The 242829-nt window shown below is 38.3% G+C and overlaps 2 protein-coding genes and 1 long non-coding RNA gene across 5 annotated transcripts; 2 read left to right on the top strand and 1 right to left on the bottom strand.

The window, feature by feature from the left end:
• The first annotated feature begins 3808 nt into the window (after positions 1–3808).
• On the top strand, positions 3809–172495 carry Ralgps2 (Ral GEF with PH domain and SH3 binding motif 2). 3 transcript variants are annotated; one of them, XM_078022374.1, is made up of 20 exons: positions 3809–3948; positions 42284–42422; positions 49782–49886; positions 51166–51216; positions 64685–64768; positions 72270–72359; positions 74567–74659; positions 95100–95226; positions 132884–133021; positions 134469–134559; positions 138706–138773; positions 140341–140476; positions 141408–141559; positions 145305–145359; positions 148664–148741; positions 150525–150630; positions 153892–153984; positions 161606–161711; positions 163923–164014; positions 167012–172495. In XM_078022374.1, the coding sequence occupies exons 2-20, from the start codon at positions 42366–42368 to the stop codon at positions 167039–167041; spliced, it is 1752 nt and encodes a 583-aa protein (XP_077878500.1). In that variant the 5' UTR covers positions 3809–3948; positions 42284–42365; the 3' UTR covers positions 167042–172495. The 3 variants fall into 3 exon arrangements, with proteins under 3 accessions (XP_077878500.1, XP_077878501.1, XP_077878502.1); XM_078022375.1 differs by lacking the exon at positions 148664–148741; XM_078022376.1 differs by lacking the exon at positions 132884–133021.
• Positions 103615–125941, bottom strand: Angptl1 (angiopoietin like 1). Its single transcript, XM_013356188.4, has 5 exons — positions 125577–125941; positions 120031–120896; positions 107721–107914; positions 105306–105576; positions 103615–104300 (listed from the first exon to the last, which is right to left on the bottom strand). Exons 2-5 carry the CDS (start codon positions 120851–120853, stop codon positions 104113–104115), a joined length of 1476 nt encoding a protein of 491 aa, XP_013211642.1. The 5' UTR covers positions 120854–120896; positions 125577–125941; the 3' UTR covers positions 103615–104112.
• Positions 172496–185291: 12796 nt separating the features above from the next.
• LOC144367125 (uncharacterized) lies at positions 185292–190631 on the top strand. Its single transcript, XR_013426395.1, has 2 exons — positions 185292–186131; positions 187240–190631. It is a non-coding gene; the product is annotated as an uncharacterized LOC144367125 (long non-coding RNA).
• The last annotated feature ends 52198 nt before the right edge of the window (positions 190632–242829 follow it).

Here is a 242829-nt window from a genome sequence, read left to right on the forward strand (position 1 = left end):
TTAAGTATAAATGCCTCCCAAATATTGGTGTTATTTTAGCATTTCTTTCTTTTGTTTGTATTTAAAACATTATTTGGATTTCTACACCTTTCTACACGAGACAACTCAAGGGTGCAAGTGTGTATGAATGTGTGTGTAGAGGGCAGTCCTATAGCAGGAACAAGAAGGAAGAGCAGAAAGATTAGTTGTGAGCCCCAGATTGATGAGACTCAAGGGACTGCAGGAACACACAGGGCTAGGACTACTTACTCAACAGTGATGAGTACTAAGTACTCCTAAATCCTGGAGGACATCATTCTGTCAATTTCCTTTTTTTTTTTTTCAAGATACCTCTGGGTTATGAGGAATAGGTTCAGTTATATTGTTTTAGTAGTTTAAGAAAAGTTGGTGAGATGTTGGTGGGAAAAAAAATCAATAAAAGTAGTTTAAACATTTTCTAGTGCTTCAAGATGAAAACCTGATTTATCTAAATATTTAATCATCTTCAACCTCCAACAGCTCCTTTTCTAATCCTGTAAGATGAGGCATTGCTGAAATGTTTTTTTATTTTTCATTTTAATTTTTTGCAATATGGGGTTAGAACCCAGAGAGGCTCTATAAATAAGAGATATCCCCAACTCTTTTTATTTTGAGACAGGATCTCACTAAGTTGACCAGACTGGCTTTGAACTTGCAATCCTCCTGCCTCAGCCTCCCAAGTAGCTTAGATACAGGTGTGTGCCACCACAACTGGCTCTAAAACTGTCTTTAAAGTTAATATTGAAAAGAATGAGTCTGTGCAAACATTTATTTATACACTAACTGGCTTCCTTACCAGTTGTTCCAGGGAAACATTAATCACCATTAAGTAAATAATTCCCTGCTGATCCACACCCTGCATAGAGTTGCCCCTGTGAGAAGCAGCTTTATTGTAAACCCAAGTGTAAATTGTAAAATTAAAACGGTGCTCATATTTGAATGGACTGTTGATCATCTTCGTGTTTGATGTCTTAATACCTGTGGCAGTCTCTCTTAATTGGGAATCACGGCAGACTCCTCTTGTTTGTCAGTTCCTATGCATCCTTTTTTTTTTCCTATGCATCCTTTTTTTTTTCCTACGCATCCTTTAAAAGTAAATTTGGGGTATGCTGCTTTGCCTTAAATGAGAACATTTAAAACACAACCAACAAATGTCTTCAAACTGTCTAGCTACCATACATATATATATATATGAAAAAAGATTGAAAGTTAGAGAAATAACCTTACTGAAATTGTTTGTTGTAATATAATTCAGTCTTATGGAAATAATCTTTCTTCAATGCCAGTTTGACAGCTACAATGAGTTGTTTGTTGATTTCTTTTTTTGCAGTGGTGGTCTCTTGTCTTTGAACTGCTTGTTCTGTATCTACATTAGTTCCTTGGCTTACACCTGGGAAATAATTTTGATGGACAGTAATAAAACATTACATAATGGTGATTCCTCTGAAATGACTTTTAAGCATATTGAATTCTTATTGATTTTGATTTTATATAATGGCATTTCTATTTTATACATTAGCACTTTTTGTTCTACTAAGACTTTGCATATTTCTTGTCTTTTGGTAAAAGCAAATGGAATCCATAAAGCAGCTTTAGTGCTCTGATACATAAAGTTTGGTGCTGGTGTAAAAAATCATTACTTCATTTACATATCAAAGAATGGGAAGGGTCACTGACTTTGTAAAATGATTTCCAAACCATAACAAAACTATCCAAAACCAAACAAAAATAGCAACCAACCAAACAATAACATTGAAAATGAACTTTTATGTATTTTTATATACAAATACTTAAGACAACTCAAACTTAATAAATTAAGTATGATTTTATAGGTTATCAACATAAGAAACAGATTGTGAGTTTCTTATTGTAAATTCAGAAATTTCGTAGACATGAGAATTTAGTGTATCCAAGGCCTACCTCATGAGTCAGATGGCTTTTTCTCATCAAAGTCCGAATGAAAAATTCACTGCTTTTACAGTAAACTGTGAAAGTTATTGGCAGATGTAGGACACAGGCTCATTTGTTTTTATGAGGCTCTAATTCAAGTTTAAAGTAATTGCAAGACAGTTGCACAAAATAGAATCCCCTGTTCCTTAGTTTTCTTATTTCTTGAGAGCAGTTAATTATTTGTGATAATGGCATACGTGTGTGTATATATATATATATATATATATATATATATATAAATATATATAATTATTGTATTATTGTTGGCACACAGCCAACCACCTTTTCCTTAATCTCTTACTAACTGAAAAAAGACTAAACATTTACCCAGCTCTATTACAGCTGGAAGGGACTTTTCCTCCAAGTGCTAATTCAGTTTGGCTGTTGTTTCTTTGGGACTTGAAGCAATTAGCATGTATGGGAAAGCTTCCTGTATTCATAAAGCATTTCCACCCTTTTTAATCAATAGTTTTTCCTTCCTCGAATGTTTTGGGACCATTTGTTTTCTCTACTTCTCTCAGTGATTTTTTTTTTTAAATCATGATTCAAGACTTTCTTTGAAAGCAAAATGGAATAAACATGAAACACTATGAACTTTGTTTCATGTTTTGTTTTTGTTCTAATGTACCTTTAGGTGGCGGCCCTTTAAAGTAGTAACCCTATTTGAGAGAACGTAGTTCAAGGGTATTCTAGAAGGTAGTCCAAGGAGAAATTAGTTAGCATTCTCCAACGCACAACAGTCATCAGCAGGAACAATTCTGGTCCTTTCATGTTTTATACTCTGTGCTGCTACACAGTATTCCTTCCACATTCTACTGCACGTTGCCTACAAGAAAGGGCCGCAGAACATCAAATAATCATTGCTTTGCACAAGCGCTAAGGACAGCATATGCAGGGGTGGCTCACTGACAACCTTCCACTAAAAGTCACACTGCCTCAAATGGTGCTAATTGTAAGTAGGCCACCCATACGAAAGTGCACCCTCTGAAACACCACCCTTCCACCGTTTATAAGGAATCACTCCTTTTCTTCATTCACGGGAAATAGTTAGCATTTTAGAATCATGTGCGTGAGAACACGGCTCGCCTGGGATCCATCAATCTGAGCCCGGGGCGGCGGGGGGGGGGGGGGTTGCCCAATCTGACACTGGTCCTTAAGCGAGCAGGAATACCCTGCACCACACCTGCAGAGGCCCACTCCGAGCCTTCCCGGAGGCCAACGCGTCGGAGTACCAACCCCCTAATTCACGGCCCCACAGCAGTGGGGCGACTCTTCCCTCAGGAGCCCCCTTCTTGTCCGCCGCGACTTCTAAAGGCACCGCGGGCGTGTGCTGGAGCTTTGATCTGGGCCGAGCGTTTGCCTCAAGACTTTGTTCTCGGGTCTTGCAGGAGAGGTGCCGGCGCCCAGGCCCAGCTCCGCCGCCGACTCCGCCGAGGGCCGCGCGGGCGGGGTGCGGGCGCGGTGGCGGGGCCCCACCTGTGCGTCCTCTCAGCCCAGAGCTGCCGCGTTCGCCGAGGTGAGCCCCTCCCCGCACCCGCGCGCGGCGGGGGTGCTGCGGAGGGTGGCGCGCGCCGTGGACACCGGTGCCCTGCGGCAGTTGGGTTCCGCCGGGCCCAAGAGCCGCGGGCGGGCGGCGCGCGAAGACCCTGCCGGTCGTGGCGCTCCGGGCCTCCGCGAGCGCGCTCGTTTGGTGCGCGCGCGCCCGTGTCTCCGCCCCGCCCGCCCAGCGCGCGCCCCCGCCAGGGCCGCTCTCCTCCCCCTCCCCGGCGCGAACGGGGTGGATCCCGCGCACTCCCCTCCCCCGAGCACCCGCGGCGGGCGCTGAATGAGAGACGCCGACCGCCTAGGTCGGCTGGCGCTCTCCTCAGCGGCTGCGGCAGTGGCGAGGCGTGACGCCGGAGTCGCCTCTCCATCCTCCGAGGCGACGGCCGCGGCTGCACAGGTCGGCGCTGCGGCCCGCGGTGGTGCGGAGGACGGAAGGTGGGTGCGCTGCGCCCCCCGAGCGGCGCGGGGAATGGCGGCGGCTCCGGCGCTGCGGCGTGCGGCTCGTCCGCGGCGCGGGAGGCGGCTGCGGAGTCGGCCGCTGGAGGAGGACTCCGGGCGCGCCTCCCGCGGCCGCTCTGGGGCTGGCGGAGGCGGCGTGGGGCGCCGGCGCGGGGACCCCCGGAGCCCGCCGCGCTCTCCGCCAGGCGGCGGAGGCCCGGGCCGCCAACGCGCTGTGCCGGCGGCGCCTCAGCTGCCCTCAGGTGGGCTCGGACGGCCCGCGGGGCCCGCCGCCCGGCCACACCCCCTCCCCTGCCTCGGCGCTGCACCCTGCGCCTGGCCGCCGAGCGGCCGCCCGCGAGCCCGCGGCCGGGTGACCTGTTGCGGGGCGGCCCGGGCCGACCAGGCTCCGCGTAGTGCGGGCGGCGGATGCAGCCCCGGGTCGGCTGGCGGCGCGGCGGGGGCCGGGTGCGGGGAGAAGGAGGGAGATTCCGGACGTGTCTGATCAAACACTTGCAAAGCCGCGATATCTTTCTGCAAATATCCGGAATGCCACTGCCGTGTCGGATTAGGGAGCTCGTAAACACGGTGCTCGGGAGGGGAGCTGGGGAAACCCGAGCCGCCCGCGAGGAGCTAATATCTGGAACTCGGCGGCGACCTGTGCGAGCCGGCCCCGCCCGCCCCCCTCGAAGCCCCTTTCCTGTGGCGCCGGGTTGTGTAGCCGCAGCCAGTTTCAGTGTCCGTGGGCGTGTTTGGGAGGGAGCTGCGAGCTGATAGGAGGTACCTTGGTGCAAATGTTAATTTGTTTGAGCTGGGAGGGGTGAGGGAGGAGGAGGAAAGGGCGCTGATGTTAGCTGTGGAGGAGGGGCGGTCGAAACACCCAATTTCTGTTAAGGGAAGCGCTCCGAAGGGTGTTTGCGCCCAGTGTTTACGACCTAAAGTGGGAACACACAGGCAGCGATTCGCGTAGCTTTATCTTCTGAGTCCTGGGTCGGCCCCCACCCCAACTCTGTAGTTGCTATAGAGAGCTTTGTTTTCGTGCCAGTGTTTATTAGTTGACTTTGGTGCTTTGTTAATATTTACCATCAGATCGACTCGTGGTCAAGTCTCTTTGAAGATGACCCTGAGGATTTTGGGAAACTTTTCAATCGGTGCTTGCAGGGTATTGCAGCGTGACACTGAACATATCCTCAAGCCATAATCGTGTTCCACCCAGATAATATGCTTATACCAGCGGTAGAATCAAATATAATAAGTGTATTCGTATTACTGCTGAATATCTTAGTCATGAGAATTATGAAGGAACTTATATTCAAACTATTGTTTTAATAAACATAACCTCTAAGCTTTGTAGACGTGAAGTTGATCATGTGGCGTCCCATATTTGGAAAATGCCCTAGCCAGATCTATAGATCAGATGTAAAGGTCTTTCCTTCGATGCCATTTTGAATAAATAATTTAAATGTAATTCTTTTAAATTTAATTCAAAATGGTAAGATCTTTTTCCCATTATATTCCACCTTTCATTGAAGTAAGGAATATGACTTCACAGTCTCTGGGTGGAACTCTGGAAATATTATTAACTTTGCCTAATTATTCCAGATTACAACAGAAATTTAAAGGTAATGCTTATATATCTAGATTGTCTCATGCCTTTCTGATATTTATTTGTAATATAAAGAATATTCAAAAATTCTCTGAGGCAGAATATGAAAAAACTGGCTTTGTAAATTAGATGCACTTATGAGAACTATTTGTGTGTATTTAAATACCTAGTACATCTTTTTCAGTTTTTTATGTCATTACAGTTGAGACCATAGGGTGTAGTGAATGATATGTAGATGAAATTAATTGTTGCAATTTGAAACACTTAGTTTTGGCCTCTAGGGGTCTAGCTCATGTGGTACCTACTTGGTCCCAGTTATTCCTCCAGAAGTTGGGGATACATCAGGGTAAAAGACAGGTCTGTGCCCTGAAGGAGCCTAAATGGTAAGTGGGCAAATCTGTTAGGTTAAAAGCTTCAGAAGTAAAAACTACTTGAATATTGTTCATGTTTTTCTTCTTAGAGGGAGTTTTTACTTTGTGAACAAAAGCATTAATACAACTGTTTTAAAAACTGCTTATGTTTATACACATTAGGTGTCTGGTTTCCAAATATATCAAGGATAAACATTCTACCTCAAGTCAGATGCATGGTTTATGTGTGGCTAAACAATCCTATTCTTTTGGTTTATATAGTTAAATGTTTGTTGAAAATACTCTTGGCATTTACTGGTTTACAAGGGTGTCTAATTTTTTTTCACAGTGTGTTTTAAAAAAAATCACCTTTTGTTTTTAGTGAACCAGTGCCCTGTTCTTCCACAGAATCACATAACCCTCACTGGCAAAATGAAGAAATGTTTGGTTTTCGTCGTGGTGAAAATATGACAGATATTGGTATAGTTCTTTACAACTTTGAAAACTCTTTTCATATATTATTTATACCTAAATATTTTATTACTCCTTATTTGCAGTGTTAACATTGATACTTGGTAGGTATTATTATCTTGTTAATTTAGGTCAGGACCCTAAAGTTTGGAGATGTAAGCAAACCACCAGCAAGCAAGCAGTGAACCCAAACTGGAATTATAGCTTCTACTAGAATGTAATAGTCCCCCTCAGGAGTGTGTAGTTTGATGGGGAGAACATGAACACCTGATGCTACAACTCAGCATCTACTACACTATTGGTTTGCATTTCCAGAAATTTCTAACATACTTTTAAACCTTAAATCCAACTGCTAATTAGAATTTAATAAGCTTATTTTCTTTTGTAGGTTTAATTTAAGCCTGTTTATTTTAACTGCGCATAGTGGCACTTATCTGTAGTCCCAGTGACTCAGGAGGCTGAGGCAGGAAGATCACAAGTGTGAGGTCAGCCTGGGCAACTTAGTGAGACCCTGTCTCAAAAATTAAAAGAACTGGGGTTGTAGCTCAGTGATAAAGCACCCCTGGGTTCAGTCACAGTGTTGGAAAAACAACAATAACAACAAGAAGCATGTTTTCTATCAAAGAGATATAAAATGAAGACAGGTTGTTTGGGTTTATCTTTAATAGTACAAGTTTTTGAGAATAAGATGCATTAGAATGAACCTGATTTTTTGAATATGAGGTTTTTGTGTATTTGAAGTAAAGTGGTTACTTCTTTAAAGTTATTTGGTTTCCATGAGAATATAATTAGATGGCTTGAATGAAGTCTTTGGAAAGAAAAACTGATGTATTGCATTACCCTATAAATGATTTCTCTAATGTGCTTTGCATTCCCATTGGTTTCTCAAGGAAGTGAATGAAGACTGGCTGTGATAAATTTTAGTGTCTTGGAATTAATCTTTCCCCTTTTTAAATGCTTTATAATGAAATCCCCCCCCCCCACCATACTGGGAATTTGAACCCAGGGGAGTTTTACTGCCCTTTTTTGAGACAGGGTCTCCCTCAGTTGCTGAGATTGGCTTAGTACTCTAGAACCTCCTACTTCCACCTTCTGTGTGGCTGGGAATGCAGGAGTGCACTAAATTTATAATGAAATATTTCTTGGTTAATGCCTTCAGCTTTTGATTTAGGAAAACTTATATAATAGGGATATAACACTGGTATCTAAAATGTATGGCTAATTAAATTTATCAGAATATGGACTGATATATAGATAGATATACATGTCTGTATTTTGTAATACAGTAGTGTTCTTACGAGTGAGTTTGAGAAAATTTGACAACTTACATATGCCACTGCAGAAAACTTCTGGTACTGACTATTGAGTGACACATTGCTTTGAACTGAGAGAGGCTTGAAATGAAGCCTTTAACTTGAATTTAGTAGATACCTTTTGTTTCTCAGAACAGATTTTTCTTCTCTGTTTCATAGTTTGCTCTCCTTTTGTTCTTGAAAGACCCTTCCTGAACACCTTACTAAATGGCATCCACATCACACTGTGCCCATAACCTTGCCTTTTGTTCCTCTATGGTATTGGTTTGTCTGATGTACTGTTATTTGCCCTCCCTGTCTGAATGTAAGCTTTCTGAGGATGAGGACTTAGTTTTGTTCACTGCTGTTTTCCCAGCACCTACAAAAGTACCTGCCTGACACACTTAGCTAGTGCTCAGATACTTGGGGAATGACTGAATTTATTGGTTATAAGCGATAGGAAAACTTTTTTTTTATTAATACTTTAAGTAATAAATACAGCTGTATAGTTAAAAAGAAAGTCTTACTTACAAGACTTATTTTGAAAACCCTGGTCCTCTGCTTCACTTCTAGCTTTTCCTCCCAGGTCCTGCTCTCAGAGCAAACATGTTCAATACATTTAGCTGTTTCTTCTGATATTTATTTTCTTTTCTTAGATTTTTTGGTTTATTTTCAATCTGAATACATGGTTCTACTGTTTTGTTTTTTAATTTTTTGTGTTCTCTATTGAATTCATGTTGTGGAAGATGAATCTGTGCTTTAGGATTCTTATGCCATATTGAATTTCTTTCCCTTTATGTTCCTAATATAATTATGCTTTTGGTTAAATTAAAGTTCATTGTTTATATTATTAAGACTTTATAATTACATTTACAGTTCAACTTTGCAGTGTACAGTGATTGTATTTCTTGGTGTTAAAATTCCTTTTTTCCTCTTAGTTTCCTGTTTGTCTCTAATGTTATACCATTATACACCCTCCCAAATATCTTCAAACACATTAGATAATTGATCATTCAATTTTATTTTTAAATTGGGAAAGTACTTCTTGAGCTCTATATTCTTTCTCTGATCTCTCTTGGGCTCAATGTAGGCTGTATAATTTAGCTTGTGACTTCATCATGTTTCTGAGAATTCTTTTTTGACTTTTTCTTTTGTTGGAACCCAGGCTTTCTGTATCCGTGTTGTCCTCTTTTTTAATTTACTTCTTTGTTTTGGTGAGTATCTTTTGGTAACTTTAAAGAAAAGAATGTATGGTAAGGTGAACTTTTTGAAGTGTTTGTATTGCTGCAAATATTTTTCTCTTATCCTGATGCTTCATTGATAATTTGTTTGGACTGGATAAAATATTCCAAGGTGAAAATAATTTTTTTATTAAAATATGAAGAATTGCTCTATAGTTTTCTAGCTTCAAGTGGTTGTTGAAAAGTCTTAATGCCAAAGTCTTCATCCTTTATGTATTACCTAGCTTCAAGCTCTTTTCACTGTCAGGGGTATGTCTATCTGATATGCCTGATATTTTACATGTCTTGTTAGAATCTTCATTTCTTTTTGTGAAACTTAGTAGGCCTTCGGCAAACAATTTTCTCTAAAAGGTTAGTGGTAAGTATTTTAGGCATCGTGGGCAATACAATCTTGGTTTCTTAACATTCAGTTGCCATTGTAGAATAAAAGCATCCACAGGCAGCATGGGGTGTGATTTGTTGACTCTTGATCTGTGCACCGATGCAGAGATTGTTATCTTTTGCTTTTCTAGGAGTAAGGAGAGTTACTGTACAAGTGGGAGAGAAGACAGAATATATGGATAGAGACATGATGTGGTAGATTGAGGAAGTTCTCATCCGAGTGTTTGTATTTATCACAGTGTATAACCAGAATCATCAGCTCAGAGTAAGGAAGAATGGGAGTGTGTAATAGAGGTTTGAGAAGAGAATAATATATGACAGAGTTTGAGTGTGACACTGTTGCATACATGTCTGAAATACAAAGTATTGGAACATCCCACATGTTGCTGGTGGGTTTGAAAATTGGTACAATGGCTAGAAGATTCTTTGGGAGCATCGGCTGATGCTCTGTATATGCGCTATAATACAGTAGTTTCACTTCTGGAATAGGACCAGTAGAAACCAGTATGTACATGCATCAAAATACATATATGTTAAAAGAAAATTGGTCTAGCTTCATGACCTTGACAACAAGTGACACCTACAGCAAGAATAACAACAAAAAAATAGATAAATTGAACATCATTGAAACTAAAACCTTTTGAGCTTCAGAGGATGCCATCAAGAAAGCAGAACAACAGCTGGATGCAGTGATGCATGCCTGTGATTCTAGTGACTTAGAAGGCTGACGCAGGAGGACTGCTAGTTGGAGCCTAGCTGATGGACAGTGAGATCCCATCTCAGTATAAAAAGTGTTGAGGGTGTAGCTAATATTAGTGGCCCCGGGTTAAATCCTCAATACTGAGAAGAAAAAAAAAGTGATAAGATAGGTCAAAGAATGGGGGGAAATATTTGTAAGTCTGTAATAAGAACCTTGTTTTCAAGATACATGAAAATTTTTGAAACTCTGTAATAAAAAGATGATCCAATTTAAAAGCAGGCAGAGGATCTGAATAGACATTTCTCCAGAGAACTCTACAAATAGCCAACATACATGGGCTTGATATTATGAGGATACCATTTTATAGTACTAGGATGACTCAAGTGAAAAAGTAAGGTAATAACAAGACAAGGATGTTGAGAAATTGGAACCCTCATATACTCATGAGAATTTAAAATGGTGCACCTCCTTTGGAATATGGTCTGATGTTTCTTCAAATGATTAAATGTAGAGTTGCATATGATTCCTCTCCTAGGTATATACGCAAGACATGAAATGTGAAAACATTCTCCACAAAACTTACACTTGAATGTTTATAATAGCATTATTCCTTGTAGGCAAAAGGTGGAAACAAACCAAGTGTCTGTCAATGGATGGACAAACAAAATGTGGTATGCCCATACAATGAAATATTCAGCCATAAAAAAATAACATATTGACATACTGTGACATGGATGAGCCTTAAAGACATTATGCTAACTAGGCATGGTGGCACATGCCTGTAACCTCAGCTGCTGGGGAAGCTGAGGCAGGAGGACTGAGTTCAAAGCCAGCCTCAGCAACTTAGGCCCTAAACAGCTCAGTGAGTCCCTGTCTCTAAATAAAATATAAAAAGGGCTGGGGATATGGTCAGTGGTTAAGGGCCCTTGGATTAAATCCCCAGTACCAAAAAAAAGAGAAAGAAAGGAAGAAAACCTTATGGTAGATATAAGAAGCTAATCACAAAAGACCATATATTAACTGATTCTGTTTATACAAAATGACAGAATAGGGAGATCTATAGAGCTAGGAGGGGGGTTAGTAGTAATTTGACTGAAGCCAGGGTGTGTCAGGGAAGTTAATAGCTAAAAGGTAGGGGATTTCTTTTTGAGATGGTGAAAATGTTCTAAAATAAACTGATGATAGTTCTACATGTCTGTGAATATATTATAAACCATTGAGATGTATACTTTAAATGGGCAAATTGTATGATATATGTGAATTAGATATCAGAAGTTTTAAAAAAGAATATGGGAATAAATAATAAGTAGTGTGGCAACATTGCCTTCATATCTAGTTGAGAAAAGCAAGATACTGAGGAATATATGGAATTCCATTTTTTTAAGCAAAAAAACAACAAAACCCCTGTGCATGTGTGCAGGTGATCTTGTAAGGGGAGAAAAATATTACATACCAAGTGAAATGTTTGGTATCTTGTTGAACTAAAGTGGGGAGAAGGAGAGAAAAAGAGACAGTAACAAAAACAGCATGTACAGTTAGTTGTCTTGGTTTTAGGAACCCCCACCTGCCTCCCCTCCCCATGGATACCGAATTTGAGGATTTTATAACAGATTTCTTATCTGCACAAATTATATTGCCTCTTGTCAATTCACAGGTTCTTCATCCCATATAAAAAATGGTAGAGTATTTGCATTGTAACCTATGTATCCTCCTCTGTATTTTAAATAATCTTTAGATTACTTATAAATACCTAATACAATGTGAACACTATATGACTATTTATACTGTACTGTTTAGGGAATAATAAGAAAACTTGTACAGATTCTGTACACAACCATTATAAACCTAATTGCATAGTATAAAAACAAGATTGGAAAGAAGTAGTGCTAGAGAGGCTGAGAATCTGAATTGACAGGAGGCTACAGTATGCCAGGACATTGTGTGGATTAAGCCTCGTGCTGTGTGCACATTCAAATTTTACTGTTTGGAACTTTCTAGAATTCTCCCTGTGGGCAGTTTTTTAGTCTATGGTTGATAGATTTGGAAGTCACAGGTATGAAGGATCACTCTCCAACAAAGATCTTCATATGTAAAATATAAGTGTTACAATGCAAATGTTAGTAGTTGTCTATATGAAGGGATAGCAAAAGGGGTTTTTAAAAATAGTTTTTCTGGTTGATTGATTCTTTTTATTAATAAAAACATCTAAAATTTAGGCAATAAAAATAAGTTTGGAAATCCCCAAAACCAGGTATGTGTAAAACTGCCCATAACAACTTCATTATCACTACCAACTAGAAACAATGCAAATGTCCATCAACAACAACAACAAAAAAAGATGACTAATTTGTTGTATCATCTTACAGTGGAATACTATATAGTAGTGAAAAACAAAGCTGCAGCTATCTACTGCACACCTGTGAATATCACAGACAAAATGTTGAGCCAAAAAGTCCAGTCAAAAAGTCATCAAACAGTATACCTCAGCTAGATGCACATTACGATATGTATGTATATTGCAATAAGCAGTGAAACATCAAATCAAAATGAAACTTTTTTTAAAAACTTCAACAAGAGGGTTTGGGATTGTGGCTCAGCGGTAGAGCGCTTGCCTAGCACTTGTGAGGCCCTGTGTTCCATCCTCAGCACCACATAAAAATAAATAAAATAAAGGTATTGTGTCCAACTACAACTAAAAAAAAAAATTAAATTAAAAAAAGAAAGAACTTCAACACGAGAGAACCGTGCAGTCCTCTTTTTTCTAACTTATTTCAGAACATAATGTCTTCCAGTTTCATCCATTTTACTGCAGACAAGCAGTTCTGGAGCTTACACATAAAGTCTTTTTTACTTTTAAGGATTCTTACATTGCATTCCAGGACAGGGTCTATCATTTTTAATGGTTGCATTGTGTCCTGTCATGTGCATATCATAATTTAAGCAATCTAACTTCGGTTGTTTCTAACTTTTACATATTATAGTGATAGAGCTAATATCTGTGTTTGTAGGCAGTCTTATGTGTTTCTTGTAATCCCTTTAATGAGTTCCTGAAAAGAAAATTGAATGGTTGGAAGTTAAATACATTTACATACTTGCTCATGGTGTATGAGTGTTTCTGTGTACCCTTATTTTGTTTGGTGATTAGCTTTAATAAATATGTATTGACTTGTTCTGAAATAAATGTTCTGTAAGTGTTTAATTTCATTTTTTAAAAAATTGGAGTTTTTTTAAAAGGAAAAATAGTAGAACAAAACAGACAATATTAATTTATGCATATATGTAACTGCATGACCAATATGATTCTACAACATGTACTCTAACAAAAGTGAGAAATTGTATCCCATCTATGTATGATATATAAAAGTGCATAAATGCATTCTACTGTTGTGTATAGCTAATTAAAACATAAAAAAGCAAAAAAAAGTGGAAGAGCAGATTAAATAATTATGAGAAAGGAAACAGTAAATATCAAGCGAAAATTACTGTTTTCCTGCTTCCTATTAATTAGACAAAATCAGTGAAACAAAAACCTTTTTTTTAGGAGGGATTAATAATTTTGATAAAGGTCTTACTGGATAATTGGTATCAAGAATAATGGGTGAATAACCAGAGCTTACAGATAGCAAAAGGATAACAAGGAACCGTATGAACAACTTTATGCATATAAATTTTTAATAGAGATGAAATGGGATTCATTCTTTGAAACATACATACTATTAAGCTATTTTCAAGAAGAGTAGGTAGCCGGAAAAACCCAGTGTCAAATAAATTGAATTTGTGATTAAAATATTCCCAAAAGACAGGAAACACTTTAGCCTCAGGTGACATCACAAGTAAATTCTAAATATTTAAGCAAGAAAAAAAATACCAATTCTATCAGACACTTGCAGAAATTGCAGAGGAGACGAAGAATTTTCCTAACATTTTGTTAGGGTAGGGTTATCCTCATACTCAAATTAGACAGAAATGTTATAAGAAAAGTCTACCAGAAACAATCCATATGAACATAGATGCAGTATTTCTAAACATGTCCCAACAAATTGAGTGCAGTAATTTATTAAAAGATAATACCTCATGACCAGTGAGATTTCATGAATGTAAGGTTGATTTAACATTTTAAAAGCAGTCATTGGGGGCTGAGGTTGTGGCCCAGCAATAGCGTGTTTGCCTCACACTCTTGAGGCACTCGCACTCGTGAGGCACTAGGTTTGATCCTCAGCACCACATAAAAATAAATAAAAGTATTTATCAGTCTACAACTAAAAAAAATAAAAAATAAAAAAACCCAGTCCTTGTGACTCACTCTGTTAACCTTAACTTTTTTAAAAAAGTAACCCCCCAAAACCACCATCATCTCAGTAAATGGAACAAACAACATTTGACAATACTTCATGCTAGATAGTAACTCAGAACAAAGTGGGATTAGAAAGAACCATCTTTAGCCCAATAATGGGTATCTCTAAAAGTCAAAAAACTATAGATAGGATCATATTTAATGGTGAAGGACTGAATTTGTCCTTCCCAAGACCAGAAACAAGACAAAGGTATCTACTGTAACCACTTATATTCCACAATTCACTGGCAGTTCTAACCAGTGCAGTTAAGCACAAAACATACTGGATTGTAAAGGAAGTAAAAAGTGTCATTTTGCAGTTGACATTTTGCATAGAAAAATATAGAAAATCTGATGGAACGTACAAATTTTCTAGAACTAGTAAGTTTAGTAAAGTTAACAGTTTACATAGCATGTAAGTATTAGTTGCATTTCTTTAGCAGTAACATTTTTAGTTAAGCTGAAATTTAATGAAAACGAATGCCATTGATAATAGCAACAGATAGGAAATACTACAGTTTGTATAACATTGCAGGAAGAAATCAACAAAGACTGATCAATGTGGCTTAGAAGACTCATTGTTGCTAAGGTGACCATTATTCCCAAATTGATCTTTTGATTTATATAATTTCAGTCAAAATCCTAGCAGACTTTTTTGTAGACACAAGCTGTTTCTAAAATTCATATGGATGTGCAAAGGACCTAGAATACCCCAAATAACTTTGAAAAAGAACAGTGTGGGGGGCTGTTACTAGTTGATACCACAGTTTAGTTTATTAGGGAGTAAAAGTATTCAAAACAGGGTTGTATTGGTATAAACATGGAAAATGGACTGATGGAATAGAACAAAGTTCAGAAATAAGTCAGTGGACCACTGAATTTTGACAAGGTGCAAAGATAATTAAGAAAAGATAGTCTACTAAATTATGTTAGCACAATTGCATATACATATGCAAGCAAATGAAAGTCAATTTATGTTTTATACTATATGCAAGTATTAAAAAGACATGTAGGTAGGGGTATATCTCAGTGGTAGAGCACTTGCCTACCAAGTCCAAAGCTCTGGGTTCAATACCCAGTTCCACAAAAGAACAATGACGACAAAAGAGAATTATATACCTAAATGCTAAACCTAAAATTATAAACTTATAGACAAAAACAGGAACCAGGAATATCTTCATTTCCTTTGGGTAGGAAAAGCCTTTTTAGGTATGACATCAAACGTATGATCCATAAAACAATACATTGCTAAAATAATGTTTATCAAGTAAACAGTATGCTTTTCAAAATAAAAAAATGAATGAAAAAGTAGGCCACAGAATGGAAGAAAATTTTTGCAAATCAAGTATCTAATATAAGTACTTATATCTAGGTTATATAAAGAACTCTCAGTTCCAAAAACCCAAATTAAAAAAAAAAAATGTGCAAGAGGGTTGATAGATGTTTCACCAAAGAAGATATACAAAGTACATTGAGAAGATGCTACAAAGTACAATGAAAAAGATGCTTTGTCTTCATTTTAGTTATACTGTCATTAGTTATACACTGAAGAAATGTATATTTAAATCATGTTGCTCTACACTAGGAACCAGCCATACCAAGTTGGATGTATGTGAAAGAACTACCATTCTATACTTACTGTTGGGATTGTAAAATGGTACAATGGTTTGGTTGTTTCCTCAAACATTCCAGCTGTTTCACTTTGAGGTATTTATAGAAGGGACAAGACTTGCTTACTAATGTTCACATCAGCCTTATTTATAAAAGCTCTAAATGCCACCAATGGATAAATGGATAAACAAATTTTGATTGATCCATACAACTTAGCAGTATGAAGATATGAACAGTGGGGATGAATCTCAAAAGAAATGTGATGGGTATAAGAAACCAGGCACTTTGGGAGTAGCTGAGTATGTTCACTATCTTTTCATTGTAGATATTTTTCTCATCTGTGTATATTATATACTTTGAACACGTGTAGCTTATTACCACATGCCATCTGTATTAAATAAAAAGCAGTTACTTTAAATACATAAAGAAGAAAAAGTTGAATGAATTTTGTAGGGGTTTGGTGGTGGTGGTGGTGGTGGTACTGGGGATTGAACCTGTGGGTGTTTTACAACTGAAAACCCCCAGCCATTTTTGTCTTTGAAATTTTCTTATTTTCAAACAGTCTTGCTAAGTTGCTGAGACTGTCTTCAAACTTGCAATCCTCCTGCCTCAGCCTCCTGAGTCACTGGGATTATAGGTATGTACCACCCCCTGGCTGAAATTGGTTCTTAGAAATCATCAAGAAAAATAATTCATTTGTTGCATTGGCTCTCAACTGGGGTGAGTTGTCCTGGAGACATTTGATTTTTACATCTGTCACTAATATCTGGTGGGTAAAGTTCAGAGGTACTGCCTTTCAGTCTACAAAGCACAACAGAGTTCCTCAATAGAGTGAAATAGTACCAAATGTCAGTAGTATCAGTGCTGAGAATATCTGAAGTTGCTTATTGTTTACTTCCTATTACTATACATTCCTTTGTTGAACATGTTATTGGCAAAACAGATTGCTAAACAAAAACTTTTGGAGAAAATTATGTCTTAGGTCTTTAGGAATGTGTGGATGACGCGTTTACAAGACTGTGATTCATGAAATAATTGTTTTCATATAGCCACCTGGAGTTCTGTTTGGATGTGTTGAAGTAGTTGTTTTCCTATCATTTAAAAAAATGTTGACACATCAACCACCACAAAATACATAATTCCCAGCCTAGTCTAATGGAGGCTATCACTAGAGCTTAATTCTAACTGGTGAGCTAAGATTTAGTTTTTTAAATAATTGGTGGCTTTTGGAGTCTGAAATTTATATTTAAGATTGATTAATTTAAAAGGCTACTTATTCAACTTTTTTGCCAGTGTTCCATAAATAGACCAAGACACTGGTTCTCATCAGCATCAGAAGTTTCACCTATGTCACTTGGATCTTAGTAATTTCTTCTTTTTCCAATTTATTTTTACTTTTTACATTTAAATTTATTTAAACTGATAGATTAAAAACAATTGTAATCCCAGTGTCTTGGGAGGCTGAGGCAAGAGGATCGTGAGTCCAAAGCCAGCCCCAACAAAAACGCAAGGCACTAAGCAACTCAGTGAGACCCTTGTCTCTAAATAAAATACAAAATAGGGCTGGGGATGTGGCTCAGTGGTCGAGTGCCCCTTAGTTCAATCCCCAGTCTCCCCCCTCAAAAAAAAAAATCATTTTATAAGAGAATCTTAAGGAGAGAGAAGGTAGATTTGAGTGGAAGAATGGGGGCTAGAAATAGGGGAGGACAATGGTTTGGATGGGTTGAAAACATTTCCCCTAAAATGTTGTGAGGTAGGGGTGTTTTTCCTAATGTAGTAATATTTGGAATTTTGTAAATTCAATTTGATAAGGACCTAGGAGTAGCTTGCTGCTACTGCAGACTTATCTGCAGCTACTTCAGAAGGCTGAGGACTACATGGCAAGATTTGGTCCCTGTACAGGGGTAGAGTGCAGCCTTCCTTTGCATATACTTCCATCTGTTGTACCAAAGCGGTAGTTTCTGAAGTAGAGTCTATTGTTTCAGAGCAGTGGTTGGAAAACTTTTTGTAAAGGCTCAATAAATACTCTAGGCTTTGTAGGCCATACAGTTTATGCTGTAGCTATTCAGTTTTGTATTCATAGATGATAGGATGAGTGTGACTGTGTTCCTCTAAAACTGCATTTATTAAAATGGATTTAGTTTTTGAACTTCGGTTCTAAGCCATCAGCATCTCCTTGTTGGGACATTTGTTATTTTCTGGTTAGTTTCTCCAGTGGTGATTGGTTGCAATAGAAGAAAATGGCTTTTGAATTGCAGCTACTCTGCTGCATTAATTGCTTTTACCAATAATTGTATGGAATGAGTGAACGACAGGAATTTTAAATGAGAAGTGGAATGATAAAGCAGACTTTTTTTTTTTTTTTTTTGCAGCTCATATAGATGATCTACAAACTGGCAGTTTTACCTTTGGCAGTGGGAGATTAGGTTTTTTACTGAGCTTACAATCAGTTGACTGAAGTAGAGCAATAACTTTCTTATTGCTTTCTCTGCTTTTAAAGTTCTCTCTCTTATCCATCAACCTTCATATTGCTTAAGTACCCTTTTTAAAATAGAAATCTTATGACACACTTCCCTCCTTTTCTATAGTTATACAGGAATTCCCAGTCTCTCGGAATGGTGGTTTTTAACTGCTTTTTATTCCTAAGTCCCTTTAGAGACTGATTTGATAGTTATGGATCCAGGAAAATGAGGGGTTTTTTTTGTTTTGTTGTTTTTTCTCAGTATGTGCTCATGTACACAGTTTTTGAATTTTGGAGAGTTGAACAGTTCATGACCCTGGAGTTTCATTTATGGTTTTTTAGTTAGGAAATCTTGCTTGAGAATAATGTGCATGTTTTGTCCTATGCTGTTGTCCTTGCTTCATGATCTGGCTAGAGTCTGCCTTTGCAGTTTATCTTTCATGTACACATACATACCCTTGTGCTTTTTCTGCAAGAATTAACCAACATTCCTCTGTCATTCTAATTTCTCATTCTGAGGCATTTCAGATAATAATTTTCCTCTTGCTTGAGTTGCTGTTAGCCATAAATTTCCTCTCTCAATTTCTACTTGAGACTCATTTCAGATGTAAGATTTTCTGTGAAAATCTTGACATTTTCTCTTTGGCAGGAGTAAATAAATATGAAGGAATTCTAGCAAATGAAATTTCCATTTGGGGCACAGTGAAGAGGTTAGAAATAATCAAAAGACTATTTCTTTGTCTTTCTTGAGAGGGAACTCCCTCCTTGTAACCTGAGCCTCGATTTCCTAAGTCGAATATGATATAGTAATGTTAGAGGGCTACTAGAACAAATGAAGGCCAATGTTCCAGTCCCCATAATACCTCTATATTTATGTAGAAAACTGCCTTTTCCTGGTCATTGAGTAGCCAGGAACTTATGCAAGAGTAAACGCATCACTAGAGAGCTGGTACTCAGTTTTCAGTAAAAATGTTTTAATATAAAATGACATAAATTTACTTGAACGTTTTTTGGAAATCTTTTTGAAAGTAAGGTATGTGTGTAAACCATAAGTCACCATGTACCTACCCTATGTAAATTCATCCTTTGTTGTCTTTGGAGATTTGGTTACAAAACCTGCAGATGCTCATACAGTGATGCTTCCTGTATACTTTAGATCATTTCTAGATTAATACCTAATCTAATATAAATGCTATGTAAATAATCATACTGTCTTGCTTAGGGAGTAGTGATAAAGAAAAGTCTGTACATGTTCAATACAGATGCATTTTTTATGTTGCCATATATATTATGGTACATTATAGTTATACATATGGATTCATTTTGAGATATTCATAAATGCATAAAACAGTTTTCAATTTCAATCCCCAGTACTTCTGTGGCCTTCCCTTGGTCACCTTCTCTATTCTATTCATCTTGCTTCTATTTATTTATTTTTCCATTGATGCATTACAATTATATATAAATGCGGATGCATTGTGATATATTCATACATGTATACAGCATAATTTGGTCAGCTGCATTCTTCAGTTCTTCCCCTTGCCCTCTCCCCTTCATTTCCCCTGGTCTCTACTTCTCTCCCTTTTATTTTCATGAGATATGCTACCCCCCTTTTTAAAAATTTCTTTTTTTGTCTCTAGTTTCTGCATATGAGAGAAAACATTGGACCTTGATTCTCTGAATGTGGTTTATTTCACTTAACATGATGTCCATCAGTTTTATCCATTTACCAGCAAATAACACAATTTCATTCTTTATGGTTGAGTAGAACTCCTTTGTGTATATATACCATATTTTCTTTATCCATCCAACCTAGTCTGGTTTCATAACTTGGGCTATTGTGAGTTGTGCTCTTATAAACATTGGTATACATTTGTTGCTATAGTATGCTGATTGTAGTTCTTTTTGGTAAATACCAAGGAGTGGAATAACAATCATAATGGTGGTTCCATTCCTAGTCTTTTTTTTTGTGGTGCTGAAGATTGAACCCAGTGCCTCACATGTGCTAGGCAAGCACTGTCCCACTGAGCTACAACCCCAGTCCCCTCAGTATAGTTTTGATTTGCATCTCCCTAGTTGCTAAGGATGTTGAACATTTTTTTATATATTTGTTGTCCATTTGTATTTCTCCTTTAAAGAAATGTCTCTTTAGATCTTCCACCCCTTTATTCAATGGATTACTAATTTTTTTCCATGTTAAGTTTTTAAAGTTCTTTATATTATCTGGTTATTAATTGCCTGTTGGAATGATAACTGGCAAAGATTTTCTTCCATCTGTGGTCTCTCTCTTCATGCTTTTATTTCTTTTGCTGTGAAGAAACTTTTTAATTTAATGACATCCCACTTATTGATTCTTGATTTTATTTCTTGAGCTTTAGGAGTCTTGTTTGGAAGTTACACCTGTACCAGTGTATTGGAGTGTTGCCCCTGTGTTTTCTTCTAGAAGTTTCATTGTTTCTGATCTAATTCCTAAGTTAGGACCTAATTTTATTCTTCTACATATGGATATCTAGTTTTCCCAGCACCATTTTTTAAAAAGGCCATCTCTTCTACTACATATACTTTTGCCAAGGATCAGATGACTGTATTTATGTGGATTTGTCTGTGTCTTCTAGTCTGTTCCATTGGTCTTCATATGTGTTTTTTTGCAGGACTATGCTATTTTTGTCACTACAGCTCTGTAGTATAATTCGTGATGAGGTATTCAATCTCGCTATTATTACTCAGGATTGCTTCGGCCATTCTGGGTCATTTATTCTTCCATATAAATTTTAGGGCTGTTTTCTCTAGTTTTAAGAAGAATGTCATTGGTATTTTGATGGGGATTGCATTGTCCAAAGATTACTTTTGGCAATATGATCATTTTGACACTAATTCTGCTTATCCACGAATGTGGTGGGTCTTTCCATTTTCTAAGCAGTCTTTAATTTCTTTTTTATTTTTTTTGCAATACAATTCTTAATACGCCTTTCATTTCTTTCATTAATGTTTTATAATTTTCATTGTAGAGGTCTTTCGTCTCCTTAGATTTATTTCTAAATTTTTTAAGGTTATTATGAATGGAATAGTTTTCTTTCTTGACAGATTCAATACTGGAATATTAAGAAAGCTATTTTTAGCCAGGCACAGTGGCGCATGCCTGTAATCCCAGCGGCTGGGGAGGCTGAGGTAGGAGAATCTCAAATTCAAAGCCAGCCTCTGCATTGGCAAGGCGCTAAGCAACTCAATGAGACTCTGTCTCTAAATAAAATACAAAATAGGGCTGGGTTTTGGCTCAGTGATCAAGTGCCCCTGAGTTCAATCCCTGGTACCAAAAAAAAAAAAGAAAAACCAAAAAACTATTTTAAAAATTCTTTATTAACGCATTGTAGTTGTGCAAGGAATTTAGTTTCAATTTCCCCCTTTCTCTTCTCCCTCTCCCTATTGTTCTTCCTCTACTATACTGATTTTCCTTTCAAAAGCTATTGATTTTTGTATTTGATCTTGTGTCCTGCATACTTTGTTGAATTTATCAGATCTGGAAGTTTTCAGTGCAGTTTTTTTTTTTAAATTTGTTTTGATTACTTTAGGTATACAACCATGTTATCAGCAAACAGGGATAGTTTAAATTCTTCTTTTCATATTTGTATTCCTTTAATATTTTTTCTCTTGCTTGATTGTTCTGCCTGGAGTTTCAAGAACTGTATTGAATAGGAGTAATGAGAGTGGACATCCTGTCTTGTTTGGGAATTTAGAGGAAATGCTTTCAGTTTTTCTCTGTTCAGTATGATGTTGGCTTTGGGTTTGTCATATATAACCTTTATAATGTTGCAGTAAGTTCCTTTTTTTTTCATTTATTTAAACAATGTTTTTTAGTTGTAGATGGACACACCACCTTTATTTTTTTAATTTATTTTTTATGTGGTACTGAGGATCAAACCCAGTGCCTCACATGTGCTAGATGAATGCTGAGCTACAGTCTCAGCCCTGTGTTAACTTCTTTCTATCCATAATTTCTCCAGGGTTTTAAACATGAATAGGTGCTGAATTTTGTGAAAAGCTTTTTCTGCATCTATTGAGATGATCATGTGACTTTTGTTGTTGATTCTGTTTGTATGATGAGCTATGTTTATTGATTTATGTATATAGAACCAATCTTGCATCCCTGGAATGAATCCAACTTGATCATGGTATACAGTCTTATTAATGTGTTGTTGAGTGTTGGCTGCTGGTATTTTGTTAAGGGTTTTTGCATCTATGTTCATCAAGCGTATTGCTTTATAGTTTTCTTTCTTTGCTGTGTCTTTGTCTGGGCTAGTATCAGGATAATGACTTCATAGAATTAGTTTATGAGTGTTCCCTCCCTTTCTAGTTCATGGAATAATTTGAGGAGAATTGGTGTTGGCTCTTCTTTAAAGTTCTGGTAGAACTCAGCTGAAAATCCATCGGGTCCTAGGTTTTTTTTTGTTAGAAGACTTTATTACTGTTTCAGTATTGTTGTTTGCTATTGGTATATTTAGGTTTCCTATATCCTGTTGGTTCAGTTTGGGTCGATCATATGTAAGTTTTGGTTGGTCATATATATAAATAAATAAATATATATAAAATTTTCAATATCTTCTATACTTTTCAATTTATTAGAATATTAATTTTCAAAATAGTCCCTAATACTCTGGATTTCAGAAATGTCGATGGTGTCTCCTTTTTCATCTCCAGTTTGTTGATTTGGGTCTTCTCTCATTCATATGGTTAGTTAGCTAAGCTCTTAACAATCTTGGTTATTTTTGAAGAACCACCTTGGTTGAATTGATCCTTTTATTTTTTATTCTCTATTTCATTAATTTCAGCTTTGATCTTAATTATTTTCTAATTTTAATGTGGGTGCTTAATACTATAAATTTCCACTTAGTACTGTCTTCATGGTATCATTGTTTTTGTTTGATTCTAGGAATTTTTAAAAATTCTCTTCTCATTTCTATTTCTTGTATGTTTATGTGCTTTCTTTATGTTTTCTTGTTGTTGATTTTTCTTTCTTTATTCTTTAACTTTTTAAATTTTTTTTTTTTTTTTTTTTTTTGTACCAGGGATTGAACCCAGTGGCACTTAACCACTGAGCCACATCTCCAGTGTGTTTTACTTTTTCTTTTGAGACAGAGTCTCGCTAAGTTGCTTAAGAATTTGCTAAATTGTTGAGGCTGGCTTTGAACTTGTCATCCTCCTTCCTCAGCCTCCTAAGATTGGGATTACAGGTGTGCACAACTCTGCCCGCCTTGCCGTTGTTTTCTAATCCTAACTGATTATCATCTGATAAAATGCATGGGATAATGTGGTTGTAAGATTTGTTTTGTATCCTACAATATGGCCTATTTTGGAAAAGGTTCCTTGAGCTGCTAAGAAGAAAGGGTTTTCAGTGGTTGTCTAATAGGTCCATTTGATTCATAGTATCATTTTGGTCAGAAGTGGCCTGTTTTATTATTTGGTTGACCCTTCTCTTGAGAAGGATATGTTGAAATCACCAGGTATTATTGGGGTCTGTGTAGGACTTAAAAGTCAGGAAATATTTGTTTTATGTAATTAGGTACATGGACATTTGAGGCATAAATATTTACTATAATTTTATCTTCTTGTTGGATTATTTAACAGTATGTAGTGGCACTGCAACCAGCACGGCTCTGGTGAGGGGCGATGGGGGATTAGAAAATAAAAACTCACACACAGAGATTGTGTAGCTGGGATCAGGTAGAATGCTGCTCTCTGATGGAGAAGTAGATATAAAGAGTTATACCAGCAATCTTTATTTATATATGTCTCATTATCAGGTTAAAGACTATGCAAGCATTATTCTTTCACTTTCTGCAGAAAACAATTAACAAAATACTGCACAAAAAAGAACTCAAACCCCAAAGCTCTCAAATGGATGAAGCGCTCCAGAACAGCAATTCTGGAGAAAAGTTAGAGCTTGAAACATCTGCAATTGTAATCCACAGTTGCTGTGTGCAGTGTAAGGAGCTTTGTGTAACACTCAAGAAGGTCCATTGTTTAAAGTTACTGTTAAGTAGGCAGGTTTAGGAGTAGCAGAGCTGGGGAAACATTGTGGTTGTCTAGCAGGAAGCTGTGTGCCTGAGATCAAGTTTGATGCTGAGAAGACTCTTCTGCAGAGCCTCTTCATACAGGGCATTACCATAGCAGCTAGGCATTCTATGTCCTTGCACAGAAACATTCCCAGCCACCAGCCACTCCACAGCCATGAGGTCATTGGAGACACCCAATCTTAGTCACTGTTCTCCCAATCTCTGTCACCATACTCTACTTAGTGGCCTTCCTCCTTATCACTTCAGATTTAATTTTTGCTTAAAATCTGCATTGTCAGATATAAATACAGCTACTGCTGTTTATGTTTGGACTCCATTTGCATGGAATGTCTTTTTCCCTTTCACTTAGAGTCTGTGGCTATCTTTGCCTAAAAGAGTCTCTTGCAAATAGCACATGGTTAATTATTATTATTATTTTTTTAATCCATCCTGCCAGTCTGGGTCTTTTAATTGAAAGTTGAGACCATTTACATTCAGAGTTATTATGGGGAGATGTGTATTATTTCCAGTCCTTTTGGTTTGTTCATACATTTAATTTATTTTTAATTTTCATTTGCCTAATTGCTGTTCTAGAGAGCTTCATCCATTTAAGAGCTCTGAGGTTTGAGTTCTTTTTTGTCTAGTATTTTGTTAATTGTTTTCTGCAGGGCAGGCTTAGTGGTCATGAATTCTTTTAGTTTATTCTTGTCTTGGAGCATTTTTATTTCTATTTGATTTTATTTGATTTTGAATGATGACTTTACTGGATGTAGCAACCTTAACTAGCCAATTATTTTCTTTCATAGCTTGGAATATCTTACTCCAAGCCTTCCTGTCTATATTCATCATTGAGAAGTCTGAAGTGAGCGTTATTGGTTTACCTCTAAATATAATCTGATGCAGCTTTTGATATTCTGTACTTATTCTCAATGTTAGGCATTTGAGTATGCTGTGTCTTAGGTTGTTTTTTGATTTTGTCTGTTTGAGGTCCTATATGGTTTCTATATGTGAATGTCCATCTTGTTCCTAAGATTTGGAGAAATTTTTGCTATTATTTCACTGAAAAGTTCCTTAATGCCATTAGCCTGTATTTCTATGTCCTCCTCTCTCCCAGTGATTCTTCATTTAAAAAAAAAAAAAAAGGGTGAGCACAATACCTTTATTTATTTATTTATTTATTTATTTATTTTTATGTGGTGCTGAGAATCTAGGCAAGTGCTCCACCACTGAGCTACAACCCCAGGTCCTTCCAGTGATTTTTAAGTTTGGTTTCCTAACGCTGTTCTGGAATTCTTATATATTCTGATTGTGGGCTTTTTGTTTTGTTTTTGTTTTTTCCTTTTACTATCAACAGAGTCTTCTGTCTCTGAGGCCTAAGATTGTTTTCTTTTGGGGTGGGGGTTGTGCTGGGGATTGAATGTGGGCACTCAACCACTGAGCCACATCCCCAGCTCTTTTTTGCTTTGCTTTTTTTTTTAATTTAGAGACAGGGTCTCACTGAGTTGCTTAGCACCTTGCTTTTGCTGAGGCCTCTTTGAACTTGAAATCCTCCTGCTTTAGTCTCCCAAGCCACTGGGATCACAAGTGTGCACTATTGCACCGGGCTTGAGGTCTTTTTCTATGTAATCTAATTTGTTGTCAACAATTTCTTTCATTTTTGTTTTTTTGTACCGGGGATCTGACCCAGTGGTACTTTATCACTGAGCTACATCCACACATTCCACAGTCTTCTTTTATTTTCTATTTTGAGACAGTGTCTTGCTAAATTGCTTAGGGCCTCAATAAGTTGCTGAGGTTGGCCTTGAATTTGCAATCCTCCTGTCACAGATCCCTGAGTTACTAGGATTACAGGTATGTGCCACCAAGTCCAGATTGTTGATACTTTCAAATGAAGTTTTTGATTTGTTGTGTCTTTAATTTCCAGGAGTTCTGATTAGTTTCTTTTTGGATTCTCTCTCTCTTTATTGAAGTCATCTTTCACCCCCTGTAATTGTTCTCTTAATTCATTTTTTCTATGTTGAAAAAAGGGTATATTTAGAATTAGACAGTTTAGATGATCCCAATTTTGTTGGCAATGTCCAAAGCATCAGTACAGCTTCTTCGATCTGGTATTTGTTGGTCTTGGTATCCTCAGTGAACACAAGTGTGTGGTGGTCTTTAATCTTCTTCATGGCTGACTCAGTAGTCAGGGGGAATTTGATGGTGGCATAGTGATCAAACTTGTTTCTCTTGGGGGTGCTTTCCGAGGATATTTGGGTTGTCAGAAGGTAGGTTACGTGCAGATCATCTTCTTTTTATGGCTGTGAACACCCTTCAACACTGCCTTCTTGGCCTTTAAAACTTTTGCTTTGGCTTCAGCTTTGGGGAGGGGCAAGAGCTTCCTTCTTAGCTTTTGGCGCCATCTTGGTGAATTTAATTCATTTTTTAGATTTCGTTTTAATTCATTGTTTTCTTTTTCTTTCTTTCTTTTTTTTTAAACTGGGAATCAAACCCAGGGGTACTTAACCACTGAGCTACATCCCCAACCCTTTTTTATATTTTATTTAGAGACAGGGTCTCCTAAGTTGAGTTGCTTAGGGTCTCCCTAAGTTGCTGAGGCCAGCTTTGAACACACTCACTATCCTCCTGCCTCCAGCCTTATAAGCCTCTGGGATTACAGGCATGTATCACTGCATTCAGCTAGCTCATTAATTATTTTAATAATCAATTTTTAAGTCTTTATCTGGAATTTCATCCTCTTCCATGTCTGTGTGTTCCTTTGGTGGGAATTGTAACTTTTGTGGAGGGAGTACACAAAAGTTTGCCTGTTTTCTCATGTTTTCATAGGTCTTGGACTTACCCGTAAGTCTGTTGAGGTGGATTCCTCTTCCTCTTTTATGAGGATGTTCTTTGAAACAGAAGAAAAAAGAAGGAGAAAAGTGATAAAAATGATGAGAAAAAAATGAGAACACACATACACACACCTACTTCCATGAGCCAGTCAACACAACTAGCACATACATGTATACATTTCATAGTCGTGCTCAATGGAAAAAGCAGGAAAGACATTCCAATGAAAAATGAAGGGTTTGTCTCTGCTGAGATGGTCAAAACTGTCAACACTGTTGACAAGGATGGATGTTCACTGCTCTGCCTTACTGTTCTCCTTTCTGTTTCTCCTTAGGTTGTATACCTCTTAGGGGGAGAGAGGGTTGGAGTTTGTTAAACTTCCCTTCTGATTGTTCACTAAACTGTCAGATCAAGTGACCTGGAACCAAGTTGGTAGTAATGGCTCTCATCTTCTCTTCTTGTCAAGGACAAGACAGAATGGGAAGTATGAGCCACAATCCCCGCCCCAAACATTGTTAGGACTGAATGGGAAGCAGTGACAATTGGAGTTCTGTCTGTGCAAACAAGGTAGATGCTCTACCAGGGCAGGGCTGATGCATTTTACATGTGAGGTTTGGCGACTAATGTATAGTTCTGACTGACCTTTGGAACTTCTTCCTGAATATCTGCTTTTTCTGTCAATCTCTGCTGGGCATCTGGATCTGTGAGACCTCCAGAGAACTCCACTCTGGAGGCAAAAGAGCCAACTTTCTGCTCTCCACTGCCTGTAAATATGATCTTCCTAGTAAATATGATCTTCCTAGAATCAGACCCTGAGTACAAATGTATCAGCTATCCAGTTTTTGAGTTCTCAGAGTAATCTCGCAAGCCACCAAACCCAACGGGAAAGCAAGCCGCACTATGCTCTGTACACCATCCTGAGCTCCCCCAAGTACAGTCCCCTTTGTGTCTGCCCCAGTGGAGCCCTGCCAGGAGTTCTCTAGATTTCACAATGGGTGCATGTAGACACAGTTGGCTAATGCTTGTTGTGAACTCCTAGGCTCCTGCAGCAGAAAGCTGCCTGCTTCAGCTCTCCCAGATGCATTTGCAGTTTTTCCCCAGCTGTTTTAATCTGTTGTTAATTGAATCTGAGAATATGGGACTACTTTATATTTTTAATAGGCATTGTTATTCTTTTTTTTTCCCCCTTGGTACTGGAGATTGAACCCAGGGATGCTCTACTACTGAGCAACATCCCCAGTCTTTTTTATTTTTTATTTTGAGACAGGGTCTTGCAAAATTGCCCAGGCTGCCTCAAACTGGGGATCCTCCTTCCTCAGCATCTTAAGTCATTAGGATTATAGGTGTGCACTACCACACCTGGCAATAGGCATTGTTACTTTATTTATTTATTTTTAAAATATTTTGTTTATTTAGTTGTACACAATACCTTTATTTTATTTTTATGTGGTGCTGAGAATTGAACCCAGGACCTCACGTGTGCTAGGCAAGTGCTCTACTGCTGAGCCACAATCCCAGCCCCAAGCACTGTTACTTTAAAGTAGGATCTTAAATATTACCTGTTGGGATATTTAACAATAGAACATATGATTTTTTTTGGACTAGTTGGTTGTTGACAGAATAGATCTCTGGTTCACAACTTAACACTTGTGGTTTTCAGTATTCTCTAAGTTACTGGAAGAGTGTATGGCATTTATAAATGTGCTAAGCACAGATTTGATCCTAGTCTACTACCTAGTAGGCAAATCTCTTATGATTTGGTAATTTCTATTTTTTTTAACTTTTTAATAAATTTGTTCTAGTTATACATAATAGTAGAATGCGTTTTGACACATCATACATAGTTTTTCTTTCTTTCTTTTCTTTTTTTTTTTTTGGTGGTGCTAGGGATTGAACTCAGGGCCTTGTTCATGCTAGGCAAACACTCTACCAACTGAACTATATCCCCAGCCCAACACATCACACGTAGATGGAATATAACTTCTAGTTCTTCTGGTTGTGTATGAGGTAGTTACACCAGTCTTGTAATCATATATTCACATAGGGTAATAATGTCCAGTTCATTCTACTACTATCATTCTTATCCCCTCCCCTTCCTTTACTTCCCACTGTCTAACCCACAGTATCTCTCTTCTTCCCTAGCTGCCCCACATTATGAATTTCTGATATTTTTATAGTAATTTTTGTTGCCAGCACTATGTTCCTGCTGGCCACTTCTAATACCCAAAGAGAAGAAAATTGCATTAGATCCAGAAGGAGAAATTTGGGATAAATTAAAGAGTAAAATATAGGGTTTTGTGATGATTTAATTTTATGATGCAGATGAGTCTTTATAATATATTTGGTAATATGAATATGAATTACTTCATACTTAAATGTATGTAGGAGTAAAAAGAAAATTAATTATACTTTAATATTTTATACACCATGGTAATATTCTCAAATTTGGGTACCTTTCCAAATGTCTTGGGACAAATTTCTCATACTATTAAGGATCTCTTATACTTGAAGTCATCACACAAATTTCATTTGTTGAAATTTCTGAGTTCAGTTGGAACAGTGAAACAGTCTCTTTGTCTATGTTTCGGTCCCTTTCTCTGCACATACACCCATATCCTTCTGGATAAAACTTTGAAGATCCATATAATTTAGAAGTCCTTTTGTAAGGACTTATCTTTTTGTTGGGTAAAGGATAAAGTCCAGGGTTTGTTTGTTTTTTTGTTTGTTTGTTTTTACTGTGTCAGATACCACCCTTGAAACTTTACCTCCAGACTCAGTTCCTGATGCCTCCCATCTCTTGCATCTTGCCCTCTCCCCTCTTTTTGAACTATTGGCAGTCTTGGAATATGAGAGAATATTTTGCCAATCCTGGATTTTGCTCTTACTATTATTTCCTTTGTCATGTTGTTCACTTAACAAACTACTATTAAAAGTGAAGAGAGGAAGAAACTAGATATTTCACTTCTGGCCACTCCTTCATTTTCACAGTATCTAACATTCAAGTAAGGGTTGGTAGGGAAAGCTAGTTTGGTTTTGCAAAATGCACCAAGGGGTTAGCAAACTGAAGATGTGCAGTTAAGATGTATCTCATTAACTGGTTATGCGAGTGAGCTCAGCCAGATCATGACCTCAGTATTGGATCATGGTCTCTCATGTAAAATCAGGAGATTGGATTAATGTGATGGTTTTACAACTTGCTTTTTTCATTTTTGTTTTTCTTTCCTTTCCTTTTTCTTCCTTCCCCTTCTTTCATTCTGGCACATTTCAAAGACAGATACTTTCTCATCACTTTTCAGTAAATTCTTGTAGCCATGATTGTCTGCAGGGATTGGGGGTGCATGAGTTGGGGAGCATGCCCTGGGAAGAAGAAAGAGCAAGTGTTGCACTTAAAAGAAGAACAAGTAGGCCCAAATCTCCATCACATCAGATTAGGCCCCAACTTCCTTATTTAGACTCCTATAGCACAAGAATTAAAATCAAGAATTAATAAATGGGATGGATTCAAACTAAGAAGTTTCTTCTCATCAAAAGAACAATCAACGAAGTGAATAGAAAGCCTACATTTGGGGAGCAAATTTTTACCACATGTGCATCAGATAGAGCACTAATCTCTAGGATATATAAAAGAACTCAAAAATCTAAACACCAAATAAATCCCAAATAACCCAATCAATAAACGGGCCAAGGAACTGAACAGACAGTTCTCAGAAGATGATATAAAACCAATTAACAAATATATGAAAAAATGTTCAACATCTAAAGCAATTAGAGAAATGCAAATCAAAACTACTCTAAGATTTCATCTCACTCCAATCAAAATGGCAGCTATTAAGAATACAAACAACAATGAGTGTTGGAGAGGATGTGGGGGAAAAGGCACACTCATGTATTGCTGGTGGGACTGCAAATTGGTGCAGCCAATATGGAGAGCAGTATGGAGATTTCCTTGGAAAACTTGGAATGGAACTACCATTTGACACAGTTATTCCTCTCCTCCATCTATACCTAAAGGACATAGCCACATCAATGTTTATAGCAAGCAGCACAATTCACAATAGCTAAACTGTAGAACCAACCTAGATGCCCTTCAGTAGATGAACAGATAAAGAAAATGAAGTATATATATACAATGGAATATTACTCAGCATTAAAAGAGAGTAAAATCATGGCATTTGCAGGTAAATGGATGGAATTGGAGAATATTATGCTAAGTGAAGTTAGTCAATCCCCCCCAAAAAATGCCAAATGTTTTCTCTAACATAAGGAGGCTGATTCATAATGGGGGTAAGGGGAGAGCATGGGAGGAATGGAGGAACTTTGAATAGGGCAAAGGGAAGGGAGGGGACATGCTGGTAGGAAAGATGATAGAATGAGATGGACATCATTATCCTAAGTTACATGTATGAAGACACGGAAGGTGTGACTCTCCTTTGTGTACAACTAGAGATATGAAAAATTGTGCTCTATATGTGCACTATGAATTGAAATGCATTCTGCTATCATATATAACAAACTAGAATGAATTTTTAAAGATGTTTTAAAAAAAGGGCAAGTGTCAAAATAAGGGAAGACCAAAATGAGGGGACTTCAGATGCATCCACATTGAGATATCTAAATAATATTAGTATCATTTTTTTATATTAGTCTGAGGCAAAAATATTTGTATGTATATAGCTCAGATCCAAAAAGTTGTTCATGAATTCATTTGGCTCTTTGTCACTAAATAAGTGACCACTAGCACCATCTGTTGGTAGTAAGTGTTGTAATTTTATTGGATGTGTAGCTCTCAGAGTTCCAGTGAAATTGTTCAAGTTAATTCAGGAGAATTTATAGTTTTTCCCTGTACTTTTTTTTTTTAATTAAGTTGTTGATAGACATTTATTTATTTATTTATTTATTCATTCATTCATTCATTCATATGTGATGCTGAGAAACGAACCCAGTGCCTCACACATGCCAGGCAAATGCGCTACCGCTGAGTCCCAGCCCCAGCTATCCCCTGTACTTTTTTTTTTCTAATTAAAAAAATATTTATTTTTTAGTTGTAGTTGGATGCAATACCTTTATTTCACTTATTTATTTTTATGTGGTGCTGAGGATCAAACCCAGGGTCTCACACATGTGAGACCCCGCTAGTGCTCTACCACTGAGCCACAACCCCATCCCCTCCCCTGTACTTTTTAAAAATTATTTTTTGAATTTATAAATGGACACAATGCCTTTATTTATTTTTATGTGGTGCTGAGGATTGAACCCAGTGCCTCACACATGTGAGGCAAGCGATCTACCACTGAGCTACAACCCCAGCCCTTCCCCTGTACTTTTCATTTTGAAATAGTTTCAATCTAATAGTGAAGTTATGAGAACAATATATTAGGGTTCTCCACATAAAATAATATGTGTGTATACATATTTTAAATATATGTGTGCTCCTTATATAATTGTAATATACTTAGTAATATGTAATTCTACACATATCAGAAATTCCATTTCTTAATTTTTGGTATACACACACACTCACACAGTACATACATATAAATAAGTGAATGAAGAATTGACTCGTGATCACAGAGGCTGACGAGATGTGCAGTTTGCAAGCTAGAGACCTAAGAGAGTTGATAGTTGATTCAGCTCCCCTCACACACGGTGTTCTGTTCTCTGACCATTTGTAGGTCCATAGTGGCATACTTTAGACAAATATTTAAATCTGTTTAATTAATTTGTATTGTTTCCATGCTTTTAATTGCTAATATCTTTATTGGTATGTATTCTTTATTTCAATTATGTAGAATTTTGAATTAAAAGGACTTTTAGTCTTTTAAGTAGAGAATCTGATCATAATGCTCACACTCTCCCAAAACAAAAATCAGAAATGTGTTTGGAGCACAATTTATCTTTTTACTTGGAACTGTATTCCTGTTGTCTGAATTTCTAGTTAACCTATATTCATATCTTAGGTCAAGTGCCATAGGAGATCTCAAAGTTGTTGTTAGAATTACTTATTAAATTGTTTTCATGAATTTTCTATACAAGAGATAAAGCATGACCTTTAAATGAATTATTTTATAGATTTTTTTCCTCTTTGATATTTAGTTCTTTAAAAGTCTTTCTTGCTCTATAAGTTATTAATTTCCAGGCCATTTAGGTATAACCCTTCTGTGTAGATGGGAGCCCTTTCCCAAATGGATCAGTCCATTATTGTTGCTGTGTAGTATTAAATGCACCTAAACCATTTCTGGAAAGACTTAGATATGGAATCTTTTTTTAAAAAAAATTAGGATAAAATGAATCCCAGCAACTCAGCAGGTGGAGGTAGAGGATTCCAAGTTCAAAGCCAGCCTTGGCAATTTAGGGAGAGACCCTAAGCAACTCAGCGAGACCTTGTCTCTAATAAAATACAAAATAGGGCTGGGGATGTGGCTCAGTGATCGAGTGCCCCTGAATTTGTTCCCTGGTACAAAAAAAAAAAAAAAAAAAAAAAAAAACCTGTGCCTATACTTAATATAAATTTGAATGGACTATGCTTTAGTATTTATAAATGATGAACTCAAGTTTCTGAAATTAAACTTTTAATTTGCTATAGTCACTTCATTTTTTTAAACTTTTCTTTACACTTTGAAGAAATAATATGTGCTTTTTAGAAGATGGTGAGGTACATTTTTTTGTTTTTTGCAAAAAACAAAAAACCCAGGGCTTCATGCATGGTATGCAAGCACCCTACCACTGAGCTACATCTCCAGCACCAAAAGTATGTTTGTTTCTCTCTCTTTCTCAGGAATTGAACTCAGGGGTGCTTAACCACTTAACCTCATTACCAGCTCTTTTTGTATGAGACACGGTCTTCCTAAGTTGCTTAGGACCTTGCTAAGTTACTGAGCTGGCTTTGAACTTGGAATCCTCCCAAGTTGATGGGATTACAGATGTGTGCCACCATGCCCAGCACAAGGTACATTTTAAGTGGGCCAGTTTTTTTCCATTGTCTTTAGTATTATGCACTTTACTTAAAGTAGATATTAAGATGGTTACATGATAAATGAAAGTTTTCTGTTGTCATCTTCTAATTTCAGATGTTAGCTTAGATTGTTTTGAAACTCATCTTTCTCACACATCTTGATTAAATATAAAATCTGCAAAATATAAATAGATGTTAAAGTTAAACAATAATTTGGTAAGTGATTTAGTGAAATGGGAAATGATTTATTCTAAATGTGTGGATTAATTTCAACATTATCAACTTTTTTCTTTTGCAACTTGGATAGTGTGTGAAATTGCTAAACCTGTCATTATTTTTGGCTTACAGGGATGGAAGTTTCTCCAGATCTCATCCTTTTTTCTTACAGTTTGGGTGTGTTCTTTCCATGTGAATTGCTGCTGCTTAAAAATTTCTTTCTATCCTTTTATTAAGATTTAAGTTTACGTTAGGATATATTTTAGTTCTATACTAATTAATGATTCTTTAATTTTAAAGAATTAATAATAATTTCAAGTTGTATATTTCTGAAAAAGTTTATAAAATAACATTTGCATTTAATCTGTACAGGTTAAAACCCCTTCTGATTCCAAGCATTTTGAATAGGGGGTATACAGCCTGTTCTTAGAAATCAGTCAGTGGATATAGAGTGGTGTTTCTCTCAAGGGGCTTCTCATCATTGCATCAGTGATTTAGTATTGCATACTGTAAATTCTAAAAATATTTTTAAATTTGTAAATTCATCTTTTTGTTGTTGTTCTGACTGAATACTTTATTCAGCGTAACACGCTTGGTTAGTCCTGAAGTTGGCTTTCTGTGTCCCATGTTTTTTCCACTGTACTGCTTTCTCTGTCCCTTGGGCATAACAGGTGGTGAGGATTGTTCATGAATTAATGTGAATTACTTAATTTTTTTTCAATATTATCTATCAGAAATTGCTATTTCCAAGTGATGAAGGATTTGAATTAGGACTGGTGATAGAATAAAGGTGATTGAAGTGAAGGTGGTAGAATGTGAGCATGAGGTTTTATACAAATAGAAGACTAGAAGAAGGTCCTAAAGAGACTGGAGAGGCCTGGTGGGAAGGGTCCTGCTCATCACTTCAGATACTTTCCTGTCTTTGGCAACAGATGGGAAAATATTGTTTACTACTCACCTTCCCTAAATTCCTAGCTTGTTAAGTCTCCAAATATAGGTATTAGTTTCCTAAGATCATTTTCCTACTCATAAATTTTTTTTCTAGGGAAAACTGGGTATTGAACCCAGGGGCTCTCTACCGCTGAGCTACATGTCCAGCCCTTTCTATATTTTTTATTTTATCTCTAATTTGCCAAGCTGTCCTGGAACTCACCGTCCTCCTGACAGGCTTGTATCACCACACTCGGCCCTACTCAGAAAACTTAATGATTCTAAATTCCTCTACTTGGCACTTGAAATTCTTCCACAGTCTGGTCCTGTCACTTCAAGCTTTACCATAGCTCGTCAGGAAGTTCTTTGTATTTAGCAGGCCAGTGTTCCATGTTACATCTTCTCTGTGTACCATATTTGATTTCCTACTTCTTCCTTCTCCTCACCATATTTAAACTTAATCAGAGTAGGAACGAACAACTTTGTAGTCCCCCTTTCCATCTTTCTTCTCTTTCTTCCTCTCTTCCAGCTGTCCATCCCTCCTCTCTAAGCTTAGGCAAGTTGTCTAGCCTCTGATCTCTAAAAGGTTATGTAATGTTATTACCTCATAGGTTGAAGAGGAGTTGAGGTATTTTTAAGGGAAAGGTACTTAGTGCATGGCCTGATAGCAGAATGTACCCCATAAAGGTTAGTCTTTGTTAGTGTGCTGTGTTCCAGTGCATAAAATAAATGATAGAATTTTCTAGGAACAGATTAATAGTTCATCTTTTATATAATAGTTTATCTTTTATATGTATGTTATATAAGAAGAATGGTATTTTTACAATGAAATTTTGAATTTTTAAAAACATTGACAGTAATTTAAAATATTAATCATCTCAGAAATAATGATTGAGACAATTGTTTTTACACCTAACTTTACTTTTAACTGTTGTGAAAGTAAACAGAAACCAAGATAGGCGTTTCTACTTTAAGAGTTTAATTGTTTTTCGTGTAAGATATTCTTTTTTTTTTTTTTTTTGCTTTTGAACATTATATACTACTCTTTATTTTATCTGATTTTTTTCGAACATTTTTATTTTTAATTAACACATATTAGCTGTACATATTTATGGGGTACAGTATGTCATTTCAATACATGTACACAATGTGTAATAATCACATCAGGACAATTGGCATATCCGTCACCATGTAAGATATTCTTAATTGCTCACCATGTAGACTAATTTTGTGGTTTGTTCTTTCTTTAAGAATGTTTAAATATTGCCTTTCTTTCTTTATTTTTAAATATTACCTTTCTTTCATTCTTTCTTCTGGATTTCCTCTTAGATAATGTTAGATCTTATTCTTTGTAATCTCACATTTTCGATGTCATTAACTCTTTGGAATTTTTATATAATTAAAATTTTCTGTTTAGTTCACTTCATGAATTCTCTCTTCATTGGGATTTAATCTAATGCGTAATTCTCCAATAAATGTATGTTTCTTTTTTTAAAAAAAATTTTTTTACAAATGTTTGTCTTGCTTTATCATGTCCTGTTTTTTCCATTTCTTACCTCCTATTTCTTATACTTTTTCATTTGAAATTCTTGGAAAGTAATCCCAATAATTGATGTTTCCTGTCTCACTGTAGGTTGGTAGCTTATAGAGTTTATGATATTTTTTATATTGAGTTTGTCAGTGGGGCTTCATTTGTGGGAATCTCACATTACCCAGTTTGAAAGGCACATTTCTCTCTTAAATTTTTGTTCCCACCACCTGCCTTGGCTTTGAGCAGTCTTGCTGGCTTGCAAACATATTTTGTGTGAATTTCTTGTCTTGAAGGTCTTGAACCATTCTGGTAAAAAATTCAAAATCTGTGTCTGTGTGGTAACATGCCCCAGAAGATGGGTTTTTGGAACAGATAATTTCTTTCAGCCATGTCTAGTACAGACAACTCACCTCATCTTTCTATACCAGATATATTTTTCCCCCAGAGTCTCTTAGTACATAGATGGGGTGGGTATACTTTGAACTGTTGGGATATGTAGGCATGTGGCAGGAAGGAGAGGGCATGTGTCTCAGTTCCATTCTTGTCTCTTGGTGACCTTATGTTTTTCTTTCCAAATAGTGTAAAAATTCAAGCCCCTATCCTAAATTTCTCTTGGAGTCAGTTTTACTTGATTTTTGTCAGCTGTATTGCTCAAAGTAGAAATTTTCACCACACTGTGTTAAATCTTATGTGTATTGATTATTTAATGGCTACTTTCCCGGTACTTTTATGGTTAATCTGGCATTTATGAATGATTATAGTGTTTATTCCTTCATTCTTTCTTTGAACAGATACTTATTAAATAGGTAATTTAAGTCCAGTACTATGCTATATATGTGTCTGAATGCAAGATGAAAAACAATGGGTTTTTGTTTGTTTTTAAATATGGATCTTTAACTAAAATCAAGGAAATCAAAGATCATTAAGGAAAGAAAACATAAACAGTGTGGAAATACAGGAGTAGACTTTGACAAAAGAGCCCTGGAAGCACAAAGGTGGGAGGCTAATAAACTCTTTGGGAGGTGCGGGCAGGGAACAGTCTATAGCTCCAGACTATATGTCTCATTTCAACCTCTTTTTTAAGTTCCTGTCTTAATAACTTAAACTTTTCATAGTGGCAAATAGCAAAGATAATTTTGCTTAGTCCTCTACCACTAGTGGTTTTAAGAGACAACTGCTTTATCATACTTTTGTCCAAAAAGCTTAATAACTATTATGGCAAAACCAAAATCTTTTCTTTGTTATTCCTCAGCATTTCTATGGCTAAATATTTTTTTGGTGGTGGTGATGGTCAAGTTTACCAGGGATTGAATACCCAGGAACACTTAACCACTGAGCCACATCCCCAGCACTTTTTTATATTTTATTTAGAGACAAGGTCTCACTGGGTTGCTTGGGGCCTCATTAATTTGCTGAGGCTGACTTTGAACTCCGTCCTCCTGCCTCAGCCTCCTGAGCCACTGGGATTACAGGTGTGCACCCCCACACCCAACCAGCTATAATTATTGAAAATAAAGTACTGGGGAATTTGGGACTAATGCCTAATTTTTTTAGATTAAAAAAAAAAATGGAGAAGGCCACAAAATCTTATGGCAGCATGTGCTAAAATGGGCTTGTCTTAGTGCTACCATACACAGGCCATTTATTTATGTCTTTGAATCTCCCATGAATATCCTTTAAAGTGTACCTTTAATTTTTTAAAAAAAATAATATCAAAGGAAAGGAAACTTTGTAGTAACTTTTAAATATTTGTGTTGTAATTATGTTTTACCCTATGTTCTTTTTTCCTCTTGAAACTTTATAAAAATATTATCCTGAGAAGATTTAGTTTCTGTTATTTAACCTGTCACTGCTGTTCTCCTGTTTCTTATAATCGTCCATTTGAATTGTTATTTTTAAATTTGGTTTATTTTTATTTATTTTTTGAGGCAGGTTTGCTATTTTTGTCAAAGTTGGACTTGAACTCCAGGGCTCAAGTGATACTCCTTCCTCAGCATCCCAAATATCTTGGTTACAGGCACACCACCACTCCTTGCAAATTTGTTTTTATTGATGGTGGTGGCAGTGTTGGGGAATCCAGCCCAGGGCCTTGTGCCTGCTAGTCAAGTGCTCTCCATTGAGCTATGTCTAAAAATACTCAGTTGTATTTTTTAAAAGTAGTTACATACAAAGGCATTGAAGTTGCGTCTGATTTTCACTTTTGTAAATAATGCTTGATTGAGTAGTTCTGTATAGAGTTTTGTTTTTTGTTTTTATCTCTTTTTTACAGTTTTGATAGGATGAGTTTCCAGGACTGAGATTTTAGACCAGACCTGTGCATACTGTTCCATACTGTCCAAAAGTTTCCAGTTAATTGCATTCACTACCAGTTTACTTATAGTTGTTGCTTAACTTTTCTAGAGTATATCTTGAAAAATCTGAAATCTTTAGCATAATTGTGATGATGATTATGTAAATTATTTTAGAAAAGACTATGCAGCTGGTACTGTGAAATAAGATTAAATTGACTAGTAAGAAATTTTTGCTTTGGCTTACCCCTTGTTCATTTATAAAAAGGCCTTGGTTTTTTGAGGAGGCAATGAGAGCAAGCAGTTAGGGGCCGAATGATTGTGCCTGCAATTTGACAATCTAGTTCTGTGAATTTGAGAAGGAAGAATGTATGCTTCAAGATTTCCTGATCAGGGATGTTGCTTAGAAAGAACCAATATCCCTGCTTTGGTAACTATCTTAAAAGTTGAAAAGAGAGTGAGTAGAAACTAATGAATTTTAAAATAGATGCTGTGATGTTGATAGTCATTATGAATGATTGTGCCATATATAATACTATGAAAAATAAGTTTAAAAAACTAAGGTTAAAAAATAAAAGTATGTATTAATTTGATAAATTTGTCTGAGACACGTACTAAAAGAATAAACCCATGTCACCCTTGGAGCTTGCAGTGTTTAAATATGAACCCTTTGTACTTCACCATTATTAAATAAAATTGACATGTAGTATATTTGTCAATAATTATGAGTAATTTCTTTAAGATATACTATGTTCTGTTTTTTTTTTTTAACATGTAATGAACTTTTACGTGACCTCCAGTATCATGGAATATTTAACAGTTTAATTAAAAACAGATGGAGAAAAGTTGATTATGATTGGAGCTTGCAAATATATTGTTATTATTCCCAGTCTGCATTGCCTTTTTTCAGTATATAATAATAATAATTAAATTTACATATTTAATAGGTAAAGATACAATTCCTTTAACCATGAAATTAAGAATCTTTTAGCACTAGGGGGCACTCTTGATTTATGAATTCATGTCATACTTAGTCTATGCATAGAATATGGAATGAGATGAAATTATTTGAAAACATTTCATTGCAAACTGAATGTTACTGTCAAGAAAATTGGAATTATCAAGCCAGTTTTGTGTAACAGGGTGAACATAAATTTATCATTAACAGTGTTGTCATAGGTTAATGATGCTTATAGAATATTATAGATAATATCCATTGGATGAAATTATAGTATTTCTGTGCTTTATTCATTTCCTATTGATTTTCTAAATGTCTTTGAAATGGTTTTAAAACCACCATTATTTCAAACATTTTTTTTTTTTAATTCTAGCACAGTGTTTTCCTCTTGGGTACTTAGGCAATCTGAAGAAATGAAGATAAATTTAGGATGTGACTGAGGAGTGTTATTATTAGTAGTAATTTTTAAGTATTTGAAAACCAGGGGTAGGTGTTGCTTCATTTAGGAAATAGATTTGGCATTTTTATTCATTGGCATTTACAATTAGGATTTTAGCAACTTGTCACCAGTGTGTGCTTGCTAGAGGCATATTTCTAAGGTTTTGTCTTTTTTATTTAGAAGACTCCATTGAATTTAAACTTTATGTAGAGTAAGTATATGGTAACAAAAAGTCTGCATCATGGTAATAGAATTCTTGTTATGTACCAGCACTTGTTTTAGGTGCTTTTGCATATATTAGCTTGTTTATCCCCAGGACAACTCTGTCAGGGAGGTATCTATTGTTATTCCTGTTTTATAGATGAGGAAATAGCAAGGAAAGTTCAAGTTTCCTGGGTTTATATAGTCAATCTTGTTCTAGGCTCTGTGCTTTTCAGTTGCTATCCTACATTGCTTTTTCAGAGAAAGTAAGTTTAGTATTGAAGGAATTGCTATTGACATTATAAACTTAGTCTTTAAAGTAGAATACCTAAATTATAGACACTTACCATTCTATTATGAAAAACATTGTGGAAATTTTAAAAGGGTCCTTCAAGTCCATTCAACTTACAGAGAGGAGAAAATTTTGTCAGAGAGGTTAAGTTAGCTACTCAGTGCTGTACGGAAAGTTATTTGTGTAAAGATAGTAGTACCTCAAGAAAATATTCTGACTTCCAGTAAAATAGAAAAAATACAGTATTATGGAAAAAATATTTAATATTGATGGTTTGTTTCTTGTTCTTGGCTCATCATTTACCCTTTTTCCAAGAGGTTTTATTTCTTGTATTACATGGGAATAATAATAGCATTATTGTTATGTTGTATTATACAGGTATAATATCTTCACTAACTGATGTTCTTGGAAGCTGTGAAATGAGATAATAGATTGAGGGTATTCATAAACCTTAAAGCCCTATAAAATAAACATGTCATATTTTGTGGTATTTTTATGACACATTTTATATTTTATTTTTCTGTGTTTATGGTACCTTGGTCCCCAACTATCTAGATCACCAGGAATGAAAAGCTTAGCCGGGCATGGTGGTGCATGCTTATAATCCCAGTGGCTAAAAGCTAAGGCAAGAGGATCATGAGTTCAAAACCAGCCCCAGCAAAAGTGAGGTGCTAAGCAACTCAGTGAGACCCTGTCTCCAAATGAAATAAAAATAAGGGCTGGGGATGTGGCTCAGTGGTTGAGACCCTGAGTTCAATCCCCAGTACCACAAAAAGAAAAGAAAAGCTTATTCAATATTTTTTATTTAGAGGTGCCATTGGATTTTGAAATTTTTATTGTATAGGGCATCCATTACTTTGCCACATGATTTTTATACTTAAAACTAAAAAAAAAAATTATTTTATTCTCACATATTCCACTTAATCAGTGAAAAGTGATGCTTCACTTAGGAAGAAAACAGTAACAACTATTGAATACTGCCCATCTGGTGTTTCTGATTATTTGAAAATAGCTTATAGGATTGTTCTCATGTTCTCAATCTGGATTTAGTGGCTTAGCTAAAATAAAAGTTCAGCAAATGGAGTTCAGCAAAGATGAACTATTTTGTTCCTTAGCATAGTGGTAGGCATGGATTGGTGTTTTTGAACTTCAGGGAAGATTTTTAACTTTTCTATCTATCTATATATTTTTTTTCTGCAGACATAATGTATTTGTGGCCTTGGACATGAAGTAATCAGTCCTCTGTTGCTGTAAACATAGGGTGGGGACTGATGAGGGAAGCATGGACCTGATGAACGGACAGGCAAGCAATGTTAATATCGCAGCTACTGCTTCTGAGGTAAGACATTTTACAAAACCTCACTATAAATTTTCTCACCTGCCTTTTCTGACTTTTCATTCACTGTGGTTGGTTGCATTTTTAAATTAGAATGTGAGATAAAGAGCTATGTGTTTTTAAGAACTTGCAGTTTTGTCATTCATGTATTCACTGTTCATCCTAGAAATAGTTCTCATCTATTTAAAATACTTGAAAGATAATAATAAGAAATGATTACTTGAAACTTTCTTTTTAGGTTTAATTTTAAAGGAAACACATAATTTCCTTTTAGAGTATTCCTACTTTATGTGAACCTTGGACAATAGTGAAAGTGAGGCAAAGAAAGATTATTTATTTGGAATCACTGAATTTTTGGACATCATACTGATTTCAAGCCTGTTGAAGGAGATCAAAGAACTCTAGGACTGGACTATTAGGCTTAGTCTGATAAGGTAGATGGAGATGAACACTGAACCAGGTGTTCACCTCTCTAATTAGTATATTGTGATTTTATTTCTGCTTCATCTTTTTCTTTTTTTGCCTGTCTACAAATCTAGAATACTTACCTTAGTAGTTTTAGCATTTGTCTTCTATGTTTCTCCTTCGTTTTTCTCCTATATTGGAGAAGACTAACATTTATGACTCTTAACACTTTGTTCTCAAAGTATTTTAATAACAATTTTAAATCCACCACCTTTAGGCTATTAGTAGTACCACAGTTCCATAGCCACCTACACTTAAATCTTTTAAGTTCTTTTATCTACTCCCTTTTTCTTGGCCTGCCACAACCATTTTCTTATCCCAGCGGAATCCACTAGCAAAACAGAAATTATGACCTTAAGTGATGTAATCATGGGAGTGACATCATATCACGTTTGCCATTTTTTTTTATTGGTTGTTCAAAACATTACAAAGCTCTTGACATATCATATTTCATACATTAGATTCAAGTGGCTTATGAACTCCCATTTTTACCCCAAATACAGATTGCAGAATCACATCAGTTACACATCCACATTTTTACATAAACCTTTACCATTTCCTACTAATTAGAAACAAGTCATGGTCCTGCCCACACTGAAGGGGAGAGAATTACAAAAAGGTGGGAATCCCAAGAGGTACAGATCCTTGGCAACTGTCTTGGAGCAGCCTATTCACCAGACTTTGGCTTCATCTCCTTATTTCTACTATTACCATCCTAGTTTGGTTATTTATGATTTCTTGTCTAGATTATTGCAGCAACTTTTCAGTTTAGTTTTGCATTACTATTCTCTATTGTTTCTGTTCCATTTGTTTGAAATTTACCATTAACATTGTTAAAATAAAGTTTTTAAACTTTTGTCTTATCCCCAAACTATTGGTAGTTTCTCATTGCCTACTAATAATATTAGAATGCCCCCACAGCCATTCATTATTCAATATTTTCTGCAGAATGGCTCCCAATTTTATTTCTAATGGATTTAATTCCTATTTGAAACTTCTGTTGAAAATACTACATTTTAAAAAATGTTTATATAAATCATTAGCTTTGCCTACTTCTGTTCTAAATTTTCCGTCCAGAATTTTTCTTCCCTTTCCAATGTGTCCCTTTCCTTACTGCACAAAAAGATATTGTCTTTTGAAATGTATTTCAAACATTGTAACTTTTAATAAAAGCTTTTCTAATTCCCTAAAAGGTGGGAGTTTTCTTGTTTTTGAAACTATCACTTTAAAAAATCTTTAGGCTTTTTGTTTTGTGTAAATGTATGCATAACTTTTCTTCCTCCTTGAGCCAGGAATTATATTGTTTATGTATATTTACTTAGCATATTAGGAATATATTCATTTTTCTTCTATTTATCTATTTTTTGAAAAAAAATTTATTTATTGATGGACCTTTATTTTATTTATCTATTTGTAAGCAGTGCTGTGAATCAAACCCAGTGCTTCACACATATTAGGCAAGTGCTCTACCACTAAGCTACAACCCCAGCCCTATTTATCTATTTTTGATCAGTGCTTTGTAGATACACTTAAAAATGGATTTCACTGTGGTGTATTTATACATGCACAGAATAATTCTGTCATTCATTCCACATTTCCTCCCCTTTCTGTCCTTCCTCTCTCCCTCTCAGTCTCCTTCTTCTTCACCATTGGTATTCCCTCTATCCTTATGGTTTCTGATCATTACTTTTCCTTTAATTCTAGATTTGACATATGAGAGGAAACATTTAATGCTTGATTTTCTGAATCTGGTTTGTTTCAGTTAGCATGATGTTCTCCATTTCTCTTCATTTACCAGCAAATGCCATAATTTCATTCTTTTTTATAGCTAGGATAATTCGTATGTGTGTGTGTGTGTGTGTGTGTGTGTGTGTATATGTGTGTATGTGTAAAATGTATTTTCTTAATTCTTTCATCTGTTCATAGGCACCTGAGAGATTCCATACTTGGCTTTTGTGAGTTGTTTTCCTTAAATATTGATATGGGTGTATCATTGAACTTTTTAGAGTCCTTCTGAATAGGTATCAAGGATTGGGATAGCTAGGTCATATGGGGGTTCCATTTGTAGTTTTTTGAGGAATCTCCATACTGTTTTTCAGAGTGGTTGTATTAATTGGCATTCACATCAATTTTTGAGTGTGCCTTTTCCCTAACACCCTTGCAACATTTATTTGTACTCTTGATAATTGCCATTTTGCCTGGGAAGAGAGGAAATCTCAATGTAGTTTTAATTTACATTCCCCTGATTGCTATAGAGTGGTAACATTTTTTTCTATATTTCTTGGTCATTTGTGTTTCTTCTTTTGAGAAATGTCTCTTTAGTTCTTTTGCCCATTGTTGTCTTCTTCTTTTTTGGTGGGGGAGGGTTAAGCTTTTTTGAGTTCTTTTTATGTTCTAAATATTAATCCACTGTCAAAGGATTAGCTGGCCAAGATTTTACCCCATTCTGTAGTCTCTTCATACGAGGGGAGCTTTACCACTGAGATATACCCTCAACCCCTTTTATTTATTTTTTTGCCACAGTCTGGCTGGGCACAAATCATAAGCCACTCAAGCAGGAACAAACTTTATTTCCGAACTCCCGCCAATGCCACCCACGCGGCCACACCACACACCAACCGGAATTCCCTCCTCTAGCACTTCCCCAACCAACAGGATCTCTCCAGGAATCCCCGGAGAACTCCAAAGTAGGGCTGAGGTAGACCACAGGGGTCTAATATACAATTGAATACACAGCTTAACATAACCATGGTCATCTCAATGGCTCGCTGGCGGACTGGGCTGTGGCTCTCAGCATTTTTTATTTTTAGACTAAGTCTCACTAGGTTGCTTAGGGCCTCATTAGATTGCTGAGGCTGGTCTCAAACTTTCCTTTGCTATGCAGAAACTTTTTAATTTGATGCTGTCTGACTTAATGATTCTTAATTTTATTTCTTGAACTTTTTAGGGGTCTCAGTAAGGAAGCTGGTGCCTGTGCCAATATGTTGGAGTGTTCAATTTATGTTTTCTTCTAGCAATTGTAGAGATCTGATCTAATTCCTAAGTTTTTGATCTACTTTGATTTGACTTTTGTGCCAAGTGAAAGATAGGGATCTAGTTTTGTTCCTTTACATATGAATATCCACTTTTCCTAGCACCATTTGTTAAAAAGGCTATCTTTTCTCCAACATGTATTTTTGGTACCTTTGTCAAGTATTAGATGACTGTTAACTATTTGGTTTGTCTCTGTCTTCTACTCTGTTCCTCTGGTTTTATGTCTATTTTGATGCTAACACCATGCTGGGGTTTTTTTTTTTGTTTTTTTTTTTTGCTATAGCTCTAGTATAATTCAGCATCTTTTTCTTGCTCAAGATTGCTTTGGCTATTCTGGGTCTTTTTATTCTGCCAAATGAATTTTAAGACTTGTTTTTCTAGTTATATGAAGAATGTCATTGGTATTTTGATGAGGATTACATTGAATCTATATAATGCTTTTGATAGTATGGCCATTTGGACAATATTAAATCTGCCAATCCAAGAATATGGGAAGTCTTTTCCATCTTCTAAAGCTATGGTTTTCATCTCCTTAGTGAGATTAATTGCCAAGGTTTTTGTTTATTTTGATTTTATTGTGAGTTGGATAATTTTTCTGATTGCTTTTTCAGCAGAAAAAAAGGATATAGAAAAGCTATTAATTATACATGTTGATTTTGTATCCTACTACTTTGCTGAATTTATTACCTCTAAGCATCTTCTGGTAGAGTTTTTTTTCAGGGGGGGGCGCGGGGGGCGGGCAGTTCTAGATATAGGATCAGATCATCAGCAAAAGATAATTTGACTTCTTCTTTTCCTAAGTGTAAACCTTTAATTTCCCTCTCTTGCTTCAACAACTATGTTGAATAGGAGTGGTGAGAGTGGACATCTTGTCTTGTGCCTGATTTTAAAGCAAATGTTTTCAGTTCTTCTCCCTTCATTATGATGTTGGTTTTATATGTAACCTTTATAATGTTGAGGTAAGTTCCTTCTATTTCTATTTTCTCCAGCATTTTTAACATGAATGGGTGCTGGATTTTCTCAAAGAAAAAATCTCAATGGATTTAAAAGAATATTGTTCAATTTTCTTGAACAATATTCTTTTAAATCCATTGAGATTATCATATGATTTTTGTCCTTAATTCTGTTCATGTAATGAAGTACATTTTTATTGATTTGCTTACGTTTAATGAACCTCATATCCTTGGGATGAATCTAGCTTGATCATGTATACATTCTTCTTAATGTGTTTTTGAATGTGCTTTGGTAATATTTTATTAAGGGTTTTTGCATATGTGTTCATCAGAGATATTGGTCTATGGTTTTCTTTCCTTGATGTTTTTGTACCAGTGATTCTTAGCTGAGAATCCATCTTGTCTTGAACTTTTCTTTGTTGGAAGGCTTTTAATTGCTTTGTTTCATTGCTTGATATTGGTCTGTTTCGGTTTTCTGTATCTTCCTGGTTCAATTTGGTAGGTTATATGTGTCTAGAAATTTGTCAGTGTCTTCTAGATTTTTCAGTTTGTTGGAGTATAAATTTTCAAGTGATTTCAGAAGTATCTGTGGTGAGGGGCTGGGGATGTGGCTCAAGCCGTAGCGCACTCGCCTGGCATGTGTGCGGCCCAGGTTCGATTCTCAGCACCACATACAAACAAAGATGTTGTGTCCGCCGAAAACTAAAAAATAAATATTAAAAAAATTATCTCTCACTTTTTTTTCTTTTAAAAAAAGAAGTATCTGTGGTGATATCTCCTTTTTATCATCTCTAATTTCATTGATTTAAGTCTTCTCTTTTGTGGAGTTAATTTTGCTAAGAGTTTATCAAAGAATCATATTTTGGGGGTGGTGGTACTGGGGATTGAACCTAGGGGAGCTTTACCACTGAGATATACCCCCAACCCCTTTCATTTTTTATTTTGAAACAAAAGTCTCACTAAGTTTCTTAGGGCCTCATTAGATTGCTGAGGCTGGTCTCAAACTTTCAATCCTCCTGCCTTAGCCTCCTAAGTCACTGTGATTACAGGCATGTGCTACCATGCCCAGCAAGAATCAGTTCTTTGTTACATTGATCCTTTGTATTTATTTTTTTAAAGTAGATTTATTGTGACCCACAATTTCAGAACTTTTATCCATGGTTGGCCTGGTCACTTTTTAAAATTTATTATTGAATTGCTGATATACCTTTATTTTATTTACTTACTTACTTGTTTATTTATTTACTTATTTACTTATTTATTTATGGTGCTGAGAATTGAACCCAGTGCCTCACACATGCCAGGCAAGTGTGCTACCACTGAGCCCCAGCCCCCTTTGTATTGTTTTTTAAATTTTACATTCATTAATTTTGACTCTGATCTTGTTTCTTATCTTCTTGTTTTGGCACTAGATCATTCTTCCTTTTCTAAGGCCTTGAGGGTATAGTATTAGATTAATTTGGGATCTTTCTATTTTTTTTTTTTAATGTAGGTACTTGATCCTATAAACTTTCCTCATAGAACTGCATTCATACTGTTCCAGAGACCTTGATATGTTGTATCCCTGTTCTTATTTGTTTCTAAGAATTTCCTGATTTCTCCTCATTTCTCCTGTGAGTTATTAGTCATTTATAAGAATATTGTTCAACCCATGTGTTGATGTGGTTTCAATAGTTTTTCCTTGCTATTGATTTCGAGTTTTCATTCCATTAAGATCTGATAAGACACACAGGATTATATAAGGAGATTTAGATTGTGACCTAGAATATGATCTGTTTGTTTTGTTTTTTGGTATCAGGGATTGAATGGGGCACTTAACCACTGAGCCACATCACCATCCCTTTTTTTTATTATTTTTTTTATGTTGAGACCTTGTCTCAACATAAGTTGCTTAGGGCCTTGTTAAGTTGCTGAAGCTGGGTTTGAACTCATGATTCTCCTGCCTCAGCCTACCAAGCCCTAGGATTATAGACGTGAGCCACAATGCCAACAGAATATTGAACAAAATATTATTTTTTTAAAAAACTTTTTTTTTTTTTTTTAGGTGTAGGTGGACACAATACCTTTATTTTGTTTACTTATTTTTTGTGTGTGGTGCTGAGGATCAAACCCAGTGCCTCATACATGTTGGCTAGTGCTCTACCACTGAGCCACAACCCCAGTCCCACAAAATATTCTTTAAATGACTGTTTCGTCCATTTGATTTATCATATTATTTAGGATGGAAATATTTTTATTGATTTTATGTTTGGATGACCTGTTTTGGTGGAAGGGATGTTTTAAAATCACCCAGTATTATTGTTTTGGGGTTTATCTGGGATTTAATGCCAAGAAATATTTTTTTTATATAATAAGGTGCATTGATATTTGGGCCATAAATATTTACTATCATGTAAGTATATTCTGTGAAGTAATTACAGTGACATAATTGCTTAACAACATATTTCTCAGCATGTACCTCATACCTGACTGTGGATGTATGTTGTTCTTCCCAACTTTCCTTTATACCATTTGAGAATCATTGTAGTATTTTAAGGCTTTTATTTCTGTAGAAAATGATGGGATGCCTGGATGAAGAAAAACACACACACACACACACACACACACACACACACTCTCTCTCTCTCTCTCTCTCTCTCTCTCTCTCTCTCTCTCTCTCTCCCCCCTCTCTCCCCCCCCCCCGCCCCCCAAAACAGTTACTTAAGAACCTAAAATCAAAACTTGAGGTTAGATTTCAGGTTGCTTGGGTCCACATCTAGTACTCTTCCAGCTAAGCAGCACATGTTGCTCAGCTTTCTGTAGCCTTTGTTAACATGCAGTTCTTAGTTTCCTCACCTTTTAAGGTCAGTCTAGGTTCTGTGACATCTGTGAGATAATATTTAAATGTCCATATTTTCTTTCAATTTAACAGAAGAGTAGCAGCTCTGAATCATTAAGTGACAAAGGCTCTGAATTGAAGAAAAGCTTTGATGCTGTGGTATTTGATGTTCTTAAGGTTACACCAGAGGAATATGCGGTAAGCCTTCTGTCTCTCCTGGCTCCAGTTTTTGCATATAACTTACATACTGATGCTATTGAGTTAGGATTTGTAACCTCAGCAGAGGAGGAGATGGTTAAAGAAGCTGGGTATGGGAATTTTGGGGGAATAGCACAACTGGAACAAGGGGGAGGATGGCATGGAGAAGGTAAGAAGAACTGCCTAGTGTTTTTAGAGCAGCTTCATAAGTTAGACCTTTAGTTTAGTAAGTAATAGATTATTTCCTTTCATTGCTACCTATGCTATCTTCCCAAGTCAGTTGTACTTTATTGACATATCAAAGAAGTATTTTTACTGTTTGGTAAACAAAAAATTGAGAAATGAGGGATTCCACCTCCTGGGTCCCCTTCTTCCTCCAGGAGAAGTCTTTTCTGCTGTCCTTTAATAAATTTCTAATTTCTACTCTGAAAAAAAAAATTGAGAAATGAAATATGAAGATATCATTGGAATATTGTGACAAATATCTAGAAAATCTTTTATTTATTAACTGACATATTCATTTATATCTGCTTTAATCTGTTAACAGGATACATTGATTTTTATGATATTGAACCACTCTTGTATTCCAGGAACAAACTGTGCTTGATCAGAGCATATAATTTTTTGATATATTGTTAAACTTTGTTTTATATTTATAACCATAACCTTAACTTACAAAGTCCATATAATATGTTGCCTTTTAAATGTAGTATCAGTACTTATTATAAGTGAGGAAGAAAACCCTTTTTGGGGGAGTTACTGGGGATTGAATCCAGGAGTGCTTTACCACTGAGATACATCCCTAGTCGTTTTTATTTTTATTTTGAGACAGGTTCTTGCTAAGTTGTTAAGGTTGGCCTTGAACTTGGACTCTCCTGCTTCAGCCTCCTCAGTCACTGGGATTACCACACCTGCCTAGGAATAAAACCTTTTTATTTATCAATTTTCGATGAGCAGTTGAGGAGTGATAATTTAGTCAGTTTTACAATATTGCTCTATGAACCAATAGACATGATTTTGTTTTTTGATTTTTTTTTAATTATCTTTATTTTCTAATTTTACCTCATTTGTCTCAAGAAAATACAAATAGCTATCAGCTAAATAGAAATAATTTTATTTAATGGACTAAATAATTTTTAATTATAAGGGCTTTCTGTAAGCCCTTATAATTAAAAATTATTTAGTAATATTTTAGTACAGAATAAATTTTTTTACTTAGAATATATGTCATGTCATGGAATTCCAAAGAACAGATTAATGTTGGTGTTTTTTATTTCAGGGTCAGATAACGCTAATGGATGTCCCAGTATTTAAAGCTATTCAACCAGATGTAAGTAGTTTTAAGAATGTTTCTTTTTAATATAGAAAATGATAAACTATAGTATCTTAAATGAAAACATTTTAGAAATGTCAAATTATATTTAATATTTAATTCTAAGATGTTTAAAGCTTTTGCCATAACATCTTAACGTTATTCAGGCCTCTGAAACATGGCATTCATAACTATGCATCATTGAATCACAGATGGAACTGTGTTGAAATTTTGGAGAGAACAGAAAGTGTCAGGGAACCACATTTTGACTATATGCAGGGTTGTGTGTGTGTTGAGTATTCCTTTCATTTTCACAACCTGGGCATGGCAGCATCTCCATCTTACTGATAAGGAAACAGGTGACAGTTATCCTTGATTTGCAGCAGTCTTAGTCCATTTTGTGTTACTGTTAGAAAGTGCCTTGTGCATTATAAAGAAGAAAGACTTATTTAGCTTATAGTTTTGAGGGCTGAATGTCAAAAATCAGAGGACACCCTATCTAAACACTGATCCTTCAGTGAGGGTCAGTTCTTGTGGCTACCTCACAACATGATAGAGGAGTAGAAAGGAAGACCAGCCATGTAGAGCAGGGGCCAAGCACATGAGGTGTCTAACTTATAACATCCCACTCTTTTGAGTATTCCCATACACTTTGAGACCAAAAATTCCTAAGGTGGTACTCCATGACCTAATCACCTCCCACAGGGTTCTACCTCTTAAAACTTACCACCTCCCAATACAACAATGCTGGAAAGCAAGCTTCCAGCACATGAACTTCTGGGGGAACACACGAAAACCATATCCAAACCACAGCAACGACTAACGGCTGAGACTGGGTTTCAGATTCCAAGAACTGATGCTTTTCCCACTCTTATCAAGTAAGAATATAAATAGTATTGTGTGCCTCAAAATAGTCCTTGATAATCCTGAAATTCAGTAATGTAGCATAGATTGTTTAGCTCTTTAGGGATCAGAATGTAGTCTTCTGTTGTGATATATTACAAATCTATGGTGTCCCTGAACACTACAATGACTGTAATGAGTTCCCTCATACATGTAATATAAATGGTATTAGTCCAGTAATTTTTCAAGTAAGTTACTTAATCACCTATAAAATGAAGAGGTGGGCCCAAAGATTTCTGAGTCCCTGTCATCTCCCTAATGTGCTTTCCTAACCTTTCTCTCGTAATACAGAAACTTATCTAAAGAGAATCATTGGATTAGCAATAGACAAAAATAATATATTCCACAAATAACATCAATAGAAAATGGTTTTAGTATTCAGATGCCAAAAAGTAAAACCTTAATTTCCTCACCTTTTTGAACAAAACCAAAGAAATGAAATTCTTTATAAAAATTACTTTTTTTTTTTTTTTTTGGCCCCAAAATTCAGGGATCTTCTCCTTTGACTTTTGTTTTTTTTGCCTTTAGAATAAACTGCAATACTTATATTGCTGTTTTCATATGAAAGTAATGCTGTTCAATGGAAATAGGTCATTTGGAGGTCTAGTAACCACATTATAGAGTAAAAAGAAATAGATGAAGTCAGTTTTAATAATTTTATTTGACCTGTTACATTTAAAATATCATTTCAATTTGTAATCATGATAAAAATTAAGATATTTTGCATTTTTTTCTGTATTAAACCTTAGATATTCAGTATGTTTTACAATTACTACACTTCTTTATTCAGAAGAACCATATTTCAAGTGCTCAGTACCCATTTGTAGCGAGGTGTTTGGCTACCACTACTTAAAGACATACACTTCTCTTCTAAGGGAATATTTTGTTTCCCCTAATAGTGCTTTGTGAACCTTAAAATTCCCTTGATTTTACTCCCTCAATAGCATTCAACACCAATCTCATTGATTATTTTTTTTAACTTTCTGCATATCTTATTTATCTCTACTACCAACTCCCCAAGATGCCATCTGCTCCTAATTGTATTACTGCAGTTCTCTCTTACCTGATCTATGATGTTCTACTCTGACCCCGAAAGTAAGTTTCTCTTCTCTACCTGGGAGCCATTGTAACCCTCTCTGGCCATGTAACTGTGCTCATGTGATTTCTCTGCTTAAAACACCAGTGGTTTCCTGTTGTTCTGAGGATAAGGATAAACCATCATAATAGAATCTCCAGCTCACTTCATGGTTTTGCCTCCTCCTTCCTTCTCCAAACTTATCCTATACCTTTTCTACTTCTTTTTGCTCTCATTTGCACTGGCCTTCTTTTAGTCCCTCTCACCACTGAGCCTGTAAACATCCTAGTTAACTTGTCTCATCAAGTTTAACTTTCTCAGGTAGGCTTTTTTGTTTTCCTGCAGGCTCTTTTGACACTCCTCTTCTTCATTGTTCTTGTCATTTGCAGTTTTCCATTTTGTGTTGTGATGCAGCAAGTACTTAACTGAATGCCTGTCACATATTAGGTACTAGTTTTCTGATTCAGGTTTTAAGTAGTCTCTCTGACCACTGACCAGGGTGTATGGGAAAGAGCATAGGTAGGGAAGAAGTGCCAGGGAATCACGGAGACAGGTGAGAAATGAAGATAGCTTGGCTCAGAGTAGGAGTGGTAGAGTTAGAAGTGGTCAGCATATATGCTAGAGGAGCCAAGGGCAATGCCAAAGTTTTTGGTCTTACATCAGAAGCATGTAGTTGGCATCCATTCATATAGAACATAAGGTAGAATGCAGCCCTGTGGAGAAAGGCTGGAGGAACAGATTTAGAGCCCAGAGCTGGAGTTGAATGTCCTTATTTCCTATGTCTTTTAGATACGCTGGGAGAATGTTCGATTAAGCAGTATGTGCTGGCATATGTTTCCAATCCAGGCAGGAAATATAAGTTTGAGAGATGCCACTGTAGAGAGAGATGGTGTTTAAAGGGAGGATGCAGGGCAGGGGGGAAGCTCCATGGTAGAGCATGCAGGTATTAGCATGTATGAGGCCCTGAGTTCAATCTCAGAATGAATGACTATATCCTCCCTTTGGGGTAAACACTGACCAATATTGGTCTTTATCATTCCTGACTATTTGGCTATCAGAAACAGGACTTTGCCATCTGGCAGAAAAATGTTTCTTAATTTAGTATGAAATATGGAAGACATATCACAGAGTATAATAATTTTTAGGTAAATTTCTGTATACCTAACCAGAAGTTCATCTGTATCCTCCCTATGAGGTAAACACTAACTAATATTGGTGTATATCATTCCTGTCCTGTTAGTTATGTCTCTTCTATATGTATAGGTATCCCTTAGTAATATATATTATTGCAGGTTTTAGATTGTTTATATAAATTTTATCTTATGGCTTTTGTATTTGGTGTGCTTTTCATGTTCAACATGGTTGATTAGAATTTACATTGGTACATGTGCTCTAGTGCATTAATCACTGGCTGAGGGGATGAATATCTTTAAATTTATTAAATACTGCCAAATGTTATCTAAAATGGTTGTATAAGTATTATTTTGTCAAGCTATTGCTACTGATAAATTTCATGAAAGATTGCTTAAGCTCTCTATTAGTCTCACGTATTAGTCTCATTAGCATAAAATAGTGTCAATCTCCTCGTGTATGCAGTTAGAATATTGCATTCACTAAAGAGTGAAGAAATTCTTGTTAAATCAAAATTAAACCTCAGATGTTATGAAAAGTAGGGTTGTCTTGTGAGGCTGTAACTAGTAAATTTATTTTTATGTTCTGTCCACTATACCAGTTATTAAATCTGTATTAAAACTTAATAAAAGCTATGCATACACTTTGTGAAACTACTTGAAAGATCATTAGTTAAGTTGTACCAAAACTACTCAAATCAGAGCCCATTTTTATGTATATACAGTTGGCCCTCTGTTTTTCTGGGATTCACATTTATAGATTCAACCAAACAAGGATCAGAAATATTTGAGGGAAAATTGAGTTTGTACTGAACACATAACAATCTTTTGTTATTATTCATTCCTTAAACAATACAGTATAACATCTATCAAATAGTATTTGCTTTATATTAGGTGTTATAAGTAGTATAGGGATGATTTAAAGTCTGTTGGAGGATGTTCCTAGGTTATGTGCAGATACTACATCATTTTATATAAGAGAGTTGAGCATCTGTGGATTTGGGTATTCAAGGGGGAAAGGTGCTAGAATCAGTCCCCCATGGATAAGAAGGGACCACCATATCATATGTATCCATGTGTAACTTTATTTCAGGTGGTGATTTATTCACATTTACTATGTGTTGTGATCCCTTTCACATAAGACCAGGCTTTTTGCTATTCACCTCCCCAACCACCACCACCAAAAAGTAGCCTTTTCCTTTTGGTGATGGAGAGAAAACACAGTAATGGTTGCTAAAATTATAAAGATAGTGATTACAAAGAAGACATGGTATAAGTCCTGTAATCTACACTGAACCATTACTAACACTCCTTCACAACTCTTATTAGTTGTTCTTTCTTTCTTTTTTTGGGGGGGGGCGTACCAGGAGCATATAACCACTGAGCAACATCCTCAGACCTTTTTAAATATCTATTTAGAGACAGGGTTTTCATGAGTTGCTAAGTGCCTCATTAAGTTGCTGAGGCTGGCTTTGAACTCTCTATCCTCTTGCCTCAGCCTCCTGAGCTGCTAGGGTTATAGGTGTGCACCACCACCATGTCTGATGGTCTTTTCTTTAAGCCAGTTTGGGGGCGCATATTACTATTTTGCTGACTCCTGCTTTTAAATCAGTGTCCAACATATAGTTCTGAATGGGTGCTTAGAAAATTTTTACTAAATTTTACTTCATAAAATCTAGTGGCAAAACCACTGGAGCCATGAACCAGAAGATCTGTAGATTTATCTCAGCTTTGCAATTAATACATTGTAATGTAATATATTTTTTAATCTTTAGCCTTTAATTTCTTTTAAAAAATTATTTTTTTAGTTAGAGATGAACACAATACCTTTGTTTTATTTAGTTATTTTTATGTAGTGCTGAGGTTCAAACCCAGTGCCTCACATGTGCTAGGTAAGCGCTCTGCCACTGAGCCATAACCCCAGCCCTAGCCTTTAATTTCGTTCTATAAACCTGGAAAATAAAAAAAGTATATTTAGACTGAGTGATCTTTAAAATATCTACTAAATATTTGAAAAAAAAATCCTGGAAGTGGATGCACAAATTCCTGGAAGAACCAGGTACAGTATGAAATATGGAAGACATACCACAGAGTATAATAATTTTTAGGTAAATGCCTATAATCCCAGCAGCTCGGGAAGCTGAGGCAGGAGGATCAAAAGTTCAAATCCAGCCTCAGCAACTTAGCCAGTTCTAAAGCAATTCATCGAGACTCTGTGTCCAAATAAAATATAGAAAAAGGCTGGGGATGTGGCTCACTGGTAAAGCACCACTGGGTTCAATCCTTGGTACTCCAGAAACAAAAGAATTTCCTGGAAGAGTAGCAGTTAAATATAGGAATAAGACAATAATAAATAAGAATTTTCATTTTAAAAAAAGTATGAATCAGTCTTATGAGGTGATAAGGTTGAGGAGTGGTTAACTGTCAAGCTCTTCTAGGTTGGGAGTCTGTCATTCTCTTGCTAGAAGGTAAATTCCAGGAGGGCAGGAACCTTTGTGTCTCCATTCATTGATGAACTTAGTGCCTAAAGTAATGCTTATTAACCTGTTCAGAATTTGAGTTTTAAAAGTGAGCCTTCCAAAGCTTCATGCTGTGTTTACTATACCGATGTCACCTCCCATTGCTCATCCCATTTGGATGAGCCAAAGTGTGTTCTTATCCAGTGAAAATTCTATGAATTCTAATATTCTTTCTGTGGAAACAGGGGTTTTTTTTCTCCTATAATTTAGAATATTTTCAGGCTTCTTCTCTACTATGAATTCTTCAGTGCTGAGTAAGGGGGGATGTTTATCACAAGGGATTTGTACATTTGTTAATCTCTAGTGTGATTTCTGGTGTTGATTTGAAGCTCAGCTTTTACCAAAGCTTTTTCACATTTCTTATATACATAGATCTTCCCATATGATTTCTCCTTTGACCATGAAGATTTTTTTTCCTATTAGAAAGCCATTGGGCATTCTAGGGCCTCTCTGCATGTGTTCTTTCTTCTCGGGAAGCCTTGACTGCATTCTGAAGGTTCTGTTATTACATTCTTAAGGTTTTTAATTTTGCCTGTTACGAATACCCTGATGCTTTGCAATGCTGATATTTCTTCTGAAGGCATTGCTACGTTTATTACACCAGTGGTATTTCCCTTGAGAGTGAATTTTGGGTCATTCAGCACAGGTTAGGTTATGACAGACTAGTGGCTTGCCAATCTGCTTTTCTCTCAGTAGCGATTCTCTGGCCTTTTGAATTAGTCTTAAGCAAAAGGTGATGTGCTTGAAATTCACACTTTAATTGTTACATTGGGTAACATTTACCTCTCTTAGAAGAATCTGAAGTGTTCATCAAGTGACAAGTTCCACTGAAAGTCTTCTAACAGATATTACATTCAAAGAAGAAAGTTCCTCACTTGAGTTCTAGCAAATCAATACACTAAGTCATTTAGATTACAATTGGCCATCTGCAGATTCTGCATCCAGGGATTTAACCAACCACAGATGAAAAATAACTTGGAAAAAAATTGCATCGGTTCTAAACATAGACAGGATTTTTTTCCTTGTCATTATTTCCTGAACAAAGTACAACAGTTGTAGTTTGAGAATATTTAATCTGAAAATCTAAAGAATTTTGGAGCATTTCATTTGGCATGTTCAGCTTGTAAACACTATACAGATATTCCAAAATCTGAAACACTTCTGGTCCCAACCATTTCATATAAGGAAAATTAAAATTTGACTAGATAATAATACTTCACTGTTAGTGGGAGTGTAAATTTGTTCAGACCTTTTAGAATTAATTTAGTAATACTTATTCCTTGAAGCAATTCAGATAAAGGATATTCAACTTATATTTACATAACATTTACATTATATTAGGTATTATAGATAATGTAGAAATATTTTAAAGTATTTGCTATGCAGATACTATGCCATTTTATATAAGAGTCTTGAGCATCTGCAGATTTTGGTTGCCCGTGGTTAGGGAGGCCCTTGGTACCAATCCTCTAGTGGATACCGAGAGAAGACTATATAGCAACAAATAGACCTTAAGTAAAAATAAATAAGACTCTTCTGTACACCTGAGGTACACTTGAAGTTGAGAAGATTATTGGTTAAGTGAGGGACATGTTAATTAATTCTGAATCTTTTAAAAATGTTTCTGAAAATTTTACAATTGAGATATTTCTGGCAGTATGTATAAAAAGCATTCTCTGAGCAAATTTTTTGTACTGGCCAAAAGATGTAGTCAGGACAATATCCAAAGGTCTAACATCAAAAATATCATTATTCCATCCTTGTTTTAATGAAAGCTGTCATTTGTATTAAAATGTAAGCAATCTACAAATATAAAGAAAGATTTGAAGATAGCTATTTTAGTCAGCTTTGTGAGGTGCATCTAAAGACCTGACAATAACAAATTAGAGGAGAAAAAGTTTATTTTGGCTCATGGTTTCAGAGGTTCAGTCCACAGTTAGCTGACCCCATAGCTCTGGACCCAAGGTAAAGCAGAACATTATAGCAGAGGACTCTGGCAGTGGAAAGCAGCTTAGGACATGACAGCCAGGAAGCAGAAGGAGAAGGAGCCACAGGGAAGGTGCACCTTCCAGGGCACACCCTAGTGACCCAGCATCTCTAGCCACACTCCACCTGCCTACAAGTTTACCACCCAGTTAATCCATTCTAGTGGATTGACCAGTGGGTCAATGAGGTTATAACTCTCAGAATCTAATCCTTTCACTTTGCACATTCTTGCCTTTTCTCACACATGAGCTTTTAACGGGATACCTCATATCCAAATAGTAATAGCACAGACTTGAAGGTTTAATTGTAGACTGGAATAAACTTAACTGTCCTGTTAGAAGCAAGATGCACTGTTTTACCAGTGTGTATTGTTGCTGCTGTGAACTTCTTTCATGTGTAGTGAGTTAAGGCTTACATGAGGATTAGAGAAGGTTAAGAACAAAGTGTTATTTTGGAGAATTGTACATCAGGGTATTTATGGAAGGAGAAGAAAACTCCTTTCTTTCTTTTTTATTTCATTACAGAAATAACTTTAAAATACTGGGAAGAAGGAGGAAAAGAGGGCATTAGTACATTAGGAAAGGAAAGGGGAAATTTTAATTTATCCTATTACATTGGGTTGTATAGTTTCAAAGTGTATTTCGTGGGTTAAAAATGTAGGGGCAGTAGTGAGTACTTAGTCTGTGGCAGAGACTTCTTTCTGTGTAGCAATATAGGCTGAAGACTATAGATATACCATTTCCTTTTTAAGCTTTCCACTTTTGAGCATTAAGATTGCTCAGCAAGTTATCTTTTCCTCCTGAGAATTTTCATTCCAGTCACTCTACCCCCCACCCCCACCCCCACCCCCACCCCAACACACACACCCAGCCTTTTAGCTTCATCAGATTTTCTTTTCTTCTCTTGCTCTCTGTCTACATGCTGGTCTATATTGGCCTTTTCTGTTCTTCTATCTATAGGTATCCCTACATCATCACCCTTAGAACAGTCCTTTTAAGAGTGTTGGAACCTACAAGATGAAATTTAGATCAAGAATTTCCCTTTTCAGATCAGACCTACAAGACGTAAGAGAAGCTGTGACTCCTGTGAATTCAGTAAATCTTACATAGGGTAGGTGGTCAACAGTTGTATGGTTTTGCCTTCCCATGTGTTTCCAAAATAAATGCAACTGAAAATTGGGCTTAATAGTTTCATGATTCAAAATGAATCCATGAATATTCTTTCATATATACTTTCATTGATCATTAAGAAATTGCCTTTATATATCTGAATTATTATTCAAAGATTTCTTTTTACCATTTGAGTTTAAAACTGCAAGGTAAAGGCTGGGATAGAGCTGGGGTTGTGACTCAGTGGTAGAGCACTTGCCTAGTGTGCATGAGGAACTGGGTTCCATCCTCAGCACCACATTAAAAAACTAAATAAATGAAATAAAATAAAATATTGTGTCCATCTACAACTAAAAGTATTATTTTAAAAAAGGGGTGGGATATAGCATGCACAAGGCCCTGGGAGTGAACCCTAGCACCACAAAAAACAATTAGAAAAGTTAAGTTTATTGGAATAAATTTTAAGGGGTGTTAAGGTCGCTATGTTTCGTTTAGCCTTTGCTAAGGTGAAGCTCATTTACATAGAGCTTCAGTCGGCTTTTTCACCATTGTGACCAAAAGACCAGACAAGAACTATTTTAGAGGAGGAAAGTTTATTTGGGGCTCACAGTTTTAGAGGTCTCAGTACATAGACAGCCAGCTCCATTGCTTTGGGCCTAAGGTGAGGCAGAACATCATGGTGGGAGGTACTTCATGGTGGGAGGTGAGGCAGAACATCATGGTGGGAGGTACATTTCCATGGCAGAGGAAAGTAGCTCAAGACATCATCACTGTGAAGCTGAAAGTGATTTCTCTCACCAAGACCAAATATGTACCCCAAAGGCTCGCCCCAGTGACCTCCCTCTTCTAGCCACATCCTACCTGCCTACAGTTACCACCCATTTAATCACTATCAAGTGATTAATGCACTGATGAGGTTAAAACTCTTATAAGCCAGTCACTTCACCTTTAAATTTTCTTGCATTGTCTCACACATGAGTTTTGGGGGTCACTTAAACCGCAACACATACCCTAAACAACCCTATTCTTAAGTTGTATCCTAAAAAACAAAAAGCATCCTTTGAGTCACTAAATTTGCTTTGGATTTGTGGTGTTCATGTGAGATGCTTTGGTATAGAATATCTTTTAAAATAATTTTATTGGTGCATTATAATTATACATAGTAATAGGATCATTATGCTATATTTGTAAGTGCACATGATAACCACAGTCTCATTTCCCAGTACTTTCCCTTTCCTTTGCCTCTTACCTCCCCCTGATCTGCTTGCTCTCCTCTATCAATTTTCTATTATTGTTGTTAGTGCATTTTAAGTGTGTGTGTGTGTGTGTGTGTGTGTGTGTGTCTGTGTCTGCAGGACTCATTGTAGCATGTTCATAGCATAATTTGACAGATTTCATACCCCAGTACTTCCCCATGTATTCCTACCCGCCCCCAGTTCTCTTCCTCTACTCTATTTGTCTTCTACTTTTGTCTTTCTCTCTGCCCCACCTTTTTAAATCCCTTCTATCCTCCACTCCCACCCTCAACCCCTAGTTTCTACATATGAAAGAAAACATTTGACTTTTAACTTTCTCCACTGGCTTGTTTCACTTTGCATGATATTCTTTAGTTTCATTCATTTACTAGCAAATAATATAATTTCATTTTTCTTTATGGCTGAATAAAATGGCTTTGTGTATATATACTGCCTTTTCTTTATTAATTTGCCTATTGATAAGCTGGTTCCATAACTGGGCTATTGTAAGTTGCACTACTATAAACATTGATGTGGCTGTATCAATGTGGTATGCTCATTTTAGTTCTTTTGAATAAATACCAAGTAATGGGATAGCTGGGTCATATGGTGGTTGTCTCTTGACCAGGCCAATAACTGTAAATACAAATAACACTTGTTGCAGAATTTATTTCTTAGATTATATTCTAGTGTGACTTGGAAGGAGATCCTAGTGTTCTAAGACAAAAAGAAAAATAGACTATAGGGAAGTTAAAATTTTTCTCTTTTCCACCCAAAAGGGGTTCAATAATTTTAGTCATATGAAATGAGTTGACAATAGATAGATCACAGGAGCCAAACACATTTTATGAGACTTAAGAAAAGGGCATGGTGATTGCCATTTATATAATAAATTAGCACAATTCTTTCTTTTTCCTCCTCTAGTTATATCATGGTTTTGACTGTGTAACTATATATTCTTTACTGTTGAGTGGTGATTATTCAAATTTTGTTTTCTTTGCACTGAAAATATACTTTAGCTCACTCTGTATCTATCGCCAATTTCTCTTCTTGATATGTTCAAACATATCAGGAATTTGATTTCATTGTTCTAGATTTTCTCTTGTGAAATCTCTTCTCTTGGGGTTGGGGTTATAGCTCAGTGATTGAGTGTTTGCCTCACATGCGTGAGGTACTGGGCTCCATCCTCAGCACCACATAAAATAAATAAATAAATAAAACTATATATATATATATATATATATATATATATAAATAAAATGAAAAGAAAGAAATCTCTTGCTTGTTTCTTGACTCTTCTTAAGGTCCCAGGATCACCCTTAGGGATTAATCAAATACCTTGTTTCTATGTTGGTTCCTGTATTTCCTAGATACACCTGACTCCTTTCCCTTTTCTTGGTTTGTGAATTTATTTTGATGGAGCAGGTGTTACCCTGGTTCTCTTGAGATAGAAGGCAAATTGAGATGCTATGTCTAAAAATGTCTGTAATTGATATTTTTGTTAGATGTAGAACTCAAGGATTTCAAAGGTACTGCTTCTTTCAGTTGTCTAATAAATCCCAGGGCTGCTCTTGGATACTTTCTGGTTCCTGCTTTTCTATATGTGATCTACTTTTTGTTGTTCTGGTTTTGAATTTCTGACAGACTTTATGTCTGTTGTCATCAGTATCCTGCAATTTTGTGATGTCATGCTCTGTCTGGTTTACATCTTTTTTTTTTTTTTAATATGTTGAGCATTAGGCAGGCCATTTCTTATTATTTCTTATTTTTGCCTAATTGGATACAATAGCTTTTCTTGTCTAAAAGCTTTTCTTGTCATATAATTATGTGATTTTATCTTTTTCTTTTCTCAGTTTTCTTCTGTTCCCTGGCCTAACTCGAGTTCTTTTTCCTCTTTTCCTATGAATGGTATGTGTGTGTGTGTGTGTGTGTGTGTGTGTGTGTCTGTTCTCCCTCTTCTTCTTTCCCTCTCTCTCCTCCCTCCCTCTCTCTCCTCCCTCCCTCCCCACCCCTCTCTGTTGGGTAGCTATTCCTGTATTCCACAGTGTTATTAACCTACATGGGACCATAACCCCTTTTGCATGCTGAAGCTTATTGACAGAAACTCTTTAAAATCAAAGAAAATTTGTTCTAGTAAAATATACTTATCTGAATATTTTTCAAAACTATTCTATATCAGTATATGTACTTGTTTATTAACATATTCAGTAAAATAAGAGGTAGCTCTAACAATGATCATAATTTTGAAGTAATGATTAGTATAAATATTTTCGAAATATTAGCACCAACTATAATATATGAAAATATCTGATTTTTATTGGCAATAAGTACACGTATTGCCAATACTATTGTTATCTATAGCCTATATTTATAATTATAAAGAGATGTCCCATTTCAAATAGAGGTTAATGTAAAAAGTTGTTTTTTACATTCAAGTTCTTGGGCCTTTTGAAGTCTATTGAATAATCGATTAGTCCTAGGGGAATTAAGAACACTTTGATTAGAGGTTTTTTTCAGTGTAAGATACTGTAAAGCTGATTGTGGAAACTCTGGTGACAGAATGGGGCTTGACAACTAGAAGTCTTCAGTGTGAGTTGTGAGGTACTTAGCTTTCATTGCTTCTACATCTTTCTTCTTAGGACTCAAATCTCTTCCCCAAAGAATCCACAATATTCTGTATATGGAATTTCAGTTTACTTCTCCGTTAGATAATTTTGCTTTCTCATATTCTTCTAGCAGAATTTGCTTTTGTGATTTTACTGAATGGATGGGTGGATAGATAGATAGATAGGATTTTTTTTTCTTGTGTTCCAGTAAAACTTTATTTACAGAAATAGGAGGGCTAAGAATGTAGCCCAGGAGCAGAGCACGTACCTAACATGCATTAGGTTCCGGGTTCAATCCCCATCGCCACGGTAAACAAAAAACGAGCAGGAGATAGATTTGGGCCCCAAGACTTATTTGTTGTCCCTTAGTTAGTTTTTACATTTTAACATCTCACACATTCTATGTGGTATTCCTTAGGTGGATTTACCCTAATTAATTTAATAAGCCCTTTATTAATATACATTAACCTTTCAGGTTTTTTTTTTTTAATTACAAGCAGTTCTGCACAAACAGCCTTGTTATCATTGAGTATTTTTCTAAATATATCTGGAAGAAATTCTTGGAAATGAAATTACTGTATTGAATGTAGGCATATTTAAAATATTGGCAGAAATTGCCAATCTGCTCTCCATAAAGATTATACCTGTTTATGCTCTGTCAGTGATATGTGAAGGTGCTGACTTCCCCACCACACACTTGTCAAATCTGAGACTGTGAAAAAGGCCATGCACTTTAGCTCTAAAATTAAAAAACTATTTTTGGGTTGAGGGGTTCTGAATGGTTATATTAGATATGTTCTTATTAAGCGTGGTCATTCCAGAAAAGTGCACATATCCTCTTTTAATATTAAAAAATCCTTAATATGACAAGAAAATAGGGCTGTTTCTTTATTTCATATTTAATTTTCACCCTGATTTTCCAGGAGCTTTCAAGTTGTGGATGGAATAAGAAGGAAAAATATAGTTCTGCACCAAATGCAGTTGCCTTCACAAGAAGATTTAATCACGTGAGTTGTTTACAATTTTGATGCTTAGTTTTTGAAATTCTGTTCCTTAGTACATAATTTTTCTAAATAGGAAATTGTTTCATTTTCACATCGATTCTGGAATATTTTTGGCCAGTATTTCTTCAAATATTTTTTTCTCATGATTTTTGCTTTTTTCCCTCTAAAATTACTACAGTACTTTTGTTGAAAGTTGGCCTTCTTTCTTGCTTGTCTCTTAACCTTTCCTGTTTTCACACCTGTCTTTTGTGTTCCATCCTGAGGGATTTCTTCAAGTCTGTATTTCAGCTCACTAATTCTCTCAGATGTGCTCTATCTGTTTCAAACTATATGCTTTTACCATAGTGTCATATTCTTAGTTACAAAAGTAAAAAGTTTCTTAAGTAATTTTGGGCAATTTATTTTATAGTTTCTGTGTTATCATCTGAAGTTCTTGGGATACTTCTCTGTTTATCTCTACTAACCTTTATAGTGGTGTGTTTTCTTAGCTGATTGGTATCTGTGCATGGAAAGTTCGTGCCTGTGTTAGCTTTGTCTGTGGAAATTTACTGCTGCCCAGGTTGTGGGTATATCCCTTCTGGGGCTGCTTGCTTGGTTGTTCCTGGAGCTATCACTGACCTGGGACTATTCCTTATGTTAAATGTTTTGTTTGGGGGATATCTACACTTCTCTATAATGGGACTTTAAATTCTAAATCCAGCTAAGGAAAGGCTTTTGGTTACAAATTCTTATGAGAGACTAATTTTTTCTCCTTGGTATCCCAAAGCCTAAATAAACTTGTGTGTTGTCTCCCTCTTCCAGTAGGTGAATTTAGTTTACCTTTTCACTGAGATTACAGCCCTTTGAGGAGCCTTTAGGTAGAAATGGAGATAGAAAGGAGAAGTGTGAGGCCTATGTTGACTCTGAAGTCCCAAGCATCTGTCATTGAGTCAGGAAACTTTCCAAGGACAGCTGCAGGGTCCACTTTTGTAACCACTGCTTTGCTGTTTCCTTCTTTGTGTTTGGTCTCTAGGGAAATCCTTTCATCTCAGACATCCGTATCTGTGTGTACGTGTGTGTTGTTGTTGTTAACTTTGTTTTATTTAATTCAGCATTTCTAGATTCTCATGTTATTCACTGAACTCCCCAAAATGGAAGTTTTTAAGAATTAGATTAAACCCATTAGAGGCATAGAGGGAAGATATATTTTATACTAATTTGCATAACTGAGCTACTAAATTGCATATCTGAACTATGTAACAGTTACTTTAAAATTTTTTCTGAGGTGGTCATAATTTATCATCACAGTAAACTTTTTTAATATACAAAAACATTGTTAGAATACTCAAAAATTTGATCTTAGCTTTTATCTCTCGTGCTTAAGTAAGCTAAAACGTTGTCAAACACATCACAAAATACCAAAAGCTTTTGTCCTTATTCCAGATTGTAGTTGATCTTCTCACAAGCTTTTTTACATAGTTTTTCCATTACTCCATTATTTTCTAGAAGGTCACAGGAGATCTGAAATTTAACATTAGAAAAGAAGTTGGGATGAATCCTTTAAAGAGAACCTGTATGCATTTATTGATTTATTTGAATGATTTTTATGGTCCTGGAGACCATGCATCTTTAATTTTTAAATGAGTGTCTTTAAACAGCTGTATTCAATAAGAAAAGGAAAGTCTAATTTAGACTTAGGAAAAATGAAACCATAGTTCAGAGAGTTTCTGTCTGTCCATACTCCCCACGATATCAGCAGCTTTTGTAATTAGTACAGTTAACAGAATCAGGAAGTTAACATTGGTACAATAACTATTAACTAAAGACCTTACTCAGATTTAGTTTTCCCACTAATATTTTGTTATTGTTCTAAGATACTATTTTGGATCCCACATTGCATTTACTTGTCACTAATTCCAACAAAATGGTTATGTTATCTTGGGGTGTCTGTTTCTATCGAATGCTTTCTTTCTTTTTTGTGGGGTGAAGGTGGTATGCTGGGCATTGAACCCAGGGGTGTTTTACCACTGAGGTACATCCTGTGCACTTTTAAAAATATTTTATTCTGAGACAGGGTCTCATTAAGTTGCCCAGGGCTAGACTCAAACTTCTTGTGATCCTCTTGTCACAGCTTCCTGATTGACTGGGATTACAGGCGTGTGCCATTGCACCAGCAAATGCCTTCTCTCTTCAATTTTCAATTCTTGATCTGTTTCTCTGCATGTCTCATAGTTTTTTTCATTTATAGTCAGCATTGTGGAAAATATGTTACAGAGATTCTGGACTCTATTTTATTCTGAGGGTGTTGGTTTTTATTTTAGCAAGCCAGTCCCCTTATGCCAAATTCTGTTTCTCTTTGGGGAGCAGATAATTTCTTTCAGCCATCTATGTTTTGTTTTCAGTTGGTCTTATAGTTTCCTCTCCCCAAGCAACAGGGTCCATGGTCAGCTGGAGATTTGATTAGAGAGCTTTCTTCTCTGTCCATCTGTTGGGACATTTCCCTCTGTCTCTCCCTCCGTTCTAAAAATTTTCACCTCATTTGTTAATCAGGGTACTGTCGTGTCTTTTCAAGCCATCAGGAAGCCATTAGGACTGACCACCTGCTTAAGTTTTATTTTAGCTGTCTTAAACTAGCAGTGAGTCTTACCCTGTACACTTTGCCTTTTTCAGGAATCAGTTTTTCAGTTTTCTAATTTCTGCCATTTTTTTCCTTTTCTTGTGATTAATTTTTAGTAGATCTTTGAATTTTTTTACTTGAATATATCATTCTTTCAAAAATCACTGTATATTAGATATTTTTCTGATGATGTGATTATGTCATCCAGCCAATGACTTCCTGCCCTTTTTTTAATTTGGGAGAAAATTGTCTTAAGTTCTTTTTTTTAATCTTTTTTTTTATAGTTGCACACAAAACCTTTATTTTATTTGTTTATTTTTATGTGATGCCAAGGATCGAACCTACCACCCTGCATATGCTAGGCGAGCGCTTTACCACTGAGCCACAACCCAGCCCCTCTTAAGTTCTTTTTAATGCTCTCTTGCTCCTTTTAAATAATGGGAAATTTGACTAGATATATGGTAGTGTTAAAGCTTATGTATTTTAGGAATTAAAAGGTTTTGTTTATTAAAAAAGGACTTTTTTTCAAAATTTTTTTCAGTTGTAGTTGGACACATATCTTTATTTTATTTATTTTTATGTGGTGCTGAGGATTGAACCCAGGGCCTCACACGTGCTAGGCGAGTGCTCTACTGCTGAGCCACAACCCTAGCTCCCTTAAAAAGGACTTTTTAAAAAATATATTTATAGAAGCAATTATATTGTCTCATTTGCTTCATTATATTACAGGGTATGGGAGTATGACAGTTGAAGTAAAAAACTTGCCAATGACTTGATTGTTAAGGATAGTTGGTGTGTATTATTATTATCATCTGTTTAATTCAGTAAACATTTGTGGTTTTCCATAACAAAAAGTTAAGGTAACTATCTTTAAGGTATTAAGTATTTTTGGCTCTGAATATAAGATTTGTACATATGATTATAAACCCTGAATAAAGCATCTACAGTGAATAAATGTTCTAGGATTTACTTTTTTATGAAATAACTGGTATAGTTCAAAGAGTGTGTTAAGTAGTTGAGTCATATGAAATTGCCCATGTATGGCCATTTTTAGCCCCCCAAAATGACCTATTTATATGATTAACCCAATATATGTTAAAAAGCATTATAATACACAATTGAATTTACCACAAAGAATATTACTAAACACTGTTGAAATGTTTTTATGTGCTTTTCCCTCTACTTTCACTCAACAGGTAATCATTATCTAGAAAACTGTATATGTGCTTTTTTTTTTCTTTCTCATTTTTTAGTAGACTTTTTAACTCCTTCATAATTCCTTTGTATATTTCCCGGAAATATTTGTGTCCTTAATTAGGCATATAGATTTGTATCAACATGTTGTATAATCATGCTTACTTTTCATCTTGGTACATTATACCATCATGTAACTGAATGTAATGTGTTCCCGTCTTGGTAAGCACAAAGCCAAAACCACAAGCGGGAGATAAAAAGTGGAGAAAGACTATAACCCACAGCAAGAAAGGAATAAATAACCTTAGTGTTATTTATTTCTAAGGTATTTCTAAAGCAGTGCCCTCTGAGAAATGGAAGCATGGTGATTTTATTCAGGGAGTTTATACATGTTCATATAGGGAAACATTGTAGGTACAGACATGTTCCTGAGCATGCTCAATTTAAAGTGTGCATTTTTGAGCATGCTCAGTTTAATGTCATATTTCAAGAATGTAAGATGGCAGATATATTTGTAGGCATGCTCAACTCATGCTCATAGACCCCATGGTCAAAAAGGTTCAGATGGTGGACCCAAACACTTCTGGGCATGTTCTGTCCAGTATTATAACAAGCCAGGTATACTTCAGTTTGCCTAAAATAATGAGTCAAGAGGCCATGCATGGTAGCACATGCCTGCAATCACAGTGGCTTGGGAGGCTGAAGCAGGAGGATTGCAAGTTCAAAGCCAACCTCAGCCAAAGGAAGGTGGTAAGCAACACAGTGAGACATTGTCTCTAAATAAAATACAAAATTGGGTTAGGAATGTGGTTCAGTGGTCAAGTGCCCCAGAGGTTAATCCTCATTACCCCCAAAAAAGAGTCAGGGTAGCTTGGTGACCTTGACTGGTCTTCTGCAAGTTGTTTCAGAGACACTTTGAAACAAAAACAATGGGCTTTGGGTGGGGGGCAGTACGGGGATTGAACAGGGATACTCAGCCATAGAGACAGGGTCTCACTGAGTTGATTAGCACATGTTGAGGCTGGCTTTGAACTCATGATCCTCCTGCCTCAGTCTCCTAAGCCACTGGGATTACAAGCATGCACTACCATGCCCCGCAAGAAAGTACAATTTTAAAGGAGCTTTTAATACAGGAGTTTTCCCCTGAAGGTGCCTGCCTTGCTTAGCACCAACAGTCATACTGCTGTGACTTTTTGCATCAGGTGTGGTTCTCTGAGGTATCCATGGTGTTACTATAGCTCTAGTTCATTGATTTTTTTCACTGCTCTCTAGGATTTCATTGCATGAATGTATCAGAATGAATTTATCATTCTTTTGAGGGTGGCCATGAAGTATATTTTCTAATTTTTTGCTCTTAACAAAGAATGTTGTTGTGACTATCCTAAGAATCTTTTGCTATACTTGTTTAATACATTCTTTCTAGGCAGTGGCTTTCTATGACTATGACCTATAGTAAGATAAAATATACGTTGCAACTCAACACATAACACAGCCAAAACAAAATTTACTTATATGATATGTACTTTGATCTTTTCTGTTAGGAAAATCAGTTGAGGGCTGGGGTTGTGGCTCAGTGGTAAAGTGCTTGCCTAGCACATGGGTGGCTCTGGGTTCAATCCTCAGCACCACATAAAAATAAATAAATAAGGGGAAAAAATTGTTACTTAGACCCACTAAATTAATATTATGAAATGGGTAAAGAAATAGTGATCTATTTGGAAAAATATGTACCTTGATGTAAAATTTGAGTCAGAGAATATTCATGCTTACCTATAAAAGATGGTGTCTTTATTTTCCAAACCTGTACCCTTTATATTCCTACCAGCAGAGTAGTATTATGTGAGTTTTCTTTTCTGCATATTCTTATCAATACTGTCATCATACTTTGCAGTTCAATTTGTGTAAAATGATTTCATCTCCCATTTTCTTTTGATAAATGTTTATTCCTTCTGTGTCCTGGCACTGTTATAGTGTTTGGGATATGTCAGTGAACAAGAAAAATAAAGGTTACTATCTTCAGGGAATGTTCATTCTGGCTGTTCTAATTTTTTAATTTTTAAATTGACAAATTGTATGCATTCATGTTACAACATGGTATTTTGATATATGCATACATTATAAAATGATTAAATACATCCATGTGCCTACCCCAGTCACATCCTTTTTCCTTGAAAAGCAAACATTCTCTTTACTTAACAAGTACTCTCACTTCCCTACATTTCTTGTTTTGTCTCCTAAATTTGGATCCTGAACACTAGATTTTGCCAGTTTATAAATTTTGATGTTCACAATTTTTGAATCTACAGTTTCCCCCTTTATGCCTTTCTTTTCTTTACCAATTATCTATGGCAGAACCCAGGCATTTTGACTAGTGCAATCTCCCACACCTAGATTATATGCAGGTGTAGTATAACATACTCTGATTTTTGCAAATGGTGACCATATTTAAAAAAAAACATATATCATTATGAGCTGATAGATTTAAACCTAAGAGTTTCGAGTTTCAATCCATTTTCATGTTGTCCCATCTTTGGCCAATGGGAATCTATTCAGATTGACGTTCATGTCTTTGTCATAACCCTAGTAGGTTTTAATAATTTCTTTACCCTCTGGTAGGCCAGGATGTTACAGGTTCATTTTGTGTATTTTCTCCCCCTGTGTGGAATCTATATTTTTGGAAGAAGTCCTGGTTTCTTATGGTGGAAAATGGACCTGGATGCCAGGGATGCTTGTTGCTTATTTGGTGATCATGATTTCTAGGCCTTTGTAGCAGATACCGCTAGGTTATCTATATATCCATGTATAATATACAGCTGTTTGAAATATCTCATTAATTCATATTGATATTTCAGATTTTCAGGACTAGGGTTTCTATTCCAACTCTTCTGTATTATATCTTCATGTTCTTTCTCTTACATCCTGCTGCATCCTGGTCCTTTCCAAAGAACACAGAGCATGATACAGTCTAATAGTTCACTCATTGCTTCATTCTACATGATAAACAGCGATCTCAGAATGATAATACAAGTTGTACATTCTTAATCCTAAAATCAAAATGTGAAATGCTGCAAAATCCAAACCTTCTTGGGCACTGGCATGACACCACAGCTGGAAAATTCCACATCAAGAAAATGGTTTCTTTGAATTAGAAAGCATCCCATTTTTGAAATGCAGTTTAATTTGAGAATGCTAACTTGGATATATATAGGTATATATTTATGGCATTTATTTTTTCTAATCATAAAAAGAAAACTACTTGGGAACCTTCACTTCTTATAATTCTGGTTAGTTTAAACAAATGACAGTGTAGGATTATACAACCACAGAAAAACATACTATTAGTAAAGTGTCTTCTACAATGTCTGATTTTAAAACTTAACCTAATTCTGCCAAAATATTTTAAACTACAGCAAAAAAAAAATGTATTTATGTAGTTTCATTTTGCATTCTCTTAGCTCTTTTCCCAAAAACTTTATATAAACTTTCATTAATTAATGATATTTTTATGTCTTTGCACACTCACATCTGTATTTTTGTGTATAAAGAGTGTACAATATTTGAAGATTGGCTGTGTATATATAAGTAATCAGGGGCACAAAAAAAGCATTGTTTTTTAAGCCACTGTAGGAAAGTTTATCAAGTAGTTTTCATCATTAATTTGATCCTAGCAAGTAATAATCTTGCCCTTCAATAGTTTTTAATTTTTATTTACAGGTAAGCTTTTGGGTTGTAAGAGAGATTCTTCATGCTCAAACATTAAAAATTAGAGCAGAAGTTTTAAGCCACTATATTAAAACTGCTAAGGTAAGAAAAACTTGTTTTTATTCTGTAATTCAACTATTCACAAATGTTTTTAGTCAGCATTTGCTGGTAATACTTTATTTACTGTTTTATTGATACTGGAAAATAGTACCTGTTGAATAATATGTCAGTTTTTTGATTGAATGCTTGTTTTCTCTGCCTTTTCCTTTATTTCTCTTGTTTTCCTCCCATTTTATATTCATTCTCCCCTCTCAGTAGCAAAATTGAATGGTCTGTATCACTGGATAAGTAGACAGGTCAGATTATGATATTTATGAAATATGAGACTATTCTGAAGGTGATGGAGAAAGCCATATATGATAGAATAGGTGAAAACAGAATTGCTTCTGAAATAGATCAATCCCTGCCAGCCATGGGGAGAATAACTTTAAAAAATAGTGTATGTGATGTTACCAAATACGTTAACTGAGCAGTGATTGTGTGGCATAGACAATATATATATAGCAGGAGTAACGGAGTATTGATTTCATGGATACTCAGAATTTAAAGAGGATAGTGAGATAAACCTGAAGCAACTCCAGATTTATATTAAGTTCACTAAGAACTATGGTAATTGTAGCCAAAGTCATTGTTCATAATTTTTATAATAAATACATGAATTAACTCACCCATGAATGAAAGAAGATAGAATAAGGTGAGAATACCCTGTTCATAGCTACTGTAAGGCATGACTCTTCCCATGTTTTCCTTGAGTGTGTGGCAACAATTCTGTGGCACTAGATGGCAGAGCTAGCCTTCTACAAATATGATATTTTGCAGAAGTGTCATAAAATTATCATTCTTTGTGATAAGTCAGATAAATAATGGTTTTTAGCTAGTAGAAATTAATGACTTTTCTCATAGATTCTGGATTTCCATTATTGTTTTCCGATTTTTTAATTACATATTTTTAAAAACAGAATGTATGTTACACTGAAAATCACCAAATTTTTCCCATCAAACATACCCTAGCTTTCTCATCAAATAATTATTTAATTCTTCAGTTTCAGGCCTTGAGTTATATTTGACAGCCTTTGCCTTTTTCCCAAGCCCTAATTCGTAATTGATTTTTTTCTCTTCACTCTAAAGTTGCTATATTCTGACTCTGCACTCTGTATTCAGTTTGCTGTAAAACTAGCAGGTCTGGCTCTTCTTTTAGTAGATTGTGTCAGTCACTGTCCTCTAGAAAGACAGAACTAATAACACTCAATATAAACATGTAAGAAGAGATCTTAAGAATTGCTCACGAGATTATAGGAGCTGGTAAGTCTGAAATGTGTAGGGCATGCCACAATGCTAGAAACTGAGACAGGGGTTCTTCTCCTTATAAGTCTTTTTTATTCATATGGAGAGTTGAACGTGGTGCCTAATCTATAGTAAATGCTTCACATACAATATTGAATGGATAGTTTCCGAACTAGGTTAAATTACCTTTCTGTGTAAAGATATATATTCTGTTTTATGTTTTTTATTTTGTTTTTATTTGTTTTCTTTGGGTTTTTATTTAAATATCCTACCCACAGCATTTTCTAGACCTGGGCTTACCTGGTAACAGAGATAGAACTGTTCCAAAATGACTAAATTTTTAGACAGGACCTTTGAAATTTTATCAGGAAGTATGACAAAATGCTATCAGGCAAATTAGAATAAATGTTAAATCTCTAGGCAAATGAATAGAACCTAGAGTTGATAGGCATTTTCTGTATGCACTCTATAAAATGAATGGGAAACAAAGGATCTGGGGTTTTAGGAAGAAGTAAGAAATTGAGGAGATCTGGAATAATGGGCAGGAAACATGATGAGCATCCGGAGTGGAAACTTTCCTAAAACTTGGAACACAAAGCAAAGGCTTAGTAATATTTCAGTGTAAGGAATGAGTTTTCTGCTGGAGTCGGAGTATGTGTTCATACCAGGTAAACTTGATACTGAACCATAACTGTCGTTTTTTAAATACATTTAAATCTGCCTTTTAGAGGCAGATTTATTCCCAGTGCTTGGGGACAATATGAGGGTTAAACATGGAAGTTGTTTTCTGGGCTGAAAACCATCTACTGTAAACAGAGTAGGTACTCTAAATACAGATCTCAGGAGTATGGGTAGTAAATCGTGGAACATTACCACCTGTCTACATTGTACTTTCTAATCTTTATTTTTCTTGTATTTGCTTTTTAATTTCTTGTCCATTCTTCCCCCTTTTCTTAAATCTTCAGAAACTATATGAGCTGAATAACCTTCATGCCCTCATGGCAGTGGTTTCTGGCTTACAGAGTGCCCCAATTTTCAGGTTGACGAAAACATGGGCGGTGAGTATTCTCCCTTAATTAATGAATGTTAGATTTCCTGTGGGAGGTAAAGATATATTTTTCTTTTGTAGTTCTTAGAAAGGTTAATATTAAATAGATAAGAATTTTAAATTACTTTGTACTTTATTCTTTGAAACCTGGATTTTCCTCTCCTTAAGTGATTGACCAGATTTATGAGGTAATTTGTGGATAGACTACAGTTTGATACTTTGGTTTCTTCTCTTTAGAGAATCATTTTTGTATCCTCTTTATGTATCTTTGACGTAGTGTTTCATATTTGCCAATGGAAAAGTATAAAGACAAAATGGCATTTAATCATGTAAAGATTATGATTTTGTTAAGTTTGAGGAAAAATCTAAATTTACTGTTTTCAATTGCCATTATTTTTTTAATCACAATCTTTATGGTTTTTTTCTTTAGGATTAATGGAAAATCTGATGGTAAACATGGACTAATATGATATTACTATATGTTCTGATGATGTTGTGTTAATCGTTTTTGGTTCTATTACATTGACAAGGTTACAGTTTAAACTTTTGACATCTGCAAATTTGTTTATCTTCATCTTTGCATGATTTTGGATTCTGTACTCAGTCTTTTCAAGTATTTTTAATTTAAATTTTATACATGTAATATTTTAGATTGAATTAAATGTGTTTATATTCAGTACTATTTAATGTTAAGACCAGTGATTTTGCTTAGAGTCTGCTCCGTGTTTTTACAAAGGATTAATGTGTTTTAAAGGTCTCGTGCTTAAAGACCTGACTTTAAAAACTTTTTTGTTATTAAAATATCACTTTGGTTTTACTTAGCCAAGTGCTGCTTTTGCCTTTCCTAGTACTTGAAGAATCAGACGTTTTCTTACGAAAACCAGGTGGGTTTCTGTATTAGAAAAACAGTGTGGAAAAACTTATCCTTTTTAGTTATATTATAAGAACACCTGGGTAAAAAGTTTTGATTATGGCCTTCATTCTCTTAAAATTTGAATTTCATGGACTAATGGAAATGCTTATCGATATACAATTATGAGTTCCATCCTTAAAGGTTTAGGATAAAGCATTATACTCTTGACTTCTACTATAGTTTAGAAATGAGATATATTTCCTTCAAGTTAATTTTTATTCCCCCCTGATATTTTTATCCCTCATGTATTTGCATGGAAGAGTTATTTTCTTTGCTAACAACTACATTAATCTGAAATGAGATTTTGGTGTTTGTATTAAATTTTAAAGTATTTTTTAAACATTTTCTTAAATATTTGTCGATGGACATTTATTTATTTATTTACATGTGGTGCTAAGACTCAAACTCAGTGCCTCACGCATGCCAGGCAAGTGTGCTACCACCAAGCCATAACCCCAGCCCTAAATTTTAAAATATTTTATACTGTGTTAGGCACTGATTGCCCAAATAATACAGAGTCTCATTCTTCTACAGCTTACTTAAGAAAGATAAACTATGACTAAGTAAATGATATATCATAGTGATAAAGTGCTCTGAAGTAAACAGGATAGAAAGGAAAGCAGGACAACACTGTTTATATAATATAGAAAGAGAATTCTTATAGGTGACAGGTGGGTAGAGTTAGCTTTCCATCACTGAGATAATCAACTTGAAGGAGAAAAGGTTTATTTCAACTCAGAAGTTGAAAGCACATGGTAGAGCAGGATGCTCACATCATAGTGACCTGAAGCAAATAGAGACAGGAAGGGGCTGGGGTTCTAATATTCCCTTGAAGGATATACCCCTGGTGACCTAACTTTCTCCTTTTTTACTTATCCTCCTCCTACATGTTCCACCACCTCCCAGCACTTGGGCTGGGGACCAAACCTTTGACATGTGGGCCTTCTAGAGACATTCCGAGTCTAAACTATAGCAGATAAATGCTTTGGGGAATTAAGGAAGCCATTTATGTGGATATATGGGAGTTGAGAATTTCAAGTAGAGTATGATAACAAGTAAAAAGTCAAAGATATGTTCGAAGAATAGCAGGGCAATCATTGTTGACACAGTGGGCTAAGCTTAGGATTAGTGGCTAGGAGATGAGTTCAGAGAGATGACATTGAATCACATAGCAGAAATGCTATTTGCTACAAAGCATACAGGATATGACTCTATTCAGCACATACTGTGTTTGAATTGATAAACATCCTTGTGACATGTGGGAAATTAGGGGAAAAAAAAGAAAGGTGGAGGGATCTTATGAAAATTGAATGGAGATCAGTAGAGTATAGGAAAGAAACCAGGGGAAGAAAGAAAAGGAGGGAAAGTGGAAATACTGGGTAATATTGGCTAAATTATATTGTTCTGTTGCACGCCTGTATAAATATGTGACAACAAATCCCATCATTATGTACAACTAAAAGGCGCCAATAAAAAAGTATGGAAGGGGGAGTTAGTGGCTGACAGTCTGGAGGAAAGGAGCAATTGGAACTAGTTACTAAAAAAGTAAACAGACAAAAATCCATAAAGTCAGTTGGATATACAAGTCTGAAGGAGTGTTTGGGAGCAGAGAGGTACTATGGTCATCAGCATCAAGTATTCAGAGCTAGATGGAATCACCTAAAGAATGAGCACAGATGAAAACCCTGGGACGACACACTTTAAGATACAGATATTTGAATCAACAAAGGAAATTATAGGTAGGAGTTTTCCACGGTCATACTAAGCACTTATTTTAAGAAAGATTGATCACCTTTGCCAAATGCTGACAATAAGCTAAATAAAGTGAGAGCTTTGAAATACCCATTGAATCTAGCAATTAGAGAGGATTGGTGACTTTGCCAAAATTGGTTTAACTCTGGTTGTGAGGTGAAGAATTGATTAGATTTGAGGGAATGGTGGCGAAAAAGTGGGGCATTTTTTAGTGATTTTGCTGTAAAGGACTGAGAGAAATTATGCTGCAAAGAAATCGGGTAGTACCTGGGGAGGAGTAAAAGATGAAAGATGTGAGGTGAAGTGTTTTGTTTATGAAATGGGATTCATGACAGTATGTTTTAATGCTGGTGGAAATGACATAGTAGAATGGGGAAAACCACAAGACAAAGAACAGTTACTCCAACACAACATTATTCTTGAATAGATGAAAATAAATTAAGTCCAGTACTATAGTGTAACAGGAATAGTTTGTCCACTTTAACTGGAAGAAAAGAGATGCATTTGGTTACAAATGCAGGTCATTTGATAGATTATATTGTGGGATTCTGTAGACATTCTTCTGATTGCATTGGTTCTTCAGAAATAGAAGAAGCAAGGTCTGAGAATTTTGAGGAAGAAGTGGTAATAGGTTGAACAAAGAGAAAGGGAAATGAAAGTCATATACAATAGAGTGAAATCATAGTAAGTAGGAGAACATAATAGATTTGATAGGCCTTTATGAAGAATATACATGAGATTTTTGATAAAGTGAAACCAGTCAACAAAGTTATGTATTCTTCAACTAGGTTCATGTGCTCAGCTTAAATCTGGAGTAGAGCTAAGAATTGAATCTAATCAGAGTTGAGATTTTTCAACTCTGTACCAGAGGACTCCAGGGTAGTGCAAGAGATGAAAGAGGGAGTCTTCAAGACTTGTCTTGAAGGAAACCAAGCCAAGTAAAAGGAGGGAGGTGATAAACAGTAAAAAGTTAGTGTAGCCACTGGATTTCAAGTCCTAGTGGTATCAGATACTATTACTCAATTCAAGATGACAAAAGGAATGGAAGATAAAAGTGATGGAAGGTAAGATCATTGGAGGATGAGAGAGGTCAAGAAACTGAGACACCAAGGTATTAGGAGTGTCATCTCTGCATATTACAATCACTAAGATTGATGATAAGGATAATACTGTTTCATAGGATCTTTTTTCTCTAATAAAGTCTTCAGAACATAGGAAAATAACAGTAGGTAAATGAGTGACGTTAATGTGTTGACATCTTTTGTAGTATTATCTAGCATGATAGCCACTAGTCACATGTTGCTACTAAATATTAATTATTAAAATAAAAATCCCGTTCCTCAGCTATACTGGCCAGGTTGCAAGTGCTCCATAGTCACATGTTAACTAGAGGCATTGTATTGGAGAGCACTGATCTACTAGTGCCTTGAACTTAATAGATGGCAGAGGATTTTAGGGAAGAAAGTGGAATAATAAACTGGAAGAGACTGTGAAGAGCAAGTAGTAGGATTATGTCTACCTACCTCCAAGCTCAATTTACAAGAAACTTGAGGAAAGGTTAAGATTTGCAGAGGACCAAGAGTTTCAGAGAGTACAGCTGGAAAGGTTTGGAGGAGTGACTAGATCAAGTTAGAGAATAAATAAAGCTTGTTTGGGTTAAAAAAGCCTATTTGGGTTAAAAAATTTTAATGATTGAAGAATTGAAGGTTTTTGTTTTGTTTTTTAACTGATCAAGGGAATGTACCAAAAAGTCTAAAACATCCTATAATAGGGAAAATATTGGAGCATTCTCCATAGCATCAAGGGAAAAGATGTACATTTTCTTTTTTTTTTTTAAGATGTACATTTTCATTGTTTTTTTCAACATAGAGATCCTAGCTAGCATATAAAATAAAAGAAACTTTTTTTCCTGAAAGGAATATAAAATAGGGGGAATTTTATTTATCATATTATAATTTACTCATCTATAGAAAACTCAAACTACAGATAAAACATGATTCAAAACAATTAAATTTCTCCTCCTAAACTAAACACAGAATTGCCTTGTGATTAAGCAGTTAGTTTCTGAGTATATACCCAAAATAATGGAAAGCAAAAACATAAATATTTTTGTATCTGTGATCATAGTAACATTTTAAGTAGAAACGATCCAAACATCTGTAAAGGGATGAATAAATGAATGAAATGTTATATATATGTATAATGGAATATTATTTGGCATTAAAAAGAATGGAATTCTGCAACATATTACAACATGGATAATCCTTGCAGATTTATGCAGTGTGAAATGAGTAGATACAGAAAGACAAATATGATTGATTCTACTTGACCTAGCATGATCATATTTATAGAGGCAGAGAGCAGAGTAGTAGTTACTAGTGACTGGGAAAGATGCAAACAGGGAGTAATTGTTTACTTGGTATAGAGTTGTTATGATTTGGATGGTTCCCAAAGTTCAGGTGTTAAAGCCTTGGTCCCCAGATAATGGTGCTCTTGGGAGGTAGTGGAACTTTTAAGAGGTAGGACCTAATGGAAAGAAGTTAGGCTATTGGGCGGGTGCCCTCAAAAGGTAAATACTGGGACCGTGACTCCTTTCTGTCTTTCTTCCTGGCTGCCATGAGGTGAGCAGCTTTGCCCCACACTCTACTCCCCATCATGACGTTTTGCTTTGCAACGGGGCCAAGTGATCATGGATTGAAACAATGAGCTAGGATTAATTGTTTTCTCCATAGAATAGGTTTAGGGCTGGAGATATAGCTCAGTTGGTAGAGTGCTTGCCTCCCATGCACAAAGCCCTGGGTTCAATCTCCAGCACCACAAAAAAGGGGGGGAGTAGGTTTATCTCAGGTATTTGTAAAGCAAAGGAAAGCTAACATAGCTGAGAATTGGGGTCTTTGCTATAACTATATCTGCTTATGTGATTTAGAAAGGCCTTTAGAATTGGTTTCTAGAGGGGAATTTGGAAACGTTCGGAGAAGCAGGCTAGAGAAAGCTTGGAACATTGTAAGCAAAACATAATGGGTGATTCTGATACAGGAGCTCAGAAGACCAGAATGGTAATAGGAAAATGAACAGTGAAGGTGAAGACTATACTCATGAGGTTTCAGATGGAAATCAGGACTCTATTGGGAATTGAACTAGTGGCTCTTTGTGTTACATTCTGGCATGGAACAGCCTGTCTATATTTTGTCCATGACCTGAGACTTTGTGGGATGCTGAGTTTAAAGGTGGCAGGGTTAGAGTCCCTACAAACAAACTGGTTTATCTGGCAGAGGAAATTTCAAGGCAGCACAGCATTCAGGCAATAGCATGAATATGGAATGGGGAGCAAAAGGGAGAGTGAAAAGTTTTGAAAAGCTTGCAGTGTGACCAGAAAAGAAATGTGTTTACATTTGTATGGTTACCTAAGATATAGGTGCCATTAAAAAAAAAAAAAAAAAAAAAAAGGCCAAGTACTTTGCACCTGTCCAATAGAAACGATACCTTGAGGTCATCTCAGGAATCATCAAGATCACACCCATCTATTGGGTCAAAGCATTTTTTGGAGGACTCCTGAGGAGCCTTGCTCACACAGGGCTCCTGGGGAATTCTGGAAGAGAATTTGGAAAGGTTTGGAGAAGCAGCCTAGAGAAAGCTTGGTACATTGTAAGCAAAACATAATGAGTGATTCTAGTATAGGAGCTCAGAAGCCCAGAATGGTAATAGGAAAATGAACAGTGAAGGTGAAGACTATACTCGTGAGGTCCCAATTCAGTTGCCTTGTTCAGCCATCTAGGTACTTGGGGGTTGCAGCAGTAGTATACCCAGGTATACCTGGAAGAGCTTGCAACAGTAGCAGACTTTGGTATCAACTGTGTAATGTTGGTTTTGCAGACATTCAGAATGGAAGTCATGGAGGCTTCTGCTGAGATTTCAAAGGAAAACCTGAGGCCAGGCAAAGGTGGCAGGGTTAGAGTCCCTATAACAGACCCCAACAGGACAGTGCATGCCATTGTGGGAGGCTGAGGCTGCAGTAGAGACCATAGGAAGTCAGAGGTGCCAGAAGCATGGAATGCTACTAAGGACAGTGAGCAGTTTTCCCAAAAGAGTGGCCATCTGTGTTACAGCCAGGAAGGCTACAGCTCACACCATGCCACTGTATTACTTGGTGCCAGACATGGAGCTAGAGGGTTTAATATTTGCCCTGCTGGGATTCAGCCTTGTTTTGATCCAATTCTTTTTTGCTGTTTTCTTACCGCTCCCTTTTGGAATGAATGTTTACCCTGAGCCATTATATCTAGAAGCATGTGACCTGTTTTTTTATTTCTACAGGGGCTCACATCTAAGAGTTTGCATTGAATTTCTAAGGAGACTTTGGATTTGGACTTTTGAGCAATACTGGAACTGTTGAGACTTTGGGGATTCTTGCAGATGGTCTAAATACATTTTGCATTATAAGATAGACATAAGCTTTTGGGAACAAGAGACAAAATGTTATATTTGTTTGTTTGTTTGTTTGTTTTTTAGCTGCAGATGGGCACAATATCTTTCTTTTCTTAATGCGGTGCTAAGAATTGAACCCACACATGCGAGACAAGCGCTCTACCACTAAGCCCCAGCCCCAGCCCTGGTTTGATTCTTAAATGCTCTGTGAATCCTTGGTTGGTAGCATATGGCCCTGTTGGGAAATGATGGAAACTTTAGTAGGTGGGACCTTGTGAAGAAGTTGTAAATGTGCCCTTGCAGGGGATATTGGGTCTCTGGTCTGTGTGTGTCTGTCTGTCTCTCTCTCTGGCTTCTGGTAAAAAAGTAAGTTAGCAGCTTACTTACAAAACTGGCCACATCTTCCCCCCCATCATGATATTCCACCTCATTGCAAGCCCCGAAAACAGAGGAGCCAAGCAATGATGGACTGAAGCCAAAAATAAATCTTTCCATTCTTTAGGTTGATAATCTCACAGTGACAGAAATCTGACTAAGTGTTCAGTTTGAGAAAATGAACAAGTTCTGGTTGTAATAACAGTGCAAACGTAATCAATGCCATTGAATTACACAGTTAAAAATGGTTACAAGAGTCAATTTTATGTTATTCCTGTTGTCCCATGGGTTAAAAAAAAAAATAGGGTTTACTAAGGTGGCTGAATATATGAATAATATATAAAATGGGTTACATTTCAGACAATTCAAAAGCATCATTTAAGAGGACACATTTTATAATATCAACAGAAGAAACAAAAAAAATTTGTAAATGTGTAAGATCTGTGTAACAGAAAATTATAAAACCATAGAAGATGAAGCAACATCCCATGTTTGGGAAAGGAAAATTTAAAGATTAAGTTCTCCCTGGATATATATAAATTATCTGCAACATGAATCAAAGTCCCAGTCTGAGCAGGTAAAATGATCTTACAGATAGAAAATTCTATAGACTCTAATAGATAACTGTTAGACCTAATAAACTCATTCAGTAGTATTCTAAGATACAAAATCAATATACAGAGATCCATTATGTTTCTGTATACTAATAACAAACTATCTGAAAAATTAAGAAAAAATAATCTCATATATAGTCACATCCAAAAGAACAAAATACTTGAATAAATTCAGCCAAGGAGGTAAAAAGATTTGTACACTCAAAACTTTAAAATGTTGATGAAAGAAAAGAAGATACATAAAAATGGAAAGATACCCTGTGATTGTGGTTGAAAGAATTTATCTTGTTAAAATGTCTATAATACCTAAAGGGATCTGTAGATTCAGCACAATCCCTATCAAAATTCCAGTGACACTCTTTATAGCAATAGAAAAAATAATTCTAAAATTCATATAGAGCCATAAAAAGCCCAGAATAGCCAAAGCATTCTTAAGCATAAACAAAGGTGGAGGCAAAATATACTACAAAGTTACAGTTATCAAAACAATGTTACCTGGCCAGATTTAATCATTCTAAGTGTATGTATACTTCAAAACATAGTGCTATAAATGACAATATTTATTATTTCTGCCAGTTAAAAAGCAGTGTGTCATAGTATAAAAACATCCAGATGAATGGAACAAAATAAAGGTTAAAAAAAAATAGTAATAGCTTGATAATCATTTTACAATATATGCAGTCAACTGATCTTTGACAAAAGTGCCTCAATGTAGTATAGGGAAAGGATAGTCTTTTCAAGGAATGGTGTTAGAAAACTGGTTATCCACATGCAAAAGAAAGAAATTGGGTCCTTATCTCACACCATGTACAAAAATAAAATGGATTAAAAACTTAAATGTTGTAGCGCTTGCCTAGCATGGGTTCTATCCTAAAGACCATATTAAAAAAAAAAAAACATAAAAAAGGTTCAATTCTTAAAACTATAAAACTACTTGGGGGGCATGCAGGGGGATGGAAGAAAAGCTTCCTAACATTGATGTTAAGACCCCGTATAATCCTATATCCAAAAAATCATTATCTAGGCACAAAGTACAATCAACCAAAACAAAAATAGACAAATGAAGCTGCATGATACTAAAAGGTTGCTACACAGCAAAGAAGACAATCCACAGTGCAGAGAGAGTCTACAGAATTGAGAGGATGTTTGCTGTACATACATCTACTAAGGGGTTAATAGTCCAAAAATCTAATGCAAGGGGAAGAAAACAACCTATTTAAAAATGGGCAAAAGGGGGCTGGGACTGTAGCTCAGTGGCAGAGTGCTTGCCTTGGGCGTGGGAGGCACTTGGTTCGATCTTCAGCACCACATAAAAAATACACAGATAAAATAAAGGCATGCTGTCCATCTATAACTAAAAAATAAATAAATAATAAAAATGGGCAAAAGGATCTGAATTGACATTTTTCAAAAGACATAAATGACCAGCAGGTATATGAGAAAGTACTCAACATTACTAATCATCAGGGTAAATGCACATCAAAACCACAGCGTGTCACTGCATACATGTTAGAATGGTGATAATCAGAGACAAGAAATAATAAATGTTAGGGTGTGGAGAAAAAGGAACCCTTGTACACTGTTGGTGGGAATGCAAGTTGTGACAGTCATTAGGAAACATAGCATGGAGGTGCCTCAGAATTGAAATAAATTTGCCATAACATCCAGCAATTAAACTAGTAGGTATATATGCAAAGGAATTGAAATCAATATCTCAAAGAGATGTCTACACTTTGCATGTTCATTGCATCATTATTCACAAAAGCCAAGATATAAAAGCAACCAAGGGTCAACGAATGAATGGGTAAAATACGATATATGTACATAGTGGAATACCATTCAGCCTTAAAAAGAAGGAAATTCTGTCATTTGCAGTAGCTTAGATGATCTTGAAGAACATTATCCTAAGTGAAATAAGCCAGATTTGGAGAAATACTGTATCACGTGTGTGTAATCTAAAGTTGAAGCAGAAAATAGAAGGTGGGCAATAGGTGCCAAGTGGCAGTTACGTAGAGTAAGTTTTGGAGATCTAATATACAACAAGGTGACTATAGCTAATAATTCTATATTGTATAGTTTAAATTTGCTAAGATCGTAAATGTTCTTATACATATGTAAAGGTAACTACATGAAGTGATGGGTATATTAATAGCTTGATAATCATTTTACAATATACGCATATCAAAACACATTCTACACCTTGAATATATAAAATTTTATTTTCTTGTTTATAAACTAATAATTCTGGAGAGAGAAATGATTGGTTATAAAATTATATGGAGTTGCACAGATTTAGAAAGAGCCAAGACATTACTGGAAAAAATGGGAATTAGAGACATGGGCACTTGGTCTCACCAATTTCAAGATTATTGTATAATTTGAACAGTGTGTATCTTCAAATGAAACAGAAGAAAGATCATAGAAATAAATCCTTGCTTTAGAACTCTGACACATGACAGCACTGTAAATCAGTGAGGAAACAAGGACTGTTTATTAATTGGAGCAGGTATCAGTTTAGAGGAAAAAAATTAATATAAGCCTCTATACTATTTTTTAAATCATTGTCAGATGAATGAAAGACTAGAATATAAAATACAAAATGTTAATGTTACTGGTATATAGTTCTTATATAGAAAGGTGATACATGTACGTTTGTTATAAAACTTAAAAATTAAACTAACAAAATCATACCAGGGGCAAACAATAATTGAGTTTCATAACCAAAGAATTATAATCTGCACCCAAGGCCAATATTTAAAAAATACTTACCTAGGCAAATGCACACATGCATACATATTGTATGGGAAGGCATATGAAGGGGTTGAGGGGTAATCTGAAAGTATTGGTGATTCACATGAGCAGGCAGATGGTGAAATTAAGGTGTTATAGAGATCTAACCAGAAACATCTGGAAATCTGTGGTCTCCTTTTTCATCAATGAAAGCATGAAGAGTTTGCCCCCATCTGTCCTACTCTTGGCCAAAAGAAGATGGAACCAAAATCATGTTGAGGTGGAACATTGGGAAGTACTTTGACCTTCTCCACCCTTTTTGCTCCTGGAGGGGGAGAATATAGTGAACTGACAGTATAATAAACATAAAATAATCAAAACTTCATACTTATATCAAGTTTGAACTACCACTAGAGAAATTACCTATGTTAACATTAATTCTTTTTTAAAAATAAATATTTATTTTTCAGTTGTAAATACCTTTAAAAGGTATTGGACACATCAAGTTTAAACTACCACTAGAGAAATTACCTATGTTAACATCAATTCTTTTTTTAAAATAAATATTTATTTTTCAGTTGTAAATACCTTTAAAAGATATTGGACACAATAAAGGTATTAGACACAATATCTTTATTTTTATGTGGTGCTGAGGATCGAACCCAGGGCCTTGCACATGCTAGGCGAGTGCTCTACCACTGAGCCATAACCCCAGCCCCTAATTAATTCTTTATATTTATTATTCTTTTGAATGATTCTACCACATCTCAGATGAAATCCTATAATCTGATTATTTATCTATTCTGAAATTGTAAAATATGTTATATATTTTATTATAATTTTAGTTTCAGATGTGGCAAGATGAATTAAGAATTAAAGTAACTTATTTCTCTTGATATTGTACCAAAGTTTTTGAGTAATTGATGTAGGAAAAAGAAGATAGGTTTATTGTTATCTCTACAATATTCCCTGTTTTGTGTATCTGACTGCTTGTTATACATGAGAAAAGGATGGTAGCAAGCAGGGGTTCACACCCAATCTGGAGAATGCTAATCAAAGTGTGTTCAGGTGGGCCCAGGGGAAGATTGTAAAACTGCTGTTTTAGACCATAGAATATCTAAGACATTATAGCAAAGGGCTCTTTGAATTATATTTTAAAGAGGGATACTGTTCATTTTTTTGGTAGAGAGAATTAGCAGTTAATCTGCATCTTTGAGGAAGAAAAAAGATCTCACCTGTACTATTTGTAATACTAGAAAGTGATTAGGTATCAGAATACTTTATGTCTAGAACCTGTCTTTGAGACCCTGAAAAATAGGAACAGACATCTTCATAAGTGGATGACTGAGAACATTAATATATTCTGCTATTTGCAAACCCTGTGATCACCTTTGAATCTCAAACTCCTCATCTCTGATACTCAGACTTTCTTGTTAAACTTATAGAATTAGAAAGCAAGAAGGTCATGGAACAATGTATTTCAAACTCTGAAACACAATGGATGCCAACCAAGAATTCTGTATCCAGCAAAATTAAGCTTCAGGTATGACAAGGAAATAAAAATCTTTCATGATAAACAAAAGTTAAAAGAATTTGCAGCCAGAAAACCAGCATTGCAAAGCATTTTGAGCAAAACACTACACGAGGAAGAAATGAAAAACAATAACCAAAACCATCAGAGGGAAGTGCCTCGGTAAAGACAGAGGGCGAGGGAAAGATAATCATGGAGAAACAAACTAAATTTTTTTAAAAAAGGATAAATAATCAAACATGGATGGAAGTACAAACCATATATCAATAGTAATTCTGAATGTTAATGGCTTAAACTCTCCAATAAAGCGACATAGGCTGGTATCATGGATTAAAAAAACAAATCCAACAATATGCTGCCTCCAGGAGACACATCTGATTGGAAAAGACATACACAGGCTGAAGGTGAAAGGATTGGAAAAAATATACCATGCACACGGTCCTCGTAAGCAAGCAGGGGTGGCCATCCTCATATCGAATAAAATCGACTTCAAGACTAAGTTAATCAAAAGGGATAAAGAAGGACATTATATACTGTTAAAAGGAACCATTCACCAACAAGACATAACAATTATCAATATTTATGTACCAAATAATGGCGCTGCGACATTCATAAAACAAATTCTCCTCAAGTTCAAGAATCAAATATACCACAACACAATAATTATGGGTGACTTCAACACACCTCTCTCACCATTGGACAGATCCTCCAAACAAAAGTTAAATAAAGAAACTATAGAACTCAATACCACAATCAATAACCTAGACTTAACTGACATATATAGACTATATCAACCATCATCAAATGGATATACTTTTTTCTCAGCAGCACATGGATCCTTCTCAAAAATAGACCATATATTATGCCATAGGGCAACCCTCAGTAAATATAAAGGGGTGGAGATAATACCATGCATTTTATCTGATCATAATGGAATGAAACTGGAAATTAATGATAAAAGAAGGAAGGAAAACTCCTACATCACATGGAAAATGAACAATATGTTACTGAATGATCAATGGGTTACAGAAGACATAAAGGAGGAAATAAAAAAATTCTTAGAGATAAATGAAAATACAGACACTACATATCGGAATCTATGGGACACAATGAAAGCAGTTTTAAGAGGAAAATTCATCGCCTGGTGGTCATTCCTCAAAAAAAGAAAAAACCAACAAATAAATGAGCTCACACTTCATCTCAAAGCCCTAGAAAAGGAAGAGCAAAACAACAGCAAATGTAGCAGAAGGCAAGAAATAATTAAAATCAGAGTGGAAATCAATGAAATTGAAACAAAAGAAACTATTGAAAAAATTAACAAGACTAAAAGTTGGTTCTTTGAAAAAATAAATAAGATCGACAGACCTTTAGCCATGCTAACAAAGAGAAGGAGAGAGAACTCAAATTACTAACATACGGGATGAAAAAGGCAATATCACAACAGATGCTACAGAAATACAGAAGACATTTAGAAATTATTTTAAAAACCTATATTCCAGTAAAATAGAAGATAGTGAAGACATCGATAAATTTCTTAAGTCATATGATTTGCCCAGACAGAGTCAGGAGGATACACACAATTTGAACAGACCAATATCAATGGATGAAATTGAAGAAGCCATCAAAAGACTACCAACCAAGAAAAGCCCAGGACCGGATGGGTATACAGCGGAGTTTTACAAAACCTTTAAAGAAGAATTAACACCAATACTTTTCAAGTTATTTCAGGAAATAGAAAAAGAGGGAGCTCTTCCAAATTCATTCTATGAGGCCAACATCACCCTGATTCCAAAACCAGACAAAGACACCTCAAAGAAAGAAAACTACAGACCAATATCTCTAATGAACCTAGATGCAAAAATCCTCAATAAAATTCTGGCGAATTGAATACAAAAACACATCAAAAAAATTGTGCACCATGATCAAGTAGGATTCATCCCTTGGATGCAAGGATGGTTCAATATACGGAAATCAATAAATGTTATTCACCACATCAATAGACTTAAAGATAAGAACCATATGATCATCTCGATAGATGCAGAGAAAGCATTTGACAAAGTACAGCATCCCTTTATGTTCAAAACATTAGAAAAACTAGGGATAACAGGAACTTACCTTGACATTGTAAAAGCTATCTATGCTAAGCCTCAGGCTAGCATCATTCTGAATGGACAAAAGTTAAAGGCATTCCCTCTAAAATCTGGAACAAGACAGGGATGCCCTCTATCACCACTTCTATTCAATATAGTTCTCGAAACACTGGCCAGAGCAATTAGACAAACGAAAAAAAATTAAAGGCATAAAAATAGGAAAAGAAGAACTTAAATTATCACTATTTGCAGATGACATGATTCTATACCTAGAAGACCCAAAAGGGTCTACAAAGAAACTACTAGAACTAATAAATGAATTCAGTAAAGTGGCAGGATATAAAATCAACACGCATAAATCAAAGGCATTTCTGTATATCAGCGACAAAACCTCTGAAACGGAAATGAGGAAAACTACCCCATTCACAATATCCTCCAAAAAAATAAAATACTTGGGAATCAACCTAACAAAAGAGGTGAAAGATTTATACAATGAAAACTACAGAACCCTAAAAAGAGAAGTAGAAGAAGATCTTAGAAGATGGAAAAATATACCCTGTTCATGGATAGGCAGAACTAACATTATCAAAATGGCGATATTACCAAAAGTTCTCTATAGGTTTAATGCAATGCCAATCAAAATCCCAATGGCATTTCTTGTAGAAATAGATAAAGCAATCATGAAATTCATATGGAAAAATAAAAGACCCAGAATAGCAAAAGCAATTTTAAGCAGGAAGTGTGAATCAGGCGGTATAGCGATACCAGATTTCAAACTATATTACAGAGCAATAGTGACAAAAACAGCATGGTACTGGTACCAAAACAGGCGAGTGGACCAATGGTATAGAATAGAGGACACAGAGACTAATCCACAAAGTTACAACTATCTTATATTTGATAAAGGGGCTAAAAGCATGCAATGGAGGAAGGATAGCATCTTCAACAAATGGTGTTGGGAAAACTGGAAATCCATATGCAACAAAATGAAACTGAATCCCTTCCTCTCGCCATGCACTAAAGTTAACTCTAAATGGATCAAGGAGCTTGATATCAAATCAGAGACTCTGCATCTGATAGAAGAAAAAGTTGGCTCCGATCTACATATTGTGGGGTCGGGCTCCAAATTTCTTAATAGAACACCCATAGCACAAGAGTTAATAACAAGAATCAACAAATGGGACTTACTTAAACTAAAAAGTTTTTTCTCAGCAAGAGAAACAATAAGAGAGGTAAATAGGGAGCCTACATCCTGGGAACAAATTTTTACTCCTCACACTTCAGATAGAGCCCTAATATCCAGAGTATACAAAGAACTCAAAAAATTAGACAATAAGATAACAAATAACCCAATCAACAAATGGGCCAAGGATCTGAACAGACACTTCTCAGAGGAGGACATACAATCAATCAACAAGTACATGAAAAAATGTTCACCATCTCTAGCAGTCAGAGAAATGCAAATCAAAACCACCCTAAGATACCATCTCACTCCAGTAAGATTGGCAGCCACTATGAAGTCAAACAACAACAAATGCTGGCGAGGATGTGGAGAAAAGGGTACTCTTGTACATTGCTGGTGGGACTGCAAATTGGTGCGGCCAATTTGGAAAGCAGTTTGGAGATTCCTGGGAAAGCTGGGAATGGAACCACCATTTGACCCTGCTATTGCCCTTCTCGGACTATTCCCTGAAGACCTTAAAAGAGCATACTACAGGGATACTGCCACATCGATGTTCATAGCAGCACAATTCACAATAGCTAGACTGTGGAACCAACCCAGATGCCCTTCAATAGATGAATGGATAAAAAAAATGTGGCATCTTTACACAATGGAGTACTATGCAGCAATAAAAAATGACAAAATCATAGAATTTGCAGGGAAATGGATGGCACTAGAGCAGATTATGCTTAGTGAAGCTAGTCAATCCCTAAAAAACAAATACCAAATGTCTTCTTTGATATAATGAGAGCAACCATGAACAGAGCAAGGAGGAAGAGCAGGAAGAAAAGACTAACATTTAACAGAGTCATGAGATGGGAGGGAAAGGGAGAGAAAAGGGAAATTGCATGGAAATGAAGGGAGACCCTCATTGCTATACAAAATTACATATAAGAGGTTGTGAGGGGAATGGGAAAATAAACAAGGAGAGTAATGAATTACAGTAGATGGGGAATAGAGAGAAGAAGGGAGGGGAGGGGAGGGGGGATAGTACGGGATAGGAAAGGTAGCAGAATACAACAATTACTAATTGGGCATTATGTAAAACTGTGGATGTATAACCGATGTGATTCTGCATTTGGGGGAAAATTGGGAGTTCATAACCCACTTCAATCTATTGTATGAAAATATGATATGTCAAGAGCTTTGTAATGTTGTGAACAACCAATAAAAAAAATAAAAAATAAAAAAAAAAAAAATAAATAAATTTAAGCCAGCTCTTCAAAAAAAAAAAAAAAAAAAAAAAAAAAGAAACTACTAGAACTAATAAATGAATTCAGTAAAGTGGCAGGATATAAAATCAACACGCATAAATCAAAGGCATTTCTGTATATCAGCGACAAAACTTCTGAAACGGAAATGAGGGAAAACACTCCATTTACAGTATCCTCCAAAAAAATAAAATACTTGGGAATCAACCTAACAAAAGAGGTGAAAGATTTATACAATGAAAACTACAGAACCCTAAAGAGAGAAGTAGAAGAAGATCTTAGAAGATGGAAAAATATACCCTGTTCATGGATAGGCAGAACTAACATTATCAAAATGGCGATATTACCAAAAGTTCTCTATAGGTTTAATGCAATGCCAATCAAAATCCCAATGGCATTTCTTGTAGAAATAGATAAAGCAATCATGAAATTCATATGGAAAAATAAAAGACCCAGAATAGCAAAAGCAATTCTAAGCAGGAAGTGTGAATCAGGCGGTATAGCGATACCAGATTTCAAACTATATTACAGAGCAATAGTGACAGAAACAGCATGGTACTGGTACCAAAACAGGCGGGTGGACCAATGGTACAGAATAGAGGACACAGAGACTAATCCACAAAGTTACAACTATCTTATATTTGATAAAGGGGCTAAAAGCATGCAATGGAGGAAGGATAGCATCTTCAACAAATGGTGCTGGGAAAACTGGAAATCCATATGCAACAAAATGAAACTGAATTCCTTTTTCTCGCTATGCACAAAAGTTAACTCAAAATGGATCAAGGAGCTTGATATCAAATCAGAGACTCTGCGTCTGATAGAAGAAAAAGTTGGCTCTGATCTACATATTGTGGGATCGGGCTCCAAATTCCTTAATAGGACACCCATAGCACAAGAGTTAATAACAAGAATCAACAAATGGGACTTACTTAAACTAAAAAGTTTTTTCTCAGCAAGAGAAACAATAAGAGAGGTAAATAGGGAGCCTACATCCTGGGAACAAATTTTTACTCCTCACACTTCAGATAGAGCCCTAATATCCAGAGTATACAAAGAACTCAAAAAATTAGACAATAAGATAACAAATAACCCAATCAACAAATGGGCCAAGGACCAGAACAGACACTTCTCAGAGGAGGATATACAATCAATCAACAAGTACATGAAAAAATGCTCACCATCTCTAGCAGTCAGAGAAATGCAAATCAAAACCACCCTAAGATACCATCTCACTCCAGTAAGATTGGCAGCCACTATGAAGTCAAACAACAACAAGTGCTGGTGAGGATGTGGAGAAAAGGGTTCTCTTGTACATTGCTGGTGGGACTGCAAATTGGTGCAGCCAATTTGGAAAGCAGTATGGAGATTCCTGGGAAAGCTGGGAATGGAACCACCATTCGACCCTGCTATTGCCCTTCTCGGACTATTCCCTGAAGACCTTAAAAGAGCATGCTACAGGGACACTGCCACATCGATGTTCATAGCAGCACAATTCACAATAGCTAGACTGTGGAACCAACCCAGAGGCCCTTCAATAGATGAATGGATAAAAAAAATGTGGCATCTATACACAATGGAGTACTATGCAGCAATAAAATATAACAAAATCATAGAATTTGCAGGGAAATGGATGGCACTAGAGCAGATTATGCTTAGTGAAGCTAGTCAATTCCTAAAAAACAAATACCAAATGTCTTCTTTGATATAATGAGAACAACTATGAACAGAGCAGGGAGGAAGAGCAGGAAGAAAAGATTAACATTAAACAGAGACATGAGATGAGAGGGAAAGGGAGAGAAAAGAGAAATTGCATGGAAATGAAGGGAGACCCTCATTGCTATACAAAATTACATATAAGAGGTTGTGAGGGGAATGGGAAAATAAACAAGGAGAGAAATGAATTACAGTAGATGGGGTAGAGAGAGAAGATGGGAGGGGAGGGGAGGGGGGATAGTAGGGGATAGGAAAGGAAGCAGAATACAACAATTACTAATTGGGCATTATGTAAAATTGTGGATGTGTAACCGACGTGATTCTGCAATCTGCATTTCGGGTAGAATTGGGAGTTCATAACCCACTTCAATCTAATGTATGAAATATGATATGTCAAGAGCTTTGTAATGTTGTGAACAACCAATAAAAAAAACTTATAGAATTAGATGAGAATTGTATAGGTGGAAGTGTTTTACACAATATAAAATAACAGTGTTTTAAGAACTATATTAAATAGAAGTGATGAAAGAGGGCATCCCTGTCTTGTTCCAGTTTTTAGAGGGAATGCCTTCAGTTTTTCTCCATTTAGAATGATGTTGGCCTGGGGCTTAGTGTAGATAGCCTTTATGATGTTGAGATATTTTCCTGTTATCCCTAGTTTTTCTAGTGTTTTGAACATAAAGCTGAAGAGTATTGGTATTAGTTTTTCTTTAAAGGTCTTATAGAACTCAGCTATTTATTTGTCCAGTCCTGGGCTTTTCTTGGTTGGTAGACTTTTGATGGCATCTGCTATTTCATCACTTGAAATTGATCTGTTTAAATTGTGTATATCATCCTGATTCAATTTGGGCAAATTATATGACTCTAGAAATTTGTCGATGCCTTCGATATTTTCTATTTTGATAATGCTGATGAAGTTAGCCAGTCCCCAAAAAACAAATGTCAAATGTTTTCTTTGGTATAAGGAGGCTGATTCATGATGGGATAGGGAGAGGGAGCATGGGAGGAATAGAAGAATAGGAATAGAGGAATAGGGCAGAGGGGTTGGAGGAGAAGGGAGGGGGCATGGGGTTAGAAATGATGGTGGAATGTGATGATCATTATTATCCAAAGTCCAGGTATAAAGACCCGAATTGGTATTAATATACTTTGTATACAACCAGAGATATGAAAAATTATGCTCTATATGTGTAATAAGAATTGTAACGCATTCCACTGTCATATATAAATAAAAATAAATTAATTAAATAATTTTTGACATGAAATGAAGGTGAAATCTTATTACATAGTAGTGAAATAATAACTTCATATGTTTAAGGAAAAAATTTATTCCTATCTTTAGAATGGAAAAATATATTTTTTTCTGAACCTTTTAGTTAACACTATTGTGAGTTTAATTTATTATAAGTTTTACAGTTATTATTAGAACTAGCCATCATCATTAGACTTGTCAAGAAAAACTGACTTGTATTACAAAATTTAGTATCTCTTAATGATTCTGCACGCATGATTTATTATTTTGAGGGGGTAGTCATTTAAAATATTTGGGCATTTGAGATGAATATAAATACATCTTTTAAATTAGGAAAGTGATCCAAGATTGCTGTGTCATTTAGAATAGCAAAGATAGAAATAATGTACTATAATTTACTACTTAATTTATAATTTTATGTACATACAAAGAATATTTTCAAATAATTTTGAGTTATTAATAGACATGCCTGATTTTGTTTTACTTGTACACTACCAAAATGTAATTAAAGAAAGTATAACTTTGAAATTAAAATCCAAATTTGTACTAAATACAACTTCAGATCTTTGCTATAATAAAATGGGACTTGTAAATAACCTAGGCTTTTCTGTTTGTTTTTTAGTTATTAAGTCGAAAAGACAAAACTACCTTTGAAAAATTAGAATATGTAATGAGTAAAGAAGATAACTACAAAAGACTCAGAGACTATATAAGTAGTTTAAAGATGACACCTTGCATTCCCTATTTAGGTGAGTTACATCACTGTGTGTTCGTTATTCCTAGTTGTTGCTTTTCCTTAATTCAGTAATTTGAATGAAATTCAAGGCATTGTAAAAAGCATATGTATCCTGAAAATAAATCATTGCAAGATTGCTAAGCTGAAAAAAATTGATTAAAGGAAGCTTTTGCTTTATTGTTTAGAATGTATTTTAATAATAAATTAGCCTTTTGCCCTTAAAGTTTTTTCATAGACAAAATCATTTTCTTCAAAATGGGCTAAATGGTAAAATGGTGTTTTAATTATCTTTTAAAGAATGAGATGGTAGTTTATAATGAAGCTTAATATATGAACTGAACATTGATCAAAGTTCTTGACAGATATTTCAGTGTGAGTTCTGAAGAGTAAATCTCAGTGTATATTGGTATTATCGTTTGCCTGGATAAAATGAGTCATGTAACTGTAGAAATTTAGCCTAGTACTGGGACAGTTCTGTATTTTATATATCATATTATTAAAAAATTTATCTGCTTACTATATATCTTATATATAGTAAATATAAATAAAAAAATTGTTTATAAATATAAAAAACTATTTAAACAAAAACTATTTAAACGGTTATTATTATGACTAGCCGTCATTGGACTTGTCAAGAAAAACTGTGACTTGTATTACAAGCATTATAATACTGTTTTCAACAAAATATGAATATAACCCTTTTAGGTGTTTGAATGAAGTCTCAAATAAGCTGTCCTTTTACATTTGTGTGTAAATTAAATATGTAGGAAAAAACCTCCAGATGTATATATGTAGCATGCACTAAAATTGATTGATCTGATCCTAGTAGAGAGTAAACAAATGATAAACAGTTGTTTTTTTCTATATCCATATCCCCCATCTTTACTTTGTCTCTTATATAACTGTTCATATGGGATTTCAAGATAATTATTTCTGTAATTGAGAAGTCTGTTGTTTAAGAGTCTCCCACCATGTGACTCTAAAAGTCTTTGCAATATCAGCAACTAGAAGACGAAGCAGGGCCAAAGGCAATGGATATACACCCATTCAACTTCCATAGAGTATCAGCCTTAAAAAAAAAAAAAAAAAAACAAGTTGAGCTCATTAGAACATTGTGGGATGTCCAGTAGGAATAGGGACATGTTGTGCAGAATAGCCTAGTTAGCCACTGCCCAGCATGTGTTCTACTTTTTAACATAGCCATGGTGTGGCCATACATGAAAATGTAAATTGGAGAAAAGGAGGAATAGAGGATTTTTTAAAGTAGTATCTTCATAATTCACAAGAATATAAGCTTTTATATCATTAAGAACATTAGACTGAGAATTGCCAATCCTTATTTCCAAACGGGCTCTACTATACCTAGCTTTCAAATCATTGATTTGAACTTTTTTCACTTTACCTAGAAATAGCATGCATAGGATCATAGAACCATGTTCTTTAGGCTGGATGGGGTCATCTTGATATCTTTTAATATACTTAGTTTACAATTTAGAAAATCAGGGTCCAGAAAGGTGGGAGAACTGGCTCACGATCCTAAGAACTATTAATTTGCCACCTAAAATCTTGACCTGACATGCTCTAGTTGCACCTGCTAAACATGATAAAATCTAACAGATCCTGTGATTGTTTTCCTTTTCATTGAATTCCATAATTTTTAATCTTGTAGGAAAAAAATTATTAAAAGTGAAAAAATGACAAATGAACCCTTAAGCTATGCAGGGAGTGTTGTTTTATATTTTTCCATAGTGAATACTTATTACAGAATTTGAAGCTCTGTGTTTGTGTGCATGTACACCATGTATATTCATGTACACTTTCATATGTGTACACAGAAAGATGGGGCAGAAACACTAGCAAAGTTGCTCAGTGGAATCCAGGAAGGTTTTTTCTGTTAGAGACTATAGCTGTTCTCTCCCAGAGAAATACTGAGTTGCAGATAACTAATTAATTAGGAGAAAATATTAAAATGATTATCTTCTGTATCTTCAGTTGATCACTTAATGACTCCTCTTCAGTTTCCTTTGTTTTTATGTTCTCATGACTTAATAAGGTCGCCACTCCCTTACTCTGGGCTGCACGTGAAGCAGAAGAACATCATGACCAAAGGGCTTGTCACAGGAAAGCTACTCAGCCCATGGTGACTAGAAAGCAAGGAGGGGATTTAAGAAAGATGAACCCTTCCAGGGCTTGCCGCCAATGGCCACCTCCTCCAGCCATACCCACCCGCCTGCAGTTACCACCCAGTTAGTCCATTCAAACTATGGTGGACTGATTACATTACAGCTCTCACAGTCCAGTCATTTCAGTTCTGGGTGTTCCTGCCTTAACATCGGAGCTTTTAAGGGCCACCTCATATCCAAACCATAACACAGTCTTCATATGTTTCATCTCTATCCTGTCATGTGATGAAGCATATAGATTGTGAGATGATTGTGGACTATTTGGCATAAATACTCAAAAATAAAATAAAATATTAGCTAAGTTACTATGACTTAGTTTAGTTAGATTCCAGCATGAAAATCATCATTTAATGTAGTGACAATTTGGTTTTCTCAAGAATAAGTGAGGCAAACTTTTTTTTTTTTTACAACTTTTTAACTTCTTGATTTACATCTTAGAAAGATAGTTCATTTTTTTATTCCTGATCTTCAGTACTAAAGTGTGTTGAATGCAGATTTTAATTAACCTTAGCTTATTTTCTATTATATTTACTTTTTCTTATTTTATTCTAATTTATAATTAAGTCTTGATTTTTTAAAATTTAACTTGCCTTGATTTCAGAATCCTTTCCAACTCATCTGAAAATTGGCTTAGTTCTGCTGCCAAAAATTTAAGCATTTATAGATGCTGTACATTTAATAAGGTAGACCTTGCCCTGAAGACATTTGGAAGATAATACTCCTTATACAATTTGGTGTCTTCTAAAACTGTTCTTCTTTAGGTATATAAGATTTGCATAATGCTACCCTTTATCCCTTATATCTACAGAGGTTCTTATGGAAAGAATATATCAACCAAAAGAATCTATAGTGTATAGAGAAGAGGTAATGACTCTTTCTCAACATGAGACAGGTAGTCTAAACTGATAGTGTTTTTTCCTGCTAAAAATAAGAATCCAAATCAACCATTCTTTGTGATGCTTAAAAAAAGGTATAGGTTTATGTGGTGATAAAACCCTTAAGTTGTTTGTTGTTGTTTTGGTACCAGGGGTTGAACCCAGAGGTGCTTAACCTCTGAGCCTCTTTATTTTGAAACAAGGTCTTGCTAAGTTGCTGAGGCTGGCTTTGAACCTCAGCCTCCCAAGCCACTGGGATTAGAGATATGCACCATTGCACTAAAACCCTTGTTTTCATACTGCCAAATGTATCTGTAATTCAGTGTAGATTGACTTATAAGAAATAGAAAATGTCTTCTTGGCTCCCCACTCCTCATCCCTTGAAATATTGCCTGTTCTGTTAGTTTGCATTCCAAAGTAAAAAAGTAGTCAGCCTGGACAATATAGTGAAAAATTCTTAGCGCAAGGATGCAATTTGTCTAGAGAGGAATAGTTTGGCAAATCTTAAGGAAAATTTTGTTTTATGTGAGAATTATTGCTTTAAATCTGAAAGTCATTAACAGTACTCATTTGTTCTTGTCATTGGAAAACAATCTTAAAGGGCTTATTGAAGAATTTGGCATGGGATGTTTTGCTTTGCTTCAGAGATAGAACAAAATTGTACAAAAATAATTTAGTTCTGTTAAACATGGTAAATACTCCTTCATCTGTGTTTTCTAAAGCCTTGTTTCTATTTTATTCATACAATGGGAAAATGCAATAGCTCAGCCAGAGCTTTCTCAACCAGGTAGCTTTCTTGGAGAGAACACATATTTTTTTTAAACTATGGAAGTAATTGTTTTAGTACTATATATTGCATCCTATTAAGTAGAAGCAGAATGTTACAGAGGAAGTTTTTATAAAATCTCTAGCCCTTTTGTAGGAAGCTTGTTGGCTGTTTTGATATGTCTAGATGCATAACTCCTTACTTTAAAGAGGCAGATCTCTCTCCCTTTCCCCTTTGCATTTTCAATTTAAAATAGCAAGAGAGCTGCCTCTATCATAATCTTCTGTAATATCAGTCTTACTCCCTGCTTTCTGGAAAATACCCTGTTTTATTTCTATAATTTTTCATTAGTCATCTCACCTCCAACAAAAGTGGAAACCCTTGTTTGTCTTGGTTCAAGGCTTTAGCATATGATCAAAAGTAAGAATTTAATAAATATTTCTTGGTTCAATGAATTAACTTAAAGGATCCTTTTCTAGCTCTTGCTATTGTTCCAGCAACTTTGTTTTAATTTTTGTTTAACTACAATAAATGTATTTGTGTGGCATATTAGCATGGATCAACTCTGTACTCACCCCAGTTTTCTCTTGGTGCCTCAACTAGTAACCAGCTTTGCTGAGCACTGTGCTTGGTCCATGCCTTTGTGGGACTTAATATCACTTTAATAACCAAAGTTCAGGTTGATATCATTGCCTCATGAAAAACTCTCCTTTATGCTGTTTTGGGAGAGGCATGTCGTCATCTTTTGTATTGCATTGTTAGTGGTATCTTCATCACAGTTAACAAAATTTTTAAAGCATACCTAAACTTAGAAGAATCTTAAGATTGTTATCTTTTTTTTCAGTCATTTATGCATGTATTGCCATGTGGAATACTGTTCTCAGAATATAGTTCTTTAATTTTACATTAATTTAAGAAATTTCTTTTAACCTATTACAAATATTTTTAAATAATAGTTTCAGATAATTTCAATAAAGCCCAAGACTTTCTTCAATTCTGTATGAATCAATGGGCTGTTTTCATTTCCCTTTGATATAATTTTACTTGATTAAATACATAAAAGATTCTGTGATCTCAAATGCCTTATGGTATAAAACTGACACTGGCTTTTAATATTTTAAGAATTTTACTCCATTTTATTTTTTTGACTTGACTGGTAGACAGTACACCATGGATTACTTGGCCCTATTGTTTTGATTACATGTTGTTATATATTGTATTCTAAAACAGCAACAAAGCATGTTCTATCATTTTCCTTTGAATCCTGAGAATGAGCTCTGACCAAATGGCAGCTTGCCCTGGCTTTTTCTTTAGCCAAAATTATATTCTCTTTTTCCATTACCTCATTTATATCATTTTTTACTCCTTTTTTAAAAATATTTGCTTTTTAGTTGTAGATGGACATAATATCTTCATTTTATTTATTTTTATCTGGTGCTGAGTATTGAATCCAGTGCCTCATACGTGCGAGGCAAGTTGTCTACCACTGAGCCACAACCCTTTCTTTTTTTATACACTTAAAATTCCTCTAGTTTGGGGGTTTGGTTTTTTTGTTTGTTTCTTTGTTTGTTTGTTTTAGTATGTATTTTCTGAAGATTACTCTAGACCAGAGACTTACAACATAAAAGAACTGAGCATGGAGTTGCATCTTATATTCATAGTTTTTAAGATCTTTTATCTTTCTTTAAAAAAAAAAGAAAAGTAGCAGCTAAACAGCTCTTCCTTCTGATCATCAACAGAATCAGATTCCCCCAGCTGTTCTTACTGCTAAACTGTCTTTTATAATTATTTTTAGCAAACCTTAATGGAAAAATTAAAATTTTAAAAATTAATATGCCTGACACTGTGTACTTTACATAAATTTCCTAACACCTAACAATTTTTTTGTGTGTGTGGTGTTCAGGGCCTTATGCATGCAAGGCAAGTACTCTACCAACTGAGCTATATCCCCAGCAGTTTTACAAAGTAGTTGATATTAGTCATATTTAACAGATAAAGAAACTGAAAAAAGGGAGATTAAATTGAATTACCAAAAAGATATACTTTACAACCATTTTATTTATAGTTTAAAGAAAGCATTATGAATTACATTAAAGGTTGTGGAATCTGTATGGGTTAAAATTTGGGGTTTGTATATCCATCTTTCCTATAATTTACTGTAGAATTAAAATTTGATAGTCGTTATCTTCACTGATAAAATTGAAATAGGGTCTAAGTCTCTTGTAGAATAAACCTAACTGCATTTATTAACAATAATTGAACATAAAGAATCTTTCTGTAAACTCCAAGGCAAGGTTATATGAGTTCAATTTTACTGCTTGTAAGACAACCACATTTTTATTCCTAGCTAACCTAGACCTTACCATATAAGTTACCTAACCTAATCTTGCACAAAACTCATTTTAGGCTGGAATTCCTACTGTGGGTATTCTTGCCTTGATTTTTTTTAATATGAATAACTATTTTTATCTTTTTCAAAATATTTTTCTGTGTCAGTTTCACTTTCTAAGGATAACAATAAATAATACACCATATTACTCATTATTATATAATAATCATGACATGATATATAATTTATGCTAGGCTACTCCATTACTAACTTCATTTAACTATATAATATTAGTATTTCATTTGACTTCATATTTCCTATCAATATCTTTCCACTATTTTTCATGATGTGATATATATGGTATGATCCTGAATACCAAAACACTTATTCTAAGAAAGCAGCAATAATTTGTCTTCCTATTTTGACATATTTACAAAAACGTGGAGTATATCTTATTCTAATTAGGATTCCAGTCTTGTGAATATACACGATGTTGAGAGTCATTGTGGTGTATTCATATATGTACATAGGAAAGTTATGTCAGATTCATTTGCCTTGACTTTTCATTTTGTTTTTAAATCATCTACCTGCTATAACAGCTATTATGTTGGATCAGTGTAAAAACTTGGATTTTTTGTATTTTAAACATTCATTGATTACCTCTGTATAAGGCATCATCATTACAGAAATCACATACGTGACTAGTAATAATGTGATAGCTACAATTTACTGGTTACTTATGAATGATTCTGTATGTTTTACATATATTACTTCATTTGATCTTCACAATAACCATATGATTATTATCCCCATTTACACATAAGGTAGCAGAGGCAAGATTATATGGATTACCAAAGATAACACAGCTGCCAAAGTAATGCTGAGCCACAAGCCCAAGCTGTTTTGACTTTAGAACCTACACTAACCATCGTATAATACTTACTTTTATTCTGCTCTCTCAAGGAACATGGTTCCCCAGGTTATTCTTAAGCTTTCTAAGGCCTTCATAGCAGAGCTACATGAAGACTAGAATGGGCCCATTGGTTAAGGCAATTTAGCATTCAGAACAGCTTCGTAGTTTGTATGTTGACTTCCATGTTATTCTAGTTATAAAAATATTGTGTGAAAATTCTGTAAGACTTGTCTTTGATGAGTTTTGGGGTGTTTAAGTGTAAAGCTTGTAATTCTGTTGATGAATGCTTTGGTACAGTTTTATTCAGTTAAATTTAGAATAAAAATTAGATGCCCAATTCCTCCTTGAAATCTTATAACAGATTTTTTTTGTTGTTCTGGGAATGGTGGGGAGAGAACTCAAAACCAATGCAATTATAAAAGTATAACTTTGACCAGAAGTTTTATTTTGAGATGTGGCAGATGAAAAACATTGGTCTAGTTGATGGACTTGAGTTGTTCAAATAGATATCTTCAGAACAACCCATTCTTGTAGACAAATTGCCTCACACAGTTCTAGTTGAATTGCTTCTTGCTAGGGCAGAGGTCTCGTGGTATTCCTTTAAATTTTTAGTTTCATAAGTGACTTTTTTTTAATTTTTTTTTAGTTATAGATGGACACAATATCTTTATTTTATTTATTTTTATGTGGTGCTGACTATGGAACCCAGTGCCTCACACGTGGAACACAAGTGCTCTGCCACTGAGCTACAGCCCCAGCCCCTCATAAATGACTTTTAAGGGAGGATCAACTCTAAGCAGTGAACATATTTCTGGAGGAAATTGTTCCCAAAGGTCCCTAATAAAGCTGATTGCAAAGATGAGTTAAAGATAGTGTAAGACTAAGTTAGTCAGGCACACTGTTCTGAAGCTCTTAAATACTTAGTGATGGAAAGACATCTAATTGTTTTAGTACCATTTGTAAGTATATACACTTATAAGTATATATGCTTCTAAAAGCTGTGTAAGCTTTCTAACTTGACTTGCTGAAAGGATTTTTTTTTAACACTAAAGATCAGTCAGGGAAAAATTATAATTTAAGTCTGTAAAACATTGGTGCAATAAATGCTCTATTTTATTTGATGTTGACCATATCAAATGAAAATAATATTAAATTCATTTATATATTTTTAAATAATTTTCCATTTAAGTAATGCATGTATTATTTGCACATCTTTCATTTTAAAAAATAATTATGTATTTCAGTACTGTGCAGCATTTATTTCTTTGGGGAAGGCAGTTATATAGAGTTTATTGTCAAGAGTTCAAATGTAATCATACACATGAAAGCCACAAATTCACTTTTAAGTAACTTTTATTCATTGGAAAAATGTGTTTTCTATTGACAAAACTAGAGATTTCTCTCTAATTTCCTGTCTGAATTTTATAAATAAAATGCATTACTTGGTTAAAATCTTAAAATTATTTTTCACTGGAAGTTAGAGTGATCTCATAGTTTTTAAATAAATTGCTAAGTATCTTGAACACATATTCAGTTTTGATTTAAAATAAAGCTGAGATTTTTTTTACCTTGTTGGCAAATATTTACATTTTAGAAAACAAACTTTGTATTCAATCAGTATAATTTTAAAATAACTAGGATATGGATACAAATCATCTTGTCGTATATTGCAGGAAGATGAAATAATCATAGATCCCTTTTTATAATTATAGTGAAGTTCATTTTACAAACTATCTGTAGAAATAAATTGTGCAAAGTAATGTACATGTAACATTTACATTCTTGGGAACTGAAAAAATACAGGGTTCTTTGTCATTTAAGTTGGAGACCATGTCAGTCAATGGGCTTGATCATCATCTGAACTGCTCTCAAAGAGTATGACCCGCCTCTGTATTCCGCCCAAAAAATTCCATCTTGGTGCTTGTTTCTGTAATGGCCTCCTCTGTACCATACTCCATTTAGGTTAGAATGTGCACAGGCATTGTACCACCAGCCTCCTTTATGAAAGTGGGCGCAGTTTCCTTTGAGAAAAAAAAATACAGATATCAAAGTGAAAGTTCCTTCTAGGTGTGGTACCTTGTAAACTGTCAAAAATTTCCTCTACCTTTAGAAAAATTTAACTTGAGCTTCCTTACTGATTTTAGGTAACCTTATCTTAGTTTTCTTATTCTGTTGCTCTATTTGAAAGATTTCTTGAATTACCTTTTTTATTTTGCCTTTTGATATTTGCTTGTTTTTTTGTTTTCATTTTTGTTTCAAGATATAATTTTCTAAGTAGCAGGGTAAGTAAACTGTCCAGTGTTTGTGTATGAGATACACAGGAAAAGAAAGAGTTGGCTAAGGCAGAGGATCAAGTTTGGGGAAAATTGAAATTTCCAACTAAAATAGCATACAGTAAAATAGCACTACCAACAATTAATTGGCTTTCTGTAAACAAACAAGGCATATATTATGGTCATATCTTTCTTCTCCCTCTTTTTTTTTTTTTTTTTTGCCAGTGTGAAATAGGTTAAAACAGAGACCTGTAGAAAAATAAATCATTTTCTTTATGGATATGTCTTTATTAGTGCCAGAAATCCGGGTTTAAAAGGCAGAGTATATGAGAATTAAATTTAGTATTATATGGATGGTTTAATTCGTTCTTTCTAATGAAAATATTCGTTTCCCCTCTGAATCAAGGTATTTTGCATTTACTATTCCACATTTCATTTTGCTTTGTTTTTACCCAGAACCTTGTTTTTCACAAAGATCACACTTTGAAGAGATCTCAAAAACTGTTTCTTTCAATGGGTTATCTTCCCTTTCGCCATATCCAAAATGATCTTTTGGGAAAGATTTAGTAGCATGTACTTTAATAACTAGATTATATCTAACGCATAGGAGGTGGAGTGACTTTTATGAAGTCTGTTTTATATTTTTAGTGTTTTTGTATGCATCTGTGTGGTGCTGGAGATCAAACCCAGGCCCTTGTGCATGCTAGGAAAACTCTAGTGCTGAACTGAACATAGGCATTTTTTCTTACTCACCTGCATACATATCTTTATCTCTATCCAGTGTGGTAAATTGTTTTCCATTATGCCACATCATAGAATCCCCTGCATTTCCCTGGTAAGTTCCTAGGCGCAGTCTGTAGAATTCACTTTCAGGTTCCAGACGAAAACTACTGTATTCTGCATAGACTTTTTTATCACTCCAATCTTCTAATTCAATTAACAACTTATAATTGTCTTGATTGCTAAGTATATAGATATTTTCCAGTCCAAGCCAATATTCTCCATCAATGTTTCCAAACCCTTTCTGTTAATAAAAAAAAGAAACATGAGTACATAACTAAGTGTAGAGATAGTAAATGTTAGCATAGATAAATTTTAAACATTCAGTACCATTTAAGTGGTACAGGTGAGCTTCTGTTTTAGTAAATCACCTGATTTTTTTTTATAAGCTCCACACTGCCACTTGGTTTCACTTTGCTTTCTCTTAATATGTCAGGAGGAGTAGTGGTAGAGTAGAAGTAGAAGTAGAAGAAGTAGTAGTAGCAGTAGTAGTAGTAGTAGTAGTAGTAAGAGAAGCTTCCAGAGACACATAATTAAAGGCCTGAATAAACTGCTGAAAGAAGAAAAAAAGAAAAAGAAAAAAAAATATATGTCAGGAGGTTTTGTTTTGGTTTTGGTTTTGGTTTGTATATATGGGTAGCTTCAAACTCTACAAATAAAACAAAGGCAAAAGAGAACAAAGTATATTGATAGCTACTGAAAATATTAGCTAGTGAACTACCTACATCCTTAAAAGGGTTCCTTATCTGTCTCATACTCATCCAGAGAGCCATTTTTTCCTGAAAGTATATGATTTCTGTCCCCATCTTTGTCAGAGGATATGTAATATTATTATGGGTTATTCATTAAAAACAATAGCATGTGTGTTTAGAAAAGATTATCTTCTTTAGCTCTATTATAAGTAAAAGTAATGTGTAAGAAAATAATGTACTGTAGTAATCTTCAAAGTTCCCCTTTTGAAAAACTGCAAATTAATTAACTATCCTATTTTTATATCTTTTAGCTATTTATATCTTTTTTTATTTGTACATTTTAGATATGCATGACAGTAGAGTATTTTGACATATTATACATATATGGATTATAACTTCCCATTCTTGAGGTTGTACATGATGTGGAGTTACACTGGTCATGTATTCATATGTGAACATAGGAAAGTTATGTCCGATTCATTCTACTTTATTTCCTATTTTCATCCCCCATCCCTATCCTTCATTCCCCTTGTCTAATCCAATGAACTTCTCTTCTTCCCTCAGCCAACTTATTGTATGTTAGCATCCGCATATCAGAGAGAACATTCTAGCCTTTGGTTTTTTGGGATTGGTTTATTATGATGATAGTCTCCAGTTCCATCCATTTACCGGCAAATGCTGCAAACATTGATACGGCTGTGTCACTATAACTACCCTATTTTAAAGCATTGAACATTGCAAGTGTACAGCAAAATTTAGTAAACCTGATCTTAACAGTGGATTTTTTTTCACCCTCTCCTTTGCTCTGGTTACTTGTTTAAAATTTTACAAAAATTCTGGCATATGTATTAATGTCTAATTCTTAGTTGCCAGTAAAATTTCACCTCAGAGTAAGTTACATGTTATTTCACAGTTTTTAATGGGGAGTTAGCAATCTAGAAAATACATTTCCTATCTGTCATACTTTAACTGAAAGTGGCACTCTTTATTTACATATACAAATATATGAATATATAGTGTGTGTTCATACATAAGTTTGTGTATATACAGTTATCACTCATAAAGCTAACATTATGAAGATCTAAATTATTAGCAAAGACCAGTTGTTCGCCTTTCTAAAATTTTAAACATAAGATCTGGTTCTCTATGAAAATCTAGGTGTGTGTCAAATCCCAACAGCACATGATGTCATCAAATTAAAACATGATTATTGGAGGCAAGTAGTCCAAGAAAAGGGTCAGTTTTTTAAAAAGTCCTATAGTTTGTTATTGCTTAAATACATTCCATGTAACAAATGTGATTGTAAATTTTTAAAAAGTGGGGTGGGGGAGTCTGGAATTATGGCTCAGTGGTAGAGCACTTGCCTAGCATTTGTGAGGCAATGGGTTTGATTCTCAGTAAGGCATATAAATAAACAAACAAATAAATAAATAAATGTCCATGGACAACTAAAAAAATTATTTTAAAAAGTCCTAGAAAATGGAATTGGAGTCTACGATAATTCCGCATTTAAGTTGTCCAGACCTAAAGAGGATGCATTTTACATATACTTTTGGCTTTAAAATTGTGATGATAGTAATCTTTTTGATAGATGTAAATAATAATAATCACATGGGTAGTTGTGTTTTTGACTTTATTTGTTTGTAGCAAGCACTGCTTTGTTTCACCTCCCCTAGGTCTGAACCCAGTGATTTACCTTATAATTCTCCCAGTTTCTGAAGAAGTTGACAGAGCCATCTGTTCTTTTCTGAATTACAGTCCAACCCCCAGGATCCAAACTGTTCTCACACCATAACTGCATTGGTCCATTGCTGTTTTCAGGTTTGATCAGATAAATCCCACTGAGTGAATGCCCAGCTTCTTTTGCTTGCTGACAGTCTTTGAATGGCCCTGTAATTTAAATATCATTAATCACCAGAAAACTTAATTTGAAAAGAGAAATATAAATATAATTTTAATCAAGATTCTTATCTTTACATCTTTCTTTACAAATACCACTCTGTGTACATAATACTATAAAAATTAAAGAGTTTCTTTAAAGTAAAAGGATTATTCCAGTCCCTTTATTTGTAACATTAACTCATTTCATTTTCCACTCTTCTCTGCTTTGTCTCTGTGTGTATATATTGTTGTAATCCTAAAACAAGTAGAAAATTGGATTCTGTCTTCTAATTTAACAAATATTTCTGTGAAGCTATAGTTTCCATTCTAATACTTATAATTGCTACGAAATAATCCTTGACATTGATCTATCAATATTTATTTCCATCACTGGACATGGAAGTTTCATTTGATTTTTATCATTACTGTACAAAGTATTTTATTTTTTAATGGCTTCCTTTTTTATATTATAAAAATGCTGTGGGATTGTTCAAGGAGATTTAAACACATATAGCATCACAGTGACCAATTTACAGTTTTCTAAATTTGATATTAATGGAAGACACTAGTCCTTTTGAGATACTCAGTGAAAATGAAGTAACAGTCAGATAAGTATTAAAAATCCTAAATGTTTCTCTTTTAGAAACTCACAGTATACATTCATATATTAAAACTGAGAATCCCAGAAAGAAACCAGTTTCCCAAACTTAGAGAATCTTATATTTTCCCTCATTCAGCAGTTACTCATAGCCCATAAAAAAATACATTTCAAGAATATTGACATAAATGCCTTTCTTACACATTGTATCAGTTTACGATTCTCTGTACAGGGGCCCTGTGAAAATTTACAGACTTGGTACAGATAGAACAGTTAGGGAAGGGCTGGCTGTATCTTGGGTGGTAGTAAACCTGGAGTTAAGCCTGTTTCTTTCTGGTCCCAGAGTTCATGCCCTGACTGCTGTGCTGCATTTGCCCTCTGATATTTCATAGTTTTAGATAGTCTCAAACTATCTAAAGCATTTTGTAAAGTCATATAGAATCTCTGTTTCTTGAACTTGTGATTTCTGCATTTGGGGATCTAGAGAAAGATAGCATCTAGTTCTATTAAATACTCTGCAGTTTCATCTATTACTAGTATTTTGAGCCCTCTTCTTTTTTATGAGATTCGGAAAAATTATGATTCAGAAAGGAGAATGATCCTAAAGATTTATAGAAGAAAAAAAATTTCAATTGCTATATTTTTGTTTTGCTAGAAGTTTTTAAAATTCTGATATGCATAGTTTTTAGAAATTTAGTGAAAATAATCAAATAAAAGAATTTGTGTTTGGTAAGGATAATAAAATAGTTAAAACTTTGAGAAATGTGTCGCGTATACTGTACAAAGAATTTAGTGTCTCTTTTGGGCCTTATTGGAATAGAATTAATCTCATTAAATACATATGTATCTGTCATTAGAAGGGATTCTCAGGTTGTGAGATCTTCCTTCAGGACTGTTTTTTGGGGGGAAGGAGACAATTTTTGGTTTTCTTCTGATTTCTTGTTTCTTTTGTTAAATAAATGAGTCAGTCTGCTCAAGGAAATATATAATAATTTTAAAATTCTTGTTCTTTGTATTCCTAGTTTACTGAGAGGTTATTTATTTGTTTTTGTTTGTCATTAATGAATTTTATATTTTTCAAAAGCTTTGTATCTGTCTACTGAGACAGTGATGGGGTTGTTTCTTTGTTAATATAAGAAATTATATCAATTATAATTAGAATGTTTTTGTGGAATCATCTTGGTCAGAATATTCAGAGCTCAAATACTACTTAGCAAAGTAATTGTTGGTCCTTTCTTTACTCTTTTATTCCTGATCTTAACACATAGTAATAGCTTACTTAATAACGTAAGTAGCTTATTTAATAAATATGCTTATTTGATTTATAAATTTAGTATGACTAAATAAAGATTAATGTATAGTTACACTGCAGAGAAATATTTCTGTTATGCAAGTTCATGAACTAAAAATAATAGCTAGTTTTAGCTGTTATCATATTTTTTATTCATCTGCAGTTTGTGGCACTGAACATTAAAATTCTTGGGAAAAAAATCCCATATAAACTAATGTGACTTCTTTCTTTCACTGATATCAGATTTTCCCTTTTGTCCCAGTCACATATGAACTACTTCATATTACAGAAGCGTGCACTATAATCAGATTTTCCCTTTTGTCCCAGTCACATATGAACTACTTCATATTACAGAAGCGTGCACAATATAATCAAATATTTCTGTTATGCAAGTTCATGAACTAAAAATAATAGCTAGTTTTAGCTTTTATCATATTTTTTATTCATCTGCAGTTTGTGGCACTGAACATTAAAATGCTTGGAAAAAAAATCCCATATAAACTAATGTGACTTCTTTCTTTCACTGATATCAGATTTTCCCTTTTGTCCCAGTCACATATGAACTACTTCATATTACAGAAGCGTGCACTATAATCAGAGAAGGGTAAAGAGGCTGTATTTCAGATAGGATGAAATTGATGAAACTTGAATTTTATATGTGGGAGTGAGAGGGAAGGAGATGTGAAGTCTGACACATGGTTAGGTTATTTTGTGTAGTGCGTGGCAATTAATATATCTGTTTACTCTAGGCAAGAACTTCATCTTTTGTTGTTTCTACAATTTGAGTTTATTTGGGCATGAAGATATTTGAACTAAATTATTTGATGGGCACTATTTCCATATTTTCATTAGTTTGCATTTAGAAATTTCTGCATCTACTCTTTTCTGGGCTAAAGGGATAGAGAAACAACCTTAGAGTCAAGGAGAACGTGGGAGAAATGACAAGAGGAAAATTCCACTATAGTATTTAAGTATTTTAATGGTAACCATGGCTAAGAAATAATAGAAATTTGAGGGGAGAGAATGTATCCTGCCTCTATCTGAGCTCAAGTGAGAAGATTAAGAAGCCTTTGGGGGTAGGAGGTCTAATTAAGGCCACACATGGGTAACATGTGCTGAGGAATGGAGAAAGAAGAGCACCTGATCTTAACAGAGCAGTTACCAAGTTTCTTATGTCTGAAACATAAATGACTGAGTGTGATGCTTAGAGATTTTCAGGTAGGCTAATAGAGCATAGCAGTCAGTTGCTTGACTGCTTCTGTTTAAAAATGCAGTCATGGTTATTTCCAAAGCTAGCCAGAATTTTTTTCCAAAGTTGCCACATTCAGAAAAGTCAAGGATATCTGAGGAATGTTGCTTTTCTTTTAAAACCTATCGCTCATTGTTATACTAAAGCACTCATAAGAGGTTGCGAGGGGAATGGGTAAATAAACAAGGAGAGAAGTGAAATACAGTAGATGGGGTAGAGAGACAAGATGGGAGGGGAGGGGAGGGGGGATAGTAGAGGATAGGAAAGGGAGCAGAATACAACAGTTACTAATAGGGCATTATGTAAAAATGTGGATATGTAACAGATGTGATTCTGCAATCTGTATTTGGGGTAAAAATGGGAGTTCATAACCAACTTGAATCTAATGTATGAAACATGATATGTCAAGAGCTTTGTAATGTTTTGAACAACCAATAAAAAAAATAAAAAAAAATAAAAAAAAAAATAAAACCTATCGGTACAGTAGTTAACACATACATGAAATGGTTTTGTTGCAGTACACATAAGTATTTCTCATTTCAAAAATTTGCATATTCTGTCACTTTTGCATTGCTTATTGTCATCTTTGTAAATGTTTACTGTGCACTCATTTGAGCATAGTTTTGACAGTCTATTTAGTTTTGACATGTATGTGTATATTTGAAAGTTGGACTTTCATTGGGCTATTTTGAATTGCTGTGAGATATTTAGAAATGTCAAATTCATATTGACAGACTTCAGGTTGAATATCCCTTATCCAAATACTTGGGACCAAAGTGTTTCCAGTTTTAGTAATTTTTGGATTTTGAAATGTTTGCATAGACTTTACCAGTTGAGGTTATACTGCCAGCATTCAAAAATTTTAGATTTTGAGGACATTTCTGATTTTCAGATTAACCTATATTTGTCAACTACCATTTGTTACGTATTCCTAACCTCCTTTTGTGCTGTTAAATGGGTATTTAGGTGTTTAAGTGAATTGATTTTCTGGATCCAGCTTTGATTTGATAAAACTTCCATTCATGCAAATTTAAATTTATCTTCAGTATTAATATTCATTCACTTTTCTGGGCAATGGGCTTCATGTTTATTTTGGTTGTCCATTAGATTTGTTAATATAAAGACTTAGGAAAATTTAGTTGAAATCCTTTTCCAGAACACATGGATGAAATTAGAAATGCTTTTTTTCTCCTCCCAAGTAAAAAATAATAACAGAATTCAGTATTAATTTATTTTAATAAATATACTATTAGTGTGTCTTAGTCCGGTATAGACTGTTGATGGTGACAGGAACATTTTCTTGTTGTTATTTGCATATCATATTTACTTTCTGCTCTAGAATTAGATTATACATTATTATTCCTATATTAAATGTCTTACTTTCTCAGTATCATACAAAACATTGGATATTGGAATTTTTTTTCTTTAAAATTTTTTTAGTTGTAGATGGACACAATATATTTATTTATTTATTTATTTATTATTTATATGTGGTACTGAGGATCAAACCTAGTTCCTCACACTGTGCTACAACCCAAGCCCCTGGATATTGGAATTCTTAAATCTCTAATAAAAATTACCAGCTTTATTCTCAAGAGGTCAAATTTAACTTGCTGACTTGCATATTATCAGAAACAAATCATGAATATGAGTTAGGAATTTGTTAATAAGAGTTAAAAGGGTATGTATCTTTCCTTTAAAATAAGACATATTAATTTTTTTCTTATGTTGAATAATTTTGAAACAATCTTCATCTTACATGATACACATTTGGATTCTTCTCAAAGCAGAAAACTGGAATTCTCTATATTGAATTGAAGTACCAGTCTCTTCTGCAGTTTATGTAATGATTTGTCATATGGCTAACAAACTCCAATTTATAGAATTGATTCATAAAAAAATATTGAGTACCACTTTTCTACTTCTTGGCTTAAGGTCAAGTGTAGAAAAATATTGACTAGTCATGCCACGTAATTTTCCAAAATGTATTTTTCATTGAAAACCCATATTTTAAATAGAACAGTGGAGCCATGTTTATGTAGTGCTGAGGATTGAACCCAGGACCTCATGCATGCAAGGCAGTCACTCTCCCACTGAGCTACAACCCCAGCCCTAGAGCCATCTTTAACATAAACTTCTTTTAGTAATTTAAATTATAAGAAAAATCCTCTTTGTGATAAGAGAAATAAAAAAAGATAAGTGTGGGAGGCCATCCTTGCACGTAATTTGAGTTACCTCCCTGGCTGGGTGAGAGGCGCTTAGACACAGCTGTGTTAAAGCCTTCCCCATCCTTTCCCACCCTTTCCCAGGTCTGAGGTCTTGTCCGTGCAGAGGTATGCCTAGCCACTGACCTGAAGCCCCAATCATCATCCTTGACCTTGGGATGCTGCCCCCCTTAACCTTCATTGGATGGGATTTTCCCTGGAATTTTTTGTTCTCCAATAAAAGCTCACTCCCTGGCTTGTTCTCCCTCTCTCTCTAGTCTCTTCTGTAAACCTCGCCACCACATTAGGTGGTTGGAGGCCGGAGCTAGGAGAAGCTGTTGTGGGAGCTGGTATTAAAGGTAATGAGAGTCTGTCTCTTTAATTTAGAACTTACTAACAATTTCTTATGAACCGAATCTTCTTTCATGAAGCCAGCGCTGGTCGCGTGGCAGAGTTAAGCAGAAGATAAATGATCCTTTCAAGAGAAGGAAGTTTGAGGCAAATATTTTATAAAGTGTTAATATAAATATCCCACTGAATATTGAGCCTAAAAAATTTACTAATAGAAGGCATTACAAATGATTTCAAAAAAATATAAACATTCTATGATTTAAAACAAGCCCAGGGCTGGGGATGTGGCTCAAGCAGTAGTGCCTCGCCTGGCATGTGTACAGCCCGGGTTCGATCCTCAGCACCACATACAAATAAAGATGTTGTGTTCACCAAAAACTAAAAAATAAATATTAAAATGCTCTCTCTCTCTCTCTCTCTCTCTCTCTCTCTCTCTCTCTCTCTCTCTCTCTCTCTCTCTAAAAAAAATCCAACATTAAAAAGCATATTTTTAAATATTTAATGACTGCTCCTCCAATTTGACTTATTAAGCTTACCTTTTAAGGTCCCATTTATCTAAAATTGCAAGGTACATAATTAGATGTGCATTAATAAATGTAAAAATGAGCCGGGAATGGTGATGCATGCCTGTAGTCCCAGAGGCTCAGGAGACTGAGACTGGAGGATTTCAAGTTCAAAGCCAGCCTCAACAATGGCAAGGCACTAAGCAACTCAATGAGACCCTGTCTCTAGATAAAATACAAAATAGAACTGGGGCCGTGGTTCAGTGGGCTAAGTGCCCCTGAGTTCAAAATAAAACTAAAAATGTATGATGGTCAGACCATACCAGAACATGCAGAGTGAACATATTCTGCACGCACATCCTCATGCAGCCATCACACTCTACACAAAAAGGGGTGAGGTGGAGGGAGATCTTTATACAAAGGCAATTGGGCCTTGGAAAAGCTGGCCAAATTCCAACTCAAATCCTTGCTCTTATACTGTGAAGGAGCTTTCTCAACTCCATTCACTACAAGGAATGAACTTATTTTTAAAATTTAGTTAAAAATTTAAAATTTTCTTTTATGAAAGACTAGCCCATGAAGCAGACATCAAATAGCACAATTAAGATTTGCATTGGTGACAGCTTTCCAGACGTATAATTATGTTCCCAAATACTTTATTTTTAAGGTAGGGAAGGTAATGTTTCTGGAAAACATTTTTTTAACTAAAACATTATTTTATTATTTTCTGTAAGGTTTTTGAGATGCATTTTCTTCAAAGGAAAATATGAAATTGTTTGTCATTATATCACCTTTTTAAAAAATTGTAGTGTCAACATCTCTAGCAATTAGGAAAATGCAAATCAAAACTACTTTCATCTCACTTAGAGTGGCAACTACTAACAATACAAACAACAATGAGTGTTGGAGAGGATGTAGGAGAAAAGTCACATTCATACATTGCTGGTGGGACTACAAATTGGTACAACCAGTATGGAAAGCAGTATGGAATTTCCTTGGAAAACTTGGAATGGAACCACCATTTGACCCAGCTATCCCACTCTTTGGTTCATATCCAAAGGGCTTGAAATTAGCATACTACAGGGATGCAGCCACATCAGTGTTTATAGCAGCTCAATTCACAATAGCAAAATTGTGGAACCAACCTAGATGCCCTTCAGTAGATGAATGGATAAAGAAACTGTGGTATCTGTACACAATGGAATATTACTCAGCATTAAAAGAGAATAAAATCATGACATTTGCAGGTGAATGGAAGAAGTTGGAGAATATTATGCTAAATAAGTAAGCCAATCCTGAAACAAATGCAAAATGTTTTATTTTATATGAGGACGAGATCCATAATGGGGATGGGTGGAGGAGCATGGGAGGAATGGACGAACTTTAGATAGGGCAAAGGGGAGGGAGAGGAAGGGAGCAGGCATGGAGGAAGCAAAGACAGTGGAATGAGATGGACATCATTACCCTAAGTACATATATGAAGACACGAATGGTGTAACTCTACTTTGTGTACATCCAGAGAAATGAAAAATTGTGCTCTATATGAAATGCTCATATATAACAAATTAGAATAGATTTTTTAAAATTATAGTGTCTTCAATGACCATTCTTAATTTTCCTTTGTCTCTATGAGTTTGACTACTCTGCTTATACAAAGAGAATCACACAGTCTTTGTCTTTTTTGTAACTGGCTGAACACCTTTCAAAATAATAAAAACTGGCATTATTTTCACATTACACACTTAACAGACTTTAGAATGACCATGGGGAGTACAATATGCCAGAAGCCTACATATCAGCAGTAGACAAGAACAGGTACCCAAATATCATTAGTAGTTATTTCCAGAGAGATGTGACATAACATGAGCAAATAATCCAGCATATTATATAAAGAAAACAGCCTGTTTATTGTTGCTTAAAATAATTTATATTTGGTAATAATCAGAGTATCAGAACTGTAAAAGCACATTAGAGTCATCTAGTCCAATCAGCACTCTCTTTCTAAAAGGAGAAAACAGAAAAAGATAGCCAAAGTGATTTACCCACGGTCACATGGGTAAGTGATGCAACCAAGGTAATGGTGCAACCAGGTTTTCCAAATTCTGTGCTCTTTCCCTTGTTTACTAGTTTACTGATTAGTATGATAATTCTTATGGTATAGCTAGTTATTGACTTGATTTAAGAGACCATATATTTAGAATAAGAAGGTAAGACTTACTTAAAATAATAAATCATGAATAAAAGAAAAAGTTACTTATCCTTAATTTTTGTGTTAAAATGGCTTACTGGGGAGATTCACAGCATTATTTCATTAAAGCAAATTATGTATAAAATATTTGGACATGCTAAATCACTAGCATGGGATTTGATTCTGTAACACTAAAGTTTAATATGTAATGAAACCTAGAACTGATGATTTTCATTTTGTTATAAGTGTTTTCATTGTCAGTTTGTCACTGTATAAATATGTGATTTATCATTTCTGCTAGAACTGGTGTTAACTGTCCACGTAATATTGAGGAACTATATAGAGTGCTCTACAGCAGTTACCTCCATACTTCCATAATTGTACACACACTCAGTTTTTAAAAATCCACATGCCTTGGTTATGTTTGTTTATAAACTATATACACACACTACTATGTTGATAAATTATATACTTTAAAAGCTTACACAAAACAATTTTAATGTCTATCAAAAATAATTCTTTTTCTTTCAATATCAGTGGATCATTTTGTATACATCTTCCTTTTGAAAATCATCATCTGCTTAATTTAATGATACTCTGGACTGTTGCTACTGTTTATATTGAGTGAATCCAGTACCGTATAATGTGTTAAGTAGGTATTGTTTTGAAGGTCTTTGGAATGACAGCTTTAAAATGCTATAAAATCAGCTACTGTTTATTTCAGCTGCAAATAAGATCTTTTATCTACCAAAACAAGCTTATAATGTAGTTGGAAGGCATTTTAATTATATGTATTGTCCATACATATAACAGTAACTGATAATCCAAGAGGGGCTATATGAACTACCACCTGTGTCACAGAGAGTAGAGGGCTCATGGAGAACAATCACTTGAAGTCTATGGGAATGAAAAAGGGCCTCAGGGAGAAATTGCCATTTGTTTATTTATTTATTTTATTTGGTTTCAGCTTTGTGATTTGAATGGGCAAAAGTCATGGAAAATATTTAGGAGAAATTGAGTAGATTCATTTCATTGGAGCAGAGGTGGGTTTTATGAAGAAAACGAAGGAAGACTAACACAGTAGTCTTTGTTCTTTAGGGGAGGACATTATTCTTAGCCAACTAAGCTAATTGGACTTTTTTTTTTTTTTTTTGTGGTGGGGAATTGTTGAGCCAGAAGTGTGATATGAGGGTAGTTGAAGAAGATGAAACTGGTGGCAATGCAGAATATATTTTGATGGAGAGAGAAAACAGAGGTAGAATAGTTGGCAAACTATTGTACAGTTCTTGGTAAAAGGAAACATTTGAGTGTGGGGCCCTATTTTAAGAGCTTGAGTGTAGTACTCTTCAAGTAGTAGTAGTATTCCCATTTACAGATAAGGAAGGAGACTGAAATACAGAGAAATCTGTCCCTTACCTCCTAAGCCACATAGCTAGTAAGTAACCCAGGAAGCCTCTGTCTTCTAGCAAATGCCATGGGTAATTTGAATCTGTTAACAGTTCTGGCTCTCAGCAGAAATGGGGGACATGAATAGAATTCAATTGAGTGTTGTGTGGGCCAGATGGGAAGTGTCAAAGATGAGCCAAGCTAGTTCAGAAGAAGCAGCAACATAAGTCAAAACAGAAATCAAAAGAATTTGATCTATCACTTTTTCTAACAGGAATTTATTCTAACGAAATAATAATAGAAAAGCAAAGGAAAGAAAAATTACTTGTAAAAGTCCCAGAAATATTGATTACCATCTTTATGAATAGGAAAAAGACTCAAAGGTCATTACCAAAATGTTAGCTGTTTGAGTATTTCACTGTGCAAGTGATGCTTTTAAAAAAAAAAAAAAAAACTTATTGCTATTTTCTAGGTTTTCTTCAATAGATTATTACTTTAATACTTATAATTTACTTATTTCTCAAAGAAGAATGCTAGTTTAAGAAAAGGGCAATGTTATAGTTTAGTTACTAATTCATTCTTCAAGTACCTTCTTTATGATGAGCACAGTATGCCAGATCTGATCCTGACTAGACACTGAGATGGAGTAATGAAAAGAAATTCTTAGAGAAATATTCAAGGGAAACAGACAAATCAGTAACTCCAGTGTAATGTGATACAGAAAATACTTTTAAAAATTAGCCTGTGTTTTGGGGAGAGAGATCTAGGTAGGTAAGTTTGAATCTGGGAAGGGAAAACATTAAACCTAAAACTAAGCCTTAGTCTGCTCAGTTGACAGATAAACTGAAAGTATCTCAGTAGAACAAACCTATGACATGGGTGGTCACGGTGGAGTGTCCAGCTGCAGATGTGCAGCTTAGGTTGGGATCAGGAGGAAGAGCACCTGGGCAGTGGTGACACTTGATGATATATGAAATCTCTAAACCAGAATACTGTGAAGAAGGCTTTTTTATAGTATAGGAAGAGGATCAAAGACCTAGAAAAGTAAGAAGAATCAGAATACTGTAAGGTGGAGACCTAGAAAAACTTAGAGGTGGATGGTTGGTGGTGTCCTTTTTTACAGAGAGTCACTTTGTAGTGTACTTCTTTCCCACCTTTGTTTTATAGTTTTTTTGTTATGTTTTCTCGTGGTCTGTGTCCATCTTTATGTCCAGCCTTTTCAATAAGTGAATGAGTGTGATTTTCTTATATCTTTACTTTTGGCATTTAATTCCCCCTCCATTCAAAGGAAGGAAACAAGTTCAAAAAGGATTTGGAAAGATGGCTTATGAGAAAATGGATGCAAGTGAAAAATAAATGAAAGGTATTCGCTCAGAAGTTTGGCAGTGAGCTTACAAAATAGAACAGAGGAATTATTCATCTTTGTTTTCTGGGCTTCTAGATTCGAGACTGATAGTGAATGAGTGAATGGAGCAAGGAATGAAATGAAGAAATAGAGGCACAGAATTAGATCAGTGCATGGTGGTTTATGGTAATGAAAACTTACTTGTATGTATTTGATTACAAGGTACAAATGATTTGTTTAGTTTTGGAAAATAGGAAGGTATCTTTTCATCTATAGTTGAGGGCCAGAAGACTGGGTTTTGTCCAGCTGTTTTCAAGGTAGGAAGGGGCTAAGAATGCAGGACCTAATTAGACTTACTCTCTAATAAATGTAACATTTGAGTGATCTGAGTAATAAATGAGCAATCTGAGAGTGGGGGTAAGGACACAAAACTGCAGGCTTGAAGAGAATGGTAGCATCTCATAAGTGTTCCTTTTAAAAAGGAAGATGGTAAGAGTGGCAGGAGGGGAGTATAGGGACTGTTGAGCAGCAGTGAGGTCCCAGCTGGAGGCTTGATTGGTGACGAGCAGGCTCGTCCTATCCCTGACAGTAGTCTAGACTCTTGGAGCTTGGAGGAAAGACTGCTTTTTTCACAGAGTAACCACTTTCTTAAACTCCCTAGAAATTTAGAGGAGATGTATTTAAGTTCGAATCTTGATGCTATTTATTGAAAACAAAAAAGTTGGGCTGGGGGCTCAGTGGCAGAGAGATTGCCTAGTTTGTTGCAGAACATCTATTTCTTGCTTCTGCCTGGAGAGTACATCCTTCAGGCACTAGTTTGATTCTCAGCACCACGTATCAATAAATAAAATAAAGGTCCATTAACAACTTAAAAAAAAATAAAATCTTAACTTACATGTATATAGCAACACCAAAATGAAGAATAAGCATTTATTATATGAGCATTGTTTCATAAACCATAAAACACATTAACCACATACTTCTTTTTTTACCAGTAGGGAGTGACTCACCTTCATTGATGAAAGTTACTGGTGGTATCTTGAAAGGGCTTTTGGTAGGAGAAGTTGCCAAATCAGGTGGTGGCATTAAGTCTCTGGGATAACCTGGATCCCTTTGTATCTCATTCCCTGCCAGCAGACCAGGGGTGTACTGATGACTGTTAGGAATGTGTTGTGGTACCACCTGAACGAGAGGGGGAGACATGTGGGTATCTTGTCGGGAAAATATCTTCAAACACTGCTCTTCCAATAGAGTGATCATCACAGACTGGTTATTGACAAGATCCGTCAGGGAAGCATATTTCACCTCCAATTCCCTGTACCTTGTTGCCATCTTCAACATTTCTGTAGTGACATTGAGGATTTTATTTTCCAACTGGGAAAGTTCAAGTGAATTATCCCTCTTACGGATAATTTCATGCAATAGTTGCATATAGAGTTGAGTGACGCGGGAGTTCATGTTCCGGCTTTCTTTCCTGAGCAGCTTTACCTCATTTACAATGTTTCCATCTACATCCACCACCAGTTGCAGAACATCTATCTCTTGCTTCTGCCTGGAGAGTACGTCCTTCAGGTTCTCCAGGTCCATCCTGGTGATCATGTCTTTGATGGCACCTGCATCTTGCCCTTTGGTGTTGACACAGATTGGCCCTGTTATTTTTTGTTCAGGTACCAGGAATGTGTATGCACATTTCTTTGTTTCCTCTTTACTGTCTGTGGCACGAGGGTATCTCCTCTGGTTTATTTTTTTTATTTTCAACTGCCCACCTCTGCAGTATCCAGTGCCCATTAGTAGAAAAAAGAGCACACCTAGGGTCCAAAAGAAAGCCTTCATTTTTAAATGGGGTTGTACAGTGACGTCTCTTGAAAACAAATCCCTGAGGAGGAAAAGTAAAGAGTTCATATTAACCTACATTTAAAGTCAGTACTATTAAAAAAGCATCTAAAGGAAAATCATAAATTAGAATTAAATATTATTTCTTAAATTCAACACTAACTTATTATAGTGCTTTGAAATTTGTTTCAAGATGAGATCTTAGCAGATAGCCCTTCAGCTATACCACCTTATTATAAGGACTTTCATTCCCAAGCTCACGGAGCAGATTCCACCTGTGCCCACTGTTTGCAAAGTTCTGCAAAGACTCTCATAGGTGCTATCGGGCTTTCAAAACCTGGGTAAGACATGTTTTTTACCTTGAAAAAGCTATCTCTTAGGACCATGTAAAGGGTACACAGAGTTTACAGGTTTAATTAAAATATTCTTGCCTAACTAGAATTGAAAATTACCAGGTGTTTTAACATAGCAGATAAACAAATCTAAACTGTTTTGCCATAAAACTTTGTTTTTTGTTTTTGTTTTGGTAGTATCTGCTTTTGGGATTTCTGACAGGTTTAAAAGTCATAGAATGCTCACAATAATTATTGTGAATAATAATCACATACATGCTATAAGTTTGTAGATGATTCAGCAAAGGAGGAAAACTACGCATAACTGAATATGAAGAACCTCTTTGGGCCCATGTGCATTTTGAGGATCAAGGCCACACTATCAGAATCAGGCCTAAGACTCAGGCTCCCTGGTCCTTGGTCAGCATTTATAGGAGTTGCACATATACCCAAATGTGTGCTCAGAATGGTTCGTGTTTGCTGTGGCAGATGAAAAGTACTTCTTGTTTATAGTACAGTTCTGAGGAAATGCTGGAATTAGTTGTGAGAGCCGAGCTCTTCCTTTGTATTTGCCTCCCAAAAGAGTTCTAACAGTACAACAGGTCAGATGTGCGTGTTTGCCTCGTTGGTATCATTAGCGTGCTGCTATGTTAGCCCACCTTCCCATCTTATAAACTAATTCTTTGTGCTGCTTTTAAAGGATGGCAACAGATGCCCAAGAACTTTTCTGTCCACTTTTCTGAGTACTTGTTGCTTGATTTGAGAAGGAGGGTCCGAAGTTTCGGATGCCCACCATGAACAATAGCAGTACCACAGGAACAGTATTTAATACCTAGTGGGTACTCTGTCATTGCTAGCACTACTTTGAGCTATCAATTACTTCTCACCACAACCTGATGAGGTCAACTGTTAGGATCCCTATTTTCAAATGAAATTGACATGCAGAAGTTAAGAGTCATACAGCTTTCAGAGAGAGCCAGAATTTGAATCCAGGCAAAGACTCCAGAGTTCATGTTTTTAGTCAACCACTGCATTATTTATGGCACCATATTCTGATTTCTGTCAGCAACACTATGACAATCCCTTATATGTATAAGTACTTCACATATGTTAACTGTTTGCATCCACAACAACACTGTGAAGTAAATAATGCATCATTTTACAAAGGAATAAAGTCCTGTAAAAGCTATAAACCACTCAAACAGGATTCAGAATTTCTACTCCCAATATTTCTAGACCTGCTGTTTTTTTCTTAGTCATGTTTTCTTAGTGACTATAGAGGGAACTAATGTGATTCTTATGTTTCATGGTCTTTTCTTGGCTTGTATCTCTTTTCATTGACTGATTACCCAATTAAGCAAAAATACTTGTAAGTCATTTTTGTTAGGACATGATTCCACCATATTTACGTCCCCAACTTTTTTGCTACCAATCCCATTCCTCCGCATGTGTTCTGTCAGTTGATGTTTATGTAATCTGACATGAGATTGTGATTCCCCCCACAAAAAGTTGTCTCAGGAAGCAGAGGCTCCTCAGCTGGGGGAGGAGGGGCTGCACCGCTTCACTCTGACAGTATAGCTCCTTGGTTCTAGTGTTTTCAATGAGTAATGTGTTCAGTATGGATAGATAAAGCAAGTAATGCAAAGAATGAGTGAAGCTCAGAGAATTTTCTTGTACTAACTTAGTCAAGATAGGAAAGATGAGTATAATAATGTATCAGAGCTTTATATTGTTGACTGGTGACCAAAAGCACACATGAATAAGCACTTTTTTGTTTTTATACCATGCCATGCAACATTGGTAGAAAATTTAGACTTTTTTAAGAATCCTCATTCCATTTTTTTTAAAAAAAAAATACTTTTATTATAAGAGTTGCCTATACTAAAAACCAATAAGATTTTGTGTCACGTTTCCAGATTCTGGGAGTTTAGAAGTGGTTTATTATAAAAATGAGAGAGTAAAAAATGTTACCATTTCAGCTTTTTAACTACCTAGTGTTCAAATCCCTTTGTTTCTTTTAAATAATGGAATGTAAACTCTTAAGCCATAAAATTATTTTATTTAAATTATTCCTACTATGAAACAAACTACAGAAACAAGGAAAATTCAAAAAGTATCATGAAATTTCAATTCAAAACAATTAGAATTTTATAAATGATATCCTGATTCAACAACATGTGTTAACACCAGACAACAGATTTTTTTAATTTGTTCTAACTACTTAGACACAGATTTTTATAGAATAACTAAGAACATATTATCCAGGACTTTGTATCAGAGTTATCACTAGAGAACCCTCCCCCACAAAAAAAATAAAAATAAAAATGTTTCTCAATTAAAATAAAAATAAACTTTTGTATATTCTGTCTTGGGTCATTATGGTTCCAATAAAATTAAATCATAAGATTTAGTATTTAAAAGAGGCAACTAAAAGTTCTTTTCTAAAAAAATAAATATAATCCCCTAGTTCTTATAAAAGTAATGACTTTGTTGTCACTTAAAGCAGAGCAAGGATCCACATTTCTTAAGAGTAGACTAACTACATCATGAGTAAAGAACTGGATTTTAAAATACATTGACTATTACATTTTCTAAAAATATTCTCTTATTTAATATTTTCCCATATGTTCAGTTTTTAAAGTGAAAGATCCATAAATCTGTGTTACCTCATAAAACCTTTCTGTATATGTTAAATTTTTCCTAGATCCCAAGAGAATGTTATAAATTAGTTACTGTATACTTAAGTCTAAATCTACATCTTTGCTTGGTTGTTTTTAGAAAAGAAAATAACATCTTATATGCATTTGGGTTAATTTTATTAGTACTATTTCTCTTCGTAGTTGCTGTGTTGCCAGCTATTAGAAAAAAATAAAAGCCAGGATTTACTTCCTTGCAGATGGTAAACTCGTAGAGGCATTTAATTGGCTGTGTCATGCACTGAAAACAGCATGAGGCAATGGAGTTAAATTTATGCAGCATTGAGGATATGTTAGATAAAGAACTTCTAGGTTGTGGAATATGCTCCAGGAAGAGATTGTAGAACAACCTCATTCTCTGGATATATTTCAGAAAAGAATGGTTATCTGTGTGATGTGGGTTTCAGTTGAAATGCTTGACCCAAGGCTTTGGGAAGAACTGAGACTTAATGATAAGATCCTGAACTTTTTTCATAGCAAGCAGCAACAGAAAAATGACAGTGTTTCAGATCGAGAATTGCTTGGAAATTTTATCAGAATCTTTTGTAAAATGTGTGCTTAACAGAGATCTTTATGATACTAAAAGTCTAGAATCTTTAAGGAAAGGAAGGACATGAAAGCAAAGTTGAAAAAAAATCTGACCTTTACCATTATTTGCCTGTTGAAATTCTTAGCATTTAAAATTAAAAGGTCAGAGGATACCCAAATGATAACAAACTTAAAAGTCTTTGGTGTTAAGGCTTAATATTGATAACTAGTAATTTTACTTTTAATAATTTTCTAATATAATTTAACACCACTCCCCAGGTAGAATGTTGAAGGACAGACATCTCTTATGTATGGTAAACAAAATTATTTCTTTTAAAAAATATTACATGTTCTTGGCCTTTTAATCATGGATTTAAGTAATTACCTCTTTGGGTTTCATGTTTTCCATTGTTTAATGCTATCTACTTAATACTGCTCCTCAGTCCTTAACCTATAAGAAGGTTTAAGTTTTTTGTATGTGTATCAACAACTTTGCCTTTCTAAGTAATTCAAATTGTAATAGTTTCAATTTGTTAGTCAAATTAAGTTACTGTTATATATAAACCTGAAAAACTGTAAAATTTTGAAGTATGGCAAGAAATCCGCTAATCTTTACAAGAATTTGCTTAATGTTTGGTTCGAGTATAATTAAGTTTTGTTGCAAAGCCTTTAGTTATTTTATATCTTCTTAGCTTTGTCTTGTAGCCATAGTTTGAGAAATCCAACAGTTTGTTTGTATCTTCAGCATGTGTATACTATAGCTTTAAGAGGAGAAATTGATCATGTTTACACCAATTTAGTTTAGATTCCTTTGTTGTTGATTACTGTGCTATAAACTGGGTACATTTAATCCGTTCTTGAAAATGTCTTTCTAGGGTCCTGAAAACATTTGTTTTCAGACACCCAGCATGTATGTGTCAGTCTACAGTCATATGCAATAAATATCATTAAATCAAATTTCAAATAATACATTAAACATCATAAACTTAACAACTAATTTTTACATAAAGTTACAAAATAAAATATTTTTCAGATGAGTTGATTTATAGCATATTCCAAAGTTCTTTGTTTAATAAATTTTTAAATAACTACTACAAATTTAAAAGTATTACGCATTTTGATATATGTATAATATTGTTAATAAAAATAAAAGAAATATTAAAATACCTTTTTGTGCCTGTTGATAAAGCAAATCCCGAAACTTGCTGCCCTTATTCTTGATTTTTAAAAGTCAATGTAGAAGTTTGTTCATCTGTGACTTTAATGGCAACTGCATTTTTGTTCTGGACCGTTGACTCCAAGCTGTAATAAGGAGCTTCTTTTTTCTTTTTATAGTACTAATTAATTGAACTTGACAAGCCACCTAAGTAATTTTAAGTAGTGTAGTGGAAGTTCTGGTCTGTGGGCTGTGTCTAGTCCCTCAGAGAAAGCCTTGTGGCTTTGCTCTGTCTGCCACATGGAGACGCGCAGTAACCAGCTACAGCTGACAGACTGTACACCCCTTAAGAGTGATTCCCTGTCTTTCTCTGCAGAGTCTAGTTCAGCCCACATATTACGTCACCAAAAATAGCTGGAGACTAGGAGGGAAAGTCTCCTCCTCCTTAGGATTTCCTCTCTGTAGCCTTAAATAGGGGTGGGGGTGGTGGGATCAGCAGGAGGTTGCGTAGCTCTGAACAAGGGGAGATTGTGTGCAGGTTGAAGGAAGGGCACCATCTGGAAACAGACTATCATTTTATAGTTCAGCGGGCAATTATAAAACAAACATTTTAGTCTGCTGGCCAGAGAGATTTTAAGTTGCTGAAAAAGTAGTGCTCGACTGCATTTTAGAAGTAGTTGCAGGCTGATGAGTTTGGCTTTTGTTACAAAGAAAGGGGGTTAGGATTTGCCAGGAGGCAGCCACCTAAATAATAATAATGTTCTTTATAGCCTACAAGAATTTTTAAGCATTTTACTTTAAAAATTGCCATTTCAGAAGATTTTAAACTTATAAGAAACTTCATGTTGTGATATGTTATATTTTACTGTGTAATGTTTCTTAGGATAAAACTTCTCTATAATTACCAAAAATAAGTGAAATTTCAGAAACCTAATATTTTTAAATTCTGAAGTTATATAATGTCACATTCTCCTGCAAAATGACCACTCTTGTCTAAATAAGGTTATTCTGGTTATTAGTTGACGTGCTGCCATTTAAAAACAAACAGCCCTGAGCTGAATGTAAAACACAGGGTGCTCCAGCTCCCCACTAGCTGTGTGGACTTAGACAAATCACTTCACTGTCTTCTGGCCCAGTTTCTCCTACATGAAAACAGGGTGCTGGGGAGGGAATTAATAAGTATTGAGTACCAACTATGCTATTGTGTTTCATTAAAGCAAGGAATGTTAAGTAATTCAATAGCTGGGGAAACAAAAACAGGCAGCTCAGGTGACTTGGCTTAGTACTTAGTGCTGAGAAGTACAAGTGGGATTTGAACCTAACACCAAAGCATTATGCCACCATCTACTGGATTACCCAGTTGCTGAATGCTGCTTCTAGATAGAGCCTTTGGACTCCTGCTTCAGGTACATACCATGTGCTCTCCCCGCCTTGTTGCCTTAGCTTGTTCTGTTTTTCTCTTCCCCATAGCCCCTATAGGTCTACATTCTTTATTTAAAATCTGTGCCGGGGCTGGGGGGTGTAGCTCAGGGATAGAACACTTGCCTAGCATGAACCAGGCCCTCCCTGGGTTCAGTCCCTGGTACCAAAAAAGAAAGGGGCAGGAGTAAAGTCTGAGTTTAGTTTCTATCTCTTTTACCAAGTTGTTTCTTCAGATTCTTCCTATATGTCATACAGGTATTTACAGGGATTGCAGACTAAAGGCGTAATAAAGGCAAATGCTTTAAACAAGAATGAAGCAGGTTATAAATAAACGAAGAACACCAGAAGTAAGATAACAAAGGAAAATGAAGGTTAAATGAACAGGAATTCTTACCATTAGCTTAAAGGGTTCTGCCCCTTCTCAGAGATACCTCAATGGTGGCCATAAAGGATTCTGAAACAGTGTTTTAAAGTCATTTTTCAGGAAAAGAAAATCATTCAGATTTTTCCTATGTTTTACCTGATTTTAAAAACAGTAGGACAGATGGGCTGCCAACTTCTAGCCTCTGATGTATTTCATATAATACATTACTTGGTCATTCAGTGATTACATTTTAGTCACTCCATTTAGTTTGGGTAAAATATGAGATAGTTAAATACTTCCTATGCTTTTTATTTAAGCAATTTTGAACTTTCTTACTTGAGCAGTAAGTACTATCACTGACCAACACAGGAAATTGAAATGGCAGATGTTTAGGAACAAATAATAGTTGGTTTGGCTTGTTAAGTTGAAAATGAAAATTGGGAATTCAGTTCTGTACAGAGACCTGGAACTTCATCAGCAATTAGGTAGTACCTGAAGCTGTAGAACCAAGATTTCACAGAGCAAGTACGTGTAAAATGAGAAGATTTAATGACAAACTATGGGAAATAAAACTTCCAGGGAACATGAAGAAAAAGAAGAATGAAAGCAAAAAAAAAGAGTCTAGGAAAGTTCAAGCTGGGAAAAACCAAGGAGAAGGGAATGGTTAAAATACTGCAGAGAGATGAGGTAGGAGGAGGAGACCAAAGAGATGTTAGATTTAGAATAAGGAAGTCATTAATGGATTTGCCAAAATAAATTTTAGAAGCATGATAGATAGTTCAAGTTATTTAGTGGGTTAAGAAATAATTGGATAAAATTTAACTAACAAATGGATCAGTATCCACAGTGTACTAAAACATAGAAATGAATGAGAAATGAAAAGACACCATTAAGATACCATTTTATACTGATAAGATTGGCAGATTAATAATACCAAATGTTTGCATAGATATGAATCAATAGAAACGTATTGTCAGTGGTAGCATGAATTGGTAAAGCTTTGAAAAGTAATGTTGGTATCATCTTGTAAAGTTCAATATTAATAGACCTCTGAGCCTTAGCAGTTCTGGTAGTGGGAGGCTTGGAGGGAAATTCTGCACATGTGCATGAGAGGCGCATAGGTGTCTGTGGCAACATGGAGGAAGGAGGAAAGCAATTCAGAAGTCTGTCAGGTAAAATTAGTAAGCAAATTGTGATACAGTCACAAATTGGTTTATTCTCAATATAAGAAATTACAGGTGTATTTAATAGCAGAAACAATAGTAATAAAAAAGTGAGACAGCAATAACAAACCATATTTTTAAAAAATTATCTTTTAAATGTTTATAAATTACTTAGAAAATACCATTTTATGACTATACAAATATTCAATTTTAATCACACATAAAATGATTTTTTTTAATTCAAAGATAAGCAAATGTAAATTGTATATCGTGGGGGGATACAGGCTTGTGTTGGGGCAAAGGGGAATCTTGAGAATAGTGGTAACTTTTGGAAGGAAGGAGCATATAGGTAGATGGAACAGTACTGATAATATTCTGGTTCCTTTTTTATAAAGCCATATTTTATTTAAACACATCAATTTAGAATAAACACTTGTTTTATTTTTGGTACCCGGTATTGAAGTCAGGGGCACACGACCACTGGGCCACATCCCCAGCCCTATCTTGTATTTTATTTAGAGACAGGGTCTCACTGAATTGCTTAGCTCCTTCCTATTTGCTGAGGCTGGCTTTGAACTCATGATCCTCTTGCCTCAGCCTACTGCACCACTGGGATTACAGGCATGTGCCATCACGCCCAGGTAAACACTTTTGAAATAATCCTCACATGCAGCAGTGGCTATTATCATCTGGATTTAGTGAAGAATGGTGAGACTTGGCCCATTAAGTGCCCTTCTACCTCGAAGCTGCCTCTCGGATGTCATCAGTAGGGAATGGGGTGTGTGTGTGTGTGTGTGTGTGTGTGTGTGTGTGTGTGTGTGTTTTGCTACTGGGGATTGAGCCCAAGGGCACTTTGCCACTGAGCTACATCACCAGCCCATTTTAACTTTTTATTTTGAAACAGGGTCTTACTAAGTTGCTGAGGGCCTTGCTAAATTGTTGGGGCTGGCCTCAAACTTGGATCCTCCTGGTATGAATGACCTTTTTTTGCATAGAACTTTTGTGAATAAAACTTGGCTTTAATTTGTTTCGTGTTACTTTTAATGTATTACTACTATACTGAGGATTAAACCCACTGGTACTTGAACCACTGTGCCACATCTCCAGCCTTTATTTATATGCATATATTTTTTAAATTTTTTTTAGATGCTGATGGACCTTTATGTTATTCATTATTTATATGTGGTACTGAGAATCAAACCCATTGCTTCACACATGCCAGGCTAGCTCTCTACCACTGAGCCACAACTTCAGCCCCTCTTTTTTATATTTTATTTAAGATGATCTCGCTGAATTGCTAAGTGCCTCACTACATTTCTGAGGCTGGCTTTGAACTCAAGATCCTCCTGCCTCAGCCTCCCAAGCTACTGGGATTACAGAGGCCACTGATCCCAGCCACTTTTAATGTATCTTTTACTGCTATTACTGAGGTACATGTGCTAACATCCTATGTTATTTCCTTAAGGAACATTTTCGCTCTCCTTAGGGATGCTATGATTCTTAAATTGTAGTCTTTGACAAACATTAATGAATTGTTTTAAAGATAAATTTATGATTCTCTCACAAATGCCAAATCAATATGTGTCAAAAAATTTTAAGTCATTAAGTTTATAAGGGAATCAGGAAGATGAAACCATTTCAAGGGATGCTTCAAAGTTAATAGCACATGTAAAAGTTAGGAATGCTGAATTGGTTAGTTGCAGAATTGGTCAGTATCCAAGGGCAATAGTTATATCCCATTGGACATAATTCATTGGCATTGTTTGGGTCAAGAATTTGTATTATTACTAAAAAAAAAAAAAAAAAAAAAGAAAACAATTTGTATTATTACTGGGCTTCAGCAACATGTAGGGCCAAAATGATGCACTGAACATAAGGATACTTAGTAATCTTTTTTGCCCATTTCAAAGTTTTTCACAATTTTTTCTGACCCATGTAAACTTTGTGCATCAAATATTACATTAAAATAGAAAATAAAATAATAAGTATGCTGTTCTGTGTTTCTCTTTCAAGATTTTTATTGAGGGGATATAGGAAGGTTCCTTTCTTGAGGATGGGACCAGATTTGAAGGAAGGGTTGCTTTGGTTTTTGTTTTCTTAAATAGGAGAGAACTATGTATGTGTTGGCTCTGGGAAAGGAGGCAGATTGGAGCAACTAAGAGCAGAGAGAGCAGTGGTATTTGGAAGGAGACAATAGTTATTCACATTCACATTCAAAATCTCAGCTCATATTTAAAAAGAAGACAAGGGGATTCTTCTCTGAGATTGGAGGAAGTCAGAAAGATCCAGAAAGTAGATCATTTGAAGACAGGGGAAAATAGTATTTCCAGGTGACTTAAAACATTCTATAAAGAGTTACTCAGGGAAGATGAATGGTGCAAAGATGCCAACCTGTTACCTTGTATTAAATACCACCTGTAGTTAAAACATTAACCAGGATTTTCTGAGAGTGCAAGATAGAGCAACTGGAGCTGGAGCTGGGTCTGGGGTTGGGCTCAGTGGCAGGGCACTTGCTTAGCATCTGTGAGGCACTGGGTTCAATCCTTAGCACCACAAAAAAATGAAACAAATAAAGGCATGCTGTCCATCTACAACTACAAAAATTAAAAAGAGCAACTGCCTTAAACAAGTTTATAAACTTCAACAGATGAGAAAATTTAAACAACTGAAGATATTATGAAGTCATAAAAGTTACTAAGAAAATAGTATAAATAATGCATAAGTTTTTAATAGAGTGCAATTGTTTTTTAATACTGGCGATTGAACCTATGGATATTCTACTACTGAGCTATATCCCCATCCCTTGTATTTTTTGAGATCTGGTCTTGCTAAGTTGCCTATGCTGGCCATGAACTTGGAATCCTCCTACCTCACTCTACTGAGCAATGGGATTCATAGGCATGAACCTTCTGCACCCAGTTTAGTATGTGTTTTTTCTTGTTGTTGTTGTTTGTTTGTTTGTTTTTTAATCTAGGCTGCAAGTGAAACTTCTGAGATCTAACTCTTGTCACTAACAGGTTGCGTGACATTAGACATATCCTTTTAATAACTGTGTTTTTCAGGCTCTTCATCTATAAAAACTAGACAGATTCTAAATATTTCTTGAAATGTGTGAGAAAACTAGAGAATAGTTGGATATGTAAGATTTTGAATGGGCAGAGATGTGTCTAGAAAACACCTGAGGTGGGGGAAAAAACAGGGCTTATATAGAGGGCATTAGGTTTTGAAAGTTTGGTTGCATTTTCCCTGAAAATTTATGAAAGTGAAATAGTAAGGTAAAAGTTAGGGAAGTATGTATTTTTTCTCTTCAGCTATAGTTGTCTTATACATTCTACATGTGCATGGTAAACTCTTAGGAAATATTTTTAATGAGTGACCTTCCATGTTTGGGACTAATGAAACCAAATTATTTTGGGATATGTATTATTTTTATTGGTACAGAGAACATGGAAAGGTGGGAAAGCTGATTTGTATTTGCATAAACACTTTCAGAAATCAAAATGTCGATCTTTGAAACTTAAGATGTTTCTACCTGATGGGGACAATTTTCAAGGTGGTTAAGACCTGGATAATGGTATATCAACTTAAGGTAGGAGTAAAAGACTGATATTAAATAACTTCCCTATGCAAAGCACCAACCAGGCTGGCCAAGGTAACTTCTTCAGACCATAAGGAAACTTCAAAAATATGTAATGGTTGTGTAAATGTAAAAACTGAGGTTCGGACATTGAAATGACTTTCTCCTATTTAAGAAAACCATTTCTCTCCTATTTAAGAAAACTTAGTCATTGGCAGAGCCTGTTCAGGAGCTCAACTTCTTTCCATTAAGTCCTATCCATGCTGGAGTTTTTAGTTGCAACTTTAAACCATACATAAAAAATGTATCATAGGAAGACGTTTACAAAGAAGATATTATATGCATGTCTGACTCCAACTTTATGGACATACAAGTCCCAGGTGGTCCCATTGTTGTTATGTTAATAACAGTATATTCTAAGTATGGCATATATTGAAATCTATAAACTAGCTTCTTCCCTCCCTCTGTTATGCTTTTCTGCCGCAGCCCGTCTGCAGCAAAATAACGTGGGGGGGGGGGGGGGACAAACAACTTGTGTAGATTGATACAGCAGGAGAGGGAGCCGTTTATTGTAGGACAGGAGCAGTATTTATACATTCCACACAGCTTATCTTAATTAACATAAACTCGATACAGCAGTCAACCAATAAGGAATCTCCACACTTAATGGCTCGCTGGCATTACTTCACAAACCACTCCCTCTGGCATTTTGCCAGGCGCCATCCAGACTTGTTTATAGACTCTAACACTTTTCCACGCTAGCATATCAATTTATCCAAAATTTTGTTTCAGGTATCTATTTGTCAGATTTAACATACATTGATTCGGCATACCCATCAACTGGCAGCATTCTAGAAAATGAGCAAAGATCAAATTTAATGAATAACATCCTTCGAATAATTTCTGATTTACAGCAGTCCTGTGAATATGGTAAGTTTCTGGGGAACAGTTCTGTCTAAGCCCTTACTGTGCTGTGTGATTCCACTGATTCACTGACACATTGATGACCACTTCTCATGCAGCAGGGAGCATCAATTTCTCATCTCCACTATAACATAAAGGAAAATAAGAGTTCTTTTGTTTGTCCATTTACTATGTAACCACTTCCATATTCACCCGGGCATTGAACCCAGGGATTCCTTACAAATGAGCTATTCCCCCTGTCCTTTTCAAGATTGTTCTTAAAGAATTGGAGAATTTAGTGTTTGATCTTTCACTTTTTTAAATCTTTTTGCTTTTCTGCTAACAAAGCACAGGGGCAATAAGTAATATTACCACTTCACAGTTATTCTAGCCCTTTATGAAAATTCACAAAATTATTTTCTATTGTCTTGATCTCATTTGCTCTCTGCAGTCTATAAATAGTTGATATGTTTCCCAATTAGGAAAGTGGCTAAGACCATTGTTCCTAATAACAGTTAGGAACTGTTATTATTATTAGCTTTCTTAAGTCAGATATTGAGTAAACAAACAATTTTGTTCAAGGTGTATTTTATGGAATGATGTAAGACAGACTAATAATAAATAAGCCTAAATGATTAGAAAGGAGAATTTTAAGAAAATGTTTGAATGTTTTTATTTTGATAGGGAATAAAGTTAGATTGTTGATGCATAATTTTTATGGTATTAAAAATAATGTGTCAGGCTGGGGCTAGGGCTCATTGGTAAAGCACTGGCCTCGAATGTATAATGCACTGGTTCCATCTTCAGCACCACATTAAAAAATAAGTAAAATAATAAAGTTGTAAAAGTTTACATTATTTTATTTTAAATAAATGTGTTTTAAAGCTAACTTTGCATATATACATCTCTACTTTTAAGAAAACCTCAAAAGCTTCTTAAAAGGGATAGTGGATTGGAGAGAGGGTAATAGGATCTTACTGAAAGTGAAATAATCCTTTATTCTGTTCTTTTCCCCATTTTTGATTTTAAACATAACACTACATTGTAATGTTAACTTAGTCTTACTTGAAATTTATAATAGGAGTGGGAGACACATTTATAAATGGAAGCCAAGTTTTTTAAAAAATAACTGCCTTCACTTTGTGCATTGAGTTGAGGCATTATATGTAAAACAGTGAAGTCTCTGATTATTTTCCATGAAATTTCTCAAATATGTGGGGCTTTGTAATTGGAGCTGTTTTCTATATAAGCAACGTGCACCTACAGCTTTCTAAATTATCTTCGGTACCTCCCACCCAAATTATCTTCGGTGTTATTTTAAATAAAGTTAATCTCAATAATGTCCTTCTAGAATTAATTTTAATTTTGATGCCATATGGACTTAGTTTACCTTTAATTATTTTTCTTAGCTTAATATTGAGAGTTCTCCTTAAGATATACTTTATCTGATAATTACTTATCACCTTTTGCCTAGATATTCCCATGTTGCCTCATGTTCAAAAATACCTGAACTCTGTTCAATATATAGAGGAACTACAAAAGTTTGTGGAAGATGATAATTACAAGTAAGTTGATCTTCAGAATGAATTTGTACTTTGCCCTGTTCTCTACACTTCCATCCCCATCTATTTAAATATCTAAATCCCACAATCTAGTGGTATGTTAACAGTAGTAAAGGTGCTTATATTTCCTTTTAATCACGTGGTATGATTGAACCATTATACAAATACCTGATCTGTTCCTTTATTAAAAAGTATTTTATCCTTCTCAAGTTGTAGAGAGCTGAGGTTTAATAATTCAGATTTTTAATTTCTTCCTTTTGGTATCTTCAATCATTGAATCTTAATGGAAATTGATCTTTTAATAGAAAAATTAAACAGTCTACAAAATAGAAAAATCATTATTCCTTTTTTAAAATATATTTTTTAGTTGTAGGTGGACACAATATCTTTTTTTTCCCCAATATTTTTAGTTGTAAATGGACACAATACCTTTATTTTGTTTAGTTTTTTTATGTGGTGCTGGAGTTTGAACCCAGTGCCTCATGCATAGGCAAGCACTCTACCACTGAGCCACAACCCCAGCCCAACACAATACCTTTATTTTATTTTTATGTGGTGTTGAGGGTCAAACCCAAGTGTCTCATGCATGCTAGGCGAGCCACAACCCTACCCGCAAAAGACTCTTTTTAACAGTTATTTTTGGACACATCTTAGAGTTTGTTTCCAGTTTTCATGGATTGAGAGATTATTGAACCTTACCTCTAGATTATTGATGAGTTGCTCCAATATAGAACTTTTCTCTTTATCATAGCAAGTACTTTATGAAAACTTTAAAAACTCCCCTTGCAAAGACCTGATGCCTTTTCCTCTCTCCTTACCATCCACTGTGTTTCCCAAGGATGGGAATTTTTAAATTGCTATTCCATTACACTTTTCAGTGATACTACTTTACATCATACCTGCTTTTTAAAGGATGGAAGGATTAAGAGCTTATTTCTATAGTGGCTTCTCATTTTTCCTTTAGCTTCATTTGTTAACTTAAATACATATATTTTTTTTTCTTCTTTTTGCCTAGCTCTTTTTTTCTTTTTTAATTTTTCAATAGAGGCAGGATCCAGCTATATTGCCAAGGCTGTTTCTAAATTCAAGTGATCCTCCTGCCTCTTGAGTGGGACTGTAAGTGCACATCACCATGCCCAACCTTTGCTTAACTTCGATAGAATTAGTCCCATTGAAAGCTGAAATTCTGGGTATTTATTAAAAGTATCATTAATGCTCAGAAATACCTTTATTACCATCTTCCCCAACCCCTGTACACACACCATAATACTATCATTTTTTAGTCCCACACCAAATTTCATTTTACAAAAGGCTTTTTTACATAGTAACTCATTTGAAAATATATGAGGTCAGTTTTTTAAGTCTGGAGTTTGTTTCACAAATCTGTTGTGCTAGGTTGTAAGTTTCTTGAGTTCAATCATCTGTGTCTTTTTTATTTTTTCCACTGTTTTTTCCATCTCTCTTTCGTTACTAACATAGAACTTGTACGTAATAAACACTTAACAATTTGTCCAATGAGCTGTAGAATAGTTGTCTTAAAACTGAAACTTTGAGTATCTATTAAAATTTTCTTTATCTCAAGAAACCTAGATTTTTAAAAAGTGGAAATGAATTCTCAGAAAATTTTGCACAATTATAAAGATGGTAAATTTTTACTGACATCAGTAAAAGTGTGATATTTATTCAAATTTTTATTTTGTTGAAAAGATAGACTTAGCCATTGGCACTATTAAGTAGTTCTGACTGCCCAGAGCTGATGTGTATACCTTCATATTTGTAGGAAGCCTGATGCTGTTATGTTAACTTTTGTTTTTATGAGTGACCAGAACAAGAACAGCCTTCTCATTATATGAATTTAACAAATATTGATGAAGCATTTGCTATGGTCTGATTACTATGTCAGTTGCTGGGATTATAAAAAGGATGTTCTTGCCCTCGAGAAGCTCAGTCTAATGCATCTAAAACAGATGATTTCAGAACATTGAAACAGTACTATAGTAGAGCTATGCCCAGGATGCTACAGCAGCATAGATAAGGGGACACCTGACCCAACTTTAAAAGAAAAGTAAAGGGAATAGAAACATGGATAGCTGCAGGAGACAGTGTCACCTGAGGCTGCACTTAACAGGTGAGTGGCAGCACATGGAGGGACAAGAGATACTCTAGGGATAGAATGAGCAGGAAGATGGAGCAAGAAACTGCTTAGGGAACTCAGGTCATTTGGTGGTGTTGGGACATCTTATGAGAGACTGGAGAAAGATACATTGTTTTTCTGAAAATCAAATTATATTGCATCAGCCTACTAATTAAATGTTGAGAGTTAAGAGAATTTTAAGAGCCATTAAAATTATTAGTTAAAAATGATTTTTATGATGAAGTATATTTAAGTATATTTAAAAAGACTTCATTTATTTAAAGACCTTTGTTTTTCACTACTTCATCTAAATAGCCAGTGTAAGTATACACATTACACACATATCTTTTAGACAGGGTGAAAATCTGTTTAATTTTAATACCGGGCATTATCTTTTCTTGATGAATTGGCATCACTTAGTTTATGGTGCTTTGATGATATTTTAAGCAACAGAGTAGCAGTCACTACTGTGGCCTTTAAGATGCTTCTGCTTTGTATACAGCTGTCATTTATCAGCTCCTACAGATAGCAGTGTGATTCGCCAGGAAGCTCCCCTTTGTTCTTTCTGCTTTGGCACTGGGTTAGGAAATTGTGGTGGTTTTGTTTACTTCTTTGTCTTTCACTTACTGTACTGTAAGCTTCAGAGGGCAGGGATACCACATCTGCCTTCTCCCTTTTACATAATACTGCTGAGCACAGTGCCTAACACAAAGCAGGTGTTCAGTAAATATTTGTCAGATGAATGAATACAGTATAGTTTGTACCTGAATAAACGAACTACCCTAAGAAAAGAAAAGGAGCAGAGAGTTCTGGTTAATCATTCATCTAGTTAATATGTTCATTTTACATTGTCAGATATTTGGAATATAATCATCTTTAATTCCCTCCCAGGTTATCAAGGAAATAATTACTTAAAATAAGAGCCTACATTAGATTTGTTTATCATTGTGAAATTCCAATCAATAGAATCTAAATGGTCTTTATTAATTTTCAAAGTCTTAGTAATATTAGACTTCATTTATTATAACAAAGCATTTTCTACCATTTTTGGTATTCTGTTTCCCAAAATTGCCTCCACTGATAGAAATCATAATTTCTTCTGCTATGAAATTCAAAACTGGATATATTATCCTAAGTAGAATTCAAAGACGTAAAAGGGTTGGGATTATGGCTCAGTGGTAGAGCCTAGCATGTGTGAGGCCCTGAGTTCAAGCCTCAGCACCACATAAAAAGATAAATAAATAAAATAAAATTATTGTGTCCATCTATAACTAAAAAAATATTTTTAAAACAAAGACTAATAAGAAACTTTATTTAGGACATGGACTTACTAGGAATTTTGCAAACAGCCTTTTTCTTTGTATATTCTTTTGATAAGTTGATGCTAGAAATAATTTGCATCATATATTAATACTACATGTGAAGATTCTTAATTTAGTGGCACCTTTGGGATGTTAGGGAGACATTTGTGTTTTTAAATATAACATTTTGTGGCTGTCATTGTAGCTCAGTGGTAGAATGCTTGCTGAGCTTGCATGAGGCACTGAGTTTGATCCTCAGCACCACATAAAATAAATAAATAGATAAATAATAAATAAAGGTATTAAATCCATTTATAATAAATTTTAATTATAAAAATATATATAAATATATGTGTATATAACATTTTAATGTTTTTCTTCTCCCTAATATTTCCTGGAATAACTGTAAGATCAACTTTGGATGAGAGAGATAGGAATCTAACATCTTAGTTTAGGGTTGCTCTGGAAGAAAAATATGCAGCTCAGACAAATTTATAAAAACATTTTTAGAGGGCTGGGGTTGTGGCTCAGTGGTAGAGCATGTGTGAGATACTGGGTTTGATTCTCAGCACTGCATATAAATAAATAAAGATCCACTGACAACTAAAAAATATTTTTAAAATTTTTTTTTAAGTTTTTTTTTCTGGGAAAATATATTCATATTATGTTGTCAAATGTTAATCATTCCATGTGTTTTGTGTTTTTAAAATTCAGGCTCTCATTGAAGATAGAACCAGGTACAAGCACACCACGTTCTGCTGCTTCCAGGGAAGACTTAGTAGGTTAGTGTGTTGCTTTCTGTCTTTACCAAATAATAAATCAGAATACGTGATAGGAAAGAATAAACCCCAGAGCAAATAAATACTTAGCAATCTTGTAATGCATGAGAAAAAAAATGCTTTGGGGAATAAAACCCATCAGTCTTTCTTGTCAGTTTTTTTTCTCTTGTTTTTTTTTTTAATTAAAAAGTTACTTGTATTTTGTCAGTAATACACAAATAAATGTTACATAATCAAGAAAAACAGATACAACAGAAAAAATAGGCAAGAATTTAAGAATATAATATTCTTTTTTTAATTGTTTTTTAAGTTTACTTGATTACTGGGCCAAGTATCCAAATATACCCTACTTTACCTGTTTTCTTACAATAGGGATATTATTGGTACCACAAATAATTTTTAAAAAACATTAAACCACTCACTATTAAGAAATAATTAATAAGAGCCTTTTTTTGGAGGTGGGGGAGATTCTGGGAATTGAACCCAAAGCTTTATACCTCCTAGGCAAACACTCCACTTCTGAGCTATGTCCCCAACCTGATAAGTACCTTTTAAAGAATTGCCAGTGCAGTCTTTCATACAAGCTTTCTGTTGTATATTCTAAGAATATTCGAAGTCCCATCTAACATGATGTGAAGAAGTAAGGGAACAAGTTGTGACAGTATCTGGGAGAGAGCACAATCAGTTTGATCTCTTAAATTTTCTTTTTTTTAATACTTATTTTTTAGTTGTAGTTGGACACAATACCTTTATTTTATTTATTTTTATGTGGTGCTGAGGATCAAACCCAGGACCTCACACTTTGCTAGATGAGTGCTCTACCACTGAGCCATAACCCCAGCCCTTAAATTTGCTTCTTTAAATTCCTTTCTTAAAAAATTTTATTCATACATTATAGTTATATTTAATAGCAGATTTATTGTGCCGTATTTGAATATATACATAATTCCCTCAATCTCCTTCCCCAGGACCTTCCTTTTCCCTCCCTTCTTTTCTGCCCCTGCCCACCCACTTGTTCTGCTGATCTCTCTTCTATTGTTTTTTATTTCTTTTAATTCTTAAAGTAATATTTTGGAGATCTGTGTGCTTCTGAGTAGTTTTTTATTCCCATAAACTCAAGCAAAGTGTCAGTGAAGGAGTATAATTTCTAACTTGAATGCATTCTAAGAGGAAACTGAAACAATGAGCAAAGAAGCAATGTATAAAAATAAAAAGCACTGAACCTGGGACTCACAACCTGGGCATTAAGTGCAGATTTTGTCTGTGAAGTGAGATTCCAATCTAATCTCTTCTAATTCTGCTTCTTGCATTGTAAGTGGAGGAATTATTTACACTGCTTCTACTTAATCAAAGCAAGATGGAAACTAATGGATTTTTATATGGTTTGTGATTCCATGTTTTAGAATTTAGAAAATAAATATTTCTCATGTTCAAGTCAGTATAGAACTAACATTATATTAAAATTTAAATCTCTTTTTATAAACCAAGGGAATAAAAATAAAGTAATCCTTTGAAACTATTTGAAAATATGAAAATTTTCTCCCCCTCTCTCTTTTAATTGAACCCGTAGGTCCTGAAGTAGGAGCATCACCCCAGAGTGGAAGAAAAAGTGTAGCTGCTGAGGGAGCCTTGCTGCCACAGACACCCCCCTCCCCCCGGAATCTGATTCCACATGGACACAGGAAGTGCCACAGCTTGGGTTATAAGTCAGCATTCTTTATCTTATCTTTCAGTTTTTTAAGTTATTTATAGTTGAATTTATTTCCTATTTATTAGTGGAACAGAAAATAATGTCCTTGCATAGTTTTTGGGTTGTGGGTTTTTTTGTTTTAATAATACTAGTCTTTCTGATTAAATAAAACATCTTATTTATCTAAAATAATTTATTTCTTCCGTTACCTGAGTTTGGAAATTATCTGTCCTCAACAGTCCCTATATTTTTTTAATATTTTTTTTAGTTGTAGATGGACATTATATCTTATTTATTTATTTTTATGTGGTGCTGAGGATCGAACCCAGTGCCTCACTCATTCGAGGCAGGCACTATACCACTGAGCTACTGCCCCAGCCCCCAGTCCCTGCATATTTGAAGGAGATGAATGATCATTACAAAGAGCCATCATAAATAAAACTGAGATAGGAGTGTACCATTAAATCATAATCTTTGTATCAAAACAGTTCTTGTTTTGTCTTAACTAAAATAAATAATAAGGTCTAAAAAATTATTCCTAAATACACACAAAGGGAAAATAATTTTTTCTTTGACTTCATTCGTTTTGCAATATTGTTTTTCAAAAAAGGGGACCATGTTCACCTCTGCCATGGTTTTTGTGAAAATTGAATAACTTTTCCCTAAAAATGTTTAACAGTTTAATGTACCTTAGGCTCAAGATGGAATTGAAGTATGTTCTAATTATATAGGTAGATATGTCTAGGTTTCCTAAAAAGAAAATTTTTCCTAAACTGTTAGTTTGTAGCTTTTGTGGTAGTATCTATGTTCATTACTATGAGAGTTCAGAAATAAGTTCAGGATAATGGGTAAGTCTTGAATGTCCTGAATCTTTACATAAAAATATTTTTTATATCCTGGAATGGTAACCTAGTAAAAGTTGTGAAAATTTTTCTCTTTGTTTCCAGTTTCATCCATAAAATGAACACAGCAGAATTTAAGAGTGCAACGTTCCCAAATGCAGGGCCAAGACATCTGTTAGATGATAGTGTCATGGAGCCCCATGCACCATCTCGAGGCCAAGCTGAAAGTTCTACTCTTTCTAGTGGAATATCAATAGGTAAGAAATATTTCTCTAAAAGGTTTATTCTCTAAATGAGAATTTAAATAAAATTTAGCTGTAATAAAATTCATTAACACTACCATAAGTAGAGAAAATTTGATTTTTTAAAAAAAAGGTAGCAATTATATACAGGATAAAGGCCATATAATTTGTGATGGTTTTTAAAGTACTGTTTTAGTCCAGAAGAGGACGTATTTGAACACTGGTGGGAAAAGAACATAACTGGCTGGATTGGTGAACTGCATGCAGTTTGTGTTTGGGAATGAAGATGAGGGTAAAATTAAGATGATTCCAAGTTATTCAAATTAAGCAACTGCTTAGATGTTGGTGCTCTTACTAAGGTAGAGAAGACTGGAAGAGCAATCATTTGTAGGTAGTGAGGTGCTTGTGTAGCATGGCCCATTTGGGGGAATCATGAATGATTTGGGACATGTTTAGTTCGTGTAGTGTCAGGTTGTTGAACTACACATCTGGAGCTCAGTAGTAGTAATGTTGTTTCTGGTGATAGAAGTATGAGAGTTAGTGTATATACAGTATTTTAAGCCATGAAACTTGTTGAGTTCACCCAGGGAGAGAGTATAAATAAGAACACTCTTACATTAGGAGGTTAAGTTAATTGTTTTTTTAATGAAAAATTAACTGTCAAAGGAAACTATGAAGGGGAGATCAATGAAGCATGGAAAAAAAGTGTCTCACAGAAGAGGCAAGTGCTAAATGTAGCAAATATCCAAAGCAAAAAGGAGAACTAAGATGGTGATGATAGTGAGCTTTCTGTCACTATACAAATACTTGAGATATATCAACTTCTAAAGAGAAAGGTATATTTTGACTCACAGCATGGGAGATTTCAGTCCATGATCTATTGACCCTGTTGTTTTGGGCCTGTTGCAAGGCATCACATAATGGCAGAAACACTTTACAAGACAAAACCATTCACCTCATGGCCAGAAGTAAAGGAGACCAGGGTCCCACAGTCTGCCTTCAGGGCATGCCCCCAAGTGACCTGAAGACCTCCCACTAGTCTCCACCTCCTAAAGGCTGTATCACCTCCCAATAATGCCTAATGGAGACCAAGACTTAATATATGTACCTTTGGGGACATTCCACACCTACAAAATAGCACATGAGAAAGGGGACTTGACCAGGGGGATTCATCAAGATAAAGGCATTGGCAACCTACAAGAGAACTGCTTCATAGAAAGTGGAGGCAAAACCATGGTTGGAGTAGATTTGAAAATGAGAGATAAGGAAACAGCTATTCTGAAGGACCCCAGGAAATGGGGACCACATTGGGAAATGATGTGAGGTTAAAGAAGGTCTGGTTTGTTTTTATTTCCTAAACATTTGTTGATCTTCTGAATCCTCTAACTGAACATTCTTTTTTCATAATTAGAAAATGTACCCATACTATGTTGTTACTATTTTTAAAAAGTAATAAAAGGGGAAAATGTCTTTCTCTCTGATTAGCTACCAGGTTGCTTGAGGGCTCAGCCTGTTATTGTTAATATGATCATCTCATTATTCATGAAAAGCCAATAGAAAGATGCAGATGGAGATTCATTTTCTTGCACATCATGACTTCCTTAGTCCTTCAAAGTTCCAAGCTCTGAAAAGGAAATTGCTTCAGAGCTCTCCAGCACCATTCACCACTTGTTTATCCAATGTTCCCTTTTTGATTAATGCTACTAATTAAATGACAAAAATTTTTTAATAAAAGACAGTTTTAGCACCTGAAATATCTCCTTATTAATGTTCTAAGTTGCTCATGTATAAATATAAACCTCAATCTAAAAAATAATACACAAAATACTTTTGGAAAAAAAGATTTTTTTTGTACATAAAAGCTAGAGTTCAGTATGCCCCATAAAGCAAAAAAATAATTTTTAAAATTACTCCTGTCAGATACATACTATTTGACTTTTTCCCCATCAGACTCTCTTTTTGCCTTTATGGGATTTTTTTTAATTTTTTAATTTTAGTTCTTCCAAGATTGTTAAGTAGCTAAACATTAAAAAAAATTCCATTCTTGTTTGTAAATTAAAGTTATATGGGCATTTTTCTTCCAAAAATTTTCTTTTTTAAATCAAAATCTTTAGCTTTAACATCAAAAGGAGTAAGTCTGTTACCATAATAGGTATTAATAGGCATACAAAAAAGTGGAGATTTTAGTTGTAAATTTTATATGCAATAATAGTCTATACCAGTGCGGAGACAACAGCCTCAAACCTTCTCTAATGTGGTGTATGTGTCCTGGATAACCTAAATATTCTTGTTTAGCTAAGGGAAACTGATTCACTCTGAGCTTTATGCTTCTGGAAAAGCTTACATTTTCTACAAATAAGCCATACTAATTATGTTTAAAAGTTTTCAATCTTGACTACATAATGCTGTAAATCAAAAATTAATCTACAAGATTCCACCATCACCTCCACCATGTTACCTCTGATTTCTCATCTTAGCCACATGATATAGAAATTTGTTTAGTGACCTCTGCCGCACGACCAGCACACTAGCTTCATACTAGAGGTTCCAAACATAGAAGTTAACTAATGAGATCAAAATAAAGACACATGAAACTCAATTTACCTTTTTCTTGCCCAGCTAAGAGACGGCTTCTCCCGGCTCCTGCCTCAAGCCACCTGGCTAAAGCGGGGTTTACACAAGAGACCAGCAGGAGAGAGGAAGAAGCACGCCAGAGAGTGGGCTTTTGTTGGGGAACAAAAAATTCAGGGGAAAATTCCATCCAATGAAGGTCGAGGGGGACAGCATTCCAAGGTCAGGGTCAGTGATTGGTTTCCAGGTCAATGGTCAGTCACACCCCCACACGGACAAGCCCTCGAACCTAGAAAGGGTGGGGAAGGCTCTGACACAGCTGGTCTGAGCGCCTCACAACCAGTCAGGGAGGTAGACCAATCACGTGTGAGAATGGCTTGCCACAGTGACCTTTATCTCAATTCATCCAAAAATGATACGTAATTAACACATAACCAAATATGAGAGTTTAAGTCTCTTGTGGAACCTTGCTTGTAAGTTTGATGGACTACTCAACTTGCCATATTAATCATCTTAACTTTATTCAGAGTCAAAATTAAAATTACTTTTAAATCAATCTAAGCTATTGTGGATTCTTCAGATTCATTCCCTTTCAAGTTTTTTTCCAACTAATTTTAAAGTTTCTATTTGAATACCATTTTAACAAATATTCTGGCTAAAGAGGAAATTGTTACATTGTTACAGCAGCAACTTTTTGTTTTTATTTTTAATTTAGCAATACTGTTATCTTCAACCTTGTTTCTAAAGACAAAGAAATTAATTTCATTAAGCTTTTTATCCTTTGGGTGGTATGAGTTTTGTTACAAAAAGAAATAAGTATGCCCTGAACTTTTTAGGATTTTATGATTATATTGGTCCTAACTTACAACAGACTTGTAAGAAAAATTTTGTCCTCTGCATTCTCTGATGTAGAGAAATTTGTTTCTTAACATAGGAATTTGAACTATAAGTAGGTATGCAAAAATATATTATGCTATTTTGTTATTTTAGGTAGTCTTGTCAACTGCATTCTAATAGGTTGCAAAATAAATCTAGTAGCTGTAATATTAGAATAAAGAATTACTATGTGGATGTTTACCCACAATGTGATTGTTGTTTTATAAGCACAGAGAATTTTATTTTTTAAATAAAAATCCAAGTTTGGAAAGTAATTCTGATGTTTGAATAATAGAATAACTTTTGATTTTAGGTAGTAGTGATGGTTCTGAACTAAGTGAAGAGACCTCTTGGCCTGCTTTTGAAAGGTAAAAGTAAATGTCCATTTGAACTGCTTTGAATTTATTTAGACTATCTTAAATAATATGATAATATGGGGCTGCATTTGTGGCTCAGCAGTAGAGCGCTTGCCTTACACATGTGAGCCACTGGGTTCGATACTCAGCACCACATACTTAAACAAAATAAAGGTATTTTTTTTTAAATATAATAATATGAATATCCCTAAAGGACTATTTAAGTTGCTTGTTGGTAAAAGAAACAAGAAGTTGATATTTAAGTCTGAAATTGTAAGTAATGAGATTGATTGTTGATAGTTTTACATGTTTATTGGTATCTTTAGACATATTTGAATATTAAATACATTTAATATTGTAATAGTTTTTAATAATAATAAAATTTCAATAATAACCAATTATAGTTATCTACTCATATATTCACTTGCACATTCAAAAATAAAATTATTTCCTTAATTAAGTCTGTGTAATTTTAAGAAATACTAAGGCATTTAGTGTAATGGTCAACTTTATTCACTTTGTCAAGGGCACATTGACTTGGTAAATTTTAAATTGTACTATATATAAAACAGCTTGAAGTTTAAGTTCAAAATTTTAGAGAGTACAGAGTCTATATAGTATTTGGTACTGCAATATCAGCTGAGCTCCCTCCTTTCCTTGTTGCTTTAAGCTATAAAAACTGTCATCTATGTGGAGTAAATATGTTGTGTTGAACTTTAAATACAAGATTTCCCTGAGAATGTTGCCAGACAGTTTAATAGTTCAGGATTCTTACATATATCTGACCACTTCAGTATTACCATTGTCAGACTCAAAGTCTCTATTTTGTATATAAACTACGCAGTAAATTTCTAAGCAACATTTAAATTGTATGTTACTATCACAGGAAAACTGGAATTGAAAATATTAAATATTTCTTTAGGGATATTCGTATTATTATACTTTTTTTAAAAAAAAATACCTTTATGTGTTTACTTATTTAATTCCCTACCAGTGTCTTTTTCATAGAAAACAAATTAAATTTGAATTGATTAATTTCAGGTTTTTTATTTGGGAAATTAGATCCTTGTTCCTGATAACTTCATAAAGATTTCTCATTATTACATGATAAGATTTTACTTATAAGCCCTATATTTCAAAATACTTGTTAATCTTTTCTTCTCTAATTATAGTGTTCCCAAGTTGTGTTCTAATTTGGGAATTCTTTTTTTTAAAATATTTATTTTTTAGTTGTAGTTGAACACAATAATACCTTTATTTTATTTATTTATTTATTTATTTTTATGTGGTGCTGAGGATCAAACCGAGGGCCTCGCACATGCTAGGCGAGTGCTCTACCACTGAGCCACAACCACAACCACAACCCTATTTTGGGAATTCTTAACAGTTTGTTTTTTTGTATTGTTTCTCTTCCCACTTTTACTTTCATTCTCTAAATTTGGGTTTGTCAGAAATGGCAAAAACACAAGAGTTGCCCTTGGTATGCTCTCTGAATTTGTACAAATTGTCTTTCCCTCTAGAAAGAGTATCTTGATTATAAAGTGTATTATTAATTTTTAGATAAAAAGTACTGAGTAAGCCAGGCATGGTGACACAAGCCTATAATCCCAGCAGCTGAGGAGGCTGAGACAGAGGATCATGAGTTCACAGCCAGCCTCAGCACTTAGCAAGGCACTAAGGAACTCAGCGAGACCTTGTCTATAGATAAAAATACAAAAAAAGTTGGGGGGAGGTGTTACTGGGTGTGTGGCTTAGTGATTAAGCATCCCTGGGTTCAATCCCCAGTACCAAAAAAAAGGTAAATGAGTAAGAAAATTGTTTCTTAAAACATTGTTTGAGTTATAAGTGAGTACCCTAGGGTGATGGTGTTACTAAACCCTTCTCATCCCAGCAGGTTACGTATGAATACAGTACTTAATGGTGTTATCTTCACATCTCAAAACATTTTATCATTTACAATACATGTTTTCCTTTGCAAAAATGTGCAGCTAAGCTGGACATGGCAGCACACACCTGTAATCCCAGTGGCTTGGGAGGCTGAGGCAGGAGGATCACGAGTTCAAAGCCAGCCTCAGCAAAAATGAGGCACTAAGCAACTTAGTAAGACCCTGTCTCTAAATTAAAAAATTTAAAAAAAAAAAAAAAAGGTGCAGCTAAAAAAAAAAAAAAAAGTGACAGTTTTAACTCCTTTTGTCCCATTGTCCCAGATGTGAAATACCAATGGAAACTTAAATATAGTATATGATACAATTGCATAATTATAACAAGAAGAATATAATTAGATTATAATAATATATATATATAAGATCTAGATTATTATTTCTAACATTGTTTAATGCACTTGTATCAATTTCACTGAAATAGAGAAAAAATGGAACTTAATGAGTTAAATTAGTGGCTCTTGGAGCATTTTGTAACTGTAAAATGGGTGCTGCCCAGCAAAATTCGGTCATGAAATAATAAGTGAATATAGAAATAAAATTTAAAACATTATGTGTGGATAGGGAACTTGAAAACAGTACCCTGAATTTTAGAATCATTTTCTGTTCTTATTTCCTATAGAGACATCAAATATGTTGTTGCTTAAGATACTAAAACATTGTCTTTTATTTTAAATATCATTTGTCATTAATGCTGCTTATAGCTTTTCCCAGGCAGAGTAGTATCAGTGTTTCAATGTGTTTGTATTTATTTCCTTTGTTAAGTATGAGGTGGCATTTGGGGTAAACACTAGCTCATTCTTTTTTTGTCATTTATTGACTTTGTCAATTGATGTAGAACTAAAATAATAAGAATAATATATTTATTCTTCAGTTTGTCTCCTTTCTTTTTTTATTTGATTTACTATCAAGAATAAAGAGATTTTCCTATTAGTTTTAAGTTTGCAAGCCACATTGCTTTTAGGTGTCTTCATAGGGACATGTAATAAATATGAATTATATAAATAAATCTGGGCATCATATTTAAACTGAAATCCAAGAAGTAGAATAGAAATAAGGATTTATGGAACATTGTTCAAGTTTTTATATTATTTGGCTATTTTTAATTCTTTTGGTTGGCAGATTTGCAAAAGTGAATGTATATATAAATGTATAATATGTATTTCTAGAGTCAGTAAATTGTTTTAAAAAATCATGCTGCCTACTTTAAAAAAGAAAGAGGAATAATCATATACTGTCCTCTTGCAAGATTTAGAAAGCCTTGCAAGTTTTAGAAAGCTGTATTACATGAACAAGCTATTATACTATTCTAGATGTTGATGATTATGTGAATGAAAGTATATATAATACATACAATTTATAATGGAATCCAACAGGAACAGATTATACCATTCTCTCGGCCCGGTGACAAGAGTGGCACGAAATGGCTATCGAAGCCACGTGAAGGCCAGCAGGTACAATTCCCCTGTACCTAGGGGTCACAGAAATCCCCTCTGGTGTTGGTGATTGGCATACATGGGTGTGGTCTGACATTATTTCTGTTCTTTCTCAACTAATTGGTTTTCAAGCTAAACAAATTGCCCATGAAAACTTTCTTTTTAAGATTGAATGTAGAGATAAATTTAAACCATTCTTTCTGATCCACAGAGCTAATTGCTAAAACTTGCATCTTTATGTCACATTTTTCTAAATTGTTTCCCAGTTGATAACCTTTTAACTGCACAGGTCTTTATAATGCTACTAGCTATTGGATGAGCAATTTAAAAAATCTGCTTGTTATTCTTCAGCTACAATCAAAACATTTACTTTGCTAATAATTTTACATTTGATTGTCTTTTTTAAGAATTTTTTTTTCAGATAAACCACAGAACTTGAATTTAAACACGTCTGTTTCACTAAATACTATCTGTGTATTTCAACTCATATTCATTTAGGTCTTCATTTAGCTAAACTGGGCCTCTTTCTGCCCATATTAGCTATGGAAACAACTAAGGATGGGCCAGTGATTGGGATATGGGGGTGAGTTATGATGGGTAATCAACCAATCCAGAATACAGCAAGATAGCAAGCTTTAGGTCAATTCAATAGAATCTAATCTTCCTTGAATATAAGTACTCTAGCCTGAAGTTTCTGCTGGCTTCTAGGGTTTTTAAGTCACTTTGAAGACACCTAAATAATCATAAAGGAATAAACTGGAAAACTTCTGTTTTCTTTGTTGTTGTAGTAATTCTGCATCTAATATCAAATCACCAATGACATTTTTATCAGTGTGTACATCTTATTTGATTCATGTAGAACTCAATTCTTTATATGTGGTATCTTGAATCAGTTGAAGAAAGATATTTAAATGTTGAATTATTTTGTGATCATTTTTAAAAAGATTTATGAAAAGGAAGTCTGGAGTTGGGGTTGTTCTTTTCTTGGAGAGCTGTTAGACCATAATCAAAAACCACTTATGCATTGGCAACATTTAAGTGTCATTAAAAGCCAGGTATTAAAAGCATATATCTGCAATCCCAGTGACTTGGGAGGCTGAGGTGAAAGGATTGCAAGTTTAACACCAGCCTGAGCAACTTAGCAAGACCATGTCTCAAAATATAAAAAGGGGGCTAGGGAAATAGCTCAGTGGTAGAGCACCCCTGGGTTCAAGCCCCAGTTGGATGGATGGATGGATAGATAGATAGATAGATAGATATTCAAATGTATTGTAGAAACCATTTTTAAATGTGATTTTTGCCTTTTTTATTTTAGAATTAAGCATGAATCTTCTCTTTTCCTCTTTTGAGCTTCTGCTCTTTTTAATTTTTAGTTTATATATTTAAAGACTTCTAACAAATAGAATCTTCATCTTTCTTACCAGGACTTAAAATTTCTAATCAGGAAAATAAAATTACAACAGTGATGCAGTGTTGCATGATAAAAAGAAGAAAAACCTTAAATTCTTAATGTAATCTTTATTAAAGTGAATTCCTGCATTCTTTCTCAGTTATACTTGTTCAAATATGTAATAGTGTGTTTGTGTGTTTAGCTATCTGCTGACTTTAGTAACTTTATGATTAACTTTTGTGGCAGCTTATAAATTTTGGATTAATAAACCTTTAAAATTGTGTCATCTCGACTCTGAATAAAGCAGCAAAGTTTTAAATTAATAATAATTTTGTTTTATTTAAGTACCTAATAAATGACTACTATCGACAAAAGCTCTTACTTGTTCTTTTTTTCATTTCATTATTACAGTTCTGCAGAGTCTGAAGATTTGGCAGTACATTTGTATCCAGGAGCTGTTACTATTCAAGGTGTTCTCAGGAGAAAAACTTTGTTAAAAGAAGGCAAAAAGCCAACAGTAAGATTTCATTATGTTATATTTTAACACATCTCTAAAAATGTGCAAATGCATAAAATGCTGAGAAGTACTAAATAGTTAAAAAAGAATCGAGTATGTAGTAGACCTGAAGTAAACTAAAATACACATTTTCCCCACCATATTCCTCAACACCTGTCGTGCAGATTTCAGGTTAATTATATGTTAATGGTGCTTAAATCAAGATACTACTGTACTTCTCTCTACCTTTTAGTGTAATTCTTAAACAAAACTTAGATAACTCTGAAAGTATATCATTAAGAAGTACTAGAGGGCTGGGGTTGTGGCTCAGTGGCAGAGCGCATGTCTTGCACATCTGAGGCACTGGGTTCAATCCTCAGCACCACAAAAAAAATAAATAAAATAAAGATATTGTGTCCATGTATAACTAAAAAATATTTTTTTTAAAAAAAGGAATAATACTAGAGTAATATGTTTAGGAAAATAGAAAATAATAACAACCCTAAAAAATGGAAATTGACCAATTTTATTTCAACACTTTATTTTAATCTCTTTAATGCATACTTGTTTTCTTACAAAATATAACTCAGATAGTAAATGTTTTCCAAACTATAACTATAGTGAGGGAAAAAAAGCTTAGTGGAACAAAGCTTTTTATCTATAGCAAAGAAGTTTATTCTTTCCTGACATCAGCATAGTAGCTTGACTACAAAAAAGAGCTCTTTTTCTTTTCTCAAATAACATTATAGCTTATCTAATTTGCAATATAAAACCTTGGACATGTTATCATATTTAAAAGCTTTTGAAAATATAAAAGTTTCTTCAAATATAAAAATGGTTTCCATCTAAATAATCTTATTTCACTGCTTTTATCACAATAAACCAAGACACACAGAATCAGGAAGCTGCACTAGACCATCCAGTGAGTTCAGAATAGAGTGTCAGATTTGTAGCTTCAGGCACTCTTGCTCTTGTGCCAGAAGCTACAAATAGGGCAATGAATGCCTCCTGGAGATTAGTTCCAGTAAGGAGAAACAGTATAAGCCCTTAAAATAAGGCCATGGGGTACAGAATGATGATGGTGTGGTAGGAGGGCATTTGGCCAAGATCTGTGGAGAAGGTGAGTAGCCTGGTGCAGTTAAACCTAGAGACAAGTAGGCCTGTGTGATTGATGCATTAAAAGTGCAGGAGATGGGGGTGCTGGGATTGTGGCTCAGTGGTAGAGCACTTTACTGGATTTGATTCCCGGCACCACATAAAAATAAAAACAAATAAAATAAAGGTATTGTGTCCATGTACAACTGAAAAAAAATAAATTAAATTTTTTTAAAAAGTGCAGGAGCAGGGCTGGGGCTGGGGCTGGGGCTTAGTGGCAGAGCGCTTGCCTGGCATGTGTGAGGCCCTGGGTTCAATCCTTAGCACCACATATAAATAAATTTTTAAAAATTAAATAAAGGTACATCAACAACTAAAAAATATATTTAAAAAAGTGCAGGAAGTCAGGCCAGAGCTGTTTGGTGATGTTACATGGAAATGAAGGTGACTTCTGGATTTGGGACCTGATGAAGGTGGATGTTGGTAACATTTTTTCTATGAAGGGGCCAGCTAATTCTTGGCCAAGTTCCATTTGACATGTTTATTAAACATTCAAGTTGAACTGTCTGTTTAGCTTTAAAAAAAAGTACAGTTGATGAGTTCTGTAGAGGGATGGTGGCCAGAAATAATAATTTGGAAGTCATTAGCATACAGATAGTATTGGAGGTATGCAGCTAGATGAGATAGATTATCTAAGAAGAAAGTATCACTGAGGAAGAGAAAAAGCACTGAAAAGCTCTGTGGCATCAAAAGTCTGTGATAGGAAGACTAAAGGAAAACAAAGAAACTCATCCCAGAAACCTGACAGTTAAAGTACTTCAAGCAGGAAGATCGGTCAGCTGAAAGGGCCTGGATATACAGCCAGACCATGAAATTATAGGCATACTTGCTCTAGGAGATTGACTGTGATAAGGACAAAGCCTTTGGTAGGATGTCAGCAGCCAGTGACCCCAACAGCCTAAAAGCCAAATGAAGTAGAAAATAGACGAATTAGAAGTAGGGACAGGGAATTAGACATACCCTGAAATAAGTAATGCTGTGAAAAGGAGCAAAGAAATTATGTGGTGTCAAGAGGGTGAAGTCCTGGGAGACAGGAGGGACTTTTAAGGTAGAAATTCTTTTGTATGATGATGGTGGAGGAGGAGATGCAGTGGAGAGCAGCCATATTATGGCAAAAGCAGACCTGAAAATGAGGCTAGTGAGAATCAAGGGCACAAGAAGAAAGCTGAGTTTGTCTTTACATAGAACCGGCTTAACAGTCTGTTGTAGCAAGAACAAAGGCTGAATATATGGATCTACAAAACAGGTGTAAGGAATTCACACTGGGAATGTGAGGTGGTTCTCACCTCCAGGAAGTGTGTCATGACATGGAGGGAGATTAGGGTTAAAATTTTGAGGAGAAGGTAAAGAGTATGTTGACTAGATTGGGAAAAGGAAAATGGCAATCCTAATTTTATCACTTGGCATAATCATGTTATTTCTTCAATAATATTTAGCTACTATGATATGGTGCCAAATACTTAAATGGGTGGATTTGACTAGGGGTTAGGGTTTTATCGGGATAGAGGGGCTGAGGACTTAAAATGCTGGTGGGAACTGGCTGTGGTGCTAAACCATGGAATTATAGCCTACATGAAGAAATGGGGAGGATGTGTGGCAGCAAGGAGGCAGTGGCAGTATGAGACAGGATTCTTGACGAGATCAAGAATTAACTGATGGCTGGGAATGGAGCTTAGTTGTAGAGCACTTGCCTGGCATGCACAAAGACCTGGGTTCAATCCCCAGTACCATCAAAAGAAAAAAATATTTAAGAAAACATGAATGAGAGTATATGAGCTGAAAGTGATAGAATTATTTGAGACAATGATTTCAGAACTGCTACCACTCAACTCTGAGGCGAGGACTATGTGGTTGAAGTGAAGAGTGGATCATGGGCACTAAGGAAAGTGAAGAAACTGAGAAGTCATAATATTTTTTTTTTTTAGAGAGAGAGAGAGAGAGAGAGAGAGAGAATTTTAATATGTATTTTTTAGTTCTCGGCAGACACAACATCTTTGTTTGTATGTGGTGCTGAGGATCAAACCCGGGCCACACGCATGCCAGGCGAGCGCACTACCACTTGAGCCACATCCTCAGCCCAAGAAGTCATAATATTTTAATAGTATATTTGTGTGTTATTCTCTCTAGGTAGCATCTTGGACAAAATACTGGGCAGCCTTGTGTGGAACACAACTTTTTTACTATGCTGCCAAATCTCTGAAGGCTACAGAAAGAAAACATGTGAGTATTCTTCTAAATTTTTAGCATTGTTTTATAGACCTTTTCGTGATTATAAAGAAAATAGACCTAAAAAGTTGCAAGAATTTTTTGTTCTAACCCAGAAGTTCTTATACTTACTTCTGGTGTGAATACTGTAATGGAATTATTTTTCCTTACAGCATACCAAGGGAACATCTTGGAGTAACCTCTTTGGGGTGTAGTTTCTTTTTTGAATACCATTTTTCCATTGCAAGTATCAAACTGCACATTACGAATATCTATCTTGGCATGAAAGCTTACTCACCTCTGAGATTGTGGTTTAGTTGTAGTCTCATTTCCTCGAGTAAAATGTGAAAATCTAGGACCAACATCTAAAGTTCTTTCCATCTCAGTCTTGGATACAGTGGTCTAAGTTCTGTTTTCCTGTGCTCCATGTCACTTGACAGAAGCTCCTCTGTGCTCTCTTCTCAAGGTAGAATCTCCCTGTAAATCCCTTTTGTATGCTGTTTTGTGTTATATGCCAATGATACAGTCTTTGAAAGGGAGACAGTTTCTCATGTTACATAAATAAAGTCCCGTTGAGAGAAGTTTTATTTCTTAATCATGTGTTTTGGAAAGGGGAATTGTTTTACCCTACCGAGGAAAGACAAGCCACTAAAGAAAACTTATTAATTTCGCAAATGATACTGTGTGAATCAGAGGTGTTCTTCTTTATCCTCACAGTTTTAGCCCTTAATCAAACCAAAAGTATAGAAAAGGGCAGTTTGGGTTTAAATGGATGTAGGAGGTGCTATGAGATTGCATTGCCTTCCTTATCATGCATTCCCACTAACATGCCGCTTTCCTAAGTTTCGTGTCTTGCTTTTCTTAAGGATGTTATAATTTGTGTTTCCATAAATAACACATTGTAGGGGCTATGTGTGTGTTTTGCTGTTGGTGATGGTCATTGAACCTGAGGCCTGGGGCAAGCTAAGCTCATGCTCTACCATTGGGCCACATCACCAATTCCTAGAATCAGATAGTCTTAAGCAGTGGCTTTTTGCTTACTATTCTAGTGGTTCAGGTAGCTCTTTTTTTTTCCCCTAATAGAGAGGTTTTTAAAAATATTTTTTTAGTCGTCAATGGACCTTTATTTTATTTATCTATATGCAGTGCTGAGGATCTAACCTAGTGCTTCAATACTAGGCAAGTGCTCTATCACTGAGCCACAACCCCAGCCCTTCAGATAGTTCTTGCATTGAGATAAAGGACTGAGTGAGTGATCATGGAGATCCAAATTCTGTGAATATACTTCGTGTTCTGACTCTTCTGAATGGTCAAATGTAGTTTACAAATGAAAGCATATTCTTTATAAAAGGAGTTTTTAATAGAATGGTGTTCGTTGTCGGTAATAATATTAGTGATGCTAGCATACCCTACAAAGTCACACTGATTAGTTTCATTAGCACATTTTGCAGAGTGATTGTCTCTAATTAGTACTCTGTATACAGAGGGAGGAAAAAAGGTTGTAGTTAAATTGTGCCATTTGTCTTCAAATGTAGCGCAGGTAGCACTTCGAGATACTCGTTGGTTGAATTTCAGTTGGTTGACAACTTTAAAGAAGTAGGTTTTCAAAAATAAAGTGGAGTTTTGTTTTGTTTTCCTTAGGTTTAATCAGAGCTAAATTATAGAAGTTATAACTGAATTTGTCATATAGTGCATCTGCTAAGCATTGCTTTCTGTTTGGCCTTGCCACTTAATACATATTAATATATACTAATCCATTATTATAGTTTGAAGTTAATTACATGAGATTTCTTTTTTTTATTTTTTTTTAGCTGTAGATGGACACAATATCTTTGTTTTATTTATATATTTTTGTATGTGGTACTAAGGATTGAACCCAGTGCTTCACGGATGTGAGGCAAGCGCTCAGCCACTGAGCTACAACCCCAGCCCCTACATAAGATTTCTAATAAATGATGCATATGAAATAATTTAGAAGATGGCAGATTGTAAGAAAATAAAATTGAGTACCCAGAAAATTTAATATTTAAGCTATTCAAAACAGGATAGAAGGCATAGAGACAGGTCTGCATCTATATTCAGTATTAATTTGGGGATTAGGAGTGATATGGCACAGAACTAAAAACAATGAAGGAAAAAACAGTTTTGAACTGATTTCAAACAAAATTAAAACACAAACTGAATGAAAATATCTGCTATAGATAAGCAACAGATAAAATCTTTATTATATATAGCACCACTATATTATATTCTTGCCAAAATATTTAACCTGAATTTTATGAGGAAGCAATCAAATTTAGGCTGTGGGACATTGTATGAGACAGCCAGCCTGGTTTCTTTTTTGTTTTATTATTCTAATTTTTTATACATGATAGCAGAATGCATTTCATTTCATATTACACATATAGAGCACAATTTTTCATTTCTCTGCTTATACACAAAGTAAAGTTGTACCATTTGTGTCTTCATAGATGTACTTAGGATAATGATGTCTATCTCATTCCACCATCTTTCCTACCCCTATGTCCCCTCTCTTCTCCTCTCTCCCCTTTGTCCTATCCAATGTTCCTCCATTCCTCCCATGCCCACCCCCCCACAACCCCCATAATGGATCAGCATCCACATATCAGAGAAACCATTCAGTCTTTGGTTTTTTGGGATTGGCTTACTTCAATTAGCATGATATTCTCCAACTCCATCCATTTACCTGCAAATTCCATGATTTTATTCTCTTTTAATGCTGAGTATAGATACCACAGTTTACCCATTTATTTATCTATTGAAGAGCATCTAGGTTGATTCCACAGTTTAGCTATTGTGAATTGTGCTGCTATTGAAGGACTACAGGGCCCCAAACCCAACATTAGGAATTCTAACCCCTGTGCCCTATAGGATGTTCCCATGTACAACCCCCATGTTAAAGCCCCACAAGCTGCACGTAGCACTTCCCAGCTGCACGTAACACTCCAAGCTCTATACAATGCCACCACCAGATGTTCCATATAGATAATCCTGGGAAGGCCAAGCTTGAGCAAATAGAGTAAAAACAGGAACTAAAAGAATAGGATGCAATTTATGGGTTTCTTTTCTGAGAACATAAAGTGGAAAAAACAAGTTTACCCCCCAGGTGACCTAAGGGGCTGGACCTAGAGGAACTTAGATAAACCAATAGAATAACTGTTACTGTGCTAGGCTGAAACCTTGCCCCCTGCTTCCTATAAAAACTCTGTACCCCCAAGCCTGTGTGTGCCGGTCACCGAAGCTCCGGCTGAGGTTTTGCTGTGCACCCACGGGCGCCTGTGTGAGAATAAACCCTCCTGCGGTTTGCATCCAGTGTCTCGCGTGGTCCATTCCGGGTTGGGGGATCTGGGGGGTCTTTCACTATAAACATTGATGTGACTGCACCACTGTAGTATGATGATTTGTAAGCCCTTTGAGTATAAACCAAGGAGTGGGATAGCTGGGTCAAATGGTGATTCCATTCCAAGTTTTCCAAGGAATATCTATACTGCTTTCCAGATTGGTTGCACCAGTTTGCAGTCCAGCAATGAATGAAAGCAAAGAGTGTGATCTTTTCCCCACATCCTCACCAACACTTCTTATTGTTTGTATTCTTAATAGCTGCCATTCTGACTGGAATGATATGGAATCTTAGAGTAGTTTTGATTTGCATTTCGCTAATTGCTAGAGATGTTGAACATTTTTTCATATATTTGTTGATCCAATGTATATCTTCTTCTGAGACGTCTCTGTTCAGCTCCTAAGCCCATTTATTGATTGGATTATTTGGGTTTTGTTTTTTGTTTTGTTTTTTGTTTGTTTGGGTTTTTTTGTTTTGTTTTTGGTGTTAAGTTTTTGAGTTCTTTATATATCCTAGAGATTAGTAGAGATTAGTACTCTATCTGATGTGCATGTGGTAAAAATTTGTTCCCATTCTGTAGGCTCTTTCTTTGCCTCATTGATGGTTTCTTTTGCTGAGAAGAATCCTTTTAGTTTGAGTCCATCCCATTTATTAATTCTTGATTATATTTATTGCGCTTTAGAACTCTTGTTAAAGAAGTCAGGCCCTAATCTGATGTGATGAGGATTTGGACCTACTTTTTTCTCTGTTAGGCACAGGGTCTTAGTCTAATTCCTAGGTCCTTGATCTACTTTAAGATGCATTTTGTGCATGGTGAGAGATAGGGGTTTAGTTTCATTTTGCTGCATATGGGTTTCCAGTTTTCCCAGCACCATTTGTTGAAGACGTTATCTTTTCTTCAATATATGTTTTTGGCCCCTGTGTCTACTATGAGATAACTATATTTATATGGGTTTGTCTCTGTATCCTCTCTTCTGTACCATTGTTCTACAAGTCTATTTTGGTGCCAATATCATGTCATTTTTGTTACTGCAGCACTGTAGTGTAGTTTAAGGTCTGGTATAGGGATGCCACCTGCTTCACTCTTCTTGCTAAGGATTGCTTTAGCTATTCTGGATCTCTTATTTTTCCAGATGAATTTCATGACTGCTTTTTCTATTTTTATGAGTCATGTCATTGGGATTTTGATTGAAATTGAATTAAATCTGTATAGTGGTTTTGGTAGCAATCAAATTCAGGTTGTGGGACATTATATGAGACAGCCAGCCTGGATTCTTTTAAAAAAAAAAAAAGGCAGGTAGAGGAGATGTTAGGGGACAGTCATTCTAGACCAAAAGATATTTGACAGCTAATTGTAGTATATGTAGTTCTGGTTGAATCCTGGAGTTAAATCCTTTCTCTAAAATACAATTTTTTGTCAATGGGGATCAGAGGAAGTTTGGGAAGAATGTCTGGGAAGAAAGAAGGGACTTTATTTTTTAATGTTTATAAATGAAAGCAAACGCATGTAAAAATAGTTTTTAGTGGAAGTGTATTTATTATTAAGAAAATTCATTGATATGTTTGAACCTATCACTACATGGTAGTGAGTGAAAAAATATTGTTTGGTTAAATTTTTAAAATCAAATCTGCACTTGAAAAAACATTCTGATTAAGAATAAAACAGAAACATGTCAAAGGGAAATATAAGATGAAATACAGATAGGTAACGGATAGGAAAAAAATAATCAACCTTACTAGTTACCAAAAATTGCAGAAGTCACTTTTTTGATAATATTGCATTGTCCATGGAATAGGGAAACATGTACTATGATTCATGGTTATCAGAAACTTAAATTTATATTGTTATGGTGAGATCAATAAAAGAACCATTACAGTTGAGTACAAACCACAAGTCAGAGTATAAACAAACTCCCATTGGTATATTAAAAACCAGCAGCAAAAATAACACAAAAAAGTAAATGCATAGAAAAAAGATCTGGGGTGTCCCACCCCAAATGATGATGAATCCTGGGAGCAAAATAGGATTCAACTGGGGGTCAAAGGCCATTGCACTGTATTTATAGATTGATCCCTCTATATTGAGGGGCTTATTGCAGAGATTTTTGAGAGATAAGAAAAGAATATTAGAAACCATATTATCACCCAGCACCATGGACCAAGCCTATAATCCCAGCAACTTCACCATGGCCCATGCCTATAATCCCAGCAATTTAGGAGGCTAAGGCAGGAGGATCACAAGTTCAAGGCCAGCCTCAGTGATTTGGAGAGGCCCTTAGCAATACAGACCCTGTCTTAAAATTAAAAAATAAGAAGGATTGGGGATATAGCTCAGTGATAAAGCACCCCTGGTTTCAATCCTTAGTGCTGAAAAAAGAAAGAGGAAAAAAAATCTTACTATCTGCTTTGAAATAAATTGTGAGTCTCAAGTCAGCTGTTCTTTGGTATTGCTAATTTCATTCCTCATAATATTAAAGCTTATTTCTTTAGCTTTTTTTTAAGTAACTATATTGTTACAAATGTGCCGTGTTCAGTCCTTTTTCCCACTTCTTTTCATTGTGAAACATACATACTGTAAAGTAAATAGGTACATACATATTTTAAAGCAAAGTAAATAAAATAAACATGTATTTAAGTTCTACCCAGTTTAAGGATCAGAATATACCAGACTATCAAAGCCTCCCCAGATTAGCATCCTCTTCCTTCCCCATCAGCTGTCCCCACAGCCCATCACTGTCCTGAATTTTGTGTTCCTCATTGCCTTGTTTTTTCTTAGAGATTTGCTTCCTTACACAATACTTAATTTTATTTTTTAAGTGTACTTGAATGGGTCACATACACATTCTTAAGCACAAGCTTTTTTGTCTGTTGAGATTCGTTATTGTTGATGCATATAGTTGTCCTTTAATCGTTTTCACAACTGAATAGTCTTCCATTTTATGAGTCTGCCTTGATTTATTGATATCACTCTATTATATCACTAGTGAACCTATCACTACATGGTAAATTTTTAGTGAATATTTGAATGACTTCCATTTCTTTACTATTTCTAACTGTTGCTGTGAATATTTTTTTGCACAGGTTCTCTGGATTATGTATCTGTGGGATGCAAATGTTATTTTACAAGAATATACTAGATTAAGAGTCACAGTCAGGGCTGGGGATGTGGCTCAAGTGGTAGCGCGCTCGCCTGGCATGTGTGTGGCCCAGGTTCGATCCTCACCACCACATACCAACAAAGATGTTGTGTCCACCGAGAACTAAAAAATAAATATTAAAAATTCTCTCTCTCTCTCTCTCTCTCTCTCTCTCTCTAAAAAAAAAAAAAAAAAAGAGTCACAGTCACCAGTAGTAGAATGAAGTTCATATCTTCACCATACTTCTTATTGTTAGGCTCTTTAATCTTGGCTAATCCAGTATGGATAAAATGTTGCCTGATCATTTTAATTTGTATGCCCCTATATACTTAACAGTGTTTATTGGTTATCCATGTTTCTTGTTCTGTGAAATGCCTGGATAAATCTTTACTTACTCTAATTGATGAAAGTTCTTTATATTTCCCAGATGCAAATCTGTTAACAGTTATTTGTTATAAATACCTTGTTCCAATTTGTTTAACTTATTTTTTTACTCTCTTTATATAATGTTCTTTAATTTTTTTTAGTTGTTAATGGATCTTTATTTATTTATATGTGGTGCTGAGAATCGAACCCAGTGCCTCACACATACTAAGCAAGCACTCTCCTACTGAGCTAGGACCCCAACCCTATATGTTATCTTTTAGCAGCCTTTTTACACACTGCTAGAGTCAATATGACAATATTCTAGCGTTTTTGGTTTTTGTTTTTGTTTTTTTCATTTATGTTCATGAATGAGATTATCCTTTAACTCGGGCAAGTCATGCTCTGAGGGAATGGAAAATAAAACTGAAGCTAGGAAGGTCTGAAAAGAAGTGGGCTGTCTGAAGAGGGCATGCCTACATGCAGCCTACTAGGAAAAGGCCCAAGCTGACCTGGACCAGCAGGAAATTGCAAATTTTTTTTTTAAGCTGTAGATGGACACAGTACCTTTACTTATTTATTTTTATGTGGTGCTGAGGATCGAACTCAGTGCCTTACATGTGCTAGGCAGGTGCTCTACCACTGAGCCACAACCCCAAACCAGGAGGTCACAAATCTGACCTCTCATTAGGAGAAACTGAAAATACACTCTCTGTCTCATAACTTTTGCCCTAAGTATTACTAATTGTTTTTACTAATTATCTTTTTGTCTCAGTTCAAATCAACATCAAATAAGACCGTCTCTGTGGTGGGATGGATGGTGATGATGGCTGATGACCCAGAACATCCAGACCTCTTCCTGCTGACAGACTCTGAGAAAGGTGAACTGTTAGCGTGACTAGTGTTGAAGATGCTGTGTACCTAACTTGAGGAGCTAAAACTGGTTTAATGTTGAGTGTTCCATTCAACAGGGGACGTGATGGTGTGGCTTTTGTCTACTAGGAAGTATTTTTGTCACATAATGTGTTTTAATGAACCCAATATTTTTAGAGCTTATTTTCCCCACTACATAAGCATAAACATTAAAGCCCAAGTAATCCCTAAAGGGATAACCAGGGAGGGAGGGAGGACTTCTGAGGATATCAGCCCCTGTTACTTTAAAATGTCAGCCATTGCCCTGCAGGCAATGCTCCCCTGCCAAGCCCTCCAGTAGGAGGTTGTTCTCAAGTTCTGAAAGTGACAAAGTTTTTCTTTAAAACTCTTTATTTCATTATTTTAAATTAATTTGTAGGCTCAAATCCCTTTCCAGTTAAGATACTTTATAAAACAGAGACATTTGTGAATACAACAATCGACTATTAACCATTGGATGTCATAAAATGGAAGAGGTAAAAATGGGTTGGGTTTTGTTTTGTCTTTTTTTTTTTTTTTTTTTGAGAGATGGTCTCCCTAAATTACCCACGCTGGCCTGGAGCTAACATTCCTCCCACCTCAGCATCTGGAGTAGCTGAGATTAAAGGCACAAGCTCTTGTGTCTGGCAGAGGAGAAAAGTGGAGGGTGGACTGTGTAGATCACTCCACACCTCCTGGCTCTTCTTGCCCCTTCAGTGAATGCCACAGGGTCCATGGGAGACTCCTTCCCTGGTTGCTGCTCTTCCCTAATAATGGCCACCATTATTAGTCCACAAGCACCACAGAGGAGGCCAGAAGAGAGATACTCGCCACATCTGCCAAAATCTTCCACTCCAGCAATTCACAACTGAACTCGTTAACTTCTGTTGACTTTACAACTGTATCTTGACCTGCATTTATTTAGTTGGTATTTTGTATCAACAGAAATTCTGTTTTTTGGATGCTATAGTTTTAAGTAAAAAATTAAATCTGTATTTAGATGCAGAAAAAAAATAATCATAGCAAAATGTCTTGTTTTGAGGGAAATAGATTGATTTACACAATAAGCATTCCCTAGTCAACATTCTCAATTAAAAGCCCCAGCCCCACAAAATCTCAAAGGCATTATTTATAAAATTATATTTTAGAGTAAAATCATTGAATTTTGCTAAGAAATTCTTTGTTTTCCTTAGCATACTTAATATTGCCAAGGTTTTCATAATGTTTGTGCTGGGGATTGGGGTTGGGGTATAAATTGTAGCTGTGACCAGCTTAATTGTAGATGTGTTCTGTTCTATTGACCTTAAGTCTGTATCTGAATTCAGTAATCAAAACAGTGTTATCTGACCTAGTAAACATTGGGTGAAGAAGAAGTTGCTTCTGAAATGAAAACTTTTAAGTGTTAAAATCTCAAAGGAAAGCTGGATAATATTTAAATCTAGTCAGGTTCCTCAATCACTGAAGGCAGATATAAAGGAAAGTATACTTCAGAAGAATTGTGAAATAAGAACTTAGATCAGTGAGAAAAGTAAACAAAGCTCAACTCAGAGCAGCCTTTAGTACATGTATCTTTCTCATTTTATTCTTTACTCATCTTAATATATATAGCCATGTAAATACCCTTAGTGTGTCAGCCTTGATTAGTCAGCATAGGAACTCCTGAAGACACGCCACACAATGATTTCCAATTTCATAAAAGAGAAAAAAGACATCTTAGACATTTCCAGTGAGCCCCCAGCAGAACTCTCCAGTTCTGCAGTGATCCTGATAAATGACTGGTTGACTCAAGGCTAAAAGCTGAGCCCATGTTGATGCTACCTGATTAATCCTTAATCATGTTAAATAGCTAATGTTTATGTATTTTTAAATAACACAGGTTGAAGCCCTTTGGCTGCAAAAACTTATTAACATCTAATTTTAGATCATCTATCCACAGAGGCAAACCTGGAGAAGCCATCTTTATGTATATGTTATTTTAAAGATTATTTATAAGCTATAAAACAGTGACTTTCTGAATATAGGATAGCATTTGGATGGGTTACACAGAGAACTATTCTTTTTATTTGTAGTAGGAGACTAGGTATTAAATGAACAGGATCCTGAAACAGAACTCTAGTGATGTTTAATTCACTCTTTAATATCTAGAAGAGTTACTCTGTGTAAAATCCTTATCGCTTTCCACTTGTTTTTGGTAATTATAGGGAATTCATACAAGTTTCAAGCTGGCAGTAGAATGAATGCAATGCTGTGGTTTAAGCATCTGAGTGCAGCCTGCCAAAGTAACAAACAACAGGTGAGTTTTTTTCTTAATTGTCAGAACAGTTTGTAACTTGGGAATATAAAAAGAGGTCCAGTCAGGCATGGTGATGCACACCTGTAATCCCAGCTGCTTGGGAGTCTGAAGTGGGAGGATCAAGGTCAGTCTCAGCAACTTAACAAGACCCTGTCTCAAAATAAAATATAAAGGGCTGGGATACGGATTGGTGGTGAAGTACCCCTGGGTTCAGTTCCCAGTGCCTAAATAAATAAAGTTCCCAAAAGAAGTAGACTTGTTTTCTTAATGAACTGTGAAAATGGTGGTGTTTTTATTCTTGTTTATTCTTGTTAGTAATAGTCAACAAAACGTGAAGTTTACACTTTAGTCAGGAGCTAAATAATAAACAAGTAAACGAAAAGCAAAATTCCAATTCATAAGAACTATGTAATAGAATTGTGTGAAATAGAGAGTAGAGACAGCTTCAGATACCCAAAGCTAAATCCGTGAGACCTTCCCCCAAGGTGATGATAGTGACATGAATGACAAGAAGGAACCATCCATGTGAGGATTAGGGAGTGCAGAGTGCTGGAAAAGGGACCAGCCCATGCAAAGACCCTGAAGCTGGAACCAGCTTAGTGTTCAAGATAGAGAAGGGAGCTAGCATCTGTGAAGCATAGCAAGAGGACAGCTCTAGGAAGAGCAAGAGCAAGGTGGCCTCTAAATTAACAAAAATTGTTCCTATTCATCTTTGATTGATGGCCACTTGAGGTAGTTTCTGTGGTTGCAGTGAAACCAAAATCCCTCTTTATTGTATATTTTTGTTTTACTGAAACAAAGATGGTCTAATGGAAAGGCTTTCACTACAGAGAAGAAGGAATCTATCACATTGTTTTTCTCACTGTGTTGCAGAGTTAAGATTTGAATCACAAATTGGTAGATAACAAGTAAATGTAATTACAAAAATTTCTTTATACCTTTCATAGAACTAGACTCCAGTTAAATATATTTAAAAACCATTGACTTAGGGTATTGATAATGCCAAAGAACACAGTAAATGTTATCAGTAGCTAATTTTGAATAATATAATACTCTAAGTTGAGAAAGCTTATAAGTATTTTTTACCTTCTGATATTAGGATTCAAGTTATTACCTCTTAAGAAACTGAGGCTCAGAGATACTGAATCACTTAGGTAGATCAAATAAGTAAAAAGCAGTAGACCTGCAACATGAACTTTTTAAGTCCATTCTTTATGAGTATTGTTGGAGTGAGCTTTGTTCTCTCAGTTTTATTTCACTTCTTTGTGAAAGACTAATATTTTAGTAACCTCCACAAAGTACATGAAATACAAAAGTTCTTTTCTTGCCTGTCACATTAGTATCTGGGACAGAATGAAACAGATCTTTTGCCCAAGACAAAAGCCTTTCAGGATTCAACTTATACACTACATGTTTTCTTTAAATGGAACTTAGGAGCCAGGCATAGTGGCACACGCTTGGAATCCCAGCAGCTCGGGAGGCTGAGACAGGAGGATTATGAGCTCAAAGCCAGCCTCAGCAACTTAGCGAGGCCCTAAGCAACTCATTGAGACCCTGTCTCTAAATAAAAATATTAAAAAGGGCTGGGGAGATATGGCTCAGTGGTTAAGCATCCTTGGGTTCTATCTCTGGCACCAAATAAATAAATAAATGTAGCTTAGGGTAGTAAGTCTTGTTTATTAAAAATAACCCTCAGATTCCAAGATTAATCTAGGCAGTATTTACACGCCAGCATGGAGGCACAGTTTCTTTCACTGTGTATTGGTAGACCTTCCTGCTAACAAAGTCAGCCAAATGTGCATAAATAGGTTTGTTATTTTGTTGTTGTTTTTTTGCTCCACATTTGTAAGAATCAGGGTGAAGCAAACTTACAAAAAGAACCTGCAAAATTTGAAACTTTTTAGAAGACTGATTAAAATGCAAAATACCTAAAATGACAGATAATTTAGGAAGAAATGAGACTTTTACTCTTTACTATGGATTTTTTAAAACCAAACTTGGGAATTTACATTTTAAGCACATGAGCATTGCATTATATTTGATTTATAATTCAGTTGTGATTATATTTCCCATAGAATTCTCATTCAGAAGCTGGTACATCTAAGAAACACAGGGTTTTGAGTATAAGAGCTTTCAGAAAGAAAGACAGATGACCTGTGAGAACTGTTGAGCTGTGTTAAAGGACAGGGAGGAGATCACTGGTATACAGAGAGCCAGGGCAACCTGGAAACAGTTTTCAGGACTGAGTGGATTTGTTTATTCGTTTTTTGTTTGGGGTTTTGTTTTCTTGTTTGTTTGTTGTTGTTATTTTTTAAAAAACCTTTTATTAGTCCTTTAACTGTAGAATTCATTAACTAATTTTTAAAAATGAAAAGCATTTCAGAGAATTATTGAATTTCAGACTTTGTACAATCTGTAAGTAGTAAATTATTATAAAACCTATTGATCTTTCAGAATCATAAAGTATTAGATCAGAATTGTGTAATGAATTTTATTCTTTTCACAAAGAAGGTCATAATGATTTTAATAATGATTTCATAAAACTGTTCCTAATAATCGTTATAAAAGCATCTGTGATGATTTTTTAAATGTGCATGTAGGAATTGATTGTGACATATAATGAAAATGATGGCTTTCTGCCTGTCTGGAATTTCATCCCTGTAAGAACCATAGTTAGTTCATTCAGTAAGCACCTGTGTGGAGCCCCCATCTTTCTTGGCTTTCATGGAGCCGAGAAAGATACCCTTTCTGCCATTTCCTCCTGTCTAGATATCAATTTTTTGAAAGAGCAAATTAATTTAGTGATTTTTCTCTCTAAACTGTTATAGCATATTACACTCATTATTCATAAATTATTGAAATGCCTTCTAGTGCATTCCTTTAAAATATATGTAAGTCAGAAAGATTTGGGCTTGCCTAAAAGACAAGGAAAGATAAGAAATACTAGTTTGAAGAACAGCTTTTAAATTATTAATTTGTGATGCTTATATATTTCAGGTTCCTACAAACTTGATGACTTTTGAGTAAAAGCCTGAAGAGGAAGAAGTGGAGCTCTGCTCCTGGGTAAGAGCTGGGGCCTGACGGAAAATGCCAGCGGCAAACCATCCTGTGCCAGGAAGAGCCCACGGGCTCCATCCCAGCCTTTGGAATGCTGAACCAAAAAGCACTCATTTCAGGGAATAAAGTGAGATATTCCCAGAGAACAAATTGGAGTTGCAAAACAAACTGCCATGAACCATGCTTCTTATCTCTGAACTGACTTGTGGAAACCACTGCCTTAAAAGAGTGAAAGGAAAACCAACATGAAACACCAAATAGTGTGTGTGAATCTTCTGGCGGTGCTGTGCTTGGGATAGATCATAGCTAATTTCCATTTCTTTTAACTTTGTACTAATTTTGGAGGGGGGAATCATCTTTTTTTTAAGATACACTTTGAAAAGGAACATGTTTCTTGTGGATGGTACCAGGAGCTGGTTTTGAATGTGGTGATACTCAGATACTTTAATTTCACGGGATTTTACCAGCACCCCACCTGCAAGGTTTGTTCAGACTCCAGTAGTCCATATCCTCACTGGTTTTCTCTCACAGCAAGAATGTAGGATTAGAAATGTTGATAATGTAAGTTGTTGGGTTTGTTTGGGATGGGGGAGGAAGGGCTGGTTTTGGTTGAGGGGAGATCTTTTTAAACACTAAACTTCTGAATTGAGTACTGTATGGGGAACAATATTTCCTGCAGGAGACACAAAGCCCGAGTGTTCATATACCAGTTCTTTAAAATAGATTCTAGAAAACATGGTTGTTTCTAACTGGGTTTCATGTTTAACTTTCTGTATGAATTCAATGTTGAATGATAGATCTGCTTAGTAAAGAACTGTAATCTCAAACTTTCCTGAGAAGGATTTTACAATGACTAAATTTTTTTTCAAGTTAATTGGATTATCCCTCTCCCAGTTTCAGGGAGTCATCAAGGGTGATAATATTGATATTTTGCCAGGATATTTTCTTTTACAGTGTTTAATGTGCATAATGCCAGAGTTATTTTTTTATTGTTTGTTTTGTTTTTGTTCAGTATAATATTCAAGATCATATTTGTTTAAAAGAATCCTCATAAATATGTATGTATTTGATCATAAGACAGTAATTTTAAGAGGGATAAAAGACAAGTTTGAGGATCTAGGAATTTTAAGTATTAAACCTTTCTTCCTTTTATGACTTACCTTAAACATACCAAAACATTTTTCTAAAACCTGAACTATAAGCCCTTGACATGAACCTATATTGTCAGTAGTTAACCAAGAAGTTTTGAGAGAACTCTTCTATGCAACAATGCATCCACTTTCTAAAATAAAACGTCAAATTTAGAAGTTAAAAGGTGTGATACCTTAGAATTTTAACAAAAAAAATTGCACCTGAACAAACTGTCAGATGTTACAAACTCATGAAACATCATAAATTTTAGCAGTGGTCCAGAGTAAGAAATGTTTTTTGACTGATACCTCCTAATTGACTTATTACTTTGGGCCTCATATAAAATTTCTCACATTTATTTTCTTAGCAAATTGTATAAATTTTATTGTAAGTTTCGCCCTCAAGTCCAAAAAACAAACAAAAAATATTGTGTATACAAATAATAAGCTTAAAATGTATCCAAAGGAAAGTAAAAGAACTTTTTCTGAGTGTTAAATTTAATTTCATTTTGTGTTTGGAAAAGATGTTAACAGTTCAGATAGATTTCTCATATAATAGTTAGAAATACAATTTTTCTGGGTTGTAGTGACACAGGCTGGAGAGGGCAGAGTGTTGCCTGTGCTGAATGATTTTTCAGTTAATGATCTAAGCTTAACCCATGTTGGGTGCCTAAAAACACCTGCATAGCCAGCAGTATTACTATGTAGACCTTGCACATCTTACTTCTGTTTTGCATTTTTTATAAATTTCTTATTTTGTTTATTTCTCTTCAGAATAACATTTTTAGCAGTGTATGTGCTTTCCAAAAAATATTGTGAATAAGAACCCTGTGGATTTTTTTATTATTATTTGTCTGTCATAAATAAGCTAAGGGTAGGTATGTTGTAAGTTAACCATATCTGGGAGATATGCAACTGGAAGTCAGAGCCTGACATCTCACAGTTTTGCCAAAGAGAGCAAACTAAGTTGGAAGATGTGTTTGATATTTTCAGCTCTAAACATTAATGAGTGCTTGTACAGAGTAAGAATAGTGTTCACATTTGGGTAATAGTCCATAGACAGAGTTGTGGCCTCTGACTGTCTGAAATTTAACCTAACAGTACAGTAGAAATTGTTATTATCTTTCTATCTTCAGATTTGTCTACTCAAAAGATTACTCGTTTCTTTTTAAGATTATTTGTAGCATTTGAAGTAAATTGAAATCGGTGGGAAATGAATTACAATAGTGTAGGTGAGTTTTTGACCTGTCATTCACAAAATATCATCTGGCTATAATTCAAACAAAGAAAATATAAGTCACCAAACAATATTGAATATTTAGGTAGTTTGTTAGTAGGAAGATAAATCTTATCAAACCTGCCCTTGATTGTAAATCAATGATCCAAAAACTCAAAATTTTCATCAGCATTAAACTCATTTTTTACCGTAGGCAAGAAACTCAGTTATTATTTAAATTTAAGCTGATACATAAGCATAGTGATTGGCATATCAGTGGCATGAGGTAATAGTATACAGAATTAGCCACAATACAATTTGAGGCACATCTCATGTAACAACTTATTTGAACATGGAAGCTTATTTTCTATATGAAAGTAACATATCAGTTTTTAAAATATAACTGTAAAACCATCACCTAATGCTCTTCTGGGCACTGTTTTTGGTTTCATGTATCTTCTGTGTTCAGACTTTGCTTATCTTTGATAGTGTTATTTTTTAAACTGTAAGAATTGAAAGACAAATGATCAAACACACCTTCCTATTCTGTTTTCTTCACTGTGTAAATATTATTTGTACAAGAATTACAAAAAGGGATCCAAACAATTTGAGTTGGAGTGTTTTTTCTCCCTAGGCATGTGCTTCAATGGCAAATATTTGTCTGTGTGAAAATGCCATATAATTACTGCACTGCCTCTTTACGGGCTGTATTGGTATTGGGTATTTCTGTATATCAACTCACAGTGTTTATAGCTGCAAAGTTTTTATAAACAGCTTTTTTTCCTCTTCTAGAAGATTCATAAGGGAGCTCAAAAAGACCTATTGCTATAGAGAGTAAAAAAGAGTAGTCTCTGGTAGATCTGTTAGTTGAACCTGGGGCCCTCTAAAATTAGCAGCCTATCATTCTCTTAAAATCATTAGAATTTACTTGGGCAAATGTTTAGCATCTGTCTTTTTTCCCTAAGGTTAAATCTGTACTGCTGTATTACTGAAGGACATCATATTAGGAAATCATTACTAGTAATAGATTTAATCCATTGGCTTTTTAGAATAGCATATCAATTATTGATTTCCTTGTTTTTTTAGGCACATTCTTTTACAACCAGGTTTTAAACCACTGTATTATTTTCTTCTGCAAGCACGGGGTGCCAGTGTTACTTAACAGGAGATAATCTTTAATAAAAAGAAACCCTCTATCTCAAAGGTCTTTGAAATGATTGGATCCCTTTTTGAAAATTAAGGTTATTTCCCCGCTGTGCTGGTGGAATAGGAGTGCTACTGTTGTGTGAGGAAGCAGTGAGCTTTGTCTGACTTCCTTCAGTGACCTTTTAGGGTTTGCTTTTGTTTTTCTCTCTTTTTTCTTTACTTCTTTCAAAATTAGTAAATTTATGATTTTACAGCCAGAGTGTATTCTGTTTTTTCTAAGCCTTTGAGATAACAAAAATTGCTGCTAAATCACATTGATGATAAATGACACATTGATGATAAATGTGGACGTTTTCAAAATGATTTAAGTACCTTTTGATTTTGTTCTCCTAAAAATGGCTTGTGTCTAAAGTGACTTTTTTTTTCTATTTAGAGGGTTCTAATGAAAGAGAATTGTGCATAAAACTTTTAAGCTTATTGAAACCAATTGCATTATACCTATATCTCAAGTTGTAATATGGTGAAATTTTGGTCAGTGCCTTATCAATTTGAAGACCATTCTTAGGGCATTGAGTACAATTTGCCCTCTTAGTTCAGGAGCATGCTGTCCACCATCTTAATCTTACAGCAAGTCTAAGGATGTCTGTGCAGATCCTCCAGGTGCTTGTTGCAGTCCTCCTTGGGTTTTGAGTCTTTTTTATACAACTTTCTCCCTGCTTCTCTCCTTTCCAGGTAGGAGAATGAAAATAAATCCACTCAAATCAATCTTTTGATAAGCACTCAAAAAAAACAGCTTTGAAGAACATCCATCCAGCTGGGTTCATTTTTTTCTCTTGTTTGAGCATAGAGTTAATAATAATCAGCCCCTCTTGGAAATCCCTAAAATAATAAATATCCAGGAAGATTAATTTGGTTTTTATTAAAGCTACTAGAATCTTGTAAGCACAGTTCCTATGGCCAGAAATGAGATTTTATTTGCTTCATCTTTATATTTAAATAAGACTCGGAATGAACAAGCAGTCACTTAACCTACCAGATATAGCTTACCTGAAAATATTTGTGCAGCACAGTGAAAAGGACTCCAGTGTATAGACATTTAGAGACTAACCTAGCTTTCTCAGTGAACGCAAATCTCAGAAATACTTTTGTTTCTCTGAGATTATTAGACGACCTGGAGCACTGTTGTTTATCTGTGTCAGGATGCTCTTTTTTACACTTTTTAAAGGGCTATTATGTTCTAGAGTAACAAAGTAGATAAACATAGTATTTAAACCTAAATGAAAGGGTAATTGGTCCTAGAGGGTTATTAGCAGAATTTAAATTTTGATTCTAGCCATTTGAACTGCAACACAATGATGGGGTTAAAAGAATATGTAGAGTGCTTTGGGATGCAACTTTTTTTTCCTTAATAGAAAAGAAGAAAGCTTCATAAATATTAGCTGTGCTTTAGATGCCAAGTAACAAATATTGCCTCCCTTGAAGATACCCCCCATTAGAATGACTCCCATATGTAGTCCAATAATTATTGATTTAATAGGTATGACTGTAAAATAGCTGACTTATTAGTCACCAAATTCTCAGTATTTTCTCACCTTTATTATTGGCATTCATTGCGGGGATCTGGTTCCAAACATATTCTAAAGGAGATCAAACATCTGTGGGAATAAATACCCAGTGATGATAATATTCAGGAAAACACAAGCCATTTTTTTTTTCTTCTTTATCCCAGTTAACTTGAGGTACTCTAATGAAGCATTCAATTGCATTATGACCTCCTTGAGTGATGTGCAACTTGGTTCCTCTCTCTTTTTGTTTCTTTTTAATATGCAAATGTGAGTGTGTGATCTTCAGTGTGTTTGCATAAGCTAATTTAAAATGAATTTAAGAACAGTTTTCTGAAATATTTCTATTGAAATAAATGACTTAAAAGTATTGATTGTGTAAGAATGTTTTGTTACCATATTTGCAGTTCTATGACTATTTTATCAAATCCAAATCAATTTTAAATTGATTTTTCCCCTTTTCAAAAGTAACCTCAAGGATTGTTGGTCCAAGGCAAGTTCTGTGTAGATTTTAGTTGCTCTTTCCCAGCCCAGAATGAGGGTACACCATGTCATGTAGACCAAGGGGGTCTTAGAGATTAGAAGGCAAGTGTGTGTAGTATTTCCAACTGCCTCCCCACTGTGGATCTGTAATATGAGCAGCCCACAAAAGGCCTCTTTGCTGATTCTCTGTTCCATAGGTTATGCAACACATTGTTTCATTTTACTGTTTCGGAAAACAGAATCCATTGTCCAGCCTTTGGTGCTTTCAGTCAGAAGTGCAAAACTCCCTGTGTTGAGTCTCCTGTATGTCAGTGGCTGGCCTGTTGGCCACACCCAACCTAATAATTCCATGGGAGCTCAGCTTCAATGTAACCATAACTCAATTTTCCACAATTATTTCACCTCTTTAGTAGCCTTCGAAAGTTTTCACTATTTCTTTATAGGAGCCAAATAATGGCAGTTCTCCAGAGAGGTCAGCCTGTCTTTACCTCACACACTGCCTGCCACTTTACATACATCAGTTCAACATGGACGCATAAGTTTCTGAGCCCATTTACTCCTTTATTAGTTGTCACCGATCCAGTATCCTATCAACTTCATTATCCTAACTATCTATGTGGTGAAGTAAGTATGTTCTTCAGAGTCGCCTTAGCTCTTCTTGACTCTTTTATCTTCCCTGTGAATTCTAGTATCAGCTTGTCATGTTCAGGGAAAATATTTTTGTTGGCATTGCTTTGATTTTTAGATTAATTTAAGAATTAGCCTGTTTTGAAAAGTTTCTTTTTTTTTTTTTTTTTTTGTCTATAAACATGGATTGTTTCCAATTTTCAGGGCCTTTAATATCCTTAAATAACATTTTACAATTTTATTTCCTCATTAATTTTATTATATATAGGAATGAGATTGATTTTTACATTCTTATGTTCAGAACCTTTTTGAAATTCCTCATCTAGCTCTTAACAGTTGGTCTATAAATTTTGTTGAAATTATAATAACTGCAAATAAGGACAGTTGTCTCTTCTTCTTGTCTTCGTTTGGCTAGGACTCCAGTACAATATTGGGTTAGATGCAGTGATAGCATGTCAAAGAAGAATTTAACTACCTAGTCTTTCAGAAAAACCTCAGTGTATAGCACAGCCCCAATGTGAACCCTGAGCTTATTTTGGTATAACGTAGCACAAATATAATTTTTTCTATTTTATTTTTAGATAAACCTTCAGCTTAAATCTCTACTTTTTCTTGCAATGCATATTTATAGTCTTGGGCAGAAAACGAGTGTCCATTTACTCTTGGCCACCACTGGATGACTTATTAGTGCATCCATTGTCAGTACTAAATAAAATACTAGGCCACAGAATATTGCAAAATCTAAGGTATCAACATGTAATTAAATTTCTTGCCCTGTGCTGCTGGTTCTGACATCAGAGGGGTCCAAGGAAGTCATAAGGGGGGGAACCACAACTTGGAACCAACCATCGTCTTGACATTTGTCCCAGAAAGAACTGCAGGACTGAGTCATTAAGCAAAGCACAGGTAAAAATTTATTTAAGGACAGCAGTATGGCATCCCCCCAGAGTATGGGGATCCTCAGGAAGATAAGTGACAGCAAGCACTCAGGTTCTGAGTCTCTTATTTATATTTTTATATATAAATAATATATAGATAGGTAGATAGATATGTGTGTATATGTATATAATTTTGATCCTAAGCAGGTAAGCTATTATATTTTACTGATTTGGAAAATGCCTACAGACTTGCTTGGAGATCAAGTCCCATGGCAGCTGCCCTATACTTGGAAGTCAGAAAGTTGCTCTTTGGTGTGTCTTGCCATTTGTCACTAGTAGGCACATTGCATAAACTTTTCAGGTGGGTGGCATTTTAATTAATAATATGTCTGTTCTCTTATAAGCATGCATTAAATATTCTGCTTATGTTTAACTGAAGAAGCAAACAACATAACTCAGGATGTTTTTAGAGGTCTCCATTTACTAAGGGTCTCTCCCCATTTTAAGGGCACATTTTATTTCTCAATTGGAAGTGATTTTGTCTCCGAGGAGATATTGTCAGTGTCTGTGGATTTCTGGTCATCACAATTGGGAGAGGGTTCTACTGGCAATTAGTAGGCAGAGTTAAGGAATGCGGTTAAATGACCTAGTTGTAGGAAAGACTTCAGCTGCTGTTTGGACTTTGAACTCTTCCCTGGAAGTTAACCTTTTTTGAAGAAGTTTAGCATACTATATCTAGAAAGAAATAATAGCGTGTGAAAGTATTCATGACCTGAGCCATAATGTGTTATTCTTGAAGTTCTAGTAATGATAGTCAGCTGACTTACACTAGGTAGTTTAAGTGTTTCAGCCTAAAGGGTCTTTAACATTCTAAGTGAGCACAGATCTGCAGAAATGTTCTTCTGTGTGGTTCTTGCAGGTCTGGGAGGATTATCCTGATAGCAGAAGGACAAAATAGACTTTGAGTCAGATAGATCTTTTATAAACCAATATGGGCTTTAATTAAACCAGAAGCTATTTGCTTTTTTGTAACTACTATTTGCTTTTTTGCTATCCTTATTACAAAAAGTCCAAGCTGTACAAAAAGGTATAGAGTGAAAGTTGCATGTCCCACTTGCCAGATTTCCCTCTCCATATTTAATATCTCATGACTCAATTCCTATAATCCCAGCCTAATTTCTTTCAGTCTGAAGACTTTGGATTTTCCACCTCTTTCAAACTTCTGTCCAGCTTAAGACCTTCACATATACTCTAGTACTGTCACAGCTAGCAGCATGAAAACAATAGTCCTTTTCTCTAAATAAACTCATGGTACTTTGGTTTTTATTTTTTATTTTATGGAGTTAGTTATAACATCATAAAACATCTGCATCTTACAAAGGGCATACTTGAATAAAACGGGTTACGCAAAGAGTCAAAGAGCATCTGAGTGCTGAATAAGCTAGCCGGCATTTCCGACTTTCCTGTAAAAGACAAGTAGCTCCAGATGTCAGAGCCCTTTGGCCAAAGCATCTCTTAGATGAGCCATTTGAAACTGTCAGTATTTAACCACTTCTGACCTGTAGAATAGAAATTTCATGTGGTTAATCCCACTGTTTTCCTTCGAGATTCAAATAAGTCACAAATCACTTATAATTTATTTCAGGAGCAATTACTGTTATAAAAGTTTGATTACAATAAATGTAGGACCTCCAAATTTGAGAAAACAATGTTTTTTCTGATGGTGGTGAAAGTTTGTGTTTTTGTTTTGTCTTAAACTAGGTAGAAACTGAAGGTGGCTCAATTTTTACACCTTAATTTGTTTTATACTCAGTTTTTCTCACTTCCTATCTACTAGTATCCTTTCTTCCTGGTTTTTCCATTCTGTGGGCTTTTAACCTGTCCACCTAAATGGTATGTGTTCTGGGGTGATTGTGTTTTACTTCCCTGAGTTAAAGCATAACATAAAATTAAATGGGCTAGGGATGTGGCTCAAGTGGTAGCATGCTCGCCTGGCATGCGTATGGCCCCGGGTTCAATCCTTAGCACCACGTACAAACAAAGATGTTGTGTCTGCTGAAAACTAAAAAATAAACATTAAAAAATTCCCTCCCTCCCCCACTCTCTCTCTCAAAAAAAAATAAAAATAAAAATAAATGATCCATTGAAAAGGATTCTGGGAAGAAATGGAGTAGGAAGCACCAGCAATTTGTTGTCCAGCCCAGACCACAGTTACACTGGCAGAGCTGTTAATAGAGTGGTCCCCCTGCCCACGTACTCAGGGTTTCATTTTACTGTTACTTGTATTCAACCACATTCTGAACAGATATTAAGTAGAAGATTCTAAAATAACACGTAAGTTTTAAGTAGCATAATAATTCTTGCACCATGCTCCTCCATTCCACCCAGGATGAGAACCATCCCCTTGTCCAGTGTATCCATGCTGTATATGCTACCTGCCTGTTGGTCATTTAATAGCTGTCTTGCTTATCAGACCAATTGTTATCTCAGTGCTTGTGTCCAAATAACCCTTATTTTACTTCATAGTAACACCAAACACAAGAGCAGTGATGCTTGCAATTCAGATATGACAAGCCATAAAGTGCTTTTAAGTGAAAAGATGAAAGTTTAAGGAAAAAAAAATCATGCTGAGATTGGTAACTATCAAACTTCAGCCAGGCATGGTGATGCATGCCTGTAATCCCAGCAGCTCGGGAGGCTGAGACAGGAGGATCACAAGTTCAAAGCCAGCCTCAGCAACAGAGAAGCACCAAGCAACTTAAGTAAGACCCTGTCTCTAAATAAAAATACAAGATAGGGTTGGGGATGTGGTTCAGTGGTTGAGTTGGTTACAATTCCCAGAACCAAAAAAAAAAAAAAAGTTTTAGGGCCTCAGTCCTCAATAAATGCTTATTGGAAAAGGCATTGTATTTGTGTATGGGAAAGAAGGTAGATACAAGTTTTCAAGCATCCCCATTGGTAAGAGGGGACAATTGAAACTATTTGGAACTCTGGAGTTTATGGAAGGTTTACACTTTCCAGGGGAAATGGAAGTAAAGGGCAGTTTTGATCAATTTTACTCTGAGCACAGTAATCATTGCCCATCCAAGGCAAGCAGCTGTGTGTTCCTGAACTAGTTCACACATGGCTTTCAGAAGTCAGAAGGGGGTGTGGGGACAGCTGGTCAAGAAGATGTTGACCTCCAAATATCAGAGATCTCAGAGGCTGGTGGCCAGTGTTGCATCTCCTGCCAAGTCCCTTCACCTCTGCCTGACAGTTGGCTTCCACAGGATTTCAAGGCAGTCTTTTTCTATTTCCATTCTTCTTTTTCACCTTTGGGAAGACAGACATTAAAGACTGGGACATTCAAAAACAACTGCATATGTGGGGCAAATTATAAAGTGACTTTATATGCCAGGGAAAGGTACAGGAGCAAAAGAGCCGAGAAGACAAATTTATACCTCAGGCTAATCCTTGGCGCACACATAGGCTACGAGCAATCAAAGCTTCTCTTCATTGTTAAGAGTCAAATATCCAGTTTCCAACAACGAAATCAAAAGGCATACAAAGAAAATTATGGCACATTCAAAGGAAAAAAATAACAGTAACAGCGAAAAGGACCTGCTGGCAGATACTACTGTCTTAAAGACACACAAAGCATTAAATATGTGAAGAAAATCAAGAAAACAATATATGAATGTAACTAAAATGTCAAAGACTAAATTCTGGAGCTGAAATATACAATGAAATTTTTTAAATTCTCTATAGGGATTCAAAAGAAAATTTGAGCAAACAGAAGAAAGATTCAGTGAACTCAAAGAAGGACAATGGAAATTATTGAGTCAGAAGAAAAGAATGAAAGTAAACAGAGCCTAAGGGACACTGGGGTACCATCAAACATGAGCACCATTTCCAGAAGAGGAGGCAGAGGGGCACAGGGTATTTCAAGAAATTGAAAACTCCCCAGATCTTAGGAAAGACATGAAAATAAATATCCAAGAAACCCAATGACTCCCAGGTAAGTTGAACTCAGACCCACACCGAGACAGGTTACAAACTCCTGAGTGACAATCTCAAAAGTAACCCTCACACAGGATCCTTCATAAGATTACCACCACATTTCTTATCAGTAGTCAGTGAGCCCTCACATTCAAAATGTTAAGAGAAAAAAGAAACATCAACCAGGAATCCTATATCCTGCAAAACTGACCTTCAGAAATGAAGGAGAGATTAAAAACAAAAGCTGAAGGAGTTCATTAGTACTAGACCCAGCAAGAGCATTCTCCGGGAATCATACCAGCTTTATGGATGAAGATCTCAATAAAGGTAAACCCAGGGGCAGTTATAAAAGCCAGTATTAATGTAACAATAGTTCATATCTCTACTTTTTGTTTTCTATGAGATTTGAGACATACTTTTAAAAATGAATAGTTTCAAGGCTACTAAAACTTTGGGTTACAACTTCATGTTTTTTTCTGCCTTGTTTGGCTAATGCATTTAAAAGAATTATTGGGGGCTGAGGATGTAGCTCAGTGGCAGAGCGATTGCCTGGCAAGTGTGAGGCACTGGGTTTGATCCTCAGCATCACATAAAAAATAAATAAAGGGATGCTGTCCATCTACAACTATTTAAAAAAAAAATTTTTTTTTAATTATTGGAGCTGGGCGCCGTGACACACACCTGTAATTCCAGCAGCTGAGGAGGCTGAAGCAGGAGGATCATGAGTTCAAAGCCAGCCTCAGCAATTTAGTGAGGCGCTGAGCAACTCAGTAAGACCCTGCCTCTAATAAAATACAAAATAGGGCTGGGGATGTGACTCAGTAATTGAGTTCAATCCCTGGAACAAAAAAAAAAAAAAAGAATTATTGGTTTATTAAGGAACGTAGTATATTGTGATTTTAACTGTAGGATATACACAAAAGTAAAATAAGTAATCTAAGCATTTGGCTACAAAAATAACACAAAAGAAGACAATGTAGGAAATAAGGGACAAAAAAGCTGTTAAGTATACAGAAAACAAGTAGCAAAATTGCCTTCCTTGTAAGCAGTTAAGTGTAAATGGCTTTAATTATCCAGCCCAAAGACAGGATTTTCCGTGCTATCTGATAGATACTCACTTCAGATCTGCTAGGCCTTGTGCATGCAGGCAAGACTCACCAACTGAGCTACATCCCAGCCCAAAGGCAAATTTGTTGAAAGTGAGAGGATGGCAAGAGATTCCCTGCAACTAACCAAGAGAGAGCTGGGGTGGCTGTACCAATATGAATGAGAAAATGTTTTAAATTTTAAAAAATGACAAAACAAAAAAGGAAATATATTAAAAGGTTCAGTACAGCAAGAAGATAAAACCATTACAAACACATCCTTAATAACAATTCATCAAAATATATGAAGGAAAAATTAAAAATATGACTGTTAGAATAGTTGCAAACTTAAATACCTCATTCAAAATGGGTAGAACAATCAGAAAAGAAGTAATGAAATACATAATTTAAACAACAACAAATCATCCAGATGTGGCAGACATAGAACACTGCCTGACAACTGCAAACACCTTCTCAAGTGCACATAGCACATTGCTAGGATAGGTCTATGTACCTTAGGCCACAAAGTCTTTGATAGATTTGGAAAGACACAAAGTATTTTTTCCAATCACAATAACAATTAACAAAATTGGAAAATTCACAAATCTGTGTCAATTAACATTCTAACAACTAAATCAATAAAAAAGAAAAAGAAAAAAGAAACCACATAGGTAACTTGAAAATAAAGCCTGGGTGCTGGGGCGCACACCTCCAGTCCCACCTACTTGAAAGGCTGAGGCAGGAGGATCAAAAGTCCAAAGGCAACCTGGGCAATTCAGGATTCAGGGAGAACCTGCCTCAAGAAAAAAAAAAAAAGATCTCAATGGTAGAGTGCTTGCTTAGCAAATAGATCCTGGTAGCAATCCCCGGTACTGCGGGAGGAAAAGTAACTACCAATGAAAACAAAAACTACACCCAAACTGAGACACAGCAAAAGATTGCTAAAGGGGAAATTTATATCTGTAAATGCTTACATGAAAAACAAGAAAGATCTACAGCTTACACTAGAAAAAGAACAAACTAAAACCAAATCTAGCAGAAGAAATAAAGATTGCAGCAGAGAGAGGCAAAATACAGAACAGGAAAAATTTTTTAAATATAAAAATCAGTGAAATCAGGGGAGTGAGATTGGCCAAGTTATATTGTGGTATTGTTGCGTGTACGGATAGGATATGTTAGCAACTGTCATTGTATACAACTATAGTGTACCAATTTAAAAAATGTGGAAAAAATCAGTGAAATCAAAAGTTGCCTAAGATCACGAAATTGACAAACTTTTGCCAGACAGACAAAAAAAAAAGACTCAAAATACTAAAATTACATATGAAAGAGGGGACACGACTACTTGTTCCACAGAAATGAAAAGGATTAGAGAGTACTATGAACAAAATTGTACACCAAGTTGGACAGCCCAGATGAAATGGACAAATCCCTAGAAATACAGGACCTACCAAGACAAAATCATGAAGGAATAGAAAAACTGAATAGACTATAACTAGTAAGGAGATAGGGTCAGTAACCAAAAACCTCTCAACAAAGACCCTGGACTTTCGTAGGTAAATTTTTTAAAAAACTAACACCAGCAATTCTGAAACCTTTCCCAAAAAATTGGAAAGAAAACATCCTGATTTATTCTATAAGGCCAGTATTAACCTCTACCAAAGCCAGAGATAGACATTACAAGAAAATTATAGGCTGGTATCTATTATTAACATTGATGTAACAATCTTCAACAAAGACAAATCGAATTCAGCACCAGCGATTGAACTCAGAGCCTCACTCATCCTGAGCATGCTAGGAAAACACTCTACAACTGAGATGCATGCCCTGCCTCCCCACCCCCTCTTTATTTTTTTAGAGACAGGGTATGACCAAGAAAATCGAAATCCCTATGCTCACAAGTGAGGTATAAACTGGTGAGGCCTTGCAGAAGAGGAGGTGGAATGAGGGAAAGCATCTAGGAAGTAATATTCCAGAGCTGGAGTCAGATCCTGGCTCTATGACTTACTATCTGCATGACCTTAAGCAGGTAGCTTAACCTCCTTTTCCAACATCCTCATTGTAAAATGTGCACAATGTCAGAACTCCCTCATAGAATTTGTCATAGTTTGGATGTGAGGTATTCCCCAAAAGCTTCTGTGTCAATGCAGGAACTTTCAAAGGTGAAACAATTATGGGAGCTATAACCTGACCAGTCCGTCCTAGTTTGATTGGACTAAGTGGGTAGCTGCAGGCAGGTGGGTCACAGTTGAGGAGTTCGGTCACTGGGAGTGTGGTCTGAAAGGGTTCAGCTTCTCTATGGCCCCTTCCCCTATTTCTGCTTCCTAACCACCATGAACTGAGCTGTGATCCTCTGCCACCTCTTCAGCCGTGATGCTCTGCCTCACCTTGGGCCAAGAAAGTTAGAGTCAGCCCACCAAGGACCAAAGCTCTGCCACTGTGAGTCTTGTCCTTTTGGGGTATTTTGGTAACAGGGATGAAAGCTAACTAACAGTTACCATGGGGCTAAACTTGAACACGAAAGCCCTGAGAGCACGGTAGCGCGTGCAAACACTGTTGTTAGGGAGATTCGGTGTCAGCATCACACCCCGTAAGCGTTAGGGAGATTCGGTGTCAGCATCACACCCCGTAAGCGAGAGTTCTGCTCTTCCAGTCAGGTAGTAGAAGTGGGTTGAGGATTGAAGGAGGAATGTCCAGTAGACCAAGAGGGGATTTCACAGTTTCCTGGGCTGTCACTGTGAACTGAGGAACATCATCATCTATAAACTGCCACAATCCGGCTGCAGCAAAATAAGGGGGGGGTGGGGGGGGTGACGAGCAACTTGTGTAGGTTGATACAGCAGGAGTGGGAGCCGTTTATTGTAGGACAGGAGTGGTATTTATACATTCCACACAGCTTATCTTAATTAACATAGACTCCACACAGCATTCCACCTATAAGGAATCTCCACACTTAATGGCTCAGCTGGAGTTACTTCACAAACCACTCCCTCTGGCATTTTGCCAGGTGCCATCCAGACTTGTTTACAGACTCTAACAATAAACCAAATAAAGAATGTGGCCAGCGGTATTCATTTTAGAGAAGCTGAGGAGTAGAGGAGTACACACAAAGCTGCCTGTAGAGGCACCCCCACTTATGAGTGTTGCTCATGAAGATCAGCATCTCATCCTGAGGCTAGCATCACAGGGAGGGGAAGTCAGCTTCCAGGGCTGACTTCTGCCCGCTGCCCAGAGCTCCAGAGCTCCAGAACAGAAGCTGTCCCTGGTGCTCACTGAATCCCAGTGCACCTGACTTGCCCTCAAGCCCAAGCTCAGCTAGAAGTCACAGTGGCTGAATTTGCTTTGTCCTGGCCAAATTGTCAAAACCAAGCCTGTCATCCAGTTTGAGTTCAGAAACTATTAGCATCTGTATTAAGTTATTTTGGAAGAAAGACAAACAAGTGAGCCCTTATTTTGGTTGCCAGAAACTATCCAGTGGTTTTAATATGAAGACAGAGCTCTTTTTCATTAGGTATGAAAGAAAAACCCAGAGAATTATAAACAATGAACAGTAGGTACAATTAATGTACCTCTGCCAAGCCAGTAAGTCCTCTAGTTGCTGTTTTATGACTTTATGTAAACTAAGTCGTTCTTTAACAAATGGTATCCCCACAAACACAGGGTTGTGCTTTTCACTTTCAAAGACAAATGACCAGGCACAGTGGCGCATGCCTGTAAATCCAGTGACGCAGGAGGCTGAGGCAGGTGGATCAGGGCTGGGGATATGGTCAGTAGTAAAAGCACCCCTGGGTTCAATCCCCAGGATTGATTTGTTTGTAAATAAACAAATAAATAAAAGAGAAATGACTACATTTTTTAGTAAGATCGTGTCTCCCTGGAACTTTGAGTTAGACAACTTAAAAAAAAGCTTAGAGTATGGCTGACACAATTTGAATTGAGACCTCTGATCCTGGCCTGACTTGGGAGGGTTTGTGAATGAATGTCTCTTTCCAATTCAAGATAATGAGCAGCACTACTAGGTGACATGCATTCTATGCTATTCCTTGCTTTTAGTTAAAACTGCCTCCCCTCTGTTTACATGTTCTTTTCTTCTTTAAAAAGAAGCTTACATTCTGTTTTTACATTGGTTAAAATGGACCCAGAGAGCCCTCTCTCATTACAAGGAACTCCACAGAGGCACATTCTGTATGACCTTGACCAGAGGCCCCTGTTAGAGCTCAAGGTCATTGTACCTACTGCCTTTATCTGAACTCAAAGGGAATGGGTGTTAAGGGAACGTATCACATGATGAGAGTGTTTTATTACATAGTGAGCTGTGTGTTTTGAAGCAGTAAAGAGGATTTTTCCAATAATACCAACCCACACCAGTTTTAAAACCATCAATTTACACTTGTTTCCAAAGGAGGTTATGAGATTTCCAGCCTAATTTAAATTGTGGGAGAGATATTTCCAATAGTTTCTAACCCAAATACTGTCTCTTCTCTTCTATTTTTAGTGTGATCTTCCAGGTTAGCTTTTTTTTTTTTCTTTTCTCCCCATTCTTTGTCATTGTATGTCTCACTCTTGGGTTCCTATTTAATCCTTCATTTACAAGACAATTGTCTCCCTTCATATTTATTTTGATCAGTGATTCTCAACTCACTGTAGACTCACCTGGGAGCTGCACACCAGGTGATGGGGGAGGAAGCCAGGGTAGGATCCAGGCAGGAATGAGACTTTAGGACTGTGGTTCTCTAACTTCAGAGAGCCCCAGAAGCACCTGGTGGCTTGTTCACACAGATGCAGGGCAACATATCCATCTTCTGTTGTAGTAGGTCTCCAAGGGGAGAGTCTAAAAATTTACTTTCCTTACAAGGTCCAGGGTGCTGCTTCTGCTACCTGCAAACCATGCATTGAGAACCCCTGGAGATCAGAAATGGGCATAGAAGTGGGTGCTGGAGCATGCAGCCCAAGCTGCCGGGTGCAGCTTCATGTCCCGGAAACTGAATGAGGCACCATGGAGGGCATGATCAAGGAGCAGGTGACAGGAGAGCACCGGGGGAGAACCTCACCCCAACTCTTAGGAAGGTAGGGTTGTGCAGAGGAGGCAAAGCTCGCAGCCCTGCAGCTGCAGCCAGGAGCAGAGAGGGAAGCTGAGCTAAGACTCCTGCACCCCGCCTGAAGCTGAGACTGGACTTCTAGAAAACTGGAATCATAACCATGTTTCAACAGAGTTACAAAGTAGCATGTCTGACATCCATGGTTTCCATGACCTTCTCCAACAATAACAAAACCCTCTGCAGCAAGTAGAAGAATCATCCCCTAGTTAAATGACTTAGGCAGGCCATCCCAGTTCACCAGAGGCCTGGTCATTCCTTGTAATCTCCTGACTCACAGGTTTCAACACCAACTGAGGTGTTGTGACATGATGCTGAGAACTGAGACTTCCATTCTGTCACCAAGAGGAAGCCAGCCTTTGTGCAAAACCTGTCCTCAGGGAACAGAAGGGAAAGCTGGGAAGAACCTGGGAGCTTAAGGGTTTCCCTGTGCAGAAGTGGCCCAGCTCAGAAGACCCGACCTCTGGCCTTGTGAAGCACAATGACAAGCTTTTCTTTAGAGGACTGGGGCGCGCGGGGGGGGGGGGGCATAGGGGAAGGAAAGGAGGAAGAAATGAAGAGGAAAATAAGAGAAAGAAGAGAGGAAAATGAGGGAAAGGACAGAGAAGGAAGAAGAAGAAAGGTTAAGAATGTTTAAGAGTTTCACGTGTGCTGATAAAGAATGGTGTAGTTGTAGGAAATACTAAAGGAATACAAGATTTCTGCGTGGCGCCCTGATTTATTGGTTTTTAAAAGCATAATCAGGTAGTATTAATGGACTCAAAACAAGGAAAAGAAACAGCTATTCCTTATTATTTTATTATTAAAAGAGGTTTGTTGGGCTGGGGCTGGGGCTCAGCGGTAGCGCACTTGCCTGGCATGTGTGAGGCACTGGGTTCGATTCTCAGCACCACATATAAATAAATAAAGGTCTATTAACAACTACAAAAATATTTTTTAAAAAAAGAGGTTTGTTAATATTATTAAAGAGAGGAATAAAAATGAGATCTTCGCAGCCGTAAGGATGAAATCCCCCCAAACCAAACTAGACACAGACAAAGCAGCAGGGCCCTGCCCTGGCTATGTTCTTTGCCATCTCAAAGGTGCCCTGAGTCACCTTTTGCCCCAGAGTCCCTGTCAACGTCAGCTCTGCTAGGAAAAGAACTGTTTTGTTCATTGGTGAGCCAGACCCAGGCCCTCCCTGCTGGATCCTGACTCCCCTGGGCGTGGATGATGCCCCTGGGGTCAGGAACCCCACACGGCCCTGGGGCAACAGCTCTCCCCTCCACCCCCTAGCCGCAGCCCTTTGTTAAGAGCAAAGTTTCTTCAGAGCTCCTGGATTCGTGTAAGTGGTTAAAGCCAGAATGTTTCCCTCTTGCTTTTGTTTTGATATGTCTTAAAATAATTAGGCTTTTACCCTCAAATATTTCCATGCTCCATTACTGCCCGAGCAGCGTCTCACACAGCACACCAGGGCAAGGCGTGCTACTATGGTATCCAGTAAACAGTTGCCAAACAAAGCCAAAAGTCTTGCTCAAATCAGCCTCTCGTTTGTACTTGTTGTTCTTCCATCGACGCTGAGCTATGTAATGGCTGTCAAAAAATGTGACCCTTGCACCTCCCTGTAGGGTTTAAGAAAAGCAGCCCCCTAAGGCTTTGCCAGTGACTTCTTTGCAACATCTTAATTATCCGTGTGTCGGTTAGCAAGTCCATCTAGGAGAAGTGCTGCTTCTTTTATTCTTGGAAAGTATGCTCTTGGGAATGTCCAATAAAAACCAGGAGGTACTCAACTCCTGCTCTACGCCAGGTTCTGGTCAGCATTCCACGGTCAGCAGGGAGACAGGCTGGAAAAGCAGCAACCAAGAAGAAGGAGTAACCAGGTGAGTGACCACGTGTAAGAGGCAGAGCGCATCACCCAGCAGCTAAGCCCAGACAAGGGAGTGTTCCCAAGGTTGCTAGAAAGCACCCTTCCCCGCATGCCTATCACCCCATCCTGTACCTAGAGCTCAAATTCACCCTAGACAAAGATAACCCTGAAGCTGGTGTCCTGTCTACCCCTTCCGTTTGTGCCCATGTCTCCTACAGACAGGATGCTAAGTTCTCCGTGTATTGTGTGAAGCAGCCAATTTGATTCAGCATGTGGTAGCTCAGGCCTTGGTTCTGATTGTACCCATGTTGTACACAGTGTCTCAATGAGTCCTTAACAACAACCCTACAAGGGTGTTTTGCTAATTATAACTCGGGAAAAGAATTATCCCTCTAAAACTCAGAAAGCTTTAGGAATTTGCCTACAGTCACCCAGCAAAGAGTTGGAGCCAGGATTCAAACTCTCATCTTGTCCTTAACCCCAGTGGACAGTGGCTTTGAACGTCATTGCTTGCAATTCGGTAACCAGAGTTGGTAACATGAAAGCTTTTATGATCAATTTGATTAATTATATAACTAAAAAAGAACAACCCGGCAGCTTCCCGTCTTAAGTATGCTAGCTAAGAGTGGTTTCTAACTGGAAAAAAAAATTTGTGTGCTATCAACATGTAACTTTTTTATGTCTGTGCTGGGGCAGAGCCTCCCAGTGGGCCTCACACTGTGCTGAATCTGGTCCCTGGAGTTCTAGAACTGTGCTACACAATGCGGTTAGCACAAAAAAAAAAAAAAAAATTACTTAAATGTGCTGCCTGCCAGCACCACACAGGAAAGGTTCTGCATATTCAGGAGAAGCACTGAGGCCTCCAGGGAGTCAGGGAGGCAGGGAGGAAGAGGGAGGTTTGCAGGTGAGGTAGGATTTAGGGCTGGAGAAGAATTAAACGAGAACTGGAAGCATGTCACTGAGGCTGGGCAGAGTTTGCAGTGAGGTGTGGCAGGACACAAAGTTGGAAAAGTCAGTTGGAACCAAATTGCTCAAGATGTTTTCGTGGGTGGTCCTAGGATCGAACTGCTACCACTGAGTGACATCGCACCAGCCCCTTCTTATCTTTTATTTTGACACAGGGGCTCTTTAAGTCAACCAGACTGGCCTAGAACCTGTGACCCTCCTGCCTCAGCCTCCTGCATCTCTGGGATTGTAGGTGTGGGCCACGCGTCCACCTTGCCCAGGACGGAACTGCCAGGGAGAAGAGTTAGAGAGAGGACGCTGGAGACCAGGCAGAAATGGTAGGTTCCCAGGGACAGATAACAAAGTCCTGTCCCCAAGTGAGAGCAGGGGGAAACGTGAGAAGTCATCTTGAAGGAACAATGTGCTTCTGCCCTGGGTGCCCAGGACCCCTGCCTTCTGCTAAGTAGTACAAGTGGTAATGCTGGTTCACCCACCTGCTGGCAGGACACACTGGCCCTTGCTGATGACATGGTGCCCTGTCTAGAGAAGGACCCTCCACCAGTACCTTCCATGTTCAGCTGCCGGTGACACTCCACTGCTCCTGTCAACTGATCTTAGCCCCCAAGCCTGTTTCCTCATCTACAAAAGAGGCATGAGAGGGTTCCTCCTTCCTGAGGTTGCAGGGAGGATGAATGAGATAGTGCAAAGTGCAGGGCCTGGTGCTGGAAATGCTCAGCAGATGGGAGCCGCCAGCAGGAGTAGTCTGCTCTCGTGTCAGCAGGAGCTGACGCCCAAGAGCAATCGGCATAAGAGCCGAAGGTGCAGCTGAACACGTGGGATCTCCGTCTGGGCCTTCCCATCAGGTGAGTTGGGCACAGAGGGCTCTCCAGCAAGGGGCCAGAAGGGGTTCGATTCTGACGGGGGAGCACACTTCACGGTCCTCATTTTATAATTCTGTTGTTGTACATGTGGGCTTTTCTGCCCCCTTTGTGTGAATGCTATGACACCCTGCCGCCCAGCTGCAAGAGTCCCTGGGTGGGAGTTTGAGATGCTTTGGGATCCCTTTTGTGTAGGTCCAGTCCTGGGAAGACTGGAAGGGCCCTTCACATGAGATTCCCATCATTCCATCCTCCTGTCCCCAGAAGAGAAACCTCTATTTCTTCATCTACCAGGCAGTGTGTTGTATGGTAGATTCTGCTCTGGGTGCCCAGGACCCCTGCCTTCTGCTAAGTAGTACAAGTGGCAATGCTGGTTCACCAACCTGCTGGCAGGATACACTGGAGTCCTGTGGGATGCGTCTAGCCAGCATTGCGATTAGGAGTCTGCCTCTGGTGCATCTGGCTGAAACCCGTGTCTCTTAAACCTTCCTTCTCTCCGGGTGTTGCTGGGGCCTGCCACTGCTGGGACTCCGAAGTTCAGCAACTTTTTTTGTTACCGGATGATTGAAAGGTATGTAGTTCCATGATGGTGACTGGCTGCAATAATTACCTATAACTATATAATTGGGATTAAACTTAAACACTGGAAGGTCTAACCAGTCCCAGGGAGCATCCTATTTAATGGCAAGTAGAGGACAGGTTAGATGAGAACAAAAGCCACAGGACAGGGGGGTAGGAAATGAAATTTCTTGCTTGTCTCTAAAGGAAGGAGGATGGGATGGAGAGCCAATTCCGACAGAAACCGGAAAACATTTTGGCTTCTATTTGAATGTTTTAAAATTGAATTCCAAAGAAAATAAATAAGTTGTATTTGCACTTCCTACCTTTTGAATATCCCTTTTTACAAAGCCATTCAGTTTACTGGATATCCCTGTGGTCACGGTCTCACACATTTAATGTCTGAAGCTGGAGGGACCGTGCCCTGCTGCAGCCTGAGCGGGGAGAAGTGGGAGGAAGAAGTTGTATTAAAAAAAGAGAGAGGGCTGGGGACGTGGTTCAAGCGGTAGCACGCTCGCCTGGCATGCATACGGCCCGGGTTCGATCCTCAGTACCACATACCAACAAAGATGTTGTGTCCGCCGAAAACTAAAAAAATAAATAAAAAGAGAGAGAGAGAGAGAGACAACTTGATTCATCAGCAGGTGGGACCCACGATGGCTGTGGATGGGGAGGTGTCAGGTGTGATATTCCCTGGCTGGCCCACTGGTGGCTCACGCTGGGCTTCCAAGGGCACTTGTGGCTTGAGGCAGGCCTGGGCCAGGTCTGGCTCTTACTGTTCAGGTTTCAGAAATCCCACACAATCAGTCCACACCAGGCTGACTGGGCCCCAAAGAATAGACTCTGGCTAACCAAACTCAGCAGACCATTGGGGAAACCAGCTCTACCAGGACTCTCCCTGCCCACCCACTTTAATCAACCTCCAATAACATGGTTTCTACAACTCACTTTGCCACTACTTCATGTAGTTTCATCTGCCCACAGATCTTTGGGTTATCTAATCTTAACACAGTAATGCACTTGTAAAACCTCCCCCAAAGGCGTGTGGAATCTACAGAAGGTTGATCCCAATTATATTGTGAGAATCCTTAGAGCCTCCTTTTCAAATCTGACACCCTTCCTCCTTGTTCCCAAGTTCTGGAAGTCATATATGCCTTCCAGTCCTGGAGGCTGCAAAGTCCAAGATCAATACTAGCAGATTCTGTTCCGCTCAGAGCACTCTACCTGAATTTTCAGGCAACCGTCTTCTCACGGTGACCTCACACGATGAGGTCAGAGAGAGCTCTAGTCTCCTCTTTCTCTTGTAAAGCCACAAATCTAGACATGGAGGCCCTACCCTTGTAACGTCATCGAAACCTAATTTCCTCTGAAAGGCTCCACCTCCAAATGCCATCACTCTGGGCTTCAGCATGTGAATTGGGGAGAGGGAGAGGCAAATTCAGTCTATAGCAAATATCCACTGAGTTCATACAGTACATACAACTGTTTTGGGATGGAGCCCAGACAAGTGGTAAGACAGAGAGTCTCTAACCAGGTTTCTAAATGAGCTTCAAGTAAAAGAGATTAAGGTACCTAGATACGGGACACTATTTTACTGAGGACTGTCCAGGGTCTTTTCAGGCCACAATTAGAGACAAGACCAGACCTTTCCATTCCTCATCTGCTCTGCTGGACTCCAAAACTCTGCCTTCCTCCAAAAAGGAAAATTAAAAACACAAATCCTCAAGTGGTTTGATAGTCACTCAGTCCAGCAAATTTTACTTTCCATTAAAAGTCACCAGCTGTCATGTGCTTATGTTTAAATGGAAATAACTTGCTCTCAAAGAACATTTTTCAGTTGATGTCACTTGTGAGTTTTATTTTCTCCTAATGAAAAATGGATTTGCATTAGTGTGGCTTTGGTGACAGGAAACCCCTGGACAGAGGCCTGCATTGGTGATGGGTCCCTGCCTGGAGGAGCGCTAATTGCTCTACCAGCCAGCATGGAAGATTGACACTGTGGGTCAGAAAGAGGCATGGGGATGGGGCGGGGGGTGATAATGGTCTGTCTTCTTGCAGTGAGACTCCCACAGCGCTGCTTTCTGTCAAAAAAAAATTTTTTTTTCAATAAAAATGCTTTTAAGTGTTTTGGAGAGGGGAGTGAATATTTTAATGTGATTAACATTTTGTAGGGAGGCGACTCTTTTGAGCCTCTGACACACGTGTGCTCAGAGGCTGCACATCTGCAGCCCAAGAGCTCTGTGAGTAGAACTCTGCTCAGAAGAGGCATCTCTGCAGCCCCACTATGTGCACATGCCTCCTGCTGCCTCCTGCTGCCTCCTGCAGCAACACCTGACCCAAACACATCAAACAAAGAGCTGCTGAACCCAAGCTCCCTGCAGCCTGCAGTGTTTCTGTGGAGCCGTCTAGGCTCTGAGCAGGCCCTTGGAGAGTCAGGCCAGCAGAGCCAGAGTGCCCAAAAGACCAGACAGAGGGCACCAGAGACACTGGAGGGAACTGGGAAACAGAAAGGGAGACACTATGAGCTCCAGCCTTGAACAGGCCCCCAAACCTGAAGGCTGCAGATGTACCTGAAACTGTCCTCAGGTGGGTCCTGTCACCTTGCTGGCCCCTCATACAAACACATGTACAAGTAAGTATACACACACACACACACACACACACAAAAAAAAAAAAAAAAAAAAAACATGGGCATCGCACACCCACCTCCAGGAGAACTCGGTGAAAACAGCTGTGTTCCAACCTGGGGTTATGCCCAAGGACCAGCCCAGCCCAGGCAAGGCGGTCCCCAACCCCCTGTCTCAGCTCACAGCGAGGGCTTAGAAGTGTCCAAGAATTTATGAATAATGCTTTTGACAGACACCAAAGCTTTTCCTCCTCCTGAGCATGGAGAACTGGGGCTGCCCCCAGGGAAGACTCCCCTGGCAGCTCCTGTCTGAGCAGCTGGGGCCAGCTCCAGGGACACTAAATTCTGGCTGCATTTCCAGCCAAGGCCTTGTTACTTTAGAATCCCTCCCCATCCCCCTCTGCAAGCAGAAGCCAGCCAAGGTATTCGTCATATTTCTGAGCTACCCCGCAGCTTGATTTATGCACTCAGGGCAGAGGCAAATGCTCCTGAGAAGGGGTAAAGGCAGCTCGGGGGGGGTGGGGTGCTGGACCTTTCTGTCACCCCACAAGTCACTGAAAGTGTCCCTGGTTGTAGGATCCACTCTTCGTTCAGATCAAAGCTGAAAAGCATGCAGTTTCCATGGCCCGGAAAACAGGGATGGAGATCCCTCTCTCTCTCTCTCTCTCTCTCTCTCTCTCTCTCTATCTCTCTCTCTCCCTCTCTCTCTCTCCCCCCTCCCCCCTCCCTCCCTCCTTCCCTCCCTCCCACCCCCCTTCTCCCCTTCCCTCTCATTGTGAGATCTGTCCATAAAAGGAATGAAGCTTTGTTTGCCCTTTCTCTGGGCTTCACCTAAAAAGCCTTTCCGAAAAATTTCCAGCCTTCTCCTTCAGGACATTGGATGTGGTCTCTTTGGCCAAAGAGAAAATGAGTAACAGATGAAGAAGCCCTTGCGGAGGAGGAGGCCAAAACCCAAATGTTAATCACCTCGAAATATGCGGCCGCTCCCTCCAAACCTCGCTTGGCTCCGCTCGGAGCATATTTGATTGGAGAATTTTTCCCAAGGGGGTGGGGGCTCGCCGATGATATTTGGGAACACATTCGAGGGTACCACTGCAGTGACAATTGACATTCAGAGTATTTAGTGTCCCTGTTGCGGTGACTTTGAACAACTGAAACACTGACTGCAGAGCTTGCTTAAGCTCACAGTTCTGTAACACTCCATAAAAGCGCAAGATGCTGTCATCCAAGATGAAGAAAAATGCCTCTTTTTATTCCACTGCATATGAAAACATGAGCTCATTGGAATATATTTAGAGTGAGATTTGGCAGCCCGTCCATGTTTACCATTCTTGGACTCGAAGCTCTGGTGTGAATCAGATACACAGTTCCCTCTTCACCTTCTTTTCTTTCTCTATGAAGGTAACAGCGATTTCAAGAGTTTATTATCCTCTTTTTTGCTAAGTGACCAATCACATCCTTGATACCAATGGCCAGCTAGAGAGCCAGGGGCCTGGGCAGTTCACAAAGAGATTGATGGCCGGAGCGTCCTACTACCTGAAGTAAGGCATCCTCTGGGCCTGAGCGGAGCATCTGAAGACCTGGCCTCCCCATGGTCTTTTGCATTGCGATTGGGTCTGAGCTACTGGGTAGAAGTCTAAGATGCCCGAGGTCACTGCTTTTTGTCATTACACAGATTTGGGATTGCTTCTAGAGCCTTCAGGAATAGTCTGGAGCCGACCAGAGGCTGCCTGTGCTCTTCTTCTCGCACTGTCTTGTCCCTAGGGTGCTGCTTCTAAGTCCCAACAGCACTAGAACCACGGGGAAACTTTAAGACACACTGATGCCTGGTCCTCAGTCCCAGAATTCTCCTCCTATTCAGTTGGGGTCCAGCTGAGCTTCAGAAGCTTTGAAAAGAATTATACGCTATTCCTATTTGTGTTCCTAAAAATTATATGTACATAGCCTGGTACAGTGACTCATGCCTGTAATCTCAACAGCTCAGGAGGCTGAGGCAGAAGGACCACAAGTTCAAAGCCAGCCTCAGCAACTTAGAGAGGCCTTAAGCAACTCCATGAGACCCTGTCTCTAAATAAAATGCAAAAAAGGGTTAGGAACGTGGCTCAGTGTTTAAGTGTCCCTGCATTCAACCCCCGTAACCACCCCTCAAAAAAGAAAAATTATGTATACATAGGAAAAAGATTCAGAAGAACATTAACCAATATGTCAATTGACTATTTCTAACAGAATTAAAAGGAATTTTTATTTATTTATACTTTTTGGTGTGTTTCGATTTTTTTCTTTTTCTTTCTTTCTTTCTTTTTCTTTTTCTTTTTTTTTTTTTTTGCAACAAAGTAAATTGCAATGAAACAAATTATTGGTAGAAAGCAGGGGAAGCAATTTTCCACTTAAAAGGAAAGACAGGTCACATGAGAACTCTGTGTCTTCTTCCCAGCCTGATTCCATTCTGCATTCCCAGTTCTGAAAAAGGCAGCAGGTCTGCCCCAGCTGCCCACGTGCAGCAGTCCTCGGCCTCCGACCTCCCTAAATCCATTCATCTGATTACTCACAGAGTATCTCCTTCAGCATCTCTCTCTCTCTCTCTCTCTCTCTCTCTCTCTCTCTCTCTCTCTCTCTCTCTCCCCCCCCCCCGCCCCCCATCTGTCTCTCTCTCTCTTTCTTTTAGGTACTGGGGACTGAACTCAGGGACACTTGACCACTGAGCCACATCCCCAGCCCTATTTTGTATCTTATTTAGAGACGGGTCTCACTGAGTGGCTTACAGCTTTGCTTTTGCTGAGGCTGGCTTTGGACTCGCGATCCTCCTGCCTTAGCTGCCCGAGCCCTGGAATTACAGGTGTGTGCCACCACGCCTCCCAGCTCTCCCCCAGCTTCTTGATGATGCTTGTCCAGTCTCTCTATCCTGCCCTTGCAGGTGCCCTCAACTGCCCTTTCGACCTGGGCTTCCTGTTCTTTCGCTTCCTTCCACATGCTGAGGTGGCTTCTTGCCAGGCTTTCTGCCTTAGAGCCTGGGGCATGGACCCTCATGTGGGGCACCCGCAGCCACATGCCCAAACCTGCTCCTGTCCCCTAAAATGAGTTCCAAAACCCCTAGCAGCTTCTTCTGATTTCCAGAGCACACTTAAACAACTTGCATGGCTTACAAAGCCCCCATAATCTGATCCTGCCCTCTTCGAGTCTCCGGCATCCCAGCCCCTCACCCAGCCCTTCCTGCCTGCAGTATGCAACAGTGGGAGCTCCCCAGATGTGCCCGGTCCCTGACTCAGCCTGGGCCTGTGCTGCCCCTGATTTGCAGTAACCTCCCTTACCCACCTTGTTGTTTCCCAGCATGTCTTCCACCACGAAGGGTCCAATCTTTCCCTGCTTGTTCATGCTCTCCCATGCCTGTCTTTGCGTGGCTGGGTTATCCTTCTGCCCACTGATGTGTGACTTTCTCGGGGATCAGGAACTTTCATCCTGTGCCCAGCAGCATCCTCACATTAGCATTTCCCAAGCATACTCTGCTAGTTAGTGGTGAGTGAATAATACCGATTTCTTTTTTTTAATACTGAGAATTGAATCCAGGGGTACTTGACCACTGAGCCACATCCTGTTTTTATTTTCCTTTTTGAGACAGGATCTTGCTAAGTTGTTAAGGCTGGCCTCTAGTTTATGATCCTCCTGCCTCAGCCTCCCAAGTAGCTGAGATAACAGGCATGTACCACTGTGCCCAGCTAATACTGTTCCTTTACAAGTTTCCAGATCTTCATGGTTCTTTGTAGTACTTTTGTGTGTATTTGAGTTGGATTTGAGGACACAAGAATTGTCTTTAAAAGTGCTGCCTGCACTGTCTGCAGTCCCACTTGGCCTCTGGGCCAGGTGGGGAGGCAGGAAAGGTGAAAGTGAGGTGCAGAGCGACTGGGGGATCCTACTGCCCAAGTCTTGCAGCCTTGAGGGGAAACCCAGCAACCCTCATTTCTCCCGCCTGCCAACTCCACTGGGCAAGATCCAGAGCCTGGGCTGCGTTGCTGCCCACAAAGGAACAGAGATTGTCACCCACTCAAAATCCCGCCCCGTTTTGCAGACATGCCTTCACCCCAGGAGATGCAAAGTGGAAACTGCGGCTCTCTTGGGTTTCAGGTGAGTTCGCAGGGCCATGCCGTCTGCTATGCTCACCATTTTCTAGAGAAGCAGTGGGCTCAGTATGTGTGGACTGCGCCTCTCTGCAGGAAGTCGGACTCCACTAATCCCTTCCACTTTAATCAAGCTGTGGAGGGAAGGGCCGCCAGGGACCCTTTCCAGAATGTAATCAGCAGGGGATACGCAAAGCCACCGCCTTCCTACCAGCTGGCCAGCAGGCCGCATCCTGAGCCCGTTGGCAAGGCGGTGACTGAACTTGTGGTGCTTGGCGCCTCCGATCAAGCCAGATTCAAGAGACGGTTCTCGGGGTAGAATGACATAGGAGGGCCCTGTCCCCGGCACATCTGTGGTAACCTCACCTTAGCCTGTCATCAGCCTGATCCCGAGAGGGCTCCCAGGTGCCTTTCCACCACCCCCCCCCCCCCGCCCCGCAGGTGCACACTCCCCACCTCTTCCCAGGAGCTTGAGAGGAGGGCGCGAGGGGCTGGGAGACCCACAGCCACACTCAGAGTATCCTGCAAGCCGGAGGCAAAGGCCTGGCACTGGAGCTCAGCACCCACAGCAGCCGGCCCCGCTCCCAGCAGCGGAGTGCCTTGGAATGAAGCGGAAAGCTCAGCCACCCGTAGCCCAAGCCACTGGCAGAAGCTGGTCCTGGCCTGCCCTGACCCCGGCCTGCAGCCGGGGTGCCAGCTTCAGCAGCCCAGCCGCACCTCTCTGGTTTCAGATGTTCCTCAGTGGAGCCAAGATTTCTTTCCCTGGAAAGCCCAGCACCTGTATTTCCTGAACTTCTGGTGCCCGTGGTCGATGTGACCAGCGCTTTCCTGGAACCACTCCACAGGGCTCGAATCCGCCTCGGAGCCAGGCGCACCTGCAGGGAGAGACCCGCGCAGGAGCTCCCTACCAGGTCTGCTGTCGGGGCTGAGAGCCGGAGTGGTTCCTAGCCCTACCCTGCCGTTCTTGTCACTCTGGCCTGACAAACCCAGCAGCACCTCTACTGACTCAATAGGTGGTAAGATGGGCCACAGGCCTGCCACCTCCCTCCCAGCGAGCTACGAATATTAGGCCAAAGGTGGAACTCCCTTCGTGACCTGCAGACAGGGTCACCCCTTGGCCCTTCCTGTGCCTCTTGACATAGGCTTCCAACCCTGCAAACAGCCCCCGGGTGCCTCCCAGGGGCCAGGTGTCATGCTAGGCAAAATAGAGGCACCATCTCATTTCACGGTCCCCACCATCTGTGGTCATTATTATGTCTGTTCTCCAGTCGGGAAAAAGGAGCCCAGAAGGCTGTTGTGAAGCTAGCCACACAACTCAAAAGGTTGGGGTTTAAACTCAAAAGCTCTCAGACTCGGGGTGCACTTGGCCTTCCTTGGATCATTCAGTCTGATTGCAAAGTTCCTGGTCTCACTTGGACTAGTCCTCAGCCATTCCTAGGAAATGTCTGTCCTTGCATTATCAAGAGGCTAGACTCTGCGTGGAGGTGGCCAGCCACCAGCAGGCTGCAGACTCCTTCGGCCTTGGTTTTTCTCTACAACCTGTGTTTTTCCACCTCCACATTGTAGCTGGCAATGACCCATGATAGCTATTTTGATCTTTATTATAGGTCAAAAGCAGTAAAATACCAGCAGTCTCACGCAACTTGACCTGATAATAGTCATTGCAACTTAAAATAGCTTTACTCACTCCTTACCCCCTCGGCTGCTTTGAGTGTCAGGGAACCTTCTCCAGGAGCCCCACCTCACTCTCGGGCCTTCTGGTCCTGTTGTTGCTGACTGTCCTTGGTGTGAGGCAGAGTGCCTCCCACAGGTTCCCGGGGCCGATTCAGCTAGCATCTTCCCAATTTTCTCTTATCTAACACACCTCCCCCTGACCCCACTAAGAACTGGTGGAGGCGAAGGCAGGAGCCGTTTAAACCCCCGGGGACAGCGTCGTCTTTGGGGAAGAGAGAGCTCTGTAAAAGTCCCGAGAGCAGCTCTTCTCTGTGGCCCTAAAGATTTCCCCCGCAGTTTAAGCTTTTCATCCACATCACCATTTTCTGTCCTGCTGACAAGTCGGAAAGCGGCTCTGGCCCGGAGCGACACAGGGACAGCTGGCGCTGGAGGCCTTGGCCTGGTGTATTGACACCTGGGAGCCGCCCAGAAGCCTGGGGACCGGCTAGCACCGCAGGATGGGCTCCTCCCTCCCCAGCAGAGGTGACCCTGGGCCAGAGCTCCTGCCAACCGAATCAGGCTCCAGGCTTCGCACACGGGAGGGGGCTTCGCACTGAGTCCTTGTCCTTGTCATCAGGCCCTCCTCTTGCTGGCCCTCAGCTCACCCCGCCCAGGGAAGTTCTTCAGTTTTCTCTCTAATTTCAAAGAGGGCATCACCTGTCACTCGGTCACACTACAGCTGAGCTGTCCTTGAAGTGCCGGACCCACCTTGAGAGGCCAGTTCTGCAGCAGCTTAAGGAGGACCTGCCCCACACCAGCCTCTTCTGATCCTGCACAAGTCAGTCGCGGGCCTGTTGTGGAAGGGCCTCCAGCTATAAGGGAGAGGACAGGAGGGAGCCCATGGGAAGGGCCCTGGGGTCAGGCCCCTTCTCCCACTGTGCTCCAGGTACCAAATCTGCTGGCAGTCGCCCCAAGTGGAGTCTTTCCCCAGGAGGGGATGCTCGAGTTGAATCTTGAAAAATGCAATGGAGCCACAGGAAGGGGAGCAGCGTCTTTAGAGGGCCAGGACCCAGAAATGGCGAATCCTTTGGCATTTGTGGTGTGTGCAAACAAGACGTGACAGAAGCCCTGCAGAAGTGGCCTCAAATACAATGGTGGGCCATCAAATGGGTTCCGAGTGTCTGCGGGCAGTGGAGGGAGCGAGAGTTTGCTGATGCGTAGTGTCTGTGCCAATGTCTGTGGTGTCGATGCTGTCCACTATGGAGAGTTCAATCTACCAGTGTTTAATATCCAGCTCACCGGGCTGGGGCTGGGGCTTAGCAGTCGGTACTTGCCTGGCATGTGTGAGGCACTGAGTTCGATTCTCAGCACCACGTATAAATAAATAAAATAAAGGTCTATCAACAACTAAATTAAACAAAAAAATCCAGCTCACAAAAATTCCTAAAAATTTTAACAATCAGCTTGTGAGCCAATAAGAGCCAGCTCCAAAACACAACTGTATCACAGGTCACCTATTACCCGCCCCTTTCCTTGTCACAGAATTCCTGTGCAGTTTTTGAAATGAGGGGATCTCATTAATTCAGCAATTTTCATCTCCCTTCTCCCTGGCCATGGCTGTTCCCCTCTCTATTCCTTTTAGACACAAGAAAGATATTTTTTTCTGGAGTTTCACAAAAGCCACTCACATAGAGGGTAGCCAACCTATGAAAATTGAGAAAGTTCACGTGAAATATTTAACCACTCCTTTCTTCACGTTTTCCTTAGCCCACACTGTCCCTTGAGGGTATATTCCTTTCTTTACCCCCAGAACTTTTCACTCTCAAGATAGCTCACAGATTCCCTTGAATGTGCCTCCGATTTCCTAAATAATCCTGTTTATGTCTCTGAAAAATAAATAAATAATAAACAAAAGCTCCCTAAGCCATTTTCGCCATCTCGGGCTTTGGTCTCCTGCCATATTGTTTTGTCTGCCACTGTCTCCAACCTCAACTGAACCCCTTTTTCTTTGACACCTCCCTCAAAATTCTAGTCTATCAGAGAATAGGCTCAAGCCACCTCCATCCAGTCCTGCACAATTTGGTGCAAATTCAAGGTCATTTCATGTCTAAAGATCTTGGGGCATGAAGAAGAATACCACCACTATTTACACCTGGCTTAATGACCACTTATTAATCTTTTGAGTTTATGTTTAGCATCTCACCTTATCAACATTTCTCTGAATATTCACATACTACTAGCATAGCTAGTAAGTTAAAAATTATTTAAAGCAATTGGATACCACTACACACTCATTGGAATGACCAAATTCCAAAACTCCAAATGCTGGGAAGGATGTGGAGCAACAGGAATTCTTGTCCATCATTGGTGGGAATGCAAAATGGTACAGCCACCTTGGAACAAGGTTTGGTGGTTTCTTATGAAACTAAACGTACTCTTACCAAAACAATCATGTTCCTTGCCATTTACCCAAATGAATTGAAAACTTATATCCACACAGAGGCCTGTACACGGATATTTACAGAGTTTTATTCATAATTGTCCAAGTTTAGTAGCAACCAAGATGACCTTCAGTTGGTGAAGGTGGACTATTATTCAATGCTAAAAAGAAGTGATCAAGCCATGCAAAGATTTGGAAGAAACTTCCATGCATATTCCTAAATGAGAGAAGCCAAGCTGAAAAGCCTACACACTTCAGGATTCTGACTCTATGACATTCTGGAAAAGGCAAAACTGTGAACATAGGAAAAAGATCAATGATGGCCAGAGGCTAGTGCAGAGGGAGAGATGAATAGGTGGAGCACAAGGGACTTTCAGGGCAGGGGAAATGTTCTGTGTGATCCTATAACAGTGGACACTTGTCATTATGTATGTGGCCAAACTCAGGTGCACAATTCAAAACAGGACCCTAACGTGAAATTAGACTCCAGGTGACCAGGATGTTCAGTCTAGGGACCACTGTGATTTGTGAAGCTGGCAGTGGAGAGGCTAAATTTGTGAAGGCCGTGCATGCAGGACTTTTGTACTTTCTGCTTAATTTTGCTGTAAACTCAAAACTTCTCTTAAAGAAAAAAGTATTTAAAAATTCATGAACTTAGCAAATTGGATTTTCACAAACATTAACCATTGATTGCAAACTTGAACAAACACCTTCAAACATTTAATTAAATTCATAAACAGCAGTTTCTCTTAAATACTCTAAGTATATTCAATATGCAAACAAAAAAATAATAAAATCATGAATCCTAAGCCTTTTCATACCCTCACAGAAAAACCTGTTCTAGAAGTGCTAATGCTGTGGATTTCACTTTGCTTCTTATCCTAAATTCCACACCTTCTTGGGGTGCCAATTTTGACACCTTCCTAGGATTTCAGTGACTTGACTGAATACTATTTTTACCTTCCTAGGGTTTTAACAATCTTACCAGACCACAAGAAGGAGGAGAAGAACCATCCCACACTGCAGGGCTGCAGAGTCTGGGCGGCTGAGCCGTGGATTCTGGGTCAGGATGGGAGGGGGGCTTGCAAAGTCCAAGGGCAGCTTCCTGTAAGTAATTAAACTTCTTGATTGTGGCAAGATTTTTTTTTTTTTAAGTTCCCGCCTTGGGGGAAGGTGTTTGGGTTTGCAGCATTGTACATCGCCGCCCCTGGGAGGAGACCAAGTCGCATCTCACTTGGCCATCATTGCATAACCCACTGCCCTGTCATCATAGGCACTGACCAGGGCTGGTGGCATCATGAAAACACATTATCCTTGTTAGCATTGCATTATGACTGGCTGAGTCTTTGTGAAGTTGCAGGCCCTTGAGGAGGAGGTGTGGAGTCTATGCAAACCGAGCTCCTCTCCAGACCACTGGGAACACCCTCCTCTACGTCATGTGTGACCCTGAGGACTGAGAAGCCCTTTCCCAAGTTGGTGGACTCAGTGCCCCTGCATTTCTTCTTTGCTGCTTACACAGACAGAAAGGAATACCCATCGGGGCTGGGACTGTGGCTCAGCGGTAGAGCGCTTGCCTAGCAAGGGCGGGACTCGGGTTCGCGAGACCCGGGTTCGATTCTCAGCACCACATAAAAGTAAAGGTGTTGTGTTGTGTCCATCTATAACTAGAGGATAGATTTTTTTTTTTAAAAAAGGAAGGAATACCTATCAGTCCTTTATGAACAGACATAATTAGTAGAAGAAACAAAGACCTGTCTCCATGAATGCCCTACTTACTAAAGTCAGTACCAGTGAAGTATCCTGTTATAATCACATTCCTTTCCATTCCCAACCACTGCTCTGTATACTCATTTTTTTCAGCATTTTAATGAACCCAGTCTTTCCACACCTCAGTCATCGAGGTCTGGCCTGGCAGCCTTTGGTTGGTGCCTTGGCCCCCACAGCACGGCCCTGACATCTCGCTTCTTACTTTCCGGCAGCTACAGGCTGTACCAGGCCCACGCGGGGTCTCCCCTGCCTCGTGATGTGGAGCCAGCTGCCTCCAAAGAGTGCCCCTTCCCTAAGCAGAATGGTAGTAAAGACCTCACTCTGGGTGGTTGGGGTACACCTGAGCCTGGCAGAGATGGAAGGGCAGCAAGGTGCCACCTGGCTGCTGACAGAGGCTGTTTGTTTCAAGGTCGTGTTACGCGCCTCTCTTTCCATTCTTTTGTTGTTTTTTTGTGGGGTGGGGGATTACTGGGGATTGAACTCAGGGGCACTCCACCACTGAGCCACACCACAGCCCTATTTTGTTTTTAATTTAGAGACAGGGTCTCACTGAGTTGCTTAGCACCTCACCATTGCTGAGGCTGGCTTTGAACTCCCGGTCCTCCTACCTCAGCCTCCCCAGCTGCTGGGATTACAGGCAGGGGCCACCATGCCTGCCCTGCTCCTTCCAATTTAAGTTGGGTTGTAGCTTCCACCTGCGCTTCCTGAGGTCTGCACCTTCATGAACCACTGGGACTCTCTACACTGACCCAAACGCTGCACCGTCCATGCAGCTGTCCCCTCCTCTCCCCATCCAGTCCTGCCAGGGCAGGGGAACGGGACAGAGTTTTCCTGACAGATACTGTGCCACCGCCTTGTCCTTGGAAGGACTCTGCCGTACATTCTGTTGATTTTCAACTGTTTCCTCCAGGGTGCAGTCTCAGGGATTGGGGGACAGGCCTCATGAGCAGGTATTTGGAGGGATTCCCCTGGCAGGCTGGTTCTGAGAAGGGGCAGGAGGAGGCAGGAAGGTCCCCGGAGACTCAGTGGCACCTCTCATCATAACAAGAGCCTTGAATCAATAAAGAAGCAGAACTGGGGAGGAGGACGTGGAGCTGGGGATCATGTGGTGTCTGGATAAGGGATGATGGCGCCTCCCTTGCTCTGGCCTGGTCTTGGGGAGGGTTGGTACTGGACAGACAGACACATGCGGGCCCGGGGTGAGTTTGCCTCTGACCTGTTGAGCTGGAGGTGATTCCTTTGGGATGGAAACACCCAGCAGGCGGTTGGACGGATCCATTAGCGTTTCTAACATGAACCACAGGCTCGAGGCAGGTGGCTTGGGGCTGCCTGTTGCCAAGGGGCGTTCCCCAGAGGCCTTTGACAGCCTGGGCTATTTGCTTACACTGCTTGGGAAGACTTGGAGACTCTTCTGTTTTCCTAATTCTCATTTTGTCTGAGTCCTTGCCAGGAATCCCTGATGTTTTTACTTAACACCAGAGTTCCAACCAAAATTAGCAAACAGCCCAGGAGGCTGGGACCAGAGTGGGGCTGACCACTTCTCCCTGTTGCCAACCCTAGAGGTCCGGGGAAGGTGCTGGAGCCTGAAACCAAGGCCGCAGGGGCTTTTGGAGCAAGTGCTGGCCATTCCAAAGATGGGCTTTTCCTCAGACCATTTCCTGGTAGTTCTGGATTCTCCGGACACACAGCAGAGGCAAAGGAAAGAGGAGGGTCTGCAGACAAAAGACCCTCTGCCCCCTTCCCCGCAGCCAGCCACTGCTCTTCTGCAGAGCAGGTCTGGCCCGAGCACCACCTGCCCCAGGACTCAGCCTTGGCCAAGGCAGTGGCTGGGCACTACCCGCAGGGAAGACACTGCCACCCCCTTGCCTCGGAGGACAGTGGTCATCTGGGAGTGTTGTCTGAATTACAAGGAGCGCTAGAAAGCCTGTTTTCACTCAGGGTCTGGACGTCACACCATGGCTGTTTACCTAATCTAGTGTTGAGTAATTCCCCCTTTTCCTGATTGCAAGAAAGTGCCAAATATATTCAGCCCCCTCAGCTCAGTGCCATCACAGTGCTCTACGCTGAGCCACAGAACGTCAGACCAGGGAAAGGACGTTCCCAGCTGAGAGCTGGCGGGGGACCCCTGCCCTGTCTCACCTTCCCCCACGTGGATTTGCTCTCCTCACCCACCTACGCCCTCCCTGCTTGTTCCCACCTCCCAGCCGAGGCCTAGATCTCCCCAGGTCTTTCTACCTGCTGAGAGTCCACCCACCTCCCAGAGCAGAGCTTGGAGGCCTTTGCTTCCAAGACAAGAGCAGAATCCGACTCAGACCTCTTCCTACAACATCCTGCACACAGGGCCGCAGAACGGGTGCATTAAAAAGGCGACTGGGTTTGAGGAGATGGTTTACCCCGAGAAGAACATCGCAAGTGTGTATGTGTATCAACGTCCAGTTACCCTGTAAGGACATAGGATTGTTATGCATCAGTTAAAAATAACAATAAAAACTACTATGGGGAGAGAAAAGAAATTCCTCCTGTGCGTACAGAGGAAATCCACGAGTGGACTTAAGCTCTTGGCCATCCTCCGTCCTCCCAGGAAACTTTGCCTGCCACTTGCCACCCAGCCTCTCCTCCAGCCTGGGTTGGGGTATGACCTAGAGTTGGTTCCCAGAGGTCCCTCCTGAGGTTGTAGGGAATGGCAGCCTTTGCTGCTTCCCTCCCTCACTAGGGTCTGGAAGTGCAGTGGGTCACCTGGGCTGCACCTCAGAGGGTATGTGTCCCTCCTGAGCCACGCCCCCTCATCTGCAAAGTACCCACCTCCTGCTGGGAGTTCACTGGCCTTTTTCATGAAGCTTCTTTATGGGGCGTGTGTTGCTTATACAATGGGCCTAAGCTAGCAGTCCTGACTTGCTGCTTTCCGTTTCCACCCAGCTCTAATGGGAAAATGACACTGGTCTGTGTCCCCTCCTCTCTTCCTCCAGCACACACTAACACACACGTACTGTTCCACACCCATCAGCTCTAGGTAAACAGGGCTCGGAGGTAAGGTCTTTTCACGACCAAGTTTTGCAAATTCAGGCAGGAGCCAAAGCCGGTTCTCAGAGGCAGAGACGGTGTGGAAGCTCATCCTGAGGCCCTGACTCACTGTCCGTGCCACGGTGGCTGGGCAGCCTGCATTGTGAGCTGGGTTTGTGTGGACAACACAGAAAGGCAAGAGTGGGCTTTCTTCCCCTCTCTCTGCTTTCCGTCCCTCTCCCACCCCTCCTCGGCTCGCCAGTCCTGGCCTCTCTGTCCCCCCAAAACATACCTGAAAAAATGATTTCAAAAGAAAAGTTTATAAAGATGAACCTCAACCTTCAACTATTTGGAAATAATTTAACTAAGGCCAAAAAAAAAAAAGTGTGAAAAAAAGACTCTACAGATGTTAGAATGGATTGACATGGACAAGAGCATGGGAACATGTTTATGAGCTATTTCTAAGTAAAATAAACAGAACACAAAATTACTTATAAACACTGTGATTAGAACTAAGTCAAAAAATGTGTATTTCTCTGGCTAAAGATTACAAAGGAGCACAGATAAATGAAAACGACTGTGTAAGAGGAGTATGTAGGATTATGCGTTGGCTTTTTTCCCCTCTAAGTTTCTTTAATGTTATTGTAAAGTTATGTTAATAATAAAAATGTCATATAAAATTTAAAGTGCCAATCCACTGTCCCATTCCAATGAGTTCATGTCAAAAGGATCCCAGCTTGCAGTTTTCTTCCGCTGGGTGTCTGGATCTGAAAGACATCTCCTGGGGAGGAGAGGATACTTTGGGGGATGCGGCCCCAGGCAGGCAGAGTGAAGCCAAGTCCCTACTGCATCCGCCCCTGGCAGGTCCCACAGAGCTGCAGAATTCAGGTTCCAGGGGCCGCAGGAACCATCACACTGTTCTCTAAGCCTCCCCAGGCATTGAAAGGCCAGTGAGAAATAATACCCAGCCCCCAGGGGCCCCATTCCATGGAGCAGATACGCAGACCAGGCTCAAGGCAGGCCACAGCGTAAGCCACCAAGGGAGAGAGGCAGGCACTGAGATCTCAAAAGAGGAGGTGGATGTTGAGGGATGAGGAAGAATTGAGAGTTAGCAGAAGTGATCTGGGCCAGGCCTGTGCTGGGAGTACAAGTTTGACCCAGAACAAACTATTAATCTCCCCCAAGCCTCTTTTCTCATCTGTAAAATGGACATTTAGTGACTCCTACCCATGAAGAGTGATCAAGGACCTGAAAATACAGTGCCCACTCATGCGAGTCCTCAATAAGTGTCAGTTTCCAGAACTGAATTTTTTTTTAAAGAGAGAATTTTTTTTTAATATTTATTTTTTTAGTTCTCGGCGGACACAACATCTTTGTTGGTATGTGGTGCTGAAGATCGAACCCGGGCCACACGCATGCCAGGCGAGCGCGCTACCACTTGAGCCACATCCCCAGCCCTCCAGAACTGAATTTTATGGAGCTGGAAGGGAACCCAGGCAGCCTGTGCCCAAGTCCAAGATGTCCCCCAGTGGATCACACGGAACAGCACAAGAGGCAGAGAAACTGGTACCTCCTCTGCTTTGTCACTGTCATTCTTGCTCACAAAGAGTCACCTCGAGAGCCCAGTGGAATCAGCAGGAGCACCAGGCCAGCGGTACCCAAGGCACATCTCAAAGCGGACACCCCTGCAGGGTATGAGGAGCTCTGCTGGTGGGAAGCTATACCTGAGGCTGCCTGAATGGTCTGAGTGGAAACAGGCTCTGTGGGGCCTTGTGTCTCGGCTTGGCACCAGAATCACGAGCCACCACACAGCTTTGTAGGTTCAAACAGCAATTCTTTATTCCCGCTCACACCGCCTCCACACAGGTCCAGGGGCAATCACGTTCTGCCGTCTCCCGCACAATTCACCTACCTCACGAGGCTATCTCCCAATCCCATTTTAATCTCACGAGAACTCAACGGAAACAAGCAGCAGGAACACCCTAATCCCAGCAATAATCTTCAACTTCCAACTTCCCTAAAACCCATTATCTTAAACTGGCAACGCCTTAAACTCAAGGAGCCGGTTACTTCCTCAGACCTGATCAGCTCTAAACCCGGATCCGCCTTGGTCCTTGAGCAAGGTCACCTTATTAAAGCATGCATGCAATGTCCCATCGAATGTCCTCTAAGCAGCATGGGGTACGCTTGGCAAGGAAATTTCGATGCGTCATTCCTACTTGGTAATGGCCCTCAGCATCTGGGGCCATTGAGTCTCTGGCCCTAACCACAGAACTAGGAGACAGAGCAGAAGGGCCCGAGCACCGAGACTGCTGATCCTGCAGACTTGGGTTCCATTCGGATACTGGGTGATACTGGGTAAGTCCCTCCTTCTCTTCACTTATTAATTCAGTTCATGTTTCCCACCAACATTGACCAAGCACTCTGCTGGCCCTGGGCAGGGAGGAGATGAGTTGCACCTGGTCCCTGTTTTGAAGGATCCGGTGGTGGTCACTGGGCTGGATGGAAGGTGGCGTGCCTTGAGGCAGGAGCAGACTGCAGTGAAGAGAATCAGAAAAGATCAGCAGTGGAGTTGGAGCCCCAGCTGGGCTTAAAGTCCCTGTCCACAGATACCAGGTGTCCGTGCAGGTAGTCACCAGGTGGAAAGGGCACAGTGTAGAGGAGGACTTTCAAGCAGGGGAGAAGTGTCACAAACTCTGAGCAGGCCCATGGGCTGTTGCGCATCGTAGCCAAGTGAGGGGCGAGGTCTGGCCCCGGAACTCCCTGTCAGGGACCCATCACCTGATGCAGGTGAGCCTCCCCCTAGGGCTCTGCCTAGGATCCCACGCAGCACCTGAGAGGGGTGTGACCTGCCAAGATGTCAGTCAATCATGAAGCAAGACTCCACCCTTGAAACCTTATCCCTCTCTGATGTCCCTGCTATAAAATAAAAGAAATGCGGGCTCACACTCTCTTGCCAGCGTGAAAGCTCACCTTTAAGGTCAAAGAGACGTCCTGTCCCCAAATTTGAAAATTATGCCTGTGTTGCGTGATTTTTTGCTGCTTTCTTAGCTTAATGTTGCAGCCAGCCCTTTCAAACCTGGATTGTCTCGTCTATGAAGGTCACAGCTGAGAGAGAAGTCTGGGCCAAGGCACAGAGCTGCAGATGGCAGCACCAAGATGGTGCAGCAGGAAGGGACGAGGAGGGACCCAGGCATACCTTGGGCACCGTGCTCAGGGTTTGAACCTTACCCTGGTGACACAACTTTCCATGCACCTGATCTTTTTTTTTTTTTGGTGCCGAAACCCGGGATCAAACCACATACACCTGATCTTGAGGTAAGCCAAGCAGGGTTACAGAGTTGGGATGAACAGTGTTTCTCCGTCTGCCTCCACCTGCTACTGTGGGGTCCCTAATTCAGTGCAGCAGGATTCTCGGAATCCATGGGAGTGTGTGTGTAACAAGAGGGGTCCCGTTGCCATTCCCTGCAAGAGTGTCTACTGCTGCGCACTCCCGAGAGCCCCAGGAGGGACCCAGAATGCTGTGGACTGCTGCTGAGGCATCTCCATGCTGCATCTCATCGTGTGGGCCTCGGTGCTGAGCTGCCTGCTGTGCTCCTGGGGACTTTGGAGCACTAGGGAAGTCACTCCATGCTTTGTGTCTCTCAGCCTTCCCGCTAGGATACCTGGGAGGTATTGGAGGCTGCCCCTCTCCTCAGGACAACCCACCAGGCCCTGCCTTCTGCCCCTTCTTCTTTGAGGCTGAGCATTCCCTGAGGCGGCTCCACAGCCTCCCCCAGGAGCATATGGAAATGGGCCTCAACAGCCAGGACCCTGGGGCCTTCACATATGGCTGGCAACAGGGAGCACCCAAGACGGAGAGTCAAGCTGCAGAGTCACAGCATCCACTTTCATTTTTAGGAAAAAAAGTATGGAAAGCTGAAAATTCACTGGTCACTCTTGAGCAGGTCAGGCTTTGGGGCATCAAGATTTGAGCATCAAGTGAGGTGAGGTGTCACCCCTCAAAAGCACCATTAGCTCTCAGCCATTCACAAGCTGAAAGGCTATTCACTGGCTTTTTCTCGGGAGGCCCATGACTAGCCTGTGACGCCGGAATCAGTGTCCCCATTTCACAGCTGAGCAGATCAAGGCTCAGAGAGAGGAAATGATTTACAGAACTAAGACAAAAAAATCCGAATCCAAGCTTTTTGGCTTCAGAAAACTCTTGGCTATGTACAGCGCTGACAGCATTTCTAAAACTATGAAGTGTTACACAAATGTCAGGCATTAAATAATTATTATTGCTTCCACCTCCTGGAGTTTGGCTTGGAACCACCCCCTCCTCGCCTCTGGTGCAGCCTGGACTTCAGACCCGCAGCACGGCACGTTGGCCTTCCCTGACTGGCCTTCCTGAGGGGTCACTGTCAGGAGTGGGGAGAGCTACTGAGAGACCCCCATGGGCACCCCACAAAATGCAAGTCCCCACCCAGTGTCCCTGTCTGGCTGTCCTGACTCCGGGGTATAAAGAGATCCTGAGGTCCTGCAAGCTGCAGCCATTGTTCCCAAAGCAAGGCACGGGGAGCAGATTCAGTGGGTGGGTGAGGGCGTCCAGCCTGCCTGAGCTGGTGAGGCTGGGAGGTGGCAGGCTGGGGACATCCTAGTGGCCCAGAGCCATCCAGCCATCCCAGAGTCCAGCCTAGCTTTTGCCCATGTGAATTCCTGTCCTGGAAGTGTCGGGAGAGATGGGGTCATACAGAAGACAGCGAGAGGTAAGTGGGGGAGGGCTTTGAAATTTGTGGAAGCCAAATACTCCCCAGGAAACCTTTCAATGTATAAAAGACTGAGAAACATATGGATTGAATTTTCCCAAAGAATACACATGGATTTAAAAATTTAAGGGCAAGGGTGGGGGTTGGGTTTGGGGTGGGTTTTTTTTTCCTAATATTATTGAGTGTTTTTTCCCACAAAGCACATTTTGGGGAATTTTACTGGCCGCCAAACCACTTAAAACATCTTGAGATGTTAACCAGACATGGTGTCATCCAGGGGACCTATGCCCCGTACCTACAGTGGAACTCCCATTCCTGCCTGCCATGGGCACAGGGACTGCACATGTAGTGGCTTGGGAAAGGATAGTGACATGTATTCCCCGGCCAGGTAGTGGCGTGTGGCAGTGGTCTACAGGGACTGCTTGCCTGGGTTCATCCCCATCAATGCCAGAATGTCAAATGCAAGTAAAATAGAATCCAGTGGGTCTGATGTTGACCTCTTAACCTCTCTGGATCACAAGTTCTTGTCTGAAAAATGGGAATAATAATAATAATAATAGCATTTATCATAGGATTGTTGAGGGAATTAAATGGGTAAGTATATGTGAAATGCTTACATTTGTGCCTTGCAAATTTATGAATGCACTGCACTTAAAACTAATCACCATGGCTGGGCACAGTGGCGCACACCTATAATCCCAGTAGCTCAGGAGGCTGAGGCAGGAGAATCATGAGTTCAAAGCCAGCCTCAGCAAAAGTGAGGTGCTAAGCAACTCAGTGAGACCCTGTCTCTAAATAAAATACAAAATAGGGCTGGAGATGTGGCTTGGTGGTTGAGTGCCCCTGAGTTCAATCTCCAATATCCCCCCAAAAATCACCATATTGATTATATTTGAACTGTATACCAACACTTAGAGTATTACAACTGTATAGCGACAACTACAGTGTCTTTTAATTCAGGGCTTTATAAATATGACAAAAGGACTTGTTGACTCAATTCATTCAACAAATTTTTATCCAGGGCCTACTGTATAAGTCAAGATCAGCTAGGTTGTTCTGCAATAACAAATATCCCCAATGTCTCCGTGACTCAAAGCAGCAAGATTCCTTTCTTGCCTATGCTCCCTGTCCACCTCAGGTTGTAGGCTCTGTTCCAGCTGGTCCTCACTGAGGGATGAGAGCTAATGAAGCCCCACCACCCTGTGAGGTACTGCCAATCACCATGGCAAACAAAAGGGGAATTGTGTCAAGTCGCATAACTTTCCTTCAGAAAGTAGCATATGTTGCTTTTTTTTTTTAATATTTATTTTTTTTAGTTCTTGGCGGACACAACTTCTTTGTTTGTATGTGGTGCTGAGGATCGAACCCGGGCCGCACGCATGCCAGGCGAGCACGCTACCCCTTGAGCCACATCCCCAGCCCCATATGTTGCTTTTATTCATATTTTAGGCAGAAGAAGTAGTGAGTTCAAAGACATTTTTAAAAACAAATAGGCAAGGGCATAACACAAAGCAGAATGAGGGATTTGTTACTGAGCCCCTCCTATGAGCCAGGCACTGGGCAGGAGCTCACTGGCTGGGGGCTCTCCCCACCCCACTCAGCTCTGCAGAGCAGCCGCACTTTCATAAACACCCCCCACCCCCCCCACCCCACCCCCGTCATCAAAGAAGTTACTAGTTCACACGCTGAAGGTGCCAGGGCTGAGCACATACATCCTGCACCCTCAGTGCTCTTCAAGAACCTCTGTTAAAATCACCTATAAACCCATCTAACTAGCCATCATCTGGGCCTTTTCCCACCTTGACCTTGAAGATACAACAAGAGTCTTCAGAGGTTCCAGAGTCTCTTAGAACATATTACATCCTGTTGACCCTCCAAGGGTCGACAAGGGTCACCCTCCAAGGAGGTGAGGCCATTTCCTCTACTAAGAGCTTATAAATTGTTTAATAATCTTTCCAGCTGGGTGTGGTGGGCCATGCCTGTCATCCCAGTGACTTGGGAGGCTGAGGAAAGAGGATCGAGAATTTGAGGCCAGCCTGGGTGATTTGGGGCTGTCTCAAAAAAGGGGATGGGGTAGGGCTGTAGCTCAATAGTAAAGCACCCCTGGGTTCAGTCCCCGGCACCAAACACACACACACACACACACACACACACACACACACACACACACACACAGTATAAATTGTTTATTTTTTCAAAAGATGTTACCAAGGTTTGAGTCTGTCAGTTTTGGAAGCTCCTGCTTTTTCCATTTTTAAAAGATTGGTTAATATCCGCCTGTCTCCCGGTAGCTCTTTCCTTCTCCAGGACTCCTCCCAGAGGACCAGGTGGAGGTTGGACATAGTCCTCATAGCTTCACCCCACACTCTCTGATGTACCTGAACTAGTTTGGGGTGCAGGCCACTCCCTTCCTGTGGCAGGATAATCTTTGGAGTACTAACAAGTGTTCCCTCACCGATGCCCTGGCCTCAAGGCTGGGGAAGGTAGCCGGGTCCTATTTATTTGTTCCCTCCTATGGAGGAGTTTTGTGCAATAAGGCCAAAGACAGCAGTACCCACGTGGCTGTCTCTCTCTGCATTAGTTAAAGAGGTGGTTAAGTATTTTTAGTGGCAACTGGAAGAGTAAGAGACAGAATTCCTTGAGATAAAAGATGAAAACAGAGGCATCAAGATGAGTGGGCAGCAGCAGAACTAGGCAGTGCAGAGGGAGGGTAGGACCTGGCTTCATGGTGTCCCCACGGGGGCACAGGCACCAGGGTGCCCCATGTCAGCAGCAGGTCCCATATCCCACATGTGGCACTGAAACAGAGAAAACCTTCCAGGGACCACTCTGGGCTTGGACAAGAAGGATGTCAGCCAGAGCCATTGTAGCCAATGCTGTGAGGTCTTGAGCAAGTTCCTGAATCCTTCTGGGCCTCGGTTTCCTCATCTGTAAAACAGAGACACCAGACTCGGGATTGTGGTGCGGTTCAAATGAGTCAACACCATAACTGCTTAGAACAGTGCCTGGCACCTAGGATTGTGCTCTCGTTGAAGAATGACTGCTCTCCAGTCCCTGAACTCTGAGGGAAGGAAAGGGTCTTGGTAATAATTTGGATGGGGATTCCTGCTGAGCTGCCGGTGCAGGAGCTTGTATTTGGTGGAAGTCAATTGGAAGAAAATAGAAAACTGTGACCTTTCTACCACACTTAAATTTGTAAACCAAGATCTCTTATCTGCTTTGCTATCTCCTGTATTAAAGTACAATTTCCTCTTAAAATTGTCCGTCTTACCCCTCACGGAGCAGACAGCCCCTGAGTGGACTCCGACATCTATGAATATGTACCCCTTTCCCTAAGCAGTGGGTCTGCCACATTTTGTTCCTCTTTCTTATTAATCATCTTCCAGACAAAACTGTGACAGCCAGAATAGCCCCCCAAAGATGCCTACATCCTAACCCCCAGAATCTGCCATTGGTACATGGCAAGAGGCAGTGGTGGGAATTAGGGAATGTAGGACTGCAGATGGAATTGGGGCTTTTAATCAGCTGCCCTTAAAACAGGGGGATCATCCTAGGTTATCCTGGTGGGTACAAGGGACTCACAGGGGCCTCTGTTATAGCAGCAATCAGAAATGAATATGCAAACAACATTACCAATAAACAAAAATAATCAAACAGAAGCACCTGGTTTTGCAAGGCTCAGCCCTAGCCTTCTGACACTGCTCTGAAGTGTCCTTGTCCTTCTTCAGAGCCCAAGAAGGGCTCTGCCCCTTGTCCCAAGGCTGATGTATTCTTTGCATGAGAGCCTTTGAGGAGCACTGAGCTCTGTCTGTCCAGACCCGTCCCTCCTCTTCACTGCGGTCACTGGTGGCTGTCCTCTGAGGACTCCTTCTGGGGCCTCCCGTCTGTCTTGCATCAGATTTCTGTCCCACATCCCTGGGGTCATGCCTGCCTTCCCCTGGACTTTCAAAAATCCTTTCCAAAGGTCAGGTGCATGTGATTGACTCATTGAGACCCAAGGCCAGGTACTGAGGACAACAGGACACTGTTACCAGTAACTTAGTGGGTGAAACCACATGCCTTTTTTTTTAAAGAATATATATATATATATACACACACATACATACATACAAATATATATATATATATATATATACATACATACATATGATATATATGAATGATATATACGATGGACCTTTGTTTTATTTACTTACATGTGGTGTTGAGATTCGAACCCAGTGCCTCACACCTGCTAAGCTAGAGCTCTACCATTGAGCTACAACCCCTACATGCCTTTTTTTAGATCCAAAAAAGAGTCAAGTATCAATAAATAATTCCATAAAAAGTTCAACCTGAGAAAAGAGAAGACTGTAAATGGCTAGAAGTTTGCGAAATACACAACAGAAGCAGAGACCAGGGGAAAGGGAGTCTTGGTGGAGGGAGAAGAAAACAGGGTAATCCAGTTTTTCATTTTGTAAGGCTCCACACTGCTCTCCACAGCCGTGGCACCGTCCACCCCCACCAGCCACGTGCAAGGCTTCTTGTGGATCCACGTCCTGGTTAACACTTGACATTTTTCCTTTAATTACTACAGCCGTTCTCATAGGTGCAAGTGGGATCCCCTCATGGATTTAATTTTCCTTTCCCTAGTGATGAATAAGATGACAGGTCCCTATGCCTGTGGACCATTTGTGGATCTTCTCAGGAGATATGTCTAGTCAAGATCTTAATACCTGGACTCCTTGATCCTAGCACCACTGAGAGGAAACAATTGTTCATGTCTTCCTTCCTTCCTTCCTTCCTTCCTTCCTTCCTTCCTTCCTTCCTTCCTTCCTTCCTTCCTTCCTTCCTTCCTTCCTGTACCAGGGATTGGACCCAGCATGCTTAACTCCTGAGCCTCATCCCCAGCCCCTTTTATTTTTTTTATCCTGAGACAGGATAGGGCCTTGCTAATTTGCAATCCCCTTGCCTCCGCTCCCTGAGCCATTGGGATTACAGGCGTAAGCCACCACACCAGCCTGTTGCAGCCTGTTCATGTCTTTCTAGGTGAAGAGGCTGGACCTAAGAAAGGCTAGAATGCCCCAATGTCAATGCCTCCCCTCTCCGCCATCTCGTGGCACTGGGGAGGGTGGTTGAAGGTAGCCCAAACCCAGTTGGGGGTGGGAGCTCTAAGGATCTACTGGACAATAGGAAACTATAGTCTGCAATAGTCAATTACCCATTTCGAAAGAACCAGAGGAAAGAGTTTGAAGGGTCCCAACTGACAGACATGGTGGGATGAGAAGATGATGAGAAGCAAATCTGCTTAACCCTCAAGTTCATGGCACACCACGCCCCCAAGCTTTCCCGTGCACAGATGCTGTGGACAAAAGGGAACTGCAAGAGCTGCAGGTACGGAGGAGACGTGGGCACTAAGATCCGAGTCCCCAAGGAGTAGCAGGAAGGGGAAGATGTTCCCCGTGGGTTTGGAGTGACAGAAGACACAGAAATGGTGGAGAGAGACAGAGTGCAGGGACAGGGACCAAACGTGGCACATCAGCGGGGACTTGTCTGGCCAGGCCTGTGTGAAGCAGAGAGGGGCATGGTGTGTGCAGCAGGGACCCAGGGTGGATGGAGGTCACCCAGATTTCATGCTCTGGGTTCCTTTGTGTTCCAGGAATTCTCTGATCTTGGCCACTCTGGGCTCTAACTGCAGATTCTGGGGCAGACTCAGACCCAGCCTGACCCAGGGTCACGCAAATACAAGTGGGACCTCTGTGCCTTGCACAGGCCGCCGCCACAGCTGCAGGAAACCTGAAAGTGTGAGATGATATTTCTGTGAGACTGTCCGTTTCATCAGAAATCAGTGCCAGAAAAATGCCTTTGCAGCTGTGTGTGTGTTTGTGTGAGTAGTGCGAGTGAGTGCGAGGACTCCAACACTCATCAGAGCCTCCTCTACCTCGGAGAGGTGCAAAGCAGGACTGGAGTGGGGGGAGGGCCTTCTGGGATCTGAGGCTGGGGGCTGGAGAAGGAAGGCCCGGCCAGCCTTGGCAGGCAGCCCTCACCTCTGGAATCGATGCTGAAATATTTCAGCCTCTCTCTTCTCCTGAGGCTTCCTGTTTCCTATTTGGTCTCTGGTTTCCAGGCAACACTGAATACCCCCAAACTCCTGAAAGGCGCGGGGCTCCAAGTGTCCCTCTCTCTGAGGCTCACATCTGTAACGAGTTTCCCATCTGCCAGGTCTCCCAGGGTAGCCCATCCATTCTGCTGTCTCCAGAGGACAAAAGCAATTGAAGATGTCTTGTGGCTGAGGTGTGTGCACGCTTCCCTTTGTAGGTTCCTGCAGAGTCGGTCTGGGTGGATGGGGGTGGGGTGGGGGAGGCAGGGCAGGAGATTTAGGGTTTGCTGCTTTGAGTTAGTGAAGAACCGAGTCTGGCAGGAGCTCAGCAGCTTAGAAGCCAGGTGGGGGAATGCTGCTGAACTTGACCAGCTGGTGAGCTGTTGATGGGCTCTCCCTCTCTTAGGAGGGAGCGCGGGACTCTTTCTGCTTGCAGGAACTCTGGTGGGCCCCGGGGTGGAGTGGCGGGGACTTGAGACTTCCTTAGATGCCTGATGAACTGGTTTCTGAAGGCAGAGAGCCTGGTGGGAGCACAATATAAAAATTGAGGGGGGAGCAGAGTTTTGAAGGATTTAATTTAGCATTATAACATAGGTCTGCACAGTTTGCAAAGTTATATTACTTCAGGCTTAGAACAAAAACAACTAGCCCTCTGCCATTCCTAGCCTCCTGACGCCCAAGCCCAGGGGCAATGTACTTTATTTCCTTTAGCTTCTTTTAAAAGTTACCTCCATCCTTAAAAGGCCACTAATCCTGATCTATTTTTCGTTTTAGACATTCTTTATTGACTTCCACCACAAAAGATGAGGCTTTCTCCCTCTTGCATTCTCCTTCCTCCGCCCTGGGCACACACATGTGCATGCCCCCCCCCCATCTCGTGGCACTAGAGAGGGCGGTTGAGGGTAGCCCAAACACAGTTGGGGGTGGGAGCTCCAAGGAACTACCAGACAATAGGACAACTATAGTCTATAACAATCAATTTCCTCTTTCAAAAGAACCAGAGGAAAGAGTTTGAAGGGTCCCAACTGACAGACATGGTAGCATTTGATGAGGGGGAACTGCTGATCACCCTGACCTGATTATCCACTGTGTACATGAATCAAACTCCCACAGTGTGTGCCGTAAATAAGCACAAATGTGTGTCAATTAAAGTCACCTAATAAAAAATGTAGGGCTAAGGCTGTGTAGCTCAGTAGCAGAGCACTTGCCTAGCATGTGTGAGGCACTGGGTTCGATCCTTAGCACCACATAAAAATAAATAAAGGCATGTGTCCATCTACAAAAAAAATTTTTTAATGTTAAAAAAAAATATTCAGTAGACACAGTATCAAAGTATCATACTATACCTCATAAATATGCACAGTTACTACATATCAATTAAAAATGACAATGAAATGAAAGTCTTTGATGCCAGATTCCTTTCTGTTCCCAGGAGTCCTCACCTCTGACCTGTCCCCACATTAAGAATTGTTTTGTTGGGCTGGGGTTGTGGCTCAGCGGTGGAGCGCTCACCTAGCATGTGCGTTGCGAGGTGCTGGGTTTGATCCTCAGCACCACATAAAAATAAATAAATAAAATAAAGGTATTATGTCCAACTACTTCTAAATATATATATATATATGAATTGTTATATATATATTTATATATAAGAATATATATATATATATATATATATATATATATATATATATAAAGAATTGTGTCGTTTGGTTCACTTTATCCTCCACGTACCCTCCCCACCCCCAACATGACGGCAGGCAAGGAGCAGATTTCGCTCTTCCCTCCCTCAGTGCTCTTCTCTGGACCCGTTGGCTCTGAGAGGCTGCCAAGTCGACCCTGTTTGAAAACACCTCTGTCCTCACAAGATTCCAAGCTTGGCTGGGAATCGCGGTTGGGGCTGGAGGACACTTGCTCTTGCCCGTGCTGCTGGAAGGAGCCTCTGTCCATCCTCGTTGCTGGCCTCTGTGTGACTCTCCCCTCTGCCCCACAAGTTCTGGGTGATCCCTTTATTCTTCAGCCGACATCCATTGAAGCACCTCGGGGTGATTTTCATTCTTCTTACCAGTGGGTGCCTTTGAACGGTGGCCCTGGCCCCGGGCTGAGCCTCTTCTTGGGTTAGCTGGCTGCTGATGTCCTCTCCTCTGGTCTCTCCCCTGGAAGCTCTCCAGTGTGACACTAGACCTTTGTTATTACTCTGACTTTTTGTTCTAATTCCTGGGAGAGTCTTGTAAGTTAATGTTCCAACTCCTCTACTGGATTTATTATGATTATCATATTTTAAATTTTCCAGAGACGTTTTTTTATTCTCTGGGTCTTCTTTCCTTCCTTCATTTCTTTTTAATAGCATTCTTTTTCCCTTAATGGATCTCTGAGTATCATAATTATCTTAAAATTTTCTTCTGCATCTTCCATTATCTTTGATTCTTTAATTCCTTCTTCCTGCTTATTTTTGTTTATTCATTTTAGTCTCTGTCTTTAACATTAAGTGTTGTCTGGTATGAATAAAAATAAGCCAACAAAAAAATGAGTAAAATATTTTTAAAAAATATCTCTTTGGAAAGAATATTAGTAAAATATGCACAAGCTCCCCCTTTAAGGAATTTTTTTTTTAAATTTCCAGTAAAATGCATTGCTAGGTAACTTCACTGTTGTAAGATTAAAAGTCTCAAAGCTAGGTATAGTTGCATGTGGTGGTGCAGGCCTGTAATACCAGCTACTTGGGAGGGCTAAGGCAGGAAGATTATAAGTTCAAGGCCAGTCTGGGCAACTTAGTGAGAGTCTGTCTCAAAATAAGAAATAAAAAGGGCTGAGGATGCTGCTCAGTGATAGAGCACCTCTGAATTCAGTCCCCAGTACCCAAAACAAACAACCTTAAACTATATTGTATTTAGCTATACACTATATTTTAAAAACCTTTAATACTCAAAAATTAATAAGGAGTCTCATTTGCATCAAAACACATTTTTAATATAAGAAATAGCACCATTCTTATATAAGTTACCATATTTGTGGAATCTTATTTAGACAATTACATTCATCATAAACCCACAGCTATGTGAATAATTTTTTAAAATTCTTTTTATTAATATTTATTTTTTTGTTGAACATAATATATTTATTTATTTATTTATATGTGGTGCTGTGGATTGAACCCAGGGCCTCGCACATGCTAGGCGAGCATTTCACCACTGAGCCACAACCTCAGCCCATGGATAATATTAATGATTTAAGTTGATGTAAGACTTTCTTCATAAAAAGCATGGTTTTCAAAACTCAATACCTGCCCCTAGAGCATAAGAATAGTTCTGCTTGTTCTCTTGTGCCATAGCAGAGTGACAGTTGTGCTAAATAAAGTGATTTCTGAGCTTTTCTCCTAATCCTGAATAGTTTGTTTTGCTGAATTTCCTAATGATTTTCTCCACTCTGGTGCCTGGGCTGTCTGGGTTGAGTGGAGCTGCTCTGAGCAGGGGAACAGGACCTGGGTGCTTCTGGGCTTCTGTAACATGCCCAGGCTGAGATCTGCTCATTTTCTTTTTTTTAAAGTTTTTTTTTTTTCCAAAAGAGAGAGAGAGAGAGAGAGAGAGAGAGAGAGAATTTTAATATTTATTTTTTAGTTATTGGTGGACACAACATCTTTGTTTGTATGTGGTGCTGAGGATCGAACCCGGGCCGAAAACATGCCAGGTGAGCTGAGCGCGCTACCGCTTGAGCCACATCCCCAGTCCTCTGCTCATTTTCTGGGGGGATCCAAATCATACTGGAATTAGGTCTTTTCTCTTGAGCTGGCCAGTTTTTCCAGAGAGGAATCCTCCAACCTCCCACCTGTCAGAAGCCAATGGAGGAGGATGCAGCAGGATGAGTGCTTGGCCTTCTCACTCCTCTGCTGTGACTAGTGCCCCAGAAACCAGCTCAGTCTTGTCTCTTTCTCTAGAGAACAAATTTCTCGGCTCCTACAAGGAGTGGTGGGAGAGAGGTAGGTTCCAGCTGCTTCCCACCCAGACTTCCTGCCCCACCCCTCCACACCTGTTGGGGTCACTGGCATCAACCAGGCTCACGGGACCAGTTCCCACTCTCTGTGAGACCTTCTGAACACTTGTCCTGCCTCTTGCTCTGTCCTTGGGAGTTCACACTCGGGATTGAACTCAGGGGCACTCGTCCACTGAGCCACATCCGTAGCCCTTTTTTGTATTTTATTTAGAGACAGGGTCTCACTGAGTTGCTTAGCACCTCACTCTTGCTGAGGCTGGCTTTGAACTCACATCCTCCTGCCTCAGTCTTCCAAGCCACTGGGATTACAGACGTGTGCCACTGCACCCGGCTCCTTTCTGAATAAAACTCAGATGGAGTTTGGAGAGAGAGAAAAGAGATGCATGTTTTCAATCCATCTTGTTTGACCTAAAGTCTCATTTTTCTTTTGTGAAGAATCCAGGTTATGGGGCTGGGGTTGTAGCTCAGAGGCACAGCACTCGCCTAGTATGCATGGGGCACTGGGTTTGATCCTCAGCACCACATAAAAATAAAATAAAGATATTGTATCCTCTTATAATTAACTAAATCAATCAATAAATAAAAAGAATGGGGGTTATATCTGCCTCAGTTGCCAGCTCCTTCACAGATCTGTCCCAACTACTCACTTACTCACCATTTATCTATTTAACCAGTGTTTCTTTCGTGCCCCACCCTAGACTCACAGCCCGTGGAATATTCCTGTAAACAGGCCTGTTAGAGTCCAGCATGATAAGGTTGTGATTGACAGATCTGGGACTCAGATCAGAGTTTGGAGTCAGTCCCAGAGCTCTTGTCCAAGATGAGAAACCAAGTTAAAGGATCGCATCCTGCCTCCCAAAGCCCCTGACCTGAGAAAGACAAAAGAAACGGACTTCCCTGGGAGGAGGTGAGCTCTCCTCTCTGCAAGGTGGGGGCACTGGGCAGCCTGGGATCATGGATAAGAGTGACTGCCTGGCCCTCTGTCGTGGGTTCTCGTGATGACCCTAGACGTCCACATCACCAGATGACCATTGAGATCCTCTGCATCCTCGGTTCCCTGATTCGGTGATGTTAACCCACTGGCCCAAATACAGCGTGAGCTCTGGAGCCAGGTTTCCACCGGGAACACTGTTTCTGGGACACACTGATGTGAACCCAGCCAGCATCTTCTTCCCATCAAACTTGATAGGCTCAGTCCCCAAATTCAGAATTGGATCCTCATTGAAGTCGGAGTAGGGTTTCCAAATTCCCAACAGGTAACTTTAGGATTTGGGAATAAGAAACCAGAATTCCTGGGAATTCTCAGAAATTCCTCAAATCTAAAGTTGTTCTTAAAGTACTTCCAACATTCTTCATGTTCTTACTCATTATGTGTTTCTTACTTTTGTTTAATAGATTAAAAAATATATATTAAGTTTTAGTACTATTTACAAAGAACTGTTGCCTATAGAGAATACTTGAACCCCGGAAAATTCCAGAAAATCTTGCTGGGAAATATTTTGATAATGTAACATTCAGATCTTCTAGCAAAGGAACAGCACTACCCAGAATTATGGTTTGAAATGATGGACTTAGGGATTTATTCTTGCTTTTGAAACTTGTTTCTTGGAATGCCAATCACAGATTTGTAAAAAGTATATGCTATGTGTCTAAATCTATTACTCATCATTTTTTTTACCTCAATAACTCACAGCACCAGACCAGGCCATAGTCAGAAGCTCATAGTGTTGCAACAGCTATACACGTAAGTGATTATAGAGTGACTATGTCTCTCCTGTGTGTTCCTGCCCTGATCCCAAAACAGTGATGTTAACCTTCAACTGGAGTGGTCTGTGTTCTCCTGCTCATGACTTGGACTTGATGTCAGCCAGTCCTTCAAGCCAGTAGGGTGTCTATACTAAGTGTTAAGGCTTAGTGATCACAGGAGAATTGTAATACTTCTTCCTGATTTCCCAAATGATCTTACTTGGGATTCAGGATTTGGAAAAACATATAATTTACTTAAAAATTCCCAGGAGAAATTCCTTCATGGAAATGCCAGACTGGAATTGGTCTTTGCCTGATTGCTAAAGGAAGACCCTTGTTAAGCAAAATAGTGTCATAAATGAGAGCAACCATGGGGTAAGGAAGACAGTGGGTGTGGCCCTGTCACCCCCGGTTCCTGGGCAGTCCCCTGGCTCTCATAGTCCCACAGTGGCCAGGCACAGTGCAGCTGATCCCCCAGGGACCACCTGCAGCCAGCAGATCCCCCAAGCTCCTTCTGCCCTTTAAATTCTGCATCCATTCATTTCATATCAAGAACTGTGCTAAGTGTTGAGGACATGAAGATAAATAAGAGGTCTGTGCCCTCAGAAGATTGTGTCCCATCCAGGAACAACCTGGGGGGGGCAGATCTAGTGAAGCCAACAAGGAAGGTGGCTAGGACCCCAGCTTTGGCCACCAGCCTCAGGGTTGAAAGGCTGTTTTCCTCTGAAGTATGAAGACTGGCTTCAGCCCTTTGGTCAAAGCTCAAATGCACTTTCTTTTTTTAAAAATATTTATTTTTTAGTTGTAGGTGGAAACAACACCTTTATTTCACTTATTTATTTTTATGTGGTGCTGAGGATCGAACCCAGGGTCTCGCATGGGCGAGGCGAGCGCTCCACCGCTGAGCCACAGCCCCAGCCCCTCAAGTGCACTTTCTACTTCCTGCGGGCTGTCACTCTGTGGCACCCAAGTGGAGAGAAGGTGGTCAGGGAGGGTAGGAGAGTGTTGGTTCCCTGTCTGTTGTTCTGGCTGTCCGGTCAGTGGAAAGCACAGGAGGTCACGTGTTACTGGGGACGTCCTGGGGAGGCTGGGCTCTGAGACTTGCTGGACCTTCCTTCTGGAAGGGGCAGGAAATTCCTCCACCAGAAGCAGAGAGTGAGAAGGCAGATCAGTTCCTGGAGGAGGGAGGAAGGAAGAGTGACCAGGAACAAACAGCTCCCACAACCAACAGTGGAGGCCTGGTCCCTCGGGGGCCAGCATCACGGTCCTCAAGCAGGGGTGGATTTAGCATGAAGCTCAGCAAGCACTTGCCAAGTTCCTGGGAGAGGACCTAGGCAATGGGTTTAAAATGTAAAATTTGGAAAAGTGCCATAAATGAGCCACAGTCAATGACAACCGCAGTCCTTCCCCATTCTGACATCTCTAGGTCACACTTCCTTTCATGTTGTGGGGGTGGTTGAAGTGTTGTGGGCCACTAGTATGTAGCTAAGGGGGAATTGAGCTGAGTACATTTATTTACGTAATTTACAGTCACTTCTGTTAAACTAAAATTAGGCCTGAAGATGCCTCTGTACTTAAGTCCTTATGTAACAAACCTAATTTTGGTCGGGAGGCAACTGAAAGCCCATTTAAGAGTATACTCTTAGGGCTAGGGATGTGGCACTCATCTGGCATGCGCAGGGCGCTGGGTTCGATCCTCAGCACCACATTAAAAAAAATTAAAAATAAAGATGTTGTGTCCACTGAAAACTAAAAAATAAATATTAAAAAAAAGAGTATACTCTTGCAACAAATAGCCAAGTCCTGGTCACTCAGTTGCTGAGCTTCCCACAGTCACAGGGCTGGTGGATTCGAATAAGGCAAAGGTTGCCCTATAGCTAATTAAGCTGTCTCTGAACACCACTTGCTCTTTCTGTCCAGAAATGTTGTCTGAACACATTGCAGCCCCGGAATTTTTTGAATCCGTTCTGATTCTGAGGCCTGCCCAAGCCTACAATCATGGACAAAAGCCATGGAGTTTTAAAATGTCTAGCCCCACCTCTCCCCCAGTGTAGGAATGGCTTCTAGGAATACCCTGCTGGCCACTGTGCTGACTTACGACCAAAGGTCAAACTGTGGTGTGAAAGTGACCTTTGACAGCAGGCACAAAGTGTGGGAAATGAAAGAGAAACAAGGCTCTTGTACAGTCAGGAGCTTGTTTGTGGAAAATGCTTTCAGCCATTGCAAATGTAAAAGGCAAGGTTGGGTTTTCATTGATGATTAGTCAAAGTTTCTTCTTCCAGAATGTTCTCTCTTGTCGGGAATTTGCTTAATAATGCAGCATATACAAGTGCAAGCACATCACACTTTTTTCTCTGTTGGTGTGTTAATCAGCTTTGTGTCGTGGTGACAAGAACAACTTAGAAGAGGGAAAGTTTATTTGGGCTCATGATTGCAGGTTTCAGTCCATAGACAGCTGGCTTCATTGCTCTGGGCCCGAGATGAGGCAGAGCATGGTGAAAGGTCAGGGCAGAGGAAAGCTGTTCCTGACTGTTCAAGGCAGCCAGGAAGTGGAAGGGGCTGCAGGAAGCTGTACCCTTCCAGGGCAGACCCCCAGTGTCCCACCTCCTCCAGGCACACCCCACTGCCCGCAGTTACCATCTAGTCAGTCCATTCACACTAGGATTGTTACAGCTCTCACAATCCAGTTTCATCTCCGAACATTCCTGCATTGACAGAGGAGCTCTACCAAAACACTTCACAGTTGGGACTCACAAAATAAAATGTAGCAAATTTTTGACTTTATAAGCATAAACCTGTAACAGTATTTCCCCCCCCCCCATTTTTTTGTACCGGGAATTGAACCCAGGGGAACTTACACTCTGAACCACATCCCCAGCTCTTTTATCATTATTATTATTTTTAAATTTTGAGACAAGGTCTTGCCAAGTTGCTTAGGGCCTCCCTAACTTGCTGAGGCTGGCCTTGAAGTTGAATCCTCCTGCCACAGCCGCCCGAATCACAGGGATTACAGAAGTGTGCCACCACACCTGGCAATATTACCAGGTGTGGTGGCGCACTTTGATCAACCATGTTAGAGGAACTGGGTGTGGTGGGCACGCTAATCCCAGCAAATTGGGAGGCTGCAGCAGGAGAATCACAAGTTCAAGAGCAGCCTTAGTGATTCAGTAAGGCCCTAAATAACTTAGCAAGACCCTGACTAAAAAAAAAAAGTGTCAGGACTTAGGTCAGTGGTAAAGTGCCCCTGAGTTCAATCCCCAGTACCAAAACCAAAACCAAAACAAAAACAAAAAAACCACGCTAGAGGATTAACAGGATTATCTTTTAAGTCTTTCTGTAGAAAATTATATTACAAAATTGATGGCATAGGGGCTGGGGATGTGGCTCAAGCGGTACCGTGCTCGCCTGGAATGCGTGCGGCCCGGGTTCGATCCCCAGCACCACATATAAACAAAGATGTTGTGTCTGCCGAAACCTAAAAAAATGAATATTTTTTTAAAAAAATTGTTGGCATACAAAGTAATTATCAAAGAGTAAAGAGTCCAAAATATAATGGAGGTGTGCCATACAGTTTTTAAAAAAGTTCTTTTTTCTGGGTTTCTGTGATGTTTTTGGCATTTGGTTTTTAAAATTTATTGGATTGATCTGTTTTCTATTCTAAATAAGTACTTACTTTTATGCCAAATTTTTTATTGTAATTTTATATGTTTTTTTAAAAAGAGATGGCCAAATCATATAAGCTTAAAACCCTACAAAACCCAGATCTCTGCTGCACCCAAGTGTGGGGCCCAGGGTTAATACCAGCAGCCAGTCTAGGCCCTCGGGGCTCCCCAAGGTCCCTGTCCTGGTCCTCCTTTCTCAGACCCTGGGAGCCATCAACACCTGAGCCTGGGAGTCCCTGGCCCTGAGGGAGCAGGAGGGTACAAGAGCTGGTGCCACCCCCTTACACCTCTAGGGCTTTCCCCCCAGCAGAGCCTGTCTGGCAGGATGGCTGGCCATGGGTTCAGCACTGCTACTCTCCTGGTGTAGGACAAGCCTCTGAGGGAGAGTCTCCTGTAGTCACTACAACCAGGACCACCAGGAATGGCCTGTGGTGGACAGGAACCCCTGGGTGTTCCTTAGGAGCATGAATTTGCCTTATTCGGACCTCTTCCCTGCTGTGGGACTTCCTGTCTGCCCCGCATCCACCCAAAGGAGCCCTTAACTGTGTTCTAAGCAGTCAGAGTGCAAGGAGCCAGCCGGGCCAGGACGTCCGTGCCCACCTGGCGGCTCCTCTCAGGAAAATAACCTGATGGAGCAAACAGCCTGCTGCCCTTCTCCCTCACCCTCGCCATTTGGTCCCACTGGCCTAAAGGACCACCTTGCTCTCGGCCTCAGGAAGATTTGTGGGGAAGACTGCAGGACAGCTGGGGGGTCCAGGCCTGTCCGGCTGCTCCAACCCAAGCCTGAGAGGACACTGACCCCTTGTGGCCACGTGTGGAGGTGCAGCACAGAGGAAGAGGAAAGAAACCTAATGTGGTCCTTTGGCCCTTTGACCTCAGCCAAATGACCCCTCCAGGCCCTCCCTGCCCTGCCAGCTCTCCCTCACCACAGTGCAGGACCCCTGGGGAAGGATCCAGCCCCACCAGGGTCTGCTGACTCGTTCTCCTCCGGAGACATGTCCCCACGAGGCATGATCAGCTCTGTGCTATTATTGGGTGTGGCTTCAGGGGCCATTTGAGCTCATCTTGGGGGTGAGTGGGTAGAAGAGTGCCATGGAGGAGGAGGGAGGGGTACAAAGAACAGCATGGATTTCCACAGGCTGAGGGGAGAACAGCGCTTCCCACTCATTGCTGCCCCGAAGAGCAGTGTTGCTGACAGAGAGAGCTCTGTTAATACTGTGGAATCAGCATGAGTTGAATTTTCTAGAAGCTTGAATCCCTTAGCTCCAATTCTATGCTTTTGCTCTGACCTCCTGCCTGTCTGGAAGGAAAGAGGCCTGAGCTCTGCAGTCTGGGCTAGGAGAAGGAGTCAGGTTAGAGCCAGCAGTTGTAACAGGTCTGATCCCATATGAATTCCTAGTGTGTCAGAATTGGGTCCCATTCTAGACATCCCATTATCATTGACACTGAGGAGGTGCCATGCCTGGGGCAGATGAGGAAGGAGGAAGGAGAGGCTCAGGAAAGTTAAACAACTCTCAAACCAAGCTGGGTTTGAACAATACAATAATAATATACCAGGCTGCTGGCTCCAGAGTCCCTGCCCAGTCCAGGGCACAGTGCAGCTCCCCAGGGAACACACACCCAGCCAGCTCCTGCCTTGCCCACCTCAATGCCCTGTCCCCATCAACAGAGATGCTGCCTCAGCAAATTGGATCCCGTCACCCACCACTCAAACCCTTCAGCCGCTCTTCTCTGGCACCAGGATAAAGATGGACCATTGGTCTCTTCCACACAGGCCTTCCTAACCCTACCCCATGGTCCAGACAGCGGGAAAGGAGCATTACTTTAGTTTTCTGGCTTCTTCTCTCCTGCTACCTGCCCAGCCACCCTCTCAGACCTGGATGTGTGGGCAAATCATGCCGGGACTTTGCTAAAACATAAGCCTGGAGCAGGACTCTGGTTCTGAATGTGTAACTCGCTCACAGGTAAAGCCAGTTCTGTTGAGTCCACAGACCACAGGTGAGTAACAGGTTCACCTCTGACCTCTGCACGACCATTCCTTTGATCTGGAACAATCCCCTTTCTCTCACTCCCCCTCCCCAACACCTGTCTCTTTCACCTGTTTGCCAAACCTACTTCTCCAGAGCTCAGCTCAGATGTCCCCACCTGCAGGAAGTTTTATTGACCCCCTTTGAGACTGGTTAGGCCTCATCTGTTAGAGCCACATACGGTAATAGGTAAAATCACATGGTGTCTGGGATTTGTTTTAATTACTCTATTTAAAGCGGGGGGGGGCAGCAGATAGATAAAACAAGAATGGCAAAATATTGGCTATTTTTGAAGCTGGGAGACAGACACACGAAAGTTCATTGTATTGTCCTCTCAATCCAAAGTAAAACATTTAAGAAAAGAAGTCTCAGGCTGGGGCTATAGCTCAGTTGGTAGAGTGCTTGCCTAGCATGTGTGAGACACTGGCTTCGATCCTCAGCACCACGTAAAAGTAAAATAAAGGCATTGTGTCCATCTACTATAAAAAATATTTAAAAAGAAAAGAAACCTCTGGTTAGACACCTCTTCATGTGCCTCTTTAGGTGACAGTTCCCATCTGCCCTGTTGCCCCCATCCTAGCCCTTTGGCACTGCCTTGTGCTTTGTCCTTGAGCTGAGATTGTTCTGTGCTTGTTCACCTTTGGGTACTGGCCTCTAGCACAGTGCTCCGCACAGAGGACATTCTTGACATTGTTCACTGATTGAATGAGAATCCTGCCAGGTTACATTAGTTGATAGAAAAGAAATGAATTGTGGAAAATATCTGCTGAAACCAATCCATGCTTATGTCGAGCTGGGCTGCATCTGCTCCTGGAAGCCTCTGTGATAGTAAGTAAAGACTCACTGTCACTGGAAAAACGCAACATCAATTGCTAAGAAGAAAGCAAATTTAGACGTGGAACGGCTTCCATACAGGAGGGTGAGAGTGAATGGATATGTGACTCAAAGCTATCAGAACATAAATAGCAGAGATCCATCCATCCATTCATTCACCTAATATTAGTTCAGTGTCTGAGCTTGGATTAGTCTTCCATGTTGGAGATACCTCTTCTCCAACCTATTTGCGTGAGCTTATTTGAATGAAAGCTTGAGGGATTTTGTGCAGAAATGGTTTTTTTGGCAGGGAGGGTTACTTTGTTTTGAGGAGGGATCCTCAAAAAGAAAGAAGAGAGAACAGGGCAGTGGAAGAGATGGTGAGCTGTTTGGATCCTATTCTAGGTGGACTGAAGTTAGGACTGGAGGCTAAAGGCGGTCCTCGAGAACCCTGGGTGTCGGCACAGTGACAACGCCAGTCAGCACAGAACCCAGGACTGCAGGGTGAGCCATTCTCCATGTCAGCGCCCACCTCCATCTGCTCAGATCCAGTGCTGCCTTCACACTCTAGGTCTCCTGGCATCCGTCAGCGGCAGGGGACAGCAGGAGAGGAGAGGAGCATTACTTTAGTTTTCTGGCTTGAAAAATGGGCTGAACAGTGGTGTCATCCAAAGGCATGAGAACTACAGTGGGAGGGCAAGGTGAAGCAAACATGGTAAGCTCCCAGCCAGAGGAGCTAGAGGAGCCCCGTTAATGTGTGTGAGAGATAGGCCTGGGGATAGGAGGGTAGGAGGGGGTCACCTGGTCCCCCCAACAGGAACAAGCTTCCAGGCCATGTCACCCTGACAAGCAGGAGCAACAGATTCACAAAATCAAGGTGGGGTCAAGGTCAGGAGAGCCAAAGCACAAGGGCAATCAAGATGCGCCTTGGCAAGTCAAAACTCCTGAGGCTGACAACAAGAAAGCAAGGGAGATCTTGATGCACACCCTTGACCCAGAGGGGCAAAACTCACACCTGTGTGATGCTGTGCCCAGACATTGGCTGGCTTCCACTAAACCATAAGATGTTTGCGGTGAGGCCTGGCATCTCCGTCATTTCTATACACCATTTCTATCACAGTCTCTAACTTGAAGGAGGTGCTGAGTCAATGTTTAAAAAAAAAATCAGTGAATGAAACAAATATGCTTGAAATGGTGTTGATTTTTGCTTTGCCTCCAAGCTGGGATGAATAATTGAGCTCCTTCCTATTCCATATTATTATCATTATCCTGGTTAGTGAGCTCAGGTAGCATTTAATAGCTCCCTTGTTCTCCTGAGCTTTGGGGATATTGAAGCTTCAGTAATGGGGGACTTTATCACTGGATTATTTTCTGTGGGAAGCCAGCCCACAGCTCACATCTGGTGGCCTCCGTGAAGTCCTGGTCACTAATGGGACTATGTCTATTTTTCCTCACTGCAAAATCCAGACTGTAGAGAAACAAACCTTCTGTGTCTTTCCATTAAGAGGAAGTTTAGTCTCACCTGAAATCTGGCTGGTAGGGCCTGACTTTAGGTGGGCAAGGCAGACTTCAGCAAAATAAGCAAAGTGGTGAGAAGCCCCCATTGTCTGGGGAGAGAGGTCATTGGGGCAGGCTTTCCCATGGACACCGTGTCTGTCTTGGACCTCCCACTTGTGCACCTGGGGTCTTCCTTGCCAGCTGCTCCATCCTCTCTTCCTGCTGCCTTCAGAAGGCTCGGGCCCTTCTGTTCTCCTTCTCTGGACATCGCCACTGCTGGCTCATCTAGCTCCCAGCCACTTTCCTTCTACTCCACACTCAGGTCTATTGACTTCAAATTTATTAACAGTGATAGACAGTGTCCTTTAGCAGAACTCATTCATTCATTCATTCATTCATTCATTCATTCAGCAAACATTTACTGAGCCCCCAGTATTTATCTAGTACTGTTCTAAGCATTGGGAACACAACAGTAACAAAACAGACTTCTTAACCTCATGCAGCTTAGATTAGAATGATGGAGAATGCTATGGTATTGCTAAACAAAGGAACGTGGCGAGAACTTCTGGAATAGAGGTATGCATAGAGGGTCCATCACTAAGACAGAATCATTTACTCCAATTACTATCCAACAATTTTAAACAGGTAAGGCCTGATCCATGCAAGTCACTATAACAATAACTGTCGCAACGGTAGCTTCCAATGACCATGTGCACTGCTGCAGTTAGTTCTTGCAACCATCCTGGGAATAGTCACTTGTATTAGACCACTTTACAGATGAGCAAACACAGGCTAAGAGGGATTTATAACATGGCAAGTTCACATAGCTGTGCTTTGCCAGAGCTGGAATTTGGACCCAAGCAGTCTGGGAATAACACTCCTGTTCTTTGTCCTGATGCTACACTTCCCAGGATGCTGAGGGCCATTGCCAAGTAGGAATGACGCATACAAATTTCCTTGCCAGCGTACCCCATGTTAAATGGACTTGCCTTGGACATTGCATGTGTCTTTGAGAAAGGTGACCCTGCTCAAGGACCAGGGTGGATCCAGGATTAGGGTGTATCCTGCAGGTTTTAGGAAGTATCCGGGTTTAAGATAATCCGGGTTTAGGGAAGTTGCAGGTTGAAGGTTATTCCTGCTGGGAGTAGGGCATTCCTGCTGGGAGTAGGGCGTTCCTGCTGCCTGAGTTCCTGCTGAGTTCCGTGGAGAGAAAGTTTTGGGACATGAATTGTGCAGGAGAACTTGGATTTCCCCAGAACGTGTTTGTAGAGGCTGATGTGAGTTCGGGAATAAAGAATTGCTGTTTGAATCTACAAGGTGTGTGGTGGCTCGTGATCTTGTGCCTAGCCAAGACATTGGCACCAGGACAGAAAAGGAAAACCATCTCAATAAGAGACAGCATGCAATACTGAAATGGTGAAGGAAAGGGTTTTGCTGGGGGGGGGATGGTTGTGGTTTAGATGTCCTGATTCCTGTCCTTCCGAAACCACTAGTGTGTGTGTGTGTGTGTGTGTGTGTGTGTGTGTGTGTGTGTGTGTGAGAGAGAGAGAGAGAGAGAGAGAGAGAGAGAGAGAGAGAGATACATGTATACCCAGAACCTATGGCCAGCACCCTTCCCTCTCTGTCATATTCGTGGATACTTACTCCTGAAGCTGGGAGAGAAGGAAGACTCTCAGATGATTTTCTGCTGGGCATGTCCGTAGGGCAGTTCTACTTGGTGATATTTGTAGGACTAGTGTTTCGGTTACTTGAAGCAACTATCTCCAACTTCTAGAATGTAATCTATGATGCCCTTTTACTAGTGAAAACTAACGACGCATCTCCTATGTCCTGGTCACAGTGTTGGGCCCATTTAGATGTGAATTATGTGGTTTGTCTTCGGCAAAGGCCAACCTGGCTTTAAAATGTCCAAGACAATATGCCAAGTCCTGGATCCAACCTATTTAGAGATCCTGCTTGTACTTGTTGGTGCTTGATTTATAAATTCAGTTGCAATTTCAAGGTCACCATTGGTGGGTGGGTAGAATTCCTAGATGATATTTGTTGAGAGGTCGAACACCCCACAACTTCTAGATGGCAGGAGATGAATACTATGGAGGGAAATCGTGAAGCAGCGGCAGCCACCTTCTGGACCACGCTCTGGAATGCCGATGATGCTGGGTTGGGGTTCTCCACCATTGACTCTTTCAGGCCACGACTCCACCGGGACGACTAAAGCTTGAAATGACAAAGGCAGGGGGGCCTGAGGAACATTCTGGCACTGCTGCTGACAGCCCGCGTGGCTCTGGGTCTACGCTTTTATCTCCCACCTGAACTGAGACCTTCTTCAGGCCACCCTGGTGGCCTGTATTGTCCCCAGGCCCTGGACATGGCAGCAGCTCAGGAAATGGAAGTTGAAAGTCTCTCAAGAGCAATAGGGCAGACCTGATATCCAAGCTGCCACCTCAGGGTGCCTCCCACAAAGGAAGCTCCACTCAAAAGCACCACCCATACTGCCCTCCAGAGGTCAGCCATCCCGTCAAGGCCCAGCCTCCCGTGCAGATCAGCAGGCAGCGCCCAGAGGGGGCCTGGTCTCAAGGACCCGTCCTGTGAACAAGCCCCGTCTTCATGGGCCTTCACAAAGGAGCACTGTCCCAGGCAGCCTGGGCCCCTGCTGGTTCCAACCCCAGACTCAAATGCCGTTGCATGACCTCGTTTGAGCTTTAAAAAGGACAAGGAAAGGCACTGTATGAGGTGTTTTACTTTGGGTTTTTTCTTTTTTTCACTACTACAAACTGTTGCACGTTGAAAACCTTGCATTTACTTGTGAATCGCCGTCTGTATTTGTGTGTGGAGGAGGGAAAAGACACAAGGTCAAAACGGTCTTTATTTTCCATGTAAGTTTCTCCAGTGCTTGACTTCTCATGGGGCACTCTTATTTATTCCTGTGTCCTTACATCACTCTTTGATGTATTTTCTACCCCGAAGGGTGGATCGCTTACTTCCTTCATGCTGTATGCTGGAGTCACAGGGTCCAGGACCCACCCAGCGTCCACCAGAAACTGGAAAACCATCCTGGATGAGCCTAAGGGAGCATTGTATGCAACAGGGTCAAAGACAAAACTAATTAGTAAATTTATTTGTGTACAAAGGAAACCCATATATCAGTCTTATATCAAAGGCAAAATTAGGAGAAAAATTTAAGAAAGAGAGAAGGCACAAACTGCAGACCAATCAACACACTTTGCCTTTTCTTGGGTAACTGCAGATAAGCGGCAGCCAGGATGGTCTGCCCTTGACAGCTGGGTGGGTCATCAAATCAGATAACTTCAGTTGTTATGAATTTTTCAGAAGCCCCTGGGACTGTAATGGTGCTGTGTGACAAGCTGCCCAGTGTTCCCGTTGTCAGGGTCCTGGGAGCACACCTCCACCGCCATTATGCAGGCTGCCCCGACCTTTATAAAAATTCTCAATGGCAAACAAATGCAAACAACCTGAATGTCCAACAAAAGGACACAGGCTAAATTAATCACAGTATATCCTCAGCACAGAATACTAAAGACTTTTAAAAGGTGGTAATTCGAGAAAATGTTATATCAAAAGAATATGTAATAATATGGCAAGCTGTTTGCAATATATGTTCACTGAAGCATCAGAAATAGAGTTTAAGGGTGGGGTGTAGTTCCTTGGGTAGAAGGCTTGCCCAGCAAGTACGAGGGCCTGCGTTTAATCCCTAGCACTTCAAATAAATTAAAAAAAATTTTTTTAAAGGGAAATAAGTAAAAATGAAAAAGTAGGTTTCAAAAGAGTTCTGGGAAAAGATGACACAATGAATGCCTGTATGTACTTTTGGCTCCTCAAGCCCCATTAAAACAACAAAAGTTTTTTTTTTTTTTCCTTTGGTACGGGGGAGCGAATCCAGGGGTGCTTAACCACTGAGCCACATCCTCAGCCCTTTTTTGTATTTTATTTAGAGACAGGGTCTTACTGAGATACTTAGGGCCTCACCAAGTTGCTGAGGCTGGCTTTGAACTTGCAATCCTCCAACCTCAGCCTCCTGAGCCACTGGGATTATAGGCATGAGCCACCATGCCCACCAATAAAAGTATTTTTTAACTCAACAAAATTGAGTTTTTGTTTTTTTTTTTTTTTGAGAGAGAGAGAGAGAATTTTTTTATATTTAATTTTTAGTTTTCGGCGGACACACTTGTTTGTATGTGGTGCTGAGGATTGAACCTGGCCCGCACGCATGCCAGGCGAGCGTGCTATCGCTTGAGCCACATCCCCAGCCCCAACAAAATGAGTTTTTAAAAAATATTTTTAAATTGTTGATGGACCTTTACTTTATTTATTAATTTACTTATATGTCGTGCTGAGAATCGAACCCAGTGCCTCACACATGCTAGGCAAGCACTCTACCAATGAACCACAACCCCAGCCCCAAATGAGTTCCTTATTAGAACCAATGTCCTGCAGATACCTAGGGATGACTGTATATCAAAGACCCAATGTAATTTTTACAGAGTAGGTAATGAAGGGTAGATTTGGATAAACTGGTAACTGGTGCAAAGACCTTCTAGGATCATTACGAGCGTAAAGTGAGGTGATGTACATGATGCCTTAGTACAGGGCTTGTCCACCAAGATGCCTTCCCAATGGTGGTGACTATAATGGGTGATTAGTTAAGCGATTAGTAAATGCTTTTCAGTGTGTTCATGGGAAGCTAAGTGGATTATCAAAGAAGACAATTTCAGTTGATTTTCAGTTTTGCAGAAGATCTCAGGAGTTCAGCTGTGATGTATGCATGGAGTTCACATTGTGTGTGGTCTGAATGATATACTGGATGAGACTATCCCTCAGCAGAGGGCTGCAATAGTCTAGGAAAAAAACTGAGAAATTGCTGTGGCGATGGAAACGAGCAAACCAATGTGCCACTTCTGAAGAAGATGCTGAGGCCCTGCTCCCACCAGCCTCCATCACAGCTGCCATGGCCACCTGCTGGGTCAGAATGAAGCTGGCTTCTGGCTTCTAGAGGGAGTCTTTCAGACCAAAGAACCTTTGGGAGCTTTGGGCTGCAAGTAACAGAAACTGACTGGCAATCGCTCAAACACTGAACACAAGTTGGAGGTCGACAGCTCCGAGTTGGTTTTTCAGTATCTCAGAAAGGATCTGGGTGGCAAAGATGTGGCACTGCTGCTTGTTCATATGCCCCTGCCATGCTCAAGTGGGACCACCACTTTGAAAAACTGGCGCTATCTTGTAATGTGAACATAAGAATGCCTAGTGACCCAGTGATTCCATTCCTAGGTAGACCCAAGTATTCTTCCATGAGCAGAAAAATACTCAAGAGAAGCACTGGTTTTTTTTGGCAGGGAGGGTGGTACCGGGGATTGAACCAGGGGCGCTAATCCACTGAGCCACATCCCCAGCCCTATTTTGTATTTTATTTAGAGACAGGGTCTCACTGAGCAGCTTAATGCCTCACTATTACTGAGGCTGGCTTTAAACTCTCAATCCTCCTGCCTCAGCCTCCCAAGCCCCTGGGACCACCACACCCAGCCAAAAATGATTAAGTTTTTTTTTTTTTTCAAAGGAGACAGGCAAGTTAAACACATTAACTTACCACTGTACCACTGAGCTATATTCCAACCCTTTCTTATTTTTATTTTGAAGCAGGGTCTTGCTAAGTTGTTGAGGCTGGCCTCAAAGTTGTGATCCTCCTGCTTCAGTCTCCTGAGTTGCTGTGATTGCAGACATGTACCACTAGAGACATTCTTAACTCCTTCTCGTGGAAAGGGCTAGTGAGGTGAGAAGGTGTTCCTAGGTTATCAGACAGTCACATTCAGTGGGTACCATGTTGAACCAGCCTTGGTATCCATGTTAGAATTCTCTAATTCTAAACCTATCGGCTGTGTTATTGTGGGCACGCTTAATCCTGGAGCTGTTTCTCCATCAGGAACATGAGGACCCTGAATCCAAGGTCAGTCCATTCTTGCATGAGACTTCATTACTTTGAAGTCCTTGGGAGACAGACATTGAACTTCTTTCGTGGCTGACATCAGATAATGTTGTCCAACTGTCATTATTAAACGTTTTTCTTATTTGGGTATTTTTGAGGTTAATTCACTTCTTTCTGAGAACACTTTTAGTTAATGTTTTTTTTTTTCCAGTCCTGGGGATTTAACACAGGGACTCGCACATACGAGGCAAACACTATACCACTGAGCGACACCCCAGCCCCTGCGAGCACTTTTGAAAACACCATTCTCTTAACAACTCTCCATCTTCCAATCCTCCCTTCACCCCACCATCACCTGTCAGACCCAGCCAGAGAGGACTCCATACTCCACCCACTCCCTGATGGGGCTGCAAAGCAGATACCAGAGGCCTCTTGGCATCAAATGCTTCGACATAACCAGTAGTTTCCTAGAACTTGTAAAGAAATGGATTTGGCTGAGAATAACTTAATTACCTAGCTACTCGCTGATGCCAAAAGATAGGAATGCTAACCGTGGCAACTCATAATGATGGAAATCAGTTGACCAACTGTGTCTCCTCATTCAGAGAGCTGGGAAAAGCTGCCCTCCCTGCTCTTTTTTGCTTACTTTTTGTGTCTTTTTCCATTGAAAAAGACCTAATTGGCTAGTTCAGTGTTATTTCATTCTGATCAACAAATATTTATTAAGTAATGTGTACCAGATCCTGTGCCATATTCTAGGTATACAAATATGAATCAGACATAACCCATGCCCTCAGAGGGCTTTCAGTTGATGTGGGACACAGATGAGTTTAATATAAAGTAGAGGAAAACAGTGAGTGCACATCTGTTTTGTGGAGCACATAATGTCTAAATATATACATTATATAAATATATAATGCACATGACATTTGATTCAAATGGGGTATGAATTCTCATTTTTCCACGTGTACAGACTGCAGGATCACAGTGGTTATACAGCCACGTATATACATACAGCAATACTAGTGTCTGCTGTATTCTGCTGCCCTCCCTAACCCCGCTTCAGTACTCATTTTTAACAATGGCTAGAACAACTGGATGATAAGAAGGTCAACAGGAAATAGGAGACATGCACAACACTAAACCAACTACAGCTGGAGCTCTGTAAAGCAGTCTGTCCAACCATCTCTTCTCAAGTGCCCTAGGAATGTTTTCCAGGACAGCCCACGTGTGAGGCCATAAAACAGGACTCTACAAATTTAAAAGGACGAACATTATACAAAGTATGTTTTCCAATCACAATGATAGGAACTTAAAAATCAACAACAAAAGAAAAGATTGAGAATGCATCATGTGTAGAAATTAAACAACACTCTTAAATAACCAATGAATTAAAGAATAAGTCACAAAGGGGAATTATTAGAAAATACTTCAAGGTGAATGAGAACAAAACGCAAGATACCAAAATGTATAGAATGTAGCTAAAACAGTGCACTGTGAATGCTGACATGTTAAAAGGAAGAGAGATCTCAGGTCAATATAAGAGGAATGGGAATCCAGAGGTGGGGCACTTAGTTTTCCAGCAAAGGGGACGTTTTAAAGGGTGAGTAAGGCTGGAGGAAGCTGGGAAGGGAATTCCCGCAGAGAGAACAGCTTGAGCAAGAACACATAGAATTGAACTAGTACGAGGATTACGGGAGAGCTAGAAGAGTTCAGATTTCCCAGAGTGTAAAGTGTGTGAAAAGAGGAAAGAAAGCTGTGGAGCAAGTGGGTCTCTTAATATTTCATATGCTCTGCTGAAAACTCTTAGAGTTTTATTCTTTGGGTCACTAAAAGAATTGTAAGTTTGTATATGAGATGCTTCGGATTTCCTTTAAAAAAATAAATTTATAGCAGCACAATTCACAATAGTTAGACTGTGGAACCAACCTAGATGCCCTTCAATAGATGAATGGATAAAAAAATGTGGCATTTATACACAATGGAATATTACTCAGCACTAAAAAATAACAAGATCATGGCACTTGCAGGGAAATGGATGGCATTAGAGCAGATTATGCTAAGTGAAGTTAGCCAATCCCTAAAAAACAAAGGCCAAATGTCTTCTCTGATATAAGGGAGGTGACTTAAAATGGGAGAGGGAGGAATAGCATGAGAAGAAGATTATACTAAATAGGGAAGAGAGGTGGGAGGGAAAAGGAGGGAGAAGGGGAGTTGCACGGAAGAAGGTAGGAGACCCTCATCGTTATACAGATTACATGTATGATGATGTGAAGGGGAAAAAAAAAAGAAGTGTGTCACATTAGATTGGGTAGAAAGGAGTGATGGGAGGGGAAGGGGGGATAGGAAGGACAGCAGAATAAAATAGACATCATTATTGCTGTATGTATATACTTGACTGTGTGACCTAAGTGATTCTGCAACCTGTACACTCAGAAAAATGAGAAATTATACTCCATTTGATTCAAATGTATGATATGTCAAGATCATTGTACTCTCATGTGTAACTAATAAAAAAATAAATTTATTTATTTTAATTAGTTATATATGACATCAGAATGCATTTTGATTCATAGTAAACAATTGCAGCACAACTTTTTATTTATTTATTTATTTTTTGTGGTGCTGGGATTGAACCCAGGGCCTTGTGCATGCCAGGCAAGCACTCTACCAACTAAGCTACATCCCTAGCCCCAACTTTTCATTTCTCTGGTTGTAAAATAAGAGACCCAGAATAGCCAAAGCAATCCTTAGCAAGAAGAGTGAAGGAGGAGGCATCACAATACCAGACCTTAATAAACTATGCTATAGAGCAATAGTAACAAAAATGGCATGGTACTGGCACCAAAATAGACTTGTAGACCAATGGTACAGAATAGAAGACACAGAGACAAACCCACATAAATCCAGTTACTCATATTAGACAAAGGTGCCCAAAACTTACATTGGAGAAAAGATAGCCTCTTCAACAAATGGTGCTGGAAGAACTGGAAATTCACAAGATGAAACTAAACCCTTATCTCTCACCATGCACAAAACTCAACTCAAAGTAGATCAAGGACCTAGAAATTAGACCAGAGACCCCGCACCTAATAGAAGAAAAAGTAGGCCCACATTTTTATCACATCAGATTAGGGCCTGATAACAAGACTTCTAAAGCACAAGAAATAAAATCAAGAATTAATAAATGGAATGGACTCAAACTAAAAGGATTCTTTTCAGCAAAAGAAACCATCAGTGAGGCAAAGAAAGAGCCTACAGAGGAGTAAATTTTTACCACATGCATTTAGATAGAGCACTAGTCTCCAGTTCTATAAAGAACCCAAAAAACTTAACACCAAAAAAAAAAAAAAAAAAAAAACCACAAACAAAAAAACCAAACAACCCAAACGATAACTGGGCTAAGGAGCTGAACAGACACTTCTCAGAAGAAGATATACATTTGATCAACAAATATATGAAAAAAAATGTTCAACATCTCTAGTAATTAGAGAAATGCAAATCAGAACTAAGATTCCATCTCACGCCAGTCAGAATAGCAGTTATCAAGAGATCTTTTAAAGAGATCTTCCAAGTTGTAGTTTTCCACGTGAATTATCCAGAATGGGCTGCCTGGGTTTCAAGTGAGGACAGAGAGAAGCCAGGAAAGAGCTGTCTCATTGCTCCAACAGAACGCCATAGAAAGGGTGACTTCCACATGACTGTGCTCCTTCCGTTTGGAAGGCTGGGAAGTGCAAGATCTAGGTGTTGGCAGACATCAGGTGTGTGGCAAGGGCAAACTTCTAGCTTGCAGATGACCTGCTTCTTGCTGTGTCCCTTCCATGGCAGAGATGGAAGAGCTGTCTCTATTGTGTCTCTTCTTAAAAGGACACTAAACCATTGTGAGAGTTCTACACTCAGGACCGGATTTCCTTCCAAAGGCCCTTCCTCCAGATACACATTGGGGATTTAGGCTTCAACATATAAATTTTGGGGTGACACAAACATTCAGTCTGTGCCATTTAATCTGCATTAGGGTTCTCCACAGATCCCCAGAAAGGATAAGGGGCCAAGGGCAGAGGACGATCCATGTCTCGGCTCAACTAGCCAGGCAGAGAGCAGACTTAACCTTCCTCTTTTTTGTTCTATTTGAACCCTCAGTAGGTTGGATGAAGCCCACCCACATTGGGAGGGCCACTTGCTCTCTCAGTCCACCATTTCGAAGGCTAATCTCTTCTGGAAACATCCTCACAGATATATTCAGAAGCAATGCTTAGCCAGATAGATAGCTGGGCATCCTGTGGCTCAGTCAAGTTGACACATAAAATTAATCATTGCCCTAAACCAAGGGGAAGAAAATGGAGTCTGAACATTCCAGGGGTGGTGGGGCTGGAGGAAGGGGCTGGACACAAGCGGGTTTTAGGCGCCAGACTGCAGATGTCAGGGCTGATTGCAGGTGGAGTAAGTACAGGAGTCTAGAACAACTGGTGTTTATGGTTTGGATAATTGGTGGCCACACTAAATGAGAACCAGAATATAAAGGAGAAACAGGTTTGAGAATGTCTTGGTTGCTGTGCCTTAAACTATTTTTCTTTTTTTCCCCTTGGCTCTTTCCATGGAATAAATATCAGTTTGGGATTATCATTTCTGCCAGGGCTTTGCATACACCCTTCACGGGTCCCCTACACTCCCTTGCCTCAGAGACCTGTCTGCCCACGTGTCATGTTCTCCACTCTCCCCACAGAGTTCCCCAGTGGCGCACCAGGCATGGCCGTGAGGTATTAGCTCCATTCTCTATGGGTTTGTGGTCACACTGTGTCAAGCATCTTGTCCTCCTCTGTATTGGGTCACCTCCCTGATCTACCTTCTGGGATAGGGTCACAAACTGTGAGACTGAGAGCCAGATTTCAATCCATACATGTGTGTTATTAGGCCTGCTCTATATTTAAATAAAAAATAACACATAAATAAATATATACATAGACATATGTTGCATAATAATATTTCAATCAATGATGGGCTGCATATGCAATGGTGGTCCCCATAGAGGACAATGGGACTGAAAAACTCCTAATGCCTAGTGATGTTGCTGCCTTTAGTCAGTGTAAGTGCCCTTTATGGTGTTTGTGCAATGAAACAATTGCCTAATGACGCATTTGTCACAATGTGTTCCCATCGTTATATGATGCATGACTGGTGTGTGTGTGTGTGTGTGTGTGTGTGTGTGTGCGCGTGTGTGTGTGTCTATACTTAAGTGTAAATACCTTTGAAGAAAGGGCGTGTTCTATGATTTATCATGTTTCCTGACACTTGTGGTGGTCCTACCCTTGGTCTGTTTTGCTCATGTTCCCTTGTAACTGGCAGCTCCAAATTCTGAATCTTTAGGCTTCACTGGAAGGAAAGACATAAGAAAAGCCAGCGCCTGACCACTACGAGGTGCTGACTTCCTTGTCGGCTCTTTCTTATCTTTGCTCACTGCTGGATGCACCTCCTCCTGAAAATAACAACCAAACGCCCACATACAAGATTAAACCATGTAAAACTGTCAATGTTCAACTGATTCTTGCCTTTATAGATGGCAATTTCACATGATCCAATCTATTAATGTGATGCTCATTCAGTTGCTAGTAGGACAGTGATTTTTTGCTTTGTTTGCAAACTAGAATAAACTGAGAGCTTTTTAAAAATACCCTTGCTGGGAGGATTACCAGTTCAGAGCCAGCCTCAGCAAAATTGAGGCACTAAGCAACTCGGTGAGACCCTATCTCTAAATAAAATACAAAATAGGGCTGGCTCAGTGGCTCAGTGCCCCTGAGTTCATCCCTAGTACCCACCCCCTTCCAAAAAAATACCCTTGCTAGGATACCACCCTATGTCAATGAATTCAAATCTATGAGGATGGGTGCAGACATAAAGATACTTAACCACTCCCCCAAGCAGCTGGTGTGAGAACTGCCAACATTGTACATTCCTAGGTTGGCCATGGGAGAGGTTCAAAAAGTCTCCCATTGGACTCCTTACCACAGTGCCTATGTCTAGGGAAGCTTCCTGGTTTTCAGAGCCAGGTCTCAAAGTGAAGTCAATTTTTTCTACTTCTTGATGGACCTTTATTTTATTCATTTATTTACATGTGGTGCTGAGAATCAAACCTAGTGCTTCACAGATGCTAGGCAAGCGCTCCACCACTGAGCCACAAACCTCAGCCTTTTTTTCTTTATCTTTTTCTTTTTTTTTTTTTTTGGTACCAGGGATTGAACTCAGGGACACTCAACCACTGAGCCAAATCCCCAGCCCTATTTTGTAATTTATTTAGAGAGGGACTCACTGAGTTGCTTAGAGCCTTGCTTTTGCCAAGGCTGGTTTTGAACACACAATCCTCCTACCTCAGCCTCTGGAGCCTCTGGGATTACAGGTATGCACCACCACACCCAGCTTTAAAGTGAAGTCTTTGAGGACACAGAATTTCTGGGTAACTGCAACTGCTTCATACATTAAATTGAGTTAATAAAAATTAAAGAGCTTCCATCACACACACACACACACACACAGAATCTGTATAACCCATGTGCAAGAGGCCCCATACTAAGCACATTACGAAGTCACTGCCTTGTAAGAATTAGTGAACTGCAATTTGAAGTGTTATCTCTGCTCAATCCACTTGGAGGCGTATGTGGTATAGAGAGAGCCACGACAAATGGAAATGTTCAAAGACATGACCCCAGACATTTACTGAGGAGTACAAGCCATGACAAGTGTACAATTTGGAATGGTTAATTAAATGACTGTTCCCAAACATGGCAGTTAAGGACAGCTTTGAGGGTCACTCTCCTCTACATTCTCAATAATTCTAGGAGTCTAACTTTCCCCTAACTATATTTTTCTTTTTTGCTTTTAATGTGTACATTTAAAAAATAGAACTCCTCAGATAAATCTATTTTCAGAATAAAAGAGAAACTGCTCTATATTACTTTTGGGGTTGATAAAAAAATATCCTAAGATTGGATTAGAGCAGTGGTTGTTTAACTCTGTTAATATATTTTAAGGCATTGAATTGTAACTCTAAACAAGTGAGGTTTACGGTATGTAAGTTATATCTCAATAAAGCCACCCTTAAAAAAAATAAGTTACTAGAGTAGAAAAAAAAAATCACTGAAAGATTTCCACCACTTTAAGAACACAAGGCAGAGTGTCTCTGCAGAGAGCTGGGTGTGTGCCTGTGCACAGAAGGGCTATGTGATGCTGTGGCTGGGACGTGAGTGGTTTGCTCAGATGGCATTTACAGAGGTGCCACAGGAAGGTTTAAGTGGGCCATCCATTGCCATAGGCAAGGGGGTGTTGGGAGTAGCTCTGCAGATCTGGTGGCAAAATGAAAGAAAGGCATTTGTTTCATTGGGAAAGACGCAGGAGCTGCTCTCCATGGAGAGCCTGATGCAGAGAACAAATGTCCCCGGGAGGCAGCGAGGCAGAGCACGTGTTCCTGGCAGGGAAGGGAGGAACAGGAGCCCTTCTTCACTCACCTTCCGGGTCATCCTTTCCAAGGCTCCCAGCACTTTGGATGGGCAGGAGCTTTCCTAGGGCTCCCTCAACCTGCTTGATGTACAATTCTCTTAATTAATTTCAAGGGGATCCATCATTGTAGGTATGTTAGGTGGGTTCAAAGAAAGTATGTGTGTTCCCTTCATGTGTGCAGGCACCTTGAGGACCTGCACCTTCTGCCTTGGGACTGTGGGACTGTCGCTAGAGTTCTGGGGCTCCACAAATTGGCAGAGACATGGAAATTCTGAAACTATTTTTAGAAAATTCTTACAATGATGAAGGCAGCAAGCGAGGAGCCTCAGCGCTCCATTCCCTCCTGTGCAGGACCTTACTGAGCTCATGCTCCCCTTCCACGAGCGGTGTGTCTACTCTGGCTACAGTCAGCATCGGCCCTATAGAGACAGATGTCAACAACACTGTCCTTGGCATCAAAGGCTATATAACCCATGGGAATGGCATCAGACAGTCCCCAAAGACTTCAACACAAACCCTCCCACCAGAGAGGTACAAATGAAGTGCTGGCTCTCAGAAGTTGAGGGAAGCACCAGCCACTGGAAGGGCCATGAAAGGCTTCTGAGCAAGTGGCACTAGAGACACATAATATTTCCAGGTGGAGGTGATGGGGTGACCTGAGTGAAGAACTGGTGTGATCACATCTGGGCACAGGAAATAAAGAGCAAGTGACCTTTTAGGATGGAGGATAAGGAATTCACAGGAAGT

The sequence above is a fragment of the Ictidomys tridecemlineatus genome, chromosome 10 (genome assembly GCF_052094955.1).
Source record: "Ictidomys tridecemlineatus isolate mIctTri1 chromosome 10, mIctTri1.hap1, whole genome shotgun sequence".
Classification (NCBI taxonomy): domain Eukaryota; kingdom Metazoa; phylum Chordata; class Mammalia; order Rodentia; family Sciuridae; genus Ictidomys; species Ictidomys tridecemlineatus.

Bases quoted from the DNA above. Each gene is read 5' to 3' on its own strand.
- Ralgps2 (XM_078022374.1), top strand. From the start codon at position 42,366: ATGGACCTGATGAACGGACAGGCAAGCAATGTTAATATCGCAGCTACT. The intron at 72,360-74,566 runs GTAAGAAAAACT...TTAAATCTTCAG, and splicing joins ACTATATTAAAACTGCTAAG to AAACTATATGAGCTGAATAA. The intron at 161,712-163,922 runs GTGAACTGTTAG...TGGTAATTATAG, and splicing joins GCTGACAGACTCTGAGAAAG to GGAATTCATACAAGTTTCAA.
- Angptl1 (XM_013356188.4), bottom strand. From the start codon at position 120,853: ATGAAGGCTTTCTTTTGGACCCTAGGTGTGCTCTTTTTTCTACTAATG. The intron at 105,577-107,720 runs GTAAATCACTGG...TTTTATTAACAG, and splicing joins GAAACTGGGAGAATTATAAG to AAAGGGTTTGGAAACATTGA. The intron at 104,301-105,305 runs GTGAGTAAGAAA...TTTTTCTCAAAG, and splicing joins AGATAAAGATATGTATGCAG to GAAACTGCGCCCACTTTCAT.